This window comes from Aedes albopictus, chromosome 1 (genome assembly GCF_035046485.1).
Source record: "Aedes albopictus strain Foshan chromosome 1, AalbF5, whole genome shotgun sequence".
Classification (NCBI taxonomy): Eukaryota; Metazoa; Arthropoda; class Insecta; order Diptera; family Culicidae; genus Aedes; species Aedes albopictus.
In genome coordinates, this window is record NC_085136.1 from 217,171,417 (window position 1) to 217,459,774 (window position 288,358).

General features: G+C 41.5%; 14 protein-coding genes and 1 long non-coding RNA gene across 25 annotated transcripts in view; 7 read left to right on the plus strand and 8 right to left on the minus strand.

The window, feature by feature from the left end:
- Positions 1 to 837: 837 nt before the first annotated feature.
- On the plus strand, positions 838 to 1,893 carry LOC134291032 (uncharacterized). Its single transcript, XM_062858293.1, has one exon. The coding sequence runs from the start codon at positions 838 to 840 to the stop codon at positions 1,891 to 1,893; it is 1,056 nt and encodes a 351-aa protein (XP_062714277.1).
- Positions 1,894 to 9,253: 7,360 nt separating this feature from the next.
- LOC109400107 (zinc finger protein 550) lies at positions 9,254 to 10,777 on the plus strand. Its single transcript, XM_019672589.4, has 3 exons — positions 9,254 to 9,412; positions 9,486 to 10,453; positions 10,556 to 10,777. Exons 1-3 carry the CDS (start codon positions 9,389 to 9,391, stop codon positions 10,632 to 10,634), a joined length of 1,071 nt encoding a protein of 356 aa, XP_019528134.3. The 5' UTR covers positions 9,254 to 9,388; the 3' UTR covers positions 10,635 to 10,777.
- Positions 10,646 to 12,982, minus strand: LOC109400105 (zinc finger protein Xfin-like). Its single transcript, XM_062846233.1, has 3 exons — positions 12,636 to 12,982; positions 12,330 to 12,535; positions 10,646 to 12,251 (listed from the first exon to the last, which is right to left on the minus strand). Exons 1-3 carry the CDS (start codon positions 12,768 to 12,770, stop codon positions 10,796 to 10,798), a joined length of 1,797 nt encoding a protein of 598 aa, XP_062702217.1. The 5' UTR covers positions 12,771 to 12,982; the 3' UTR covers positions 10,646 to 10,795.
- A 3,348-nt stretch (positions 12,983 to 16,330) lies between these two features.
- On the plus strand, positions 16,331 to 42,177 carry LOC109400102 (GTP-binding protein SAR1). The gene is made up of 6 exons (XM_062846234.1): positions 16,331 to 16,553; positions 21,703 to 21,826; positions 21,895 to 22,014; positions 22,081 to 22,146; positions 22,285 to 22,520; positions 41,241 to 42,177. Exons 2-6 carry the CDS (start codon positions 21,784 to 21,786, stop codon positions 41,355 to 41,357), a joined length of 582 nt encoding a protein of 193 aa, XP_062702218.1. The 5' UTR covers positions 16,331 to 16,553; positions 21,703 to 21,783; the 3' UTR covers positions 41,358 to 42,177.
- A 1,830-nt stretch (positions 42,178 to 44,007) lies between these two features.
- Positions 44,008 to 45,691, minus strand: LOC109621633 (U4/U6 small nuclear ribonucleoprotein Prp4). The gene has a single exon (XM_029851745.2). The coding sequence runs from the start codon at positions 45,570 to 45,572 to the stop codon at positions 44,046 to 44,048; it is 1,527 nt and encodes a 508-aa protein (XP_029707605.2). The 5' UTR covers positions 45,573 to 45,691; the 3' UTR covers positions 44,008 to 44,045.
- Positions 45,692 to 65,807: 20,116 nt separating this feature from the next.
- On the plus strand, positions 65,808 to 69,092 carry LOC109621241 (golgin-45). Of its 2 annotated transcripts, none has more exons than XM_020075667.3 (3): positions 65,808 to 66,043; positions 66,523 to 67,196; positions 68,224 to 69,089. In XM_020075667.3, exons 1-3 carry the CDS (start codon positions 66,034 to 66,036, stop codon positions 68,869 to 68,871), a joined length of 1,332 nt encoding a protein of 443 aa, XP_019931226.3. In that variant the 5' UTR covers positions 65,808 to 66,033; the 3' UTR covers positions 68,872 to 69,089. The 2 variants fall into 2 exon arrangements, with proteins under 2 accessions (XP_019931226.3, XP_062704369.1); XM_062848385.1 differs by lacking the exon at positions 65,808 to 66,043 and adding an exon at positions 66,055 to 66,144 and having other exon boundaries at positions 68,224 to 69,092.
- Positions 69,093 to 73,834: 4,742 nt separating this feature from the next.
- On the minus strand, positions 73,835 to 93,894 carry LOC134283994 (MICOS complex subunit Mic60-like). Of its 2 annotated transcripts, XM_062846235.1 has the most exons (7): positions 93,642 to 93,894; positions 77,635 to 77,774; positions 77,347 to 77,552; positions 76,017 to 76,966; positions 75,263 to 75,491; positions 75,080 to 75,100; positions 73,835 to 74,977 (listed from the first exon to the last, which is right to left on the minus strand). In XM_062846235.1, exons 1-7 carry the CDS (start codon positions 93,684 to 93,686, stop codon positions 74,352 to 74,354), a joined length of 2,217 nt encoding a protein of 738 aa, XP_062702219.1. In that variant the 5' UTR covers positions 93,687 to 93,894; the 3' UTR covers positions 73,835 to 74,351. The 2 variants fall into 2 exon arrangements, with proteins under 2 accessions (XP_062702219.1, XP_062702221.1); XM_062846237.1 differs by lacking the exon at positions 75,080 to 75,100 and having other exon boundaries at positions 93,642 to 93,892.
- Positions 93,895 to 94,350: 456 nt separating this feature from the next.
- LOC109400080 (3-hydroxyisobutyryl-CoA hydrolase, mitochondrial) lies at positions 94,351 to 96,064 on the plus strand. The gene is made up of 3 exons (XM_019672548.4): positions 94,351 to 94,496; positions 94,587 to 94,678; positions 94,746 to 96,064. The coding sequence occupies exons 2-3, from the start codon at positions 94,676 to 94,678 to the stop codon at positions 95,862 to 95,864; spliced, it is 1,122 nt and encodes a 373-aa protein (XP_019528093.3). The 5' UTR covers positions 94,351 to 94,496; positions 94,587 to 94,675; the 3' UTR covers positions 95,865 to 96,064.
- An 11,941-nt stretch (positions 96,065 to 108,005) lies between these two features.
- On the minus strand, positions 108,006 to 113,557 carry LOC109621587 (mitochondrial import inner membrane translocase subunit Tim17-A). 2 transcript variants are annotated; one of them, XM_020075653.3, is made up of 4 exons: positions 113,400 to 113,557; positions 112,872 to 113,035; positions 108,897 to 109,284; positions 108,006 to 108,443 (listed from the first exon to the last, which is right to left on the minus strand). In XM_020075653.3, the coding sequence occupies exons 2-4, from the start codon at positions 113,013 to 113,015 to the stop codon at positions 108,421 to 108,423; spliced, it is 555 nt and encodes a 184-aa protein (XP_019931212.1). In that variant the 5' UTR covers positions 113,016 to 113,035; positions 113,400 to 113,557; the 3' UTR covers positions 108,006 to 108,420. The 2 variants fall into 2 exon arrangements, with proteins under 2 accessions (XP_019931212.1, XP_019931211.1); XM_020075652.3 differs by having other exon boundaries at positions 108,006 to 109,284.
- A 5,723-nt stretch (positions 113,558 to 119,280) lies between these two features.
- On the minus strand, positions 119,281 to 133,494 carry LOC109400092 (thioredoxin domain-containing protein). Its single transcript, XM_029851783.2, has 5 exons — positions 133,201 to 133,494; positions 120,141 to 120,465; positions 119,910 to 120,071; positions 119,723 to 119,848; positions 119,281 to 119,641 (listed from the first exon to the last, which is right to left on the minus strand). Exons 1-5 carry the CDS (start codon positions 133,340 to 133,342, stop codon positions 119,428 to 119,430), a joined length of 969 nt encoding a protein of 322 aa, XP_029707643.2. The 5' UTR covers positions 133,343 to 133,494; the 3' UTR covers positions 119,281 to 119,427.
- A 154-nt stretch (positions 133,495 to 133,648) lies between these two features.
- On the plus strand, positions 133,649 to 145,940 carry LOC109621583 (exosome complex component 10). Its single transcript, XM_029851782.2, has 4 exons — positions 133,649 to 133,916; positions 142,668 to 143,663; positions 143,822 to 144,706; positions 145,025 to 145,940. The coding sequence occupies exons 1-4, from the start codon at positions 133,785 to 133,787 to the stop codon at positions 145,862 to 145,864; spliced, it is 2,853 nt and encodes a 950-aa protein (XP_029707642.2). The 5' UTR covers positions 133,649 to 133,784; the 3' UTR covers positions 145,865 to 145,940.
- A 4,979-nt stretch (positions 145,941 to 150,919) lies between these two features.
- Positions 150,920 to 156,012, minus strand: LOC115253922 (probable crossover junction endonuclease EME2). The gene is made up of 2 exons (XM_029851738.2): positions 155,740 to 156,012; positions 150,920 to 155,658 (listed from the first exon to the last, which is right to left on the minus strand). The coding sequence occupies exons 1-2, from the start codon at positions 155,842 to 155,844 to the stop codon at positions 154,819 to 154,821; spliced, it is 945 nt and encodes a 314-aa protein (XP_029707598.2). The 5' UTR covers positions 155,845 to 156,012; the 3' UTR covers positions 150,920 to 154,818.
- A 10,124-nt stretch (positions 156,013 to 166,136) lies between these two features.
- On the plus strand, positions 166,137 to 230,705 carry LOC115254371 (protein tramtrack, beta isoform). 8 transcript variants are annotated; one of them, XM_062846252.1, is made up of 7 exons: positions 166,137 to 166,278; positions 180,420 to 180,667; positions 205,521 to 205,923; positions 205,988 to 206,233; positions 208,262 to 208,333; positions 218,012 to 219,170; positions 229,268 to 230,705. In XM_062846252.1, exons 2-7 carry the CDS (start codon positions 180,590 to 180,592, stop codon positions 229,440 to 229,442), a joined length of 2,133 nt encoding a protein of 710 aa, XP_062702236.1. In that variant the 5' UTR covers positions 166,137 to 166,278; positions 180,420 to 180,589; the 3' UTR covers positions 229,443 to 230,705. The 8 variants fall into 8 exon arrangements, with proteins under 8 accessions (XP_062702236.1, XP_062702234.1, XP_062702235.1 ...); XM_062846250.1 differs by having other exon boundaries at positions 166,142 to 166,627; positions 180,304 to 180,667; XM_062846251.1 differs by having other exon boundaries at positions 166,142 to 166,627; positions 180,389 to 180,667.
- On the minus strand, positions 167,957 to 174,158 carry LOC134285470 (uncharacterized). Its single transcript, XR_009996397.1, has 2 exons — positions 173,161 to 174,158; positions 167,957 to 173,092 (listed from the first exon to the last, which is right to left on the minus strand). It is a non-coding gene; the product is annotated as an uncharacterized LOC134285470 (long non-coding RNA).
- A 57,524-nt stretch (positions 230,706 to 288,229) lies between the features above and the next one.
- LOC109400082 (large ribosomal subunit protein uL4) overlaps positions 288,230 to 288,358 on the minus strand; it is a 3,155-nt gene continuing 3,026 nt past the window's right edge. The window contains exon 3 of the mRNA XM_019672550.4: positions 288,230 to 288,358. This exon is cut by the window's right edge and continues 914 nt beyond it. The gene's annotated coding sequence lies outside the window, so the exon portion shown is untranslated.

Genomic DNA, 288,358 nt, shown 5'->3' on the forward strand with positions numbered 1-288,358 from the left:
CTTCTAACTTCGTTGCCAGCTGTGTTATGTCGTTTTCGGCAGCGACAGGTCGCGATTGCAGGTGACATCCGCGAGATGTATCACCAGCTGAAGATTAGACGAGAAGATCGGCAAGTTCAGCGGTTTCTGTACAGAAGTGATACGACAAAGAAGCCTGACGTATTCGTGATGGATGTAACCACCTTCGGCTCGACATGTTCGCCCTGTTCAGCCAACTTTGTCAAGAACAAGAACGCTATGGAATGGAAAGACGATTATCAAGAAGCGGCGACTGCGGTAGTTGAAAACCACTATGTGGACGATTACCTGGATAGTCGAGATTCGGAGGATGATATGGTCAAACTGGCCATGGACGTGCGAATGATCCAGGAAAGCGCCGGATTTGAACTGCGAAACTGGCGATCCAATTCCAAGAAAGTGCTGCATCTTATGGGTGAAGAAGCAACGGACTGCAGAAAGGACTTCAGCGTCGATAAAGAAAGCCAAATGGAACGCGTCCTAGGTATGGCCTGGCTACCCGACGAGGATGTTTTTGTGTATTCCGTGAAGTTACCGAATGATTTCGACTGCTCAGAATCAACAAACACCATCACGAAACGAAGTGTCCTTAGATTCGAAATGAGTGTGTTTGATCCGCTTGGACTAATATCAAACCTGCTCATCCATGGTAAGATGCTGATCCAAGATCTTTAGAGGACTAAGGTTGGATGGGACGAGGCTATTCCAGCAGAAATATCCAAGCAGTGGGAACGATGGATCGCACAGCTTTCCAAACTGGACCAAATTCGGATCCCGCGTTGCTATTTTCCCGGATACGATCCGGATAGTTTCCAAACGATGCAGTTACATGTATTCGTGGATGCGAGTGAGTCGGCCTTCGCTTGTGTCGCCTACTTTCGGATCGTCGATCGCGGCCAGCCAAGATGTACATTGGTAGCCTCCAAGGCGAAAGTTGCTCCCTTAATCTCGATGTCCGTTCCTAGATTGGAACTGCAAGCGGCGGTCATTGGTAGCCGTTTAGCAAAATCCATTGCCGAGTACCACACGATTCCCGTGCGACACAGATTTTTCTGGAGCGACTCCACAACAGTCCTAGCGTGGATAAACTCGGATACAAGGAGGTATCGCCAGTATGTAGCAGTGCGTATTGGAGAGATCTTAGAAGAAACGGAACCTGAAGAGTGGCGTTGGATCGGAACAAAGCTTAACATTGCAGACGACGCTACAAAATGGGGAAAGGGTCCCACAATGCAAATGGAGAGTCATTGGTTCACTGGACCTGATTTTCTGATCCAGTCGAAGAGCAACTGGCCGCATCATCGGCCGTTATCAACGGGCACTAAAGAAGAACTGCGTGCTATACATGTACACCGAACAATACTAATACAACCAATTATCAAGTATGACCGGTTTTCTAAGTGGGAACGAATGCTTCGCGCCATGGCATTTGTATACTCCTTTATGGATCGTCTGCGGAAACCCGTTAAGAACGAGACCGAATCGCAATTGAAGCAAGAAGACTTGGTACGGGCGGAAAGGACGTTGTGGCGGCTCGCTCAAGCAGAAGCATACGCCGACGAGATTGCTGCTCTAGAGCAAATGAAAACGTCCGAAAACAGCAAACCTTTGAAATTGGAAAACAGTAGTCCTATCAAACAACTATCACCGTTTCTGGATGAGTTCGGCGTCATACGCATGCAAGGTCGAACAGAGGCCTGTGCGCTAGCACCGTATGATGCGCGGTTTCCTGTAATATTGCCAAAAAACCATCGGGTAACTGAGTTCTTGGTAGACTGGTACTGTAGAGTCGAGCACATGGCATTAATCGATCATAGTAGGCACTGGACAGGAGGGACAGTCAGTCTGGGTGAGCGACAACGAAAGGTTGTATAGTGTTGCGTTAATAAACGGGAATTGTGAAATACTAAAGGTTGTTTAGTTATCGTATTATAAATATCCGGAAATATACAAGTTCTACAAGTGGCGACGAGAATAAAAGGTAGGAGCAGAAAATAAATTCAGAAAATGTTGAAAATTGTATCTACGAGGAAGTGATTTTTTTTTCCATAACATGTGATTGCTCTAAGGCCACAGAAAGTGTTAAGTCTGCAATGCGTAGTATCGGATGATGTGCACAAGTGTATTTTTTTGTATAAAGTTTCAATTGTATCGATAAGAATAAAGGTAAAACCAAATTTTTATTTGAATAAATCGCAGAAAAGTGCTTCAAATTAGACGTTCAATTTTGCCGAAAAAAAAAACGTGACTGTTACTATGGAAACACCCCTCCGTACACCGTTAGAGGTAAGTCGATTTTCTGTTGAAGCAAAACCAACTGTTTCCATAGTAACGGTACCACATCACCCCTTACCTGCTCACTAATTTGATTGGACGTGACATGATGAATGTGTGCGTGCAATTTGCTCGGCTGATGCGTAGGTTGACGCCGACGGCAGAACCGACGGTGATGGTGCAATTTTCGAATTTGTTTCATGAATTTGCCAATTAATTATTACTGAGTCACTTTTAACAACTGCGCACAAATTAATTCAACATTATGATCACAAACACGAAGAGGAGTTCAAAATATATTAAATAAAAAGGAGACGAGCACTGATTTTTTTTCTATTTTCGGTTTGCTTCAGACTTGTTTGTTTACATACGGGTGGTTCGCTGGTGCTGGTGGGAGACCAATGTCAAATCAGTAGTAGACCGACGCCGTCGATGTATATGTGCGTGGAACGATGACGATCAATGAAATTTTATGGCACATTTGAAATAGTGGTTTCGCAGCGCGGCGTCACGAACACTAATGCAAATCTACTGGTTGAAAATATGCCCATTTAATTTTGCCGGGAACAGCTGATTTTTGTTTACTATTTTCAACCAGTTACTCAGGTAGTGTTCGTGTAATGCAACGTGTACGTACACGCAATACCACTAAAAGCAGAAACCACTATTGACAGTGGTACAGCACAGTGGTACTTTGTGGAATTATATTTGGATAAAAAAGTGTTACGCCAGAAATATATTAAACATTATAATATGTTTATTTGAAACCTATTTGTTTACTAAATACGTATGTATATGTATATATATTTAAAATTAAAACGAGATGGTATAAATGGTTCGTTTTATTATTTTTTTGATTTTTCGATAAATGAACCAGTACCCTATCAACCACATTCTGATTTTCTTCATAGTTCTTTACCTGTCGATAGCGATCGCCATCGTTTCAAAACAAATCGATATCGATCCACATCGAAAATCTCTCATTGGTTGACCAGGTAGCGTTCATAACACGAATGAACCAGTAGCGTTCATAGGATAAATGAACCAGTAGCGTTCATAGGATAAATGAGCCAGTAGCGTTCATGGGACAAATTAACCAGTAGCGTTTATAGGATGAATGAACCAGTAGCGTTCATAGGATGAATGAACCAGTAGCGTTCATAGGATTACTGAACTAGGTACGTTCATGGGAATATTGGACCAGTAGCGTTCAAGGGATAAATGAACCAGTAGCGTTCATAGGATAAATGAGCCAGTAGCGTTCATAGGATAAATGAACCAGTAGCGTTCATAGGATGAATGAACCAGTAGCGTTCATAGGATGAATGAACCAGTAGCGTTTATAGGATGAATGAACCAGTAGCGTTCATGGGATAAATCAACCAGTAGGATTCAAGGGATAATTGAACCTGTAGCGTTCATAGGATGAATGAACCAGTAGCGTTCATTGGACAATTGAACCAGTAGCGTTCATAGGTTAAATGAATCAACAGCGTTCATAACATGAATGTACCAGTAGTGTTGAAAACATAAACGAACCATTATTGTTCACAGGATAACTGTGAACCTATATATATATATATAAAAGTAATTGATTATAATGATCCAATTTGAGGTAAATATTTAAAATTAAAAAAAAAAAAAAAAAAAAAAAAACTAATGCCGTCATCCGATGCTACCAGCAAACATTAAAAAAAATGCATAAGACAAAACATTAAGTTGTGGTTTGAACTAAAATATTATTACAGATGGATGAAATGCGCCAAATTACACCATTCCGCTGCGAAACCATCGAAAAAGGCAAGATTTCACGAGAATGGGAATCTTGGAAGTGGTCGTTGGAATGCTATTTTGATGCATATGGTATTATTGATCAAAAGATGAAGCGTGCTAAGCTGCTTCATTTGGGCGGAGTTGAACTCCAACGAATTTTCCGCAGTTTACCCGACCATGATAGAACACCTTTGGTGACTTTGGAACCAAAAGTTTACGATTTGGCTATTGAACTTCTTGATTCGTATTTCCAAACCGGTCGTCAAGATGTTATCGAGAGACGTAAATTACGTAAGATTAAGCAAGAGCAGAATGAGAAGTTTTCTCACTATGTGATTCGCCTTCGCCAACAAGCACTTAACTGTGGTTTTGAAAAATATTCGGCCGAAGTTGGGGAGATTTTGAAAGAAATCTATTTGATTGATGTACCGTCTACCCCCGTTGGTTTGAACGACACCTCATGCAAACCAACGGGGTTCATTTTTAGTTTGAACTTCTAGCAACCCTGTGGACGACGAAAAACCCCACTGCTGGCAGCCTCATTTTATGTTTTGTTTTGATTCTGCGTCCCGTTTCACTCCGTTCCATTAGCAGAATGAAGTTTGAGCCATTTTTAATTTGAACGATGTGCAGATTAGAGGGGGTCAAATTAAAAAGTGTTCAGATTAGATGCGGTCAAACGAACGGGGATAGACGGTAGTCGTGGAGAATTGCCGGTCTGATGAACTTCGGAAGGCAATATTAAAGCGAGATCGCTTCTCAAAAGGCTCAGGATTGCACAAGAACTTGGAAAGGACTGGAGGATGGAGCTTCGAAATTATTTGCTAACATACCACTCAACAAGTCATAGCACAACATGAAAGTCACCAGCGGAACTCATGTTTGGAAGAAAAATCCGCAGCAAGTTACCGGTAATTCCCCCAGTGGCACTGGATGATGAAGACATACGAGATCGAGACAAAACGGCAAAGGAAAAGGGCAAGATATATGGAGACCATAAAAGGAAGGCCAAGGATAGTGGCATTGAGGTCGGAGATCGCGTTTTAGTGAAGAGAATGAAGAAGAGCAACAAGCTAGATGCGGATTTTTCACCAGAAGAGTTCGAAGTAATCCGAAAAGTAGGAGGGGATACAACGGTACGATCTTGTCAGTCAGGAAAAGAATATCGAAGAATTGTTACACATTTGAAAAAGGTTATATCACCAGAACCAATGGTTGTAGTGCGGGATTCAGAAAAAGGGGATCGTCGAACAAAACGCGTAACATCAGAACCAGTGAGATTTCAGGATTATATCCCTCACTAACATAATGAAAGCTAAGGGGGATTGTAGAGTCGAGCACATGGCATTAATCGATCATAGTAGGCACTGGACAGGAGGGACAGTCAGTCTGGGTGAGCGACAACGAAAGGTTGTATAGTGTTGCGTTAATAAACGGGAATTGTGAAATACTAAAGGTTGTTTAGTTATCGTATTATAAATATCCGGAAATATACAAGTTCTACAGGTACCACAAACGTCTTGGTCACCACAACAGTGAAACCGTGGTGAACGAAATACGTCAAAGGTATCACATTTCGGCTCTTCGGACGATGGTGCGACAGGTGGCAAAGCAGTGTCAGTGGTGCACTGTGTACAAGGCACATCCAGTAGTGCCTAGAATGGCACCTCTTCCAGAAGCACGCGTGACTCCGTTCGTTCGTCCTTTCTCGTTGGTTGGAATTGATTATTTCGGGCCGTTTTTGATAAAAATCGGCCGTAGTCAGGTGAAACGCTGGGTGGCTCTCTTCACATGTTTGGTGATTAGAGCAGTACATCTGGAAGTAGCCGCGTCACTATCTACGGAATCCTGTAAGTTAGCTCTGCGGCGGTTCATCGCGCGGCGAGGTGCACCGACACAAATCTACACTGACCATGGAACAAATTTTGTCGGTGCCAGCCGAGAGCTGGCCGGACAGATAGCTGCAATGAACCGTGAGTTGTCGGAGACTTTCACCGATACCAATACACGGTGGTTCTTCATCCCGCCGTCCTCCCCGCACATGGGCGGTGCATGGGAGAGGATGGTCAGAGCGGTGAAAATAGCTATGGAGTCCATCAACCAAGCTCGTGCTCCATCAGAAGAAGTCTTTCACACAATACTTTGCGATGCGGAAGCGATGGTCAACTCAAGACCATTGACTTACGTGCCACTGGAGACGTCGGACCAAGAGGCTTTAACTCCGAATCACTTTATTCTTCTGAGTTCAAATGGGGTTAAGCAGCGGGAAAAAGCACTCACTACGGAAGGTGAAGCACTGCGAAACGGATGGAATCTTTGTCGTTTTGTCCTGGATCAGTTCTGGGCAAGATGGATTCGGGAGTATCTACCGGACTTGACTCGACGGACCAAGTGGCAAGAAGATGTGAAGCCTATCCAAGAAGGTAATGTCGTTTTCATCGTGGGCGAGGCTATTCGCAATCAATGGCCTCGAGGCAAGGTGTTGAAGGTCATCCCTGGAAAAGATGGTCGTATTCGACAAGTGGATGTTCAGACCGCTACAGGAATTCTTCGCCGTCCCGTAGCGAAGCTAGCCGTGCTGGACGTACATCCGAAAGGTAATCCTGCTGGATCGGAGCAGCATTACGGGGAGGGGGATGTTGCGGGAGGCGTTACAACCGTCAGCGCGGCAGCAGAAATGGACCACAGGGATGCTGCAGGTTTGACGGACGGCTTGTCACCCGTTAGCTTTAATGGTATGAGTAGATGAAGATAGCTCCAAATGTCAGGTAGAATAAACAAAAGTGAGAAATGTGGCTAATGAATGGCATGCAGTTGAAAGTTTCTTACTAAAATTTGTTAAAACTACTCTTAATTTCTAATTGGAAAACTATGAAATAGGAACCGTGAATTGTAATAAATTTCCTATTGCTTGTGAGTGAAAAATGCAGATTGATACCGGAAGATTGAACTAACTATTGCAAAAAATCTACATTTATAGGTTAACTTCCAAGCAGAATTTATACTCTAACTAAAACTTAAACTACACATCTAATACGATCAACAACGACTACGACTGTGAGTAAACTTAAAATCTATTGAATGACTTATAACTAAGACGATTATGTTGACTAAAACAGGTAGATTGACTAGATGAATTATCACAGGACGGTTGTCAGGACGGAAATAATTGACTAGAGACACGGAGTTGTGAGTATTGGTTGATCATAGTTCATTAAGGTCTGTAAATCATAAAAAAATATCTATTTTAGCTTTAAAACTTCTTCCGAAATAAATGGATTCGCTATTAGAACCGTGATCGCTATTCTACGTCTTGGACCGCGCCTACAACAACATTTGCCAAAAACTGACAGGGTTCTAAATAGCGAAATCACATTCAAAGAAAAATTCCACTGGGCACATGCGGCCTAGGGGCAAGACACTGTGCAAACGAGAGTAACTCTGAGAAATTCTGAGTAACTCTATTCACCAATGATCGACGAAATTCGTTGAAAAACACCCCTAAAACTGCAAGAAAAGCGAGATATCGGGCAATTTTGTTTTGATTTTGCGATAAATCAGGCAACACTAAAGTAAAAACGGGAGCAATCCAGAGAAATTCTGAGCAACTCTGTGAAGGAAAATGCACCCTCCAGCACAGTGTCTTGCCCCAAGCATGCGGCCAAGCATGCGGCACACCTCCGGCACACCTTCGGCACGTCCGGCACACACTGGAAAATAACCGGCACAGTTTCGGCACACCTTGGCACACGCTCAAAAATAACGGCACAAATGAAGTGTGCTGAATGACCAACCCCTTGGTTTTACCTAATGTTGCCACATGACTAGAACTTTTGCCCCACTATTTGTAAAATATAATTTCCAAATATTTTTTGCAAAAAGTTATACATGCTAAAGCATTTTCAAAATATACCTAGTTACGCCCCAAAATAAAATATCGAGTTCGATTTCATTACAATTCTATTCCATGCGTTGGAAGGACCATTGCATATTACAATTTGTTTTTATCAAAAACCAACATTTTGTCATAACTTTTAGAAATATTGATCAACTTTCATAAATTTTGGAGTAAAAGACTCCTTTCCAAAAAGGCTTCGAACAACCTTGATACCCGAAAGAAATAATTTGAATTAAGCTCAAAAACTTCAAAAGAAACTCTCGCCCCACTCGAACTTTTGCCCCATTTTACTCTATGAGGCAAATGTACGCATTGAAGTACTTGCATTAAAAGTTTTATTACTAGAGCTACAAAAAGAACTCGATAAAATCTAGTGCTATGTTTTGAAGGTTACATGATAGGGAATTGTGAGACAATGAAAAACGAAATTAATGTCTTTCTCCTCAATAGTTATTTTGTGGAGACTGTTAGGTGCGAACTTTTGCCCCGCACTACTTCATAGGCAATTGTAATCAAATTATCTCATACAAATGCGAAAGTACAAGTAATTGTCTCCTAGATTGTCTCTTTTAGAAAGTCAAAATGATTGACCTATTGGAGATGGTGAGAATAGAATTGTGGAATCAAAAGTGAAAAAAGTTATTGAGGAAAAAAACACTTTCAAGGGGCCACTGGTAATAAAAACGCAACGTATCTTGAAAACTAACGGAGTTACGAATTTGGCATCTTCGACAAAGTTATTCAGAACAGCATTTTCTACAACTCTTGTGAAGACGTCAACCTTGTATCTTGAAAAATTCAAAAAGTAAATTTTCTATCTGACTTTTAGGGGGATTGATCATTTTTACCAACAGGTTAAAAGAAGCTCGTTATTGTAGAGAAAAACTTTCTCGAAGACACCCTGATGCTAAACGGCATAGTTTAATCAGAAATTGTTCCATATAGTAGTTGGATTCTTTACGTGCAATATAAGAAATCTTTAAATCATCATTTCGTAAAAACGCCGTTTCTCGAGAATGGCTTGACGGATCTTTGTGAAATTTTGTTGGTAGTTGCACAACCCCTAAAGCTCCGTGGTCAACCTTTTCTTTTTGTGAAATCGTGCATTTAGCCAAAATGGCGATCGAAAAACCTCGTAATTTTTCGATTTTTCAAAATTTTAAATCAATGCCCCTCCCCTCTCCCAAACTTCAGATTTGTGAGTTTCTAGTCGGAAGCAATCAGAAAAGATGAAATTTAGAGCTGGGCAGAACAAAAGTTGATTTTTTGTCGGACCGTGTAATCGATCATTTTTTGACGCTAAATAACAAATTTTGTTCTAGAAACATTGAAGCCGCAGCATCTTGTTGTTTGTTTACGCCAAGGCGTCCTCAGATTAGTGCGCGGATCGAATCGTAATTTTTAGCTGATTTCTCTGTAAAAATAATGACGTCGGACTACAAGCTCATGGTAAGTGCTTTCTTTTATGACCCTTAATTATGGAACTGCAATAACAACTTGTTTGATCAAATTCCTATCCCAGACGCACTGTTTCATTCCCGGCTGCACGGCCATCGCCGAGTGGAACAGGCTGCAGTTCTTCAAGATGTCCTTCGGCGACCTGCCTCACTGGTGGCGCAGTACGGCTTGGGTGGCCAAGTACGGCACCGTACTGCCGGAGGATGCCCTCATTTGCGAGCGTCACTTCGAGGAACGGTTCATCGATCGGAGCCGGAAGAAGCCGCGCCTCCTGGTGGGAACCATCCCAACGTTGAACCTGGCCTCGCTGGAGGTGGACAACGAGAACAACCTGGAGTACTTTTGTCGGTTGTGCGCCAAGAAGGGCTTTACGCCGATGCGCTATCGGCTGGAACATCTGGACGGTATGACCGAGGTGCTCCAGTTCTGCTTGGGCCGTTACCGGGGACAGATGGGCCTTCCGACCGGAATTTGCGACACGTGCATCAATGTGATGAAACGGTTTTCTCACTTCGTTCGGCAGTGTGAAGAGTCCCAGCTGCAGATACTGGAGCTGCAGGCCAAACGCCGGCGAGAACTGATGGACGATGAGCAGGAAGTGATAACGGCGGAATATACCGGCTTGGAAGCGAACAAGGAGAACACCGACACGGAGGATCAGTTTGAGACCAAGGTCGAGCTGCCTGGACCGTCCCAAATGGATGACCACGGTACAGAAGCCACCGCCAAGAAGAAAGGAAAACAGTTCACCGAAGGGAAACCGTGTCCAGATTGCGGAAAGATGTTCAAGACTCAGGCCAGGTACTACCACCACGTGAAAAGTCACAGCGAACTGATGGAATTTGGTTGTCAGATTTGCGGTAAGACTTTCACCAGAAGAACTGGTTTGCGGCGGCACCTGGAGCAGGTGCATGGCGGTAAGATGAAGTTTAAATGCGTCCAATGTGGGGAGACGTTCACGAGCAAGAATCACCTGAGGACCCATCACAAGGAGGTGCACTGGGAAGACATCAAGCCGATTGAGAAAGTCGAGTAAGTACGCATTAGTGCATGTAGCGCTGGAGTGGAATGTGTAGTAGTCGTTTATGACCCATTAGATGCCATGTATAGCGATATTTTCTTCTATGATTTTAGGCCAGAGCCTATTGATGATAAGAGCGCTCTAACGATTGGACCGGAAGCAAATATCCATGACCAGGCGGGAACGGCATAGCGATATTTGCAAAAGTTTACTTTCCATCATTCCATATTTTGTCATCTTGAAAACGATTCCACTCTCAACATTTATCATAATCATAGAACTAAGGAACAAACTTTATTAAACTAGTACATACCGTCCATTAGGTATGAATAAAATTTATTATATTTCTAAGCTTACATAAAACTCTCATCTCCTACTTCCAGTTCCATCGAGAATTCCTCCTTGGTCGAAACATCCGAACCGGTGGTGACGGTGGTGTCGATTTCTTTTGGTTTGGGCAATGATTTTTGCTTCACGGTACCGAGCACCGCCTGGGCCAGCGGATGATCTTGGTGCTTTTTGGTCCGAAGGTGGGTCAGGAGGTTCTTCCGTTCGGCAAATTCCCGTCCACATATTGGGCAATGGTGGGCCTTGCCATGCTCATGGACTTGCATGTGGATATCGTAGCTCTGCTTGCGCTTGAATGTCATTCCGCACTGGTCGCAGCGGTATTCCGTCGGAAAATGGGTTGTGGACAGATGGGTTCCCATGCCGCGGGTTATAAATCCGCAAAGGTTACATTTCTTTAACTTGTCCTTTTTACCTTCTTCTCCTTCTAGGATGACGTAGTATTCCTTCCACTCTTTCGCGGCCACATAGTTCTGATTCTCGACGTGTTTTCTCTCGTGATACCTATGAGTCAGTTCCGAAGTATAGGTCTTCGGACAATAACTGCACTTGAACGTTTGATTGGTGTGAAATGTCTTGATGTGGTTGGCCACCGCGCCCAATGAAGTTAATTTCTTCTTACAAATGTGACATTCGTAGTTCTTGACCTTCTGGTGGCGGCGTTCGATGTGTAATCGAAGTTTGGTCCGCTGGACAAATACCTTACCGCAGATTTCGCACGCAACTGCCGAGGTGTGTGTCCGGATGTGCGTCAACAGAGCCGCTTTGGAAGGGAAAACCTTTCCACAGTATTCGCAAGTCTGCGGAACGGCCGGAACATCCCCCAATCCGGGATGGTGCAACTGTACGTGCAGCTCTACATTATTTTTGTTGGAATACCTCTTATCACAATACGGGCACTTCTCCGGATTCAAGTGCTGTCGCTTGTGGAAGTTTATACCCTCGACACTCTTGATAATCGTCGTATCCGTTACACACTCCGTGCAAGTGTACGGAACCAAATCTATGTGAGCACTGTTTAGGTGAGCTATCAGCGCTTCGGGCGTACCATGGGAATCACTCATACAGATATAGCATTTGTAGTCGCGTAAGCGTGGCCGATTCGGATCATCCTTAGGTCTGATGCGTTTGCGTCCCGGTTTTCTCGGTGGTTCGTCTGGATTTCGTCTTCGGCGTGGTCTTCGCTTTTTGACCTCAACGCTGTCCACTTTCCGACGTTTCTTTTCGCCAGGTTCATTATCCTCCTTGTCACCGTCGGCGCTGTCCTTGTCAGGTTGCCAATCTTCGTCGCCGGTGTCCACCGCATCTTGCGTACTGTCATCCTCGGAGTCTTCCGGTTTCGGAAGGACGACTTTGTTTTCCGTTTGCCCAGCTATGTCAGCCTCGTCTAGCTGCTCGTAATCAAGGTATTCCTCTTCTGCTTCAACATTTTCCTGTTTAATGGCGATATTCTCAACTTTCCTATAAGAAAGGTAAATAAAAATTAACTTTTGTTCTGGATTCATTTTCCATTCGTGTGTAACGACAAAATATACATACAAATCCTGTGTGAAAGCCTTCTCCAGCAGATCCACATCTATTTCCTCCTCCTTGATCTCGACCAGGGGCATCGGAATGCCTCCTCCGAGTTGCTGTCGGAGCCTCAAATCGTTTGCCCGGTAGCTCTCGATGGTTTCGTACATCTTCACCAAAGTGGTGGCACAGGTTCGGCAAATCTTTTGCGGCATCCCATCGCCGGATTCAACCTGGAGCAAAAATCAAACCGTTCACAAAAAATGATTGAGATCTTTTTCACATATTACTCTCCTCACCAAAACGGAAGAACGAAAACATCAACAAACTTACCCGCAGCCGTGAAATGTCGAAGATTATGTCCTGCAGTGGGCGCGGTGAATCTTCCGATTCTTGAAACAACGGTCGCAAACGGCCCTTTTTCTCGCAGCACATGCGGCACACCTTATCCAGGTCCAAATTGCCCATTATTTAGGCAAAAAATTGTTATTTTTTCGGAACGAAAAATTTTCAACTCTGGCAGAGCGATGAAAAAACCAACCGATGCAGATGTTGACGCGGTTGACGCTTCATTTTTGACGTTTCAACCTGTCAGTAGCTGATGATTGTCGATAAAAATATCGATAATTCAATGATCGATTAATTGGCATCCCTCTGCCACACTGAACGAAAACATCCGCCCAAACAAGGTAAGTAAAAGCAGCGGCGTCATGGTCACGATTTTTTCCGCAGTCAAGTTCGCAGATTGTGAACAATCCTCGGTAAATACCCAACGTAATAGTCTATTTTATGAGGCTAGTCAAACGACAGAAGTACGCGCTCTGATGTTTACGTTTTCAATCATCATCCGGTTGATGATGGTTAATGACTGCGCGCAAGTCAAGCGTAGTTTTTGAAACTGGCTAAAACCATAATTAGAAATTTTTATTTAATTTATTTTCGCAAGTTAACGAGTCAACCGCAACCTTGGGGCAAGACACTGTGCTGGAGGGTGCATTTTCCTTCACAGAGTTGCTCAGAATTTCTCTGGATTGCTCCCGTTTTTACTTTAGTGTTGCCTGATTTATCGCAAAATCAAAACAAAATTGCCCGATATCTCGCTTTTCTTGCAGTTTTAGGGGTGTTTTTCAACGAATTTCGTCGATCATTGGTGAATAGAGTTACTCAGAATTTCTCAGAGTTACTCTCGTTTGCACAGTGTCTTGCCCCTAGCCTTTTTCTGAACCACCATGATTTTTTTTTCAGATTTTCAGAACTTCATTTTGGTGCCTAAAATCGATTTCGAAGAGATTTTTCAAAATCACCTTTTGACAGCTGGCCAACTGCTTGACATCTCCGCCCAGTATGTACAAAATGCGACAAGGGATGATTCGACAAATCGCTCCCATACAAACTTCAAACTGATTTTAAATAGGTTCCCGGGCACCGAAATTCATGAAAATTTGGATTTCGGCTCAGTTTTGCATGCAGATTCAGAATATGGAATTATCTCACACCGCTAAAGAAGCCAATTAGTTACAAGGGGGAGTCGCTGAGCACATCTTTACTTGCGCCAATTATTTACAGTGTGTCACCGGGTATTGAATTGTGCCTCAGTGTGCCCCGAAGTGCCACTGCTTGATGATTCAGATTTTGCTTGGCAACTACCAAGACAACCAACTGTTTGTTTTCATTTTGCAGGTCAAATCCACATGGTTGCCTAGTTTTTTCACCCAAACTCAAGTGTCAAAATTGTGCCCCAGAGTGCCTCGGTGTGCCACACAGCGTATAAGACGGTGTGCTTGGCACCTCTTGGCACAATGTTCCAAGCGACTAGCCCCTTGATTAGTTACTAATAAAGCTCGTAATAAAGCTAATGTTCACTTATTGTGCGAACTTTGGGCTTGATTTCTATTGTAAAAGAGAGTGTGTGCCGAGTGAGTGCCGACGTTTGAGCTAGTGCATCGTTTATTTGTTTCCGTCGATTATTTCGTTAATTCCACGTATTTCGCACGACACTATTATTGAAAGCCGTAGTTACTCGTAAATCTCTTTATTCTGCATCAGTTTCGTGTTTACATTTACTGAAAGTGAATCATCTAACCGTCGCTATCATGAAAACTAAATCGTCGGATGGTGAAGTATATTGCAAAAGTTGCGCCATATGCATCTACACAGACCTGGCGTTGTATGTAGTATGTGCGGGACCGTGTGGAAACTCGTTCCACATATCATGCATTGGTATGAGAAGAGAGCAATTACACTCGCAATTACAAGCCCTATCGCAAAGTATCGTGTGGTTGTGCAAAGAGTGCCAAACTGCTTTCAGTGGCTGGAAAGACAGTCTGCAAGATTCGTCATCAGCGCTAAATGATACAAGCTCTGTTAACACCGAGATATCTCTGCTGAAAACCCAAGTTGCAACTATTATGGACACACTGGAACGCATCATACCGCGCGATTCATCCTCTGTTACCGACGACCTACCACATTCTACTCCGATCGCAGCCTCTAATGTGACGAGTGGAACAAATTTAAGTATCGAACATCAACGATCGGGACCGAATGAAGCACCAGAGAGAACACGAGACAATTGTTTTTCACTGCTGTTGACTAACATTGACACCGCTGTTTGCGAACACGAAGTTGAATCCATGGTTCACAGATATCTTGGTGTCCCAATCGAGGACCGCATAAACGCCAAAAAGCTTGTACCGAAACGAATAGACTGCAGATCACTGGATTACATCTCGTTTAAAATCGATTTGAATTGGAAATGGAAAGACCTGGCAATGTGCGTATCGACCTGGCCCTCTAATATAAAATTTCGTAAATTTCAACGTCGTCCTGTTAGTACTTGGAAGCCGTGAATAAATGTCGTTATTGTTGTCCCGATAAGTTATGATACTAGTATTTCATGATGTTTAATACTGATGTTTTCAATGTTAAAGTGATATGATGTTATGCTGTTGTAAATGTTTGTGAATGAATCAATGCTTTGTATCTGTACTTTTTTAGAATAAGTACAACCACTGAGTTGAAGACGTAGAAATCAAATCAATAAATAAAAAGTAACAATATATCTACTATGTGTTTTATTGTGAACAATAAAACCAGTCATATGCTAATAATATTTACAGTAGACGTTCGATAACTGCAACATGTTTACGTTTCACTTAGCGAATGGAATTCGATAATTGCAACAACTGACAGACGTCAAATAACTGTCAGTTGCTGCAGAATGCAGCGAATGTGCATACGGAAACATCGCGCTGCAACAAAAGTGCATGCGAAAAACATCGCATTGTTGTTGACATTTTGTTTTGACGGATAGCGGTGCGATAACTGCAAAATTGTTGCACTTAGCGGACTTGCAGTTAAAAAGCATTGCAGTTAAAGCGTTTGCACCGAGCGAACGTCTACTGTACCATGTAATGAATGGTAATTTTTTATCCGGGTCGAAATTATTTCAGGCCAAACATTTCAATAGGTCCTATCTACATTTGAGAGGCTATTGTTTACTTTGGGAACGTTCAAAAATTACGTCCAACATTTGGGGGAGGGGGGGGGGTCTAGAAAAGTGTGACAGTACGTGTATTGGGTATAGGGAAATTGCGTGACAGAGGGGGGAGGGGGGGTCTAGAAATCCCGAAAAACAATGGACGTAATTTTTGAATCTTCCCTTTGTCTTTCAATTATTGCAATGTAATGGTACACTTTTCAACTATTTTTGCAGTACAAATCGAAAGACGATTGTTTTGACCATCGTTCAATGCAAGGAGACAATCATAATACAAATAAACAGCTGAGATAAATATTAACGAAAGAGAGAGAAACCAAAGAGAGCCTCTCTTCTGCAGATTGGACCTTTAGACATGTTTGGCCTGATTTTAGTAGGGTTTTTAGCAAGACCCTGTCATCTCTTTTCTTTCAGTGTATGGTGGTACGATCAGTGTGCTTCTCTCAACTGTCGCCAGGTTCCGCCAGCGTGCGGAGCTTCCACGTCAAACTCTCTCACCGAGGAGAGAACGCGCCGTGCGAAACGTCAAATTTCCTTCAAACGCGAGAGAATCGGACTGACGACGACGACAACGACGAGACGACGGCCAATCAAAACGCGAAGCGAAAAAAAGTGTGTGAAGAAGAGTGCTCTCCCATCATCATCATCGTCTCCAGGAGCTTCGAGGTGAAAATCTTGGATTAATCCGCGTTCCCTGCCGGAAATTCCATCGTGAACCACATCCGACCGCTGCGTGCTTCATTTTGCGCTAGGTAGGTACCGGATTACTCCGCGCTACGAACGGTAAATCGTCGATGAAAGCGGGCGAAATTGTGATTGCGATCCGCTCGGCCTACTTGGCCTTTGGGTCTTGTCAGTGGTTGCTTGCTGCGACTGCGAGCTGAAAACGAGCTCTGGCTGCCTTGGAAAAGTGGAATACTAGATGGATGGGTGATGTGATGTCGCAACGGATTGCTTTGAGATGCGTTGTGGCGATTTAAATAATCAAGAAAAGCAACACTCTTGGATGTCGCTTCTTCGTACACAAAGGCATCCGAGTGGCAGTACGGAACAAAGTCCTGAGAAGCCGCGTAGAATGATGCGCAGGTATTCTACATACCCCTTTGTGGTGCTTGCTTATCAGACAACTCACACTAAGTACCTTACGTATACAGTGTAATTACCAAGGGTGGTAATGATGAGTTGCATTTTGGTGAAAACCACTGCGTAAAGCGTAAAAACGACATGGACTTGTTGTAGGTACGTCACTAAGGATCAACCAGCCTACTGATAGACTGTGTTAATCGTGACCTCAACAATGCTTAAGTATCCTAAGTATGTTGAATGCGTATTGCGCTTCTGGCTTATTATTATTATTAATTCTTTATTAGCGTGGCTTTTCAGCCTAAGGATTAAATCCTTAGGCTGAAAAGCCACGCTAATAAAGAATTAATAATAATAATAATAAATTTTATTACAGTAAAATCTCCATGATCGATATTGAAGGGACCATCGACTCAAGGAAATATCGAGTTGTGGAACAAAAATCATTTGTGAAGCTTTTTGGGGGGACCATCATAGTAACCCATTAATTACTTTTCAGTATGAAAAAAAAAATACCTCCATGAGTCGATATCGAGTCAAGGAACATCGACTCATGGAGTTCGACTGTAATCTAATCTAACTAATTGTATTTATCAATCATTGGAAAGACATGTTCCTTCATTTTCATTATTTAAGATTTTTTTTCTGTATAGTGAAGTGTATTTTCAACGGAAAACTATACAACCCTGATATAAAAATTTCTTTGATTTAATGTGTGTGGGCTACCTTGATTGATTACTAGTAGACTGACCATCCATCCCATTTATAATTGGGCATCTATGTACAGACAGGTATCCAAGAGTTGCTTTTGAGATTCATCAAAATTTTCCTTCATAATTCCTACAGAAGTCCCTCATTCATTCTTCATTCTTAAAAAAAAATCCAGCGGGATTTCTTCTTCCAAGATTATTTTCTGAAATCCATCCAGAAATTCTTTCTGATATTCATCCGAAAGTTTTTTTTCTATGATTCCTTCAGAAGTTTTGCTAGCATTTCACCAGGAATTCCTTCTAGTGTCTTCTGGCATTTTTTTTTCAGGAATTCCTGGAGTATTTTCTGGACGAATTCATGTAGTAATTCCTTAAATACTTCCTGGAGAAAATCACGCGAGAAATTTCTATATTATTTCTCGAAAAAATTCTGGAGTAACTCCTGAAGGATTTTCTTGAATGAATCTTGGAGGAATTCCTGGAGGAATTTCTAGAGGAATTCATGGAAAACTTTCTGGAGAAATCGGAGAACAGTCGAAGGCGAAATACCTGAATGAATTTCTGGACATGTCCATGGAAGAATTTGTGAAGGAATCCCTGGAGGAATTTCTCGAGGAATTCATGGAAAACTTTCTGGAGAAATCGGAGAACAGTCGAAGGCGAAATTTCTGGAGAAACTCTTGGGAAATTTACCTGGAGGAGTTTTCAGGGAACTCAAATCTTTGGGTAACTCCCGATGAATCCTCGGGGAACTCCCGTAGAATTCTCGGAGAACTTCCGCAGGAATTCCCGAGGAAGTTTTGCAAGATTTTTCTAACAGTTCTTGATGGAATTTCTGAGGAACTCCTGGAAGAATTCCAGCATAGCTCCCAAAGAAATTTCCGAAAAACTGCCGGGAAACCCGAAAAGGTTTTCACGGGAAGTCCTGGAGGCATTTTCTAGGAACTTGTAAAGGTATTCGCAGAGAACATCGCGTTGAATTCCCGAGGAACACCTGGATGAATTCTTGGGTAATTTCCGACACTTCAAAATACAATGAAGTTAATTTCTGGCATTCAATTTCAATAGGTCGTATGTTTGCTGTGATTCCTATGCTGATAGGATCTATTCAAATCGACCGCCAGATTTGTGTGTTAGTGGATGCACAAATAACACAAAGAAATTCTCAAAATATTATGAGATACAACAGAAATAATCGTGAAAAAATTACATCGACAAAATAAAGAGATACAATAGTATAGCTTGTAGAGCTTGAAGGTTATAATTCCAGAACAGTTTGGATGACCTGTGAATGTTGCTTAGTTATCAGAATTGCGCTCTGAGGCTCTAGAAATAGTGTAGGTTAGATTCCGAGAGCATTCGCTACAATAAAAATTTCCTCCTAAGATTTACAGATATTGGGACTCATACTTCAGTTCAAAATACATTGGGTCCATTTACATGCCATTGGACACCCAAATAACAACACAAAGGGATACTCGTAATATTATGAGGTGCAACGGACACAATCGTGAAAGCATTATGCGAAGAGAAACAAAGAGGAAGAGGCTGCGAAGAGGCTGAGAAGTGTAGACCTTGAAAGTCCTAATTCTAGAATAGTTTGGAAAACCTTGAATATGCCATGAATGTTACAAAACTATTATAGTTGTGCACTGCGGCTCAATCTGCAGCATAGACTACATTCCACGAATATTGTTCTACAATTGAAGCATGATACAGTACTACAAAAGTTCTATTTATTGTACGCAGAAGTTATAACTCCCCAACAAAAAAAAATTATACAGTATGATACTTCAAAGTGTATTGGAGATCATTTATATTCCACAGAATGTCCAACTACCACAATATCGAGATGCTCGTAGCATCGCGAGGTCTAATGGACATCAACGTGACTCAATTTCTTGAACAGAGTGAACACAAATGATGGTAGATGTTTCAGATCTTAAGAAAATGAATTCCAGAGTAGTTTGGATTACCTAAATCACCCAATTCATATACCAACCATGAATTTGCTAAAAAAATAAAAAAAAGCCATTTTATTTGTAAAAAGACTCCAGGGTAAAATGTTTTAAAACAATAAAGATATTGCATTTCTACCAAAAGAAGATCGTCCCGGGTGTTTACGGATTAAATTGAGTAGTATTTTGGAGTTAGCGATGGCTGCTCTGTGTAACTGGGTAACTATTCTGATAATATCGTATCAAACAAAACAAGTTTTCAATCACTAGAATCTTTTGAATTTAAAATGAAATCTTATGTAAATTAATGCTTATAAAATATCACGATTAATACTAAATTTGACATTATTTTTAGTAATTATCGTATGAAAACATGTATGAAAATAACAACTCCCTGAGAACAGCGTATGACATCAAGTCGTAAAATGTGGATAACAAAATGAGATATCAATGAGAACTCATTCTGTTTTCAATACGATATTCCAGTTTATTCTGTTATCATTTTTTGTTACGTTAACACTTAAGTCATACAAAATGAAAACTCAATGTTCGATTTTCCTCTTCGGTATCAACAATGATAAATTAAAACACTTTTCAAAAATTTAACTAGAAATTAATTCGACAAGCATTGATTCCTTAACAAAAGAGTTTAACAAAACATTTGTCTGCATCTTATTAAGCTGATGTATCGATAAGCATATGCTCCTGAACAATGTGCTATTCACTTGTCAAATAAATGCCCTCAGTCCGTCATAGTTTGACTCGGGACTTTGTTCGGATTATGGGATAAATCATGGTTAAAACTGTTTAGACAACCAAGTTATTGAAGAACCAAAATTTTAAACGAATCACATAAAATAAAATAGAATAGAATTATGTAGTTTAACATTGAGTGCCAAGAGACGTAATCAACGTAAAAATGAGGCATTTATTTGTTATTATGTATTAGTCTGTAACAAGACATCTTGTACCTTGATTATTATATTTTTTATCTTCCGCAGAAGTTCGATTGTACGAGACGCTTAGATCGATGCATTTGACATTTCAGTGCTGTCGTGTTTACGGAATATTGTTCTCACAGCATTCAGAAATCGACACATTTCAAGTATCCCTAAACATCCTTGGCACTATTTATTGAACAAAATATAAAGATTCCATGTCAAAAGCATAAATAGAAAAATTGCTTAACGGATCTTCGACTGAGCATGAAGTAGATTACCTGAACAGATGCTGTGAATGCACTATGTCCAAGACCATACCGCACTACATATTGTTATACATTTTTAAAGATCGATATTTAATAAAAATAAAAACATATTCATATCGCAATTAGTTCGTCTGGAAACAATATCTTCAATAAGGACCAACACTTTTTGGCCGCATTCGATACAAGTTTTCTCACCGTGCGATAATAATACTGACAGCGAAATCAGAATGGAAAACACTAAAGTGTCTCGAGTATCCAGGCTCGTTAGAAAATACGTGTTTTGGGCTGAACAGCTGTTGAAGTATAAGGCGTTGTTCAGTTGATTACCACGTGCTGTGCTAATTCACCACTGCTGAACACAAGTTTAGGAGTGATCATTATTGAGTCATGGGAAGATTATGTTTTGCTTTAGGTGCTGCAACTCACCATCTCTAGGATGGCGCAGATAAGAAGGCATGCGGCTGGCAATCGACAGGTATCGAGTTCTAATCCGGATTTAGGTAATTTTATATGTAATTCTTATTTCATAATAGGTGTTCTTAACATAAGAGCAAATAATTACTCTCGTGAGAGTTCAACATTTTTGCATTTTATTTATTTTCAGTCATTTTTGCCAAAGCTTAATAACAACTTTCTTGTACATTTGTAAAACGCTTTGAAAAACAAAAAATTAAGTTGGTGCACAACATGATGCTTTATAACCTCTCCAAATTTGTGTGAACAGAACCCGAACATAGGTTATACGTGAAAATAATTCAAATGTTATTCAACATTATGCTCAATGAATTCGTTATAATGGTGCCTGTTAAATGAGTGATTGTTAGTTGGGTTGTAATGAATATCCACGAATGTAATCAACATTTGATCTTTTTGAAAGTGCATACATTTTATACATTAAGATGGATATACACATTTATAAAATAATTTATCTTTTTTGTTACAGCTATACGCGTCTAGTATATCTCCTACGCTCGACTTGAGCCCCATCTTCTGTGGATTTTAGAATCTTAACAGCGGCGCAAATATGTTCATTTGGGATTGGTTCACCGGTGTCCTGGGATACTTGGGTAAGTTTTCAAATACCTAGTTCAAATTTGCCTCAACTGATGCTGATTTCCTTTTTCTATTTCACAAGGCCTGTGGAAGAAATCCGGCAAACTGCTATTCTTAGGTCTGGACAATGCCGGTAAAACGACATTGTTGCACATGCTCAAGGACGACAGACTGGCACAGCATGTGCCAACGTTACATCCCAGTGAGTCTCGTGCTTGGTGTTTTGTTAGTTTAATGACTGAACTTTGTCTTTTGTTTGCCTTTCTAGCGTCCGAGGAGCTGTCCATCGGTAACATGCGTTTCACCACATTCGATCTGGGTGGACACACGCAAGGTATGTACTGAGATATCATTAAAACCTTGATAACTGAAAATGGGTGGGGTGTCTGTCGTTGTATTGCTCCCACCTTTTAATTACCGCGTATTCAACCAAACATAGTGCTTTAATTCATCCCACCCTCTGACTTTACAGCCCGTCGAGTTTGGAAGGACTATTTCCCGGCGGTGGATGCGATCGTGTTCCTGATCGATGCCTGGGACCGGAGCCGTTTCACCGAGAGCAAAAACGAACTAGATTCACTGCTGACCGATGAGGCCCTGTCCAACTGTCCCGTGCTTATCTTGGGCAACAAAATCGACAAACCGGGCGCAGCTAGCGAGGACGAACTTAGAAATCACTTTGCCCTGTACCAGTTGACCACCGGAAAGGTAGGATTTCTTTTTGAATTACCACTAACTGCGATCGCGGTGTTCCACCTGGCAGAGTGTCTACAACCGGGACACACTGCGCTACATACCAATTTGTTGTTACCCATCGAGCATTGATCGCAACACTTTGGACTCAAAAAAGCCAAAAGCCTTTCGGCCTACCTCCTTTAACATCCACGCCTCGTGGTCATAGAGGGCTACCGTTAGAATCAGCGTCTTATACAGAGCGAGTTTCGTTTGCATTTGCAAGTTACGGGATTGTTAGTGGTGCTGGTTACGCAATCCGTAAAATGTATTCAAAGCTGAAATACGCCTGATCATTTCGCGGGAAACGTCATAGGCACTTGTCACAATTGTTTCAAGATAAACAACTCCCTAACACATCCCCATCAATATCTATCTCAGCACTAACACCACAAGACCTGCCTCCGTTTCTATCCGCAATCATCTACTTCCTCTTGGTCAAGCCTATTGTCACAGTTCCTCTCGTCAGCAGCATAAGCATCCTCTGCAAGCCAGACCTCCTAATTGCTCCGTCGAGTGCAATGTTGAACAGTAAATTTTTAAAGAGCATCCCCCTGCTTCAAACTGTCTAAGGGCTGCGATCCGAATATTTGATTTCAATCCATCTAGCGTTGTACGTATATGCCTAATTAGTTTCGCCGGAAAACCATGTTCTGACATTTGCCAAAGCTCATGTTTTTAACTGAATTGTACGGTGCCTTAAAATCATTAAACAGATGATGATACATATTATACTACCGACCGACATTTGTCTAGGATCGTCCGCATGTTGAACACGAAAACTAGTTTGGTATTTGCCGACGAAGGACTCCTCTAAAGGCCTTTTTTATAGAAAGATGAAATCTGCTTTTACAGATATCCAAAAGGTGATTTCTCGGGTTATGTGAGGTCGAAACTAAAACCTCTTTCTCTCTCTTCCTTACCTTCGCGGTACGCCCGTTAGGGATAGCTTCCAGAAGGGGGTGACTTCGAACATGAGTACACTCTAATGGTAAGCGTTCCACCTGCTTCCCCAGGAGGCTTGGGTCCTGGATTATACTTAGACTACCCGTTGGACTCAAGCTCCTGGATGAGGAAGGGGAGCCAACTCAGCTAGCTGTTGTTTGGCTCGTTATTTTCTCTGTAGTTCATGTATGATTCGAGAAACCGTGGCTGTAACGGAATCCCACTTGTCTTCCCCCGTACACATCTTTTCAACAATGTTGTCAGGAGTCTCTACCGCATACCTCTTGCATACTCGACCTTTGCTCCACGAAGCGTGGGCATTCAAAGAGCACATGTTCCGCGGTCTCGTTGCAGTCTACACACTCCGGATGAGCCTGTGGCTGTGTGTCCATCTACCCTTGCTGGAGCAATCCCAATCTCTCTGCCATTTCAACATCGACAATGTTCTGGCAATCCGTCACGCGCCTCTTGTACCGCGTCGCTCGAGACACTCCTCACCTTCCACTACCACAAGTACTATGGGTATCATACCCGCTAGCACACATACCGCGTCCTTTGACACCGTACGGTATGCGCTGACGACCCTAAGCCACATCAACCTGTGGGTACTATCGAGCCGCTCCACAGGTCCGCACCGGTCATCTGTGCTTCCTCGGCTGACGTTGCGCCGATTCGTGCTCCGCTTGTTCCACTTGTTGAACTATCTCCAGTTTGCTCGCTGGTGGGTGCACAAGTCCCTCGTAGTAGCTATCTTGCCAAACCTCCACGCGCGAACGGGTTCAACGCCGCTCCTTCCGCTACTCCATTCTCGTTTACGTTGTTACTATTGATGGATTTCGAAGTGGTCCTTAAGGATCCTGGTGTTTATCTATGCCATCAGGGAGGCCACCCGAAGGTTGATGATCCAGTGACCAGCGCTAATCAGGAGTGTTGTTCATCTGAACCTACTTTCACCCAGTTAGTTGCCTAAGCTGGGCACAGATCAGGAACGCCATGCCACGGTTTTATGGGGCGAAAGACAGCATCGACATTAGCCTGTCCTCAGTTTCAAGTCAGTGTACCCGACCTTATTAAGAGGATAGAATGCCGTCGCCATCAGCTCACTTGTGCATAGTTACCTAAGCGTGTACCATCTCAGCTACCAATTACTAAGCATGACCAGTATACGATAATCAGGAACTTACTGGCGTCGTTCCTGATGTACCCGAGGCACTCCTAGCTGGGCTGTGACAGTTTGGAAGCGGTGTCATGTCGCTTGTACAGAGTATGCTTTCAGATGTATGGAGTTTCTGAAGAGCCCCCGCCACGCATAGGCTTACTCCGCTTGAGCAGTTCGTATGTCCCGGTGCTCGATCGCCTCCCAGTACCAAGAGGTCCTCAAGAGATCTTGCGACAGTATCTTGTACGCCGAATTTGACAGGGTAATCCTATAGATAGTAGAGTTTACTCTACTATCTATAGGTAAGCCCTCTGTAATTAGTACACTCTAGCCAGGTCCCTTTCTTGTAGATTGGACATATGAGGTCATTTAACCAGCTGGTGAGCAATTCTTCATCCTCCCATATCTGTATAAAAATCTGATGGATTGATGGATGTAGCTGGTCGTTTCCGTGCTTAAAAATTTAAAAATGGATCACATTTCCTTTCCAGCACATTTTCTATTTTTCAACTCATCAAGGGCCCTCTTAACCTCATCCAGTGTTGGTGGTTCTGCTGCTTGACCGTCATCAGCCATGTTAATCATGTTCTTGGGTGCACCTTCATTTCCACCAGTCAACAAATTTTCAAAGTGCTCCTTCCACCTAGCTGCTGCCATTTTTCTATCAGTCGCAAAATTTCCTTCCCGGTCTGTGCACATGGCGAGTACAGGCACAGTTTTGTCCCGCGCGCCATTGTTAGTTGCACAAAATCTCCGCATCGTTTCTGTCCATGCTTTCCTGCGCTTCTTCTTCTTTCCTCTCGATCGAAGCTGTCACTTGTCAGCTTCTGTTGTTGGCCCGGTAGCAAAGACCATATCGCCAGCTGCAGTTTTCCTTGTGTTGACGTAACGTTCATAACGCAATGCACCCTTTATTTTGATTCTGTGTCTGTCTTGTCATAATTTTAGTTTAGTTTCTCTAACGAAGTCGACAACTTCTTTGTACAGTTCTATATTTTTACTTTTGTAAAGCTCAGTCAGGTTTCTAAATTTCAGTTCAAAACTGTATTTTGATCGTATGTGACCATACATCGGACAGTGTAATATTGTATGTTCTCCCGTTTCTGGAACCTCGCAGAATTCACACTCCTCGCTAACCGTTATCTTCATTTTGCCTAACCAAAATTTGGAGAAGTCGTGTCCAGTCATAATTCTGTTCGTGAGTCGTACAGCAGATCCTGGCATATCCACTTTTTTATACCACGGATCTGGTTCAAAAGTTGGCTGAATTTCGTAGAAACGTTTGCCCTTTTCCACAGAGTATTGTTGATACCAATCCTCGACTTTCTCCTGCTTGATGTTCTTCAATCTAAAGTTTACATCCGTTCGTAGTAGTTTGTTTTTGTAGACCGGTGCTCCTTCGTTTGTGAGTCCTAGCTTGGCCAGCTCGTCTGCTATTTCGTTTCCCAATACCGATGAGTGGCTGGGCACCCACTGGATTATGGTTTTCCATCGCCTTGCAATCTTGAGGATCTCTACTAGGTTCTCCGGTCCAGTGCCCTGCTCTTGGACCTCTTCCAGCATCACACATGAAGATCTAGAATCCGTGAGTAGCACTACATTAATCATTTCGTTTTCGGCTATGTATTTCATGGCAATCATTATGGCAATTATTTCCGCAGATGTTATGCTGGTTTCTTCCTGCAGCCTATAATGTAGTCGTTTTCGATGTCCCTCAACAAATATTCCAACAGAACAGTTTGATCCACTTTTAGAAGCGTCCGTATATATTCTTCCTTTATCCTTGTATGGTCCGTTGAGTAGAAACAGTACCATCTGTTTCAGTGATTTGGGATTGGTGTTCGTTTTATTAGCTATCATCCCTTCCATGTAAGGATGAATTTCCACAGCTTCTTCGTCCTGTTGTATTCTAGCTATTGGTACGATGTTTAGGAACATGGCTTGGCTTTGGAGATAAATTCTCTCTAAATACGTGTACTTGTCCATATCGTCATCTATGGGTCGGGTTAAGACTCGGAGCTGTTTGGCTACCAGGTTGTTCCTTTCGAAGTGTCTCGCAATGTCTTTACCTGTTACATACTCCTGCCTCAGTTCAGTAGGTTCCTCCCCCGAAATGGCAGCTAATGCATTCAAGGGTGTAGATTTGGTGCATCCAGTGGCTTTCCTGAGGGATGCATTGTTCGTTGTAATCAACTTCTTCTTGTTAGTTTTACTAGCATTGTTATGGACTACACATCCGTATTCCATCTTGCTTCTCAGCAAAGCCCTGTGGATCTGGATCATAGTAGCTGGATGCGCTCCTTTCTTGATTCCGGTTAACACCTTTAGCATGTTTGTCCTATCTTGCAATTTCCTCTGCAGCTCTCTTGTATTCGCTCCAAAGTTCAAATATCGATCCAACGTAATTCCTAAGTACGGATATGTACGTACTGTCTCCAGTTTAACACCATTGATGTTAATATTCAACTCGTTATTACTGTGTTGAAACAAGAGTGCCTTGGTTTTAGTCTCGTTGATTTTTAGCTTCAATTGTTCGGAGATGCTGGTGAATTTGTTGACGCTATCCTGTGCTTTTTCGTTCAACTCCTGCAGGGTTTTGGCCGTCACCAAAATGCCGAAGTCATCGGCAAATTGTACCAACTCTACCCCTTCCTCTCGAATGGTATGTAACGATGAAGAATAGATGTTAAATAGCGTTGGTGAAAGGACATCCCCTTGTGGAAGTCCATTATTGATCCAGCGAGTCACGGTTTCTTTCCTCATATGGAAGTTGATCCTACGATTCGTCAGAAAGCTGGTGACCCATGCTACCACGTCCGGAGAGATTCCAATGTCATACAACATTTTCGCGAGTATTGTGCAATCTACAGTGTTGAACGCATTACTTAAGTCGATGAAGATCATGGCGGTTAATTTCTTTTCGCGTTTGTTACTCTTTATGGCGTTGACTACATAAGTTAAGCACGTTGTCGTCGACGTCCCCTTCCTAAACCCAAAAGACGTTTCAGGTAGGATTTGCTTTTTTTCCACTTGCTCTTGTAGTCTTTCCAGAACGACTGTGTTCATAACTTTTGTTAAAGTTGGAACAAGTGATATGGGTCGTTTTCCTTCAGGTTTCGTTTGGTCCTTCCCAGGTTTTGGTATAGCCACTACTTTTATGGTTTTTAGAGAATCATCAACGCAACCTCTTATCCACATTGCATTCAGTTCATCTATTATGGTGCTGACTACCTCAGGCTTCAATTGCTTCAACATCTCGTATGTTATGCGGTCTTCACCTGGAGCTGATCTTCCCTTTCTTGCCAGAATAGTGTCCCATTTTGTTCTGGTGAGGATAGCATCTTGCGTTGCTGGTAATGCTGGTGGATCAAGACTTGGTTCGTTTGGTCCAAAATGCAAATCCAAAAAAGCCTCAGTTAGTCCTCTATCATCTTCGAACAGATTGTTCTCCTTTCGCCGTATTCTCTTCCCTGTTAGTCGTCCTACTTTTGCCCAAAGCTCCCTCGAGCTTGTGAAAGGTGTTATCTCGTTGGGGAATTCTTCGAATTTCTTCCTGGTTTCTTCTCTTTTCAATTTCAAAAACCTAGCTGCTGTTTTCTTGTAATTCAACAAATTTTCCAGATTAGACTGTTTGTTAACCCACCATCAGTCGCATCAAAAAAAGTTACACGAGCGGTCGCGTCGTGTACTCAGTACACGGCATACGCTTTCAATTATGGCTTATATGCTTTACTAGATACAATGTTGGTGTCTTCGGCAAAAATGTCCAACTGGATAATGGGCGTCTGATAGTGGACATGTGGAACCGGTCAACACGATCTGGTCCTGTCCCGGGTGTCGGAATGGCCCTCGCGGGAACCTGTTTCGTGGACATTCCAGTTATGGCACCGAAATTAGGCATGCGACGGCTCTATCTTCATGATTTTTCATGTACATCATCTTAGTAACCGTGGAAAGTACCAGTGCCCTTCCTTGGCCAACTCGCGGCCACCGGGATGTGCCCTGGAGGAACCTGTTTCGAGGACATTTTGACCATGACACCAAAACTAGGCATGCGACGGCTCTATCTTCATGATTTTCCATATCAATCATCTTAGTAACCATGAAAATTACTAGTGACCTCCCTGGCCGTCCCGTGGCCACCGGAATGTACCCTGGAGGAACCTGTTACAAGGTCATTTTGACCATGACGCCAGAACTAGGCATGCGACGACTTTATCTTCATGATTTTTCATATCCATCATCTTAGTAATAATGAAAATGATCCGTGACCTTCCTGGCCAACCCGTGGTCACAGGAATGTACCCTGGAGGAACCTGTTTCGAGGACATTTTGACCATGACGCCAAAACTAGACATGCGACGGCTCTATCTTCATGATTTTCCATAACCATCATTTTAGTAACCATGAAAATGACCAGTGACCTCCCTGGCCAACCCGTGGCCACCGGAATGTACCCTGGAGGAACCTGTTTCGGCTTTGACGCCAAAACTAGGCATGCGACGGCTCTATCTTGATGATTTTCCATATCCATCATTTTAGTAACCATGAAAATGACCAAAGACCTCCCTGGCCAACCCGTGGCTACCGGAATGTACCCTGCAGGAACCTGTTTCGATGACATTTTGACCATGACACCAAAACTAGGCATGCGACGGCTCTATCTTCATGATTTTCCATATCCATCATCTTAGTAACCATGAAAAGGACCAGTGACCTCCCTGGCCAACCCGTGGCCACCGGAATGTGCCCTGGAGGAACCTGTTTCGACTTTGACGCCAAAACTAGGCATGCGAAGTCTTTATCTTCATGATTTTCCATATCTATCATTTTAGTAACCAGTGCACAGTGGTTCCACCATAGGTCTAAAACTTTGATCACAATCAACTGTGCACAGAAAAAAATAATTAAATTTCAACGACATGTAAATGGCAAACGCTGTGAATTTAAACGAATTTAAACTAAAAAATGATTGAAAATTGAGTCGAATTTGATGCACATAATGAGAGCATAGAAAAACATACAATTTTACACTTTTATGAACATAAAATTCAATGGCACATCAATTTTATGTTCAAATTGAAAAGTGAATTAAATAACATTTAATTTTCTGTTATTTAAACTATAAATTAAAATTGGCGTGTAAATTTACAGCGACACTCGTTTACCATCAATACAAATGGCGTCTTTGTTTCAGTTTTGTTCTGTCGACGGCCGGAGGGAGTTGTTCATGTGAGAAGCACCGGAAGCACTGGTAGTTTGTTTTGTGCCGCGAATATCTGTTATTTGTACCACCCTAGGTACCACCTTATACGTACCCAAATCATTTATACATGTGCAATCTTCCAACTAGAGAATAATGATAAAAATCTATCGAGTTCCTTCCTCGCAGTGCGTCTCCCGGTGCTCCATTTTGCGATGCTGTTGCGTCGAGAGCAAAGTTGCCCAACGTTGATAAGGAAACATTTGCATGGCCGAACATCTGATTTATGTACGCTAAGTACCCCATCGTCGCAATGATTATCCTCACAAGACGCTTTTTCGAAAGTCGAAAATCAAATGCATAAACAAACATTCATGTCAATATACAGAAGCGTTGGAAATTAATCGTTTAAATTTAAACGATGTTTAATTTTACACGACTATCACACTAGACATGAATCGTGTAAAATTAAAATCGTGTAATTTTTATGTCTAACGCAATTTTGCGTTTATTTCGATGCTCCAAATATGTGCATCGAAATAAACGCAAATTTACACGAAATTTTTAAGTGTGTGATATCATTGTGGTAACATAAAGTTTATTGTTTTTTTTTTAAATTTCAGTCGTTTGCATTCATCACTCTACCATTCAGCATGTATTTAGTTGATTGTGTTCGATTCTTATATGATTGAAAATAATGTGAATGTAAAATTTAGATGCTATACTTTATCATCTTATTTGAATAAGTGTGACTGGCTTATGATTCTTCAACTAAGTCTAAAAAACTGAAAATTTTAAACAAGCCGGAAAAATGGTTCCCCTTACGATCTCTTCGGACATTCTTTTGTAAAGCTTCCCTATAATATAAAACAATAATTTACTGACGAGTTCAGCTGCGACCGTTTGCGACTAGATTAGTCACTTAAGAGTCGTACCTTTAATGCACTGAAAACTGACAGCTTTTACCCTCTCTATACATAACATTTCACTATTCTTAAGCAGCTGTGAGTACCGTGGATCGCTCAAACTAATATTAGTATACAGTCATACCTCGATATAACGTTACAACAAAAATTATATTATTCATCCAATAATGATTTCAGCCTTTCTTACATGTTTTTTGATTGTTGTATTTTATATACCTATCTTCAAAAGTCAATTTTATAGCATACCTTTTTAAATCCAACTATTCAAACCAATATCGCATAAAACAAGATTCTTTTCCATTTTTACATCTCGAACTGCTCAAGCATCAAATATTATCTGTTCATGTGATTATAACTAAATCCCCTAGCAGGTTGCGTTGGAGTATACATCATTTCATTTACAGCAGTGGAAAATGCAAAATTTCCGATCCTCTTGGGATTCCTCCAATATTCACTAGGAAATTCACCCAGGAGTTTCTTAATGAAATACCATCTGTGGTTTATCCTGAAATTCTTGAAGGAGTTTCTCTAGAGTTTTTTTTTCCAAGGATTCAAACTTTTCCATTTACTCCTACTGGCTTAAATCTGCTAGAATTTCTCTAAAAAAGGCTTTGAAATTACTCCAAAAGTTCTCGATATGATTCCTCCGGGAATTATCCCTGGTGTTTCTCTAGGATTCCCCATGGGGTTCCAGGGATATTTGCAAGGATTCATCCTGCCATTCCCTTAAACATATCTACGGGGATTCTCCCAGTCATACCTGCAATGCTCTAATACTTTAACTATTCCTGCTCAAGAAGTATTTGCTAGAATTTGCTGGAACTTATTCTGCACATTTTGAACTCTCTTCTAAAATTTTACCAGGGATCCAAAATTTTACCAGGCTATGTATTAAGGTGGCCCACACTTATATGGAAAACAAAAATTTCGAAAAATGCCTAGTCTTACCTCCTCAATCAGTTGTTTTGGACTCCCAGAAGCTACGTTCAAAATTTGAGCAAAATCGGTTGAGCCTAAGGGGCGCTCAAAACGCTTGAAGTTTGTATGGGAAAACTTGGCCAAATGTATGCAGAAATTTTAAGTTTTCGAATTTTGCCGCTAGGTGGCGCTGTAAGCGTTCAATAATCAAACCCATTGGTATTATTGTAGGTTACTATATGCCAAACAACTTTGTCGAAGACTGCAAAGTAATCCAACGTCTGTGAAGAATGTTATACCCTAGGAAAAGTGAAGATAAACTTTATTGTTATTTTTCCAATACATGTAGAGTAAAGTGGGGCAAAAGTTCGAGTGGGGCAAGAGTTTATTTTGAAGTTTTTGAGCTTAATTCAAATTATATCTTCCGGGTGTCAAGGTTGTTCGAAGCCTTTTTGAAGAAGAGTCTTCCACTCCAAAAATTATGAAAATTGATCAATATTTCGAAAAGTTATAATAAAATGTTGGTTTTTGATCAAAAAATTGTAATATGCGATGGTCCTTCCAACGCATGGAATGGAATTGTAATGAAATCGAATTCGATATTTTATTTTGGGGCGTAACTAGGTATATTTTGAAGATGCTCTGGCATGTATAACTTTTTGCAAAAAAGATTTCGAAATCATATTTTACACATAGTGGGGCAAAAGTTCGAATTGTGGGGCAAAAGTTCGAGTCATATGACAACTTTAGGTAAAACCCTAAAATTCTGCAAAATATACATATTATCTCTAAAATGGCGGAATTAGTGAGAAAATTCGATCAAAGTTGAAAAAAAAGTTGTTTTATTTGAATTTAGCGAAAAACTACTAATTTTTGATGAAGTAAATTTAACCCTAAATTGGGTAAATTCCAGATCGAACTTTAAAGTGTATTCCAGTTCCAACATCAAATATTAATTGGTTTTAGGTGTTCCAATTACCAAAGTGTCGAAATAGTGTGCTACGGTTAGCGAAACACCACAAACACTAGATTCGAACTTTTGCCCCAGTGGTGGGGCAAGAGTTCGAATTAGACACCCACATACTAAAAGTGTTGTAACTCAAAATTGAAAAGACATTTGGAGTAACTATGTTCAGCAAAATTTTCGCTCATGGATGATAGAATCACCACACGGTATTCATTTATTTATATCTGCTTCGATTTCTTGAAAAAAGTTGAGTTTTGAACTAGGGTCGAACTTTTGCCCCACCTTACTCTAAAGGAATAATATCAATAATGAAATCTCAATACTTTGCCTCACTTTGCCTAGGGTATAACTTTTTTCACAGCCGTCGGATCACTTCGCGGTCTTCGACAAAATTCTCTGGCATATAGTCACCTACAATAATACCAAAGGGTTTGATTATTGAACGCTTACAGCGCCACCTAGCAGCAAAATTAGAAAACTTAAAATTTCTGCATACATTTAGCCAAGTTTTCCCATACAAACTTCAAGCGTTTTGAGCGCCCCCTTAGGCTCAACCGATTTTGCTCAAATTTTGAACGTAGCTTCTGGGAGTCCAAAACAACTGATTTAGGAGGTAAGACTTGATATTTTTCGAAATTTTTGTTTTTCATATAAGTGTGGGCCACCCTACTATGTATGCTTCAGTAGGAATGATATGTCAAGAAAAAGTACAGTATACTGCAGTAGACGTTCAGTCGGTGCGAACGGTTTAACTGCAATGCTTTTTACCTGTAAGTCAGGTAAGTGCAACAAATTTGGAGTTATCGCACCGCCAAACGTCAAAATGGTGTGCCATCCCAAGTAACCACGGTGCTGAAGCCTTATTGCATGCGGCTATACGGTGTATCGAGGCTATGTTATACCAAGGTATGACTGTATGCAAATCATTTAGTAATCAAAACTACAAAACTACAAGCTACAAAATTCGGCTCCGTGAAGCAAAAAAAACTATTATTTATTTCTTTCTATTCGAGAATTACAAAATAAAAAATTAGATTGAACCCATTTTTTATAAACAATACAAAAAACGCTTTTGGGAGGCAAGTATACATCAAATTAACAGATCCATCATGCTATAAGTGAAAATCATATTATGACCGCCCTCATATAGAGTAGGAACTGTGAGCGCTGGTCTTTTTCACGGTTACTAAATCGCCAATTATTGCATACCTTAAAAACTCGTTAATTGTTGCACAATCCATGCTTTTCTTATGGGATGTGCAACAATTGGCAAGTTTTCAAGGTGTGTAACAATTGGCGATTTACCCAAGATATATAATATCAAAAAGATAGAGCCATTGCATGCCTAGTTTTGGCGCCTTGGTCAAAATTGTTCTCAAAACAGGTTCCTTCAAGGCAAAGTCCGGTGATCACGGGTTGGCCAGGAAGGTCACTGAACCAGTGACGGTAAGTAAGATGATGGATATGAAAAATTACGTAGTCGCATGCCTAGTTTTGACGTCATGGTCAAAATGCCTTTGAAACAGATTCCCCCAGGGTACATTCCGGTGGCCACGGAATGGCCAGGGAGGTCACTGGTCCTTTTCATTATTACTAAGATGATGGATATGGAAAATCATGAAGATAAAGACGTCGTATACCTAGTTTGGGCGTCATGGTCAAAATGTCCACGTAACAGGTTCCTCCAGGGTACATTCCGGTGGCCACGGGTTGGCCAGGGAGGTCACTGATCATTTTCATGGTTACTAAAATGATGGATATGGAAAATCATGAAGATAAAGACGTCGCATGCCTAGTTTTGGCGTCAAAGCCGAAACAGGTTCCTCCAGGGCACATTCCGGTGGCCACGGGTTGGCCAGGGAGGTCACTGGTCCTTTTCATGGTTACTAAGATGATGGATATGGAAAATCATGAAGATAGAGCCGTCGCATACCTAGTTTTGGTGTCATGGTCAAAATGTCATCGAAACAGGTTCCTCCAGGGTACATTCCGGTAGCCACGGGTTGGCCTGGGAGGTCACTGGTCATTTTCATGGTTACTAAAATGATGGATATGGAAAATCATGAAGATAGAGCCGTCGCATGCCTAGTTTTGGCGTCAAAGCCGAAACAGGTTCCTCCAGAGCACATTCCGGTGGCCACGGGTTGGCCAGGGAGGTCACTGGTCATTTTCATGGTTACTAAAATGATGGATATGGAAAATCATGAAGATAAAGACGTCACATGCCTAGTTTTGGCGTCAAAGCCGAAACAGGTTCCTCCAGGGCACATTCCGGTGGCCACGGGTTGGCCAGGGAGGTCACTGGTCCTTTTCATGGTTACTAAGATGATGGATATGGAAAATCATGAAGATAGAGCCGTCGCATGCCTAGTTTTGGTGTCATGGTCAAAATGTCATCGAAACAGGTTCCTCCAGGGTACATTCCGGTAGCCACGGGTTGGCCAGGGAGGTCACTGGTCATTTTCATGGTTACTAAAATGATGGATATGGAAAATCATGAAGATAGAGCCGTCGCATGCCTAGTTTTGGCGTCAAAGCCGAAACAGGTTCCTCCAGGGCACATTCCGGTGGCCACGGGTTGGCCAGTTAGGTCACTGGTCCTTTTCATGGTTACTAAGATGATTGATATGGAAAATCATGAAGATAGAGCCGTCGCATGCCTAGTTTTGGCGTCAAAGCCGAAACAGGTTCCTCCAGAGCACATTCCGGTGGCCACGGGTTGGCCAGGGAGGTCACTGGTCATTTTCATGGTTACTAAAATGATGGATATGGAAAATCATGAAAATAGAGCCGTTGCATGTCTAGTTTTGGCGTCATGGTCAAAATGTCCTCGAAACAGGTTCCTCCAGGGTACATTCCTGTGGCCACGGGTTGGCCAGGAAGGTCACTAATCATTTTCATTATTACTAAGATGATGGATATGAAAAATCATGAAGATAAAGCCGTCGCATGCCTAGTTCTGGCGTCATGGTCAAAATGTCCTTGTAACAGGTTCCTCCAGGGTACATTCGGTGGCCACGGGACGGCCAGGGAGGTCACTAGTAATTTTCATGGTTACTAAGATGATTGATATGGAAAATCATGAAGATAGAGCCGTCGCATGCCTAGTTTTGGTGTCATGGTCAAAATGTCCTCGAAACAGGTTCCTCCAGGGCACATTCCGGTGGCCGCGAGTTGGCCAAGGAAGGGCACTGGTACTTTCCACGGTTACTAAGATGATGTACATGAAAAATCATGAAGATAGAGCCGTCGCATGCCTAATTTTGGTGCCATAACTGGAATGTCCACGAAACAGGTTCCCGCGAGGGCCATTCCGACACCCGGGACAGGACCAGATCGTGTTGACCGGTTCCACATGTCCACTATCAGACGCCCTTTATCCAGTTGGACATTTTTGCCGAAGACACCAACATTGTATCTAGTAAAGCATATAAAACATAATTGAAAGCGTATGCCGTGTACTGAGTACCCGACGCGACCGCTCGTGTAACGGGTCTGGTTCAAAAAAAAAGTTACACCAGCGGTCGCGCCGGTGTACTGAGTACACATTCAAAATGTGAGGTTAGAATTACGTATTTTTCGAGTACTTTCCGTGCATTTTTTCGTCTTTTTTCTGCCTTACTAACAAGAAGAAGAGTGGATCTTGGAATAGAACCAACACCCGGTTCAATTTGGTGCAAATTTCGATTATTTTTTTGCATTTTTCTGAGACGCGTGTACTCAGTACACGCAAGCGACTGATGGTGGGTTAAACTTCCTCCTAGCAACGTTTTTTTGTTTCCAGGCCTCTTCAACCTCGTTCGACCACCATAACTTTGGTGTTCGATTGTCCTTCGTCCTGTTTTCCCTGTATGCTTTTTTGACACATTTGTTCAGGTCAGATATGGATTTTACGTCCTCTGTATTGAGTGTGCTCAATGTATTGCCTATCTTTTTCATATTGTACACGTATGTCTGTTTCTTCTGTATGCTATTTCCTATAGAGATTTCCAAAGCCATATGATGACTGCCTATTCCGTATTCAAGAACCTTCCATTCTGCCTCATTGTATAAGCTAGCACTGCATAAAGTCACATCTATCGCAGTCGGCCTCCTGTTCAGCTGAATAGGGATGAAGGTGTTTTCTCCGTTATTCAGTAATATCAAATCGCTCCCTGTCACAGCATCCACGAATATGCTACCTTTCCTGTCGCAACTGTCGTTTCCCCAAAGGTAATGGTGTGCGTTTATATCGCCTCCTAGCACTATTCTCCTATGATTCCGCAAGTGATCAAATGTTTTTTGGATATCTTCTTCAAACTCGCTGTTTGTTGCCGACGGACTCACGTATACCGCTACAACTATGACATCTATCGGTAGTATTTTTGCGGCGCAAATCTGTATATTATCAGAAGTATCAGGCATTTGTATTGGGGCATAGTTATAACAATTGTGTACAAATATACCCACTCCCCCGTAATTATCGTACCGGGATTTGGGAACGAATTGGTAATTTGATATTTTGTATCGATTACACGAAAAGAAAAGCAATAATTTTAATTATTAGATTTGAGTTATAGATTTCATTCCGCTCCGCCATATAAACTTTATTACGTCACTTTATTCACTTTAAAACAAAACTTAATGTAATGTATAACATATCCTAGTGAAGAGTATAAGTTTGGCCTAATGGCGAAATTATATTATGCAAAACTTATACTTTTAATAATGTTCGGTATTGATAATTTTCCAATATGGCAGTCGACACAGAATCCAGAAAAGCAAAATTCGTCAATCTCGGCGGTGGCAGCATGATAGTAGAAGTTGTTGAATCCTAATAATCAAGTAAGTAACAAATTAATCCACTCATTACTCAACGCATTATCATCTTATTCTTAATTTCAGGAGGATATTAGAAAATTCTATCGAAGCTCGTAGTGAACTAAAGCAGTGAAGCTTGAACTAAAATGGCACGCGTTCGTACAAAGGCCATCGAAAAGACTTCAAAATGGTCATCAAAAGAAAGATCGGTCTGCACCACTCACAGATTCGTGATATTTCCTTCCGATTTTCCATCAAGCTTCAGAAGGAGGAACATGAGCGCAGAAATTACTACGTCCCGGAAGTATCCGCTCTAGGTCGTGCTTCAGATCGCCCGGAAGATGTTGAGACAGTTGGGTTTCAATTACAGTGTCGTTCAGATCCCAAACCATTATTGCGGCGACGGTACAGAGCTTGTTGCAGAACTACAGTCGTCGCAACCAACATGGCAATCGGTGTTCGTCTTTTGGTGCCTGTTGGGATGCTGTTTTCACAACGGCGAGTGTGAATCATATTTAAAGTGAAAGAATGTTGTTAATGTATAAAGAAACTATAGGGAAATAAACATTTTAAACAGTATATTCATGTGCTATTGTATTTTTTATTTTATTTTTATTAAATTCGTTTTGCAAAGTAAGGCCAATTATTCAAAACATAACGTAGTATATTCTATAAGTTTTCTCTTATACCTAGTATAATGCGTGTAATAATCCTTATTAGAAAAAGTACACGAAAGGTATAAGGCAAACTTATACTATTCATGATGTTTTTCTTATAGTATCTAAAAAGTTTTTGCATACGTTTCATTGGGCAAACGAAATGGCAAAAATGTATAACATTTTCTCATATATTCAATATGGAATTTTCTTTTCGTGTACTATTTTCCAGCATTACTTGCGTCCACGTCTCTGACAAAATAGCTATATCGTAGCCACCTTCTACTAATACTCGACGGATTTCAGTTTTTTGTTTTTCGAGACTTTGTACATTACACTGTATGATTTTTAATTTATTTATTTCTGCGAATTTGAACATACGATCTTACTTGAGCTTCGACATTCTATTTCTAATGTTTAGAACTGTTTTTTGTTGTTATTTTCGACTACAGAATTTGTCAGGTTAAAGTGCTTTTGCGTGCATGATTTGAACTTACGTTTTACATCCTCTGCGGTTCCAATTTCCGTTAGGAAGTCTGCATAGAACGACATGATTGCCGTTTTCATGTCGCGGCTCGCTGCTTCTTCGGCGTTTCTTTTCGCTTCTTGTGTAATCCGCTCCCATTTCTCCTTCTCTGCGACCTTGTATGGGTTGTTCAAGGCCACTCCATTGGTCTGGCTACCGGGTCCTTGCCTGCTCGTTGACGGCTGATCCTGATTTGCTTCCTCGGTTCTGGGCCTTTTTCCTCCCTGTGGTGGCTTCTTGTTCGAGTCCTTTGGTTTGTCCTTATACACCTTGACGGCCGGTTGGATTTTCGTCCTCTGTTCATTCGTCTTCTGCCATTGTTCCCTTAGTGGATTGGTGTATTTTCCAGTCGACATTTCCACGTATGTATTTGGGAGTGCTGGAAACTCTTCCGCATTCTCCAGTACTGCATATGTGTTCTGTGTCCATATCGGATACAGCTCTTTCGCTTCCGAGTAGGTGATAGCACTTTTCGCCATTAGCTTTTTGATGTTCAGCTGCCGTAGTTTCTCCTTACATGCATCGTCTTGAGTTTTGTGGTCCGTTGATTTGCAATGTGCGCATCGCATTTGTTTGGTACAGCTGTTGAATTCTTCTTCCGTTTCATGGGGAGCAAGACATTGTCCACATCTCTTACTGCTCTTACAATTGTCTGCATGATGGTTGAACCGCAAACAATTGCTGCAGACGACCAATTTCTGTATGAACGGTCTTACATTACTGCTGCAGCAGAATAATCTGACTCGCTCGGGCAGCACTCTTGAGCGAAACATTACGCTGATTCTGTTGATTGGCACTCTTTCAAGACCCTCCTTGCGAGTCATTCTCCTCACGCTTACGATGGGTGCATCACACAGTATGTCTTCCTCTATCTCCTCAATCGGAATGTCCGATGGTACTCCTGCCACTATACCCGTCACGCAAACCAAGTGGGTGGGTACATACGCTTTTATTCACCTTTCTTGTCTTGGTTGATCTCTTCCATCAGTGAATTCGCCTTGTTGTAACTGTTGACATACACCATTATGCGGTTTCTGCCAACCTGCTTCATGTCTTCGATGTGTCTTCTGTACGTCTCCATCTTCCTAATTCTGCTCCGCTTGATTCCATTTTGTGTGTCACGTAATTCGAAATACAACCGGTACGGTCCAACATCCGTTCTGTTGTACGTTATATTCCGTTGTTCGACGTTGCGTCTCGATCCGTTGCCAACGATTTGGGTCGTGTTGTTTTTGTCGCTCGCATGAAACTTCGATCCTTCTCCTCCTTCGGCCCCGACGATCATGTTCCAGTCGTTCTCCTGTGCTCCATTGATTAGTCCCGGTGTGTTTGAAACATCGGGTGGTTTCTGTTTGACGCTCTCCATTTTGTTTCTCACGTCCGCCAAAATGGCGTCCGTGGCACTCGTTTCACTTTCTTTCTAACTTTTTCCGATTTTACGCTTGTTTGAACACTTATTTCACTTTTTGTTCAGAAAATGATAGTTCTTCTTTCCACAAACGTGTATTCAGCTAGTATTTAACGCGATTTCACGTATTAAATCACACCGAAATTCTTAGCGAATTTGTTTTACAACCACGCGCTTCGGCTGAACTTTCCAGAATCTTTCCTGCGCTTCAGCAATCACATTCCTCTTGTTGCCGTGCCCGTCCACTATGGACACTATAGATACCATAGGCTTGCGCCGACATGGTTAAAAAATATGGTTGTACACAGTGTGTTTTACCGTCAATTTAGGGTGTACCGAGCTAATATGACGTCACGCAATCCATTGTCGCTATTGAAATCGTGATGTTATGCTCGTTTTGGCTACACTTGTGTTCACCTCGGCGAGTCCATCGTATTCGCTACCGTATCTATAGTACCTACTGGAGCATACTCTGTGTATCAGTTGTATTCTAGTGTGTTTACCGCTGACGTATAATTATTGTGAAATATTTATGGGGGCAGAATACTAAAATTATGGTTAAAACTTTTAAGATACAGGGCTATCAGTTCACAAGGCGGATCCGTTGTGTCTACTTTCCTCTCGCCTAGCTACTGATAGTACTGTTCAACAACCCTTTCGGTTGACAAGCTTCAAATGCATCGTTCTGTTATTTCTTGAACTCGCGACACTTGATAAACGCACTCGAATATAAACCATCTATCGTAGAATAATTCCAACAACGCAACTGTGTAAATCCAGAGAGTAGAAACCTTGCCTAACTGGGGAACTCTTTGTTATTTAAAAATTACAACATACTATCACCACAGACAAACAGACGTAACACTTCGAACATTTTTCGATTCAAATCATAGTCACGGAAACATATTCGCCCAATGCTAAAAGGCCTATGTTTGGCCGACCACCAACTAGGTGGCGGTAGTGAGCAAACGTCAAACTCGAACAAAAACGATGCGAGCGCCACGGTTGGGCAGTTGGCCAACTATCAAATTTTGAAAAAGACCGTTAAATCGGTGTACGATGTAAATTATCAGAGTGTTACGTCTGTTTGTCTGTGCTATCACTATCGCAATACTATTATTACACTTTTGCATCACATTATCAATCATGGGACATACATCTGTTTCTTATTTTTCATTGATAACCTAGGGCAAAGTAGCACGTAACGAACTTCCCGGACGTCCCCTGGAGCTGTTCATGTGTTCAGTGCTGAAACGGCAGGGCTACGGAGAGGGTTTCCGCTGGCTCGCTCAGTACATCGACTAATAGAAGAGAACTGTTTTGGCGCGCGCTAGAGATGTAAAACAATTGACAAACTAGGAACAATAGCAGCAGAGCGGTAACAGCAACCAACCAACGATTGGCGATAAACTACACAACAGACACACACACATACATACTATATATGGCGCATGAGAAAACACTGTCGCAATCTTCTTTGTTGCAACAGAATTTAGGATAAACGTGGAAGTTTTCCGGGCAATGGGTCTAAGAAGTATTTAGGGACGCGTGATATTTAATAAAAAAAAGAAAATAGTGGAAACAAATTGAGCATGAACAACTAATGTTTCACACCTTACGTCAACCATTCAAAAACAAAAAAAAACACACACACACACATACACAGACAGACAAAACACAAGAAGTGCATAGCATCAGACAGTAAACGGGACGGAAGTCGCGGTCAGATGAGTTTTACTTTGTCGGAAAATTCTCGTGGTTGATTGGAACATAATCTAAGTAAACCCTAACGCAAATCCACTGCAGAGCCTTTTTACTGTTTGTATGTTTGATTATCCATTTTTTATTTTTATGTTTTTCAACTCGTGGTACTCTATAGTGTTTTGTATATTGGACGCAATATGTTTTGTGTTCTGTCTCCCCAGTAACGAATAGTTGGCATTTAGTTAACCTACTTCCAAATACCATTGATGAAAAAAGACATAGCGAAAGAAACTTTACCGCCACATAATCTTCAACGGGCTTACGAAGGGGCTGCGAAACAGATCAGATTTGTGGGCAGAATCAGGCATTATGTTATCTACCAATCAATAAAGAAACTCCAGAATTTTTAGATATAAAACTACACAGGTCTATGAAACATTTGTCAGATTATTTATCCGAAACGTAATCCAGATGAGTAGACGGGATTGGTGGATAATGGCTACTGGTTCTCATTCATATACAGCAGATGCTGGGTTCATTCCCTGGTCCGTTTCGTTTATCCTACTTGCACTACTTTGTTACATTGGACCTCCGGATATTATTCTCAGACAAAAGAGGCACAAAACAAGCAACAAAGAAGGCGTGGCCACAGACACGTGGCGTCTGTGGCGTGGCGATTACTCTTTAATATCCCAACTGGTAACAGATGATGAAATGATCTCGAAAATTTTTGTCGCAGACAAAACGGAAGCTGAATTTGTTTCGTACTTTTTAACTCGTGAATACCTAATTGATTACAGGTCGCACTCGATTCTCCGGAGTAAGGTTTTGAAGCTTCCCAAAAATACAGGGGGGTGGCCAAAATGTTTGGGATAGGCAACTTTTTTTCTCACAAAAAAGTTCAACATGGTGTAACTTTTCATAGAGTGCATCGAATATTCTCAAATTTTGACTGTTTATTAACCTATTATATGTACATCAGTGGTACAAATTTGAGCTCGATGGGTTAATCTTTCGCGAAGTTATAACCGATCTGGTAAAACATTATTTTTTAGACTACTAATTTTTGAACTGTCATATCTCGGAGACCAGTGAACCGAATTGAATGAAATTTTGAGCGATTATCAACAATATAATAGTGCTTCAAAATTCATCAGAACATAGATACTTATTAAACTTTGAAAAAAGTTATGATGGTTTGACATTTTACCCATTTAGAGGAAAATGAGTCAAATTTACTATACTGTCCAAAAAATACTAAATGTGTTCTTACTTTAATCCAAATAGGCTCTAATATATCTTTTTGTAGATATCTTACGAACAGAAGTAGAGAATCTTTGGATATCAAAAATAAAATTTTATGACATTGATTAAAAAAAAATGCATTTTTTTCGAAAAAGATCCAAAACGTGTCAATCCATCACAACTTTTTTCAACGTTTAAAAAGTACCCATGTTTTAAATGATTTTCAAGCACTAATATATTGTGGATGAAAGTTCAAATTTTCATTCAATTCGGTTCACTGGTCTCCGAGATATGACAGCTCAAAAATTAGTAGTCTAAAAAATAGTGTTTTACCAGAACGGTTATAACTTCGCGAAAGATTAACCAATCGAGCTCAAATTTGTACCAATGATGCACATATAATTGGTTGACAAGCAGTCAAAATTTGAGAATATTTGAAGCACTTTATGAAAAGTTACAGCACGTTAAACTTTTTTTTTGAGAGAAAAAGCTGCCTATCCCAAACATTTTGGCCATCCCCTGTATATGTGAGGAACGGTACGCTCTACAAAGCTGAAATGTTAACTGATTACTAATCAAGGCTGGCTTAATAAAGTCAAAAATTTAGATTTTTACAGCTTTCCGTTCTCTAGAATTAATATTATGTTTGGGGAGCTTCAAAACCCGACTCCGGATAATCGAGTCCGACCTGTATTGGTAATCCAACATTGAAACTGTTTGATAGATCTTCAACGGCGTTGCAGTGTTTATCGACTTTTGAAAATCACTATGCAAGGCTTTAAAATCCCTAAACTTGTTGTGCATGATCTCTGTTCAAGTTGGGACAAACTTATGTCGCATTGGGTGGATTGTCGCAACAAATGCAGGTTGCGGCATTGTCATTACTGTTGCGCGATGCTTGAATTTTGATTCAGTGTTTTTGATGAAGGCAGTATTTTCAAACACTTTCTTCGATCATATTAAAGAAATATGTGATATTCATTACTATAAAGATAAACACCCCGCCTTATTCATGAAACAGAAGTTTATTCTCCAAATTAAAACTCATTCGGGGCTCCACAGTTTAAACGTCCGATCATACGAGGTCGTAGCGATATGCTGTGAGTTTGGCGAAATGTCGATGCTCATCACCTTGCTGTCGTGCCCCGAAAGGGTCTTCAACGGCTGCCACGTCTTGTTGGACCAAATCTTGGCCGTATTGTCGTAGCTGGACGTCACCAGAAAATGTCCCCCATTTTTCTGATATTTAACGTCGGAAATCAGGTTGGTGTGCGCCGGGATAGTGTACACCGGATGTCGCCTCCTCAGGTCCCAGATCTTGCAGGAATTATCCTGACTTCCGGTGGCAATGTGATACCCGTTCGGGGAAAAGTCAACGCCATAAATGGCACTCAGGTGCCCTTCTAGGAACATGATGCATCGTCCGGTACGGAGATCCCAAACGCGTCCAAAGGCATCTAAACCACCGGTTACACATACGCTTCCGTCCACCTGGAAGGCAATACAGTGGACGGCTTTAGCATGACCTTCTTGATGCAATACTTCCTGCTTTTGCTCCAAATCCCACAGCCGCCAGGAGGCATCATAGCAAGCCGTGCCCAGAAATCGTCCCGAAGGATGGAACGCCAAACGGGACACCCGGTGCGGAACATGCCCGTTGATATCCGCTATGGCTTCTTCGCTGTCAAACGACCATAACTTCACGGTCCCATCATAGCAACCGGATGCCATGGCCACTTCACCCTTTGAATCCGTCGCCATGCCATCCCGGAAAGCTATGGCGCTCACATAGAATTGATGACCGCGCAGCGTCTGCACCAAATTACAATCCGGAACCGACCACACCTTGCACATGGAGCTCAAGCTTGATGTCAACAGCAGACTGGAATCATGATTGAAGCTACAATTGGTGATCGGTCGCACATCACCTACTTGGCTGCACATCGGAGCCAACGATTGAATACGCTTCTGCAGTTCCACCATGCGACCGGCTTTCGTTGCACTCGGAAGGTTCAGCTGTTCGGCCGCTTCCTCCAGCCGCTTTTTGGCCCGCGGAAGGGAATAGTTCGCCAGCCAAATTCTCGCAATCCTAAGAGCTTCCGGTCCTTCGTGGTACCAAGTAGATTCCTGCTCTCTCTGCACCTGCTGCTTCTTGTCATCGTCCTTGGTGGCCTTCTGTGGAATGGCACTTTCGCCCAGCGATGCGAGTAACTCCTTCAGACGAATCCGACGTTCAGCTGGGCCTTCACCAAAGTAACAGATCGGCTCGTTCAACGCCCTCAGATTTTTCTTTACCTCGGAATCATCCGTACTGACGTGTATCTGTCTAGCTTTCTTCTTCCGCTCGAATTCCTCCAGGAGGGCGGCCTTATCCTTGGAGACCTCATTTTCTAAATCGAAATACTCGCTAGACGTGTAAATTTGGCCAATGTCGCTGGAGCTACCAGCTCCGGAATACAAATCGGAGCCGCCGGAGTCTTTCAACTGGCGCATTCGCTCCGTGTCCTCCAGTGAGCCATAGTGGATCGTTTTCGGGCGCTTTACATACACTAGCTCTTCATCGTCGGACATTTTACACCGCACTTTGGCTAAGTATAACTAGATAGTAACGATATTTCGTATTAAATAAATCCAAAACTTTTCGGGAGAAAACGCAGAAAGACCAACGCGTTGTTTGCAGTTTGGGAACGTTTTGATGACGATTTTAGACAGCAGCAAAGTAGACAGTAGAGGTAAACACGGAGAGTTGCAAAAATCATTCTGGTTGAAAGCTGTACTAAAATCATATTCACCACAAATGGACACTGAAAATGGCACCAGGGTGCTAGGCCGCCATTTTTAAGAATCCAACATCAGTATGTAAACATTTGTGTATCCACAATGGATTCCATTGTGGATACACGATAGATGTTGGCTCCTGTCAGATGCATTAGGTGGGATTAGGGTTGCCACATACGTGGAAAATGGTTTAGAGGCTGCTCATAAACCACGTGGTCATTTTTTATGACTTTTCAAACAACCCCCCCCCCCCCCCCCCCGCGTGGTCATTAGTCCATACAAAAATTTTTATTTGTCCATACAAAATGGTCATAGGCCGAAACCCCCCCCCCCCCCCCTCATGACCACGTGGTTTATGGACAGCCCCTTATTATAAAATGCTTGATGCCAATGACCAATCCATATGATGGATGCACGAATCGATCTTACACGGTTACACGAGGGTTCGTTCAAATATTACGTAACGCTGAGGGGGGAGGGAGGGGGTCTAACACTGTGTTACGCTTCATACAAAATTTCAAAATTTCTCATACAAAAGTTGTTACGTGGAAGATGGAGGGGGTCTAAAATTGTCAAATTTTGCGTTACGTAGTATTTGAATGAACCCCGAGTAAGCTGGTGTTAGTGAGTTTGGGCTGCAAAACCACTACATATAAGAGCACCTTTACCGGTGCGCGACTAAACTAATGCCGTTTTTCTTTTTGATCCAGTTCCAACCTGGGTTGGAACTGGATGAGATCACAGTTTCAACCCCAACCCGACTTCGGTTTCGCTTGTACTAAAGTTTGTTTGTGTTTGTTTGACGTTTGTTTGTTTACACATTTTCCGCCAATCCAGTTCCAACCCAGGTTCAAAAAGAAAAACGGCATAAATTACATAGCGCGAGCGGGGCGACATATGCAGATTATCTCGATTTTAGACCATAACTAAATTATTTAAGCAAAATTTCAATAAAATTTGACGAATGAGCAACAATCGATTAAAATCGTCCATATCCGAGAAATCCGATAAAATCAATTTTAATTTTGGCATAATCATCGAATCGAATATAACCGATTCACATCTCTAAACTAATAAGTGTCAAATTTCCTGTTTTTTTTTGTTTTTTGTTTACAATGTTGAAATTAGCATTTCTTAATTTCAAAATCATTTTACTCTCAGTGTAGGAAAATGCTGTCAGTGCCGTGCTGGCAGTGACCACGTGGCCCGGGTTGTTTAGAGCACCTTTAACGGTGCGCTTCTATACCCCGTTTGGTAGCCCTCCATCATTGCAGCAAACTTTACCGGTCGCTGCTAGATGCGCTCGCAAAATAGTAGCGCTATGGGTGGGTGACCAAATATAGTAGCGGGACAGTTGCGCTGCTAAAAATTCTACACCGAGAAAAAATTCTACTCAAAATTGAGTTGGATCCGACTCAGTTTCGTTAAAAGTGGGACAACCCTAAAACTGAGTAAGGTGTAGATTACTCAATTTTGAGTTGTTGTCCTACTCGATGAAGACTGAGTAAAGTCAACTCACGGCATTCGAGATCGACCGTGAGTTGCTTCTACTCAGTTTTTTGAGGAGATTTGAAGCAATTTCTTTATTGTTGCCGGAACATCCTTTCCGAAAAAGATAATTTACGACATCGGCAGGTGGTGATTTTTCTGAACAACTTCTAGCACCACTAATTACCGAAGTCGTAAATCACTTTATTTGTCGAAAAAAGAGATAAATTCCACCAACATTGTGAAAATATGTTGCTTCCTTGCAGCCGCTGCCGTCCGCCATGAGCAAACTTTTGTTTTGCCTTCTCGTCTATCTCCGGATCTGACAGTTTAGAACATCGATTCGCTCAATCTTTACTCAAAAATGAGTAACCAATAGTAAACGCGATCAACTGAGTAAAAGCACCTCATTGTCATCAAGCGAGCTTACTCAGTTTGCGCCAACTCTTCGCGGTCGACGAAACTGAGTTGTCGTTACTCATCGACTGAGTAGAATTTTTTCTCAGTGTATGGGAATATGACAGCCCTCCCGATACGAATCAGGGTGACTAATTTGATTGCTACCGGTGTGGAAAAGGGTGGTTAAGTCAAAATGGTAGCGCTGCGTGGGTTGCTCGAATAGTAGCCGCCGTTAATGTTGCTCTTACAGGAGTTAAAGAGCCAACTGTCAGAGAGGTGGCGGGAGTGTTAGGAGTGCTCACGCACACAAATGCACTGATGTGCGACCAGGCTTATGCATCGATAGAGTAGTTAGGTTGTCGTGCATTTAGTGGCAGGGCATGGCTCATGTAGGTTTCAGATCAATCGATTCATTCGCCTTGACGGAGGCTCTCTGCTCTCTAAAATAAAAACTCTCATTTTTGAGTAGCGCCCATGCCGCACAGGGACTGTGTTGGAAACACACATTTTTTTAAATTGCTCGTACGCTCACATTTTTGCAAAATATGAATATTTTTCGGTATTTGAAGGTGGTCTATAAACCCAGTGAGGTTGCCATGTCGAAATTATTGCAAAGTACATGCTCATGTGAGCGTACGAGCAATGAATTAACTACATCGGCTGTTTTCCTACTCTCCGCATCGACCAATGTGGCGCTAGCTTCTATGCGCGAAAAATCGCTAAAAGTAAATCGCAAAAATATTGTATGGCGAATACCATCTAAAGGCAAATTCTTCAAAGTGGAACACATTATTCGAAAAAATATTTGCGAAGACGGCTAATAACAAGACAGACAGCTCCCACCCTATCGCAGGCGACAAGGTTGAAACGCCCTCAACGATTCACAGGAACATTAAACATGATTGTGTGCGTGTATATGCAAATACGTACACGGAAATTGTAGCATCTCACACACACTTATTAATAATGTTGTTCCCGGGAGTCGTTCGCGGCGCTAGTGTGCTTGAGGTGCCGGCCAGAGTGGACGCGTCACGCGGCGCGGCGCGGTGCAATGCGGCATTTGACAGGTCGCGCGTCGACGCGCGGCAGAACTCCGTTCATTGGAATACAAGGAAAACAATCATAACATGCCAGAGTGCGCGCGGAACGATGCGAAGCGGAAAGCGTTTAGCCGCGCGACGCACGACAAAACAGTGCATGCACTGTTTTTGATGCGGAAGTCACGCGGTTCGCGCGGAGAATTTTGTATTTTTGTGTGGATTTCGTCCGTTTTTACCAAACCATGACGTTAATTTTACGAAATTATTTTTCAAATGTATTCAAATGTGAATATAAAAAATATTAACATGAATAATACCACATGTTTATTATACGGTGGCGTCTCGTAACCTCACTTTTCACCTATTATGCGAAACAAAATCAGTAATTTCTTCAAATTTATGACTAAAGACTTAACGGAAATAATCGAAATCTCTGTCATTCTACACCCATTACAAGCAGAGCTTTCACATTAGCCCTACCCATGTTTCATGCACAAAAAGGGTTGATACCCTCTCGTTTATTTTACTATCTCAAAGTATTCTACTAGGGTGTAAGCTTAAAAAATAGTTTCAAAATAAAAATACACTATTTTTGAGTTAACAAACATGTTCCATTGCCTTGCTGTTTAAAAATAAACCAAGGGGCGCCATTTTTTACGTATACAACCCTGTGGTAACTCTGACTACAAGCTCACTTGTTCATAAAATTTCAAAATTTGTACCTGTAGGACGGGTAGATTTGAGGTTAGGGAATCACCATTGTCCCAAATGTATATCTCTTCTGAATCATCTGAAGTAAATAGCATTTGAGGGTAAATTTAGATAAATGATTTATTTTTCATTTTAGGTTGAGCACAATAATCACATATCTCTTGGAAATTTTTCATCAGATAACATGTACTCATGTGCAAAGGTGACGGAAATTATGAAAACTTTTCAGTTTACTTTACGAACAGACGCGTTGCACCGCGTTCACTCTGGCTATCAAGCCGCGTTGGAAACCGCATCAAAAACGCGCCGCACCGCGTCGCGCCGCGTGACGCGTCCACTCTGGCCGCAGCCTGAAGTTCTCAGAGTATATGGAGCAAGAGGGTAGATGTCTGTCGAGATGTCTGTCTTGTTATTAGCCGTCTTCGATATTTGGTAGTGGTTGTGCACAATGGTGACCACTATTAAGCCTACCAAATATTTTTTCGGGAAAAGCTTTGTATTTCAAGTAATTGAAGTTTAGATGCATTTCGCCATACAAAATTAAATTGATTTACTCCTGCTGATCAACTGTGGCTGCGCGCAAAGCGGGTAGTCCATTAAAAAAAATGTGTGTTTCCAACACAGTCATGTGCGGCATGGATGTTTACTAAAAATGTGCAGGCCGAACACATTTTTGAGCGTGGCCGTTTTTGCGTGTGAGAGAATTGCGCTGTGCGTGAAAACATTTTTTTTTTAACATGGGAAAGAATAGGAGCTGCATTTTCAAATGCTTCTAAAATATTTTAGGGACTTCAGATTGGAAAAAGTGTTAATGTTTTGCAATATACTTTCAATTAGCTACACTATAACTGGTTTTAGACAAAAAGTTTTTGAATCACAATGTTATGTCTATAATATAGCGCATCAAAATCTCATTCGATAACATTAAGAACGTTATGCTTGAAAAAAATTCTATAAAGAATTAGAAGCATTTGAAAATGTAACTCCTATCCTTTCCCATGTTAAAAAAATTGTTTTCACGCACAGCGCAATTCTCTCAGAGAGCCTCCGTCAAGGCGAATTGATTCAGGCGCTCACGCTGTTATGCCAGCTTACATTTGGTAAGTCAAATATTATGCTTTTGGTCGAAATACGAAGTGACCGAACGTGCGAAAATTGATTTTTAACCTACTTAGAAATGTCGCAACTCAATTTGGATTAGTGCATATTGTTGCTCTTAATTAGCTTAATGATGCGCAACAGAAAAAATAGATTCAAATTTACTTCGCAGCTGCAACTTCGCATGTGTTTCTAGCGACGACTTCGATTTGGTGGTGCGACGATAATAAATGTTCTAAACCAGAACCGTTTTTGTAGAGAGTTTTTCTCTCTGAAAGAACTCTCGTGTTCGAAAGGGTCCTGGGACAAATATTTCCGGTGGAGATTTCCACAATATTTGTTCCATTCTTGGATCGTTGTTATCCGCCTTGGTTGCCTAGAAAGGCACTTGTAATGATTACGTCTGGTGGAGATTTCCACAGTAATAATTACAAGAAGTTTAGGTCGGACGGTCCGGGCAACTAACTCTTATTTTTCAACATACAAAAGTTGTGATTACAAGCTGGACTTTGTCCAGAGCGTTTGGAGCTAGAACTTTGATTCCAGGAAAAGCGTCAGATGGTGTCCTGGTCGGAGGATTGCGTGTCGACTAGTTCGACCGAGATCAGTTGTGAAAGAATTATTTGGAAGTTTGGATGATTTGGAATAGACTATTCAGGCATTCCGTTTGAAAAAGGATTCTATGAGGGTGCACTCTGGTCGTACTCTTCCCATGACCATCGAATATGAATTTCTCCGAGTTTGGCGGCTCAATAGAGATGAATAATTTATTATATTTTGAATTCTATGTTGCATTTAAAAAAACTTAAACAAGGAAAACTACGAAATACATTTTATATTTGTTAAAGAACTTAAGTGCCCGAGGATTGATTGGTGGTTTTGAACTTCCCTTTTGAATGTTCCCTTCGAAGTCGAGGTGTTTCGACGTATGCCGAAGTTGCCAATTTGTTCATGATTCTTCAGAAACTTGTCGTTGTGGCCGGTGCCGAAAAGTTTGCTTCCGGAAGGTCCCGTTTTTTGGCCAATCTTTATCAACGTATTTGACGATGCTGTCCACTTGTACTGCACAGCTGTCCCATTTCCAGCGCCGGATAGGAACGGGAGCCGGCTTTGGGTTCTCCATAAGTCCTTCACTGCAAAAACTGCAAATATTCATTTTATGTTTTGTACACATGTATTTTTGCAATTTGTCTGGACAAATGATGTTTATGTGTGACACACATACCGAATTATTTATTGGTATACATCATTTTGATGTGCGACTACACATAAAAACAATACAGAATGGCAAATAAAACCAATAGATGTGCTCAAATGATTTTTATATGGGAAAATAAAAGTTTTACTGGGAATTAAGCATTCATAAAGAACTTAAAATTGTTGAAATGATTTTAAATCAAAGCCAATAGCTATTTAAGAAAGAGGCACTGAAAAGTTGGTCGATTGTTTACCACGTGGTTTACCACCAGTGAGTGACCAATCGGTCAACTTTGCAGCTCCGAAAGATCCAAATTGCGCTCTTCTTGACCTAAGTTTTCAAAGATTTTTCAATTTGATGCGATTAACGATGTCTTTTCCATGCTCCAGACGAATATATCCGCGATGATTTTGATAATATATCTCTACTGGGAGCTGCGAAACCTGCTGCACAATTTTTTGTAGACTTGTTTTAGTCGCCATTTTTCACTTTGCGTGTCGCCGACGGCTGACACAGACACTAAGCATTGGTATTATGTGTGTACTCACATAGTTTTTGCTATGGGTGTCAACACATATCAAGTATTTGTGAAACTAATCTAAAGCATAAACATTAAATATCATGATTATAGTTTAGGTAATAAAAATAATGTGTGGAAAGGTCAATTGCATCGATGTGTATTTTCACATAAAATAAATATTTGCAGTTTTTGCAGTGTTGTTCAAATAAACATTCTGCCCTCGATTCTGCCAAAGTGCTGGCATGGCAGTACATAGAATATAATAGGCTCCTAAAGGCCTATCTCAATTTCTGCATAATTCGATCGAGCATTGATTAAAACGACATGTTTACTCATTTTTTAAGTATTCCTCTTCGGTAAAGGCCATGAAATATATTTTCAAAAATTTTAATCATTTTTACAACACTCCTTGTTTAGCACACAATTTTGGGTTAATTTTGTTTACCGTGTATGTCAGATAGGAACATTTGTTGTCAAAAGTGAGCCAATGTGATGTCTTTTGCAACCCGCCGTTTCACTTTCGTTACGTCAAGGTTGACCTCGAATGTCAAACAAGACCTGCCCACCATTATTTTATTTTCGAGTTTATTAACTATTCTGTCATTGTTTAAGTTCGGAAAAATTGCCATTTAGATCAGAAAAGCATGCTCCTTCGTGTTATGCAGCAAAACCGGGAAAATATTTTTCATTTTAGGACCCTATTATAATTACGCTTATGATTAAAATATCTAACTTGTTTTTTCAACACACCTTTATTTTTCGACGAATTACGAATTACCATATGAACTCGATAGAAGTTTTTGTTTTGATTACGCTGATAAACGACGCCTGGAAGAGCTGTCAAGTTACGGCGTCGTGACGTCTCAACCGTTTGAGCGATTTCTACCGGTATTGAGCGGATATCGTCATTTTATCCGATTTTTTCAGATAATTTCGGATTTTGACCATTTTGTTGAGAATAAAAAGCGATAAAAATAATCCAAAATGGAAAAATGGGGGAAATCCGATTAAATTGATTTAAAATCCAATGTAATGGAAGTAATGGTTGATAATGGACTACCCGCTTTGCGCGCAGCCACAGTTGATCAGCAGGAGTAAATCAATTTAATTTTGTATGGCGAAATGCATCTAAACTTCAATTACTTGAAATACAAAGCTTTTCCCGAAAAAATATTTGGTAGGCTTAATAGTGGTCACCATTGTGCACAACCACTACCAAATATTTTTTCGAATAATGTGTTCCACTTTGAAGAATTTGCCTTTAGATGGTATTCACCATACAATATTTTTGCGATTTACTTTTAGCGATTTTTCGCGTATAGAAGCTAGCGCCACATTGGTCGATGCGGAGAGTAGGAAAACATCCGATGCATTTAATTCATTGGTAAAATCAAGAAAATCAAATATAATAACGCATTATCGCATGATAATTGATTCAAAATGGATTATTGTCGCCCCCCTCGGCTCAACCGTTAACTTTTCTGCGAGAAGATAAAGTGCCCCACACAATGCATACGTTTGCGTGTGCGTGACAGTAGTTTGACACATTTCCCATGGGAAAACTGTCAAAAAAACGCAAACCTCGACGGAACGGACGCTATGTGTTCCAGGCTTAAGGCCAGCATAAATTCGTGCAGTGGATCATACACGCTCGTTCGAAACTACTCTAAAGTGAGTCGTTTTCGACTCAGTCTTGAACTTTCGCAATAACTGTCAAAAGTGAGTAACATAATTTTGATGAACTGAGTAGCTTTCTACTCTCTTTAAGAAAATTTGTACTCTACTCACTTTTGAGTATCGGCTTCAAAAAAGAACTCAGTCGTAACCGTCAAAAACTTGTGAGAAATTAGCTAAGTCCGGCAATAAATGTTACTCGGTGTTCCTAACAATAAAAAAATAAATAATTTTGCACTATTTTCATCCCTGAAACGTTTTCAAAAAGTATACAGTAAGTGTTTATCCGATATATGTACTTATAGAACAATAGAAATAATATGCCAATATTCATTTATTCCAGGAACTTCTCTACGCAAAATAGAAGTGGCGATGCATGTCGTTAATGGATCCGTGATCAAAACTGCAACTTAGATAAGCTGCCAAATGGAAGTTCCCTGTGTATTCCCCTGGACAGGATCTCCTTCGGGCAAAATGTGTTTTCTGTTTGATCGAAGCCGGGACGGGATGGAAACAGTCAACTAGCCACATAGAACCTCGTGAAGAGCAATATGAACTTTCCTCAAATTTTGCTTATCAATATTTATATTTGAAAATTGGAATTGTAATAATCGTATTGAAGAAATAAATCAGTGTCCTATCTTTTTACTTGTTTGTTTGTTTCTATAATAAATTATAATATAAAATTTTATCCAAATAAAAAAAGCAAAAGTGAGTAACACCTACTCCCTTTTGCTTTTTTGAAATTAATAAAGTGAGTTGAAAACTACTCTATTTTGTAAGATCTTGCAGTTACTCAAAAGTGAGTAACTTGATTTTACTCTAAATTGAGCTGTTCCACTTTGTACCAAAGTGAGTCGAAAACTACTCATTTTAGAGTAGTTTTAACCCTTTCGGGACGGATGGGTCATATTAGCCCACCTTATATGATGAGCTGTATAAAATCAATGACAATAGATAGCTATATGGTTTCTTTGGCAAAGTTGTGCCACCAGATGATAACAATTTGGAAAAAATATTATGGATCATATTCAGTTACACCAAAACATCCCAGGGATCCAGAACATTTGGTGATTTTCAGTTCTAAGAGAAAGCTCTCGAATCTAATGAATACTGAACATTTCAACCATTGTTTACACCTACATATATCCAACCGTGTTCTATAAGCCTGCGTTCATCATGAATATTGTAGTCACGTAGATATGTAATGTTCTATGCTCTCCAAATCATCCGAAACTTCAGCCAAAATGATCTATCATATCTACCAAGGTATGGGTAGTATCTTTGGATATTTTATTTAGCAAGTTAGGTTCTGCGAGGCTATACGTGGTACAACCAATTGAATTTCCAACAAATTAAATATTTAAAGTTCTCCAAATCATCCTGGAGATCAGGTCACATGATCTACCACAACAACCAGAACATTGTTTATGTCTCCGGCTAACGAGACATACCCAATCTGGTTCTACAAAACCAGATGGAACATTCATGATTAATGTTGATGACTGTAAGACAAACTAGCAACATTTATAGCATCCGAAACTTAAGGCCAAGTGATCTATAAGATCAACACAAGCATTCACATTTGCTTCACTAGTACCACGTATCAATTTATGCTCAATGAGCCCATACGCAGAATTACAGGTATTTTTTTTGTAATCTAGATGTCCTAGGTTTTCCAAATCATCTTGGAGATAGGGCCATATGATCTACCACAACAACCAGAGCTCTGAACGTGACTCTGGCTAACGAAATATACCTATGCACTATGCAGGTTCTGCAGAGCAAGATGAATGATGTATGATCAATTTCGATGTGTAAAAGATATTGGCCTTACTATTATCCGGAACTTCTGATCAATGATTCTTTAGTTTAGTGATTCTATACACAGTACTACAGCTTGTTTTGCATGTTACAGGTTTTCCAAATTAGAAATCTGGTCATGCAAGCTTTCCTACGTTAACAAGACATGTCCAAACTTGTTCTACAAAGCAAGATGGATCGTTTGTGGCATATCTAAATAAGTCAGAAAAGGCACTCACATTTCCTTCAGCAATTTAACGTATCGAATCATGTTTCTAGAGTTTATATTGCATTATAGATATTTTTTTAGCAATTTAGATGTTCCAGGTTCTATATACTTATGTACACATATGTCCACGACCAGCGAGGCAATACTAACTGGTTCTACAAAGCAACAGGAATCATTCTTGTGTAATGTTGATGTGTGTAAGACATTCCAGGTGTATTAGTCTTATCCGAAATTTAATTCCAATGATTTTTAAGATCAAAGCGTCAAAGCACTCACATTTCGTTTTACAATACTATTTATCCACTCTTGTTCAGTGAATATATACGCAGGAACTTATGTATTTTTTTTTTCGAAATATAGATGTTCTGTTCAATGTTCAATTTACCGCAACAGTTAGTTTATAGTACAAGTTTCATAAATTTTCGCGGCAAGCGAGACATTGCCATGCTGGTTCTACAAAGCAAGATCAACCATTCATGATTTTGATTTTGATGTGAGTCAGATATTCCAAGTCATTCATTATCATACAGAACTTCAGGTCAACCAAGTATGTGATAGTTCCTTTGTTTCATATCACAGATATGAGCAACCATTTAGTGAGTTTAACCCTATTTATGCATTAGGTAATGCACATTTCGCTAGCGTAGTGTATGGGCAGCGTGAATGACTGGATTAAAATGATCTCAATGCACGACGACTAGGGTTAAACGCAGTACTACAGACATATATATTTTTTCTTATATACACTGAAATGAAAACTTCATTAGTTTGTATGTGCGCAAAGCAGATAAAAGCGAATCGGTGACTCAAATCCTCATTTTATGTGCGGCATTTAGATTTCAAAGGGTTTGCATTAAATATGATTGAGTAGCACATATTTTTTATATGCACAGCTATGAATTCTAAAAATGATACATTTACAACCTATGTTAACTGAATATAAATTTTGAGTGTAACGATTAATATTTCAAAACGTTCAAAACATTTCAATAACGGAAAACTTGTGGAGCAAGAAAAAATACTTTTGTTGCTGGCCGAGTTTACGGTCGGTATTTGAAGTCTTCCGGCGATTTCCTGCAGCTTTTCAAGGTAATGTATTTTAATCATTTACTTTTACGTAATAATAATCATAATCAAAATATGCCACAGATCGAGATCGAGGTTATACAACGCGGTAAAGCACAGTGACCAAAGATGAACTTCCAGAAGATTTCAAGAATTCGACATAAACCTACAAGTAGGTGAAATCAATCAGCGGATTTAGCGGAGACAAGAGTCCGTAAGTGTTTATGCTAAAAAAATAGTATTTGATTTAAATAAACGTTTTCTTTCAGGGTTTCCAGAAGAAAGCTCCAACCAGAAGAAGCCTAAAGTACCAGAAAATGTACTGCCGCCTTAGAAGGAAAACTATCTCCGGAGCTGTGCACGCCAACGACGCCAATCACGGAAACACCAGATGCGAAAGTTCGACAAATAACATCAGAGGCGAGTCCCCACCGTATTAGAAAGAACCTCCTCGTCCTTCCACCCACATCGAGTCGAGCATCGAGTAGCTTTTCCGTTTGTCCCGGACCCTGCTTGGAAGCTCTATCACGGAGACATCGCTTTTGGAAAGATCCACGCAATCACCATAGTGTATAAATCTAGTTCCAAATAAAAATTGTCATCATAAAATAATTAGTCTTATTTATTTTATTTCTAGAAAATCACATTTAGTATTTATTTGTGATGACATATAAAATAGAATAAGTTGACCTTTAAAATGTAAAAGTTTAGACCTTTATTATTTATGTGCATTGCTTGTAGAAACTAAGATGTTCTAGCCCATCTGGTTCTATGTGCAAGGCCAGTGTAATTTAAGTGCAAAGCTTGATTGCAAAAATCTATGTGCGCGGCAAATACAAACTAGATGCGGATTATTTTTAGTGTAGAAGTTCTAGATCCAAAAAAATCGTCCGAAAGATCAGGTCATATGATCTATAAGACCAACTTCGGAGATGCTCTTAACAATGATAGATACCCATTGAGCATCTATAAATCAGTGTTGATTTTTATCTCGAACGGGACATGACGGCTGGCTGGTGCAAGCCCTCCTATTAGTTTCAATAGAGTTCATACGGATGTTGCTTCAGTGTTGCCAATAATATTCATACGTAAATACATCGAACTTGTTGTGTATTTTTTTAGCTTCGATGAGTGGATTTCTCCACGTCAAGGTCGGCATAAAAACAGCACAGAATATGCTAAATGTAGATGGTTATTAACTTTCAGCAAAACTACAAAGCTACTAACAACACGGCAAACTTAACAATTAAGAGCCCTATTATAAACTAACGTAACGGGACGCAACGCTGCTTTTTTTTCAAATCGATCTATCAGAACTGGTCTTTTGTGACAGACAAATGATTTCGCACTTGCACGGATAACTGGGGTCTCCAGTTGGCCTAGTGGATAAGGCTATGGATCGCCAATCCGGAGACGGCGGGTTCGATTCCCGTCCCGGTCGGGAAAATCTTCTCGACTCCCTGGGCATAGTGTATCATTGTGCTTGCCTCACAGTATACTAATTCATGCAATGGCTGGCAAAGAAAGCCCTACAATTAATAACTGTGGAAAAGTGCTCAAAGAACACTGAGTTCGACAGAGGCAGTCCTAGTTCCAACGTAGTCCAAGTGGCAACGTAGAACCATACAGAAGAAGAAGAAGACTGATATCTGGCGAGTCCCGTCCCAGATTATTATCTATTATTTGAAATTTGCGATGTTTCTGCACCCATCAATATTATATCAGCTATTGCTGAAACATTGGTCAAATGATCTATTAGATCAGCTGAGTTTTTTTAACAATACAATTTGCCCAATCAGATTTTGTGAGTCTGCATTTAGTGCTTCCACCATGCTTTCAGATATTTTGAATATTCTTGGTTCTTCTGATCATTCCTGAGTTCAAGAAAAATATCCTACTGGCCAAACAAACAGTTTACCAAGGATAGTTCAATTTATAAAACGGGCATCTTGCTTGTACGATATCTTTTTTATTTTTCAATAAAATCATTAGGCCGATGCAAATATTTAGTTTGTTTTATGTTACCCCCCCCCCCTCCCCCCCCCCTCCAAAAATCCCAAAATATTGAAGGGGCAAAAAAAATCGTGGCGGCTCATGACTCTATTTTCAATAGAATTTTTTTAAAAGCAACTTTTTTTCCATAGTTGAAAAATATATTTTCAATAGTTGGTATAATTTTAAAATTTTCAATAGTTTTTTTTTCATCTGTGCCTTATTTATTTTTGTGACCCCCCCTCGTACCCGACGAGAGGTCTCGGACATAAAAGAAAAATAATATTTGCATCGGCCTTATCGGTTTTTAGCATAACTTTCAAAAACCATTGTACATTGCAGGAAAAATATAACATTATACATAATGTTCTTTATTAGGTAAATGAAGTGGTTATAGTCAAACATCAATGACAATCTATTTCCACATAGCTCTACATAAATTCTACATAACTTTCCACATACTTAACACGCACACTTTCATGAATGTTTTAATGTATTGCCAGGCTATGTATCACTATTTTACTGAAGGTAGAGCTCAATTATTAATCAGTAATAATGCACCAAGCAGCATCCAGCTTGATATAGTGAGTTGACTTGTTTTCATAGACATTGAGAAAATATATTTATTTGTTTCCAGTGTTGTCATTGCACTACGGATTCGACTCAAATTTGTCCAGCGTAGAAGTATATTGCTTTCTGAGTAATAAAGAAGAAAAATATACTTTTAATTGCTTTTTTCATCAAAAAATCAATCCATAAAGATGATTATAGTAAAAAAATTGCATACTTTTTGCTCCAGTGATGCAAGTTTTCGACTCTTGTTATCATTTTCAACAAAGTTGATCCCATGTTATTGTATACCTTATTTGAAAATAACTGTATATAAAGTTTTAATTACCGACATTGTTGTTATGTAAAATTTGCAATAGGTTGCATTGTTATTCGGAAGAACTTACAAAGAACGAACTGTTTTGATTCCTTGGCATGTAATGGAGCACAGTTACCAATTCAGTGATGGTATCAAGAAGCGGTTTTCTGCATTTAACACTGAATCGTTTATACTTTTGACTGGATGCATAAAAAATGTTTATTCAATATTTTTATGCCTTTTTGCTTTTCAATTGAATATTATTCAAAAAATCGAGTCTCACTTGAGACTTTTATAACCAAACAACTTCACTAATACTTCACTCGATAAATATTTCAGATAAGCTAAAACCTTCCCATGATCGGATATGTTTATAAATATGTATACATATAAAATTTCGTAGGCTTTCATGGAAAGCGTGATTAAATTCAAAATGTATGGTTCATCCGTGTGAAAAAGTTTGCTAATATATTACTTGCTGGTGAGATTCTGGGGAAAATGTGAATTACACTGAAGTTTTTTTACGACGGTAATGGTCCGCGTAAAAAAACAAAACGCGTAAAAAACGCGTTATTTCAAAAAACGACGAAAAAAGTCAAGTCACGTAGATGTGATCAACCGATCATGACTATTTTGCGCGTGTTTTTGAAAAAAAATCGTTTTTTTTTACGACGGGTTTTGAAATAATGCGGTTTTTTTCATGACGTTTTTTGGAATAACGCGGTTTTTTTTACACGGTACCGCGTATAAAAACCGAGTAAAAAAAACTTCAGTGTATGCGATCCACTAGGATTTTCGGGAGGACTTCCAAATGGATAGCAGTTATCAATCCCTTTGGAATCGTAGGATCGAAGCCTGATACGATTGCGGTTCAGTCTACGGTAGGAGGAATTTTGCTGGGATTGGAAGACATAAAGAAGTTTATGGTGGGATTCTTATGTGGATTCGGATATGATTTGATAGAATTGGGATTGATTATAGAGGAAAGTTACGTTGAGAATCCGGTAGGAGGTATTCCGGTGGGGAAAGAATGTACTAGTTAGATTTATTAATAATATTCTGCAAGGAATTCTTGGAGTAAACCCTGAAGGATTTTTTTTTCCAAATAATTCCGGAAACCTTATCGAAATCGTTTCGGAAAATGTCACAGAACCTCATCGGAATTTAGACTGTGATTACGGAATAACTCAAGATATTTATGGGTTTTATTCAAGATTACTTCAGCAGTTTCCTCTGAGATTCCCTGAGACGGGATTCCTTCAAAGATTCCTTTCCGGATTTCTTCATCTACCGGGATTCTTCCAGGGTTCCTCGAATCATCCAGGTAGTCTTTCCGAGATTCCTCCATAAAAGCTTCGCAAGGTTCTTCAAAGAATTCATTCCGAGATTCTTCCATGAGTTTCTTCTGAGATGTCTTTAGGAGTTTAAGGAAGATTCCTTTAAAAAAAATCTAGGATTCCTGGAGTGCGTTTCCAGATAGAAATATTGGCACCACTATTTGGGAAAACTCAGAAGAAACTCTTGGAGGAATGCCCTATAAAACAAATGCTGAATTAATAATTCAAGAAGTTTTTAGAGGCATTTCTCAAGAAAGATTGCTGTTTAAGAATTTACTCAAATGTGAGAACTTGATAAAACAAAGAATTATTTTCGGATCATCTGGAGTGACTTCATAAAGAGTTCCATAAAAAAACACCCAAAGGAATTCTGTAATAAACACCTGGAAGATTTACATTAGGAACATCTGAGAGAATTTCCGAATCATCTTCCGAAGGAATTTAAGAGGATTCTGCAGAAACTGCAGACGGAGCTCCTGAAGAAATCGAAGAAGGAACTTCTTGAAGAATGCCAGGGTTTCTCCAGGATTTTCTTCTGTAAATCCAATCCCTCCCCGAATTCATGCAAAATTTCTCCCAGAAGTTGCTTGTGGGATTACTCCAAGAATTATTTGTAAGATTCATCATGAAAATCCTCCCTAGATTCCTCTAGGTGTTTCTTCTGTGGTTATTCTAGGAGATGCTTCTGGGATTCCTTCTGGAGATCTTTCTGGGTTTCTGCAGGAGAAACTCCTTTCTGAGAAAAACTAGGCATACCTTCTGGAATTCCTCTAGAAGTTTCTTTTTGTAGGACATCGTCATTACTCCGGGAACATCTTCCGGGATGCCTCCAGGACGTCTCAATAGCATTCCTCCAGAAGGGCCTTCATCGGATCTTCTCACAAAACCTTCTAGGGTACCTCGGGGATTTTGTTCTGAGATTATTGTGGAGAGATGAACCAGCCAAGGGCTGAAAGTCTCTAAAATAAAGACAAATCAATCAAATCAATTCTGAGATTACACCAGATGTTCTTTCTGGAATTCCTACAGGAATTTCAACCGGGATTTCTCCAGGAAATAATGAGGAAGGTCTTTTCGATATTCCTTCAAGAATCTATTTCGAGATTTCAACAACATTGATTGTATTAGCTCGGCAGTCAGTCAGTCAGTCAGTTTGTATAAGACTACAGTGCAAAAATAATCAATATGCCAAGGAGTTCCAGTTGAGATTTCATCCAATTACTTTCAAGATTCCTTCAGGAATCCTTTCCAGGATTCCTTTAGGAACTTCTTCCGGAGTTCCTTCAGTATTCCTCCAAAATCTCTAAGAGATTCCTCCGGGAGGTCCATCTGAAATTTCTCTAGGAATTCATTCAGCGTTTCATCCGGGTAACCTTTCTGGGATTAAACCAAAAAAATCTTGCGGGATACCTTCAAGAACTTCTTCAACCGTTCCTCCAGGAACTCCTTTCAGGATTCGTACATTAACTCATTTCAGAAATAACTCCTTTTTCCACTCTCTGTAGATTCTTATGGAATTCCTCCAGAAGATTATTTTGCAATTCTCCTAGATGTTCTTAATCCTTGTGGGATTTATCACACAATTCAAGAGTTTTTTTTATAGAACTACTTAGTAGGAGTTCCTCCAGGGGTTCCTTCTAATTTTCCTACAAATGTCTCACTAACAGTTCTATCTCGGAATTGTTTCTGGGAACCTCAAATGCAAAAAAATCTGAAAATGTTATAGTTATTATTATTAGCTAATGCTTCATTTACGAGGCTTTCAGCCCTAGGCTGGTTCGCATCGGAATCTGAAAACGTTCCAAAAAGAGGAATTATAGAAAAAAAATTCCAAAGGAATGTATTTAGGAACTTCTCGAGGTATCTCAGAAGCAACTCCTGGAGAAATTTCGGAAAAAAAATCTTTGAAGTTTTTCGGAACTCCTGGAGGAATCTCATAGGGAATACCTAAAAACAAATCCTGGAAAGAAGCAATCCCGTATAAATACCTGGAGGAATCACTGAAGAACCTCAAATCAAATTCATCACAAGTATCTTTAATCATTAGCCTAGTTAAAACACGCCGGAACCCACAAAAAATCTCGTCCAATATTGATTTGGTTCTTATCAGATTTCTCCCATTTTCATTCATTTTCTATAAGAAACCCGCACCGGAATTGCCATTCAATACCCTCCAGAATTTCCTCAATGACATATCAAAGTTGATACCCAGTATGTCTTTTAGAGTTCCACAAGATTTTCAACAGGATTTGCATGGAAGTCCAAGGTGAATTCCACTTATCGTAGACTGTGAATCGCAATCGTATCAGGCTTTGATATTATCGTAGATCTAACTGCAACCTTTTTGAAGTCTTCACCCCCAAAACCCCAGCGAAATACCTTTCAAAATGTCAGTCAGCATTACCCTCGGAACACTCAACAGTTTCAATAAAATCTCATAATTCTCATTTTCTCCAGAATCCCACTAGCAAGTCGTAAATTAGCGCACACTTTCACGTGGGTGAATCACACATTTCGAATTCAATCACGCTATCCATGAAAGCCAAAAAATTTTTTCCTAAGTTTCAAGACCACGAAACGTCAAGGACTCATAGTAACCACGGCATGCAGTGCCCAATGGATTTCTGCACGAATTTATGCTGGCCTGCTTACTCTCACAGAAGAATTTGACGTTTGAGCGGTGCCGCTCCGCTCAAACGTCAAATTGTCTGTGAGAGTAAGCACTTCAGCATAAACTCTCAGAAGTCCATAAACGCAGAAGTCCATAAATATCATACTTTAGGAATATGCTTGAGATCTTGTCAAGGGGTAGCCTTGGCTGAATGAATCAAAATTCACGTACATTTTGGATGACGTGATTATATTTCTAATGCATTGAAAAAGTAATTGAAGGTAATATTTTGGTTAGAGGATCTTCATCTTCTTCTTCATTATGGCTCGACGTCCCCACTGGGACTTGGCCTGCCTCGCTTCAACTTAGTGTTCTTTGAGCACTTCCACAGTTATTAATTGAAGGGCTGTCTTTGCCTGCCATTGCATGAATTTGTACATTTGTGAGGCAAGTTCAATGATACACTATGCCCAGGGAGTCGAGAAAAGTTTCCCGACCGAAACTGGAATTGAACCCGCCGTCCCGGATTGGCGATCCATAGCCTTAACACTGGCTTTCTGGTTTAGAGGATCTACTTGGATATATTTCATAACAAAAAGACACAATTAAAGTCTTGGTTGATTCGGTAGATTGAATGGTCCAAATTAATGTACTTTTTGAAGGATCTAGAATACCTGTAATACACTGACGCAGTAGCAAAAGTTAGTATTTTGACTGAGAGGGTCTACTTGGATATGTTTTGATACGATATAACATCTTTGAAACGTTTATTGATCTGGTAGATCAAGTAATCTTATTTCGGGACAATTTGGAGTGTCGTCAATATCTGAAATACTTTTGAATCGGTCAAAAATAGTTTTCTTGGCTCAATGAGTCTTATCAAACCTGCTCTGCATAAAATGTATGTTGTAAATTAATGTATTTATTTGAATCTTCCAGTATTACAACTCCAGGACAGTTTGGATGACCTAGAACATCCCGAAAAAAATATTTAACATAATATATCATTGTTTCCCTAAGTATTATAATGTATATTGTGCATCCCAGCTTAATCACTCAGATGCTGATGATCTCAACCAGCCGTCGTTTATTGCGAAAAGATTGCGCCCCGTTTGATTTGTATACGGCGGCTGATTATTCATGACAGCTCCCACCCGGCGGCTGCAAAAACAGTTTTAGCCAAGGTGCACACCGTGTGTAAATCATACGTGCGCGGTCTGGCGCGATCTGATGCTGCGCGTTTCGAACGCAACTTGTTGAGAATCTAAGATAAGCGCGACAATACCATTGGAAAAATATAAATTCATTCCCGAAATATGTGTAGAAAAAAGTCGTCCCGAAAGGGTTAAACGAGCGTGTAGCGTGTGTTATGGACTTTAGTCCTGTTCAACGACGCAGGTTGAACTTGCTCGAAGTTGCTGCATCCTGCTCTTACTCATTTGTCAACAAACGTGTAAGAGCAGGATGCAGCAACTTCGAGCAAGTTCAACCTACGTCGTTGAACAGGACTTTTGTGTGCAGAAAAAATGTTAAGCGTGGTTGTACTAAAGTATATTTAGTTGTCCAAAAATGTCTCACGAAACCTAATGCAAGCCTGGGTGAACAAAAGATGTTTACAAAGTTCTTACAGATAGATTAACCCGGGAAATCTGAACACAAACCACTACCACACAGGAATTTGGATTGGTCAATAGTGGTTTCTGCGTTTAGTGGTGTTGCGTGTACGTACACGCTGCATTACACGAACACTACCTGAGTTACTGGTTGAAAATAGTAAACAAAGATCAGCTGTTCCCGGCAAAATCAAATGGGCATGTTTTCAACCAGTAGATTTGCATTAGTGTTCGTGATACCGCGCTGCGAAACCACTATATTCACCACGGTTAATTTAGATCGCTTTCAAAACGAAAACGACTTTCTTTCCTTTTGTCACGTCATTCTTGTTTTGGTGTAGTTCTGTTTTGTTGTTTTTGTTCGGTCTCCTTTCCCCCCTTTCCCCTGGTCCGATCGCAGAGAGTCACAGACTGACACCCCGACTGAAACTCAAGTAGAAAAAAAATTGCAGACGATCTTGCGTCAGTCCTCACCGAAGGATTTTGTATTGTTTTGTGATAATTTTTATTTCTTATCAGTACTCTCGTGATAAGATTAGTTATTTTGTTCTGTAGACTGAACATACCAATACGGCTGTGTTATAAATTTGTGAAATCGATCAAGCAGTATGGACACAGGTAAAGTGAGATGGTTTATTTTTAGTTTTTTTTTCGTGATATTGCAACTAGCTTGGAATTTTATGTAGGTCAATAACGACACTTGATTTTTTTACAAACATGTATTATGTTTCCAGTTCAAAACCGAATTAGCGACATTTTTTCTTTGACTTCCGCTGCTTTTGCCTTGCGTCAAACACAATGTCGGAAGTGGGGCGCTGTATTGTACACCTGGTGCTCTATACAGCGCCCCACTTCCGACATTATGTTTAACGCAAGACAAAAGCAGCGGAAGTCAAAGAAAAAATGTCGCTAATTCGGTTTTGAACTTGAAACATAATAGGTAATTTGTACTTTTGTTTGAACCATTATTGAATTTTATTTAGACAATCCAGAATTTAAGTTGCAGAACGGAATAAAACGTAACACAAGCAGCAAACTGATAACACAGAGCTCTAACTTTCACTTTTATCTTCCGGGTGTGTCCTTGCTCATTACAGCTCGCACAAGAGGCGATGGAATGGAAAATGAAGCAATAAATGTTGCGGCATCATCATCAGTGCAATACCAGCAACGGAAGTCTTCCGATACTAACGGCGGTGTTTTCGCTGGCAACAGCGGCGAGATAAAGCTGCCCACCGATTTGGAGTTGCAACGCCTGCTACCTCATTCCGGCTCGAACCCGATTTACCGTCCCACAGAACTGGTTGCCGTGGGCAACGCCTCGCTTCCTCCGACTGTGCCAAAGGGCAAAATTTTCAATCTAGTTCCCAAGTTGGTGCCTCGCAGCAGAGCCTACTGCGACAAAAACAGCAGCAGCAATCTGAAGAGCCGGGAGCCAAAATTCGTGCCATTTGAACCGTACAAGGGAGCGGTTAATCCGATAATTCCATTCAAGAATAACGAGAACCGAGTCAAGATCAGCGATAGGAACAATCTGGACTTGAACGTGCTGGTGTCGCAAATGTCCACCATCACGAGCAAGGAACTGGGAGGGATGGAAGCGGCCAAAATACAGGAATTCGACGCGGAAAAGCAAAAGTATCAGAAGGAAATCGACGAATTAAAGAAGGAACGAGACTACTTCCAGGGCCAGCTTAAATTTCAGGCACAAGTAAACTCGGAACTGAAAAATTTGCTGGTGGCTGCCGTCGGGGAAGATCTGCAGACCAAGGTATAGTAACTCCTTCTTTCGTTTTGCATTTGTTTACTCAAATTTAGAGGAATTAATCTCGATTAATATTTGAGGAGTTTACAAGTCCGATGCTCATTCCAGTTGAGCAATGTAAACCAGGTATAATTCTACTAGAGCAAAGCGTTATATCTGACGCTTCCTCTATAGCAGATACGCAGATACCATGAAGGTTGGGCGGTTGCGTATGTTAAGTAATCCAAGATTTACTGTTTAAGTATTCCATGAAATTGGAGCCCCTTAAGTAAATATCTGAGCTACCCTAGATGATATAGTGAGCACTAGCATCACTGCCAACAATTAGCGGAATGTCTTTTGAATGCAGTATGCGTTGACTTCAGCTTGAAAGCAACCATAATCTAGCGGTAAATACACCGAACAATAAACTTATTTCCTATTGAGGTTTCCAACAGAAACATAAATTGTGATAGCATAAACATCTCTAGTGATTACTTCAGAGATGAGTATAGCAACGATTTCAATGTTGACCAGCACATATGCTCGAGGCATGACACGCGAGTTTGCCATTTAATTTTCACTGATAGTAGCAAACACCGGGTTCACAAGGTTTCCTAAGGTTGGGCTAGGAGGACTAAAGCCATTTGGACAGTACCAATTTGCATAAGTCTGTAAAGGTTGATCGTTGCTGTTCTTCTATGCTGAAAATTGATTTGAGCTATTTTAACCGAAGAGTGATATTAAACTCTTCGCAATCACAACACAAAGAGGAACAACAGCAATAAAACCAGATCGGTGATGATTAGAGAACACCAAAGGCGAGGATACACATAATACACTGTGTTCATCGCATACTACGAATCCATATTGGTGAAAATTTAAACTAATCTATAGCATCTTCATAATTCCTCTCTAGTTTATACACGGTCGTTGTCGTCACGGTAACCATAAAATTACTACCAGAAATCAGCGAAATCAAGTATTACTTGCCATAAACATAAATGATTGCATTCGTCTAACTTCCATTCTTTTTCTTTCTACTTCCCAAAAGGTAAACGTTCTAACCGAGGATAAGCTCCATTTGGCCCGAAAGCTGCTAAATTCAGCGGAGAATCTGTCCTCCCACACTGAACAAATCGAGTTCCTCGCCGGCCAGAGCGAAGTGTGGCGCAGCAAGTTCCTGGCCAGCAGCCTGATGGTAGAGGAACTTGCCCGCTGGAAGACCAGTCTCTTGCAGAAGAACCGTATGCTGCTTGCCTCGAACAAGGAAATGCTAGAAACGACTTCCAAGCTGCGCGAAATGCAGCTCGACATCCTGCGTAATCTCAAGTTCCTATCCAACCGGAAGGACATTTCGCTCCCGTCGGCCAACGTATTGGATCTAACCGCCGAAAGTGTCAACCTTTCCGAACAGCTCGTCTTGGCCCATTCGGCACTGGGAATGCCGGAGCCACTGGAACTGACCGGGCTGGACACTATGTGCCCGGCGGAAAAGCTAGCGGTTCAAGCGCTGCAGCATTCGAACGAACCGTTGATGAACACGGATGAAGCATTCAGGGCCATCGTGGGGCAGGCATTCCCTTCGATCAATACCATGAAGCACCACCAGGCGGCGACAATGGCGGAATCACACGGCACTGCGGACTTTGTCGTGGTAGAAAATCCAGCCGTTGAAACAACGCCACACGTGGAGCAGTAGGATCGAGGTAGGCGTTTTTTATTGTTTTGTAGTTTGCTCGTTTTGGGATGAATAAGGGGATGTAAAAAGCATTTTTGAGTCAGCAATCAAAATCCACTGCTATTAAGGCATATAAACTTCGGATGCAATCTGTTTTAAACATAGGTTAGCTCTATAAAATTAGTCATATAAGTTTTATCGTATTATCTACGTGAGAAGAACGTGAGAGTGTACATTCTTTTGAAAGAACAATTCCTTGGAATTATCGAAATGTTTAAGTGCACACATAAAAATTTTTCCATTTTGGAGATGAACCAACCACGGGATGAAAATCTCTTTCATAAAGCAAATAATACCTAACATTTTTTTGAATAAAAGGAGAAATTGTCGAAACTTAGGGATCATTCAAGTATTACGTAACGTGACTTTTAGACTCCCTACCTCCCCCAAGTAAAAACTTTTTAATGCGAAGATTCAAAGTTTTGTATGAAACCTAACACCCCCTCCCACTCCACGTGGGCATTCACGGTCTCGTCGCAGTCTGCGCATTCCGGACAACACTACCTAAAGCACCCATGGCCTGAAAGAAACTGTGTCAAATGAAAGTTCACCTCGCCATGGGGCCTGCTTGTTCATTTAGACGTGCTCGGTATGAGCCTGTGTGTCCATCTACCCTTGCTGGAAGAATCCCACTCCCTCTGCCATTTCTACATAGACAATGTTCTGGCGATCCGCCACGGGCCTCTTTTGCCGCGTGCGCGTCGCTCGAAGCACTCTTCGTGCTTTGCCACCACTAGTGCTATGGGCATCATGCCCTCTAGCACGCATACCGCGTCCTTTGAGACCGTGCGGTATGCGCTGACCACCCTAAGACACATCAGCCTGTGGGTACTCTCGAGTCGCTTCACGTTTCGATTGACCACTAGCGCATTCGACCATGTAGAAGGTGCGCTGTTGTCGCGAGTAGCTTGCCCTTTTGCAGGCCTATTCCACGTGGCTTCTGAATTTCAGCTTATCGTCGATCGTGACCCCCAATACTGTCAGTTGTTCAGACTTGCGGTTGTATACCACCACCACCTCCGTTTTGTAGTGAGCGAGTGCCAACAGTCTCGACCTCACCCAGTCCACTATGCCGATTACGTGCGCTGCTGTCAGTTCCTCTTTCTATATCGACACGCCGTATACCACGAGGGTAATATCAACGGCAAAGCCGACCAGCTTTACGCCATCATACGCCGCGTTCCATAGTACCGAGCTCAAGATGGAGCCCTGAGGTACCCCCGCGGTGATGCTGTAGCTCCTTTCGACTTCCTCTGTGTCTTAGATTAGCACGCTATTCTGAAAGAAGCTCTCCAGTATCCGGCATAGGCTAACCGGGAACCCTAGGTGGTGTATGCGATGAGCTCGTCGTTCGTCTCCGGGGTGACCTTGCTTTAGCCGGTTCGGCCATAGGGGACGGGGGTCCATGGTTACATCGTAGCGCGAGAACAATGTTTCCACGATCTTCTGCAGCATCTCGGGGGAGCGTTCTGGGGGTGCTGACGCCCTTCGTTACGGCGATGACTACCCTGAAAGCATCACCTCATGTTGTTGGCCTCTTGTTGGCTGCCTGGCAGAGATTATCGTAGCACGTTGGCTTACGCGCCTTTGTTCAGTGCCAGTTTAGCCCTGTATTTCTGGGCAGGGATCGCATTGGCATTGCAGCGTCCAAGCACGGCTCATGGTTCCGACTAGATCACCGCTGGATAGATCGTCGGAGTTACCCTCCACAAGCAATCGTTCCACAAATTCCGGCTTATCGAAGCTCGATGACTGAACATCCCCGATGACGGTCGATGACTTGCGGCTGTGACCGTCTTTCTCCGGGTTCACCGTGTATCGAACCGCCAGATGGTCATTGTTCGTGTATCCATCGTTGACCCTCCAGTCCGAGCTAGGGTTTAGACCCGGGCTCCAGAAGGTCACATCAATGATGAACTCTGCACCGTTCCTACTGTAGGTTTTTTGGTCGTCTACGTGTGCGACATCCACGTTCAGTCTAGCCATAGCTTCGAGTAGAGCCCAGCCTCTCGCGATAGTCAAGCCGCTACCCCACTCAATCGCCCAGGCATTGAAAGCTTCACCGCACCGTTGACTACGGGACACAATCCCAGTAGTGCGCATGATAGCGAATCCACCATAGACGAAATCAACCACCTGTGAGGAACATGACAACCGCAGTAGTACACCACGTTGATATTCGCTATTGCGAAGCCCTCGTGCGACGTGGGAATTATTTCCTGGACCGGAAAACGACCGGTTGCACAGATCGCCGCTAGCCGCTAGGAGGGATGCACTAAGGGTGCGATAGTAAGGTGATGTCTGTATTTGACTCCGAGACTGACTTCCACAGCAACTGTTGTGCGGCTTCAAAGTGGTTCAAGTTTAGCTGTATAACCTGCATTATCGTCAGTTGGTTCGACCTTCTCGCGTGCCTGGACATTTAGGCCCGCTCGTCGGGTGGTCCTTGTCCGCCGTGAAAGTCAGGTATTTTGGTGCCGAGTTGCACTCCCTGGCGAAATGGCCCTCCACTCAGCACTTCCTGCAGAGCTTGCTCCTGCCGGGACCCTTACACGCCCACGATTTATGTCCTTGCTCAAAGCACTTGAAGCACGTCACTGGCAGCTCGTATACGCTGAGCAGGCACACTGACCAGCCTACCCTGATCTGACCAATTATAGTCGCCTTGTTCACCTCCCCTATGGAGAACTTGATCGTAGCGATCTGTGTGCCTGTGAAGTCCTTTCGCAGGCGGATCGATGCACTTGGTTCGTCTACCTCGCACTGTTGTTTAAGTGTAGCTGCGAGGTCTTCTGCGTCGGTGATCTCGTCCAGGTTTTTTACACTGGAGAGTCGCCTCTGCCGTTAGGGTTCCTACCTGAACTTTTTCGCCCAATACCTGTTGAGCAAGTGCTTTGTAGGAGGAGCCTTTTTTATTTATTTTTTTACATCATTTAACCTAATTTACAGCTCTTTTGTTGACTAGGGCACTGCGTGAGCGATTCCAATTGGCACTTACATTTTTTACAGCCCGTAAATGTATTCTATTATTATTCTACCATACACCGAGAAAAAATTCTACTCAAAATTGAGTTGGATCCGACTCAGTTTTTTGAGTAGATTTGAAGCAATTTCTTTATTGTTGCCGGAACATCCTTTCAGAAAAAGATACTTTACGACATCGGCAGGTGGTGATTTTTCTGAACAAATTCTAGCACCACTAATTGCCGAAGTCGTAAATCACTTTATTTGTCGAAAAAAGAGATAAATTCCACCAACATTGTGAAAATATGTTGCTTCCTTGCAGCCGCTGCCGTCCGCCATGAGCAAACTTTTGTTTTGCCTTTTCGTCTATCTCCGGATCTGACAGTTTAGAAACATCGATTCGCTCAATCTTTACTCAAAAATGAGTAACCAAGTCAACGCGATCAACTGAGTAAAAGCACCTCATTGTCATCAAGCGAGCTTACTCAGTTTGCGACAATTCTTCGCGGTCGACGAAACTGAGTTGTCGTTACTCATCGACTGAGTAGAATTTTTTCTCAGTGTATCGAACTGCTTGCCTTTGCGCTGCTGTCATGGTAGAATGATGAGCACGAGGTTGTTGATGTGTGACTCTTGTTCATTTTGCAGTCCAATTGGGGTCCATTATGATTTGCCGTTAGCCGATATCCAGGTTTCCGGGTCCGTTGGAGCATATGCTCTGAAGAGGGTCAGGTGCCAGCCGCTCTCTGGGGGAAGAGCAACTGACGAAAAATTGCAATTGTCGGGGCTGCGATCGAACCCATGACCATCCACTTATGAAGTGAACGTGTAGCCACTACGCTAGGGGTCCCGGCTAGAGGTGCCTTTTTTGGACGCCTGCTTCTTCATCTCTCCAGTCCTGGTGCGCCGGATGCTTTTTATATCCGCGCCCAGCGGTGACAGACGATTTTAGCCTCGCATGGCCCTCATCACCTCGCCGTACGTGTCTATCTCGATTTTGAAGACCAGCGCATCGTTCCGATCGCGTTTGCGGGCTGACTTCACTTTTTTCACTATCTTCTTCTTTCCAATCGTAACCCAAGGGTTATCCGTCCATTGGTCCGGTTGGTCACCGTTCCTCTAAAGGTTGGCCTCTTGCAGCTTGGTTTCCCTACCCTTTGCGCGTTTCCGATTTTCTTATTTAAAATCAAGTGTTCGGATTGCAGACCAAGTGTCTATCTCGTTTGTGATCTTAAATGTGTTGATGCAAGGCGTTGAATTTTCAAATTTACTGTTCAACATTGCACTCGAAGCAGCATTTAGAGTGTTTATTGCACTCTATTTACTAAGTATTTAGAGGGGTAATTGCACTCGAAACAGTATTTAGAGTGTTTAGGCGTGCACAGTATTGATCCAATCAATGGAACACTAAAATAACTAAAACGGCCGCTATAAAATGAACAGATAGCGCCACCGTAGCCTTGTGTGTTCGACGTAACTCGACTGCTGTCACTGTGTTACCGTCCATATACTGTGGCGCTTTTGTTTTGATGCGGTGAGTAGCGGAAAAGTCGGCTTCAGTGATCCATTCCGGTAGTAGTAGAGTCTAGGAATCTCTCACACCTCGAAAAAAAAAAATACAGCGAGAATAGGCTTGAAAATAAATTTGACCTTGACGAACTACATGATTGCGGGTAGAAATAGAGGCAGGCCTAGTTGTAGTAGCGATGATGTAATGTTTGATGGGGATGTGTTTGAAGTTTTTGAAGGATTTGTTTATCTTGTGACATACGACAATGACGTTTACCATGAAGTGAAAGGCATTGGTATTGCAGCTGCGAATAGTGACTTTTAGCGCTCTACTATACGTTGGAATGCAGTTAGGCTACTTTGTAGCCAAAAAGATATCAACGAACAATTAGTTCGAAAAAGTCCTTCGTCTAAAAACGGATTTGTGATACAAAATTAAAACCCCTCTTGGTGATGCAGAATTTCGATTTTTAGTTGTGTATTAACTTAATCGGCCTTAGAGTACATTTTCTTCCTAAATTTTGAAAACAATTGCTTCCACTAATTTTCATCGGCGCCGTTTTTTTTACTTTCAATTCGCGACCTGTTTCTTTGCTTCTCTTCAGTACTGAAGCAGCACCAAGCTAAATGACATTAATCCCATTTTTTGCCTTCGTCTATTCAAATTGCCAAAACACTTTTAATTTACGGTACGCAATACTTGGATTTTGTTCATTCTCGTTCCATAAGGGGTAGAATGGAGACTTTTCCTCAGTTTAAATGTCGTTAAACTTAATAAAATTAAACATGATCCATCGTCGTGACCTACCTGATCGCGGTTGTGGGGTAAACTTACAGCTGGCAGGACTCTGATGTAATCCATACAAAAACAACAAAGACGGCTGGAAACGGTAGGTGTTGCAAGGATACGATAGGAGGAGGTGTTATGGACACTTAAAATAACACATACGATGGCATTCGGTTCGGTTTTACAGGAAACGAACTCCACTGGACGACGCATGTGCCATCAGAGTGCTGGCAGCTTGTTGTGTTTCTAGCAGCAAACGTGCCTCATTGAGCCAATCTAAGGCGGCCTTCCTCGACGCACCCTGCAGCAGGTTCATGTACTGGACCGTTTTAACCAGATCTCCTCGATCCAGCCAGTAGCGCGCACGGTTCAGAATATCGTACGTGTCCAGCTTGCTGAAATCGAACGGTTTGTCTTCCAGCTCATCTTTCGAAATGGGCACGTCCGGTTTGGCTATCAGGGCAGCTTGCAGGTACGACAGGAAGTACAACGGCAACCGAGCACCTTCAGCCGGAACCAAGGCCAACCGGCGCGAAACTTGCTCCACCTTGATGAAACGCTCTCGTAGGGCATCCTCCGGGTAGACGCCACGATCCTTGGCCTTCTCTGGGAGTCCCTTCAGCACTACGCCGACCAATTCGTCTCCTTCGGCGGCACGGGCCACAGCGCCGATTTCGTCCTTCAGCGGCCGTAGCTGTTCGCGCCACGATTTTCCCGGTTGACCGGAGCGTATTGAAGACCACAGCGACTGGCAGGCTCCCCACAGGGCTTGAGCTTGATGGGCGCTCTTCTCGGCATCGGCACGACCTGGTTGATTGCCAAAAAAGATATTGATTTAATCATACATTCTCGGAACTACTGAACAGTAACAGATATACGAAGAATTCAAACAATAAGCACGGTAGGTACCTTTCATTTCATCATCGATCTCTGCGCGTATTTTTTGTGTTAGCATGTGATGGAGGGAAATGGTAGAGTAGTAGTTGTTGGTGATGAATGAGACACACATAAGAAAGACAAGAACACATTAGTAGCACACGGGACATAGACATCAGGAAACAACAATGTCAATGGAAAAACAATCGAATCTACCTTTCAGGGCGGCATCCATTCCTTTGAGTTTTCCGAGCATTGCGGCCAGCTGCAGTTTGTAGGCCGCCTGTTCCGTGGTAATCTTCTCATCCAGCTCACGCTGGAACTTTCGTTTCATTTCCACCTCTTTCTGGGCGAGGGCATCGGCAAGGTGGTCGGTGTGCGCCTCCGATTGACGCTTCATCTGATTACGCAGGTTGCGTTCCAGTTCAGCGCGGATGGCCAGAAGCTGAAAAAAATATCGTTGGATTAATGAATCGCAAAATGTTGAAGAGATGGACTACGTTCTATCACAGAAAGAGAAAATTACAGAAGGGCAAAACTTTGAAATCTCGGAAGTGGAAACCCAAAAAACGTAATCTCATAAGGGTCAAATCACAAAAGCCCGAGAACATCGGTGAAAATGACCTTCGTTGGAGACCATCAACCAACGATTTCTGGCAGAACCAAGAGGTCCAATCGGATGAAAACCTTAAGTCTGAAGGTCAACGTTGCTGTTGGGAGCAAAACGGTTTCGTTCATGGTGAACAAGATGCCGGTGCAAGTGGAGCGGAAGAGGCTGAGTTGCGTAGTTGATTCTGATGTACCAATCATCTTGTGAACAGTATGGACTGTATACAGGCAGTCGGAGTCTCGATCATTGGAAAGTACGGAGGAGAAATGTCCGTCACGAGATGAAAGCAAAACTGCTAGCTGTCTTGTGAAGAAGATGTCTCAAGGTGGCAGTACCCACACCGTATTCTTTATCACTTACCTTTCTTTGGTTCTGCAGGTTCAATTCACGTTTTTCCTTGGCAATCTCGTACTCCAGTTGGGCCTTCACGGCTTCGCTTTGATCGGTTCCTCGAACCGCCTCGAGGGCCCGCTTCAGCTGTTGATCGCCCTCAATCTGCAGCTTTTGTAGCTCCTTCTGGTGCGCCACCACCTGCGTGAAGGCATGTACGATGAACAAATCCAAATCGTCCTTGGATAGGTCCAGCTTCTTTTCGCTCAGGTTGATACCCGGAAAGAGGGATTCGATTTCGTCGATGAAGAAGTTCCTAGCCGTTTCCACCTTCTTCCAGTACTTTTCGCCCACGTTGGCCAGGTTTCGTGCTTTGTAGACATCTTCCTTGGCCTTCTTCAAATGTTCCAGGTATGCGGCAATATTTTCACGAGCCTTGTCCTTCAGATCGTCGGAACACTTGATATCGCGACTGTCCAGCAGGCGATGCAGCTTTTCGATATTCTCCCGGGCTTCGTCCGCGGCATCCTCAGCCGCCTTCAGCGCAGTATCCCGTGCGCTGGTGCGATTGCGCAAAAGCACCCAACTCGACGAATCGAGCTTGTCGACAGATTCGTCGACCACCTTCCTGACCTCATTGGTGTAGTCCTTGAGCACCTGGACGGCCTTGCCGTACTCTTTGATGGCGGTTGCCGCTGCCACGTCGATCTGGCGCTCAAGATCGCTGATCGATTTGGGTACTTCTTCGGTAGGTTTGGCGACAACCGGTTTGGGCGTCGCTGCAGTTGTTGCCGCGGCAGCAGGGGCTGCCACTTTAGCTGCTGCAGGTTTTGGTGCAGGTACAGAGCTAGGAGTGGCAGATTTGACGGCTGATTCGGATAGTTTGACCTTCTCCACCGTTGGTTCCGGTTTTGATAGCGGGGGTGCTGGGACTGGTACATGCACCGATTTAGAACGAGTGACCGGCGGTAGATCAACCTCTGTAAGAGAGAACGTAAGATTCCTATTATTGATTTTAAGAGAAGTCACTATTTTGGCTCAGTAACTACCTAAATCAACTTTTCGTTAAATTTTAATGTGGTCTCATTATTTTTAGGTTTAAAATTTCATAATATTTTCTTGAAGCCTGTTTCCCATGTCTAAAAATCTTTAAATTCCTTAGCACTAGCGTTAGCATATTTGTGACATTATGAACTATGTAAATTAGATATTATAAAACTTCATATTACTTTTAGGAATAACCCTGGGACCATACTAAAACAACAACATCGAAAGTATGAATGTCACTATTCGCGGGCTCCCACTTTTACCATAACTCAGGGTTTTGTTTTTGTGTTACTTTTTACAAGATTTCACTTACTTTTTTCTGCCTTCTTCTCCTCTTCCTTGGTACCACCCGTGAAGAACCCAGTAACCGTTGAAGTATACCCGCTGATGGTACTGGAGATTTCGTCCAGCTTCTTCGAAACCTCGTCCAGTGGATTCTCTTCCTGAAGTAGTGTCTTCAAGACCGGTTCAAGGGCTGGCACGTTCGTGACGAGCGTTTTCCTGAACTCGTTATCGTATCTGTGGGATGCATACAAAGATAAATTAAAAGGTTATCTTATCATTTTAGTCATTGTGGGTAAAAGTAATCGTCGAAACTCACTTAGCATACGCTACGACTCCACCGCCCACGAGAAACGGAGACAAAACCACCAGCACCTTTCCGAAACCAGCCTCACGGAATTGAGGGATGTTGGCTGCTCCTCTGGTGCTAAGACTTCGAAGCAGCTGGGTGCTTTGCCGCTGAAATGATATATTTAAAGTAGAATGCTTAAGTACCTAGTCATATAAAGTTTACATCCAAGGACCAATGCCTTGGGTGTAAAATAAAGTTGGGGTTTTCAGATATTTGCCTCTAGGGCCCTTTTTGAAATTAAATTTCTGTTTGGTGTTCCCTTTTATTAGTATCGAAGGATCAGTAATTTATCAAAAAAGATAAATATTAATTTACACCGGCACCACGAGTTCACAACACTCTCAGCTTCCACCGGCACTGTCGGCTTCTTCTTCTTCTTCTTTCCTCTGGTCGAAGCTGTTGTTCTGATAGCTTCTGTGTGTGGCCCGGTGACGACGACCATATGGCCAGCTGACTGTTGCCGTCTCTTTTCTTGTGACGGCTAGCTTTGATGTTTCGTTCAGTTCGTTCAATTTGTACTTATGTTTACAAACTTAGCTTAGCTTGTCGTATGAAATCTGTTACCTCTCTGTAAACCTTCATATTTTTAGATTTTAGCAAGTCTTGTAGGCTGTGAAATTGCAACTCAAAGTCGAATTTGGATCTTAATATTCCGAATCTAGGGCAGTGCATTATGAGGTGGTCCGCAGTTTCTGGTTCGTCGCATAGTTCGCATTCCTCGGTTTCCTCCAGCTTCATTTTCGCTAACCAGAATTTGGAAAAATCGTGTCCCGTCATCAACCTGTTGATCAACCTGACATCGGATCCGGGCAAGTCCACTTTGTATACCACGGTTTGGTGCTAAAAGCTGGTTGGATATCGTAGAATTTCTTCCCTTTTTCACTGTCGGCAGAGACTCTTCATTCGATGTCCATTCGTGGTCCTTCAGTATCCATTGCTGTTTGCGCAGTTTTCACTGATCGTACAAGTCGCTCTCATGCTCCACCCATATGGGATGCTCCTACACGCTCGTTGAAAACTACTCTCAAGTGAGTAAATTATACTCACTTTCAAACTTTGGCTAAATCTGTCAAAGGTGAGTAACATGCATTTGTCAAGGTGAGTTATTAACTACTCTGTCACGTCAGATCTCTGCTTTACTCACTTTTGAGTAAGGCGTTTTATTTACGAAAAACTCACTAGCTGTTGTGATTGATCATTGATCATCAGATTGCAGGAGATTCTTGTGTGCCAAGTTGCAAGCCGGCGGAAAACCTGGAACCGGCGCTGAAATAAATCACGATCAGTAGCAGTGGACCCGGAAACCTTCCGGTAACCAACAGGTGAGACTTATAAAAAATGTTAATAATGACGCCATTTGTCAACTTTGTTGTCGCCGTAAAATTGTTCTCGCCGGTTATGTCGAGGGTTATGTTGCTGACGAGGAGGTTCGAGGCTGAGCGGCAGAGCTGAAACTCCACTTCCGGGAGGTGCATTTCCTTAACACCAGTAAAACAGTTAAAAGTAAGTTGTTTGTATTTTGACTTGGTGTTTAATGAGTTGTAATGATCATCTGTTCTCTAATTTCAGTCCATGACTAACAACGGCAAGGATTCGGTTGATCAAGTGCGATAGATCCTTGCTTGAATCAGCTACTTCAAATGGCAACTGTTCGTATAGTAATGAACATGTAATCCAAACCATCTTCGAGTTCCAAGAGAAGTTTAAAGTGATTTTATAATTTTATTATAATGTTGTGTATATAATGAATGCTATAGAATAAAAAACAGGCAAGATTTTTGCTCAACTTAATGTTTGTGTTTTAGTTATTTGAAAATGAAAAACAATTCCGAAAACCATCCCGAGGAATATTTATCTACTCACTTTCGCTAATTTTGCAAAAAATAAAAGTGAGTAAATACTACTCTCTTTCAACAAAATCAATGAATACTCTAAAGAGAGTAAATTCGCTTTACTCTCTTTTGAGCTGATGCACTTTGTACACTCAGAAATAAAAGTATACACGGAATTACTATTATTTATGCATTTTGTATCCGCATCTCTCTCACTCTCTTTTTGTTTTCATGCTATCTGCCGTTTAGCCTGGGTTGAAGAGAAGTGTTTCGTCAACCCAGGCGAAGCACCAGATAGCATGAAAACAGAAAGAGAGTGAGAGAGATGCGGATACAAAATGCATAAATAATAGTAATTCCGTGTATACTTTTATTTCTGAGTGTAATGAAGTGAGTGGAATTCTACTCACTTTAGAGTAGTTTTCAACGAGCGTGTAGTCTGTTCAACAACACCCAATTGGTCTTTGCGTTAATGAATGTTTCTGCTAGCTGACAATCGATTTGTTGCTCGAACCCATGAAATTCGTTCCCCTACCGCTGCGGATTTCGACCGGAGCTCCTCGACGTGCGATCAATCGCCTGATAGCCATCTTAGGTACACACGCTCGGCGCGTCCACGCAGCGCCGTGTGCAGCACACAATACCAACGCATGCCACACTGCCACACAGGAACGCTGTGAGTCTGTGTTGCTTCGTAGATCTCCGTCAGTTGTCGATCGGCACCATCGGTACTGCCCAGGTTCGTCCCATTACCCGATCAGATCTCGTTGCAGTAACCTCGCTGGGAAATCATTCGCTTAAAAGCTCTCAAAAACGGATCAGTTTAGAGGTTACCTGCAACCTCGAGGTGAACCGCCTTGCTCGAGAGGCAGACAAATACGACGATGTATCCCTTCGAGCAACGTTTCCGCGGGTATTGCAGAATGGATAACTGCTGGATGACTGCCCATTAGCTGCTGTGGTGTACTGGCTTTCTGTCGGCAACATTTGACGCAATTCTAAATGACTTGTTTGATGAGATGTTGGCAGTTTGGAATCCAGTACCTTTGATTAATTGCTGCCGTCTAGACGTGTGCGTCGAATAATCGGCGTGAACTCGGCGTGGGGCTTCTTAATCAATTATGAACAAAGTTAACTACTTTCCAATGATTGGATTATAACAGGTGGACATCTAGCTATGTGCTGCTGCAGAAATTTTCTGGTTTTGTTGATGGTAGCCTTTCTGAGAAGGGATACGCCGATCGGCGTGCGGTTTTCACGCCGCCGCCGCCGCCGCCTCCGATTGCCACGCCGACACGCCGATGCTTCCTGGATCGGCTTCAAACAACATAACCATAAGCTTTTTCCACCAGTACATGGGTATAACACCCCTTTACCAATCCCCGTTTAAAAAATATAGTAGGTATATTTGATTCTTGTTGACTTGGGGAGCCGCACGCCGATTCACGCCGATTTCTCATCGGCGCGGCGGCGCACACGTCTACTGCCGTCAGAAGTCTGGGACCTGCATCACAGTTCTGCAAGTGTAGCAGGGCTGGTAGCAAATCACTTTTTAGTGACTTTGTCACTTTTTTTGGGTTGGTCACTAAAAAGTCTCTTTTTTCAAGGTCAGGTCACTAAAGTCACTATTTTCACCTAAAAAGTCACTTTTTTCAACTTTTTTGGGAAATTGATAAAATACGGATTGAAAAATATTTAAAAATGTTAAACCATCAAATGATGCCACATTAAAAAGTCAAATTTTCCCTATACAAACCGTTCCTTACAAAAAAATCGCTTCGCAACTACTTTTATGTCTTTCTTTAGGATCCATGGGAGACATTGAAAGAAAATTGGCTACTACTTGCTCCTATCCTGCAATATCAATCAAGTTGTCGGCGATGATTGAAATATTCCAACATAAAGTTACCATATTAGCCATCAAATACCTCTGAGGAAACATTTGGTCGTCATGACCGCTTTTCTCGGTAGATCAATCATTGCAGAATCTAAATCTGGTACTAGATTTCTTAGGGAAGCGTGTTTTTACGAATTGGAATCTATATTGTAAACTGGAACAGCCATCTTCATATACTGATAAACGCCCAAAAGTAAGCAATGCCCTTGTAATTTCATAGTGTTGAAACTGTTGTGTTAAAATTGTGTATTTAAATGTTTACAACACCTCAAATAATGAGAGCGAACCATGCACGGCCTTGAGTAATCTTTAAAGACCATTACAGCGCTTTGCGGACCTCTAAATTCCTTCGCGGACATTATTACATTACGGACCTTCACAGACCTGCACAAGCACTGATTGTTTTGTGGACTGGGCACAAAGGCTTATATTCCATGGAGATCTTGTAAGATCTGTACCATGTATACAGTTCAATATAATATTCCATTTACTTGTTAGAAAGGTCGTTGGTCTGGGGCGTATAGAATACAGTGACGATTCGATCGTTGAGAGCTCGTTAGATGGGCTGTCTCGATGGTTGGATGTTCACTGGTTGGGGCAAAACCCAACTAAAAAGCACTGTCAATGTCAAAATAGATGTCAAAACGAGTTTGACGTCTGACCGCCCTCGCATCACAGCTCCTGTATACAGAACGTTTGCGCAAGTATGTGAGTGTTCCGTGACGTATTTCTCGTCACTTGCGTGTGTTTAGAGCATTTTGATCAGTTGTCAGTTGCCCCAACGAACGAACACGATTCGCTAATCGGGGCGCAGTCGTGACCCAACCAGCGAATCCGGACTGTAGTCATTCGTATAATACTAGCACAGACAAACAGACGTAACACTTCGAACATTTTTCGATTCAAATCATAGTCACGGAAACATATTCGTCCAATGCTTAAAGGCCTATGTTTGGCCGACCACCAACTAGGTGGCGGTAGTGAGCAAACGTCAAACTCGAACAAAAACGATGCGAGCGCCACGGTTGGGCAGTTGGCCAACTATCAAATTTTGAAAAAGACCGTTAAATCGTTGTACGATGTGAATTATCAGAGTGTTACGTCTGTTTGTCTGTGATACTAGTTTTGCTTGTAGATCCTGCACCTAAATTTCATGGAGTTTTGGGACGACCTAGGTCATATGTAGAACTAAAAGTAGTAAAACTGTTATAGAAATCTTCAAAACATATGCCTTAAAAAAAAACATCAATGGAATCCAATCACTGTACGTGTGTATCGAAACAACTTTTATATATATTGGAAGATTGAGTTCCATAAAGTTTGGAGAGTTTTATAAACTAACGCAAACATATTTTGTATGGGGCCGCCCCATGATGCGTCGGTGAGAGTGCAGGCCTAATAGCAAGTCGCTATTTAGTGGCTTGGTCATTATTTTAAGACTAAAAAAAATAACTTCTCCCAGAATGCTTGTAACTACATATTATGAAAATTTAACCAGAAACTATGAGACAATTCAAATAAATTAGTAAATATGGGACATTTTGAAGAAATTAAGAACTCTATTACATTTTCATAGGCTATTCAAAAAAAAAAACCGTTGTTTTCTTCTTGTAATTCTTCTGAAAATTTCCAAGGGGGTACGTGGAGAAATATTTCAAGTATTACATCAAAATTACTTAATTACTTTCTGTTATTCATTTTATTTTATTTTGAGAGAATTTTTGCAAAAATATTCAAGAAATCATATTTGAAAAATTCTTATTCAAATTCATTTGCACATTTTTAAGTATTTGTCTATCTAAGTTTCCATCAAGGTGAAATTCATGACAGAAAACATCCAACAAGTTTTCCAAGAGTTTCATAATCTATTTATTTTTTCTTGACAGAATTTTCATGCCATGCTCATCTAGTTATGCACAATGTATTCTATAAAATTGTAAATACATGTAGCTTTGTACAATTTTAGGAATGGAAGATGAAAGTTTTTCTTGAACATTTTTCATTATGCGGTACTGCAGGGTTTTCTGAATCAAATTCGTTCTACAATGTTTCCTCACTAAGCATATTTTTGTGCCAAAAGTCACTATTTAGCCACTTTTTTGCCATCTGAAAGTCACTATTTGGTCACTATTTCAGAGATTTTGGTCACTAAAATAACTATTTTGACCATCAGTTCCTGCTACCAGCCCTGAGCCCCTCAACCAGTAATCTGGACACGCCATGCACTAAAAATAATCCGCATCTAGTTTGTATTTGCCGCGCACATAGATTTTTGCAATCAAGCTTTGCACTTAAATTACACTGGCCTTGCACATAGAACCAGATGGGCTAGAACATCTTAGTTTCTACAAGCAATGCACATAAATAATAAAGGTCTAAACTTTTACATTTTAAAGGTCAACTTATTCTATTTTATATGTCATCACAAATAAATACTAAATGTGATTTTCTAGAAATAAAATAAATAAGACTAATTATTTTATGATGACAATTTTTATTTGGAACTAGATTTATACACTATGGTGATTGCGTGGATCTTTCCAAAAGCGATGTCTCCGTGATAGAGCTTCCAAGCAGGGTCCGGGACAAACGGAAAAGCTACTCGATGCTCGACTCGATGTGGGTGGAAGGACGAGGAGGTTCTTTCTAATACGGTGGGGACTCGCCTCTGATGTTATTTGTCGAACTTTCGCATCTGGTGTTTCCGTGATTGGCGTCGTTGGCGTGCACAGCTCCGGAGATAGTTTTCCTTCTAAGGCGGCAGTACATTTTCTGGTACTTTAGGCTTCTTCTGGTTGGAGCTTTCTTCTGGAAACCCTGAAAGAAAACGTTTATTTAAATCAAATACTATTTTTTTAGCATAAACACTTACGGACTCTTGTCTCCGCTAAATCCGCTGATTGATTTCACCTACTTGTAGGTTTATGTCGAATTCTTGAAATCTTCTGGAAGTTCATCTTTGGTCACTGTGCTTTACCGCGTTGTATAACCTCGATCTCGATCTGTGGCATATTTTGATTATGATTATTATTACGTAAAAGTAAATGATTAAAATACATTACCTTGAAAAGCTGCAGGAAATCGCCGGAAGACTTCAAATACCGACCGTAAACTCGGCCAGCAACAAAAGTATTTTTTCTTGCTCCACAAGTTTTCCGTTATTGAAATGTTTTGAACGTTTTGAAATATTAATCGTTACACTCAAAATTTATATTCAGTTAACATAGGTTGTAAATGTATCATTTTTAGAATTCATAGCTGTGCATATAAAAAATATGTGCTACTCAATCATATTTAATGCAAACCCTTTGAAATCTAAATGCCGCACATAAAATGAGGATTTGAGTCACCGATTCGCTTTTATCTGCTTTGCGCACATACAAACTAATGAAGTTTTCATTTCAGTGTGGTTCTTCGGGAGTATCGCCGGGTGCTGCATGACAAAAGGAAATGACGACTGCTGCAAACTGTGGTGTTTCATATCCGGGGAAATGTACTTATGTGGCCGAATAAAACACTTCACACCCGGACATTACGATAATAAAAACATGCACATTTATTTACAGACTATGTACACAAATTACACAATATTACAATTAATCACAACATATTAAAAGTAACACCGCGGAGAGCGCGCGCGGGCAGCATCTGGCTGCTGCTGCAGTTGATGGCGTTCTGCTCTTCTGCTGTATGTTCGTCATCGTCGTCGTCGTCGTCGGCGGCGGCGGCCGTCGTCGTCTATCCATCGTTGTGATAGACACGAGCCGAGCCGATCATGGGGTACACGAATGCTCGTTCACAACATCTCCCCCTTTTAAAATGACGAACATGAAATCAAGAAACACTTCTTCATGCGCCGAAGAAAGTCTTGACCAAACAGGATGCATCCGATTACACTGTACACATTCGCAATCCAAACCGGGCTGATGCAGAAGGACGCTGGCTGTGTGGCATCCGACTTCTGCATGGCTGCTTGATCCGAATGGTGTTGACGGATAACGGGGAGCAAACGACTTCAGGAACGAATCGTGCTGCCATTGGAGGACACGGCCAACAGTGTACCACTCCTGATGGACGTTGATTACCAATTCCTTTGGTCAATGCTGAAGGGAATAGCCATCCTGCGAATCGAACCGTGCTGCCATGGGAGGACGCTGACTGTGCGTTCGGACTCCCACTGGACTTACACTGGGTTGCCAAATTCGGTGATGGCGTTGGATGATGGGGATGAATGATCATCATTCGGAAGCAAACCCGTGCTCCTGCAGGAGGACGTTAACGTTGTCCGACTCCTGCCAGGTTCTGCTGTGCGACGATGATGATGCCAATTCGTCCATCTTCCCTCCCGCGTAGGACCCGTTGAGTCGGTCATGCGCTTTTACAACCGACTGCTAAACTGCCCCTATTCGCATAACAGTCCCATGTTTGCTGGGTTTCCTATTCACATGGGACTGTTGTGCCAATCGGGGCAGTAAACCTCGTCGCCACTTTCATATCCGGGGAAATGTACTTATGTGGCCGAATAAAACACTTCACACCCGGACATTACGATAATAAAAACATGCACATTTATTTACAGACTATGTACACAAATTACACAATATTACAATTAATCACAACATATTAAAAGTAACACCGCGGAAAGCGCGCGCGGGCAGCATCTGGCTGCTGCTGCAGTTGATGGCTTTCTGCTCTTCTGCTGTATGTTCGTCATCGTCGTCGTCGTCGTCGGCGGCGGCGGCCGTCGTCGTCTATCCATCGTTGTGATAGACACGAGCCGAGCCGATCATGGGGTACACGAATGCTCGTTCACAACATGGTGTATGGCGCCCTTAGATCTCAAAACGATAAGCTACGGCCATTGTAGCACTCAGAATATAGATAAGCATTCAGAGTATGTATGTAGTGTCTAGTAAGTAAGTTCTATTGTATGAAAACCTACAAATAAAGTGATCGAGCTGGGCTCGATCTCTTTTGCCTTTTACTGGAAACTCAACAACATCGTTTTATTCTCAGCTCACACAGAAAGTCTTCTTCACGCATAATAACTCCATTTGCATTATTAATAATAGTTCCTAATATACAAAACAAACGTCCCCCGACATCAATCGTCTCGGTTCCGTCCAAGAAAGGGTACAAGCTACTGATCTTCGATTTCTTCCGCCAGCCACGTTGGTCCAGACCACCACAGATGATGATCGATAAGCTATGTCGGAGATAGCCTACGAGACGCATAGTCTGCAGGATTATCGTTCGATGCAACGTGAACCCAATGTTTACGCGGCAAGAACTCCAGTATCGATGAAGTTCTGTTGGCCACGTAAGTGTTCCATTTTCGGGGATGTCCTGAGAGCCACTGAAGTCCGTCCAAGGATACTGTTCTACCAGAATGCGCTTGAGAGATTCAGCAACTTGCTTCATCAGCTTCGCTAGTAGTTCAGCAGCGTTGAGTTTTTTAAGCGTGGAAGAGATACCTGCTGTACGGGTGCCACCTTTGTCTTCGCTGCCAGAAACGTAACGTAGACCTTGCCTCAATCTTATCCACCGCTCTGAGGTACACAACTGCCGCATATACGCTTCCTCGGAGGCATCAGAAAAGCCGTGGAGTTGGATTTGATCCTCGTAGTTGGAATGGTGATCCTCTCCAGCTGGCACAGTAGTTGGTGCTTCGTGTTGGGCCCATCAGTCTGCAGGCTTACCTTGATCGTGAAAACGTCCTTGTCCTGAACCCAATGAATTCCTAGAGACTTCACTGTATCTCGTTCATCCGGAAACTGTGTATATGCATTGGCGTCGTGCTGGTTTCAGGTAACGATTCTAGAACCACCGCTAAATTCGAGCTCCATTTGCGTAATGTAAAACCGGCACTCTCCACGATCTCGTTGATCTCCTTGACAAGACGAATAGCTTCCGCTTCCGCGACAGATTTAGCTCCGGATATGAGTTTCTTGATGCGCTCTGCGGCTTCGGGATACCTTCCTTCACATTCGTCCGCTGCCTTCTTGAGTGCTGCCATGGCCAGAAATCCAGAGTGCTTCAGCCCGTATGTCACCGTGTAAAACCGGAAGTGCTGTATTGGCTTGTCCGGTGAGCTTCTCCATACTATCCGTAGAAAATCTCGGTCGTTAGGGTGCACCAATATTCGTCGGTACATCTTTACCGCGTCTGCGGTTGAACCTGAATCTCCATCATGATATCGAAGATATCGGTGTTGATATGCAGTGCACCGAGTAGATCGTTGAGTGACGCTCCAGAAGTGGTGACACACGAAGCGTCAAACACCACCCTAAGCTTGGTTCTGCTGCTGCCTTCCTTTACAACCCCATGATACGACAAATAGTAGGACCTCGTACAATCAACTCTCCGCCTTCGGAATCGGGTCCATGTGGCCTAAATCCTGATAGTCCTGCATGAGCACAACGTAGTTGAAGTTTGAGTCGTTTTCGAACCTGCGTTCCATGGCCCGTATCCGCCTGACTACTGCAGTCAGCGACTCTCCCAGTTGCTGCTTTGAATTGTCCATTGGAAGTCGGACAATTATAGCAACCATCTTTCGTACGTGTATGTTGAGAAGCAAACCTTAGGTTAATTAGTTAGTAGGCTTTGATAATTGTTACTAGACTATAAATACCCTCCCATTCCATGTATCGTCCTCTTTTGCCAATAAACCATTGCTGTAGTAACACCTCTGCTCATCAGGTTATCGGCCCAAAGCACGTGATTTCCATAGCAACTTTGGTTTGTTTGGAGTAGTCAAGGCCAAGAAGAAAATTTTCACGAGCAAGGTGAAAATTCGGTACGGGTGTCGTTTCGAAGTAAGTTCGGTTTCGGAAGTGCGATTCGGACAATCGGAAGCGGAATGGACGAAGAAAGAATCCAACGGGTGTACCTCTTCGATGGAGCCAACTTCTCAAACTGGAGTTTTAGAATGGAAGCCTACCTGGAAGAATTGGGACTGGTGAACTGCATCCGGAAGAGCTTGGAAGAGGAAGATTTCTACGCGGACGAAGAGACGGACACCGCCGTGGTCAAGGCCCAGAAGGAGCAAAAACGTGAAAAACGAAGGCAGCAAGACGCAAAGTGCAAATCCATAATCATCCACAAGATCGCGGATTCGCATTTGGATTTCATCAAGGGGAAAACCTCGCCCAAGGAAATCTGGTCCACGTTGGAGCGACTTTTCGAGAAGAAAGGTGTCGCCGGCATTTTCTACCTGCTGAAGCAAATGTCGGTATTGCGGTATGACGAATCTCGCCCCCTGCAGGAACACGTTGTTGCCTTCGAGAAGAACGTTCGAGATTTGGAGTCAGCTGGAGTCAAGTTCGACGAGAAGGTGATCGTATTCAACTTGCTGCAATCGATGCCGAAGTCCTACGACCAGCTGATAACAGTGCTGGAAACCTTGCCAGTGGAACAGTGCTCGCTGGAATTTGTGAAGACAAGGTTGCTGAATGAAGGTATCAAGCGGCAGCTGGTTGAAGTGCGTTCGGAGTCCGGCACGGCGTTTGCTGGAAAACCTGGAAAATTCGGCTTCAACTGTTATGCATGCGGCAAACCAGGACACAAGCGAGTGGACTGCCCGGGAAGCGGTCGCAAGCAGGATTGTGGCACAGGAAAATTGCCGGCAAAGCAGAAGAAGAAGCCAAAGCAGAAGGCCAATGCTGCGGACACGCAGCACGATGTTGCGTTTGTGGGCACCGACGACTCGAAGAGCACGAGCAACGGAAAATTTCGCTGGATCCTCGATAGCGGCGCATCAGAACACATGGTTGGAAATAGTGAGTACATGTTCAACGTCCATCGTTTGGAGCGCCCCGTGGTCATCACAGTAGCGAAGTCAGGGCAACAGCTGGTGAGTGAATATGCTGGAGAGGTGAGGATGCTTGCAACAGTGGATGACAAACAACTGCGGTGCGTCGTCTACGATGTTCTGTACGTTCCGGATTTGACCCTGAACCTGTTCTCTGTCAAGAAAATCGGCGAACGAGGTATGCGCACCACATTCACACGCGACGAAGCAAGCATCACGAGAGCAGATGGTTCACGAGTCTGCACAGCTACGAGGAGGACCAAGCTGTACGAACTGAATATTGAGGTGATTCCATCAAGCGAGTCGGCTCTAGCTGCTGATTCCGGAGCACGGCGGGTTCTGTGGCATCGGCGATACGGCCATATCGGCAATTCCAGCCTGGCAAAACTGGTTCGTTGCAACATGGTGGAAGGCTTGGACGTCGGGAAGAATCTGGAAGCAAACGAAATTTGTGAATCCTGCATGAAAGCGAAACAGGTGAGATTGCCTTTTTCTGACACACCACGAGCTAGATCCAGTCGTCCGATGGAGTTGGTACACACCGACGTTTGCGGGCCATTCAAGCCAGCCGCTTGGGATGGCGGAAAAATGTTCGTGAGCTTCATCGACGATTTCACCCACTTCACGGCAGTGTACGTGATAAAGGCGAAGAGTGACGTTCTGGAGATGTTCAAGAAATACTCGGCGATGGCAGAAGCACATTTCGAGCGCAGGATAGCACGGATACGCTGCGACAACGGTGGTGAGTACGTCAATGAAAATTTCACCAAGTTCTGCGAAACCAAGGGGATTGTGATGGAGACTACGGCGCCCTATACACCACAGCAAAATGGTGTTGCGGAGCGCATGAATCGCACCATCATGGAACGATCCCGTGCGATGTTGGACGACTCTGGATTCAAACGGCACATGTGGAACGAAGCGGTGCAGGCTGCGGTATACGTGATCAACCGAAGTCCCACGTCAGCGTTGCAGGAATCGGTAACCCCTTTCGAGAAATGGTATGGACATAAGCCAAACGTGTCCAAAATGCGTGTGTTTGGCAGCAAGGCGTTCACCCACATCCCGAAGGAGAAGAGAAGCAAGCTGGACGACAAAAGCAAGGTGTGTTATTTCGTCGGTTATGCTGTGAACGGCTACAGATTGTGGGATCCAGAAAAGCGGAAAGTTGTCGTTTCTCGAGACGTCTTGATTGAAGAATCGAAGCCCAAGTTAGCTCCCGTCTACACGGAGGACCATCTTGTTTCGGATGTGGAACAGGAACCGGAACCAGCCGGAAATGAAATTGAAGAAGAAGCAAGGGCGTCCGAAGAAGAGAAGGAAGTTTTCGAATCGCTGTCAGAGGATGAAAATGAGGAAGTGGAAGAAGCCAAAGCAGTACGACGAACCGACAGGAAGCGGAAGCAGCCGGAAAAGTTTTCCGACTATCACCTGTATGGAGCGTTTGCGTTGAATGCCGAAAGCTACATCCAGAATCTCCCGGAGACCATCGAAGAAGCGAAGAAACGAGACGACTGGCCAGAATGGCAGCTGGCGATCAACGACGAACTCAAATCCCTGGAGGAGAACCGCACCTGGGACTTGGTGGACCTGCCGGATGGCTGTCGTGCGATGCCATGTAAGTGGGTCTTCAAGATCAAGTACAACGACGATGATACGGTAAGCAGATACAAGGCGCGGCTAGTTGCGAAGGGGTGCTCTCAACGGTACGGACTGGACTACCAAGAAACCTACGCTCCGGTGGTTCGGATGAGCACAGTTCGAACGTTACTGTCTGTTGCTGTCCAGCGGAAACTGCATCTACACCAAATGGATGTACGAACGGCGTTTTTGAACGGGGACCTGCAGGAAACGGTTTTTATGAAGCAACCGCCAGGATTTGAGAGGGGGAAGAAAGTCTGCAAACTCAACAAATCGCTGTACGGATTGAAGCAGGCCCCTCGGAGCTGGAATGAGAGGTTCCACATGTTTATGGTGAAGCTTGGTTTCCAACGATCAAAATATGATAGCTGTCTCTACACGTTCACGAGGAAAAAGGTTCAACTCTACGTCGTCCTCTATGTGGACGATATTATTCTGGCGTCGGACTCGTTGGAAGATCTGGAACGAATCAAGAGGATGTTGGCTGCAGAATTCGATATGGTTGACCTTCAAGAGCTAAACCATTTTCTGGGCCTGCGGATTGAACACAATAGAAAGGAAGGTACGTTAAGCATCAATCAAACTAAATATGTGCTTGATCTCTTGAAGCGTTTCGGAATGGAATCGTGCAAACCGGTTTCGACCCCACTGGAGCCAAGCACCAAGCTGGTCCAACTACAAGATGGCCAGGAACCATGGAAGTGTCCCTACCGTGAGCTAACGGGTTGTCTCACGTACCTCATGCTGTCATCTCGTCCGGATATATGTGCGGCAGTAAATATCCTCAGCCGCTTCCAGAATGCACCAACCGAAGAACACTGGAAGGCCCTGAAACGAGTCGTGCGGTATCTACAAGGGACGAAGGACTTCTCACTCGTCTACAGTCGCAGCAAGAACGATCCACTAATCGGCTACGCGGATGCAGATTGGGGCAGCGATGTAAACGATAGGAGATCCACATCGGGTTTCTGTTTCAAGATATTCGACAACACTGTAACCTGGGTTACGCGAAAGCAGTCAACGGTATCATTATCCTCAACCGAGGCGGAATACGTGTCGCTGAGCCAAGCGGCATGTGAAGCAATTTGGCTTCGTAATCTGGCTACGCAATTCGAAGTGGACCCGGATTCACCAGTAGTCATCTTCGAGGACAACCAGAGTCCTGTATCCAAATAGCCAAGGAACCAAGGGATCAAAAACGGCTCAAGCACATAGATATTCGCTATAACTTTGTACGAGAACGCATTGAAGAACACGAAATCGAAGTGCAGTATATTCCAACCGGAAAACAAGTTGCTGATCTACTCACCAAAGGCCTACCGACGGATGTTTTCAAGAAGCATCGCCAGGCGCTAGGTTTGAGAGGGGGTGTTGAGAAGCAAACCTTAGGTTAATTAGTTAGTAGGCTTTGATAATTGTTACTAGACTATAAATACCCTCCCATTCCATGTATCGTCCTCTTTTGCCAATAAACCATTGCTGTAGTAACACCTCTGCTCATCAGTGTAAGAGTCGGGTTGAAGTGATCAACGACCCTCTGTTCTTCCTGTGTCCAAAACTTTGCTTGGCGCAACTCCTGGTCTTCCCAGAACAATCGCAAGGTGCGATCGATGTCGAATTCCAGGTGAAAACCAACGAGTGATGCGCGTGCGTACACCATTGTTTCGAAATTCTTCCTGCAACCATCCGCCCCTCGATCCGTCCAATGATGGAACGATGTGCTACAGGAACGCCATTTAGATCCTTGACCTGCCGGGCCTCAAATACGGACAGTGAGGCATCCACCAAACCTGGTTGGTTGAATTGGGGGTCCGCGAGTTGTAGATGCTCCAAGTACGACATGTTTGCTACGTCGAAACGCTGGCATGCGGGGTTGCCATGAGCTTTCCCAGCACGTAAGCGGATGTGGTGAGCTTGGTTTCCTTGTTGAAACGCGACGAAACCACCAGCTTGACGATGTCGACTGTAATACCGACTTCCAAAGAAAGATTGCTGCGCCTCAACCCAAGGCGCTTGGCACAGGCAAATGAAGCACAACTTCGATGTGAGTACCAGTTCCCTACGCGCCGACACATCCATGGTCTTGAATTGTTCGCAGTGGTACGTTGGATGATCCTTCCCACACTTCACACACTACAGTGCGTACTTGATAGATGATTTAAATACACTCAGCAGCCCACCACAATGATCGCATCGACGCCACCTTCATCCGACAGCGCTGCCTCCATATTCTGTATGCAATGTCCACATCCGGTTGCTTCAGTCGCTCCAGATCGTGCTGGAAGTCGATACCGCACAGAGTCGGCGTTAGCGCCACGATGTACCTTTCGCATACTCCCTGACGTCAGTAGGTCGGAAAAGTGCGGATAGTGATTAGGCAAAATTTGGAAGGCTCCAGATATTGGAAGGAGACTGTTTGTGCAGTCAACCTTCATATCAATAACAATATTTAAAGAAAACTACGAATCATCGGTAAAAGGATGTAAATATCAGGGTTTTTGAATTTCAAAGACTGTGGCAAAGGAAATCAAACAACGCTACCTAGTTTACTTTTGTTTTTAACTAAAATCTTCAGTGTTATCACTGTGGCAATCCTTAGGATAACTCTTCCGTAACCGTGACATATTTTATATCTATTTTGTTTTCCCCCGAATAACAAGAGCACTATTTTCCCCAAACTGCTGGTTGCCGTCTTGCGTGTATTATTGAGTGACATAACACCTTTCCTCCGCTTCGCAAGATGAGCTCTGATGGCGATTTTTTCTTCCATTCCGGGCACTAATCCATCACCTACCTTCGATCCGCTGAGGAACGTCTTCTGCACTAGCAAGCGATACATGGTTCCCGTTTTTTACGTGTCCTTTTCCAGGGAATTTTGCGGGATATTTGCACAATTTTCACCGCGATACACGCACCTGATCGCACTCACTCTTCCGAAAAAAAAAGCAACGAAACGACGGACCGCGGACCCGAATCGATGACGGAAAGCAAGAAAAGTTTAAATGTGTTTGCGGGTTTGTTGCACTGACGACGATTTTGACGCACGCTTCGCCAAAGCGAAACAAAAATCCGGAGGTTTTGACGTTTCTGACAAGGGGTTCGACGATTGTGGTCGAATCTGCCGGTAGACGATTTTAGATCGGTTTCGACCACAAATTTAGGGTCTGTGTCAATTGGCGAATTAAAATTAATTTTCACTTAAACTTGACAGTTCGATAATTATTTCCTTAGGAGAACTGTCAAGTTTAAGTGTTGAACTGTCAAATTTAAGTAAAAATTAATTTTAATTCGCCAATTGACACAGACCCTTAGAGTGTATAGGGCAGTGCATGAAATTATCTCCTTCTCTTTCACTCTTTCAGAAATTTTGTAAACAACAAGGCCACGAAACGTCAAAATCCCATACAAAATCAAAACAGTGCAGTGCCCTATGCTCTTGTACCAAACAAATTTCACCACAAACTCGATTCTTATTGGAATGTACCTGTCAGTCGCGAAATATCTCAAGATCCAATCAGATCAGCTGTTGCTTCTTCTGCTTCGCGGTCCAAAAATATTTTGTTAAATTTCTTATCCGTTGCCTTCCGTGGATGAAACATCCTATCGTCACTTCATCGGCTCATACATTTTTGATTTTTTTATTTGTTTGGTAAGAAACTGCTATTACTCTGTTACTGTGTGTACCTATATACGGTTAAAAGTTAGCAACAAGTTCGATTTCATTCCTCATTCCTCTCAGGTTTGTTGTCAATTAGTTTGACCCTTGATTGCATAATTGCACACATCTCGGCTACGGTCATTAGCGCACGCCATTGAACTCTGGGAAAAATGGTATTTATCTCTGTTCATGTAATTTCGTAAGGGCACCACTACTAATTCGCAAACATCCTCTTTCCAGTTGCTTCGAAACGTTCAGCGAAACGTGCCGTTGGTCACCCGTGCCATGTCTTCCGGCGCCGAACGTACCGTCATCTGCGAAGATGTCGGCAAAAATGCCGGTTTGATCACGCTGAACCGGCCGAAGGCACTGAATGCCATCAACTTGGACATGGTTCGACAGATCTACGGAGCGATGAAAAGCTGGCAGGATAAGAAGGGCCTGGTAATCATCAAGGGAGCCGGTGAGAAGTCTTTCTGTGCCGGGGGTGATGTACGAGCCGTAGTCGAAAATGGACCGGTGGATTCATCGAGGAACTTCTTCCGGGAGGAGTATCGTCTGAATGCGTTGATTTCCGGTTACAAACCGGACTACGTGGCCATTGTGGACGGAATCACGATGGGCGGTGGCGTGGGGTTGTCGGTTCACGGAAAATACCGGGTGGCCACCGAGCGAACTATGTTTGCCATGCCTGAGACCGCCATCGGTTTGTTCCCGGATGTCGGAGGCGGACATTTCCTGCCACGATTGCAAGGCAAGCTGGGTCTCTATCTTGGACTGACCGGTTTCCGGTTGAAGGGAAAAGATGTAACGAAAGCCGGAATCGCCACCCATTACGTGGAGAGTAAGGATCTCGAGGCGCTGGAAAAGGAACTGGTCGCAACCACTAATAGCGCAGAAGTTGCAGCAGTCCTGAACAAGTTCAACGTTAAAGATACTGCGGAATTCGTCCTGGCCAAGAATATGTCACAAATCAACCAGTGCTTCAGCGGTCCAACGGTCGAGGCCATTGTGACCAACCTCGAAAAGGACGGAAGCGAATGGGCTCAGAGCACGTTGAAAACTCTCTCGAAAATGTCGCCCACTTCCATGAAGGTGACCAAGAAGCAGCTGGATCTCGGGGCCAACTGTGATCTGCGCAGTTGCCTGAAAATGGAATTCCGAATGGCCGTTCACAGTGTCATCAAGAGTGACTTCAAGGAGGGAGTTCGCGCTATGTTGATCGATAGAGACCAGAGCCCCAAGTGGGATCCGGCCACGCTGAATGAAGTTACGGAGCAACAGGTGGACCGGTTTTTCGGACCGCTACCCGACGGCGATGAGCTGGTGTTTGAGGACGAAAAGAAAGCCAACTTGTGAACATAGTCATGGGTGATGCTTATGAGGTGAAAAGGGGGAAAGTTCTATCCAAGTGCATTTACTAGACTTAGGTAAGTTTCTGTGAACTCCGGCTCTATTAGTCTGTCCCATAAACTGATAATCGTGGTGAAGGGAATAAAATTCCCAAAATTTGCGTTAGTCGTATAACTGGCATACTATAAAAAAGTGTAGTTTTAATCATCTGAAATCTCCTTGTTAAATTAGGGGCTCTTAGCTTTTGTGCCAAGGACTGTATAGAACTTGTTCAAACTCTAGGACACGTAGTTAGCTACTTTAAGATAATTTGAGGCCAATTTACTGTCAAACGAAAACCAGTCGACAAGGTTTCACATTACATATGCGCTGCTAAGACATTCGCTTCGTTGTACACTTGACTCAACTTGTCGTCTGTTAAAACCTGTCATTTTGGTTTCGGGAGAAGTGGAGAAACACGTAGTGTACTGTTGCTGGTCAAATCATAACTCACATTTATTCATACCGTGTCTTACAACAATTGTTCTTGGTTTCTCAATTCGAGATCCCTTTAGGGTGACCATCTAATGACTAATAGAAAGTGGCATCTCGATCACAACATCGTCAAATACGCGTCTGTATCACACATATTTTTATTTTTTTTTAAACAATGTAACATTGATTTGCTTACTCCTCTTATGATAGTAGAAGCTGCCCTGGCTTGCGAGCTCCACTAAGGAAATGAAGCCAAGGCTGTCTTTTTGAGTTCTCTGTTTTTTCTATGCTTAGAGTAGCTCCAGGGATCCCGGGGGTTCCTGAGGGCTTCTAAGGATGTTTCAGGGATGTTCAAGCAGATTTTAAGATTTTCTGAAGGATCTCCTGAAAACCGCTTAAACGCCCTGAATCCCCATTATTTTTTTATTTCGTACATCTGTCGGAATGCGCAATCACGTCTCGACCGCATTTATGTCAGCAGTAGTTTGCGAGATCATCTGCGTACCGCGCATACCCATGTCTGCTCGTTTACAGACCATAAAGCGGTAACGCTCCGACTCTGCCTTCCCCAGCTCGGACACGAGCCTGGGCGCGGTTTCTGGTCCCTCCGACCGCATCTTCTCACCGACGAAAACGTTGAAGAGTTCCAACAGCAGTGGCAATATTGGACCCGGCAGCCAGCGGAGAGCCTACGGCTCATGGATGGAGTGGTGGCTGTCATACGCCAAGCCCAAAATTAAAACGTTTTTTAAGCGCAAATCGCGAATCGTCTTCGACGAATTTCACGACGCACATCAGCGTTTATATGCGCAACTACGGCAAGCGTACGACGGGTACTACCAGCACCCCGAAATGTTGATCACCATAAATCGGCTGAAAGGCGAGATGCTGGCATTGCAGCGCAATTTCTCGCACATGTTCATGCGTGTCAACGCGACATATTTGGCAGGCGAACCACTATCCATCTTTCAGCTGGGGGAGAGACGAAGGAACAAAACGGTAATCACACAGCTGCGGACGGAAGAGAACGAGATCGTGGTCGAGCCGCCGGCGATCGAAGCAACTGCTTAACTTCTTCTCGAGTCTCTACACGTAAGAAGCAGCAAATAACAACAACGACGGTTTTGAGCGCGATCGCGTGATACCCCCAGGCCCAGATGATCCCACCAATGAAGCCTGCACGAACGAAATCTCCACCGCAGAAATCTTCGCTGCGATCAAAGCGAGTGCCCCGAAGCGCTCCCCCGGCAACGACGGCATACCACGAGAATTCTATCTCCGTGTGTTTGATGTAATACACCGTGAGCTAAATCTCTTGCTGAACGAAGCGCTGGCGGGTAATCTCCCTCCTGCATTTGTGGAAGGCATCATCGTTCTGGTGAAAAAGAAGGGAGGCGACAACATGGCCCGATCATATCGCCCCATCTCGATGCTCAACAGCGATTACAAGTTGCTCCCCGCATTCTTAAGTCCAGGCTGGAGTGCGTAATGAGAGCCCACCGCATCCTAACCGACGGGCAAAATGTTCCAACTCGGAGCGTAACATCTTCCAGGCCACCCTCGCTCTGAAAGATCGGATTGCGAGTCTTCGTCACCACCGGCGCGCCGGTAAGCTCATCAGTTTCGACCTGGAAAATGCGTTTGATCGGGTCCGCCACTCGTTTCTTTTCGACACCATGCGTTCGCTCGGCTTTAATCGGGAACTCATCGCTCTTCTCTCGAACATTGCCAACCGATCCACCTGACCTCCAGGCTGCTGGTTAACGGACGTCTCTCGCGCCCGTTCGAAATCCTACGCTCGGTCTGGCAAGGTGACCCGCTCTCCATGCACCTATTCGTGCTGTACCTCCACCCCCTGGTATGTCGGCTCGAACAAGCATGCGGTGACGACTTGCTGGTCGCGTATCCCAACTAACATTGTCAGCGCTATAAGCTTCAGTCATTTGCTTTCTGTTGTGTAACCATCGAGTAAAAGCAGTCAACGCTGAATAAAAGAAAAGCTAGTCAAATATAAATCATAAGCTAATACACGACTGCAAAACAAGCACCATACAGCTACCAAACTCGGTTTTCAGAAATCCATTGCTTGTCACTGGGGCTGCCTTTACTCCACCCTATTCCAACTACGGGAGATTTCCCGGAAGATGTGAAAACTTGAACACATCGAATAGGAGTGCCCACTAACAAAAAAGCTTCTACTATACAGTACAATTCATTTGACAAATCCCCAAACCAGCAGCGCTTTAAAGGCCGTTATGCGATTTCATTACGGCTAGAAGCTGTAATAAAGAAACTGTTGGTTTACCAACACGGCTTGTCGGATATAAACATTATTGTCAAAACAAACTTTAAGCGGGATATATAGCTACAGCATCCGCTCGATAACTGACTGCTGTTTAACTGGACTGCTTTTTAACTGGGCGCTCGATAACTGGGCCAAAATCCAGTTAAAAAGCAGTTGTCTGTCAAAAATAAACGAAATCTAACCTCACATTTTGCAAATTCGTAAACAAAACAAAATATAAGAATAGCCTCCGGCTCCGGGAGCTCAGTCCAGTTATCGAACGGCGCTCACTAACTGAACTGTCGTCAAAACCCAGTTATCGAGCGGAAGCTGTACTACACAAATTCTTTACAGCTATCCATGTATGTGCTGTGAAATTATTTGGGTAGCTTTTATTGCACTTTAATTCAATGCCGGAAGATTTGCCGGAAGATGTGCAAATCGAGTAAGAGTCCCAGCCACTACAACAGCTGCTTTTATACAGTACGTTTTGTAATGTTGCCAAAACACAAAACAGCAGCGCTTCGTAACCGTTTAAAGAACACTCTTTCAGCTAGAAGCTGTGAAAAAGAATCTGTTGGCGCAACCACACAGCTTGTTCAATGTAAACATTATTGCGTTTGACGTTTCACAAGCTTTTACAGCAAGATAAAGCTGGGTAAGGTTTCTTGTGGCACAATTATGAAGCCTTGTCTGGAGTAAAACAAAACAGGCTGTTTTCTATGTTATTAATATATAGCAGTGTGGCAGCGAGGACATCATCGGGACCAGTGGATACGGAGATCGGGAGTTCGATTCCAAGTAGCGGCAAGTACTTTAATTATTCAATTTTAAAAGTGATAATTCCAGTTCCACATGTATTGCGTCACGGTATCCATAACCTAATTATATTTAATCGTTTAATTTGGGGATGCCGTAAGACTATTATTTAACAAATACAAAAAGGCTGAAAAAGCTCCTTCTCAAGATGTTATTCAGTTAGTGGTTACATAGGAGCCGAGAAAAGAGCTATGACTAGATGGCATAGAAGCTGATCGCACAGCATGTACAAGCTGATTAAGTTCGCCAGATTCATTGGTATAGGGCTTGCATAGAAGCTTCCGTCCATATGTACAACACAGTAACTCAGCATCAAGTCGTATTAAGGACGCTTTGTTGACGTTTACATTCACAATACATGTTAGATGGGATGCCGACGACATCAGTGTTATCGTCACATCAGCTGGTCAAATCGAATCAATGAATGAGATATTCGCTCGTTTTCAAATGGTTGCCGAAGCACGTTTGAATCTACGGAAAACGGTGGCAATAAATGTTGGGTTTTGTGAAGGTAATTCGATCAACACCCTGTGGCTACAGACAGTCAATGTAGTCAAAATTTTGGGTATTACCTTCACGAACTCGATTCGGCTAATGACAAAGATTAACTGGGACGCGATGGTTGGCAAGTTCGCGCAACAAATGTGGCTGCAATCTTTGCGTATGCTAACTCTGCATCAAAAAGTGATCATGCTGAACACGTTTGGCACCTCCAAGTTATGGTCCCAAGTAACCACGAAGCCGTATATAAGTGCATCAATTTTGCTATATATTTATATTTAAAATTGTGCATATAATGCTGCATTACTTTAAACACATCATTGAAGCAATATTAAAGTCGAAAAGGGCCCCACTAAAATCAAATTAATGCCGCATATTGCAGCACGTTGACAGCCATTGCTAAAGTAACATAAATGCCTGTGCTGTACATATGCATTTACACATGCTAAATACGTGCAACACGAAAAACCAAAACAAAAATCTATTTTTAGCTCCGCTTCATTATCGACGGTACTAATGCCCCCACACATGGATGTTTTAACCATTATTTTTTGTCGCCGGGTCGGGAGTCGAACCAGATTTGTTTATGACCGCTAGATGAGTTCCATACGCGCTGGCACCTTGGACCGTTTCTGCTGCAGTGAAAACAACAGATATTTCATTAACTAAAAGGAAACTGTTCTTCGGTCTCAATCATTGCAGTAGAGGGCAAAACGACTATGTCATATGTAATAGAAACCCTGTTATCACATTCTGATAAATCACTGATAAATACATAATGCATTTTAGAAGATATTTTATCAATATAAGAACATTAAAACACCCTTCGCAGACTGCTCACATGCTAATGAAGGTTTCCATCATTATTGGCATGTGAATTGGCATGGCAAGAGAAAAGGTAATCTTTAAAAAGGTTTTTCTAAAAAAAAAGCCTTCGATCGGTGGTTCAAACGGGGATTAAGTTGGTCGGGAGTCAAACCAGAAGTGTTGATGACCGCTAGAGTAAAGTTGTTCACTCTTCTTGATTTCATTTGTTTACCATTAGAGTCAAGCTTTTATAATTGTATGGTTAGAGCAACCTTTGCTAGTTTGTACATTGCATTTATTCAGTTTTTGCAGTGTTGAATTATTGAACTATCGTATATCAGCTTTTAATACACCCGAATGTGAAGAAAAATGTAATGCATCATTACATTGATAATGCCAATCTAAAGGATCATTGCATGACAAGTGTGGAGTTACTGCATTTCGCATTGCAAAGGTTGATAGTCAGTCTAATTCGTGCAATGATATAATGCTTGTGGTTACTTGGGGTATTTGTCGTCTGTCTTGCCGCCTCTTGCAGTACATACGGCAAAGATCACTTCAACGATGGGCACATTCCTGTGGAGGGGGATAGTCGCTCGCGTCCCGATTGTGCAGCTTGCTCGCAGTAAGGACCAAGGAGGCCTCAATCTGCATTTGCCAGCCTTTAAGGCGAAATCGCTCGCCATCAACCGACATTACAAAGAGATCGATTCCATTCCCTATTACAAATCCCTTCTTTACGCTTATCCCCGTCCAGCAGTCTCTATAGACAATCCTGATATCAAAACAATCCTATCAAATTACTCCCAACTTCCCCACCTTATCCAAGAAAACCCCTCCGCCGATCTTATCCACCGGCATTTCATTCAACACACGGAAGTGCCTAAAGTGGAACGGGATAATTCGACGATTGACTGGCGGCGTGTGTGGCGCAACATTCATGCAAAGCAGCTATCTTCAGCAGAGAGATCCAAATTATATCTGTTTGTGAACGAGAAGTGGGAACACCGAAAACTTCTTTTCGTGATGCAGAGAGCAGACAACGAAAATTGTACCTACTGCGACGGTCGAACAACTGAAACGCTCCGGCATAAATATTGCGACTGTGCTCGTGTCGGCCCGGCATGGACGGTCCTACAGCAGAGGATAGCAGCCGCTATGAATGGATGGAGAAGATTGACGTTCGAAGACCTGCTGAGGCCAACCTTGGTGGGAGTAAATAGATGTAGACGAAGTGAAATTTTGAAAATAGTTGTAAAATACATCTGCTTTGTTGACACGTGTAACATTAGAATAGATGTGAACGAACTTCTATTTTATCTGAACTTGGAATAACAAATTAACTTAGAATAACAAATTGTAAATAATACTGTAAACCGCTAAACTGACAAATACAACCAAATTTTACCGTGGAAGCATGAGGTAGGAACTTGTGAGGAACAGAGCTATGTTGGACGCTCTTCTTATCGACGCACCGTGTTGCAGCCCAAAGCCTTCTGGAAAACCCCTGATAATCTCAGGAACCCTCAGTGATGCGTCTAAAATCCCACGAAGCACCTGAACAGCCACGTGAATGGAATCGTGCATCTGAAACCCCCTTGAACACTTCTGAAACGAACCCGTGACCCTCTGGAACACTATACTAAACCCCATTAAACCCCCTGAGACGCCTTTAAATCCCCTAAAAACTCCACCAATTAACCCCAATGGAACACCCACGAAACTCTTTCCAAACCCCTGGAACTTTCCTGGAACCCTCTGGAATACCTCTGGAACGCCCCTGGGACCCTTTGAAACCTTTGGAACGCCCTCGAATACTCCTGGAATATCCGTAGGACCCCATGAAACCTCCTCAAAAATAATGTACTTATCCATCAGAATACTTCCTTGCGATTAAGTTGAAAGTGACTTTTGTAACAAAACCGAATACCTACTTTATAACTTTACAATGGTGATAAAGTAGTACGATATGTACTATGTGTGGGGTATGAACAAAGCTGAGTAGCATTCCCCATGCGTGTATTTCCCCTAGCAAGCATCAGTGACAGCCAGCACCATGACGGGGTCGTCGTCAGTGTGATGCTGCCTCATTGACGAGTGGACTGTTGGCGGAGCAAGACGCCATCACCGTGAGGTTCCGCATTATGCCAAGTGATTCTACTGCAGTTTGCTAAGATGGCTGGGAACGGATTATTCCAGTGAGTTGCCCGGTATTCACATTGGCGATCCTGCCAGGAGTGCATCATAATCAATAACAAGTTAATCATAAAATAGGTAGAATCACTTGGCATAAAAACAGTGAGAGAAAACAAATCGTTTTGGTGTGTAAAGTGTGTGGTGGTGCTGCAAACACAGTGAAGTGGGTGTTGCAATTCTGCGGTTCCTGACGAAAGCTAGAGCGCGGAAAGTTTTTTTTTTCCAACCGCGTTCTGTTTTAGCCTTGGTTCTAGCACAAACACATGAACAAGGGCGCGGTGACGTGGTTGATTTTTGTTGTCGACTGGTAGCACGCTGTGGATAGGTGGTCGGTCGATGATTGCATGCATGTTTCTTCATGTTTCTCCATGCTTCTTGCTCGGCATGGATGGTCGCGCTTTCGTTGATTCCTCGGATCGTACATGCTCGTGTTGTCGCTCGGTTGAACGGTAAATGCAAACAGGTTGATGTGCATGATGGTAGAGGTGTTTGACTATTGTGAATGTTGTCGTAAAATACTCGCGGCGTTGGTTGGTTGGGTTGGTTTTTGCTCGGGTTTTTGGTTGGGCAAATTAATGGCGTATCGAACCGCCGAAAATTTTTCTGCATAAGGAAAATGCAGGGACGTGTAATGAAAACCGTCCAAGGAAACGGCATTTTTGAATAACCGCCGAAAATTATTCTGCATAAAGAAAATGCAGGGACGTGTAATGAAAACCGTCCAAGGTGAAGGCGTTGTTGGATAACCGCCGACAATTTTTCTGCATAAGGAAAATGCAGGGACGTGTAATGAAAACCGTCCAAGGTAAAGGCGTTGTTGGATAACCGCCGACAATTTTTCTGCATAAGGAAAATGCAAGGACGTGTAATGAAAACCGTCCAAGGAAACGGCATTTTTGGATAACCGCCGAAAATTATTCTGCATAAAGAAAATGCAGGAACGTGTAGTGAAAACCGTCCAAGGTAAAGGCGTTGTTGGACAACTGCCGACAATTTTTCTGCATAAGAAAAATGCAGGGACGTGTAATGAAAACCGTCCAAGGAAACGGCATTTTTGGATAACCACCGAAAATTTTTCTGCATAAGGAAAATGCAGGGACGTGAAATGAAATCCGTCCAAGGAAATGGCGTTATTGAAAAACTGCCGAAAATTGTTTGCATCAGGAAAATGCAGCGATGTGTAAAGAAACCCGTCTATGGAAATGGTGTTGCATGATAACTGCCGAAAGCTGTGCGTGAGGAAAATGTAGGGATGTGTAATGAAATCCGCCCATAAAAATTGCATATCGTAAAACAGTTTAAAATTCAAAGTACGCAATGAAAACATATCTACTGAAAATATGTTGTAGAACCTCTTTCGAACTCGTTTTGTAGAATTTTTTTCGTATAATGAAGGACATTTGTGTGTTATATATAGTCCATCTGTACCATCACATTGAAGCATTGAAAATGGAGTTGAATGATATACGGAATCTTTAGTCTGATAAACCTCAAATTCGTTAATCTCTTGTTTTTTTCTTTTTTGACAAATAATTCTTACAAAATATGTTCGTTTTCGTTGAATGCGTCGAATTTTCGCAATCGTGAATAACGATTGATTTGAGTGAGAGAAAAACAGGGCCGGCTACATAACCAGGGTGTCTACTACCTGGAAAAACCTGGAAAACCGGGAATCCTCAGGGAATTTTATTTAACAGGGAAAAACCTGGAATACTCAGGGAATATCTTTAGTACTCATGGAAATTTTACTCCGATAAAAAAATAACATTGGGTCGTATGAATAAGTAAAAACCTGGTATTAAAAAATCCATGTAGAAATTTCGCTACAAGGATTTTTTCCAGAAATTCCGTCAGGGCTTCTTTCTGAAACATCTTTAGAATTACCTCCTGGAATGTCTTTCAGGATTTCTTATAAAATTCCTTCCGAATTTTTGACGCTATTTTTCTTGGTATTGCGGCGCTCATAATAAATCCACATTTGGCGGCGGCGATATGCCCGCGAGGAGATTCCCGCGATACAGACGCAATGTCAAAATCGAACAGATACTGTCACCCACCCAGCCGCATCGCAGCAGCCTTCAGGCCGTTCACATCAAAACAAAAGTTAACACAATGGCAACTCAGGTGGCCAGAAATCGTAATAATATTTATCGCGACATTGATTCACTTGCATACGCATCACCTCGTCGACTTTGTGTTTAATAATCGGGATGTTATTTAGTGATGCTGCAGGGGATACGGCTTCATCTTTTCCATTTCCACATTGCGTCTGTATCGCGTGCATCTCCTCGCGGCCATATCGCCGCAGCCTCAAGTGGATTTGATATAAGCGCCGCATGTAGAATTTCTGGCCATCAGGTCGCTCATAGTGGTGCGGTCATATTTTTGCAACTTGATGGAAAAGAAGAAGACTAACGCGTTTCGCGGATTTATCTTGCAAGGCACAATATTCCATTTTGATTTTTTCCGGAAAGGTATACCTCCGGATTCCTTCCAGGATTCCTGAATTCTAACCGATTTGTCCTGGAGTTTTTCACGGGGATGCTATTTCTTTCCGTAGTTCCTCCTGTGTTTTGCTCAAAGAAATCTTCGTAGGATTTCTACCAGAATTTATCCCAAAAATTTCTGTCGGGATAAATCGTGGAGTTTCTTTCGGCATTCCTCATGGAAATTTTACAAGATTCCTTCCGATGTTCCTCTTGGGACTTCTCCAGGAGATCTCCCCAGAATTTCTTTCGGAGTTGCTAAAGGAGTTATTCCTGGATTTCTACTAAAGTTCCTCCAAGGGTTTCTGAAGGATTTTCTCGAATTTACTGCAAGAGTTCCTCAAGAGATTTCTTTCATTTTTTCTTGTGATATCTTCAAACAATTGCTTTGGGCTTTCTTCGAGATGTTCTTCCTGGTCTCCTACAGGAATATGTTAAATGTTTTCGCGAGGTTTACTTTGATGTTTTACCTGAGATTTCTCTCGGAGTATCTCTTGGAACTTTTCACAGAAGATTCCTTCCGATGTAGGTCATGAGATGCTGCTCCGAGTTTTTCTGAATTTACCCTGGACTTTCTCCTAAGGTTTTTTTTCAAGGGTGCCTTCTGGGATTTCCACAGGAGTTCTTGCTGATATTTCTCATTGAATTCTTCTGTTGCATTCTTCCAGAGCCAAGCTTTTCCTTGTAGTTGTACCAGATTTCTGGCAATGATCCACCTGAGATTTTTTTTTACAGATATTCTCTGCATTATTCCCAAATTTCTTCCAAGAATCTTTACCAGAAATTATCCCGAGATTCTGGATACTCCTTTAGGGATTTCTCCGAAAATTATTGCAGAGATTCTTCTACGGGTTTTCCTCAGAATGAGATAACTTACGAAATACCTTATAGGAAGTTCCAGGAGAAATATTCGAGGGAATTCAAATAAAATCTTGCGAAAAACTCCGCAAAGTGTTATTGAAGAAAACTCGACAGGAACTTCAAGAGAAATGGGAGATAAAATGAGACATCTCGAAAAAAGTTCTGGGTAATAGTAATCCCGAGAAAAAATATTAAGGACAACCAAGGAGGAATTCTGAATACCTCATGGAATCTTGAAAGTAGCTACGGACGTAGTCCCGCGAGGAAAACAAGAGAAATATCTGAAAACTATCGGTAAAAATCCCGATATAAACTATTGGAGACACGGACACATTGGCTTCAGCCGTACCGATTGAACGATACTTAACACGGAGTGGCTACGGATAAGAAGCTATTCTCGTGAAAAAATTCATCGCTCGGAGTGGGAATCGAACCCTCATCCATCCGGACTCTAACGGCATGGCTACGAGGCTCAACCAATGACATTCTTGAAGAAACTTAGTTTTGAATAGTTTTGGATATATCTTCAGGAGGAATCCAGCGAGAATCTCTGGAAGTATATCGGAAAACTTTTGAAAGTAATATCGGGACGTACTCAAACAGATATCCGTGAAAGAATCTTGCGGAAAGCCAGGAAGTTACTTTGTAAGAAGTTCCAGGAATTACGCTCAGAAATCTTGAAAGATTTTTGAAGAGCAGGGGAACTTACGTATTTTCGGCAGTTTTGTTCTCTTTGTCATGACAACATGCATGTTTTTTTTTGAAACCTAGGTTTCAACTGTTGAATTCAGAGTTGGCACAAAATCCATCACAACCAAACTGAATATGATCAAGTTTCAGGCAATTTGGCCGACATAAATCCCTCATGACGAAGAGAACCAACCTGCCGTTGATACCCTAAGTCACCCTTTATATTATTTTTAGAAAATTTGGGTTATTTTTTGAATTATAAACTTTTAAAATTTCATCTGGAAAAACCTGGAAAACTCAGGGAATTTCATTTTGAGTTATGAGTAGACACCCTGATAACGAGACGAGCGCTTGAAGGAGAGAAGACGCATCACCCAACTGCGTGTGTTGTAGTTATTTTCATTGGAGCTCGGCAAAACCCCATAGATGATCGGTTAGCATTGCAAGTTATCAATCAAATGATATAGGTTCGATATTAATAAAAGTGCGTTTACTAAACAAAAAAGTAAATGTGGCCATTCGTCTTAATTCTTCTATCTTGAAGTGTATCTTGTTGCATTGGTGCCATGGATGAAGAGAACGAAATTGAGGGTTTGAGCGTAAAAATAAGCCTGCTAGTAAGAAAACTTTTTTTTTTTTCGGAGAAGAGGGAGAATGTGGGGTATGAACAAAGCTGAGTAGCATTCCCCATGCGTGTATTTCCCCTAGCAAGCATCAGTGACAGCCAGCACCATGACGGGGTCGTCGTCAGTGTGATGCTGCCTCATTGACGAGTGGACTGTTGGCGGAGCAAGACGCCATCACCGTGAGGTTCCGCATTATGCCAAGTGATTCTACTGCAGTTTGCTAAGATGGCTGGGAACGGATTATTCCAGTGAGTTGCCCGGTATTCACACTATGTTTAGAACATTAGATTTTTTTATTGGTGTTAGGGCGGCATCGATACTGTTCAAATAGTGTTGCAATATATACCTATTATTTTGACAAGAGGGATTTTCTGTCAAAGTCTACGATTTCCTTCAGCCACAGTTTTAATCAAGTTTGAAATAATCGAATTTTATTTGCTCTTAGATTTATATACAGAAAACTAGGTCTAATTTTGCTCATCCGGTTCTGAAAGAAACAGAAAAAAGTTGACGATTCCATTCATCGTTCACCGAGAAGCTCAGTAGTTGGAGGAAATAGTTTAGAAACATTTCATCCAACAATGCCACCGCCCGATCGTTTCGTTCGTTATGTTTTATCGGCATCCGGATGTACCGAAATTCGGCGTGTATTTGCAGAACACTTTTCTTGTCCCCACCTTTGTTTACCATACAGTTTCACTAGATTCTATCACACAATCGTACCTAATCGCGCTCGCTCGCAGTCATCCGTTACAAAGTTCCCGCGGGTTTTTCATCATCATCATCATCACACTATTGGAAAGGGTCAAGCTTCCATTCTAATTGAATCCTTTCTCTTTCCCTGGAATATATACAAGGAAAAAGACTAGGTCAGTCACGTTCAGGGTAAGCAATCACAGGAAGTTATTTGATGACTGTCCATCGATTACACCAAGGTATCCAGGAGGGATGGTATGATTCGCTTTGCTATACACATGCATACTTCTTTCAAAATGGCGAACTCCACGAAGTAACGAATGAGACTACCTACTCTTCTAGATACCTTGGACTAGACTAGAAGAATGAACCTTCCGATTGAACTCAATCCAACCCGAAACGAACCCAACTGGCCAAACAGTAACGAGAGCCAAAATTGTGAGTACGTCCTATTTCCCTATCACATTCATACGTCTAGCCTTCAATCGTTGGTCAAAAATGTCCAACTTTAGTTTGTTTTCCTCTATTTTAAAATTAAACTAAAGCCCTACAACGACAAGATGACGACGTTCTTATTGATAATTTTGACCTGACTGACCGAAACCGAATGGCATCGATGAGGACGACGACGCCGATGCCGATGCACCGGCAGCATTCTGTGAGGGGTCACCCAGCGCCGAGGGGTCTTCCACGATCGGCTGTGAGCGGAACTGTTCGGCGGAAATTCTCGTAAACAGGATTCCGACGCCTTCGATCAGTGCCAGCAGGACGCCACCGATGATGGCACTGCCGGCCATAGCGCCGACGCCATTACGTGCCGCCAGGATGCCTCCGGTGGCCGCTCCGCTGATGATCGAGTTCCACGGGTCTTCCTTCTTCCGGAAATGCACCAGGGTGCAGTCGATTGTGCTGAACATACCGCCCCAAACTGCGAAATTTCCTGCGATGACCGGAGAGCGAGACTTGATGGCCGTCAAACTGCCGACCTGTAAAAGAAAAACAGTGAGTTGAGTGAGGTATGAGTGCAAATGTTGAAGCAATCCTTGTAATACATAGCTGTAATGTTATATAAGAAACTAGGGGCAAGACACTGTGCAAACGAGAGCAACTCTGAGAGATTCTGAGTTACTCTTTTTATCGATGATCGACGAAATTGGTTGAAAGACATCCCTGCAACACTGCAATTTTCATTCAGCACACGCAACACTCTGCAGTTTGACATTGGTGCCAGATCACACTTTGGCTTAAATGGGAGAAATTCTGAGGAACTGTTAGGAATTCTGAACAACACCTCAAACACAGATTTGCTCTCGTTAGATCTGTCTTGCCCCTAGATAAGGAATGCATTCACACCCGATTCTTTTTTGCATGGGTCTGGTTTTTGCTATAACTCAGTCAGTTTTCAACCAATCCTCATGAAATTTTGTACACATGTACTGCCGTGAATCGCAAGTCAGTCCCATCTGCATTTTGGGCAAAAATGAGTTAATGGCCGTTTTCGACCTTTCTTCGGATGATCTATCTGCTATGTGAATAAAAATATATAGTTTGTTCAGTAAAATTGAAAAACAACACCAAGTCAGATTGTCCCATAATGAAATGTAATCGCAAGTCAGTCCCATTGCGAACTAGTGTACCCTCCAGTACAAAACCTAACACTGTTTTAGCCAGTTTTTTATTTTTCTTTGTTACGTTTTAATGTTTGAAGCAATGTGTGAAAGTTTCATGATGATCGCAGAAGTTTTCAATTTATGGCGATTTCATGAAGTTTCACATAGAAATTGAATTTGAAAACTTCAGAGTCCATTTTCTCAATGTCTACTTTTTACATATGGGACTGACTTGCGATTCACGGCAGTGTAGGCACGATTAGTACTATCAGTGTACAACATTTCATGGAAATCGGTTCAAAATTGACTGATTGACTGAGTTATAGCAAAAAAAAACGACCCGTGCAAAAAAAGAATTGGGTGTAGCTCTTCTCTAATCACCACTAGTATAGGGCAGCAGGAATTACTGTTCCCGTGACCTGACGGACGAATCATGGATGGGGGCCATCAAACAAAAAAGGGATGGGCTGTCTGCAATAGATGTGGCTGAGCAGCAGCTTGGCAAGATCATCGACTTTGCATCTACGAAGTCCAGCATAAGCAAGGACCTTAAAACGGCCCTGTTGCGACTTCGTAAGTCGAGACTTGTGAAAACTGCAGTAGCGGCCTCGGCAGAACCGGCGAAAGCAAAGGTTATGAAGTCTAACCAGACGGAGGCCTTCGCTTTCGCAGGAAGCCCAAAAGGAGTGGAGGATGCGACTGCTTTTGATAAGCACTCGCAGAAGCGGGTGAAGTAGCTGTCATGTGAGGAGCTGTCTGGTGGTGGCCGCAAGGCTAGGCGGATACTAACCCCGAAGGTCGGCAAGAATGTCGGCAAGTTGGACCCCAGCCAGGCGTCCCGGAAAGCTGGATAGGGCGGGTTTGAAAAGAAAAGCCTGCCTGTCCCGGATGAAAGAAAATAGGGAGTTGCGACCGTTGTAAGGTCCTCAGCAACCACAGAGTAGGACAAACCAAGGGAAGGACCCCCTGGGACGAAAGTCGAGCGGAAAAGGATGAAGAAAAAAAAAACGCAAGTCGAGAAGATCAAACCACGAAGATGTAGAAGGTGTCCGCAGTGAACAAATCACAGTGCAGTGTGCAGGTAACGCAACTGAACCCGAACCACTGTGACGCAGCTCAGCAACTGCTTTGTCAGGCAGTTTCTGAGTGGAAGTCGGATATCGCCATCAAAGCAGACCCTAACCGTGTACCCGCCGGCAACGGCAATTGGGTCCGGTAAAATGGCGGTGATATGGACGACGGGTAAACACCCCGTCCAGGAGTTGGTGTCTACTACCTATGAGGGCTTCGTGGTCGCCAAAGTAAACGGGGTCTTCTTCTGTAGCTGTTATGCGCCTCCCGTTGGTCGATCGAGCAGTTCACGCAGATGCTTGACTGTATGACGACCGTGCTGACAGGGCGAAGGCCGGTGGTAATAGCGGGTGATTTCAATGCCTGAGCCGTGGAATGGGGAAGCCGTTTCGGGGTCAGATCCTGCGATGACCAGTGTATCATACTACATTTTGACCTAGCTTATGTCGGTACCAAGAGTCGGAATGGTGCGGAGTCGATTATTGACGTTATTTTTTGTAGTCCTGGCCTAACAAGTAGTTCGAACTGGAGAGTAGACGATAACTACACTCACAACGATCACCTGGCGGTTCGCTACAGTATCGACTACAACAGCAGGCAGCGGGTTGAGGAAACGGTGGCTAGGCCAATACCAAGCCCTCGAAGGTGGAAGACATCATACTTCGAGGGGTATTTAGGGAGTTGCTCCGCCTTGGGCGAAACCTACTTGGTTTAGACGGCGACGAGCTGGTAGCGGTGCTCTTGCGCGCGTGCGATGCGACAACCGCCCTAGACATGGGATATCACCGGCTTACTGGTGGACTCAAACGATTTCGGACCTACGGGCTAGGCGGTGGATGCATAACGAACGACGGGTGGTGTTCGCCGCTGCCAAAACCGCGCTGGAGACCGAGATGAGGGCAAGCAAAAAGGTCTGCTTAAAGGGTCTCTGTCAGAGTGCCAATGCGAATCCGTGGGGTGACGCCTACAGGAACGTGATGCCCAAGACGAGAGGTGTAATGGCTCCTACAAAGGAAATCTCCAGAGATGTTGAGGAGATCATCGAGGACCTTTTCGGCGTCATGATCCTAGTCCTTGGCCTCTTTTCGCAGGACAGTCGGGGACTGGGGCTGGCAATGAGGACAAGGTCACCGATGTGGAACTAGCGGGGATAGCAAAGTCCCTTAGCGTAGGTAAGGCCCCAGGTCCGGACGGAGTTCCAAACCTGGCCTTAAAAGTAGCTATTGCAGAGGCTCCCGAGATGTTCAGGTCTGCTATGCAGAAATGCCTGGACGAGGGAGTTTTCCCAGTAGTTTGGAAAAGGTTGAGCCTGGTTCTGTTGCCCAATTCTCGGAAGTTACTTCCAGAACCGAGTACTTTCACATTACCTCAGGAGTTCTGCAAGATTCCATCCTGGGTCCGGTGTTATAGAATGCCATGTACGACGAGGTGTTGATGTTAGAGTTCCTGGTGACATTACGCTGGAAGTCTACGGTGAATCGATCGAAGCAGTGAAGTTGTCTGTGTCGAAATGTGATGTCCTACTTGATTACGCAGGAACCTCTACAGTGTTCTGTATTTTTAATGTGCATTTGTAATGCTTCGTCACAAGCAGGCTAACACGAGGGCTAACACAAGATCGTGCAGTAGTGTATACGTTGTTGTAATTGTAATTTTTAATTAGGAAATATTTCAAATACACCGGACAACAGCCCTACAAAGCCGGTGCTCGCTACAGATACGGTTGGCACAAAAGGCCTGAAGCGCAGAAACAGGGTGACCACGCAACTCGGTAAAATATATTCTAGGTTTATTCGGTTTTATAGAAACTGATTTATATGGTAAAATCGGAATACAAGAGTAGCTTATCTTGCCGCTTATGGGCGTTTAACCCACAGTTCCCCTCTACTTACCAGTCGTCTGCTGAAACCAGAGGGAGCATTACGGAAGCCTTTGATTGCCTGGAACACGCCACCACCTATGCAGCCCATCGCAAATGCACCACCACAGTCATCCACAATTCGATATGGGCACGGTTCCCGGGCGTATTCCTCCATGGCTGATTATTTGATTTGTTCTGCAAAAAGAAATCACCATGAACCAACAATATTCATTAGCGGAGGCGAGCGTTGAAGCAGCTTCTATTCTGTTCTCTGATTAACATTACAAACAAAATTATATAATCACTCGATTGATTCATGATTAACGCCGGCTATCGCTTTTTTTCAACACTTGAATAGAATAAACCGCACTTATTTTAGTGAACATACGCAGATTGCCAAGCATTACGCAAATCGTAATTATATTTTCAAGGACCCCCATGGCAATCCCAAATCCAAGATTCTATCTGAGTAGTTTGCGATTGTTTCGATTCAAATCCACTTAACACCAACAGAAGCACTTGAGACAAAGCTAATCCAGGGAAAATATGCTGTTTTTACCGTAATTTAGAGCAATAAATTCGATAATTTCACAAAATATTTCACGATCACGTTTGTTACATCAACTTTTTTCTGTTCTTTTCGCTGACATTCGACTCGACCGACCAGCTCCTCGCGACACACGCCTGACAGACGAGCGAGGTCATCGATTGTTTTTTGACAGATCGGTTGCACAGGGTCGAACCGCAGGCCAGTCGACATAGCTTGTATAAATCTGGCCCATGCAGCATAATCGCTACACGCTCGTTCAATTCTACTGAACGGGTGACGTCTGCGGCCACTCCGCGGGGCGGCACATCCAGATTTGAATAAATTTCATTCATTCATTTATTTAGTTAACATCAAATTCATGATAATGAGCCATTTTACGAAGTGACAACAATGTTGATGATGATATTGGTTTTTACGGGTTATTGGACACTACCTCCTGTCAAAATTCATTCATAAAATCGGCTCGTAAAATGGACTATACTGAATCAACAATAGAGGTAATAAACTATAGAGGGAGAATGTCGCTGGCGTCGCCGCCGCAACATCTCTTGATGGCGAAGATAGGGAGGGATATAAGTGTCAAAGCGAAAAAGTATGCAGTTTGACAGATAGATACCCAGGATGTTTGCGAACGAGAACAAAGGGAACAGCAGCGACATTCGTTCTCTATAGTTTATTAACTCTATTGAATCAACAATTTGCCGCCATAATACTCGATTTGCAGCTGCAGCTCTCCAACGTCGGTCACGCCCAACACTCGCCAGATCACGCTCCACCTGGTCCGCCCATCGTGCTCTCTGCGCTCCACGCCTTCTTGTACCAACCGGATGGTTAGCAAACACCAACTTTGCAGGGTTGTTGTCCGGCATTCTTGCAACATGCCCTGCCCAACGTATCCTTCCGGCTTTGGCCACTTTCTAGATGCTGGGTTCGCCGTAAAGTGCAGCGAGCTCGTGGTTCATCCTTCTCCGCCACACACCGTTCTCCTGCACGCCGCCGAAGATCGTCCTTAGCACGCGTCGCTCGAAAACTCCGAGTGCTTGCAGGTCCTCCTCGAGCATCGTCCATGTCTCGTGTCCGTAGAGAACCACCGGTCTTATTAACGTCTTGTACATGGTACATTTGGTGCGGGGGTGAATCTTTTTTGACCGCAGTTTCTTCTGGAGCCCATAGTAGGCACGACCTAGGGGGCAAGACACTGTGCAAACGAGAGTTACTCTGAGAAATTCTGAGTAACTCGTTTTACCAATGATCGACGAAATTTGTTGAAAAACACCCCTAAAACTGCTAGAAAAGCGGGATATCGGGCAACATTGTTTTGTTTTTGCTATAGTATCAGGCAATACTCAAGCAAAACGGGAGCAATCCAGAGAAATTCTGAGCAACTCTGTGACGGAAAATGTACTCTCCAGCACAGTGTCTTGCCCCAAGATCGTAACATTGCTGCCAAGGCTTGTCCTGTCTCGCTCAGTCCCACCTACCAGCATGTACTTTGTCTTAGCCGCATTCACCACCAGTCCGACCTTTGCTGCTTCACGTTTCAGGCGGGTGTACTGTTCTGCCACCGTTTCTAGCAATAATATCCATGTCATCCGCAAAACAGACAAATTGGCTGAATTTCGTGAAGATCGTACCCCGGCTGTTGAGCCCGGCTCGTCGCATAACACCTCCCAGGGCGATGTTGAATAGTAGGCAGGAAAGTCCATCACCTTGTCGTAGTCCCCGTCGAGATTCAAATGAACTGGATAGTTCACCCGAAATCCTTACGCTGTTCTGCACACCGTCCATCGTTGCTCTTATCAGTCTAGTCAGCTTCCCGGGAAAGCTGTTCTCGTCCATAATTCTCCATAGCTCTGTGCGGTCGATACTGTCGTATGCCGCTTTGAAGTCGATGAACAGGTGATGCGTTGGGACCTGGTATTCACGGCATTTCTGGAGGATTTGCCGTACGGTGAAGATCTGGTCCGTTGTCGACCGGCCGTCGATGAAACCGGCTTGGTAACTTCCCACGAACTCATTTACTTTAGGTGAAAGACGACGGAAGATGATCTGGGATAGCACTTTGTTGGCGGCATTCAAAATGGTGATCGCTCGAAAGTTCTCACACATTAACTTGTCGCCTTTCTTGTGGATGGGACAGATTATCCCTTCCTTCCCCTCCTCCGGTAGCTGTTCGGTTTCCCAGATCTTGACTACTAACTGGTGCAGACAGGTGGCCAACTTTTCCGGGCCCATCTTGATGAGTTCTGCTGCGATACCGTCCTTACCAGCCGCTTTGTTGCTTTTGAGCTGGTGGATGGCCTCCTTAACTTCCCTCAGCGTGGGAGTTGGTTCGTTCCCGTCCTTTGCTGCACCAACATAGTCATTTCCTCCGCTGCCTTGGTCCTCCGTGCCTACATTCTCTTCGCCATTCAGGTGCTCGTCGAAGTGCTGCTTCTACCTTTCGATCACCTCACGTTTGTCCGTCAGGAGGCTCCCGTCCTTATCCCTGCAGATTTCGGCTTGCGGCACGTAACCTTTGCGGGATGCGTTGAGCTTCTGATAGAACTTGCGTGTTTCCTGTGAACGGCACAGCAGGTCCATTTCCTCGCACTCCGCTTCTTCCAGGCGGCGCTTTTTCTCCCGGAAGAGACGGGTCTGCTGCTTCCACTTCTGTCTGTATCGCTCCACATTCTGTCGGGTTCCATGCTGCAGCATTACCGCCCGCGCTGCATCCTTCTCCTCCAGAACCGCTCTGCACTCCTCGTCGAACCAATCGTTTCGTCGACTCCGTTTTACGTACCCGATAGTGGTCTTGGCTGCGTTGTTGATGGCTGCTTTGACTGTACTCCAGCAGTCCTCTAGAGGGGCCACATCGAGCACACCCTCGTCCGGCAACGCTGCCTCGAGATTCTGCGCGTATGCGGTGGCGACATTCGGTTGCTTCAGTCGCTCTAGATCGTACCGGGGCGGCCGCCGGTAATGTACGTTGTTAATAACGGAGAGTTTTGGGCGCAGTTTAACCATCACCAGGTAGTGATCAGAGTCGATATTAGCGCCACGATAGGTCCTGACGTCGATAATGTCGGAGAAGTGCCGTTCATCAATCAGAACGTGGTCGATTTGCGATTCCGTTTGTTGTGGTGATCTCCAGGTGTAACGATACGGGAGGCTGTGCTGCAAGAAGGTGCTACGAATGGCCATGTTCTTGGAGGCGGCGAAATCGATGAGGCGTAGGCCATTTTCGTTCGTCAGCTGGTGGGCGCTGAACTTTCCAATCGTCGGTCTGAATTCCTCCTCCTGGCCTACCTGAGCGTTTAGATCCCTTATGATGATCTTGACGTCGTGGTTTGGGCAGCGGTCGTACTCGCGTTCGAGCTGCGCGTAAAATGCGTCTTTGTCATCATCAGTGCTTCCGGAGTGTGGGCTATGCACGTTTACTATGCTTATGTTGAAGAATCGGCCCTTGATCCTCAACCTGGCACATTCTTTTTTCGATCGGCCACCAACCGATCACGCGCCTCTGCATGTCGCCCATCACTATAAAAGCTGTTCCCAGGTCACGTGTGTTGCCGCAACTCTGGTAGATGGTATTATTACCTCTAAACGTTCGCACCATAGATCCTGTCCAGCACACCTCCTGCAGCGCTACGATTCCGAACCCACGGTCCTTCAGTATATCGGCGAGTATGCGGGTGCTCCCGATGAAGTTGAGAGATCTGCAGTTCCACGTACCGAGCTTCCAATCGCAAGTCCCTTTTCGTCGCTGTGGTAGTCGCCATTGGTATCGGTTCGCATTCTTCTCTTGTTGATTTTCCGGTGCTAGTCTTTTTTACGGCTGGCTCGCAGGGCCTGACACCAACCCACTAACCCAGGGAGCTGGGCTTACCTTTCCGGAAGCTACGGGTTCTGCATTGGCATTTCCTCCAACTACAGTGCTAAATAGCTGGGCTCGAGCGCCAGTCTTCGCCGGGGGTGCTGTTTTTAATGGGCGCCCAGGAGATAATATTTTACCTGAGCTTCCACCCCCTTGAATAAATATATTTATATTTAATTAATCCTCCTCACAGAAAACAGGAATCCAAGTCCAGTTTTAAACTCTGGCCTAATATTTGAAAAAAGGCCTATCTGATTTGCGTAAACAAACACGTTTCTGTCTCTACACGAAAAAAAAATCCTTAACAAATTATTTATTCATTAGAAAATGTTATTGTCGCGCTTATCTTTTATTAGAGCCCAGCGGCGGTCGTACGCCCGCGAGGTCCACAGCCGCAGTGACAGTCGCAAGGCAAACAAAAGAAAACGTGTTCCCGCCCAAATCAAAAGCACGTGGCTTTCGCGAAGTGACAGATGTTTTCGGATGTATTTGTGATGAACGACAAGAGTGGCTCTGTAAAATGAGTGTGCTTGCTGGCAAACCCCATACAAAGGAATAGAGTACTTTTAGAATCTGTTGACGCTTTTATGATAAGTAACTGTCGCGCTTATATCGGAAGCGAGAGGCAGGTAATCGCCATATTCTGATTTTTTTGTTGAGGCATTATATTATGCGTTGCGCGAAAATTTGTACGCGCAAGTGCCCATACACCTCCGCCTGTAAGAAAAATCATTTTGGTGTTTTCGGCGCAGTATTCCTTGGCCAATTCGCGCACTTATTGTAGGAGACACCATAACGATTAAGCATACCAGCGGAGGTCTATTAGCGATTTTGCACTTTTTTCGCTCTCTATTTTCTTGCAACGGGTAATAAATATTAAATATTTAATTATTTTTTTTCCATTTCGTTTCCCTCATGAAGCTTATCTGAGTGTGTAATATGAAACATAACCTAGGGGCAAGATAGATCTAACAAGACCAAATCTGTGTTCGAGGTGTTGTTCAGAATTCATCAGAATTTCTCCCATTTATGTCAAAGTGTGCTCTGGCACCAATGTCAAACTGCGTGTTGCTTGTGCTAAATTTGAATTGCAGTTTTAGGGATGCCTTTCAAAAAATTTCGCCGATCTTCGAAAAAAAAAGTATCACATAATCTCTTAGAGTTGCTCTCGTTTGCACAGTGTCGGTGAAGAATATAATGTCGGCTTCCTGGAGTGAGATTGATCACGAAGATTAACCTGCTCTGTTGAAAAGAAATGCTGAATTTGCTTCATTAATTAAGGAGTCATAATAGATACCTACCGTGATATGCAAGCGATGTTTCCGAGGTTTACAACGATTTTTATTTCGTTGGCGCCGAAATACAACGTGCCACAATGGCTTATGTTAAAAAAAAAATAACTAGGGTAACCAATATAATTTGGACCCCCAAGATCGTATTATCATAACTTTCACAGATTCAATGAAGAGATGACGAAAATTTTTAGAATCATTCGCTGAATTAGATTGTTCTGCAAGAGCAGCAATCATTTCCTCACTGGAAATATCATTGTTAGCCTTGAAAATAATTTTTGTCAATCTCATCATCTGTGCGAGTGGCGCGGCATGTTTACGAAAAAAGAAAGTGGTGCTGGAGAAACTTGCAGATGTAAAAACAAAAACGTTTATCATTCTAGTGCATTAAATTCGCATGTGATTAGAAATCCTCTATATAGAGATTAGCGGAAGTTACAAATGTCGATTCGGCAACGATGTTTGTTTTGTTTACAACATATTCTAACACTTGCGACAAAATACAAAAAACATTATTAAAAATGATTAATATACTATTTGACGTATCATTGCCATAAGTATTATGATACTTGAAACATATTGAACAATGCCAATTTGCCAACCTCAATAATCCAATGTTTAAACTATTATAAGTTTTATAAAAATCATTCTACGAACAAATATCTTATAATATGAATTATTCCATTGATCGTATTTTTTTATGCGGGATGACCTTTCGAAAAAAATCAAGGGCTGACGGGAATAGTCTGTTCTACAGTATGTATGAAAGATTACTTTATTTTTACAAATGTTTTTAATTATACAAAACTGTCAAAACTGGAAAAAGGAATGAAGTACAGCGAGATTGCCTACCAATCGCATGTTTTGTTTTGGCATTTCATCGTGCCATTTATTTTGCTTTCTTCGCACGCGTTTTCTTGCTCTTTGCAGCTGCCTTGCAACGAGTCAGAACTGCTAATACTATGGCAGCCGTGAATCCCAAGACCACAAAGACGATCAGCCCGGCCAACACATAGAACAGTGCGGGATATTCTGTCTTCAGCACATTGGCGTATTTTGGCAGGTTTTTCAAATAATAAACCGCTTGCTCCACCATTTGGTCACTGTAAAAAAAAAAAAAAACAAATCACACAATTAAACAACTTGCATTGCTTTCTAACCTTTTGTGTAGTTATGGTACTTACAATGGTGACTGCGGAACAGGAACTTTTTCGGGCGAGGCGTTTTTGTACCAATCTTGTGCAAAGCTCACAAAAGATTTGACGTCGTATTTCTTGATTTCATAGCGATAGAATTTACCCTGACGTAGGCTAAAATTATATATGTTGTTTTATTTACAATTACCGTTGTTGAGTCATAAAACATGCTTACAAAATAAATGCAGGTACTTCTTTCACAAGAAATCTGTCGGCTGTTGCACTTCCTTTGCCGTCTTTTTCAATCCTGGCGACATTCATGCGCGTTTTGAGATCTCCAGCTACAGCTTCCCAAACAGCAGTCAATCTCTGACAATCGACACAATTCGATGTATAGCTAAAATGCATACGTTGTATTAGTTAATACACTGATAAAGATTGCTTTTGACGAGAGAGAGGTACATACAACATGATGAACCAATCACCCGTGGTAGCTCCACTGGAAGCTTGGGTAAGATGCTCAAAATTTTCATCCGATAGCTCTTTTACATTTGGATCCTTGTTCTGTATAAGTTTTCCTATCAGAGCATCCTCATTGACTGGGCCATCGTATAGGAAAGGTACACCGTGTCTGAAAAATACCACGGCAGGCTCCTTCGTCGGACTGTACAAACGGGCCAGCTGGCTTCCAGTAGCTTTCACAACTCTTCCCTCCAGATTGTCATTGATTTCTTGTTTGAGATTTTCTAGAATAGCCTCCAACTTGTCGCAGGTTTCACAATCCTTTTTGGCTGAAATTTAAGGTAATGCGTTACTTTCAGAGTACAATGAACTGACGGACATACGTGTCCGCTATGACCAATAAATTAAAAGTTGTTGTCCGCGACGCCATGATGAAAAATAGCCGAACACTTTCGCCATTTCTATAACAGTTCGCTTCGGTTTGCTAGCTTGGCACCAAACCCTGTGGAGGAGGTAGTTGACCTCAACACTTCAGACAACACTCAGATGTCTCCACTACACTCTGCCAATAAACCTAAGATTATCATAAGGTTTAGCAAAGGGTTTAGCTTATAAAATGACCTTTAAAAAATTCATAACGATTAGGATGAATTTCATAAGGTCGCTTTATGACGCAGAATCGACTCACAGCTTGTCTTTATACACATTCAACAACACGATATTCTCAAGCGTCGATAGCCGTGTGGGTTGGGAACGGTCGCAGTGATTTCGACGTTCATGGATCATTTACGATTTTTATGCTCTTTTCATAAGTTTATCTTATGTTATTATGGCATAACAAGCATCATCAATTTTCATAAGGTATTCTTATGGCATCCATACTTTACAGTTATGGCTAAATTTCATAAGGTAATTTGATTAATTTCGATAGTTTACTTCGCTGTGTGTACACAGAAATGCCTTTCCATTGTGCTGCCAGAAGCCCAGTTTCGTGTTTAAAAGGAATCGTTCAAGAAACTTCTTGAACGATTCCTGACAGAAATGTTCTACGGTGACTGCCATTTAAACTGTCATTTCTTCGCAGCTGCGTACTGAGATCGAAGAAAAATGGTTTCTTGAGCGATTCAGGCAAGGAGTTTCTCATGCATCAAGATAGGCCGAAAAATTCCTTTTGAACTGCAAACAGCTCCAGAAAGAGATAACGTTACACTACAGAAATGATCAACACCGCTGCTCGCCTTGCAAACGGCAGGAGAACATTTCTGTCATGACACATCGTCGGTTAAGAGAAGTGAAACCATAGTTAGAATACCAAGATATAAATGTCAGGAACAATTTCAGTTCAATTTGTGACGCCAGTTCTTCCCCCAGGTTTCCCCCAGTAAATCGCCCAATACTGGCTTGCTTAACGCGACGCTTCTAATGCCAGTTTGCTCCGCCCTAAAAAAAACCAAGTACGCCATAACAACGAGCAAATCGTTTGTTTATTTATCTAATGCTGGAGAAGAAAAAAAAATCTACCACCGGTTCGACCAACGTTGGTTGAGTTTTTTTTTTTTTTTTTGAGCGACAGGAAATCCCCTCGCATAACATGTTTATGTTTCACCAGTTCTTCCGATGGAAACGGTAGATCAGAATCGAATTTCAGAGGCCCATGTAGAGACCGTAAATCAACCAGGTCGACCAAATTTCGGTGTGTATGTGACGTAGAATGTCGCCAGGCCAAACCCTTTGCCCTTTTGGTCGATGATAATCCCAACTGAGAAATCACCTCGTTTACGACCCGTTTAAGCCGCTCCGCTAGAGACCCAAAAGACTAGTGCCCATCCCATACCGTCAATGTGACACCCGATCCTCCAACCGTGTATTATAAGAGGAGGCGGTTGATGAGCTAACACTCCACACGCACAGCACCCTCGGAAGCAGCCAACTATGTTGGTCCTTCCCTCTGGGATCTCCAAGATCGCCGGACCAACATCCGCGCCCACAACCATTGACCAAGCTCTTCGGTGGTCTCACACGAATGCTTCTTATGACCATTGTCGCCTCGCCTTCATGCCTTTACGTCTTCTCCCCGCCTCGCATAACCACCACTATCCAACCACTATCCGTTGTTAAGGACGTCAATTTGGCTGCCGGTTCTTGCGAGGTTCAAAACCGAAATCGAAACCGACCTGCGACTAACCATTAAGCCACAGACAAACAGACGTAACACCTTGAATGGTTTTCATACAAATCCATCGACCGGTTGACACTACCATCACCTGGTGGAAAAGTTGCACGAATCACTGTGTTGTGCAATATCGTCACCAGAAGGCGCTAGTGTGAAACGTCAAACTCATAGAAAAACGATGCGCGCGCCTCTGGTTGTGAAAGCCACAACTATGAAAATTTAAAATGATCGTTAAAAACGTGGTCGATGGAAATTTCCCAAGTGTTACGTCTGTTTGTCTGTGATTAAGCTGTCGTCCATACGAACGTACGTCAACCGTGGTGGTTCGAAATTGGTGCCCAACGGTGTCGTTCGGCCCATCCATGTGCGCGCTCTTCTATAGTAGCACCTAGGATGTTATGGTCACTTGAAAAAAAAAACGGAACCCACGGCACTACCTTTAGTAAAAACAAAAAAAAAAGATTAACGTTGGATAGTTTTTCCATGTTTTTTCATCCCCGGAACGTAACATGTAAATAAACAACATTTTTCTTATCAATAAGAAACAAGATGTTGTTTCTACATTCCTTGATGTTTCTGGTGCATATGATTCTGTTTTGATAGATTTATTATTTGAAAAAATGAATGATTGTAAAATTCCTTATATTTTTTCAAATTTCCTGTGCAATTTGTTTTCTTTCAAAATTATGCACTTTTTCCATAATGGATCATCAAAAATGATTCGTTATAGTTATTTTGGACTTCCTCAAGGTTCCTGTTTGAGTCCCTTTTTGTATAATTTATTTACAAGGGACATGATTTCCATTATTCCAAATGGATGTTATTTGATTCAGTTTGCTGATGATCGAGCTGATGATAATGTTATATCTATTAGTGGCAAAAATAGAGAAATTATTCGTCATTTCATGCAGATTTCTTTAGATAATTTAAACTCATGGGCGCATAATAATGGGTTCACGTTTTCTGCACAGAAAACCAAATTTATAATATTTTCTTGTAAACATACTCCGGTAGGCATTGATTTATTTTTGGGTAATAACCTAATTGAACAAGTTTTTGATTATAAATATCTTGGCATATGGTTTGATTCAAAATTGAAGTGGAATAAACATATTCAATATATTCAAAAAATTTGCTCAAAAAGAATTAATTTTCTTCGAATAATTACTGGAACCTGGTGGGGAGCTCATCCCATTGATATGATAACACTTTATAAAACAACTATTCGTTCTGTTATGGAATATGGTTGTTTTGCTTTTGGAAGTGCTGTTCAAACACATTTTTCCAAACTTGAAAAAAGTCAGTTTCGATTTTTGAGAATTTGTTTGAAATTAATGAATTCTACTCACACTAAATCTGTAGAAGTTTTAGCAGGTGTTGTTCCACTCAAAAATCGTTTTCATGAATTAAACTGCAAAGTTTTGATACATTGTTTATCAATTAACCATCCACTAGTAGATATATTAAAATCACTCTTTGAAATCAATCCCTCTAGCAGAATTTTATGTTCTTATATTGACTGTTCCACAGAAAATATAATTAAAAATTCTTCACCCGGTTTTTATGAATATAGCATGTGTGTGCATTCATATCGACCTAATATTGACTTCTCATTACTTGCAGAGTTGAAATTCATTCCTCATCAGGCTTATTCTCGTTTCGCCAATTTGTTATTTAAACAAAAATTAGTTGGGATTGAATATGATAATATTTTTTATACAGATGGTTCCGTGGCTTATAATGTAGCAGGGTTTGGAGTATATAATAATAGTTTGGCCCATTATTATAAATTAGAATCACCTTGTTCTATTTACACAGCTGAATTATTGGCCATATATTTTGCATGTAATTTGATAAAAAATTGTGCTCCTAACATATAGGGTATTGGTTCCCTTATTAAGCATGTGGCTCCCATTTTCATCCCACGAAAAACAAAGGATTGAAGCGCTGTTTGTTTTGTTTCTCATTTTTGTATTTTTTGTTAGGAGTGAGCACCCATGAAAACAAAAAGAACGGAGTCAATCGGTGCCGTAATCGCTTGTTTTCGAATAGGATGAAAATGGGAGCATGAGATTACTGATGGCACACATACCCTACTTGGTATGTTCTGATAGCTTAAGTTGTCTCCAGGCTTTGAATTCAATTACCTTTCATTCAAAAACAAATCATATTATTTTGACAATAAAAGGGCTATTACTTGAATTACATTCTCAAGGATATTTGATAAAATTAGTTTGGGTTCCAGCTCATTGTAATATTTTTGGCAATGAACAAGCTGATTATTTGGCGAAATTGGGTGTTTTTTGCGGAATAGTTTATAATCGTGATATTGAAGAAAAAATCATTGAGCAATTGGCAAATATCTTGGAATGAAAGTCAACAGGGACGATATTGTTATTCCATTTGTCCGAGAATTAAAGGTCATCCTTGGTTTAAAAACTTAGATGTTGGACGTAATTTCATTTGTACTATTTCAAGATTAATGTCAAATCATTATATTTCAAGTTATATTTGTAATGATTATTTGTATCGTATGAAAATGAATGATTCTAATCTCTGTGAATGTAATAAATCTTATGAAGATATAGATCATATTGTTTTTAAATGTCCTAATTATATCTTACCGAGACAAAAATTCATGGATAGAATGACTTTCCTGAGTAACGAAATTCCAGTCTCTGTTCGAGATATTTTGGCCATAAAATGTGTTCCCATTCTAAAAATACTTTTAAAATATTTGAATGAAATCTCTTGTCAAATTTGATACTCGTTGTTTTTCTTCTCTTTTTTATTTTTATTTTCAGAAACCTCTTGCCTAGGCTACGCTGGTGCCATTCAAGCATTTGAATCCTGATTTTCATACATATGGTGGTCCCTTGGATGTTGTCGGCTCTGATATGGATCGATTCCGGATGAGCCTTTAGTATTAAGTTTTGTTTTTGTAATTATTGTTTTTTTTTTTGAAAAGATAAAGAGGTTTTATGCCTCTTTGAGAACGATTTCGAAATGCAAGGAAATCACTCAAAGGGGCTTTTCCCTCTTTCAAAATTATAAGTTAAATAAACAACAACAACATTTTTCTTATTACCATGACCACTAAATGGATTACTGCACAAATATTATTCTGGCCTGCTTACTCTCACACGAAATTTGACGTTTGAGCGGTGTCTGCACCTCTTAAACGTCAAATTTTCTGTGAGAGTAAGCAGGCCAGCGTAAATTCGTGCAGTGGACCATTGGCGGTCTCAGCATTGCTTCGATGAAAATGGGCGGAGCAATCTGACATTCAAAGCGTGGCGTCGGAATCACCAGTATTGGGCGAATTTACTGGGGGAACGACTGGCGTCACAAAAAATTCGTCAGTTTCGTATTGATTGTTGGTGAAACTCCTGAAACGCACAATTGGCTTCTTTAGCGGTGTTGAGATAATTCCGTATTCTGAATCTGCATGAAAAACTAAGCCAAAATCCAAATTGTCATGAATTTTGGTGCCCGGAAACCTATTTAAAAATCAATTGGGTTTTAATCCAGCTTTTTACGCTTGATAAGTAGAGTCAGTCTAGTTAGAGTCTGGCGGACTGTCACTTTCTATCGGAGCCAATCGAGCATGACGTCACGGTGAAGCATTTATTGGTGAGGACACTATGACGTCATGCTCGATTGGCTCCGATAGAAAGTGACAGTCCGCCAGACTCTAATTATAGGGACTCTATTGATAAGGGGTGATGCATTTTTGACAGATCTTGCCGACAGCCCATGCAGCAACACAGTAACCAAAAATTTCAGTTCATCGCTCCTGAGTTGTCAAAAATTTTCAGCTAGTGGAAACATTTGTTATGATTTAAAATTGATTTCTTTTTAGGTTTATGATCGTTGTCCGCCACCTTTAGCTGCAGAACCAGTTGACACCGAGGAATTGTAATCAGGATTTACCACCAGCCGCTCAGCCAGGACTACCAGCCCGCTCAGAGTCGGCATTTTCCGCCGAGGCTTCGTAAGAAGGGAGAAAAAAGTGAATTGCGATTGACGGGTTTTATAAGGAAACTCCCATCGTCTATTCGACCATATTTACTTGATTTATGCCCTACTACAAGCGTAATTACGGGTAACTCATGTCAGGTGGGGTCCTGATGATGCTGCTTAGTGCTGATCTTCAGCCGGACCGTCGTAACCTTCATTTGGCCCTCGTGGAGTGGTTTCACCGACCGGAGTAACACGAAGGACTCTCAGCTGCCTGACATTGCCTGCCTGGCATGATTTGTTCATCGGGATCACTATGCGGACCCGGAACACCTTCGCTTCCCAATCGACCAGGTTTCCTTCCAAAACCTGAAATTTCCCTCAGTTTCCGTCCGGATTACCCTTTTCCTCAACAGATTGTGGGTCGTGTTGGTGTGGGTGAGTCCCCTATCCAACTCAGGAGTGTTTCACCACGCCGTCCGTATAGGTATGCTTCACCGAAGATTGCTCCAGGAATTCCCACCGGAATCTCCCCCCCCCCCTCGGTACGACCTAATAGAGCAATCCCCGGTGGGCATTCCTGAAGGAATCTTCAGTGAGAATTCCTGGAGGATCTCCGGTGGGAGTTTCGGGAGGAATTCCCAAAAGGAACTGTTGGAGGACATGCGCGTAAGTCCAGCGCATTTGCCCGTTGCCCCCTCAGCCCCAATGTCGTGCCCGCTTGTTATGTACTACAGCCAGCGCACAACTTTGGAGTTGAGGGGGCTAAATCGCTGTAACTACGCGCTGGAGGAATCGAAAATCCTCAGTTTATCATTTCATCCGACAGTGTAGCTCCTTCCGTAAGTCCTCTGGCAATTCCTCCCACTACCAATGAACCAAGAAATCCTTTAACAATTAATTTTAAAGAATCTTCCTATGTCAGAGTATCCGTCAGAAATTGCTTTTGGGGAATCTTTGAACACTTCATTCCGAACAATCCTCCATGAGATCCATTCGAGAATCTGTTGGCCATTTTTTCCGGAGCAATCCTTTCGATATTTGTTGTGATGGTAACAATGGTAACACCATATGAAAACATTTGACAAATGTGGAGCAGTGAACTGAAATTTTCGGTTGCTGTGATGCTACAAGGGCTGTCGGCAAGATCCGTCAAAAATGAATCACCCCTCACTACAGCGTAAAAAGCTGGATAGCCGCTATGATTTTTTTCAGATTTTTATAACTTTAGAACTTTATTTATTAAAATCAATTTCAAAAAGATTTTTTGAAATCACCTTTTGACAGCTGAGCAACTGCTTGACAGCTCCGCCCAGTACAAAATGCAACGAGGGGTGATTCGACAAATCGCTCCCATACAAACTTCAAATTGATTTTTAAATAGGTTCCCGGGCACCAAAATTGGGTTATTAAATTAAGAAAAATGTATCGATATTTTGATTATATACGAAAGAGCACCTTTTTCTGAGCCGCTATGATTTTTTCAGATTTTTAGAACTTTATTTTGGTACCAAAAATCAATTCCAAAGAGATTTTTTGAGATCATCTTTTGACAGCTGGGTAACTGTTTGACAGCTCCACCCAGTACAAAATGCAACGAGGGGTGATTCGACAAATCGCTTCTATACAAACATCAAATTGATATTTAAATAGGTTCCCGGTCACTTAAATTCATGAAAATTTGGATTTCGGCCCAGTTTTGCAAGCAGATTTAGAATATGGAATTATCTCAACACCGCTAAAGAAGCCAATTCATGAAATTTTTTATTTCGGCTCAATTTGAAATGCAGATTAAGAATTTGGAAAATTTTCAACATCGCTAAAGAAGCCAATTTGAAGTTTGTATGGAAGCGATTTGTCGAATCACCCTCGTCACATTTTGTACTGCACTGAAATAATTCTAACAGCCTTTTTTATCAGACACTACACATACATTGTACCCCTAGTCTGACACGTTCACATCAAATGAATCGTTATACGTATCATATCATAAACAGTTCGGATTGAAAAGCCTTCTAATAAAACTAAATGCCATTTACGCATATCGGAGTTATATGCATACTTGGGGCAAGACACTGTGCTGGAGAGTGCATTTTCCTTCACAGAGTTGCTCAGAATTTCTCCGGATTGCTCCCGTTTTTACTAGGGTGTTACCTGATTTATCGCAAAATCAAAACAATATTGCCCGATATCTCGCTTTTCTTGCATTTTTAGGGGTGTTTTTCAACTAATTTCGTTGATCAATGGTGAAAAGAGTTACTCAGAATTTCTCAGAGTTACTCTCGTTTGCACAGTGTCTTGCCCCTAGTATGCATATAACACGATTGATACATTAGCTGTGCATATAACTTTGGCCGGGTGGAAAATCAACATTAGCAGATAAAGTGGAGTACGTTTTGCCTTGGTGCGATACATTTATTTTTCGAGTGAAAAGCTTGATTGCAAAATTCTATGTGTGGACACTAGGGTGACCCACACTTATATGAAAAACAAAAATTTCGAAAAATACCAAGTCTTACCTCCTAAATCAGTTGTGTTGGACTCCCAGAAGCTACGTTCAAAATTTGAGCAAAATCGGTTTAGCCTAAGGGGGCGCTCAAAACGCTTGAAGTTTGTATCAGAAAACTTGGCCAAATGTATGCGGAAATTTTAAGTTTTTCGAATTTTGCCGCTAGGTGGCGCTGTAAGCGTTCAATAATCAAACCCATTGGTATTATTGTAGGTGACTATTATGGTATTCGGGATTTATTCAATCGGTATTGAATTAATAACACTCTTTACTCAAATTCACTGCAGAGCACTTTTTATTCCTTCCATTCCAGTCCACAGTCTTATCACTTCTCTCCTGATCCGAAGCCTCCCATCTCCTCTCCCTCACTCCCATTCTCTCTCCCTTTCACCACGCACATCGGGTGCGTTGCTTAAACCCTCACTGTGTCTCGTCATTTAATTCTGCCGTGCTGCCAGATACTACAACTATATCGGCACCAACATTTCAAAAGGGCGTAACTGCATTTTGAAGTAATACCTTATTTCAAAGCTGTAGGTCGTACTGCCTCCCTTACACTCAAACCACCGTGGTTGTCGGAAAGAGGAGAGTTTTTCCCATCCGGTACTTGTTGTGAAAAACATGGAAATCATAACACATGATCCACAGCTTTAAAATAAGGTGATGATTCCAAAAGCAGTTACGCCCTTTTGAAATGTTGGTGTCGATATGCCAGAGAACTTTGTCGAAGACCGCGAAGTGATCCGACGGCTGTGAAAAAAGTTATACCCTAGGCAAAGTGAGGCAAAGTATTGAGATTTCATTATTGATATTATTCCTTTACATGTATTGGAAAAATAAAAATAAAGTTTATCCTCACTTTTCCTAGGGTATAACTTTTTTCACAGACGTTGGATCAACTTGCGGTCTTCGACATAGTTGTTTGGCATATAGCCACCTACAATAATACCAAAGGGTTTGATTATTGAACGCTTACAGCGCCACCTAGCGGCAAAATTCGAAAACTTAAAATTTCTGCATACATTTGGCCCAGTTTTCCCATACAAACTTCAAGCGTTTTGAGCGCCCCCTTAGGCTCAACCGATTTTGCTCAAATTTTGAACCTAGCTTCTGGGAGTCCAAAACAACTGATTGAGGAGGTAAGACTTAGCATTTTTCGAAATTTTTGTTTTTCATATAAGTGTGGGCCACCCCAACTAACATTTTCAGCGCTATAAGCTTCAGTCATTTGCTTTCTGTTGTGTAACCATCGAGTAAAAGCAGTCAACGCTGAATAAAAGAAAAGCTAGTCAAATATAAATCATAAGCTAATACACGACTGCAAAACAAGCACCATACAGCTACCAAACTCGGTTTTCAGAAATCCATTGCTTGTCACTGGGGCTGCCTTTACGCAAGTACTTTAATTATTCAATTTTAAAAGTGCTAATTCCAGTTCCACATGTATTGCGTCACGGTATCCATAACCTAATTATATTTAATCGTTTAATTTGGGGATGCCGTAAGACTATTATTTAACAACTACGAAAAGGCTGAAAAAGCGCCTTCTCAAGATGTTATTCAGTTAGTGGTTACATAGGAGCCGAGAAAAGAGCTATGACTAGATGGCATAGAAGCAGTTCGCACAGCATGTACAAGCTGATTAAGTTCGCCAGATTCATTGGTATAGGGCTTGCATAGAAGCTTCCGTCCATATGTACAACACAGTAACTCAGCATCAAGTCGTATTAAGGACGCTTTGTTGACGTTTACATTCACAATACATGTTAGATGGGACCTTAGAGGACACATAGAAACTAGATGCATGTTTTTCTTAGCGTATGATCGGGAGAGTTGACTTATGCCGTTTTTCTTTTTGAACCTGGGTTGGAACTGGATTGGCGGAAAATGGGTAAACAAACAAACGTCAAACAAACTTTAGTACAAGCGAAACCGAAGTCGGGTTGGGGTTGAAACTGTGATCTCATCCAGTTCCAACCCAGGTTGGAACTAAATCAAAAAGAAAAACGACATTAGTGTGGGCGCAGCTGTCAAGCAGATGTCCAGTAGCGTGGGACACAAAAAGACATTTTACTCCTGTACACTTTTTGAGTTCCATTTTGGTCCCATATCAACTGTGCAAAATTCCAGATCAATCGGAGAAACTATATTTTAGCGCCAGCCATTTTAAGTTTTCATACGATATAGTATGGGGGAAAACACTTTTTCAAAGAAAAATCGCCACAGGTTGCCCCTTAACCCCTAAAAATAAATCAATGAATGATTTCCGTTGGAAATTTTACGAGGAACCAACCCTCCGAAGACCGCAAAGCGATCTGAGGCATGTGGAAAAAGTTATTGACTGAAAACCGAATGGCACGCAAACGCTGTTTAACATGTAAGGAATAACAATAAATAATAAAATCTCGTTATTTTATCGATCGGGTGAGGCCTAATAACTTTTTCCACGAACATCGCATCGATTTGCTATCTTCGGAGGTCTGATTCCTAGTAAAGTATTCTACAGAAATCATTCGTCGACTTATTTTTAGGGATCTAGGGGTGACTCCTAGCGATTTTATTTTGCAGGAGCAAAATTTCTCCATAGTAAATCGTATGAAAAACTAAGAATGGCGGGCGCTATAATATAGTTTTTTCCGATCGATCTGAAATTTGGCACAGTTGATATGGGACCAAAGTGGAACTCAAAAAGTATACAGGAACTTGAGTTTTTCCATTTTTGGTATTTTCCCATATAAACCGTGTACCAGGCTAATGTCCAGCTGTCAAGATCTGAGACGAGACTCGCGAAGACGGTCTTCTTTTTCTCCACTTTGTTATTTTTTTCTTCTTCCTATCTGTGTTGACATTATGTTTTGGGCTGGTGGTTCAAACACGTACGTGACCGCATCACCTTACATGCAGTGTGACTGAATCCCATTCACGCACAAAATCATGTTGAGGTGAAATTTTGCATCGCCAACAATCGCCAAACAAAGTAATCATTGGAATATTTTGTTTTCAATTTATTTTTGACAGTACAGGAGAAGAAAATGCTGCTCGGAGTAAATTTTGGCTTCAGAATTTTTCTCGGATAGCAATACTTTCCTCGTTTTAGGTAACGTAATCAAACGGGCTACAACTGACAGCTCAGTTGGGCTGCACTTGACGTTGCTTTTTTTCCTCTTCGCGAGTCTCGTCTCAGGTCAAGATGATTTCAAAAAATCTAATTGAAATTAATTTCAGGTACCAAAAATAAAGTTCTAAAAATCTGAAAAAAAAATCATAGTGGCTCAGAAAAAGGTGCTCTTTCGTTAAAAATAAAGAAAAATCAATGCATTTCTCAAAATTTAAAAACCCAATTACCCATTTCGAAGATTTATAGATTTAGGCGCAAACAATGATTGGGCTATTTTTAGCGTAGGTGCATTATGTCAATAATTCTGGACGAACATTTGAAAAGGGCCTATCTGCTTTTTGTAAACAAACATGTTTTTGTCTCTGTAGGGCCCATCTGCATCCACCCACGCACATCAACACCCTTAACAGATAGCTTGAAGAACACTCTTTCTGATAAGGGTGTTGACGTGCGTGGGTGGATGCAGATGGGCCCTACAGAGACAAAAACATGTTTGTTTACGCAAAGCAGATAGGCCCTTTTCAAATGTTCGTCCAGAATTGATCAATTATTGATTGATGCACCAAGCGAAAAGAAGAAGAAGAAGAAGTTTTGACATCCAAGCGGTGTGCCGTCGATTAGATCCTCGTCGCTGATTGGTCGATGGATGTAAACGGCACACCGCTTGGATGTCAAAATTCTTCTTCTTACCGCTTGGTGCATCAATCAATGGACTTATCCACGGTTTTCTTTATCCTCTGGATTGCTTCTTCTTTTTATCTGTAACTGCGGGCAATGTTTACAAAAAATGACATATTCATGAACATCCAGCGACCAAAAGTTCACTGGATGTTCACCGGATCTCGCCGGATGCAAGATGTGAGCAGTGATTTTAGTAAACACGGCCCGCAGTTACCGCTTCACAGCATGCTGTCAGTTGGCGTGTGACGTCATCGTGGTTAAGTTCACAGAGGTTGCTGATGATTGAAATCTGTCTCTTTCTAGCTCACATATGTTTTCATCAGGAAACTGTTTCCTGATGAAAACATATATGAGCCAGAAAGAGACAGATTTCAATCATTAGCAACCTCTATTTGGCCCAAACGAAAAAATCATTGTTGAAGTAATCGATTATTTCAAAATCAATTGATTTGCGACATCTCTAGCTGTAGCTGTAATCATCAAAACTACTGTTCATGATTGCATTGAAATATTTTGATGATTGCTTTAAAGTCAAATTTTCAGAGAATATGAATGTTTTTATGAACAAAACTATTTAGGTATACCCAAATAAATACATACAATAGCAAAGATTTAGTACTTACAAAACAGCACCACAAAATTGGAATGGCTGTGAAACAATTTCACGAGATCATCATCAGTGACGGTTTTGATGCCGGCTCCGGTGTCAGCACTGGCAACCGCGAGTAACACAACAAACACCGCATAAATCCACTGTTTCATCATGCTGGGACGGAATAGGTAACAAACTACACTAGATTGATAAAGTTTTCCTGAGAATATCACTAATTTTGTGCTAATTTCCAGAGGAAATTGTACAGGTGGCTTTCCAACGCCGAAAGATTCGCGGTGGAAAAGAGAAACACGCAAACGCAATGACACAACTCATCATCATCATCATGCCATAAAAATAACAACAAGTTTCGCCTCACATCTCCTAAACCTGCCAAAATTGCCCATGCAGCAGAGCCTTCGACTTCGATGTCGACTCGTTTCGATCGAAAAGGAACTGTCAGTTTCGCTCGCGGACGATCGAAGTGTGCTTTTGTTTTTACGTCTCGCGTTCACACGTTTCGTCGCGGCAGCAAGTTTTTTCGGAAGAAATTTTCATAAAATTCTGTGAAAAGCAGCGCTTCTCGGTGGTTGATAATTTTATCAACCGGTGAAAATGAGTGTGCGAAAATCCGATACACCGGGGAAAGGTCCCAGCGGGTCGCGATCAGTGCCTTCAACGCCCGAAAATGCCGGCTCTCGGCCCGTTCCGCCGATCGATGCCAGTCCGATTCGGAAATACACAGACGTAAGTAGATGCGATGGTTTTAGGCCGTATGAAAGTTGATTAATTACCTTTGTCTGGATGAAGTCCGGAAAGCAAATCATTTAGAACCTACAAGATATTTTCTACAATAAATTATTTATTGTACGATTGGTTTTACCTTGTCAATTTTTTCCTGTTTTTCCTAGTGTTTGATGCCCCAGTGGTTGCCAAACCAAATCCCGCAAACCTGCACTTGTAGACAAAATCTTATCTAGATTCTAATAAATTCCGATTTAGCGTAATTCAATTAGCCTTTTCATTTGACGTCTTAAATCAGCTGATTTTTCGGGTCTTTGAAAGTTCTTCTATGAAAAAGACAGTTTAGCGTTTGCGCCTTTGTTCGGCAGTTGTAAACAGTGGCATACACGGACCTGTCAACTGAAAAGGCCTATACGGCACTTGCTGGCTTTGTTTAGCGTATCCAACAGACCCATTTGATTTTGCTGGGAAATGGTTTGTAGTTTAATAGTTTATTTTCGAAATTACGGGATCCTATTACAATACAGTATCATTAAGGACAAGGAAACAACCATAGAGTTTTAACTGAAGGATATTGAAAAGCTTAACTTTAAAACTAGAACTTGAACAATTAACTGAGATCTTAAAAATCGCACATTTAGCTAGCGAAAATCTTAGATTTATAGAGATTTTTTGAAGGCGTTAAAGGTGGGCTTTATCTTGGTCTCCAGAGGAAGGCTGTTCCATATGCTGACACCATAAATTAGTACACTCCTTCTCAGTTAGTTGAGTGTGGTGGGACGATGAGAGTTCGGCTACGATGCATCTGGCCATGTTGTAGGTGTTGCTGAATGTAGTCTGGATGCACCAGAAGATATCCCTTACGCATTGTCGTGTCCCGCGGAAGATGCTTCTGTTTTTAGCCGATATTTCAATTCGGCTGATAACTATCACTCAACATGTTTTGCGAAACTCGCAACGTAACCCTGAACGTAACTATACAAAACAACCTTATTCTACAACATGCGTTATAAGACTGACTCACTTGGCTATTTTCCTTTCTCTCGTTCTGCACATTAATTCACTCACACATTCGTGAAATCCATGTTACCCCTTTTAACTTTCCTCTCGTTCCCTCAAGGGCTGCTTTATTACACTCTAAAACTGTTCATATTATATTTCATTTTTATATACTCCAACTCGCATCCATTCTATTCCCTACACGCATATAGCAGCAGATTCGGTAACGATAGTTGACATGCAAGTCTCGGCCAAATACGCAGTGTCTTACGGCCGCCGTAGTGTCTCGTGATCGCAGACGGTGTACGAAACGAATTGCAGATTTAAAACAACGGTGAAGCCGATCTTTCAAGGCTGCACTTAGTCCCGGGATATGGACAACATCACAGTACGTGAAATAGGGCCCTATTACGGCTTGCACTAGCTTACGGCGTGCTTCAGCAGGTAGTACCGAAGAGAACTTTCGAAAGGTCCGCAGTGTCCCGTACACCTTTGCGATCACGTCGTTCACCTGGTTGCACCACTTGAGATGCTTATCCATATGGAGGCCGAGGTTGATGACTCTGTCCATAGGTGCGATTGTCTCAATGCAGAAGACGATGTTGGGGTGCGTTGTGACCGAGTTTTCACGAGTAAAGATGATAGCTTGCATTTTTTTGGGGCCAAACATGTTACAATGGTTTTCCTCTTCGGGAGTTCCTCCAGGATTCTTTCGGGAGCTCCATCAGGGATTCCTCCGGGATTTTTTACTGACTTCTGCCAGGAGTTGCTTCTGGAATTTCTTCAGGAACTCCTCCGTGGATTTCTTCGGGAACTTTTTCCGGGATTTTTTGGAACTCTTTCTGGGAAATTATTCTAGAATTTCAGAAACTGCTTCCGGGATTTCTTCATGAACTCTTTTCAGGATTTCTTCAAACTTCGTTTGGGACTCCTGCAGATCCTTCTGGAATTCCTAAAGGTTAATTCTGGATTTTTTTCAGATGTTTCTAATGGAAACAAGTTTATTAGGGAATATTTGAGAAGTTCCTCCTGCAGTTTTTGTTTGTGGATTTCCTCATGATGTTTCTACAGGATTTCCTTGAGGAAATCCTCCAGCAAGTTTCTTCTGGCTTTCATCAGACACTATTAGGAGAATCTCGGATGGAATTCATGGAGGTTTCCCGAAACTCCATGAGAAATCCCTTGATGTCCCAGAAGGAATTTCAGAAGAAATCCTGGAAGGAATCTCAGATGCAACGACTGGAAGGATCCCAAAGGTAACCAGAAGGAACCCCAAAAAGAATCTCAGATATAGCTTCCTAAGGAATCACTGAAGGAAATCCTAAAGGTATTCTAGAAAAAAAAAATGTGGAGAAACCACGGAAGGAATTCCTGGAGAATCGTAGGAAAAATTGCTTGGGTAATCTTGGAATAAGTAATCCTAGAGGGATCTCGGAATCATTTTCTAGAGAAATTTCGGAAGGAATTTAAAAAACAAATCAGGAACTGGAACTTCTGAAAACTTTCGCCAGCACCTCCTACAATCGCAACAGTCTCAAAAAGTATTCCTCAAACAAATCAGGAAATAATCTCTGGAAGAATCCCGGGAGTACTTCCTGGAGGAATCCTGGCAAGAGATCTTGAAGGAACCTCTTTAGGAATCGCAAAAGAAATTCCTGGAAGAACCCCAGAGGGAACTTCTGAAGGAATCCTTAACAAACCCCCGGAAAAATCTCATCAAAAACTACCATGGGAATCCTACAAGAGGCTCCTGGAGCAAATTTGTGGGGAAATCGTGAAAGATTACTGGAATTCCGAAAAAAAAACTCTAGCCAAGGGCTGAAAGTCTTTTAAATAAAGTCAAATCAATCAATCAATCAATCGAAAAAAAACTCCTGGAGGGGTATCACCGTATCAAGTCATAAATCAGCAGACTTTTCCATGCACGCACACACCAGAGTGTAGTGGCAATCCCTGTTCGGTATCAAAGTATCTTAATACCAAGGTAAGAGATTCTCGCTAATATTCACGGATTAGTGAGAAAAGGAAAAAAGCAAAAAATAGTTATGAAGTTTGCGCTGATTTGTATGGGCACATCACTATTTAGCAAACTTTCTTAAGAAATTAAGCACTCCCATCTTAGAAGCTAATATTTAATTGCATCTGACTGGATTAAATGTGACCTCCATGCAATAAAACAGAAAATATCGCCATTTGAAAATCGGTAACAATTTTTTTTTAATTGGTTCTAAACATATTTTTTCAGCATTTAGAAACATCCAAAATAACAACACTTCACAAACTTTACTGAAATAATGACATTTTAGTGTAAAAACACCAACTTTTCATAACTAACGCAGATGTGTTGGTGAGTCTCATTTTTGACATTTGCGGGAATCTCTTACCTTGGTACATATTTATATACTTTGGTTCGGTATAACTGCCGAACACTCTTTAGTGTTCGAGTATGATTGTGATCATATATCTGATAAATAATAAAGCTTAGTCTTGTCTTGACTACGAACGTACTCGGTCACAGTTGTTATTCATAATGAAGCACGTCTCTCTCGCTTAGCTCGTTATAACAGTGTCGACGAGGTGAAATGTAGCATCAACTTGCTGTACGTTTCACGACCGTAGGGCAAGGACGGCTTTATGGACCGACGCCAAAGGAAAGAAAGAGAAGGAGACAGTGATGACGTCAGCGTGCAAGCGCTCATACTGCATTTGAAGCTGTGTGCGTGTTTTGGATCTTGACAGCTTAATATTTAGTGTTTTGGCTAGAAGGCTTTAGAAATTCAAGAAATTGCATCAAGCGCATTTAGTAGAAGATGTTGTGTTAAATATCGACTCGGTGTCCCTGACGGAGATCGTTTGTTATGTGCTTCCTGTGCGAGACCTTTGTGTGACCAATACCGTGTGATGACCTATAGCCAGTTGTGTTTTGTTTACTCGCCGCAGTTTTGTTTTGTGTTTCAATCTCCTTTGCCGTTTGATCAATAGGGGTAAACTGCGTAAAGTGCATCGAAGCTTATTTTCTTCTTTGGTACTGGATTTTTATCCGGTCGTACCAACAGTATTTGTGGAAAAGTGCACTTATTTAGAACTTACCAATCGGGAAGCAAAAGAAGGAAGACACCACACGCTATGTCTGAACTAGCAGATTATAAAAATTGAATGTACATCGGGTTTCTTTCCACAGAATGTCAGATTTCATGCTATATTATCATATGCAGAAAGTTTTAAAATATTTCATCGGGGAAATTTTGATTTTTTCATCTTTTTAGCTGTTTCTCATACAAATTTGCATGAAATTCTCATTTCGGCGTATTTCTCTCCCATACAAAATGTATGGAAAAAAATTCACCGATAGAATATTTTAAAACCTTCTGCAAATGAAAATATAGCTTGAATAGTGATGTTTGGTGAAGAGAAACCCGATGTACATTCAATTTTTATAATCTGCTGGTTCAGACATAGCGTGCACCATGAAGAAGGAATCGCTGCTGGTTGCTGTTTGTTCGGGAGACGATGTACTCGGATTGGATGTAGGAGTTTCTGCTACCATGACGGATTCTGTGCAACAAACAGGCTGCAGCAGAACACAAATATTTCATGTTGGATAGCGTCTAAGAGGAATGTGAAGAAATAAGATTGCAGGACAGCATAACTGAAAATTTATCAGTGTTCGAATTGTGTTAATCTAGAATTTTATAATGTTCGATCGATTTGTAAATGTATGTTAAATATTCTTATATGTCTAGCTCAAAAACTACGTTATTGAACTATCAACTAAAGGGGGAAGGATTGTAGTGGCAATCCCTGTTCGGTATAACTGCCGAACACTCTTTAGTGTTCGAGTATGATTGTGATCATATATCTGATAAATAATAAAGCTTAGTCTTGTCTTGACTACGAACGTACTCGGTCACAGTTGTTATTCATAATGAAGAACGTCTCTCTCGCTTAGCTCGTTATAACAAAGAGAAGTTGTTATAACAACTTCTCTGGCACACACCACATCAAGTTCATCAGTTCATCAAGAGTTTATTGGCGACTCACGCAAGCATTCGGTCCACGGGATGCCGCTGTTCTCGGGCACCGGTTTTAACCCTCTACTTCCCATGGTTACTCTAGAGCACCATCGATTTTCGACGAACTCGAGACAAAAAGAATCAGATGAATATGGTGGAACAGTTTTTAGAATATGATTTTAATCTCATTAGGTAAACTCAACTCCCAACTATTTGTTTCAATGGTAGAACTAATGATAAACAATCAAAATACTATTGATTTACAACTAAATTTTTTTTCGTTGATTTCGAAAAATTTAACCAATTTCCAATACCTTTTGTTCAAGCACTTTTTTCGGAAACTCTTTTTTAAAAAGACACTACACCGTCTTCAGCCAGAGGCTGCACAGACTGAACATTACATACACGAGACAACGGACAACACACATAACACCCAGTGGCCCAATGGAGAATTTTCCGTTTGACGAAAAGTTTTCCCCGACTGGAGCGGGAATCGAACCCGCACTCCGAGGCTTACGAAACGCTTAGCCGACTGACGCCGCTAACCGCACGGCCACGAAGCCCACAAATAGAAATAGTCGTTCAAAGTCGTGGGAAGGAAAGGGTTAACAACGCGTTTTCAAGGAAAGATGTATTGTCCATCCGGTTGGATTCAAGACCGACATTCAATCAAAAATTGCCATTTTCTTGGTCCACAAGTGTCGCAACTGTTTCGCATTTAGTGCGCTGTGTTGCTGACAACAACGGGGAGGATGCGCACTACTTTTGACATGATAAAAAAACGTCGCGAGTTGGGTCGCGTCGCGACTTGATTGTGCGAAGTCCGGTTTGGTGGCGGCCCGACAATATTTGCAATCTGTGGGAGCTGACGCCATCAAGAACAAGCTTCCGACAGAAGCAGACGAGCTCACGAAGTTCCAGGAAGATGACGGTAAGGCGGCGTACTTGCTGATTTCATTCATTGATGACGATCTGCTGGATCTTGTACGGGACATTCGTGCGAAGTTATGGAAGGTCCGTCCGTGAAAGCCCACCAGTGAACTGCTGCGACAATAGGACAGATCGGTGAAGTACTAGATTTGTAGTAATGAGCTGAATTTTAGTATGGTGAGAAGGTCAGTTCTCCGTTTCTGCAATGAAATGGTGCAAAAAGCGTGGGTATTATGTTTCCTTGCCTAATTTGATGCTGTTTGAGCAAAATTTTGGATAACTATGTTGTTTATGTTGCAAGAAATGGAGAAAACAACAACACTGTTGCCCAAAGTTTTGCTCAAACAGCATCAAATTAGGCAAAGAATCATAATACCCACGCTTTTTGCACCATTTCATTGCAGAAACGGAGAACTGACCTTCTCACCATACTAAAATTCAGTTCATTACTACAAATCTAGTACTACACCGAACGTGCCCCATAGGACAGATCGGTGAAGTACTAGATTTGTAGTAATGAGCTGAATTTTAGTATGGTGAGAAGGTCATTTCTCCGTTTCTGCAATGAAATGGTGCAAAAAGCGTGGGTATTATGATTCCTTGCCTAATTTGATGCTGTTTGAGCAAAACTTTGGGCAACAGTGTTGTTGTTTTCTCCATTTCTTGCAACATAAACAACATAGTTATCCAAAGTTTTGCTCAAACAGCATCAAATTAGGCAAGGAATCATAATACCCACGCTTTTTGCACCATTTCATTGCAGAAACGGAGAAATGACCTTCTCACCATACTAAAATTCAGCTCATTACTACAAATCTAGTACTACACCGAACGTGCCCCATTGAAGCTGGCCGGAGCAAAGCTTTAAGGTGAAACATCAAGAAATCCCATTGCAATTATGCATACAAACTTTAGAGGCACAAATCTGACGAACGAAGCGTCGAATAAAGCCGTACTTGATTATCCTGGCTTTGCTCACTTGCAAAAGGAGGCGGCTTTTCCAAATCGATCGCATTTGTTAAAGAATTTTTAAGATTTGTGCTCTTGAAAACGTGAGTAGGTGTCCCAGTCGGCCATTGTGGCAGCCATATTGGTACTCTTTGAAGTTTCTCCTTAAGAAAACGATGTTTTGTGACTGGCTGGAAGACTCCTGCGGTAATGTGAACTGGTCATAAGCCGACATTTACGACGATTACGTGGGACGAGATGAGACTGAGAGTTCGATCTTGGATGTCCCTAATTCGTACAAGAATATTGCTGAATGAACCGATGAAACCCTTTGGCAACAAGCGGTTGGTGAGAAACTGCAGGCGCCAACGGACAACTATGTTTGGCAATTAGTGAAATGTCATGCTGGTCTGGTTCCGCTCAAATCGAAATGGGTTTTCCAAATCAAGCCGGACGAGCTTGGCGAAGATGCCCGGATTCGATTACAACGAAACATATTCCCCGGAATAGAAGTTGGCCACAATATGAACCGTTCTTGCTGTAGCAGCCCACCTAGGATGCACGTTCATCAACTCGATGTGAAAACCGCATGTCTATACGGTGATCATGAAGCAGACGTCTACCAGAAGGAGTTATACACCTCCGAACCTCGTCGGGAAGCTCTAAGCGATCGCTGCATGGACTCGCAGCGCAACAAAAAGCTGAATGACCAACTTCTCCTTCGATCCTCTAACTTTCTTTCTTGGTTAATGAAAGCATCCATGGGAAATGCTTTCGCTTTAGTTAGTCTTACGACGGTCTACGAATTTCACCTCTCGCGCCGTATACTAATGCCCCCAACTACCTCTGTTAATCATTACATCTTGATCTGATTACAAACTTTGATCTGATTACAAGAAATTCTTATGGTATCATTTTATAAGACATCTTATAAAATATTTTTGCACAATATAAAACAAAATCGCAACCTGGAGTCGAACCAGGGACGTCGAGATCGGAGAACGCATGCTTTACTCACGCCTTCATCCGACGCTTTGAAAGGTGGAATGGTTGGAGTGCAATAATAAGTATGGTTTTTCGGGACCAACGTTTCATAAGATATCTTATGATTTTCATAAGAGCCTTCTTATGAGATTTTTCATAAGACCGCTGTAATGAATTTCTTAAGAATTTTTTGCCTCAGTGTAGGACCGAGGTCATATTCCATTATTCCATGCAAGATTATTCTCGGCCGTAGGATAACCTGCTTAGAGCACTCTAATTTGTTCAAAGTAATAGCAGCTGGGCTTGCGGAAACACTGCACCCGATGAAATCAGCGCCACACTACGACCGCGAGGCTGACGGGTGCACCCAATATTAAAATTGTTGCGGTTAAAACGTTTGAAGTTTATTCTTGTCCAACACGGGTGCTACTCCTTTATGATGGCAGTAGGTCACTGGATTGTTGCGACTATAAGACTGGGTGCTTCTACCAACTAAGCCACAGAACAAGTAATGATTCTGCGGAATAGAAAGCCAAACTGACCCCGAAGCCGCACTGTGAACAATCCTATTTCACAAACTCATCTCTCTTTCGGCTTAGATGGCAATCCACAACACACTCCTGTTTGTGCCCACTAACTTAGTTGGTTAAAGTACCGGTCTAGCGAATACGGAGTCGTGGGTTCGAATCCCATCAGAACGCGATTTTTTCACTAATTTCATCTCTCAATTTGTCAATTAACATAATTTTGTGTCTTCTAATTACAAGTTTTTCCAGAATGCTTTCAGTGTTGACAAAAACGGAACATACCATTCATTTTGGTCAATCTTGATGAAAATCGCCAATTAATATCATAGTACTTCTTTTTTTTTCTTCCCCAGGGCGGCCAAAAATTGCTCCTCGATGGCATGAAATCTGTACTGGCCCTACCGTCGGGCAATTCCAGAGATTTGTACGACACCCATCCCTCGTTCGTCCGGATAATGGACGCCCAGGCCAACAAAGTGCTTCACATGATTTCCGACGTGCTGAAACTGCACGAAGTCAAGGGAAATATTGTCGTGCGCGATCGGGAGGAAAAGTTCGAACTCCTGCAGGAGTTCAACGATTCTATGCTGGAGCGGATAAACTCCAACCTGGATGAGGTAGCCGGTATCAAGAAAAAGCACGAAACGGTATTGGTGCAGAGTGAAATACAACTTCCAGCGCAACCCCGAGAGCGTCTCAGCGGCAGTTGGAACAACGCCAGTAGTAAAAAGACGGCAGCTCCTGCTTCAATGGTTAAAGCTACACTCGTTACGGGGACGAACATACAACGGCCGCAGGTCAATTTTAAGGTTCCCGTAGACAACGCTGCACTTAATCCGTTCGTACCAAAAATCAAGGAGAAGCCAAATTCCTTAAAACCGCTGGCAGTTCTTCCGGAGTATGACGAAGCAGGAAATATCGTCAGCTATCTGCATCCGTACGAGTTCGAGCTCGATAGATTCGAGCCCACGAAGGGAGCCCTGAAGACGGTTGAACCTCAAGAGCCGCTGGAGCTAGAAAGCACGCCACTGGGCATCATCGACAGGGAAGATCAACTACCCGGTCTTCTCAAAGAACTCAAAGCAGCCAGCGAGCTCGCCATCGACTTGGAACATCACTCCTATCGGACATACCAAGGCTTCACTTGTCTGATGCAAATTTCCACCAGAAGCAAAGACTACATCATCGATGCGCTGGCTCTTCGGGAAGAGTTGCACGTCCTGAACGAGGTATTCACGAATCCAAAAGTGGTCAAAGTTCTGCACGGATCCATTAGCGATATCGAATGGCTCCAGCGGGACTTGTCGTTGTACATAGTGAATATGTTTGACACCGGAGAAGCGGCGAAGGTTAGTTTATTTCTATAACATTTCTGTTCATTCTTGTTGATAATAGCAAAATAGCAGAACATTTCTGTTCATTCTTGAGCAATTCGGTAACAAACCGTTTGAACCGCACGCCGTAACATGTATAACATTTATTATTTTTGTTACTTCTCTTCAAATAGGTCTTGGAGTTCTCCCGTATCGGCCTGCAGTTCCTGTTGAAGCACTATTGCAACATCGAAACCGATAAGGCATACCAACTGGCAGATTGGCGCATTCGTCCCATGCCGCACAATTTCATCGAGTACGCCCGCAAGGACACCCACTACCTATTGTACATCTACGACCGGATGCGAAACGAGCTCATCGAAAAAGGGGCCAGCTTCCTGCCAACGGTTTACAACAGATCTACCTTCCTGTGTAAGCAGCGTTACGTGAAACCGCTGATCAACGAAGATGCCATCATGAACATCTACCGCCGATCGAAGCATGTGTTCGACCAGCGGCAGATGTACGCCTTCCGGGAGATTCTCTACTGGCGGGACAAAATTGCCCGCCAGGAAGACGAATCGCCCGGATATGTTCTCCCGCAGCACATGGCCCTGGACATTGCCTCCAAGTTGCCCCGGGAGATGCAAGGAATTATCGCTTGTTGCACGCCAGTTCCTTCGTTGGTTCGGCAACATCTGCACACGCTCCATCAAATCATCTTGAAGGCGCGGGAGATATCGCTGAACAAATCCGTTTCTGCGACCATCGAACACCAGAAGGACACACGCCACAAGATGCAGTCGACGTTCGATTTGAACAATCCCTTGTTTTGCCCCCACGATTCAAGCCAGGGAGTCCACCTGGAAACCAATCTGCCGACTCTGCTCGACTCCTCCAGCAAAATTGGAGTGTGTGAGGAAGTGTTAGGCGGCATGCTGAAGGACCAGCCGGACGCGGGAGTGTTTGAGGAATCCAAAACGAGAACTTTAGACGAGAAGGGCAGGTTGATACTGGATGGTAGCATGTCGGAGGATTCCAAGATGGTGAATTTCATCGAAATGCACTATCAAACCAAGGTAAGGCGAATTCATAAGTCAATGGAATTCCACGGAATACTAGGTACCAGATGTTTAGGTTATTCAATTTGTTTTAATGACCGATTTTAACATGCATATTTTAATTCTTGGGGGATATCATTGCGGTTCCGGGCCATTTGGCTAAATGCCATTTGATCGAAAAAGCAATGAAGACTTTAAGTGATCATGCCACTGTTCTCTACATCGGTAGAACTTATCTGTGGTTTAACTCGAAAGAAAAGCATATGATTGAAAGAAGCAACAATCTCCGATAAAATATTGGTAGTTCCAACTCCAACTGATCCATATTCTTTGCAGCAATTGGACGCCAACCAGAGCCTCAACGGTTCCGTGTATCTATCCTACCAGGATCGTAAGTTCAACACTCCCTACGAAAGGCATCTGGAAACTTGCCGTAATCGGTATCAAAATGAGGATGAACCCGAGGAAGAGGCGAAACCTTCGCCAATGGTCAAAAAAGAACCAGACCAGGCCATCGAGCGCACATCGGTGAAGCCAGAACCCACCACGGATTCCAAGCTACCGTTGAAGGCTCAAAAAAGACAGGAAGAGTGGGAAGCCAAACGAAAGCTAGTGCAGACCGAGTCGGCGGATAAAATCCGTTTCAGCAACTTTGAACCGCCGAAGAAGAAGGAAAAGACCGATCGTCTCTCGAAAGGAGAGTTCCCGATGCAAATTAAACAACAAAACGAGCGAAACAACGTCGATAAAGATGCAGCCAGTGAGGATGATGATGACGTTGATGACGAACGGAACGTTTCCGGCCCAAGTAGCCAAAACAATAGTTTCGCCAACGGTGGGAAAAAGAGTAAGAACAAAAAGAAGAAATTCAAGAAACAGGGCAAATCAGGCCAGAAAGAATTCAAACAGAACTCGAACAAGCCGGTTCCGTTCGATTATGGCCAGGTAGATTACACTCGCTTCCAGGGAGGTTCCAAACCGTTACCGGTGAAGGGCAAAGGTGGTAAGTTTTTTGCACGTAAACAAAGTCAGCAGGGTACTGGGGAAGGTTCTGCGGAGGGTGAGGGCTCCACTATGAAAAAAGCTCTGCATCCCAACAGTAGAATAGCGAAAGGTATCAAACAGAGTCAAAAGATGTTCAACTTTAGCAGCAATAATTTACAGAAGAAGAAGTAAGGGAATCTGTATGATCGAAAAAAAGATAATTTTGGTAATTTAAAATCTTAAATAAATAAGTAACATTTATTGACCATTTGTAACACGTTGTTGATGAAATAGATACAATGAGAAATCAACAAGGCAAGTTCTCTCCGTCGAGCTGTGCTAAATAGTCAGCAGTTCTTTTCTCAAGTTTGCAAACAGCTTTTCGTTTTTAATTATTCCTCCGAGATTATGGTGTCCCATGAGGTGCGCATAGTCCGCGTCGTCGGAATCTACCTTCGCGTTGGAGTTGCTCATGAAGATCTTGATATTACCTTCTGGAATCTTATTCACAACAGCATTCAATTGACTGCAAAAGCTCTAGAGTACGCTCGAGACGAAATAGTTGACTTCCGTATGTATCTCCCGGACATCTATTCCGGGTTCGTCTTACAGCTGACAGCTCCACTGCTCTGCAGGAAAATATATTCCCTGACCGACCGTTTTCCCTATCTGTGTCATTGTAGTCGTAGAGTCGCGTGACCTCGGGTCGTGTGTGTGTAAGCCTTGGTGTAAGCTTTTCGTGCTTAACCGCTGTACAGTGCGCGGGATTACTGCAATCCCTGGGCTTGGATTATATCTTCCAGGAAGCTTTGATTTCAGGCATGTGGTCGATGGCCTTTGCAGTAATGATTGGAATAGCTGAATGTATAATCAATGGCAAACAATACTGTAAGAATCAGATCTTCAAGTCATATGATATAGTTATACTGAATATAATTCCAAGTTGGAGAGAATATTACAAACTGAGGGAGGGTAATAGGCCCAGTCAGACCCCTGAATGGGCAATGTGGGTTAGTTTATGGGAATGCCATTGAAAGTTTGTAATATTCTCCGAGGCTTTCGAAATCCAACAGGGCGCGTCCCCGGGTTGCGGATAGAGGGAAAAGGGAGATTTTTCACATTTGTACTGTAATCAGCCAATGTGGTATTATCTCCTATGGTGTTGTAGTGCGAATGAATGATCTCATTCTATGGGAATTCGAACCTTGTAATGTATTGTTTATCAACTTCAATTTTCTAAGCTTGATAAGGTTTTGAAGACAAACATGAGATGAGAGAATTGCCTAATAGGAAAGTCACATCAGCAAAGCTTTTACATATGCAAATGCTATCCATGGGGTCATGTCTAGCATTTAATATGTATGGCAATGATTGATTCTTACCTAGCAGGGGTACTACAAGACCACGCGGACAATTCGATTAAAGGCTTCTTTGGGGATAATATATTTTCCAGAACTGAAGGCACATTTTTCCGGGGTGACTGGCGAGTCGGAGAGGGTAGAAGTTTCCGTTTGTTATTGTGGTAGTTTCGTGTACCACCTAGTAGGCCGTGCCATTGATGAACATTATTATTACATGATCTGTCAAGCTGGAGAGTACCACAGTGGCGACGAGGAAGAACCCATTTAATAAGCAAAAGCAGATTGTGGCCGAGTGAAATCTACTACGACTCATTTTGTAACGTAATGGACGGATACGAGAAGGAAAAGGATCAGCGGAAATTTGATGGCATTATTTTCAATTGGATATTTCGAGAACGAGGACAAACAAAAGAAGGACAAGAACGCTGAATGAAACTGGGATAGCCGGAACTTGAGGTAATTATAGTCAGTTTTCCGACGGATAGCATCTGATCGGATCAGACATGAGGGAAGTCGGAAAATCTCGCCTCGAAAGAGGGAGATGCCGAAACGGCGGATGAAAATCCGGTCGTAGACGGCAATAATGTCTCGCCTCAGAGAAGGGGGACGCCAAAGCGGCAGATGAAAATCTGGCCGGTGCTGGCAATAATGTCTCGCCTCAAAGAAGGGGGACGCCAAAGCGGCAGATGAAAATCTGGCCGGTGCTGGCAATAATGTCTCGCCTCAGAGAAGGGGGACGCCAAAGCGGCAGATGAAAATCTGGCCGGTGCTGGCAATAATGTCTCGCCTTAGAGAAGGGAGATGCCAAAGCGGCGGATGAAATTCCGGCCGGGGCTGGCAATAATGTCTCGCTTCAAAGAAGGGAGATGCCAAAGCGGCTGATAATAAACTAGCCAATATAGACCTGAAGATATACTCAAAAAGAGGGATCAAGGTTGCAAATAAGATTCGATTCAAAAGAAGAGATACAATAACACAGAACGGTCCAATATTCACATGTATGATTTAACAAAAAGCATGATTCCAATTTTTTTAAAAAGAAATGAACTGTTTGTTCCTATTGACAAAACTTAAAAAACAATGTAAATAAAATAATTCGCGCAGTACCACTAAAAATAATTTTGAAGGTATTTTTGTAATGATTTCTACTAGAGATAACACAAAATTCTATTTGATACTTTATTGATTGCAATACAAGTGCAAAATTAATGATTTAATATTTTACTTATTTGAAGTAGGAAAAAAATGCAATTTTCTTTAAACAAAAGGAGATGTGGTAGTTTCGTGTACCACCTAGTAGGCCGTGCCATTGATGAACATTATTATTACATGATCTGTCAAGCTGGAGAGTACCACAGTTATAATTGACAAAATAAACAATCGGGCACTTTTTCTTTCTATGACTTGCTTGGTATTTTGTGAATTATTGTTTTTTGGTTTTGGAAGGTATGCGATTCACTATTGAGCCTTAAAATTATTTTGCATCTGAATAGCATTGATATCGTCAAGTCTACACCAACACCCTAATCCAGTGGTGCTCATCCTGCGGCCCGCGGGCCGCATGCGGCCCTCCAAGCCTCAAGATGCGGCCCGCGCAGTACTTTAAGACGAATCGAAATTTTTGAACGATTATTTGAAAACTCGTTAAATTTATTAAGAAATCAAAAAAAATCTATATATATAAAAATGAATTTCTGTCTGTCTGTCTGTCTGTCTGTCTGTCTGTCTGTCTGTCTGTGTGACCGCTATGGATTCGAAAACTACTGGACCGATCGGTGTGAAATTTTGTATGTGGGTATTTTTGGGGCCGGGGAAGGTTCTTAGCTTGGTGCGGGATCTCTCCGGTCTCTGGAACGGGGGGCTCCCATACAGATGACTTCGCCGGGGACGTCCCTATGGAGCTGCATGTCAAAAAACACAGTAGGCAGGCAGAACGACGTTTGCCGGGACAGCTAGTAAATGATAAATAAACAAAAAGAACAATCCGTTCTGGTAACATTCAAAATCGCAACTCTGAAATATTTCGGCATTTCAGCTAAGTCTCGAAGCCAGCTTATAGTTATTTATAAGTGGTACGAATCTAATGAAAGTTTGTTAAAATGTAGTCTTGAATCATTTAAAAATTAGTTGCAGTTTTTAAGCGCAGTCAATGCAACGCTAATCTAATCTAATCTAATCTAACACAGACAGCGGGGCAGCGCGGACGTCAACCACGAATAGATGAGCCGTAGTCCACATGAATTTGACATGTTTGGGAAATTGACACTTTTGGGCACTCTGACAGATCTGGGATGTGAACGACATTTGCGAATTAGTCATTACCATAAGTTATTACTTAAGTAAAACGTGTAAAACTAGCAAAAGGTTATCAAAATTTTAGCGTGCAATCGTTCGAAATTACACGACAACGCGAAGATAGCAAATAAATCAGTAATGCAATTGTGTAATGCATCGATTTACAGCACAAACAATTTTGGACGTGTTTTTGTTGTGAGCTACGGGGATTTTGGCTTTCGCTGCCCCCCTGAACACAGACGCAGCCAGTACGAGAAAGCATCCTGGAAAATATTTGGGTTAGATTAGGCCCAAAAATTTTTATTGTCAGTATTGATACTTGCAGCATATCAAAAATATGACACAAGCATCAAAGCGGCCAGGCCTACTGCGTTGTGTTTACCGCAAAGATGATTCTAGAACTGTCTAGATTTTAGTAATAAATCTTCAAAATCGAAGCACTTCTAGAATCTCAGGGGAGGAAGGATGCGTGGACATACCGTACCAAACGCTCCGATTTGTTTAGTTTTATATGGTTGAAAATATATGTGTGGATATACAATTGATCATGTATGTCGATGTAAATAACAAAAATTTACCTGTATTGATCCTGGAAAGCAAATTAGTAATTATTTTGTAAGTAAAATGAAAATCATGCTAAACACTGCTCCACCTAACATCAACCATGGGGTTGCGCATCGTATGACAGACACGCATCTTGACCCAACCTCGATACCGTCTTCAGTGTCAGTCAATGCAACGCTGAGCAAATATTCCACATTTCGCCTTTCTGAAGAACGTAAAAACACAAAGCACGAAGTTTTTGACATAATTCTCAACAAATCTCAACTTGGTTGCCAATATTGTTTAATTTTCAATGTTTGTTTAAATTTCTATTATAAGACTCACACATTTTTCTAAACAAAACTTACGAATCCAATTTGAATTGTGCAAGCGAAACTCCTGAACGAACTTAAAGAAAAAAATCTCAGGCGAGATTCATAAAGCGTCTCCTTTTGGAGAAACTTTTGGATACATTTTTGGAGAAACTCCAGGAAACGTTATTGGAGAAAAAATTCAAGCAACTCTATGCGAAATATATGGAGAAACTCAAATCATCCTGGAGAAAATAAACCTGAAGAAACTCAATGAGAAAGTTGTGGCGATACTGCATAGAAATTTTAGGAGCATCTCCTAGAAAAATGTTCTGGTGCCACTCTAACAGAAATATCTTAAACAACTTTAGTATAAATTCCTCGAGCAACAAAAAGAGAATTTTCAGGAGTAACTACAAACGAGATTCCAGGACCAACTGCATCAAGACAAAAAAGAAGCCTAGAACGCCTGAAGAAAATTTGAACAATAAATTTTAAGCAACTTATGCAGCAACTTTAGAAGATAATGTTGAAGAAACATCCGGAAACAATTGTTAAAAATCTAATTTTTGAAGAAATTTAATGATGAAGTATTTCATTAACTTTAGAAGAGACTTATGGAAAGAATTTACTAAAATCTTCAAGAAACTCCTGGAAAATTTTTGGAAAAATCCGGAAGCTGTTCTAGGAGAAATTTTAGGAAACGGTTAATGAGGAATTCCTGAAGTAACTTCAGGGCAGAGCGTTCATGATTAACAAAATTTTTAATCATGATTAATCATTGATGATTTAAATTCTAATTTCTATGATTATTGATTATGATTAATGATTAATTTGATTTTTAGGATGATTAAAGATTATGATTAATGATTAAAATTGGTTTTATCTATGATTATTGATTATGATTATTGATTAAAAACGGCTTATTGATTAAAAATCATGATTAATCAATCACAAAAACTGTAAATGATTAAAAGGTTTTTGCTGTTTAAAATATTTTTGAAGCTTCAAAAGTAAAAGTTACTTTGTCAGGGAGATTTTTGAAAAAAAAATCACACTTAGAACAGCATTTGAACCAATTCAAGTTGGATCATATATTTTATATGGTGAATCATTTTTGGTAATGAATGATTAATGATTGATTAATTATTTTTCCTTATGATTATGATTACTGATTATTAATTAAAGTGCAAAATCAGTGTGATTAAGATTAATGATTAATGATTAAATAAGAAATTTTAGTGATTATGATTAATGATTTTTGATTAATCTTAATCATTAATCATTCTTCATGATTAAATTTATGATTAATCATTAACGCTCTGCTTCAGGGCAGTTCCAAAGGCAAATCTTAGAGGAGTTCTTGGAGGTGTTCCAAGAGAATTCTAGAAAAACTAAGAGAAACTTCAAGAAATTTCTCGAAAACCTTCTGGAGCAACTCCACAAGAAATTTCAGGAAAAATCCAGCAAACCTTTTTGGAGCGATTCAAAAGAAATTCTTGTTTGACAAGTTCTTGAAGTGACTTCAAGGCAATTCTAGGGGCAACTTCTAAATTGTTTGTTTGAATTTCAAACGTTTTTCTAAACCAAACTTATGAATCTAAATTGAACTCCACGAATGGCAATAGATTATAAAGTTTGACCCTTACACAAGTTCTGAACAGTTCAGATTTTTAATAAATATGCTTTAGAATTGTTCTTTTTGTTGTTTTTGCGCATCGATGTTTTATGCGGCCCGCAGGTCGATCCCGAATTGCTAATTTGGCCCGCGGTATCCTCCAGCCTGAGCACCACTACCCTAATCCCACACCAAAATACCCTTTTGGCCTATCCCATGGCGTTTTTGTGGTCAGCAAAGACTATTCAGCCATTACCCCTCCTTATCATCGGCTTTGGACTGACTTGCGCTCTCATTGCCCCACCAAATGCTGCAAAATGAAAATTAAAATGAAAATGAAACCGCTGTACAGTGCGCGGGATTACTGCAATAACTGCAGATAAATTCACAAGAAAGGCGACCATTTGGAATGTGAGAACTTCAGGGCGATCACTATTTTGAATGCTGCCTACAAAGTGCTATCCCAGATCATCTTCCGTCGTCTGTCACCTAAAACGAATGAGTTCGTGGGAAGTTATCAAGCCGGCTTCATCGACGGCCGGTCGACAACGGACCAGATCTTTACCGTACGGCAAATCCTTCAGAAATGCCGTGAATACCAGGTCCCAACGCATTACCTGTTCATCGACTCCAAAGCGGCATACGACAGTATCGACCGCGCAGAGCTATGGAGAATCATGGACGAAAACGGCTTTCCTGGGAAGCTGACTAGACTGATTAAAGCAACGATAGACGGTGTGCAAAACTGCGTAAGGGTTTCGGGTGAACTATCCAGTTCATTCGAATCTCGCCGGGGACTGAGACAAGGTGATGGACTCTCATGCCTACTCTTCAACATCGCTCTGGAAGGTGTGATGCGACGAGCCGGGGAACGATTTTCACAAAATCCGGTCAATTTGTGTGCTTTGCGGACGACATGGACATTGGAGGAGGATGAACCACGAGCTCGCTGCACTTTACGGCGAACCCAGCATCCAGAAGGTGGCCAAAGCCGGAAGGATACGGTAGGCAGAGCATGTTGCAAGAATGCCGGACAACAACCCTGCAAAGCTGGTGTTTGCAACTGATCCGGTTGGCACAAGAAAGCGTGGAGCGCAGAGAGCACGATGGGCGGACCAGATGGAGCGTGATCTGGCGAGCATTGGACGTGACCGAGGATAGAGAGCGGCAGCCACAAACCGAGTATTGTGTCGTACTATTGTTGATTATGTCTTGTCTTAAATGTGATGTTGAACAAATAAATGTATGTATGTATGCATACCAAACTTACCGCATGGCTGATGTCCGGTCTTGAACACTGCGCAATGAAATGAAGTCCATCGATTAGCTCTCGAAATGGAACATATTTCATCTTCTCCTTTGTTTCTCCATTTCCGTCGTGAGCCACTGATTCACGTCCAGGGAGCACGTAGGAGCATTATTGCAGTCGATCATGTTGAACTTCTTCAACAGCTGGTCAATATAGCGTTCCTAGTCGATTGCCACGGCGCCGTTCGTTCTGGTCACCCGTAGCCCTAACACCTGTTTAACTGGGCCCAAGTCCTTCATTTCGAACTCGGCGCTTAGCTGCTGCTTGATACTGGCCACTAACTGCTGGTCGTTCGAAAGAATGAGATAATCGTCCGTCCACGTATATTGCTATAATGACGAGCTTTCCTGCAACGATCCGATGGTAAACACAACTATAGAACATAGATCGCTTGAACCTCATCTGCTTGAGCTTTGTGTCCAACTTCCGGTTCCATACTCTTCAGGCCTGCTTTAGGCCGTACTGAGCTTTCTGCAGCTTGCAGACTTTCGTTGGTACTCTACCGTCACTGAATCCTTCAGGCTGATCCATGAATATCTCCTCCTCATACAAGTTGCCCTGCAGGAATGCAGTCACCGCGTCCATTTAGTGCACTTCGAGGTTCAGCTTCGCCGCAATGCAATGAGGTAACACACTGTTGCCCAACGGACGACGGGAGAGTGCGTGTCCTGGTAGTCCCCGCCCTTGACTTGCGAATAGCCCTTGATCGTCAATCGCGCCTTATATCGTTCAATGGAGCCATCTGCGTTCGTCTTGATTTTGAACAAACACCCACTTGTTCTTCAACGTCTTCCATCCTGGAGGTAGATTGACCAGACGCCATGTGTCGTTGTCGCTTAAACCCGATTTCTTCGAGCTTGTGGCTTGTGAACATTATTTCGTCCACGTACTCTTCCACCGACGAACAATCTTCCAGTTCCAAACGTGTCAGTTTACGTAGCAGGTTGATCTTCCGTGTCCTACCGTGCTTTTGGAATGCCGTCTTCAAAGTTGTCCATGCTTCTTGTGCCGTCTTTGCCGTCTGAATCAGGCTGTAATTATACGGCAAATAGTCGCGAGAGCTCACTCCGACAGATCCACGTTTACCTCGGTACCCTCTGGAGGGTCCAACGTTTGCCACGTTCCTTCGCGGATCATTAGCATCCTCATGGCAAACGCCCACGAAACGTAGTTTCTGCGTCCTCTTAATTTTTCCACCGATATGAGAGACCATACCACCACCTGGAAGCCTCGGAGCAACATCCGCTTTTCCTCCGGGTTGGTTTCCCCCGCTTCCGCCAGCTTCCTTACTTCGTCTTCCATTACCATCGTGTCCGCTTCTGGCTTGATTCCCACTTCCGTTTTGGTTACCACCGCCTCCGGAACGCCTGGTTTTGTTTCTTCCGTCTTGATATATCTTCTTAAATCTCGAGTGAAAAAATGTTCTTCGGCTTGTTGATCGGCCGTTTCTATGGTTACTCGTACTACGGCCTGATAGCCTGATAATCTGATAGCAGAGTAAACTCGACTGATCGGTTAGAGGAGCGAACTAAGAATGATTATTTCTACACATAAAAAGCAAGGCTTACTATGCTAACAATACACATGCTAACTGGGATTTTCCAAGGCAGATCAATTTTTTTTATGTAATTTTAAAATATCAAGTGTAATTCATCTAATATATCACATATTGTTTCAGACATTTAAAGATAAGACAAATCAAAATCAACCTACAGCGTCTGCTTGGGATCCACGCTGCTGTAGACCGTGCACAGCTTTTTGCTCAACTGCGGTCCGATTCGTCGCACAGCGCTCGTAATGGGTCCACCCGCTCGACGGACGTCAACATTTGCCAACAAATTTGGACCATTAAGCCTAAATCCCTTATACAACCGTTGCACGCTGGGATACTCCGTTATGATGGCTTCCGCTACCTCCAACGAAACCGAAGGGATTTTAACCAGCTGATTTTGGTACAGTTGTCGCAATCCTGCTGTGCCCTCCACCCGGACACATCCTTTCTTCTCGTTGCCCAGATATTTATTTTCGAGGCTGTACTTTTCATTCTGTTGCTGTTTGTAAGGCAGCTCCGCCAAGCTCTTTCCCAACTGAGCCACGAAGCTACCCACTTCCTCGGCGGTTTCCGTCCGATAATGCGAACATCCCGAAAATAATTGCAGCTCCGTAAGCACCATTTCCGTTTCCCTGCGGCCAACGCATCCTCTGTTGTTGCGACAATAGGCAATTAATCCGTACACCAGAAGATATACCGTTTTTCCTGGGTAGAGATCTTGAACTTCTTTAACTTTCGCCATCAGATTACGATCCTTGACGTGACGAACCAAGTCTCCGCCCAACATGAGGTAAATCATAAACTTTTGATCAACCTTCTTGTCGGTCATTGTGCCCTGTTGCGTTAGGCTCTGTTGTGTGGAGCGGTAGAAGGTGATAACACGTGGCATCCGTTGCGGTTTGATCTCGTACTTGAGATTCAATTGGTTGATTTTAGACAGGATACTAGCTCCATGTTCGCCCTGAAGAAATCCCGGATCAATGATTGCGTGGAGGAACTGGGAAAAGGACAAGATCAGCGTTACATATCAAATACACTACAAACATTGAATAACAAAAGCGGGCGCGCAAATATTTACCTTATTGCAGTGTCCTGGTTTGAGACTTCTTTGCTCATTGTTGTAGTTGATGTGCATTAAGCGCTCAACAGAGTTTTCATTCTGTTTTCCTCCTCGTCGAGCCATTATCAAGGATAAATTTGTGCAATTGGATCTAGGCAGTTAACAATTATTATCGTAAACGCGAATTTTTGTTTGTATTTAACCAACAACACCAAAACAACCGATAACACAAAAACAGCTGTTTATAATAAACAAACCAAACAAACCGTTAGCTTTTTCATTCAACTGTCAGATGTCGTTTTTTTTAATCATCAGTCCGTTACACCGTGAGCAAAGCGTTTCATTCGCGTGAGTCGTGAGAAATCAGTGAGAAGCAGTTTTGTGTTTCGTTCACTCAGGTTACACTGAGGATACTGCACTTATGATTTTCACAGCTTTTGTCTTATGGATCAGTTATTTTTATTTTTTTTAATAGGAGGCAATCAGTGAAGTACTAGATTGAAAGTAGTGAGCTGGATTTTTGTATGGTGAGATGTTCAATTCTCCATTTTTGCAATGAATGGGGCACGTTCGGTGTAGTACTAGATTTGTAGTAATGAGCTGAATTTTAGTATGGTGAGAAGGTCAATTCTCCGTTTCTGCAATGAAATGGTGCAAAAAGCGTGGGTATTATGATTCCTTGTCTAATTTGATGCTGTTTGAGCAAAACTTTGGACAACAGGGTTGTTGTTTTCTCCATTTCTTGCAACATAAACAACATAGTTATCCAAAGTTTTGCTCAAACAGCATCAAATTAGGCAAGGAATCATAATACCCACGCTTTTCGCACCATTTCATTGCAGAAACGGAGAGTTGACCTTCTCACCATACCAAAATTCAGCTCATTACTACAAATCTAGTACTTCACCGATCTGTCCTATTGGTGCAAACAGCGTGGGTTATATGATTTCTTGGCTAATTTGATGCTGTTTGAGCAAAAGTTTGGGTAACTTTGTTGTTGTATTATTGCGCGCAAAACCCAAAATTTTATTCCCACCTTTGGGTTTCCGCGCCGAAGACCCAGCGCCAGATTCGGCGACAAAGAGAGCTGACAGCAGTCACCGGGCAGTTGGCAATCCTGAAATTTGACGGCGGTCGCCCGTTAGTCATGAGGGTGGATTGTTGTCACGCTAATAGAGCTTTTCGCTGAAAATGCATGTGTATTGGGGCCTTGTTGAGAGATTTTCTGCTGTGTTAGTGTGAAATTCAGTGTTTTCCTGTATCGCGTAAGCCTTCGCTGGAAGGAAACGTCATGTTGCTCAGCGAAGCAAGGAAAATTTTCAGTGAAAAAAGCAATATTTATTTCATGCAACTTCAACAACACAGTTACCCAAACTTTTGCTCAAACAGCATCAAATTAGTCAAGAAATCATAATACCATGTTTGAACCATTTCATTGCAGAAATGGAGAATTGCACATCTCACCATACAAAAATCCAGCTCACTACTTTCAATCTAGTACCACAGACAAACAGACATATTACTTAGAAGAAATTTGGTTCGAAAACATCGTTTGGCATCTTACTAGCACCCTCTATAATGCTTAATCCGAAGCATTCATTTGCAGGTGTTGTTTCCCTCGGTTCGATCTAACAATTTAGCAGGTGGTGACTCCCCCGTGGCGTTATCCGTTTATAAAACATGAATAAAGGTTCATGATTGAGTCATTTTATGTAAACATTGATCGGCGTCGCGTTCATTTCCTTCCAAAATTGAGAGGTGATGTAGGCACAGCAGCGCCACCATGACACATGCGGGCACAGCCCGAACCACATTTTATTTTCAAAATGACCGTTAAATCGTGCGATGATTGCGATTTGAGTAGTATGTCTGTTTGTCTGTGCTAGTACTTCACTGATTGCCTCCTATTCTAGATTGAGTTTAAATAAGGGCAAAAGTAACATGAGAGAGTTCTCTTCATCGACTCTCTCTTCTTCAAATTAATGTGACAAGATGCCAGTATGGTTGCACTTTTTGGTCATAAATCGCTAGGTTGTGATGCAATCTAGCGTCTAAGTGTATGGGGCACGTTCGGTGTAGTACTAAATTTGTAGTAATGAGCTGAATTTTAGTATGGTGAGAAGGTCAGTTCTCTGTTTCTGCGATGAAATGGCACAAAAAGCGTGGGTGATTCCTTGCCTAATTTGATGCTGTTTGAGCAAAACTTTGGATAACTATGTTGTTTATGTTGCAAGAAATGGAGAAAACAACAACACTGTTGCCCAAAGTTTTGCTCAAACAGCATCAAATTAGGCAAGGAATCATAATAGGACAGATAGGTGAAGTACTAGATTTGTAGAAATGAGCTGAATTTTAGTATGGTGAGAAGGTCAATTCTCCGTTTCTGCAATAAAATGGTGCAAAAAGCGTGGGTATTATGACTCCTTGCCTAATTTGATGCTGTTTGAGCAAAACATTGGGCAAAGGTGTTGTTGTTTTCTCCATTTCTTGCAACATAAACAATATAGTTATCGAAAGTTTTTCTCAAACAGCATCAAATTATGCAAGGAATCACGCTTTTTGCATCATTTCATTGCAGAAACGGAGAATTGACCTTCTCACCATACTAAAATTCAGCTCATTACTACAAATCTAGTACTACACCGAACGTGCCCCATACCCACGCTTTTTGCACCATTTCATTGCAGAAACGGATAATTGACCTTCTCACCATACTAAAATTTAGCTCATTACTACAAATCTAGTACTACACCGAACGTGCCCCATTCAGCTCATTACTACAAATCTAGTACTTCACCGATCTGTCCTGTTGCTAACTGCACCCCAAATTGGACTGACACAATAGTGTGCACACACCTTCAAAGTATGATTGCAGCGCAGGGCCACGTCGGATCGAGTTGAGGTCTTCGGTGCACTTATTCCTTGTATATGGAGGAATAAGTGCACCGAAGACGTCGAGACGATCCGAGGCAAATGTTCACTTTTATCACACTTTTTAGGCGTGTCAAAAAAAGTGTGATAGTCCAATTTGGGATGTAGTAAAAAAATCGATTGAATTTACATCTTGTCACTTTAATTTGCAGAAGAGAGAGTCGATGAAGAGAACTCTCTCATGTTACTTTCGCCCTTATTTAAACTCAATCTAGAATTATTTCATAGTGCTCGTATGAAAAGTATAAACGGGGTAGCGAAATCCATAGGACTCGTCGTATGAAAAACCTCATAAGACGATTCTGCTATTCTGCTATTATCAACGCAATGAAAAACCTCATAAGACGATTATAGGACAGATCAGTGAAGTACTAGATTTGTAGTAATGAGCTGAATTTTAGTATGGTGAGAAGGTTAATTCTCCGGTTCTACAATGAAATGGTGCAAAAAGTGTGGGTATTATGATTCCTTGCCTAATTTGATGCTGTTTGAGCAAAACTTTGGGTAACAATGTTGTTGTTTTCTCCATTTCTTGCAACATGAACAACATAGTTATCCAAAGTTTTGCTCATACAGCATCAAATTAGGCAAGGAATCATAATACCCACGCTTTTCGCACCATTTCATTGCAGAAACGGAGAATTGACCTTCTCACCATACTAAAATTCAGCTCATTACTACAAATCTAGTACTACACCGAACGTGCCCCATTATGAAAATCATAAGATACATTATGAAACGCTATAGGACAGATCGGTGAAGTACTAGATTTGTAGTAATGAGCTGAATTTTAGTATGGTGAGAATGTCAATGGGGCACGTTCGGTGTAGTACTAGATTTGTAGAAATGAGCTGAATTTTAGTATGGTGAGATGTTCAATAGAACGCAATCAGTGCAGTACTAGATTGAAAGTAGTGAGCTGGATTTTTGTATGGTGAGATGATCAGTTCTCCATTTCTGCAATGAAATGGTGCAAACAGCGTGGGTTATATGGTTTCTTGCCTAATTTGATGCTGTTTGAGCAAAACTTTGGGTAACTGTGTTGTTGAAGTTGCAAGAAATAAATAATACAACAACACAGTTACCCAAACTTTTGCTCAAATAGCATCAAATTAGGCAAGAAACCCACGCTGTTGCCCAAAGTTTTGCTCAAATAGCATCAAATTAGGCAAGGAATCATAATACCCACGCTTTTGCGCCATTTCATTGCACAAACGGAGAATTGACCTTCTCACCATACTAAAATTCAGCTCATTACTACAAATCTAGTACTTCACCAATCTGTCCTATAGGAAGCAATCAGTGAAGTACTAGATTGAAAGTAGTGAGCTGGATTTTTGTATGGTGAGATGATCAGTTCTCCATTTCTGCAATGAAATGGTGCAAACAGCGTGGGTTATATGGTTTCTTGCCTAATTTGATGCTGTTTGAGCAAAACTTTGGGTAACTGTGTTGTTGAAGTTGCAAGAAATAAATAATACAACAACACAGTTACCCAAACTTTTGCTCAAATAGCATCAAATTAGGCAAGAAACCCACGCTGTTGCCCAAAGTTTTGCTCAAATAGCATCAAATTAGGCAAGGAATCATAATACCCACGCTTTTGCGCCATTTCATTGCACAAACGGAGAATTGACCTTCTCACCATACTAAAATTCAGCTCATTACTACATCTAGTACTTCACCAATCTGTCCTATAGGAAGCAATCAGTGAAGTACTAGATTGAAAGTAGTGAGCTGGATTTTTGTATGGTGAGATGATCAGTTCTCCATTTCTGTAATGAAATGGACGAAACAGCTTGGGTTATATGATTTCTTGCCTAATTTGATGCTGTTTGAGCAAAAGTTTGGGTAACAGTGTTGTTGTATTATTTATTTCTTGCAACTTCAACAACACAGTTAGCCAAAGTTTTGCTCAAACAGCATCAAATAGGAGGCAATCAGTGAAGTACTAGATTGAAAGTAGTGAGCTGGATTTTTGTATGGTGAGATGTTCAATTCTCCATTTTTGCAATGAATTGGTGCAAACAGCGTGGGTTATATGATTTCTTGGCTAATTTGATGCTGTTTGAGCAAAAGTTTGGGTAACTTTGTTGTTGTATTATTTATTTCATGCAACTTCAACAACACAGTTACCCAAACTTTTGCTCAAACAGCATCAAATTAGCCAAGAAATCAGATAACCCACGCTGTTTCCACCAATTCATTGCAGAAATGTAGAATTGAACATCTCACCATACAAAAATCCAGCTCACTACTTTCAATCTAGTACTTCACTGATTGCCTCCTATTAGGCAAGAAATCATATAACCCACGCTGTTTGCAGCATTTCATTGCAGAAACGGAGAATTAATCATCTCACCATACAAAAATCCAGCTCACTACTTTCAATCTAGTACTTCACTGATTGCTTCCTATAGGGGGCAATCAGTGAAGTACTAGATTGAAAGTAGTGAGCTGGATTTTTGTATGGTGAGATGATCAATAGGAAGCAATCGGTGAAGTACTAGATTGAAAGTAGTGAGCTGGATTTTTGTATGGTGAGATGATCAGTTCTCCATTTCTGCAATAAAATGGTGCAAACAGCGTGGGTTATATGATTTCTTGACTAGTTTTATGCTGTTTGAGCAAAAGTTTGACGCACTGTGTTATTGAAATAGCAAGAAAAAAAATACAACTACACAGTTACCCAAACTTTTGCTCAAACAGCATAAAACTAGTCAATAAATCATATAACCCACGCTGTTTGCACCATTTTATTGCAGAAATGGAGAACTGATCATCTCACCATACAAAAATCCAGCTCACTACTTTCAATCTAGTACTTCACTGATTGCCTCCTATTCGGCTCGTTACTACAAATCTAGTACTTCACCAATGTGTCTTGATGACCTTCTCACCATACTAAAATTCAGCTCATTACTACAAATCTAGTACTACACCGAACGTGCCCAATAGGAAGCAATCAGTGAAGTACTAGATTGAAAGTAGTGAGCTGGATTTTTGTATGGTGAGATGATTGATTCTCCGCGTCTGCAATGAAATGGTGCAAACAACGTGGGTTATATGATTTCTTGCCTAATTTGATGCTGTTTGAGCAAAACTTTGGGTAACTGTGTTGTTGAAGTTGCAAGAAATAAATAAAACAACAACACAGTTACCCAAAGTTTTGCTCAAACAGCATCAAATTAGGCAAGAAATCATATAACCCGCGCTGTTTGCACCATTTCATTGCAGAAACGGAGAATTGATCATCTCACCATACAAAAATCCAGCTCACTACTTTCAATCTAGTACTTCACTGATTGCTTCCTATTCTCCGTTTCTGCAATGAAATGGTGCAAAAAGCGTGGATATTATGATTCCTTGCCTAATTTGATGCTGTTTGAGCAAAACTTTGGGCAACAGTGTTGTTGTTTTCTCCATTTCTTGCAACATAAACAACATAGTTATCCAAAGTTTTGCTCAAACAGCATCAAATTAGGCAAGGAATCATAATACCCACGCTTTTTTCACCATTTCAATGCAGAAACGGAGAATAGGGGGCAATCAGTGAAGTACTAGATTGAAAGTAGTGAGCTGGATATGGTGAGATGTTCAATTCTCCATTTTTGCAATGAATTGGTGCAAACAGCGTGGGTTATATGATTTCTTGGCTAATTTGATGCTGTTTGAGCAAAAGTTTGGGTAACTTTGTTGTTGTATTATTTATTTCATGAAACTTCAACAACACAGTTACTCAAACTTTTGCTCAAACAGCATCAAATTAGTCAAGAAATCATAATACCCACGCTGTTTGAACCATTTCATTGCAGAAATGGAGAATTGAACATCTCACCATACAAAAATCCAGCTCACTACTTTCAATCTAGTACTTCACTGATTGCTTCCTATTGACCTTCTCACCATACTAAAATTCAGCTCATTACTACAAATCTAGTACTACACCGAACGTGCCCCATTAGGCAAGGAATCATAATACCCACGCTTTTTGCACCATTTATTTGCAGAAACGGAGAATTGACCTTCTCACCATACTTAAATTCAGCTCATTATGTACTACAAATCTAGTACTACACCAAACGTGCCCCATTAGCTAAATTTGTGTATGGTGAGGTCAGTTCTCCGTTTCTGATATGAAATGGTTCAAAGAGCGTGGGTATTATGATTCCTTGCCTAATTTGATGCTGTTTGAGCAAAACTTTGGGTTACTGTGCTGTTTAAGTTGCTAGAAATGAAGAAAACAACAAAACGGATGGGAACGTTCATAAATTACGTCCAACATTTGGGGGGGGGGGTGTGTCTATGAAAGTGTGACAGTACGTGTATAAGGTATAGGAGGGAAATAGCGTGACAGAGGGGGGAGGGGGTCTAGAAATCCCCAAAAACGATGGACGTAATAAATGAACCTTCCCATACCCAAAGTTTTGCTCAAACAGCATCAAATCAGGAAAGGAATCGTAATACCCACCCTTTTTAAACCATTTCATTGCAGAAATGGAAAACTTACCTTCTCACCATACTAAAATTTAGCTCATTACTTCAATAGGGCACGTTTGGTGTAGTACTAGATTTGTAGTAATGAGCTGAATTTTTGTATGGTGAGAAGGCCAATTCTCCGTTTCTGCAATGAAATGGTGCAAAAAGCGTGGGTATTATGATTCCTTGCCTAAATTGATGCTGTTTGAGCAAAACTTTGGATAACTATGTTGTTTATGTTGCAAAAAATGGAGTAAACAACAACACTATTACCATAGACTAATTTCAAGACCTCGATGTACCAAAGAAAACGATCAAATTTTCGGTGACCAGTCCGGTACCCAATAAATATTCATAACCGTGTATTTTTTTCCGTGTAAATTGCCTTTTGTGTAAATTTTATTTAGCGTGTTACACTGATCTGACAGCTCTGACAGTAAGGGACTAAACATAAATTACGTAAAGTGGGTACCGAGGATTGTTCACAATCTGCGAACTTGACTGCGGAAAAAATTGCGACCATGACGCCGCTGCTATTACCCAAAGTTTTGCTCAAACAGCATCAAATTAGGCAAGAAATCATAACACCCACGCTTTTTGCATCATTTCATTGCACAAACGGAGAATTGACCTTCTCACCATACTAAAATTCAGCTCATTACTACAAATCTAGTACTTCACCAATCTGTCCTATTTTAGTACTTCACCGATTTTTTCCTATAATGGGGCACGTTCGGTGTAGTACTAGATCTGTAGTAATGAGCCGAATTTTAGTATGGTGAGAAGGTCAATAGGACAGATCGGTGTAGTACTAGATTTGTAGTAATGAGCTGAATTTTTGTATGGTGAGAAGGTCAATTCTCCGTTTTTGCAATAAAATGGTGTAAAAAGCGTGGGTATTATGATTCCTTGCCTAATTTGATGCTGTTTGAGCAAAACTTTGGGCAACAGTATTGTTGTTTTCTTCATTTCTTGCAACATAAACAACATAATTATCCAAAGTTTTGCTCAAACAGCATCAACTTAGGCAAGGAATCATAATACCCACGCTTTTTGCACCATTTCATTGCAGAAACGGAGAAAAGACCTTCTCACCATACTAAAATTCAGCTCATTACTACAAATCTAGTACTACACCGAACGTGCCCCATTCTTCGTTTCTGCAATGAAATGGTGCAAAAAGCGTGGGTATTATGATTCCTTGCCTAATTTGATGCTGTTTGAGCAAAACTTTGGATAACTATGTTGTTTATGTTGCAAGAAATGGAGAAAACAACAACACTGTTGCCCAAAGTTTTGCTCAAACAGCATCAAATAAGGCAAGGAATCATAATACCCACGCTTTTTACACCATTTTATTGCAAAAACGGAGAATTGAGCTGAATTTTAGTATGGTGAGAAGGTCAATTCTCCGTTTCTGCAATGAAATGGTGCAAAAAGCGTGGGTATTATGATTCCTTGCCTAATTTGATGCTGTTTGAGCAAAACTTTGGGCAACAGTGTTGTTGTTTTCTCCATTTCTTGCAACATAAAAAACATAGTTATCCAAAGTTTTGCTCAAACAGCATCAAATTAGGCAAGGAATCATAATACCCACGCTTTTTGTGCCATTTCATTGCAGAAACAGAGAACTGACCTTCTCACCATACTAAAATTCAGCTCATTACTACAAATCTAGTACTACACCGAACGTGCCCCATAGGAAGCAATCAGTGAAGTATTATGTTTCCAGTTCAAAACCGAATTAGCGACATTTTTTCTTTGACTTCCGCTGCTTTTGCCTTGCGTTAAACACAATGTCGGAAGTGGGGCGCTGTATTGTACACCTGGTGCTCTATACAGCGCCCCACTTCCGACATTGTGTTTAACGCAAGGCAAAAGCAGCGGAAGTCGAAGAAAAAATGTCGCTAATAGGAGGCAATCAGTGAAGTACTAGATTGAAAGTAATGAGCTGGATTTTTGTATGGTGAGATGATCAATTCTCCGTTTCTGCAAAGAAATGCTGCAAATAGCGTGGGTTATATGATTTCTTGCCTTATTTGATGCTGTTTGAGCAAAACTTTGGGTAACTGTGTTGTTGAAGTTGCAAGAAATAAATAATACAACAACACAGTTACCCAAACTTTTGCTCAAACAGCATCAAATTAGGCAAGAAACCATATAACCCACGTTGTTTGCACCATTTCATTGCAGAAATGGAGAACTGATCATCTCACCATACAAAAATCCAGCTCACTACTTTCAATCTAGTACTGCACTGATTGCTTCCTATTCGGTTTTGAACTGGAAACATAATACTAGATTGAAAGTAGTGAGCTGGATTTTTGTATGGTGAGATGATCAGTTCTCCGTTTCTGCAATAAAATGGTGCAAACAGCTTGGGTTATATGATTTCTTGCCTAATTTAATGCTGTTTGAGCAAAAGTTTGGGTAACTGTGTTGTTGTATTATTTATTTCTTGCAATTTCAACAACACAGTTACCCAAACTTTTGCTCAAACAGCATCAAATTAGGCAAGGAATCATATAACCCACGCTGTTTGCACCATTTCATTGCAGAAACGGAGAACTGATCATCTCACCATACAAAAATCCAGCTCACTACTTTCAATCTAGTACTTCACTGATTGCTTCCTATTGTAATTTATTATCATAAACGTAAGCCTGGCGGTATAACCATTAATCAGGTCAAGGAAATTGGGTCCATTTTACGAGCCGATTTTATGAATGAAAATTTGACAGGAGGTGGCGTCCTAACCCGTGAAAATCAATTTCATCATCAACACTGTTGTCGCTTTTTTTATTTCTTTTTCATCAACGGATAATCAAACATTGTTTTGGTTCAGTGCAGTTCTCACGCAACACCGATCAAAGAGCTCACAAGAACACCATCAAGAAGCAGTCCTCACTCATTCATGTTTTCACTCAGCCACGAGCGAATGAATCGCCATCAGCAAAGAAACAGCAGCCAAAAGGCAAAAGCAACAGTACCAGTTGTAAGTTGTAGTAACAGAACAGAAACAGCGTGACACTCGGGAGATGTACACATCAGTCAGTCAGTGCGTATATGGTGGTGCGCGTCGTGAGTGGTGTTTATTGTTACAATCAAGAAAATCGTCATTGATCCAGTGCTAGTCACCTTCCACCAGTAAGCAAGTTATCAAGTGCAATCGTAAAATCTCACACGCGCAGTTCTAGTCGAATATTTTTGTATGCAGTTCGCTTCCGTACGTTCTATCGTCGCGTAATCACAGCAAGTGACCTCAAATAATAACTTACCTCCGACGTCGGGAGGAAATTTAATGCACCTTTGATTGTCTCGTCGTCGCTTTTTCCAACAACATACACGAAAATGGCGTCGCGGCGGCGTCCGATAGATGTAGCGAGTGCTGACCATTCGGGGTCCCAGCAGTAGGCGTGTTGAAGGACAGTGTGCCAGTTGAGTTCCGGAGGAAGTGCCATTGTTTGTGTTGCCCGACGGGAAGAGACCTAGCGAAGTGAGTAGTGTGGTGCAGTGGAGGATTTAAAACGCAAGGAGAAGAAAATGGAAGCGCACCATCGAAAAAATCGATAATTTCGTGTGCTCGTTTCGCAATCGCCTGCCTCGGAGGGAGAGGGCGATGTGCCAAGGGATCTTTGAACTTTCGGGTGTTCGTTTGACCTCATACTGAGTGCAGAGCGGAGGGAGCGAGCGGTGGTGTAGCTATCGACGACGGACGGACGGACGACGTCGGACGGTATCATCGAGCGCATCGTGCATGGAGCTGTAGGTAGTTGTGCGGATGGTAGTGTGCGCGGCGCTTTAAACCTCAGGGGTCCTCAATTTTTTAACGCCAGTCTGATTAAAGTGGGTCTTGACCCATGCAAGCAGATTTGCTACTAAACGAATCTTTCATTATTTTTTTCGTACTTGCAATGGGGCACGTTCGGTGTAGTACTAGATTTGTAGTAATGAGCTGAATTTTAGTATGGTAAGTAGGTCAGTTCTCTGTTTCTGCAATAAAATGGTACAAAAAGCGCGGATATTATGATTCCTTGCCAATTTGATGCTGTTTGAGCAAATCTTTGGATAACTATGTTATTTATGTTGCAAGAAATGGAGAAAACAACAACACTGTTGCCCAAAGTTTTGCTCAAACAGCATTAAATTAGGCAAGGAATCATAATACCCACGCTTTTTGCACCATTTTATTGCAGAAACGGAGAATTGACCTTCTCACCATACAAAAATTCAGCTCATTACTTCAAATCTAGTACTACACCGAACGTGCCCCATGAGCTGAATTTTAGTATGGTGAGAAGGTCATTTCTACGTTTCTGCAATGAAATGGTGCAAAAAACGTGGGTATTATGATTCCTTGCCTAATTTGATGCTGTTTGAGCAAAACTTTGGATAACTATGTTGTTTATGTTGCAAGAAATGGAGAAAACAACAACACTGTTGCCCAAAGTTTTGCTCAAACAGCATCAAATTAGGCAAGGAATCATAATACCCACGCTTTTTACCATTTCATTGCAGAAACGGAGAAATGACCTTCTCACCATACTAAAATTCAGCTCATTACTACAAATCTAGTACTCCACCGATCTGTCCTATTTAATGATGTTTGAGAAAAACTTTGGGCAACGGAGAATGGACCTTATCACCATACTAAAATTTAGCTCTATACTACAAATCTAGTACTACACCGAACGTGTCCCATAGCATACAATCGGTGAAGTACTAGAATTGAAGTAATGAGCTGAATTTATGTATGGTGAGACAATAGGAGGCAATCAGTGAAGTACTAGATTGAAAGTAGTGAGCTGGATTTTTGTATGGCGAGATGATCAATTCTGCATTTCTGCAATGACATGGTGCAAACAGCGTGGGTTATATGATTCATTGACTAATTTGATGCTGTTTGAGCAAAAGTTTGGATAACTGTGTTGTTGAAGTTGCAGGAAAAAATAATACAACAACACAGTTATTCAAACTTTTGCTCAAATAGCATCAAATTAGCCAATAAATCATATAACCTACGCTGTTCGCACCATTTCATTGCAGAAATGGAGAATGGGGTACGTTCGGTGTAGTACTAGATTTGTAGTAATGAGCTGAATTTTAGTATGGTGGGAAGGTCAATTCTCCGTTTCTTCAATGAAATGGTGCAAAAAGCGTGGGTATTATGATTCATTGACTAATTTGATGCTGTTTGAGCAAAAGTTTGGATAACTGTGTTGTTGAAGTTGCAGGAAAAAATAATACAACAACACAGTTATTCAAACTTTTGCTCAAATAGCATCAAATTAGCCAATAAATCATATAACCTACGCTGTTTGCACCATTTCATTGCAGAAATGGAGAATGGGGTACGTTCGGTGTAGTACTAGATTTGTAGTAATGAGCTGAATTTTAGTATGGTGAGAAGGTCAATTCTCCGTTTCTGCAATGAAATGGTGCAAAAAGCGTGGGTATTATGATTCCTTGCCTAATTTGATGCTGTTTGAGCAAAACTTTGGATAACTATGTTGTTTATGTTGCAAGAAATCGAGAAACTAACAACACTGTTGCCCAAAGTTTTGCTCAAACAGCATTAAATTAGGCAAGAAATCATAATACCCACACTTTTTCACCATTTCATTGCAGAAACGGAGAATTTACCTTCTCACCATACTAAAATTCAGCTCATTACTACAAATCTAGTACTTCACCGATCTGTCCTATTGATCATCTCACCATACAAAAATCCAGCTCACTACTTTCAATCTAGTACTTCACTGATTGCCTCCTATTCAGCTCATTACTACACATCTAGTACTTCACCGATCTGTCCTATTCTCTGTTTCTGCAATGAAATGGTTCAAAATGTGTAGGTATTATGATTCCTTGCCTAATAGGCTCCTAAAGGCCTATCTCAATTTCTGCATAATTCGATCAAGCATTGAATAAAACGACATGTTTACTCATTTTTTTAAGTATTCCTATTAGGTAAAGCCCATAAAATATATTTTCAAAAATTTTAATAATTTGTGCAACACTCCTTGTTTAGCACTCAATAGGACAGATTGGTGAAGTACTAGATTTGTAGTAATGAGCTGAATTTTAGTATGGTGAGAAGGCCAAAAGGGCACGTTCGGTGTAGTACTAGATTTGTAGTAATGAGCTGAATTTTAGTATGGTGAGAAGGTCAATAGGACGCAATCAGTGAAGTACTAGATTGAAAGTAGTGAGCTGAATTTTTGTATGGTGAGATGATCAGTTCTCCAATTCTGCAATGAAATGGTGCAAACAACGTGGGTTACATGGTTTCTTGCCTAATTTGATGCTGTTTGAGCAAAAGTTTGGGTAACTGTGTTGTTGTATTATTTATTTCTTGCAACTTCAACAACACAGTTACCCAAACTTTTGCTCAAACAGCATCAAATTAGGCAAGAAACCATATAACCCACGTTGTTTGCACCATTTCATTGCAGAAATGGAGAACTGATCATCTCACCATACAAAAATCCAGCTCACTACTTTCAATCTAGTACTTCACTGATTGCTTCCTATTCTCCGTTTCTGCAATGAAATGGTGCAAAAAGCGTGGGTATTATGATTCCTTGCCTAATTTGATGCTGTTTGAGCAAAACTTCGGATAACTATGTTGTTTATGTTGCAAGAAATGGAGAAAACAACAACAATGTTGCCCAAAGTTTTGCTCAAACAGCATCAAATTAGGCAAGGAAACATAATACCCACGCTTTTCGGACCATTTCATTGCAGAAACGGAGAATTGACCTTCTCACCATACTAAAATTCAGCTCCTTACTACAAATCTAGTACTTCACCGATCTGTCCTATTCTCCGTTTCTGCAATGAAATGGTTCAAAAAGCGTGGGTATTATGATTCCTTGCCTAATTTAATGCTGTTTGAGCAAAACTTTGAGTAACCGTGTTGTTGTTTTCTCCATTTCTTGCAACATAAACAACATAGTTATCCAAAATTTTGCTCAAACAGCATTAAATTTGACAGAGAATCACAATACCCACGCTTTTTGAACCATTTCTTTGCAGAAACAGAGAATTGACCTTCTCACCATACAAAAATTCAGCTCATTACTTCAATTCTAGTACTACACCGAACGTGCCCCATTTTGGGTAAATTTTGTTTACCGTGTATGTCAAACATTTGTTGTCAAAAGTGAGCCAATGTGGTGTCTTTTGCAACCCGCCGTTTCACTTTCGTTACGTCAAGGTTGACCTCGAATGTCAAACAAAACTTGCTCATCATTATTTTATTTTCGAGTTTATTAACTATTCTGTTATTGTTCAAGTTCGAAAAAAATACCATTGAGATCAGAAAACCAAGCTCTTTCGTGTTATGCACCAAAAGCGCGAAAATATTTTTCATTTTAGGACCCTATTTAATGCTGTATGAGCAAAAGTTTGGGTAATCGTGTTGTTGTTTTCTACATTTCTTGCAACTTAAACAACACAGTTACCCAAAGTTTTGCTCAAACAGTATTAAATTAGGCAAGGAATCATAATAGGACAGATCGGTGAAGCACTAGATTTGTAGTAATGAGCTGATTTTTTGTATGGTGAGAAGGTCAGTTCTCCGTTTCTGCAATAAAATAGTGCAAAAAGCGTGGGTATTATGATTCTTGGCCTAATTTGAGCAAAACTTTGGGCAACAGTGTTGTTGTTTTCTCGATTTCTTGCAACATAAACAACATAGTTATCCAAAGCTTTGCTCAAACAGCATCAAATTAGGCAAGGAATCATAATACCCACGCTTTTTGTACCATTTCATTGCAGAAACAGATAACTGTCCTTCTCACCATTCTAAAATTTAGCTCATTACTACAAATCTAGTACTACACCGAACGTGCCGCATTGTCCACATAAATGGTAATGAACAGCATTCTCCTCCCATTGATCAGATAATACAAACAAGGGTCCGTTATTCCAATCCAAATTCTCGTAACGTCTTATCAAGCTGCTGATTTCAAATCATTTGATTGATGATGATTAACCTGGAGTCGAGTCGAGTCAAGTACAAGACACTGAAGACGACCTTACAGTTGAGGTCGAAATACGTATCTGTCAAAGGATGCAAATTCTTAGTGGAATTCAAAGGAACCGTACTTAACCCGATTTTCTTTTTATTTTCATTTGATTGTTTACCCAACTAACATTTTCAGCGGTATAAGCTTCAGTCATTTGCTTTCTGTTGTGTAACAATCGAGTTGAAGCAGTCAACGCTGAATAAAATGGAAGGTTGTCAAATATAACTCATAAGCTTATACACAGCTGTAAAACAAGCACCATACAGCTACCAAACTCTGTTTCCAGAAATCAATCACTTGTCACTGGGTTTGCCTTTACTGCATTCTATTCTTACTCCGGGAGATTTTCCGGAAGATGTGAAAACTTGAACAAATCGAATAGGAGTCCTCAGTATCAAAACAGCTGCTACTATACAGTACAATTCGTAAAACTGGCAAATCCACAAACCAGTAGCGCTTTGAAGGCCGTTTTGCGATATCATTACAGCTAGAAGCTAGAGAAACTGTTGGTATACCAACACGGCTTGTCGGATGTAAACATTATTGTCAAAGCATACTTTAAGCCGGATATATAGCTACTACACAAATACTTTACAGCTATCCATCTCTGTGCTGTAAAAATATTTGGGTTAATTTTTTTGCACTTTAATCTTACTCCGAAAGATTTACCGGAGGATGTGCAAATTGAATAAGAGTCCCAACCAATAAACCAGCTGCTTTTATACAGTACATTTTGTAAGGTTGCCAAATACACAAAACAGCAGCGCTTCGTAGATGTTTAAAGAACATTCTTTCAGCTAGAAACTGAGATGAAGAACCTGTTGGCGCAACCACTCAGCTTGTTCAATGTAAACATTATTGAATTTGACGGTTTACAAGCTTTTGCAGCAAGATGAAGTTGGGTTAGGTTTTTTGGGATACAATGGGGCACGTTCGGTGTAGTACTAGATTTGTAGTAATGAGCTGAATTTTTGTATGGTGAGAAGGTCAATTCTCCGTTTCTGCAATAAAACGGTGCAAAAAGCGTGGGTATTATGATTCCTTGCCTGAATTGATGCTGTTTGAGCAGAACTTTGGATAACTATGTTCACACTTAATTTAATTTGCCGAGGCCGGCAAAATAAATCGCCGAGAATCCAACAGCTGAGAGCTCGGTAAAAATCTCGGTAAAAGTTCAAATTGCCGACTAGTCTGCAAACTTGATAAAGATCAAATGTCAAACTTTGACGAGTGGTTCGGTAATATATTGCCGAAAACTTCGGCATATATGGTTACCGAAATTCAGTAAATCTTTTTTTTTCTTTCATGCTTATTGATAAGAAGAAACAAAATAAGAAGAAATAAAATAAAACGAAAATAATGATTAGGTTAACAATTTTATTCATGCTGGTCCTGAGCAACAAATTTTGGCTTGTTTCTATCGTTTCTTTAACTGTATATCAATGGTAACATTATAATTTCACACTTCCGCCGGGGACGTGCTCGGCGTAGATCGTACACTGATGGTGTCCCCGAACAATCCGAGCGGGCTTCCTGCATGGCAGTAACGACGACACTTTGGAAACGCATATCTATCTTTCAAAACCTGCGCCATATCAAGCTCCAAGCAGCGCTGGAACGGCAACTTGCGGAGGGAACAGGAACTCGGTGGACGTTTGTTAGCGACGGGTTTCTCGTTACTATGTACCGTTCTCGGCCGGTAACGATGCAGCCTCTTCACTCCGCCGGTCGGGGGAGCACCTTTGTGGGCGGCCTTTGTGGCCAGCTGCTTACGGGAGCCTCTTCGTTAGTGGATTTACGAGCGGTTTATTTGGTATCCACGGACCATTTTTGCCTTTTGCTCGTTAAGACCGGCAGCAAACAAACAGGCACCTTCGATGCGAGGTTCCGGCACTCCTGCTGCAGCGCTCCATCTCCAAAATATCATACTAAAAAGGATAATTATGAAAGGCATCCATTTATTAATGAAGTTAACGAATTTAATTGCTTTACTTACGAAAAACCCGCTGAAGAGATTGCTGAATCGAAGTAGTGATTCGCTTAAAGAAAATTCTTTTTTGAAGATGGCACCCGGCAACGTGCTTCGTTTTCATTTTTGACAGATGCGCTTTACCGAAATTCAGCAACATGATTAGATTGCCGATTGCTGTGGCAAAAAAGTTTGCCGAGATTCAGTAATGAACGTAAATTACTGAATTTCGTTATTTTTGACAAGTTATTTTTGGAGAACTGTCAAATTTTAACGACATTTCAGTAAAAATACTCTTTACCGATTGAGTTCGTCATTCGTTTTTACCGAGATCAAATTTGGAGATTAAGTGTGTTGTTTGTGTTGCAAGAAATAGAAAAAACAACAACACTGTTACCCAAAGTTTTGCTCAAACAGCATAAAATTAGGCAAGGAATCATAATACCCACACTTTTTGCGCCATTTCATTGCAGAAACTGAGAATGGGGCACGTTCGGTGTAGTACTAGATTTGTAGTAATGAGCTGAATTTTAGTATGGTGAGAAGGTCATTTCTACGTTTCTGCAATGAAATGGTGCAAAAAGCGTGGGTATTATGATTCCTTGCCAAATTTTATGCTGTTTGAGCAAAACTTTGGATAACTATGTTGTTTATGTTGCCAGAAATGGAGAAAACAACAACACTGTTGCCCAAAGTTTTGCTCAAACAGTATCAAATTAGGCAAGGAATCATAATACCCACGCTTTTTGCACCATTTCATTGCAGAAACGGAGAATTGACCTTCTCACCATACTAAAATTCAGCTCATTACTACAAATCTAGTACTTCACCGATCTGTCCTATAGGAAGCAATCAGTGAAGTACTAGATTGAAAGTAGTGAGCTGGATTTTTGTATGGTGAGATGATCAATTCTCCGTTTCTGCAAAGAAATGCTGCAAACAGCATGGGTTATATGATTTCTTGCCTAATTTGATGCTGTTTGAGCAAAACTTTGGGTAACTGTGTTGTTGAAGTTGCAAGAAATAAATAATACAACAACACAGTTACCCAAACTTTTGCTCAAACAGCATCAAATTAGGCAAGAAATCATAAAACCCAAGCTGTTTGCACCATTTAATTGCAGAAACGGAGAATGGGGCACGTTCAGTGTAGTACTAGATTTGTAGTAATGAGCTGAATTTTAGTATGGTGAGAAGGTCAATTCTCCGTTTCTGCAATGAAATGGTGCAAAAAGCGTGGGTATTATGATTCCTTGCCAAATTTTATGCTGTTTGAGCAAAACTTTGGATAACTATGTTGTTTATGTTGCAAGAAATGGAGAAAACAACAACACTGTTGCCCAAAGTTTTGCTTAAACAGCATCAAATTAGGCAAGGAATCATAATACCCACGCTTTTTGCACCATTTTATTGCAGAAACGGAGAATTTACCGTCTCACCATACTAAAATTCAGCTCATTACTACAAATCTAGTACTACACCGAACGTACCCCATTGATCATCTCACCATACAAAAATCCAGCTCACTACTTTCAATCTAGTACTTCACTGATTGCTTCCTATTGACCTTCTCACCATACTAAAATTCAGCTCATTACTACAAATCTAGTACTACACCGAACGTGCCCCATAGGAAGCAATAAGTGAAGTACTAGATTGAAAGTAGTGAGCTGGATTTTTGTATGGTGAGATGATCAGTTCTCCGTTTCTGCAATGAAATGGTGCAAACAGCTTGGGTTATATGATTTCTTACCTAATTTGATGCTCTTTGAGCAAAAGTTTGGGTAACTGTGTTGTTGTATTATTTATTTCTTGCAACTTCAACAACACAGTTACCCAAACTTTTGCTCAAACAGCATCAAATTAGGCAAGGAATCATAATACCCACGCTTTTTGCACCATTTCATTGCAGAAACGGAGAACTGATCATCTCACCATACAAAAATCCAGCTCACTACTTTCAATCTAGTACTTCGCTGATTGCTTCCTATAGGACAGATCGGTGAAGTACTAGATTTGTAGTAATGAGCTGAATTTTAGTATGGTGAGAAGGTCAATTCTCCGTTTCTGCAATGAAATGGTGCAAAAAGGGTGGGTATTATGATTCCTTGCCTAATTTGATCCTGTTTGAGCAAAACTTTGGGCAACAGTGTTGTTGTTTTCTCCATTTCTTGCAACATAAACAACAAAGTTTTCCAAAGTTTTGCTCAAACAGCATCAAATTAGGCAAGGAATCATAATACCCACGCATTTTGCACCATTTCTTTGCAGAAACGGAGAATTGACCTTCTCACCATACAAAAATTCAGCTCATTACTACAAATCTAGTACATCACCGAACGTGCTCCATTATAAAGCCTTGTCTGAAGTAAAACAAAACGGGATATTTTCTTTGCTATCTATATATAGCAGTATGGCAGCGAGGACATCATCGGGACCAGTGGATACGGAGATCCGGAGTTCGATTTCAAGTAGCGACAAGTATTTTAATGATTCAATTTTAAAAGTGATATTTCAAGTTCAACATGCATCACGGTATCCATAACCTAATTATATTTAATCGATTAATTTGGGGATGCCGTATAACTATTATTTAACAACTGTGAAAAAGCTGAATAAGCGCCTTCTCAAGATGTTATTTATTTATTACACCGTCTTTGACATACATCGTACAGACTGAACTTATAAACTAACAACACAAGCGAATGCAAGAGTCAAGTGGGTTATTATATCCGTAATTTGTTCGGTGATAGGGGACACTGGGACAGCCAAAAGAGAAGAGTAACGGAACCGCCGAGGTGGAATATTAAGCGGTATCTGCTCAAGAAGCAAAGAGCAGTCGATTGCTCCCGTGATTATGTCGAAGACGAATAAACGCTGCATGTTCTCTCGCCTGGTCGATAGTGGTTCCAATCCTATCAGTTTGCATCTTGCCGAATAAGGAGGAAGATTAACTGGATCGTTCCACGGTAGTAGCCGCAGTGCAAAACGGAGATTTTTTTTCTGCACGCGTTCTACGCTGGCGATATGATGTACATAGTATGGAGACCAAACCTGTGATGCATACTCTAGTATATGTTCCGCACTAACGAACAATAAAGACTTAGTGTTTTAGGACGTACACGTCGGTGAATTCCGAACCATGCCGACGTATGAATCCTAGCACAGAATACGCTTTCGCTGTTACAGTTCCCACATGTTCGTTGAAGTACAGCTTTTCGTCCGCGATGATTCCAAGATTCTCGCAGATTGACGTAACGCGTTCCAATTGTTCTCCATACATATTGTAACGATAGTAATGGGGATTGAAGGCCGTTCGCAATGCTGTTTTATTTTGTATGACGAGTTTTAAAAATTTTAAAACTCGCCATACAAAACAAAACAGCATTGCGAACGGTTTAAGAGCGAGTAAACGATATGATTTTACATTTTTTACTATTTACACGCATGCCTTTATCGCTACACCAAACCAACACGGTGTTTATGTCCTCTTGAAGGTCGACAGAGTCTAGCGGTGAACACACCACACGAAAGAATTTAAGGTCGTCAGCAAACGAAAGTTTAAAAGACAAAAGCAGCAAACACAAATCGTTAACAAATATGTTAAAAATCAGCGGTGCAAGCACACTTCCCTGTGGGACTTCGGACGTAATGGAAAACATGCGAGATTCGGTCGAGTTAACCACTACATACGCGGTACGGTCGGATAGGTATGACAAAACCCACTCGGTAATCCAATTTGGAAAGCCGATATGTTTGAGTTTTTCAACTGCTAAGAAGTGAGGTACGGTATCAAATGGTTCAAGCTTCCCTTACAAGAATGCTGTGATGGCATCCATTTGATCAATCTCCATATTGAATCTTACTGCCAATGCCATCAAATATCCAAAGTCGAGTACCGTTCGACCGGGGGCTAAACTTCGTCATAATCGATGTATCGATGCGTCATGATCTCTGTGAACATCATTTTGATCACTAATCGTGCCTTGTAGCAGACGATTTCTTCGTTCGGTCCACGCTTTATTTTGAAAAATCATTTGTTGTTGATGGCTTTGGCTCCGACGGGCAAGTTTTCCAACCTCTACGTTTGATTGGTCCACAGAGCATTGATCTCCCCCTGCATCGTTTCAAGCCGCAATTGTCGATCTGGTCTGCCAAGCGCCTCTTCGTAGTTGACTGGATTGTCCATCGTCTCAATCAAGGATGTTTTCGATCACCTGGCAATCGTTTGACTCATTTGTTCAAAACTCAGTTCAGACACCTAATATTGAAATGTGGTGTTCGGCAAAGTTGTAGATTAGTGTTTTTTTTTTCTACAATTATCACCAAGGACGCCATATTCTAACTCTAATATTTACCGCGTAAAATCGTTAGTATCACCTACTCATATTAAACGATCGGATTTTTCGATCGTTTAGTATGAGTAGGTGATACTAGCGCTCAAACGCCGTATATATAAGAGTTAGAATATGGCGTCTTTTGTGATAATTGTAGGAAAAACACTAATGTACAACTTTGCCGAACTCCACATTTCAATATTAGGTTTCTGAACTGAGTTATGGACAATAAACTTTCGCACCATAGATCCTGTCCAATACACTTCCTGCAGCGCTAGAATTTCAAATCCGCGTCCTGCAGTACATCGGCGACTATGCGTGTTCTCCAGATGATATTGAGAAATCTGCAGTTTCACGTACCGTAAAATGGGATATCATTGATCAGCGTGGTTGATCGACTTGGTCGATCTCATGAAATGTTTAAACAAACATTCGTAATTGAATCAGTTTTTGTTCGCGAATGGTATTGCGTAATCTACTGTTATTTAGCTATTTAATGACATGAAATTCATGAAAATTGAATTCCATAAATCGATTTGAAATTGAATTAAATCGATTTTACCTTAACTGTGTTTAGTAACGTAATGAGATACATTGTCAAACATTCATGCTTGGTATAGATACTAGGCACAATATAAGGTTAGAAATCCCTGTGTAACTTCAATATGATATCCTAGAGTTGGATTTAACCCTCTAATACCCAATCCCGCCTTTAGACGGGGTATAGTTTGAGCACAGACAAACAGACGTAACACTCTGATAATTTCCATCGTACACCGATTTAACGATCTTTTTCAAAATTTGATAGTTGGCCAACTGCCCAACCGTGGCGCTCGCATCGTTTTTGTTCGAGTTTGACGTTTGCTCACTACCGCCACCTAGTTGGTGGTCGGCCAAACATAGGTCTTTTAGCATTGGGCAATATGTTTTCGTGACTATGATTTGAATCGAAAAATGTTCGAAGTGTTACGTCTGTTTGTCTGTGGTTTGAGCATTTTTGTAATTTTTGCTTCGTGGAAAATCTTTTTTTTTTATATTTTTGGCTGATATTTAGGACTGTTCTGTATATCTCAAAATGGTTTTTGGTGTATTTTAAAGCGTATTTACATTTTTTAAAAATCATTGAAAAATTGATGTTTTAGTCACCTCTTTGAAGTCATTGTTTATTTTGTATTGAATCGCTAGAAGTAACATATTTTAAATTTTTCCTAAACCATTCTATCCTTACTTAATACTTTAAGGGAATCGAATACACTCTAAAATTATTTTCCTTAAAATTACACGGAAAATGAAATTTTCTGAGAAAAAAAATTTAAAATAATAATATTCCAACAATAATCATAACATCTCAAAATATTTTCATCTCAAAAAACCCGTTCCCCAAATTGGTTTCCAGGAAAAAAATAAAAGTGTGGGGATGTTCAAAAATAAAAATTGGAAAAACTGAAATTCACGAAATCGAGAATTAAAAAGATTCCAAAACATGTTTAAATAGATTTTAGATGACGAAAAATGATATTTAGATCAAAATCAAAAATTTGGGTATTAGAGAGTTAATTAACGAATCTTTTTTAAAAGTGCTCTTTTTCAATAAAATATACGATTTATCCAAATTAGGCTAACAATTCCTTAAGCCATTGCCTACCTTTAGGCGTTATTCGCGCCTTAGAGGATTTTAATCCTTAAATAACTCATAAAGTGCATAACTTGTAAGAATTTGGACAACATATGTGAAATCAGAGACCCCAAATTTAGTTTGTAAGGGTATTTTCAACACAAACGAACATTGATCACTGATATGATCAATGTTAAAGACAGACTTGTTAGACTCCCAAAATGATCGCCACAATGGCCGACTTGCACCTACTCACGATTTCCAGCGCACAAATCTCTTCGTAAACAAAACCAGCGCACAAATCTCTTCGTAAACAAAACCAGCGCACCTGATCTTCTTATTTTAAGCTTACTACAAGTGAGCAAGAACAGGACAACAAAATACACTGTTGTTTGGAGCTTCCTTCTTGATATTTGTGCGTCTGAAGTTCTGATGCACTGTTGAAGAGGGGTTTCAAGACGTTTGCCCTTAACCCAAATCAGCAAAATTAAAAAAATAGATTAAAAAGGCTGTTTTAAAAAGTTTTAAAATTGCACAATACTTGTTCGAGTAGCTTATGTTAAGTTAACACATACTAAGATGGCCTGTACTTGTTTTAAAAATATAAAACATGTAACTTTTGTTTTACAAGATAATCATTCAAGAGAGATCGAAAATTTGGATCAATGTTACCCCGGATTACGGTACCGAGTTTTCAATCAGTTCTTTTTCGATTGGCTTGTAGGGCCTGACACCAACCTCTAACTTACCGAAGGATCAGGGTTGAACTTAGCGTCCATCACTGACACACGGACGTTGATCAGTAGCTCTTATCATGGGAACAAACGCCGTTGGGGGCCGCTCCTCCAGGAGACTCAGGTTTGAAGAAACACTGGCAGTGTCAGTGATATTTTAACGAAATCTCAATGGCTAAGCGTTTTTGTTGTTCATTGCTTGTAAAAAAAGCTTCATGAAATAATAAAAAAAAACCGATTGGGAACCCCTGTCCTGTGGTACTTTAAACAACGCTATGAGACCAGGGGGGAAGATAGTATAAGGTCCATGCTGTCGTCATCCCACACACCCTACGGGCAACTTAGTCTCGGAATAGACGGCAGGTCAGATCGGAAGGGATTGGGGTGGAAAAGAGCGAGCACCGTACCGTCCCGCACAAGGGGTTGTGGAAGTATCGATTTTTTCGTTAGTTCGGTTCGGTTTTTAACTCGTTGACCACAAGAGGAGTCGACAGCAGCGCAAGCAAGCAAAGAAGAGCCCTCGTGACTAATCCGAAATCGTGTGCGCTACGCGACGGCTGTGAATATAGTGTGTTGTTCCGTGTCTCTACCTCATTTTAGTGTCGATGTGAGTGAGCAAAGAAGATATACTACCGTCGTCACAGCGGAGGAGAATCGAAACCAAAGGTGTCCTTCAAGAGTCTCAAGTAGCTCAAGGTAGCTCGCTTTTGGAAAGCAGGCAGAAGATTAGTGTTAAGTGTCAGGCGGAGCAGTTCGAGCCGCACTCCAGGATGAGTTCCGGGCAGTCCCAGCAGTTCTGCGTTCGGTGGAATAGTCACCTCGGGAGCATAGGAGCCGCATTTCCACAGGTAAGCATTTGAAAAACAACCATTCGAAAAAAAGGCAAGCTCAAACGGAACCTTCATGGAAGCACTTTGTCTACGGAGGGCATTCTGTTTTACACCCCCTTATCAGTGTTCAGTATAGAGTTGGTTGGAAAAAACTAGCAAACAACAATAATGGGGAGGAAGCAGTTGTATGGGTGTTCTTTAGCAATTTTGTATGTGCGTGTGTATGACTGCCGCCGCCGTGCGCGACCCATTCGATCATATTACACAACGCGCTCTCTAGAAGCGCACCATCGAGGAGGGTCCTAAAGCTGGCTGGCATTCATTTTTATACGATTCACTGACTGATGTGTTTAAATACCCCGTCCGTAGGTCGATCGTCTCCGCACCCCGAGCACTCGCGTGCGCTCTTCTCTTGTGTCGGTCCCCGCATGGTTGCCAGCGAGGCTCGAGGAATAGATATCTGATGATAGGAAATATGTGCAATAATCAATCTAAGAAAAGGAACTTTTGACTATCTTCTTCAATACCTACTTACTATATTTCTGAAAAGATGCTTGATTCTTCCCGGGTTTGCTTTAGGGCTTTCTCCCGAGATTCCTTCAGGAATTGTTTCAAGGATATCCCTTGACTCCTTTAAGTATTTCTCTCGGAATTCATTTCTTCCGGAATTCCTTCAAAATTCTTCCTGAATTTTCTTCAGGCATTCCTTCGTGGATTCGTTTTGTGATCCCTTCAATGATTCCTCTCGAGATTTTTTTTTTCGGGGATTTCTCTTGCATTCTTTGATGTATTCCTTCCCCCGAGATTTCTCCTACGATTCCTTCATTGATTCTACCTTGATTTCTTTAAGGCATTTCTCTCAGGATTTTTTTGAGAATGAGGGACTCCTTTCAATTTTCAAAATTAAAAATTTTTCTTTCGGAATTCCTTCGGGAATGTTTTCATGGGCTCCTCTTGGAATTTCTCCAAGATGCACTCAGGGACTCCTCTTAAGATTCTTTCAGAGTTTACTCTTGTATTCTTTCATGGATTGCTCCCGCGTTTTTTTAGGGACATCCCGGCCTCCTAAATTCTTTCAAAATTATTTATAGATCTCTTCTTACATCCTACGTGAAAGATATCCAGGAGGATTCCTAGAAGGAATTCCTCAAAGGAATTTCAAGAAGGAATTCCCGGAAGAATTCCAGGAGGACGCTTCGAAGGAATTCAAGGAGGAATCTTCAAATAAATTCCTCGAATGAATTCCAAGAGGAATCTCCGAAAGAATTCTAAGAAGAATCACCGAATGATTACAGGATATAACTGAAACAGTTCCTGGAGAAGTCACCGAAGAAATTCCAAGAGAAATCCCCAAAGGGATTTCAGGAGAAATCTCTTCAGGTATTATAGGAGGAATCCATTAAAGATTTTCAAGAGGAATGAAGGAATTCCAGGAGGAACCCTTAAAAGATTTCCAGGGGGACTTTTCAGGAAGGAGGGAGGGCTTACAGGAGGAATCCCCGACGGTTTTTCCAGAAAGATTCTTCATGGAAATCCTGGAGATATGTCTGCTTATAATCCCAAGGAACTGAAGGGCTTCTTAAAAGAGTCCCTGAAGTAACTCCTGTCGGAATCCCAGAAGGAACTTCGGGAGAAATCGTTCAGGAAAAGTCTTCGAAAGAACTCCAGGAGCGTTCTCTGGAAGAACTCCTGGAAGAATCCCTAAAGAAACTTATCGAGAAATCCCCTAATTAACTCCTGGAGGAATCTTAGAAGGAACTCTTGAGCTAATCTCTGAATGATCTTCTGTAGGAATCCTTAAAGAATCCTATGGAGGAATTGTCTTGGCGGTATCCTTGGGTCCTTTTGTAAGAACCCCGAAAGGAAATCTTGCAGGGATCTCTGAAGAAACTTCTGAAGGAATCTCTGAAGAAACATCTGAATGAAGCCCTGAAACCTCTGGAAGAATCTCTTAAGGGGCTCCGGAATTTATCCCTTTAGGAACTCCTGAATGAACTTCAGAAGGAATCCTAGACTAATTCCTAAAGCACCTTCTGTAGGAATGTCTGACAGAACATCTAGAGCAATCGTTGAAACAACTATTATACTGCAGGAATCCTCAAAGGAATCATTGGATTGACCCCTGGGGGAATTCCTAGAGAAATCCCTTTAAAAACTCCTAGAGGAATACCCGAAGGCATTCCATGTCAAGAGGCATTCTTGAAGAGATTCCAGGAGAGATCCCACAGGGAACTCCTAGGGGGCATCCACAAATACTTTCTAAATCGCTGCTTGACACAATGTCGATCGGAGATGACGATTTATGCAGGTGATTCCAATTGGGGATCTTGAGAGATATACCGATTCTTAACTTAAAATCAATAATGTTTTTATGTTTGTTTAAAAAAAATATAGGTCTGACATTATGGCAACCCTTGCGTCGTCGTTGTCGTCGCTTCGGTCTCACTCATTCGATCCAATGTTGATGGTCGGATGTTCTCTCCACTTCATCACACCGTAATACGACCATACCATTCATAAGGCACCAAACTTACAGACAGGGGCCACAACAACACTCTGTGCGACGACCGACGACGACGATGAGAGATAGAGAGCGAACTCGCGCTCAATGTTTACGGATTTCACTGCTATCAGAATCGTTGATATTTGGGCTTCAGCTGTTCTCAATGTAGGTATAGGCAGAGGTGCTTGTTTACTCTCTCTCGATTGTTTTGCTGGCAGCATTGCTCAAGGGATTCGGAACAAAACAAAATAAAGGCATGACCCTATAGGCGCATGTGGGGTTGAAGCGTGTGTTAAAAAATACTATCAGACCGGCTCAATGAGTTTGACAATAGTGCTTATACGTTATATGAATATTCCGAAGTGTTAATCAAATTGTTCAAAATACAGTGCTACTGTTGCATTGGCATATCAAATGTTTTTGGATAAATAGTCATTGAGACATTTCATCTTCATGTATTCCAGCAACCTTCAATATAAAATTTATTTGAGGAGATTTATTTGAACGAAGATATTAAACATATATTTTGTACAAATCTCTGTTACCGTAATCTGGGTGGAAGTTTATCATGTTTACTCTTTTCTTTCGAATAATATCAGCTGCACTGTATAACTCCAAACAAATATTTTTAAAACATGTACTGAGTGAACCTGTTTCAAGTACCGTAAACGAAATTCTTACAAGAAACTGCTACATTTTGTAAAAAATGCTCAAATGACCAAATTTGAAAACTTTCAATCCGGGGTAAAGTTGATCAACCAATGACATAATATTTTAAGAATGGAAAATTATTGAACAAACTAAATTTGATAATGCTGAATCTGAATAAGTTTTTAAAATTCTTACAACTGGTATATTTTGCATGTTGAAAATAATATAAAGTTTGGTAATGACTAACATTAAACGCCTAAAGGTAGGCATTTTCTAAAGAAAAAGGTTTACCTTTGGTATTTCCATATAAAACTTATATGTTAACATCCATTTTAACTCGAAGCTATGTTCAATAAGTCTACCATGAATAAATAAAAGTGTTTTGTGAGTCATCTGATGTACAAGGCGTTCATGAGAGGCGATTTTTTGAAAGGCAGTCTTTTCACCGAGTTTTAACACACATCCAAGAACATCAATATTTTAGGTAAAATCTGTCACAACTAGCATAAAACAGTGGACAATCAGCTCTCGTTGCGAACAGACGCATCGTGAAAACGTTCCTTTTGTTTGCTTGTTGCAGCAGCTCTCTTTGTTCGATTACAAACAGTGCAGTGTATACCGATCGAAATGTCGAGTGAAATCGAGATTACAAACACGTTAGCGTTCCTGTTCCCCGAAGATGCCACACAACCGACCGTCGCAGATATGGCCGGCTTTGTGAAGGCACTCAAAGGTGACCTGTCGTTGATGGAAACGGCCTACAAGATTACCGATGAAAAGTCGGTTTTCATTCGGTTCAAAACAGATGAGGCAATGAAATTTGTACTTGAAAACAACAGTCAATCGCTGCCTTTCCATTACACCAATGGGAACAAAGTGGCGGTTCGCATGGTGGTGGCAGGAAACACGCGATATGTGCGCGTGTTTGATCTGCCACCCGAAGTATCGGATGCAGACCTAGTAACAGTGATGAAGGAATATGGAAAAATCAAACGTACAGTACGCGAGCGATTTCCGGCAGATTTCCAACTGGATCTATTTACCGGGGTTCGAGGCCTCTATATGAACATAGAGAAAGAAATTCCGGATATCCTCTACTTCCGCAACCGGAAGGGCAGAGTGTATTATGACGGAATTAAACCGAAGTGTTTCTGTTGTAAATCAGAATTACACTTCAAGAAGGATTGCCCAGTATTGCGTGAACGAACGAGTGTGAAGCAGCAAAAGCAGGCGACGGTTGTCGCTGAAATCGAAACATCCGAAGAACAATCAGTTGAAGACGCCTCTATTGTTGTGGAGGGAATTGTGGACAAGAATGGTAAAACGAGCGAGAAACGACAACAGAAGACCAAGAAGACCGAAACAAAGAGACAGCGTTCGTTGGATACGGACAGTCAATCTGATTCTGCACAGGTCAAGCCCACAAGCGACAGAATAAAAGTAACACGTCCTCGAGTGAGAGTGAGGACGGCAGCTTGATCGCCGCCGTGGATGCGTCACCTAGGAAAATCAGACAGAGGATTGCAAGCTATGATTGGATCACTGATGAAAACGAACGGCAATCGTTGATTGAGGAGGACAAGCAGAGAATAGCCAAAGCCACCAACACCCCGATGGATCATTTTGTTTTTTACCACGATTGATTTTCTTTTAACTTTTGTAATATTTTTTTTATGTAATATTGTGTAACATTATATTTTGAATTCGGCTCCGCAATGTGTGATTCACGACTGAGCCTGCCAAATAAACTAGATAGAAAAAAAAAAAACTAGCATAAAAATCTTCAACAAACGTTCGGTGTAGTACTAGATTTGTAGTAATGAGCTGAATTTTAGTATGGTGAGAAGGTCAATTCTCCGTTTCTGCAATGAAATGGTGCAAAAAACGTGGGTATTATGATTCCTTACCTAATTTGATGCTGTTTGAGCAAAACTTTGGATAACTATGTTGTTTATGTTGCAAGAAATGAAGAAAAACAACAGCACTGTTGCCCAAAGTTTTGCTCAAACAGCGTCAAATTAGGTAAGGAATCATAATACCCACGCTTTTTGCACCATTTCATTGCAGAAACGGAGAATTGACCTTCTCACCATACTAAAATTCAGCTCATTACTACAAATCTATTACTTCACCGATCTGTCCTATTCTTCAAGTATATTCACACAATAGGACAGATCGGTGAAGTACTAGATTTGTAGTAATGAGCTGACTTTTAGTATGGGGTCGTTAATAAACCACGTAGACTTTTTGGGGGGGAGGGGGGGGGTCTGGCCAAAGTCTACGCTCCATACAAATTTTAAAAATTTTGTATGGACGAAAGTCTACGAGGGGGGAGGGGGTTCTGAGATGGACAAAATTTGGTCTACGTGGTTTATGAACAGCCCCTATGGTGAGAAGGACAATTCTCCGTTTCTGCAATGAAATGGTGCAAAAAGCGTGGGTATTATGATTCCTTGTCTAATTTGATGCTGTTTGAGCAAAACTTTGGACAACAGTGTTGTTGTTTTATCCATTTCTTGCAACCAGTGGCGTCGCGTAACCTCACTTTTTACCTGTGCACCAAGTATAAATTCTTGAATTTTTTGAACAAATTTGCTTGTAATAATTAGAAAATGACGAGAATAGCTGCTTTCACTCATTTCTATTTCGATTTTGATCATAAATCCCATGCAATTACAAGTTTTAGGGTCGGTGCACAGGTAAAAAGTGAGGTTACGCGACGCCACTGCTTGCAACATAGACAACATAGTTATCCAAAATTTTGCTCAAACAGCATCAAATTAGGCAAGGAATCATAATACCCACGCTTTTTGCATCATTTCATTGCAGAAACGGAGAATTTCGTGGAGACCTTCTCACAATACTAAAATTCAGCTCATTATTACAAATCTAGTACTACACCGAACGTGTCCCATATATTTACGTCACAAGTTCATCCATTGAAACAGAATATGACAGATCGGTGAAGTACTAGATTTACTACAAATCTTCTCCATTTCTTGCAACATAAACAACAAAGTTATCCAAAGTTTTGCTCAAACAGCTTCAAATTAGGCAAGGAATCGTAATACCCACGGTTTTTGCACCATTTCATTGCAGAAACGGAGAATTGACCTTCTCACCATACAAAAATTCAGCTCATTACTACAAATCTAGTACTACGCCGAACGTGCCCCATTGTAGCGTCCTCAGTGGTTGAAGCAAGTGGATCCCATGCTGTTTGAGCAAAACTTTGAATAACTATGTTGTTTATGTTGCAAGAAATGAAGAAAACAACACTGTTGCCCATAATTATGCTCAAACAGCATCAAATTAGGCAAGGAATCATAATACCCACGCTTTTTGCACCATTTCACTGCAGAAACGGAGAATAGGACAGATCGGCGAAGTACTAGATTTGTAGTAATGAGCTGAATTTGGTATGGTGAGAAGGTCAATGGGACACGTTCGGTGCAGTACTAGATTTGTAGTAATGAGCTGAATTTTTCTATGGTGAGAAGGTCAATTCTCCGTTTCTGCAATGAAATGGGGCAAAAAGCGTGGGTATTATGAATCCTTGCCTAATTTGATGCTGTTTGAGCAAAACTTTGGGGAACAATATTGTTGTTTTCTCCATTTCTTGCAACATAAACAACATAGTTATCCGAAGTTTTGCTCAAACAGTATCAAATTGTCCTTGACTTGGGTAAAAGTTATGTAACTGACAGGTTTACGTTGAATAATAAATTACAAATTACAAATTACAAATTAGGCAAGGAATCATGATACCCACGCTTTTTGCACCATTTCATTGCAAAAACGGAGAATTGACCTTCTCACCATAGTAAAATTCAGCTCATTACTACAAATCTAGTACTGCACCGAACGTGCCCCATTGACCTTCTCACCATACCAAATTCAGCTCATTACTACAAATCTAGTTCTTCTCCGATCTGTCCTATTGTTGGATGTGTAATGTTTTAGTTTATAGTGAATATCACATATCTCTTATGTAACGGCTGTACAGGACAGTTTGGAAGACACTGAATATCCCAAAGTTATATAACAACTCATATCAGTTTTCAAGTAAGTCCAGTATGCCCAGTAAGTTGATTATTCAACGTTACTATGTATAGCATTAGTCTGGCCCAAATACGGAAATGTAAAAAAAAATTACGGCGCTCTAGAGAGTGCCTCTGGATTAGAAAAACAATCTGTGAAATTATTATTATTATTATTATTTATTAAAGACACTTTACCACGTTTGGTAGTGGCATTCGTGTCTCAGAATCTGTGAAAGTTTCAGCTCAATCGGTTAAAAACTGAGCTGGCGCAACTAAGTTGAAGGTTTGTATGTGATTTTCAATTTAAATACATAGAAAATTGGATGACCTCCAGCGTACCATTCAGCACGCCGGTTAGACGAGCTTGATTTGGCTCAGAATTGAAAAAATAGTAGATTTTACCCTAAGGAACAATTTTGTGGAAGACAATGTCATTAACCTTCACATACCCGACCCCCGACAACTCATTTTGAAAATGCTGGCATTTCGTCAATTTTCATCCGATTTTTTTTAAGTCGCCCTTAATCAATCATAAATTGATACAAGTTTATTACACTCAAGCGGTCATGTAATATCCGGAACCATTCTGGAGATATTCTGGATTGTACTGGGGTCAGAAGGTGGATGAGTTGTCTTTTTTGCTAAATGACCGAAAGTGATTGTTTCGTGTGTTGTTGTGTTTGAGAGGCCCTCGCGGAACTTGTTTCAGGTGTTCCGGAGCGGCCATATCAGTTGCTTCATACTTCAGTCAATTTTTTCAGCCCCATTCTCTTGAAATCATGAAGTTTGATAAGTCGCACGGCATGTTTTAGTTGTAAACCAGAAATGTCCCCGATGTCACTCCCGTGGAACCTATGCTAGATGTTCCAGGGTGGCCATATTAGTTGATACAGACTCCAGGGTATTGTTTCTGACTCAGTCATTCGAAATCATGAAGTTTGATACGTCGCACGACATGTTTTGGATGAAAACCAAAAAAGTGACCCCAATGAGGCCCCCGCGAAACCTGTCAGGGTGATCCGGATGGGTCAACTTATTCAAATCTGCTTATCGCAGTTGTGTTTTATTGTTCGCAATGAAAATTCCACTGAAAATCGATGGTTCAAACACAATAACACACGGAATAACCATTTTTAGCCATTTCGGCATCCTCCCTGACCCCAGTACAATCCGGAATATCTCCGGAATGGTTCCGGATATTGCATGGCCACTTGGATGTAATAAACTTACACAAATTTATGATCGATTGAGGGCGACTTCAAAAAAGTTGGATGAAAATTGACTAAATGCATTTTGAAAATGAGATGTTGGGGGTTGGGTACGTGAAGGTTTAGTTTCATCTTGACATTGTATTCTACAAAGTTGTTCCTTAGGTTATCAACTACTTTTTTTTTCAATTCTGAGCCAAATCAAACTCGTCTATCCGGCGTGCTAAATGATAGATTGAAGTTCATCCAATTTTACATATATTTGAATTGAAAATCTTATACAAACTCTCAACTTATTTGCGCCAGCTCAGTTTTTAACCGATTTAGCTGAAACATTCACAGACTGTTCTTCTCATCCAACAGAACGAGTCTAGAGGGTGTCCCGTAAATGTTGTCAACTTTTTTCTCACCATACAAATGTGGATCAGTCTAGTATAGCATATATAGCTACTGTTACTTGTGTATAGCTGAAGCTCTGCTACTCGGAGAGTATTTAGGTTGATTTGAAACATTAAAAAAATGGAATGGTTTGTACAATTTGAAGGGGGTATCACGGTGCTTCATTTACCGTTATTATCAAAAAAATATACCATCAAAACCTGAAACGCCATTCTCTTTCTTCATCATTCCTACACCTCTGGACAAATTTAAAAAAAAAATCGTTAGACGAAATTTTGAGTTACGCCTTTTTAAAGAACCTAACCCCTAAAAAATCAGGGTTTCTATAGAAAAACATCATATTTTATAACAGAAGCATGTTTATGCCATCAAAATTTGAAACGCCATTCTCTTTCTTTATCATTTCTACACCTCTGGAGAAATTTTGAAAATAATCGTTAGACGAAATTTTGAGTTACGCCCTTTTAAAGGGCCTTACCCCTAAAAAATAGGGGTTTTTTATAGAATACCATCATATTTCATAACAGAAGCATGCTTCTGCCATCAAAACCTGAAACGCCATGCTCCTTCGTTATCTTTCCTACACTTCTGAACAAGTTTTGAAAATAATCGTTATTCGAGTTTTTGAGTTACGCCCTTTTAAAGGGCCAAACCCCTAAAAAATCAGGGTTTCTATAGAAAATCATCATATTTTATAACAAAAGCATGCCTTGAAGTCCCAAATAATAAAACGTATTATTGGGTTTCTCGTTAATGTTTAGACTTATGTGATAATTTGAAAATCCACTGTATTTTTATTTCCAATCGATATTTCGCACCAATCAAACTTAATTTGTTTACCAGTTGTGCAGCCGATGACCCTCTCACGAGCTCGAGCAAAGTTGTGAACGTGAGCCGCTGCGAAGTCGTGTGCGAAATTCAACTGTGATAATAATGAATTCGGGCCGAGTCTAAATGGGTGCAAATGTCGCAATATTAATATTGCTACAATTTGATACTATGCGCTAATATATTTGTATGTTTGTATACAAATTGGCCATTACGCTAATATAAGGGAAGTATTTTCAAACATGTAGGAAGCAATCATGTTTGTATCAATTGCCATTCATAGCGTGGGACGTAAGTTTTTTGTATTGCTTTTTTAAAGACAAAACAAGCGATGGCATGTGCCTATCTCATTCGTTAGATTTATTGGTGATTGCTGTTTTCAATTGATAAACATACAAAACTAAGGATTGAGATGATTAATTGTAATGATAGTTCTATATTTAACTGCTAAACTACGTAACCGAAGAATAAACGTGATTAAATGAAACTAAGTTTTATAATAATTCTTAATAATATAAGTACTTATGACCTTCAACTGGATAATTTGACCAACATTATTTTTGAAATTCAGTTTATGGGTGCGCATTAACTATATAAATGAAAAAGTAAACGAACTGTCGTTTATGGTTTTCATTGTATATTGTTCTGGCTATAATAGTAAATGAAGCCAACAACGTCCGTATCCTACAGGCTAAAGAATACTTCCCTTATACTGGCTGTATGGCTAATTTTTATACACAATGCATTCAATATTGTAGCATTATTAATGATACTATTCATTATTTTGGACTTTGAAGCATACTTCTGTTATGAAATATGATGGTATTCTATAGAAACCCCTTTTTTTTTAGGGGTAAGGCCCTTTAAAAGGGCGTAACTCAAAATTTTGTCTAACGATTATTTTCAAAATTTATCCAGAGGTGTAGGAATGATAAAGAAAGAGAATGGCGTTTCAAATTTTGTTGGCAGAAGCATGCTTCTGTTATGAAATATGATGTTTTTCTATAGAAATCCTCATTTTTAGAGGTTAGGCCCTTTAGAAGGGCGTAACTCAAAAATTCTCCTAACGATTATTTTCAAAATTTGTCCAGAGGTGTAGAAATGATGAAGAAAGAGAATGGCGTTTCAAATTTTGATGGCAGAAACATGCTTCTGTTATGAAATATGATGTTTTTCTATAGAAAACCTGATTTTTTAGGGGTTAGGCCCTTTAAAAGGGAGTAACTCAAAATTTCGTCTAACGATTTTTTTAAAAATTTGTCCAGAGGTGTAGGAATGATGAAGAAAGAGAATGGCGTTTCAGGTTTTGATGGTATATTTTTTGATAATAACGGTACCGTCAAGGCACCATTCACCGTGGATCTAAGAGGATTCGGGGCAAATAAGGGCTGTCATTTGACACCAGTCTTATAAATATTGTTGGTGCCGCTTTTAATTGCCTTCATTATAGGTTAAAATTAAAGCAATATCCACAGAAGTAGAAAATTTTTCACAAAATTTGGTGATATAGTACAATTAGTAAAGGGTAGAAGGGTCGCCTAATTCCGTGGTAGGTCACCATTCACCGTGGTAGTAGGGACCCATTCACCGTGTATGAGAAATTTTATTCTACTTTGTTTAAAAATGATCAAAACAACCCAGCCAAGGGAATTTTCTTCGTTTAAATTCATTTCAAGTAATAACTTGCAAGATTTTATTAGAAAAACGAATGTTCAAATTTTCATTTTTTTCTAGACATATGGGACAATATGGGGCACGGTGAATGGAGACCATTGATGTTTAGGGTACCCATTTACCGTGCCTTTTTGTGTTAATTAAAAAATATGAGTAATCGTACTTTCTTGTTAAACTTACTTCGGTAATGCAAAATACATATGTGAGTTTAATTGCTTCTTGGTGGAATAAAAACGTTACTACATTTACATTTAGTTTATCGCTTAAATCACCTTAGCGCAGTTTTCGTTTTTTCACTATGAATACAGTGAACGAGCAGAAACCCGCTTTATGTAAACACACTTTAGTGTCAAAATGATACTTTTAAATGTTTCTAATGAGTGTTTTGACATGGTAACAATACATTAGTGTTGTATTGGTGAAATTGAGGGGAAATCGTCATATCATTCAATCATAATATGGAAATAATGAAAAAAATATTCGAAGGCACACGGTGAATGGAGCCCCCACGGTGAATGGTGCCTTGACGGTAAATGAAGCACCGTGGGTATAGATAATAGTGGGACAACAGTTCATAGCGAGAATAACTGCTGTAGATGTTCAGCCCAGATCCTGAGTTTAATCTAGTCTAGTCTACATATACACAGCCATTCATTGAAAGAATCCTGGAAAATGATAGAATCCACTACTTGTAGCACATCGGTGATGCAATACAACAATTGAAGTGGCCTGGCCTACTGTGCAGCTTTTTGGTGTGGGTACAATTAAGCTATAGAACGGGGACATACCTACCTTGGGAGTGACTTTGCTAAGAAAGTCAATGGCACTTCATCGATGCTCTTCTTTCTGGGATGGGACATATAAATTTAACCCTTATGACAGTGTTGACGACCCGGAATATTCCGTTACTCTGTGAAATTGGAATTACTTGACTTCTGTTGAGTGTAGACCTGAAGTTCTGTTGTTTGGCGTAGTTTTTTTGGTGTGGAATATCTCAAAAGCATTTTGGAATGATTTGTACAATTAAAAGTGGGCCACTGATAATAGTTGGGTACGTAATGTTAGAGTTTATAGCTGTAGATGTTAAGGGTTAAACTTCAAGCTGTTCCAGTAGCCATAGTTTATTATGCAACGTTACTGTGTATAGTGGATAGAACTACTGTTACGAGTATAGATCTGAGGTTCTGAACTAAAAGATAGTTTGGATGACCTGTATTATTCTAATAATGTCAATGGGTGGCTACCTGAGTTTCCAAGAGATTCACAAACTACAGCAGATTATGAAATATTACAATTTGTTGCTAAACCCGAAAAAAATACTCCTGTAGATTTGAAGGACTGAATTTTAGAACAGGTAAGAACACTTTGAACATAGAAAATCTTTTCCATATTCTTAAAGAAGGCTATTCAAATACATACGAATGTACGCAATATTGAAAATCAGCTTTTAACGCCACCGCGCTGTATCAAATAGTTTGTTTTTCACGGTGTCTATGGTACAACAATATTATTAGAAAAAAAAATCAGTATCCCTAAGTCACCCACCTGAAAGCTAAGGGTATATGCTTTCATTTGGTGCTAAAAGTGGAATGTTCTATCGGGGGTTATTAATTGGTTGTCCTCATATAATTTCGTTGCTCCATTTTTTCGAAATAATTGCTATTCCTTCAAACAGCTTTTGTATAAATCCATATAACTTCACAAGTTGCGTCTACTAGCACTGAGTCAAAATCATGTTGTGGCAGATAAAATTCATCAACATATGTATACCTCTGATTTTTTTTTAAATTAAAATTTTTAATAATTTGTAAATGTTGCAATAGGGAAGTGGAACCATCTCGGCAGGGATCCTATTTTGGGCACTTTTCTGCTATAACTCAGCCAATTCTGAACCAATTGACACAATTTTTGGAACGCGATGAGATACGTATAGTATCTAGCCGTGTACAAAATTTCAAGTCAATTGGTTTGGAATTGACTGAGTTATAGCGAAGAGTGCCCAAAATACCGGCCGCTGAATTATACGATTTATTCGATTAGTATGAAGTTCGGTCCATCCGTATGCTCTATTCAAATGATATTGCTGCCTTGCGTTTTTTTGCCTGCACTCTTCCGATATTCAAACTTATGTACAACTTTCCTAAACATACCAACTATTTGAAAATTGAAAGCAGCCGAACAAGTTTTATGCGACTGCGACCCTTCTAAGACCTTTTCCTTTTGGTTCGCCGGAGAGGTCACAAACCAGTATCACATTGAATATTTACATTCATTATCACCCATGCCATGCCAGTACAAGCCACATTCTATCAAATTGGCTTCCTTTTCCATGCGCTTCGATCATGTTTGCATACACCAAAACGCTTCCGTTTAGCATTCATGTCGCCGAGCACGCTCCAACGACACTCTCGAAAAGATAGAACACGTTTCTCTCTACATGAAGTAATACATTCATTCTGGACTCTCCACCGCAATATCCTTTTCGAACCCCGCAAGCTTATCAAAAAAAGGGTTGTTGGAAAGTAAGAAACGTGCCCAACAAGCGACCCTAGCTCAGCTTTACATTGCACTCACACTTTAACACAATGACCCATTCATTTAAATTACCATCATCATCATCATCACCGTCATCTGAATACTCCCTAATCGTGGTAGTCCCTCAACGCCCTCAACATATAGCACCAATACCTTCCGACAATATATACACACTATACATAGTCATCATCATCGTCATTATCCATCCGACTAGCTGAAATCCCGCACCGAAGATGTCTGTATAGGGCCTAACATCCAGCAAACAGTCAGTGGGTATAACATCGGCGACGTGTGCTGTAACAACCAGCCGGTGACCCTCAGTTTCCAATTATTGTTCGTCTAAATACGTAAAAAAGCTACACCACCGCTGCTAATAGCAAAGCAGCACAGCGCACGTCTCATCCCCGCGTTTCTATGGGTACCTACAGCGGTATCACCACCCTTGGTATCACTCAGCCGTTTGCTGCACCGTGGATGATACGAGGTGTGTATAGATAGAGGAAGGTAGTGTTGAAAGTGGTTAAAATGTAATGTTTTTAATAATGCTTTCATATTATAGAATCAAAATTGATAAGCATTAGTTATTTAAGTAATGAGTTGCAAAAAGTGGATTTTTTCAACACAAGTCGTACATTTATCCAACGAGGCTTATCGAGCTGGATAAATACGAAGAGTGCTGAAAATATTGAGTTTTGCAACGAGTTAGATACAAAATTTTAAGCAATTCAGTATCATAATTTCTGTTTTTATAACTAAGTTTGGTATCATAATAGCTATTTTTTCCGAACTGGTTCATTATGCAACTGAAATAAGTTGCATAATGAAAAATAGTTGCATAATGTTCATTATGCAACTCAAACTCGTTACATAAATAACTATTGATGATTTTTCATAATACAACTCATTTGAGTTGCATAATGATCATAAATGAGTTGCATAATGTTCATAATGCAACTCCAATGAGTTGCATAATGAACATTATGGTTTATGAATTTAATGATTTTTTTTTTGTGCGTGGGTGAATCTTTTTCGACCGCAGATTCTTCTGGAGCCCGTAGTAGGCCCGACTTCCGCTGATGATGCGCCTCCGAATTTCACGGCTCACGTTGTTGTCAGCCGTCAGTAAGGATCCGAGGTAGACGAATTTCTCCACCACCTCGAAAGTATCCCCGTCTATCGTAACATTACTACCCAGACGAATCCGGTCGTGTTCAGTTCCGCCTACCAGCATGTACTTTGTTTTTGAGGCATTCACCACCAGTCCAACCTTTGCTGCTTCGCGTGACAGGCGGGTGTATAGCTCTGCCACCGTTCCAAATGTTCTGGAGATAATGTCCATGTCATCCGCAAAGCACACAAATTGACCGGATTTTGTGAAAATCATTCCCCGGCTGTTGACCCGGCTCGTCGCATCACACCTGCGATGTTGAAGAGTAGGCACGAGAGTCCGTCACCTTGTCGCAGTCCTCGGCGAGATTCGAATGAACTGGATAGTTCACCCGAAACCCTTACGCAGTTTTGAACACCGTCCATCGTTACTTTAATCAGTCTAGTCAGCTTCCCAGGAAAGAGCCGTTTTCGTCCATGATTTCCCATAGCTCTGCGCGGTCGATACTGTCGTATGCCGCTTTGCTGTCGATGAACAGGTGATGCGTTGGGACCTGGTATTCACGGCATTTCTGGAAGATTTGCCGTACGGTAAAGATCTGGTCCGTTGTCGACCGGCCGTCGATGAAGCCGGCTTGATAATTTCCCACGAACTCATTCGTTTTTAGGTGACAGACGACGGAAGATGATCTGGGATAGCACTTTGTAGGCAGCATCCAAAATAGTGATCGCCCTGAAGTTCTCACATTCCAAATGGTCGCCTTTCTTGTGAATGGGGCAGATTACCCCTTCCTTCCACTCCTCCGGTAGCTGTTCGGTTTCCCAGATCCTGACTATCAGCCGATGCAGACAGGTGGCCAACTTTTCTGGGTCCATCTTGATGAGTTCAGCTGCGATACCATCCTTACCAGCTGCTTTGTTGGTTTTGAGCTGGTGAATGGCATCCTTAACTTCCCTCAGCGTGCGAGTTGGTTCATTTCCGTCCTCCGCTGCACTGGCGTCGTCGTTTCCTCCGTTGCCGTGGTCTGTGGTCTCCCGTGCCTATGTTCTGCACACCATTCAGGTGCTGATCGAAGTGCTGCTTCCACCTTTCGATCACCTCACGTCCGTCCGTCAAGAGACTTCCGTCTTTATCCCTGCATATTTCGGCTCGCGGCACGAAGTCGTTGCGGGATGCGTTAAGCTTCTGATAAAACTTCCGTGTTTCTTGGGAACGGCACAGCAGTTCAATTTCTTCGCACTCCGCTTTTACTCCCGAAAGAAACGGATCTGCTGTTTCCGCTTTGCTTCTGTTTATAACGTTTCATGTTCTGTTGGGTGTGTCACAATAGATCTAAAAACAGGTCGCAGTGACTTATATACCCAACAAGGAATTAAAAAAAATGTTCTGTTGGGTCCCTTGCTGCAGCATTACCGCCCTCGCTGCGTTCTTCTCCTCCAAAACCATTCTGCACTCTTCGTCGACGGAATCGTTCCGTCGATTCCATTCCACGTACCCGATGGTGCTCTCGGCTACGTCGTTGAGGCGACTAGGGATGTAGTACCGGTAGTACCGGTACCGATAATACCGGTATTACCAACCATTTTTTGGTACCGTAAACTGGGGTGTAGTTGATCAGTGGGGTGAATCATGCCCTGAGCTCTAAAACGCGAAGGGTAAAAATTACGGTAGATCGGAAATTTTTTCGACTTTACATACAAGGGTGACGTTTTGAAATCGATTTTTGTTCTATTTTTTAGCAAATTCGCTCACTTAATACATTTCATTCTCCGTAATCAATGTTTCGATTGATCTGATGTTTTACTGTAACTCGCCTACATATGATATGTCAAATGAACGTTAAGAAAGAATTTTTAAATTATTTTTTTTTCTTATTGAAAAAAAAAATACATTTCTTCATATATTTTTGGAAATTTTGCTAAAATTTAAGAAGATCGTCCCTTAAACTTGGGTCTCCAGATAGCCTAGTGGTTAAGGCTATAGATCGCCAATCCGGAGATGGCGAGTTTGATTCCCGTTCCGGTCGGGAAAATTTTCTCGACTCCCTGGGCATAGAGTACTTGCCTCACAATATACAAATTCATGCAATGGCAGGCAAAGAAAGCCCTTCAATTAATAACTGTGGATGTTCTCAAAAGAACACTAAGTTGAAGCGAGGCAGGCCAAGTCCCAGTGCGGACGTAGAGCCATAAAGAAGAAGAAGTCCCTTAAACTCGCCATTATTTTGAATTTCATTAAGGACAAACATCATAAATTAAAATTGGTGCAAGTTTATTTCATTGAAGTGGCCATGCAATATCTGGAACCATTCCGGAGATATTCTTGATTGTACTGTGGTCAGGGGGTGGGGTAAGGTACTGTTTTGCCAAGTGGCTAAAAGTAATTATTTCGTGTGGTATTGTGTTTGAGAGGCCTCCTCAGAACTTGTTCCAGGTGTTCCGGAGCAGCCACAGCAGTTGAACCATTCTTCAGTCATTTTTTTCCTCAATATTCTCTCGAAATCACGAAGATTGATACGCGTCACGGCTTGTTTTGCTTGCAAACCAGAAATTGTTTAGGTTGAATACCAGAAGTGTCCCCAATGAGGCCCCGTGGAACCTGTCACGGTGATCCGGATGGGTCAACTTTTTCAAATCTGATTATCGCAGTTGTGTTTCACTGTTCGCAACAAAAAAATCGCTAAAAATCGATGGTTCATACACAATAACACATGAAATAATCACTTTTAGCCATTTTGGTAACCACCCTGACTCCAACACAATCCGGAATATTCCCGGAATGGTTCCGGATATCGCATGGCCACTTGAGTATAATAAACTAGCACAAATTTATGATCGATTGAGGGTGACTTCAGAAAAATCCGATGAGACTTGACGAAATACCAGCATTTTGAAAATGAATTATCGGGGGTCGGGTACGTGAAGAGTAATTATGAAATAGCCGCAAAACATAACAGTGCAGCTCCAAAATATGTGGCATGGGGTAGGGGCCCAATTATATTGGTTACCCATACCCTATCACTCTTCCTAAAAAAAATAAAAATAATACACCTGCGTCGGAAAATTATCCAGAACTGCCCTGCTGGCGATTCACTTTTGGGGATACGCGATCATTAACAAATACGACAGCCGAAATTCGTCATTTCTATCACTCGAGGCTATCATTACCAATTGCCAATCATTGAAATCTAATTTGAGATAGCCCAGTGGCGAAACAATATTCGATGGTATCCAGCATTCACCACGGAGAAAAACGAGGCGGCTTGGTCGTTTATTCATTTGTTCATCTTTCAAATTGTCCTTTAATGGACTACCGAACATTTTCGTAAACAACAATGATTTCGATAATTAATGACTAACAATTATATGAAAATAAAAAAACACAATGAGGCACGTTCGGTGTAGTACTAGATTTGTAGTAATGAGCTGAATTTTAGTATGGTGATAAGGTCAATTCTCCGTTTCTGCAATGAAATCAAATGGTGCAAAAAGCGTGGGTATTATGATTCCTTGCCTAATTTGATGCTGTTTGAGCAAAACTTTGGATAACTATGTTGTTTATGTTTCAAGAAATGGAGAAACCAACAACACTGTTGCCCAAAGTTTTGCTCAAGCAGCATCAAATTAGGCAAGGAATCATAATACCCACGCTTTTTGCACCTTTTCATTGCAGAAACGGAGAATAGGAGGCAATCAGTGAAGTACTAGATTGAAAGTAGTAAGTTGGATTTTTGTATGGTGAGATGTTCAATTCTCCATTTTTGCAATGATTTCTTGGCAAATTTGATGCTGTTTGAGCAAAAGTTTGGGTAACTTTGTTGTTGTATTATTTATTTCATGCAACTTCAACAACACAGTTACCCAAACTTTTGCTCAAACAGCATCAAATTAGTCAAGAAATCATAATACCCTCGCTGTTTGAACCATTTCATTGCAGAAATGGAGAATTGAACATCTCACCATACAAAAAACCAGCTCACTACTTTCAATCTAGTACTTCACTGATTGCCTCCTATTGACCTTCTCACCATACTAAAATTCAGCTCATTACTACAAATCTAGTACTTCACCAATCTTTTGCACCTTTTCATTGCAGAAACGGAGAATAGGAGGCAATCAGTGAAGTACTAGATTGAAAGTAGTGAGTTGGATTTTTGTATGGTGAGATGTTCAATTTTCCATTTTTGCAATGAATTGGTGCAAACAGCGTGGGTTACATATATGATTTCTTGGCAAATTTGATGCTGTTTGAGCAAAAGTTTGGGTAACTTTGTTGTTGTATTATTTATTTCATGCAACTTCAACAACACAGTTACCCAAACTTTTGCTCAAACAGCATCAAATTAGTCAAGAAATCATAATACCCTCGCTGTTTGAACCATTTCATTGCAGAAGCAGAAATGGAGAATTGAACATCTCACCATACAAAAATCCAGTTCACTACTTTCAATCTAGTACTTCACGGATTGCCTCCTATAGGAAGCAATCAGTGAAGTACTAGATTGAAAGTAGTGAGCTGGATTTTTGTATGGTGAGATGATCAGTTCTCCATTTCTGCAATGAAATGGTGCAAACAGCATGGGTTATAAGGATTCTTGCCTAATTTAATGCTGTTTGAGCAAAAGTTTGGGTAACTGTTGTTGAAGCTGCAAGAAATAAATAATACAACAACACAGTTACCCAAACTTTTGCTCAAATAGCATCAAATTAGTCAAGAAATCATATAACCCATGCTGTTTGTACTATTTCATTACAGATATGGAGAACTGATCATCTCACCATACAAAAATCCAGCTCACTACTTTCAATCTAGTACTTCACTGATTGCTTCCTATTGACCTTCTCACCATACTAAAATTCAGCTCATTACTACAAATCTAGTACTTCACCAATCTATCCTATTAAAAAAAGAGAGGCCAACAGCGTTTAATTAATTTATTTGGTTGAAGAATTCGTCATTGATATCATTGTCATTATTGAAATTTAGAAAGCAGTTTTCTCGCTCAGTGAATATATTTGCAATGCAAACATTTCATTTTTGAACGAGAAACCTGCTTTCGAAAATTTAGTCATGACGATGATATCAATGAAGATTTCTTCAACCTTAAGTAGGATTTCATGGGGTCTCCAGTTAGCCTTGTGGTAGGGCTTTGGAACGCGCTCCGGACGACGGCGTGTTCGATTCCTCTTTCCGACCGGGAATTAAATAAGAACGGTTTTTCTTCTATTGATTAAAAACCACTTCTTGTTTCTTTGCATTTCTTTGCTTAGCATGACTGAGCGGGAAGCTTTCTTGCTTAATATGGCACACTAATTATTCGTTGAAAACAGTGGATCGATTCTCTCATTCGCACGGAAGAAAAAAAATCAGATATCCCATTTTCTTCAATCTTGTTTTTGACGCAAATGTTGCAAACCCATCTTTCTGGGAAGAAATAAAGGGTAAATTGGAAGTTTTATCCTTTGCTTTGTTTGTGTTGGAAACCTTGGGGATGGGGGGCGAAACCTTCTAGGAGGTTTCCTTTCGAATCGGTATCCCAGAAGGATTACCTCCGGTGATGGAATTTTACTCCCACCGTGGGGTTGAATGGAAATTTGAAGGTCGTACTAAGAAGTACTGTTTCATATTGGGTAGCGGCCGGTATTTTGGGCACTCTTCGCTATAACTCAGTCAATTCCAAACCAATTGACTTGAAATTTTGTACACGGCTAGATACTATACGTATCTCATCGCGTTCCAAAAATTGTGTCAATTGGTTCTGAATTGGCTGAGTTATAGCAGAAAAGTGCCCAAAAGATTCTCTCTGAAATTGATAGCATTAACTTTACTGACATTACAAAAAAAAACGAAAGCTGTGAATTCGCTTCGACATCAACATTTGTCATTTTATTCGTTAAAATTATCGCGCTAAGTTGTACGAAAACGCTAATATAGATATGCGCTGTTATATTCGGTATCTTCTGCGCGGTCGAACTTCAACAAAGTTCTGCACTTATTGTTGAAGACACGAACATGATATGATGTACTCGAGACGATCTATGAGTGATTCTGTACATTTTGCGAGATAAGCTACGGTGAAATGCGCAACATAATCCACTACCGCGCTATAATTAAGCTATACAGTTTTTTAACCCTAAAAGGGATACCTTCATGGCCTCAGTTTCGTCACCTCGCTGAGTGTGTTCCATCAAAGACGAGCTCTGAAAGGTTCCTGGGGTCCAATGGACCCCAGGTATCCCTTTTAGGGTTAAGTAAGCTAACCTACATTTTTTAATGTTATGAAGAGTTGAGACTTTCAGATTTCAATAGCACCCCGTAGAATTGCAGCGTAATATCGTCAACGAAGCCGACGATGGCCAAGCTCACCTCTTAAGACTGCTCTTGCTCTTGATGCTGTTGGCATCACTCCACGGGTTCGTAATGGTACTCTAGTAGATGCCCTCATTTTGGCAATTATGGCAACTGCAAAGGCCACCTGTCGCTCATTCCACATCTCATCAATACGCGCTCGCTGCACTCATTACTGTGCCCGTAGACAATCGCGGTGCAGGTTCGCAACAGCTTGAGTTCACCAGTGGTTTTCCATTCGTACATAGGGTGGACATTCCTAGGAATGCCTCTCTTGAAGACCGGGTAGTTTAAGGACAAACGTCTTGAAATCCCGCTTTAACAGTGCATCAGAACATCAGACGCACAAATCTCAAGAAGCAAGATTCAAACAACAGAGCATTTTATTATTCTGTTCTTGCTAACTTGTAATAAGCTTAAAATAAGAAGCTCAGAGTGTACTGGTTTTGTTTACGAAGAGATTTGTGCCCTCGAAATCGTGAGTAGGTACCAAAACCGGCCATTGTAGCGGCAATTTTGGGATTCTAACAAGTCTGTCCTTAAGCCTTAAACCTGAAGAGAGTTTTTGCTGTTCGCGGAATCCGCATCACCTATGCAACTTGCTCCTGTTCGGGCATTTACAATCCTACGACTTGTGTCTCAGTTCAAGACACTCGTCAAGACACCTGAAGCAAGTTAATGGCGACTCGTGTTTGCCCAGTGAACATTTCGATCAGCTCACCTTGAGATTTCCTACTTTAACAGATTTTTTGGTGTTCGACACTGGTAGCCCTTACGGGTTTTGTCTCGCTTGAGCTCGAGGGTCATTTCGTCGGTACGAGTACGTCGAATACTACGTTACGTACGTCGACTCCAAGATCCGGGAGCTGCACATAGCTCTTCAAACTTCACCGACTTCAAAACCTCAGAGCACTTAGACTAGTCCTTTCCGATGACAACGTCTTCCTTTCCGTCTCTCTTGGCAATTGTCCTTCTACCTCTCCTTGGCGTAGCATCTCTAAGCTCCTGTTCCTCTTTTTCTCTGGTTATCCACTAGGATCCAAGAGGCGTCTTCCCCCTGACTCTGCGGTGGTTGAAGATCTATTCAAGGTGGCACCCCCTACTTTTGAACCCGAAACTGGGCCGACCTGGCTGGGGTTCGACTTACTAGCATTATTGCCTTTTATTTTCGGGATTAACAACCTCCTGGTAGCTCTTCACCTGACGGCTGCCTTGCACGATTCACCGATTACTTGTACTTATAACACAGCGTCTGATGTATTGTTCGGGCTACTCTCGAATGCAGGCCTTATTTTGCGTAGACTTCGGCACTTTTTTTGGAGTCAAGTTACTGTGCAACGAAATCCATGGCAGGTTAACCTAATTTACAGCTACTTTGTCTACTGGGGCACTACGAGAGTGATTAGAACTGACAGCTGCACTAACAGTTTGTACAGAAAATTCTATTCTACCATACCGAATAGAATGGAAAAGTGATAGCAGCTAAAAGACCAGGGCTGCTTTCACTTTTCTATTCTGTCCATGGTAGCATATATATGTCAACATATGTTGAGTCAGGATGTTGATGTATTTTTATTTTTACGGGTTCGTTAGAGCTATGAGCTCAGAAGAGTGTCAGCTGCTCTCGGGGGGAAGAGCAACTGACGAAATGCCGGGGCTGGGATCGAACCCATGGTCATCCGCTTATGGAGCGAGCCTGTGACCACTGCGCCATGGGCCCCAGCACATATCATGGCTTTGTAAAGGGTGTCCACGATGAAATTGGCACACAGAAAATAATGTATAACTTTTGATTGCCAAAATAGCTAATTTTTTACCATGAATAGTATATTATGTGTAGCTAATACCATAATATTTTCATTAAAATCGGTTGAGTATTGGCGCAGATATTGTCGATATCATAAAATAAATTTGGGCACCCATTTCAAAAAATTGCTTTAGGCTATAACTTTTTTGTTACCTCATCAAAACGTTTGAAAATTTCACTCGATATTCTTAACATAGTATCAATTAAGTGGCAAAACTTTGATCGAAATCGGTTCAGCACTTTTTCTAGTAAATATCCAAAGCTCAAATCGCTTCAAGGTGAATTTTAGGTACTTTTTGACCATTTTTAGTTCCGCGTGCACTATTTTGACTGTACACTGAAATAAATTTTGTTGTGGAAACTACCGATGCCATAGTAAAATTACTAACCGTACCTATGATTCTCAACCGACAACAAAATCTGTTAAGGTAACTGAAATATGCTTGAAATTACTATGCATTGTAGTAAATTCAACTAAAAGCGTAGTCGTCTCAACAACAAAACATTGTTAATTTTTCGTGGACACGCATTTTACAACACATTATGGTCAAAAATACAATGCTCATTGGTTAAATTAAGATTATTTTTGGTAATGTTAACTGCACTGCTAGTTAAGTTGACAGTGTTTTAGTGGAATTAACTGGAAATTGTTGTTTGTTGAGAATCATAGGTACGGTTAGTAATTTTACTATGGAATCGGTAGTTTCCACAACAAAATTTTTTTCAGTGTAGAACTGGTAACACTGTCCCGATTTTTATAAAACTTTGACAGTGTAAAATTGTTGTGTTAAACTGTTTACAGTGCACATTTCAGCCATTTTTGTTGAGTACCTACTTTCAAAGTAAGTACAGTTTGAATTTCATTATACCAAAAACCACATCTGCTTATTGTGAGATAGTGCGACATATATGACTATAACTTTTTACCGGTATTATCAAATTGAATGAAATTTTGACAAATTAATTCTACATACAAACTTTACGTACATAAAAATTTTCATTGAAATCGGTTCAGTATTTTTGGCGCCAGAGTTGAAACGGCAAAAAAGTGATATTTTCCAAAATGTTTGTTTGCACAAGATTCTCAAGTGGCAATTCCCTTGTTTCAACGTTATCTCCGCCAATACTCAACCGATTTTCATGAAAATTTTATGGTATTAGCTACACATAATATACTATTCATGATCAAAAAATTAGCTATTTTGGCGAACGCATTCAAAAGTTATACAATATTTTCTGTGGGTCAATTTCACCGTGGACACCCTTTATGATGTAAAAATTCACTATTCCACCCGTAGATTTCATGATGTAAACTCAAAGACAGTTTGGAAGACCTTACGTATACGAAAAAAAAAATCCTTCACAATGTTTGAATATCTATGTATCTGTCCTCAGCGACTCTCTCTCTCTCTCTTCTTGGCGTAACGTCCTCATTGGGACAAAGCCTGCTTCTCAGCTTAGTGTTCTATGAGCACTTCCACAGTTATTAACTGAGAGCTTCCTCTGCCAATGACCATTTTGCATGCGTATATCGTGTGGCAGGCACGAAGATACTCTATGCCCAAGGAAGTCAAGGAAATTTCCTTTACGAAAAGATCCTGGACCGACCGGGAATCGAACCCGTCACCCTCAGCATGGTCATGCTGAATACCCGTGCGTTTACCGCCTCGGCTATTGGGTCCTCAGCGACTATCAAGTGCTTATTATAGTGCAGTTTCCACCTTTCGGTCATCTTATTTTGATTTTCTTTTCTTCTCTCCATTCCAGCTATTGGCTGGCCAACGGTTTGTGGACGTGACGCTCGCCTGCGAGGGCCACCAGGTGCACTGTCATCGGCTGGTACTGGCAGCATGTTCTACCTTCTTCGAGAACTTGCTCGGCGAGAACCCGTGCAAGCACCCCATCATCATACTTCCACGGGAGATCAAACTGTGGGCCATCCAGGCGCTGGTCGATTTCATGTACAAAGGAGAAGTGAACGTATCTCAGGCCGGTCTGCCAGATCTGATGAAATGTGCCGAAATACTGAAGATCCGCGGCCTGTGCGGATCGGATGCGGCACTCAATCTCAACCAAATCGCCAGCCCCGGTGGCGGAAGCAGTTCGAGCGCATCCGCTGCGGGACAAACCCAGGAATCATCATCGAACCAAAGTGGCCAAAGAGGATGCAGTAGGTTTCATCAGTAGTGGTTTAAATGTGTGACACAAGCTGATATCTCTCATTTGCATTCCAGGTCCTCAACGCAGTGAACAAGCCAAAGGACAGCAGAACAGTGCCCTCAGTGGAATTAAGCCCTCGGGGAACTTCCTGAACAGCTTAAACCTACAACCTGTAGCCTCATCTACGCCTGCGAAGGCTTCTAGTCAGCAGAAACTGCACCAACAACGTCACAACCTTCAGCAGAGCGGCGATGATGGCGACAGTGACAACGGAGGGAGTGGGAACGAACTGTGCATCAAGACAGAAGATCTGATCATAGGTAAGACACGATTTGAACCAAATCGGTCGGTTAAGGAGTTCTTTTGATGGATTTGGTCCATTAATAATACAACATTTCTTTTATCCAAATTTTTCTTAAGCGCAACCCTCCCAGAGTTGTCAATTTCTTGATTTTGTTTTTGGCTGACCAAGCCATGTGGGAAATTACACTGTTGAAAATGCTTTGACATCCATGTGCACAACAGAACATGTGCTCGATGAACAAATTGAGATTTGAAATTATGAAAAGAAATCCACGTACTCCGGTGAGACTCGAACTCACGACTCCCAATTCGCTAGACGGGCGCTTCTATTCCCATATAGCCGAGGCGGTAAACGCACGGGTATTCAGCATGACCATGCTGAGGGTGACGGGTTCGATTCCCGGTCGGTCCAGGATCTTTTCGTAAAGGAAATTTCCTTGACTTCCTTGGGCATAGAGTATCTTCGTGCCTGCCACACGATATACGCATTAGTATGGGACACGCTTGTATGGAAAAAATGAATCCTCGCTCCAGTCGACTTTTTAGATCCCATTTAGGTCCCATATGAACTGTGCAAAATTTCAGCGCAATCGGTGAAACTATAATTTAGCGCAAGCGGTGCAAAGTTTTCATAGGATTTACTATGGGAAAAGTTACACTTTCAAACAAAAAATCCCAGAGGTCGCCCCTTGTCGCCTTAATTCAAATCGATCAACGCTTCTTGTAGAAAAATCATTTATGAAACTTTCCTTCGAAGACCGCAAAACAATTGGATGCTTGTGGAAAAAGTTATTGATTTATTACCGATTAGTGATCCAACGAACGGCTTTTTGTTTTGTTTTATTAGCAGCACTGTAGCTGCTGCCTTGGCTGCTGCTGTTTCTGGGGGTGGTGATGCCACCCGCCACCCAATGCAGCAACGGCAGCAGCAGTGCTGCTGATAAAACAAAACAAAAAGCCGTTCGTTGGATCACTAATCGGTAATAAATCAATAACTTTTTCCACAAGCGTCCAATTGTTTTGCGGTCTTCGAAGGAAAGTTTCATAAATGATTTTTCTACAAGAAGCGTTGATCGATTTGAATTAACGAGACAAGGGGCGACCTCTGGGAATTTTTATCTGAAAGTGTAACTTTTCCCATAGTAAATCCTATGAAAACTTTGCACCGCTTGCGCTAAATTATAGTTTCACCGATTGCGCTGAAATTTTGCACAGTTCATATGAGACCTAAATGGAATCGAAAAAGTCAACTGGAGCGAGAATTTGATGTTTGTCCCATACTAATACGCATGCAAAATGGTCATTGGCAGAGGAAGCTCTCAGTTAATAACTGTGGAAGTGCTCATAGAACACTAAGCTGAGAAGCAGGCTTTGTCCCAATGAGGACGTTACGCCAAGAAGAGAGAGAGAGCGCTTCTATTCCTTCAAGCTACGGAGTCACTCGATTATCTCCGTCGCCAGCAGGCCATACCAATAAGTGATTGGAAGGCAGTGCCCGAAGCTCTCGACAATTAAAAATAACTTCCTCTCCCGCTTTGACATACATGTGCACAACAGACAATGTGTTAGATGTGCATCTAATCCCATCCGAAGGGGGTTTGGATTGTGAAAAGAAGATAACCATGTGCGATTGTGGAATCGAGTTCAGTTCTAGGCCTGCTGGCGACGGAGATAGTCGAGTGACTCCGTAGCTTGAAGGAATAGAAGCGCCCGTCTAGCGAATTGGGAGTCGTGAGTTCGAGTCTCACCGGAGTACGTGGATTTCTTTTCATAATTTCAAATCTCAATTTGTTCATCGAGCACATGTTATGTTGTGCACATGGATGTCAAAGCATTTTCAACAGTGTAACCTCCCAGAGTTTCTCCAAAGTTTCTCGATCAATCATTCAAATATTTTCCACCAATCTTTCAAAGTCTCATTTGTAGATCCTATAAACATAACGATTCTTGTAGAAATTCCCCTCATCGACTTCTCCAGAATGCATGGCAAAATTTCTCCTGCATAGCATTAGTCAAACGGTTCATTGAATATCCCTCCATTTCAGATGAAGACGCTGTGAAACAGGATGACGACGACGATGAGATAGAGATGGAAGGAAACGACAAAACCCAAGCAGGTAAGTCGTTTTAGTTTACCAGTAATAAGGTTGAAAGCAAAATTAACTAACCTGAGTGATGTATACCCAAATACCGATTTCGGTTATCAGAACTCACCTGCCTCCGACCGGTTTAATCTGTTCATTAGGGTGTACTGAAACCAGAAAATCAATGTTCGAAAAGTTGTAGCGCTCAACTCTTATACAAAATGAACCAATCTAATATAACACAACAGAAAATTCAGTTCAACATTACTTTCCACTGTACTACCATTTCTATTGAAATCCAACAGAATTTCTCTTAATTTTTTAGTTTTTTTTTTACACAAAAACATATTTTTACACAACGCCTAAATTTCATTTGCTTGACGCACAGTACTGGACCGAATAAAGTACCCTTTTCATACCAAATGCCCTAGTTTGGAGCAGCGAATCTCAGTTTCTAAGTAAGAGCACCGGTCACTGGGCATTAACAATCACTTGAACAAATCATGTCGATCCCTGCAGCCTTACTGTTTTTCAACTGGTACAGGTTCTTCCGTCTGGCAATCACCAATGTTTTGACTGTCTTTTTTGAACCTTGCATTTAGCGGATACTGGCGCAGTCTTGCACCGCACACGATTGATTCTTGAATAAAACTTTCTCATATCGTTCCGATTGCTGCTGATGCCTTGAGGGGGTTTCATGTTTCATGTTTTTGGGCTGACCCAATGAGGAACTTGTGAGGACCAGAGCTATGTTGGACGTTCCTTTCAGATTGTCGACTCGACGAGCTTGAAGTTAGTATGGGATACCTTTGCCAAACGTATGCAGAAGTGACAAGTTAGCAAGTTTTACTTAATTTGCTGCTGGTCTGTCTGCCATTTTCTCTATAGTTCAAGCATGATTCGGGAGACGGCGGAAGATACGGAATCCCACTTGTCCGTCCCCGTACACATCCTTTCAACAATGTTGTCCGAAGTGATATCTCCACCTCCGATGCTCCACGAAGCGTGAGCTTTCGAAAAGCACATGCTCCACGGTCTCGTCGCAGCTTGTGCACTCGGGACATGGGATTCGCCATGGGACCTGCGCTTCCATTTGGTCACGCTCGTTACTCTTGCAGAGATATTCCACGTGGCTATCGAATATCATATTACATATCGTCGATCAGGACCCCAAGTTGCTTCAGCAAGCGCTAGGAGTTGATCGCGCACCCGCCTGTGGTGACCACTGCCTACTGTTCGGACTTACTTGTTCACCACCACCACCACCACCTCCGTTTTGTGATGCTCGATTGCCATCTTTCTTGATCTCATCCAGTCTTTCACTATTCAAATCACGTGCGCTGCTGTCAGCCCCACTTTCTCTATCAACTAGCCGTATACCACGAGGGTAATATCATGGACAAAGCCAACCAACTTTACACCCGGTGGAAATATGGGCCTCATTACACCATCATACGCCGCGTTCCAAAGTACCGGGCCCAGGATGGACCCCTGAGATACCCCCGCGGTGATGTTGTAGCTCCTTTCACCTTCCTCGGTGTTATAGATTATAGCACCCTATTCTGGAAGTACCTCTCCAATATCCTGCATAGGTTATCCGAGACTCCTAGGTGATGTATGGGTCTCCAGATAGTCTAGTGGTTAAGGCTATGGATCGCCAATCCAAAGGCGGCGGGTTCGATTCCCGTTCCAGTCGGGAACATTTTCTCGACATCCTAGGCATAGTGTATCATTGTACTTGCCTCACAATATATAAATTCATGAAATGGCAGGCAAAGGAAGCCCTTCATTAATAACTGTGGAAGTGCTCAAAGAACACAAAGTTGAAGCGAGGCAGGCCAAGTCCCTGTGTGGACGTAGAGCCAAAAAGAAGAAGAAGAAGGTGATGTATGGCGCACTCGATGGCAGCCCAGCTGACGCTTTAGCTTAACCCTTTGGAGACGGATGGGCCACATTAGCTCAGCCGAGAAAACTGACCTTTACAAACGTGTTCTAGACCGGCGAGGTTGCATGCAGAAATACCGTCTCGAAAGGCTAAGGAACTTCTCTATTGCGATGATCTCGTCGTTTGTTACCATGACAACCTATTGTGGCGCTGGAACAGCGTTTCCACCATCTTCTGCAGAATTTCAGGGGAGCGTTCTGGTGCTGACGCGCCCGTCATTTTGGCCATGACTACCCTGAAAACATCACCTCAGTGCACAGTGGGAAAAAACCGACCCAAAAAGGCACCTAATTATTGCGGCTGGTTGCGATCTTTGAAGCCCATCTTTTCCGAATGGAAAAATGCCAAGGAATCGATTGGTGATAGTTTCATTCACCGGAATTGAGTGTAAGTGTCCATTTTGCCCCATTTTCCCCTAAAAACACTGTTTTTCTGAATTAAATAATGGTTTCAACTGATTGCGGCTAACCAACCAATTTTTTATTGATGTAGAATTGACAGGTGCATTCTATGGAGCATACCTCGATCTGTATCTTTGACTGGAAGTGTCCATTTTGCCTCATTTTCCCCTAAAAATACTGTTTTTCTGGATTAAAAAATAGTTTCAACTGATTGCGGCTATTCAACCATTTTTTTCTTGATGTAGAATTTACAGGTGCATTCTATGGGACACACCTTGATTTGTGTCATTGAATGAAAGTGCCCATTTTGCCTCATTTTCCCATTTTCCCCTAAGATACTATTTTTCTGAATCAAAAAAAATGGTTTCAACTGATTGCGGCCAACCAACCATTTTTTACCTGATGTAGAATGAATCGGCACATACTTTGCGGTGCACCTCGACATATGTCATTGACTGGAAGTGCCCATTTTGCCTCATTTTCCCCTAAAAATACTGTTTTTTTTCTATTAAAAATTAGTATCAACTGATTGCTGCATACCTACCATATTTTTCTTGATGTAGAATTGGCAGGAACATTTCATGAGGCACATCTCGATCCGTGTCATTGACAGGAAGTGCTCATTTTGCACCATTTTCCCCTAAAAAACTGTTTTTCTGGATTGAAAAATAGTTTTAACTGATTGCGGCTAACCAACCATTTTCAATCTGATTTAGAATTAACCGGCGCATACTTTGGGACGCACCTCGATCTGTGTCTTTGACTGGAAGTATCCATTTTGCCCCATTTTCCCCTAAAATACTATTTTTCTGAATTAAAGACATGTTTCAACTGATTTCGGCTAACCAATCGATTTTTGCTTGATGTAGAATTAACCGGCGCATATTTTGGGGCACACCTCGTTCTGTGTCTTTGGGTGGTGGTGCGTATTTTGCTTCATTTTCCCCTAAACTACGGGTTTTCTGGATTTAAAAATAGTTTTAATTGATTGCAACTAACCAATATTTTTTCCTGAAATAGAATCGACCTACGCATATTATGGAATACACCTCGCGCTATGCGTTAGTCTGAAATTGCCCGTTTCACCCCATTTACCCCTTATTAGTTCCAACTAATTACGGTTAACCAAGCAGGTGTATCGCGAGATGTATCCCATAGTATGCATAGGTCGATTCTACATCAGGAAAAAAATATTGATTGGCTGCAATCAATTGAAACTATTTTAAAATCCAGAAAATCCATAGTTTAGGGGAAAATGGGGCAAAATGGGCACTACCACCCAAAGACACAGAACGAAGTGCACGTTAAAGTATGTGCCGGTTAATTCTACATTAAGTAAAAATTGATTGATTAGCCGCAATCAGTTGATACAATTGTATAATTTAGAAAAATAGTATTTTTAGGGGAAAATAAGACAAAATGGGTACTTCCAGTCAACGACACAGATCAAAGTGTGCTCCAAAGCATGCGCCGGTTGATTCTACATCAGGTAAAAATTGGTTGGTTAGCCGCAATCAGTTAAAACTATTTTTAATCCAGGAAAACTGTATTTATAGGGGAAAATGGGTCAAAATGAGCACTTCCAGTCAATGACACGGATCGAGATGTGCCTCATGAAATGTTCCTGCCAATTCTATATCAAGAAAAATATGGTAGGTATGCAGCAATCAGTTGATACTAATTTTAATTCAGAAAAAAACAGTATTTTTAGGGGAAAATGAGGCAAAATGGGCACGTCCAGTCAATGACATATGTCGAGGTGCACCGCAAAGTATGTGCCGATTCATTCTACATCAGGTAAAAATTGGTTGGTTGGCCGCAATCAGTTGAAACCATTTTTTTATTCAGAAAAATAGTCTCTTAGGGCAAAATGAGGCAAAATGGGCACTTTCATTCAATGACACAAATCAAGGTGTGTCCCATAGATTGCACCTGTAAATTCTACATCAAGAAAAAAATGGTTGGTTAGCCGCAATCAGTTGAAACTAATTTTTAATCCAGAAAAACAGTATTTTTAGGGGAAAATGAGGCAAAATGGACACTTCCAGTCAAAGATACAGATCGAGGTATGCTCCATAGAATGCACCTGTCAATTCTACATCAATAAAAAATTGGTTGGTTAGCCGCAATCAGTTGAAACCATTATTTAATTCAGAAAAACAGTGTTTTTAGGGGAAAATGGGGCAAAATGGACACTTACACTCAATTCCGGTGAATGAAACTATCACCAATCGATTCCTTGGCATTTTTCCATTCGGAAAAGATGGGCTTCAAAGATCGCAACCAGCCGCAATAATTAGGTGCCTTTTTGGGTCGGTTTTTTTCCACTGTGCAGTGGGTCATGTTGGCTGCCTGGCAGTGATTATCGTAGCACGTCTGCTTACCCGCCCTAATCTCTTTGTACAGTGCCAGTTTAGCCGCCCTGTGGGACTTACTTCGCTCCATTCTACCCTCATTGGTACGAGCTCTTTGCATCCTCCTCCTAGCTCTGAGGCAGGATGCGTGGAGTTCTGCGATTTCTGGACACCACCAGTATACCGGTTTGCGCCCAATGAGGTACAGATACAGGTGGCGCAGATAAACATTGCAAACCACTAGTTGTCTCTTTTGTTCTACCGCTGATCAAATGCAACTCAATTAGTGACGTCACTAATTGAGTTACATTTGATCAGTGGTAGAACAAAAGAGACAACTAGTGGTTTGCAATGTTTATCTGCGCCACCTGTATCTGTACCTCATTGGTTTGCGCCCACTCCTGGTTAGGGATCACCTTGGCATTGTGGCGCCGCATGCACAACTTAGGGTTCCGACTACACCGTCACTAAACAGATCGTCGGTGTTATCCTCCATAAGCAATCGCTCCACAAATGTCGGCTTATCGAAGCACGTGGTCAGCCATCTCCGATGACTGTCAATGATCCTCGGCTGCGACCGTCTTTCTTCGCGTTCCGCTCTTTTTTTTATGGAATGAGGAAACCTGTTGGTTAGCAACACCGTAGGAAAACCACATTCTGCACTACCTGACCTTGCTCCGCGGCACGCCCGTTAGGGATTACTTCGTAGAGGAGGGGGGGACTGTGCTTTCGCACTCTCGCTATCATCTGTCAGCCATCACATACGGCATATCTCTAGGGGACCAACTCGACTAACTGTTGGTCGGCCCGCCATTTCCTCTGGAGGTGGAGTACGATTGTGGATACCGTGGTCGACACGGCATTCCACTCGTCCACCCCCGTACACATCCTCTCTATAATGTTATCGGGAGTTCGCGTTCCGCTCTGTATCGAATCGCTAGGTGACCACTGTGCGTGTATCCATCGTCGACCCTACAGTCCGAGCTAGGGTTTAAATCCGTGCTCTAGAAGGTCGCATCGATGACGGACTCTACACCGTTCCTACTGTAGATTTTTTTGTCCGCTTATGTTCGTGGCATCCACGTTCAGTCTAGCGATAGCTACTCGCTTCTTCACCAATGACCACTGAACTCTATCCCAGTAGTACACTTGATAGCGAATCCAGCGTAAACGAGAGCTGGTGGGCATAACAACTGAAGCTGTACAGGCGTGTGATCTTCGCTATTGCGAAGCCTTCGGGCGACTTGTCCGCTATCTAGTTCCCGTTGTCCGGGGGAGATGCTGTATGGGCTCGTTAGTGAAGCGCTGTCTGTGCTTTACTCTGACACTGACTTCCACAGCAAATGTTGTGGTCTCTCAGTGGCTCAGGCACAGCTGTGTAACCTGCATTATCGTCGGTTGGTTCGGCCTCCGCGCGTGCCTGGGCATTTAGGACCGCCCGTCGTGTGGCCATTATTCGCCGTGAAAGTTAGGCATGTTGAACTCCCTGGCGGTGTGGACTTCCACTCCGCACTTCCTACCGAGTTCGCCACTGTCGGGGCCTTTACACGCCCACGACTTGTGTTCTTGCTCGAAGCACTTGAAGCATGCCACTGGCGGCGTGTACATGCTGAGCGGGTACACTGACCAGCCTACTTTGAACCTGCCAAGTGCCTTCGTCCTGTTTACCTCCCATACAGGGAGCTTGATGTATCTACCTCGCACTGCTGTTTAACCTTCCTTAACTCGCGCCAGCATCACGCTAATGCTGAGTACGAAAAACGAGATTTTTTAACGTGTTGTACAAAATACAACAGCACGATGGCTCAAGGGTTAAGTGCGACTGCGAGCTCCTCTGCACCTCGTGCAGGTTTTGACACTGATGAGTCGCCTCCGGCGTTAGGACTCCCACCTGCACTTTTTCGTCCTTCGTTGGCCGCCTCCTTCTTTAGCACTAGCATCATATCTCCAGTTCTGGTGCGCCGGATGCTTTTTACATCCGTGCCCAGCGGTGAGTGACGATTTTCGCCTCGCATGGTCCTCATCACCTCGGCGTAAATGTCCGCCTCAGTTGTAAACATCAGCGCGTCGCTCCGTTCGCGCTTGCTGGCTGGTTTCACTTTCCTCATTTTTTTTTCTTTTTAACCGTAATGCAAGGATTCTCCTTCCGTTGGTCCGGTTGGCACCTGTTTTTCTTAGGATTGACCTTCTGGGGCATGGTTTCCCTGCCCCTCGTGCGTTTTGAAACCTTCTGGGGCATGGTTTCCCTGCCCCTCGTGCGTTTTGAAACCGACTGGTTGCTCCGGGCGTCCCTTTCTTCCTCTTCGGCTTTTTGCCCGCCTCTGTCGGACGCTTCTTGACCCCACCCCCCGCTCGGGTGGCGTCTCCTCGGCAGATTTCGACCATGCAGCTCGAGCCATAGGACGATTTGACCTCTCCGCTACGGCCCCGGCGAGCTGCATGGTTTGGGTGGACCGTTCCTCCTTGCTCGCGTCTTTTGCACTCCGCTCTTCGACTAGGAGATCATACTCCTTTTGACCAGAGCCAGTGATTTGCAGAGCTTCAGCAGGCCCTGTTTCAGGACCTTGCTGATGGTGTTCCGCCCGCTCGTGTAGCCGATCAGCTCGTCCAGCTGATCTATGGTATTCCGCTCAGCGGTTCAGCGCTCGCGTTAAACTTTTTATCGTCTGCTCGCTGGTGGGTACACCAACTTCTCGTAGTGACGATCTCGCCAAACCTTCACGCGTGAGCGGGTTCACCGCCGCTCCCCCCGCTACTCCACTCTCGATCACGTTGTTACAGTTAGAGGGATTTCGAGGTCATGTCTGTTGGGCCTCCCTTAAAGCTGCCATCCCTCACAGCCAATGAGGTAGTCGCCAATGATCCTTCTGATCTATGCAAACAGGGAGCCGACCCGAGGATTGGCACAGGCCCTTATGGGGACTAAGCTCAGAGCCGGATCAGCGCAAATCAGGAATATTCATCTGAACCTACTTCCACCCAGTTCGATTCCTAAGCTGGGTACAGGTCAGGAACGTTCTTTAAGACCTCACTACGGTTTTACGGGATTGAAGACAGCGCCGACATTAGCCCATCCACTGTTTCAGATCAGTGTCACCCGACTCTACTAAGAAGATAGAAATTCTGAATGCCGTCGCTACCAGCTCACTTGTGCGTAGTTACCTAGCGTGTACCGTCTCAGTTACCAATTACAAACTTGATATATTTTTCTAGTCGGGAAGGCACTCCTAGCTGGGCCAATTTGGAAGACCACAGATGATCACTACTGTGTATGTACCTAACGTAGTCCCTCCCGTCGGAGTTAGGGATTAGACCCAGACTCTAGAAGGTCACATCGTTGATGGACTCCACCGATGACCATGGGACTCAATATCCTACCATAGTGTACTGGATAGCAAAGTAAGCATGGTCCGTCGAACGAATCATTCCTTCGACTCCGTTCACTGTACCTGACGGTTGCGTCGTTGAAAACTGTAGTCCTGTAGAGGGCCTAATCCTTCGCCCTCATCTAGCCTCGAGATTCAGGCCGTATGCTGAGGCAACATCTGATTGTGGCAGTCGCCTTAAGTCATATCGAGGTGACGAGGTGGCCGTCGTCATCAGAATCGACATTTGCTCCATGATAGGTCCCGATGACTTAGATAATGTCGAAGAAGTTCCGTCTATCAATAAGGACGTGGTCGATTTAGGATTCCGTCTGCTGCGATTATTTCTGGGAGATAATGTTCGCTGAAGACGGCAAAAGATCCTCAACCTGCACATTATTTCATCGATGATCGGCCACCAACCGATCGGGCGCTTCTGTATATATGTAACCACAACTCTGGTAGATGGTATGATTACCTCTAAACGTTCACACCGCGGATCTTGTCGAATACACCTCCTGTTCAGCTACGATGCCGAATCCGTGGTCATTCAGTGCATCGACGAGTATGCGGGTAGCATCGATAAAACTTAAAGTAACATTTTGATGGCTAATTAGTCTTGTAGAGGTTCTCAGAACCGTCATAAAACTAAATGTGTTTTGTTTTGGTTTTATGACGGTTCTAAGAAAATCCTCTAGCTAGTTTATTTGACTTAAACATGTTAATTGGGAATATCTGAACTTTCACCACAGATTGCACGGAGCTTGCTATCGCAGGTTCTGTTGGGTCATTGCCACTAGATTTGGTTCTTATTCTTATCTTGTTTCCTTTTCACTGCTTGTTGGCCTTACGGCTGTCTTTCAGTTTTTGACACATTCTTCTAGGGAATTTCTATGGATTTTCAAGGTGTTCCTTGAGTGATTGCTCAATAAATTACTCACTCTAGTCACAAGAACGTTCGGAGATATTTCGTCAATCCAAAATGCAACCAGGGGTTGTCAAACTCGGTCATCACTGTATTTGAACACTTTTTAGAACTTTAGATATTTTTAAAGATACATACATTGAAAACAATGTTACTTTTGTGATTGTGTCTATCAGTATTTAGTTAACAATTGTTTAAGTCTATTTTTCATAAACCATCTTGACGGAACAACCCAATAAGCACTTAAAAATTACAATCTACAAAATTGTTTCACATGTATTGCTTAGGTGTTTTTTTCAGATAAGGGATAGAGTACTATGACTTTCCGAACATTGATTTTTGTATACACCCTACTACTCATAAACAGTCAAACAAATTTTATTGCAATGTTCACTTGAAATCAGTCAAGTCAAATGACCTACACGCAAAGCATTGGTCATATCTCGTGCTTTAAAGTTTGATTTCAACCGATTCGAAAGCCCGTTTGATAACAACAATGGAACGATAGTCACGTCATGACGATGACGACGAGCGAGAAGAGTTCGAAGTGTAGGTGATTTCTCATAATGGATATCCTCATCCCCAGTCCCCGTAAAGAGTAGATTGTAGAATCCTTCCCAAAATGCCTTCTAGTCGTCGAAGCCTGGAGTCAGCCTAATTAATTGTTTCTCTGTCTTCGTTCTTCACTCTGTCTGTTTCAACAACAACAACGTCTTTGCAGAGGACGACGACCACCAAGTCGTTGAGGATGAAGATATTGAAGGTTTTGTCGAAGACGTAGTAGGGCCCAAACTCCAACCGCTAGGCGGTCGACGATCACGTCTCCTCAGTAGTAATAGCAATAGTAATAACAATAATAATCGGTTCACTATCACCATCACCGACGACAACAGTACTGCTAGTAACCCTTGTCCAGCAGAGTCCTCCAAAACGACCCTTACGAACAACCGAGTGACCTCCTCGCTTCCTCCGCCGTCGTCATCGTCGCTGCTGTCGATCCTAACACGTGGCTCGATTCGGGTGAAATCGAACGAAAATCTTTTTGAAAATCACTTCACTCAACGACACGATCAACTTTCGTCGGAAGAACTTAGACATGTTGTTAGATCCGTTCGAACCGGAAAGCACGGGTACGGGTCGTTCTACGGTGTTGGTGATGGTGCTGATGGTGACGATGGTGACGGTGATGGTGGTGATGGTAGTGGTGATGGAAGTGCTATCAATAGTATTAAAAGTGTAGATGGTGGGACTGATTCCGGCACAACCGGTCTTCCCTCTTCCTTAGTGTACAACCGCAATACGATGGATATCTACGTTAAACCAAAGAAAGATGGCGGTGGTGGCGCCAGCACTACTAGCAATCCGGACATTTCGTACGAAGAGGCAGGAAGCGAAATTTCGGCCGACGGTTTCGAGAACATCATCTGTTCACCGAACTTTCCGCAACTCGGCGGCGGAAGCAGTACTATGGGCAGCTATCAGGATGATGACTACGACGATGATTTCGACATTCAGATTCTCCCGGATGAGAATTCGTTGACGAACGGCGAAAGCGAAGGCGATGACTTTGTGTACCCACCTCCTCTGCTCCCTTTCGGAAACTCGGAAACAAGCATCACCCGCATACCGGGTAAAATGCGAACGAACGGTGGATCAGCTCTGCTCACGCCAATGATAAAACGGCGGCGCCAGTCCAGCCGGGGAGGAAGACTGATGTTCTCGGATTCCAGAGAAACCAAGGTCACCATGACGAACGGGGTAGTTATTCCACCGTCGGCGTTCGTTCTGAGGAATCCCCGGGGGAATCAGCCGCGGTCCTACAACACAGACGCGCTCTGGTCGGCCTTGATGGACGTCAAGGCGGGAGAAAGTATATACAGGTATGTAGGACGCTCTGTTTCTGTTCCCATTGATTGTTTGAATTTGTTCGATTTATGTATAATTCTAATTAGTTTTATACTTGTACATCTTCAGAAGTATTTGTTTTTTATGCAAAATGGTTTTATTTATTCTTTAACATTGTTCAATTATTTATCTGCGTATGATTTTCTGAACCAATTCAATTTATCGTTTTGATCCATTCAAGTTGAGTGACAACCTTGATCAACTGCCCAATGAATTCTGTAATGGTCCTTGCACTACTGCTGTTGATCCCCTAACGCAGTTATCCGCTGTCTTTACGTGTAATTTTTGAACTATCGAAACTCAAAATTTATAAAAAGCTGCAACGTTTGATTGCTTTGACTTCATATCATCACGCAACAGAAACACGTGTCTGATGAACATATTGCGAGTTGGATTTTGAAAAGAAATCCACGTGTTCCGGTGGAAATCAATCCCACGACTTCCAATTCACTAGACGGTCGCCGCTTCTTTCATCAAAGCTACGGACTTGTCCATGTCCGTCCTCTGAAGGCACAAAACTGCACTCGATTCCTCTAATGCGCATCGTTTGTTCCTTTTTACAATCCAAATCTCCTTCGGATGGAATTAGATGAACATCTACACGTCTCTGTTGTGTACAATGTGTATGTATTTCAGAGCGGGAGAAGAATTATTTTCGAAAAATGTCGTGAGCTTCGGGCACTGTCTATCCGATGACTTTATCGGTATGACAATTAGTGGCCGTCGGACTCTCGACAGGTCAGTTTTCGGCAGTGTGATCACATAGCACCATATACACGGAACCAGAAATCAACCCAAATATAGGTTCTTTTCAATCATATCGGCTCTTCCGTGCGAGAACCCAAATTTGGCTATACCGCGTTAAAGCTCTGAGTGGGTAGTTTCCGTTTGATGCCGGCAGAAAATTGCAACCCATCGCAAAGTTCTTTCTACCTAGCGTTAACTTTCGAAGTATCCTAGTGGGTTGAAATAAACCCACTTTTGGGTAAACGACAAAGAACCCAAATTTGGCTTCTCGCACGGACATTTTCGGCTAGGTAGCTGCTTCTCGCTTTGTTTTTGACAACAATGCGAGCGGGAGAGCGAGAAAACAACCCACTGCTGGGTAAAAAGTTCAAGCGGTATACTTATTTTTGCGTTCTTTTAACGTATTTTTTAGGTAATCTGTTTTTTCCGTGTAAGGGTTTCCCCAAACCGACTGTCGCTGGCGACCAATGAGGTACAGATACAGGTGGCGCAGATAAACATTGCAAACCACTAGTTGTCTCTTTTGTTCTACCACTGATCAAATGTAACTCAATTAGTGACGTCACTAATTGAGTTGCATTTGATCAGCGGTAGAACAAAAGAGACAACTAGTGGTTTGCAATGTTTATCTGCGCCACCTGTATCTGTACCTCATTGGCTGGCGACAGCGATTTTTCAGGTGAGTGTACATTAAAGCGTTGCATGATGCAACTTGCATCGCCTTTTCAAAAGCATATTTTGGAAAAACTAAACAACGCTTTGCGTTGAAATTTTTAACAACTGATTACTCACTGCTGTTAATTTATCGATGAAATTTTCAGCGCGATTCGATGTTTTTTTTTCCACTTGTGCTTTTAAAAGTGCAAGGTTCGGCTTTAATGAACCTTCGCCTGAAAAACCGCTGTCGCGGGTAAAAATCGCGTTGGTTTGGGGGAGCCTTAAATGTCAATTTCATGATTTTTACTTAGGCTAACCAAGGATGGGAACACTCACTTGCAAACAGTTACACTCACTTGCAGTTTTCTCAGCTTAGAAGCGTGCAATCAAAAAACGATGTATTGACGACTTTTGTTTGGTGATTTTGTCTAAAACTTTGCCGAATAGAGTAGAGGTCGCACACGCATACCGAAGTCGTGAGGAAGCTGCGAAGGCAACTCTCCACAAGGTGAATGTAAATTACACTCACCTCGTGGAGAGTAGTTTTCACAGCTCTGTCACGACTTTGGGATTCGTGTGTGACCCCTACTCTGTTTAACAAAGTTTTAAACAAAACCACAATGGCAAAAGTCGTCCATACATCATTTCTTGATTGCAGGCATTTGAGCTGAGAAAATAGTGTAACTCTTTGCAAGTGAGTATTCCCATCCCTGAGGCAAACCAAGCTAAATAGATATTACAACGTTTGATTGTTCTGGCATTTATACACGTGGTTGGTCGGAATTTACATCAACATATATCTGAAAACGTCTCAATCTTCTTCTTTTTCGTTATGGCTCTACGTTCCCATTGGGACTTGGCCTGCCGTGCTTCAACTTAGTGTTCTTTGAGCACTTCCACAATGGGGCACCTTCGGTGTAGTACTAGATTTGTGGTAATGAGCTGAATTTTAGTATGGTGACAGGGTGGCCACTCAACCGGGAATTCCGGGAAAACCGGGAATTACCCGGGAATTGCAAACAACCGGGAAAAAACCGGGAATTTGCTTAGATCATAAACCACCCTTAAAATTAAAGGTCCAGGATAATAATTTCTATTGCATCTACATGAGAATCATTATTTTTTCTTAAACATGATCAATATTTTTGTAATCTAAAGATACTATATCGCAGATACTGCATAGTTCAAAACTTAATCATAAGATTTATTTTAGATTTTTCTTAAATTTTGATTTTTAATCTTGGACTTTTTTAATAGAACTGTTATAGAGAATTATAATTGTTTTTGAAAAAGCTAAGGTATAAATGGAAAACTTTAAATCATGTGTCTTGGGTAGGACAGTCAGTGTATTGTATCAATACAGAAAAAAATATTGCCATATTAAAAAAATACCTTATTTTACCGCAGTGTTCCTCTACAATTACAAATGTGTATGATTTAAGAAATTCTGTTAAATCGATCGTCTTCAAGAATTTCATAACATTTTTTTCCAGTATTCCATGTTACCCATGTTCTTTAGATAGTATACTATCGATTTTTCCAGGTTGCCTAACATTTCTCTTGATGATAAACCAAGGTTTTCTTCGCAGATTCTCCTAGAGATTTTTCCAAACATTAATTAAGAGATTTAACAAGATATTTTCCCAGGGATTTCTTGAAACGTCTGACAAGTAACTTTTCCAAAACAATTCAACCATATCAAACAGTTTTACCAATAATTTCCTTTTTCTCAAGAAAATTATTGATAAAATTATAAATAATTTCTAAAGACGTTCTTAAAGATTTTACATGCTTTTGGTCAAATATTTTTGGAGTAATTTATTTGGGAATTTCAACTATGTTTTACCTATTTGAATCCTCCCATGAATTTCTTAAGGAGTCCCTCTTTCATTAGTATACTGTCAAGCATCTCAACAGTGAACATTATCAAGGAATCCTTTAATAATTATTCCAGAGATTCCACAAACAGTTTTTACTTTCCATATTACCTTTACAGGTTTCTTCAAGAGATTTTTCGAATAATCTCCCAGTGATTGCTCCAGTAGATTCTCGAGAAATTCGCATTCAAGTATTTTTATGTTATTTTGAGCGTTAAACAGTTCAAGCTTAAAGCATACAATTGAACAGTTATGGTGTTATGTTGTTGGGGAATTCAAAAAAATATATAAATGTAAAATTTATTAAAGCCGCCATAAATTGTCAACCTCCTAGAACGCGATCAATGGATCACTAAAATAACTAAAACGGCCGCTATGAAATGAACAGATAGCGCCACCGTAGCCTTGTGTGTTTGACGTAACTCGACTGCTGTCACTGTGTTACCGTCCATATACGGTGGCGCTTTTGTTTTGATGCGGTGAGTAGCGAAAAAGTCAGCTTCAATGATCCATTAAGCCAAAAGTCTACTTCACTTGGGCCCTTTATGATGAATGATATTTTTTTACATTGTTAGACCTTTGACAATGGTGCGCTTCCAATAAGGTTAACTGTTTACAAAATCAGAAAAGTGAGAAAAAAGAAAATAGCAATATTAGTGTTCCGATTTAACCATAAAAAACAATTTCTAGAAAACCGGGAAAAAAATTTTTAGGTACCGGGAAAAACCGGGAAATAACCGGGAATTTATTGCGAATCTTTTCTGAAATCCGCATACCGACCAACAACTGGTGCGCCAACAGCCCATGCGCCGGGCTGTGCGCCATACAAAATGTAAATAAACAAGTGTCAAAATGGTTCGCGCCAAGAGCTCTATCTCTCTTAGGGTTCGGTTCCATTTTTTTGTCTAAAACATTGAACGTCTTTATGTCTGGAAATAATGTACAACAAAGATAATATTGACGGTAACAACGCTTTTACTTCATTAAACCACTGATTAATAGTTATTATTATTATTATTTATTTATTAAAGAGGTTTTAACAAATAGTCATTCGCCTCCGTAAAACTAAGAAAAAAGGAAAAGGAATATACTTAAATACTATTTAGTAATTTACATTTCTTGAGAAATTGAATTAGCTTTTCTTCGTTTGTTTCATTGTTGCTTAGGATATCGCTGATGTCTGTGTCTAGTTTGATTTCAGATCTCTCTGCATCATATTTACGGCAGTCCGTGAGTATATGCGGAACGGTTATTTCGACTCCACATGTGTTGCAAATGTTGCTTTCTCGAGAGAAGATTGCTCGATGTGACATATTGGTATGACCAATCCGAAGGCGCGTTATTGCTCTCCGCTCCTTATTTGACTTCCTATCTTGCCAGGGAATCGTTGTGCTTTTGACCTTTCGAAGAAAACTTTCATTTGAGTATCTCCATGTACTTTCCCAGCTACATCTTAAGTAGAATTTAGCTTGTTTTTTGGCGTCCATTGCAGGAATGGGCATATTTGGGGCGGCATCTCTTCGCCCAATTGCAGCAAGCTGGTCGGCTTTCTCGTTACCTAAGATGCCCACATGGGCTGGTACCCAACAAATTGAGGCGTTTGTGGCCCTGGCAAGTATTTCAGCTTGTTGTATCCAAGGATGGTTAGAGTTCCCTTTTTCTATTGAAGCTAGACAACTGGCCGAATCGGAGAAAACTACCGGATTTGTATCTCTGGTGTTTTGAAGGGCAGCTACGATTGCGTGGGCTTCAGCTGAGTATATCGAACATCCGTCCGGTAACCGGCCGTGAATTTCTAGGTTCTCCGCAGATATACCAAATCCTACTTGTTCCTCGGACACCGAACCGTCAGTGAAGATTTTTGTTCGACCCTCGTACTTTTCGGATGCTATTTCCGAGAATAGTTTTTTGGCTTTCTCTGGTTGTTCACCTGCCCTAAGCTGTGTTTTTAGAGTCCAATCTATTTGCACTCCGGGTTCCGACCATGGTCTGCAACCTGTTCGGTGTTTTTTTGCAATGGATGGGATGTGCAATCCTGTCAGCTCGAAATAGTGTTCATCAGCTCTTGTTGCAAACGGTGCTTCAGTTAATGTTCCATGTTGTGCCATCCACTGATTAATAGTGATTTGGCTAGTGAAAAACTTGGCGCACAGTCAATCGGCGCGCAAATTGTGCGCTGGTGTGCGGATTTGAGTTAATCGTCGCAAAGTGCCCAACACACGTTCTGCCCTGGCGCGCAACCTAGATGTCAAAGAGAAACTTGTCGAAATGCTAAAAATTCTCGAGAAGCTCAATAATTTACCGAGTTGAGTGGCCACCCTGTGGTGAGAAGGTCAATTCTCCGTTTCTGCAATGAAATGGTGCAAAAAGCGTGGGTATTATGATTCCTTGCCTAATTTGATGCTGTTTGAGCAGATGTCTTTTTCTCCTATCAAAAGTTATCTGCAATTGTGTGATCCAAACCACGTTTTCTCCATGGATTTCCATGCGCACCGGCAAAGACATGCAACAGCATCCGAGTTTACGCCTGCATGCATACACAAAGGCACCTGCCGCAAAATTTGGGTAGATCGGAGGTTCGTTTCCGTTCTTGTCTGTTTCTTAATGATGTGGGTATTGCTTTAATAACTTTTTTATTGTTTTGAAAACCTTAAACCTTCAGTTTTTCATTAGTAAATTCAGATTTTAAATTCGTGTTCGTTAACACTGCGAAATATCGCTGCATTTATGTAAACGGCCAGCACCGGGCTCAGTGCGCAAAAGTGGCATTGTTTACAAAACGGCAGATAACTTTTGAAAGAAGAAAATACATCTCTAATTTTTTGATTTGTTACTACCAGTGAATCAAAATCCAACCATCGCGCAACAATAATGACAATGTCGCAACCTGTATTTGTTGCGACATTCCACCCAATGCGACATAAGATTGTCCCAACTTGAAAATAATAGGATAAACATTGTACACCAAGAATTTAGAGATTTTTCAGCCTTGCGTTGCGATTTTCGAACGGTAACTTCGAGTAGGTAAACACAGCAACTCTGCTGAAGATCTATCATCAAACAGTTTCGACTTTGGGTTTATAATAATTGATTATTCACGAGTTGAAAAGTACGCAACAAATTCAGCATCCGTTTTGTCTGCAACAAAAATTTTCGAGATCATGTCATTATCTGTTACCAGTAGGGATAAAGAGTAATCGTCGCGCCTTCTTTGTTGCTTGTTTTGGGCTTCTTCTGTCTGACAATTCTCTTCACTGGTTACTACATATAAGTGTTTCAGCTTTCAATCGATGCAAAAAATTTGAAAATCGGCGGTTGCCATCATGGTGATAAAGAAGTTTTGGTATAAAAATCCAAGATGGCGGCCAAAATCAATATGGCGGACCCAATTTTTTATAATGGTAAATAGTAGCTCTATCTTTCCTCTTTTCAACAACATTTGGTTTTGAGGTGGTTTTTGGAGAAACTTTCGAGTTATAATGGTTGAAATGAGCCACCATTTGAACAAAATCGAGGGGTCTGCAAAATTTGTTGTGGCTCTAACTAACGAGGGGTCCATCAATTTGAGTAACCAAATGCATTTTCCTTACTTTTTTAGCGAGGACTTTCAGAAAATCGCCACTTAAAACATTTTTGAAGACAAGGTGTAAATAGTGGGCCGGTCTCAGCGAGAATTACCTATATGTATTGGGATATTCTATAATATTTCCAACGTGAGACCATTAGTATACCAGAAAACTTACAAAGAGCAACAAAGAGAGACACTCGTATTATTATGCAGTCCAACAGATACATTTGGGAATGAATTTCACCGATTGAGTAAAGAGAAATAAGAGTAGAGCCTAAAGACCTTGAACGTCTTAATGTCATAATAGTTTGAATGGCCTATTTCACCAAGTGAATGTTGCTAAGTTATCAGAATTGCACTCTTAGGCTCTAAGAGTGGCGTGGATTATACTCCGTGAGTATTCGCTATAATGAAAATATCCTAAGATTCACAGATATTGCGAACCATACTATAAAATACATTGGGGTCCGTCCCAGTCAACCAGTGATCGTATAAGATGTTGGATAAGATGCTTAAGTGGAGGCGATATGCGTACGTTTTACATAAGCCTAAATGGAGGCATGCACGCATATGGCCTCCACTTAATCATCCTATGCAACATTTTATACGATTACTGGTTGACTGGGGTCTGTATGCCAGTGGACACCCAAATATCAACACATAGAGGTACTCGTATTATGATGAGGTACAACATACACAATCATGAAATAATTATGTCGATAGAGTGAAGAGAAACAAGAGTAGATCCTGTAGGTCTTGAAGGTCCTAATTCCAGAATAGTTTGGAGTCTCAGGTTTGGATGGCCTAGATCACCAAATGACTGTTGCTAAGTTAACAGAATTTCACTCTTAGGCTCTAAGAGTAGCGTGGATTATACTCCGTGAGTATTCGCTACAATAAAAATATCCTAATATTTGCAGATATTGCGAACCATACATATTTCAAAGAACATTGGGGTCCATCTGTATGCCAGGGGACACTCACATAGCAATACAGAGATACTCGTATTATTATAACAACAGGTACAACAGAATCATTCGTGAAAGAATTATGTAGATAGAATGAAGAGAAACAAGGCCTGGAAGGTCCTAATTCCAGAGTAGTTTGGATAGCCATGAATGTACCAAAAGCATTTTGGCGATTTGTCACAATAGATCTATGAACTGGTCGAAGTGACTTAGATACCCGACATGGAATAAAAAATGTGTTTCTCTGAGACAATCAGATGTCCTGCTAATTTAACCCCTTCCCGCCGACGACTTCTTTCAAAGTTTTGAATGCTAATAAATACTTTGAATATTGCTGTGTGCATTCAAGATGCAAACAGTGTCCAAATGCGCTTCAAACGCGGTAACACATGTTACCAAAGGCAACGTAGCAATCATAGGCAATATCACCGCCTCCCTAGGATTCGAAAGCTCCCACTGACATCGGGTTACTTGTTAGAAAATCTTACCGCATTTGGTGCTCCCGCATTTGATATTTGCATTTTGAATGCACACAGCAATAAAAAGTGCTCGAACAAAAGTTGTTAGAAATCACTTCAATTTATAAAAATCGTAAAAAAAAGTTTTTAATTGTTTATCAATAGTTATTGATTGTTTATCAATAGTTTCACTATTGAACCAATAATTATAGTGTACAAGTACTCTAATAAGCTTATACCTCTTTTCCGAATACTTCTATAACATATTGAATTGAACTGGTTTAGGTCGAATTCGCCAAAAAGTGATGGTGCTCTACAGACACCATGAGCGTTAAAGAGTTAAGGCTAAATAAGTGCTGGATTATGAAAATATAATTGATTAGTTTAAATGTTCACCTATATGGTTTCGCATTATGCGATTTACACAGTGTATTCTGTACATCCTCGCTTTTGACGTTTTGCAATAGATATCGAGCTGGTGTCATTGCTGCTATCCTTTTTTGTGCTGTGATTGTAAAGAGTTTATTCTTTCGTAGTTTGGGTAGTTACTACGGTGAGGATAACTCAAATCAATCTTCAGTAAAAAAGTACATCGAGGATAAAATTCTGCAGACTTATGCTAAATGGCACAGCCCAAGTGGCTTTAGTCCAATCTTACCTTACTTTCGCAAGGGCAATTTCCATCTAGGAAACCTTGTAAACCCAGGTTTGCTATGTATAGTAAAAATGAAATCGCGTGTCATGCCTCGAGCATGTGTGTTTCTCAATCATGCAATTTTGTGTGTCACTGAAACTAACAACCAGAGATGTATGTAGGTGCTGTTACAATTGACGTACATATCTTTTGGAAATCCCAACAGGAAATACATCTTTTATTCGGTTTATTAACCGCACTTTGAACCATCTTCAACTAATGCTTTCAAACACGTTATTACGTCATCTTGGGCAGCTCAGATATTAATTTGAGAGGCTCTAGATTAGTTTGATAAAATACTTGAGTATTATAGACCTCGGATTACTCAACATTGGCAATCGTTCCACCTTTTTGGTATCGGCTAGAGAAGAAGTATTATATAGAACGCTCTACTCGAACAGAATTAATCACGAATAGATAAACCGACATTAGGAAATATGTTACTTCACGAATTTAGCGTTTTCGGAATCGCTGGTTTACAAAGTCGGATTACTTGTTGATTTGATTGGGTGTTCTGTATCTCGTCCGTTGTCTAGTGTAAGTCATGTGTTCAGTCTGTGCAGCCTCTGGCTGAAGACGGTGTGAATTGTCTTTTAAACAATAAAATTTTGATGGCTCCATACAAATCTCTTTTTCAGAAGGGAGCATTTTCAACTTCTTCGAAAACTTCTTGTATACAGCTTTGCTATTGGGTATTCTACCAGATCCTTGCGTGATAAAAATGTAAAATTTATTCCAAAAGTAGAACGTGCATCTTATGAAGAAGCAAAGAGTTCCAAGCCTAAAAGCCTATCATCAGTTTGATCCCTTTTCTTCTGAAATGCTTAGAACGCATTGTCGATCATCATATCCGTCGTGATGATTTTCTGGCTAACATGCCTCTACATGTGAACCAACATGCTTACCATCTGGAAAGTCCATATATATTTCATATATTTTTCAAGTGCTATTGTTTCATTTATTCTGTTCTATTAAGTTTTTATATTTCTGTTCAACATAAAATTAACCTTTATTCTAATCCGATTCTTTCGTTTCAATTTTTCACTTCCTTTCGTTTTGGGCACCTATCTGTGCATGTGTACAAAAAACCGCACCAATTGCAGAGCGTCACAAATCCACAAAGTTCCTCGCAAAACGCTCCGCAACTGGATGAAACGGTGGGACATCAAGTCCGCCTATCCGATGCCCCGGCAGCTAAAGGAAGCCGCAGAAAAGAAACGTATCATCAAGGAACTGACTGAACAAGCGCAGCAAATCGGCGAAGATCCGATGCAGTAGTGAGTGGGAGCAAAAACCAACCAACCAATTAATATGTACTGGAAACCGTAAAAAAACACTTAATTATACGTTTTTACACAAAGAAAGAAAGCAAAAAACAAAGAAATGAACCCCAAATATGAAACAAATACGGAAATGATAGTCAGCATGAAACAGATGGCAAAGATAAGAGAGTAAGAGAGAAAGAGACAAATTTAAGATATACAGATTTATATATTTTTGAGTTATAGTTGCTAAGTCAAACATCCCCGTAACCCCTTTCCCTTTTCCCATCTCATCCCAAAAATTAGAAGCGTAAGGTAACCTCCCTTCCCCACAGATAGAAAGAGAGTCGGAACGGAGAAAATATGGTTCAAAGTGAAATCTAGTTCGGTAGTGTTTAGGTTATTTTTTTTTCTATGGTTTTCCAAAAACATACAAAAGCATAAGTGGAATGAAAATCTCCTAATCCTTAGTTTAGAACATTGAGTTATGCAATTTTATTTTAGCGAAGCACATTTTCATCACGCGAACACATTACACATATGTTAGAGGGCTCCTTTTCAGGTGGAATAATGCCGTTTGCCATAATGCACACTTGGAATAATGTGAATTTGGCATAACACTTAGCATCATTGGCATTTTTCACAACATCTAAAAAGAATAATGCTAATGACAGTACACAAATTAAGCATCTATGCCAAATGGTATTATACCAAATGGAGTTGAGCCAAGTAGGAGATCGGTTTAGGGCTCCACCCTTGCCTGGTCCACTGTGGAGAGGTATAATTGTCATCGCTGTTTGCGATTATAATTTCACAAAACAAAAGTAGTAAAAACGTACATTTACTTCTAGTCAAATGTTGTCAAACCACAAACCATTAGCTTTTTCATCCCAAGGGCTTTATATACATACAAATCTAGTTTACGGAAAAAATTGGCATTACATTTCGTTGTGCACGAATATTAGTCACGCTCGGTTGCAATGTAGGTACCATATATTTTTAACTCCTAAGGCCATAATAATTGTGTATGTAATGTATGATTAGTGTATCTCTCGTACCTTTGATTTCAATTAACTATTTTATATGCACCAATCATATTTTTATACATCCCTTTAAGTAAGTACTTACCTGAATGTGGAACTGATCGGGACAGTCGTTTCCCGATCGAGGGCAGTCTTGTTTGAAATAACTTATTTTCTACGGAACCATTCTAGTGTCGTTTCATTACCAAAAATTGTGCAAGTCAATAAAGTAATTTGAGTAAAAACCAACAGAAAAAGTACTTTTTTTGCCTTGTGTGAAAGCCATGATGATGATGATGAACCTGGGCGTGTTAGTGGAATACCTTCTTCTCCATACCAAGTATACCAATAACTCAAATAAACAGCCACCATCTTGAACTTTGATGGATTTTAAACCTCTATCTTGGATATTATTGGCGCCATGATTGGACAGCTTACCTTACCTTACCGGTCAGGCTAAGGCCGGGGTGGCCTCTGCTGTACATAGTAGCCGCCTCCATTCCACTCGGTCCATGGCTGTTTGTCTCCAGTTCCGCACTCTGCGTAGGGTCCGCAGATCGTCTTCTACTTGGTCGACCCACCTAGCTCGCTGCGCTCCACGTCTTCTTGTACCGGTCGGATGACTCTCGAGAACCATTTTAGTCGGGTTGCTATCCGACATCCTGATGACGTGACCCGCCCACCGTAGCCTTCCGATTTTCGCGGTATGGACGATGGTTGGTTCTCCCAGCAGCTGATGCAGCTCATGGTTCATTCGCCTTCTCCACGTCCCGTCTTCCATCTGCACTCCGCCGTAGATGGTACGCAACACCTTCCGTTCGAAAACTCCGAGGGCGCGTTGGTCCTCTGCACGTAGGGTCCATGTTTTGTGCCCATAGAGGACGACCGGTCTAATCAACGTTTTGTAGATGGTTAACTTCGTGTTACGGCGAACTTTATTCGATCGTAGAGTTCTGCGGAGTCCAAAGTAGGCACGATTTCCTGCCACAATGCGCCTCTGAATTTCTCTGCTGGTGTCGTTGTCGTCGGTCACCAGTGAGCCCAAGTACACAAATTCTTCAACCGCCTCGATTTCATCACCGTCGATATGAATTCGGGGTGGCGGGCGCGGTGATTCCTCCCTGGAGCCCTTTGCCATCATGTACTTTGTCTTCGACACATTAATGACTAATCCGATTCGCCTGGCTTCACTCTTTAGTCGGATGTACGTTTCCGCCATCGTCTCAAATTTACGAGCAATAATATCAATATCATCGGCGAAACCAAGCAGCTGAACGGACTTCGTGAAAATCGTCCCACTCGTGTTTATCCCCGCTCTTCTTATTACACCCTCCAAAGCAATGTTGAACAGCAAGCACGAAAGACCATCACTAAGGTGGTCCACACTTATATGAAAAACAAAAAATTCGAAAAATGCCAAGTCTTACCTCCTAAATCAGTTGTTTTGGACTCCCAGAAGCTACGTTCAAAATTTGGGCAAAATCGATTGAGCCTAAGGGGGCGCTCAAAACGCTTGAAGTTTGTATGGGAAAACTTGGCCAAATGTATGCAGAAATTCCAAGTTTTCGAATTTTACCGCTAGGTGGCGCTGTAAGCGTTCAATAATCAAACCCTTTGGTATTATTGTAGGTGACTATATGCCAAACAACTTTGTCGAAGACCGCAAAGTGATCCAACGTCTGTGAAAAAAGTTATACCCTAGGTAAAGTGAGGATAAACTTTATTGTTATTTTTCTAATACATGTAAAGGAATAATATCAATAATGAAATCTCAATACTTTGCCTCACTTTGCCTAGGGTATAACTTTTTTCACAGCCGTCGGATCACTTCGCGGTCTTCGACAAAGTTGTTTGGCATATAGTCCCCTACAATAATATCAAAGGGTTTGCTAATTGAACGCTTACAGCACCACCTAGTGGCAAAATTCGAAAACTTAAAATTTCTGCATACATTTGGCCAAGTTTTCCCATACAAACTTCAAGCGTTTTGAGCGCCCCCTTAGGCTCAATCGATTTTGCCCAAATTTTGAACGTAGCTTCTGGGAGTCCAAAACAACTGATTTATGAGGTAAGACTTGGCATTTTTCGAAATTTTTGTTTTTCATATAATTTTGGGCCACCCTAACCATCACCTTGCCGTGACCCTCTGCGAGATTCGAAGGGACTCGAGAGTGTCCCTGATACTCGAACTACGCACATCACTCGATCCATCGTCGCCTTGATCAACCGTATCAGTTTATCCGGGAATCCGTATTCGTGCATAATCTGCCATAGCTGTTCTCGATCGATTGTATCATACGCCGATTTGAAATCGATGAACAAGTGATGTGTGGGCACGTTGTATTCGCGGCATTTCTGCAACACCTGGCGGATGGCGAACATCTGGTCCGTTGTAGCGCGTTCACCCATGAATCCAGCCTGATATTGCCCCACGAACTCTCTTGCAATCGGTGGTAGACGGCGGCATAAAATTTGAGAGAGTATCTTGTAGGCAGCGCTCAGTAGTGTGATCGCGCGGTAGTTCCCGCAATCCAACTTGTCGCCCTTTTTGTAGATGGGACAAACGATACCTTCCATCCATTCCTCCGGTAATACTTCCTCCTCCCAAATCTTGGTAATGACCCAGTGTAGTGCTCGCACCAGTGCTTCTCCACCGTATTTTAGAAGCTCGCTTGGTAGTTGATCTGCTCCAGCGGCTTTGTTGTTTTTCAACCAGCCAACCTCCTCCTCAATCTCTTGAAGGTCAGGGGCCGGAAGTCTTTCGTCCTGTGCACATACTCCTAGATCTGTTACCACGCCACCTTCGGTACTTGCAACGTCGCCATTGAGGTGCTCATCGTAATGCTGCCGCCACCTCTCGACCACCTCACGCTCGCTCGTGAGAATATTCCCGTGATTATCTCGGCACATGTCGGCTTGTGACACAAAGCCTCTGCGCGAGCGGTTCAGCTTCTCGTAGAACTTTCGTGTGTCCTTAGCGCGGTACAGCTCTTCCATCGCTTCGCGATCTCGTTCTTCCTGCTGGCGCTTCTTCATCCGGAAGACTGAGTTCTGCCTGTTCCGCGCCTGTTTGTAACGTGCCTCATTCGCTCTCGTACGGTGTTGCAGCATTCTCGCCCATGCTGCATTCTTCTCGTTTTTCAACTGTTCACATTCGCCGTCGTACCAGTCGTTTCTGTGATTCGGAGTCGCGAAGCCTAGTGCTGTAGCCGAGGTACTACCTATGGCGGATCGGATGTCCCTCTAGTCATCTTCAAGTGTAGCTGCGCCAAGCTGCTCTTCCGTTGGTAGGGCCACTGCTAACTGCTGCGCGTAGTCTTGAGCCACTTCTACGTTACGAAGTTGCTCGATGTTGAGCCGCGGCGTTCGACCTCGACGCGTGGTGATAACTGTCGAAAGTTTTGAGCGCATGCATACAGCGACTAAGTAGTGATCCGAATCTATATTCGCACTGCGGTATGTGCGGACGTTGGTTATATCTGAGAAGAATTTACCGTCGATTAGAACGTGGTCGATTTGGTTTTCTGTTTGTTGGTCGGGTGATCTCCAGGTGGCTTTGTGGATATCTTTGCGGGGGAAGAAGGTGCTTCGGACTACCATCCCACGGGAGGCTGCAAAGTTTACGCATCGCTGGCCGTTATCATTCGATACGGCGTGCAGGCTGTTTCGCCCGATTACCGGTCTGTACATTTACTCCTTTCCTACCTGCGCGTTCATGTCGCCGACAACGATTTTCACGTCACGCGGCGAGCAACCATCGTATGTTTGCTCTAACTGCGCGTAGAACGCTTCTTTCTCGTCATCGGGTCTCCCTTCGTGTGGGCAGTGGACGTTGATGATGCTGTAGTTGAAGAAACGGCCCTTAACTCTCAACATGCACATCCTTGCGTTGATCGGCTGCCACCCGATCACACGTTGTCGCATTTTGCTCAACACTATAAATCCTGTTCCCAGTTCATTAGTGGTGCCACAGCTTTGGTAGAAGGTAGCCGCTCGATGCCCGCTTTTCCACACTTTCTGTCCAGTCCAACAAAGTTCCTGCAACGCCACGATGTCGAAGTTGCGGGGATGTAGTTCGTCGTAGATTATCCTGTCACATCCTGCGAAACCTAGTGACTTGCAATTCCATGTTCCAAGTTTCCAATCGTAGTCCTTATTTCGTCGCGTGGGTCTTTGCCGATTGTATCGAGTCGTATTTTCTCCTATGTTATTCGCAATGGGGATTTTTACGGGTGGCTTATTGGGCCTACGCCAACACTCCTGTCTCGCCGGAGGGCCATCGTGCCAGTTCTGTTTAACGTCCCAACCAACACTGGGACGACCACGCTGATGGGGTTACCACCTTGGATCTAGCTGGGCGTGGTGCAGCGTTTCTTACTCAGCCGCTGGATGCCAGAACAGACGCTGTTTGAGCCGCACCTCCTTGGTGAACAGACACTCGGATCGTACCTCCTCAATCTAGTTGAAGTCAGAAGGACAACAGTGCCCAGGCTGCACTACCAGCTAAGCACACAACTCTTAGCTGGCGGTCTTTGTCATCGCTTGACCCGTGGAAGCATGAGGTAGGAACTTGTGAGGACCAGAGCTATATTGGACGCTCTCCTTATCGACTCACCGTTTTGCTGCCCATGATTGGACAGCTGCCATCTTGAATTTCGGGTCACCATCTGGAAATTTAGGATTCCGGAAATCTTCCTTATACCAAATACACCAACACGGAGAAAAATATAAAGTTAAGTCAATCATATTGCGGTCGCGAACAAGCATATTTGTGCACTGACTTTTATATAATCCCTTTTTGAGTTTGTATTACGCATAATACCATAGGACGAAGCATAACAGATGCTTGAAATGATGTAAATTGATGAACTGACTAGAACAAGAAATATGGTTGACTCAATCATATTATGCTTTCATCAACAATATTTATTGCTGATGGTTTGACAGCTCATTTATTCTCATGGTATATTCAAGCATGTTTGTGTTTAAATTAACCCTAAAGCTGAAGCTTAAACGAACTGGTATATCAGATGGTTGTTTTAATGTATTTTAAGCATACACAAAAAAAATGTTCAAATGAGTTTAAATTTAGGATAAACAATTCCAAAATGGTCGTAATTTAGTGCAATATGTTCTAACTGTAACATATTGCACTAAATACCACCATTACAGGTACTTTTAATTAGCTAAACTTTCCCATACATTCTGTATTTTCCTTAATCTTTTCAACTATTTGTTGTTTCAAATAATTAAAAACTCAAACACGCAACAAAAAAACTGAACTCTTAGTGGTATGACCGGTCGCTAAACTGGTAGATCAAACGTTCGGTGGAACGGCGCACCAGCAGACTTACGTCGATTCCGAACTCCACCATGGTAGGCAGTCCGGTCTTGCGCTTCTCCAGCAGGTTGTACAGTTTCTCGGCTTGCACAATCGTTCGTGGAAAATCAGTAAAGAGGAATCAATTTTTGCACAAACTTAACCTCGTCCGTGATTGTCTTGACCTGGGCGCCCAGCTTGGACCGAACGGAAATTTCCGCTTGCAGCATGTCATCTGTCGACAGGTGGCACACGCAAAAAATCTCCTTTACATAGCAGCGGAGCCTGAGTTCCCTTGCCCGAACCTGGTGATCCCTACAGGATGGTGTTGATTCCGGTGGTGGCGGTCTCTAGGTGCTACATTTTGGGTCATCTCTCGATTGGTAGGTAGAGTAATAAGCTGCACCTGGAAAACACAACACAGTTATCATGAGCTTGTATATTCATGCACCCCATTACCGGCGGCACACTTACCCAAGCACTCACCTGAACTCTGAAATGGCGAATCCCGGAAGATTGATAATTGTAGAGCACACTTGTTCTGGTTGGCAGTCAGTAAACACAAGAGTAAACAATAATTGCAAAACAAAGTTGTTACAATAAAACTAAAATCGTCACTTCGAACAATGACTGAGTAGATTGCAGACAGGAGGCTGGGTCAACACCGGGTTGAAGTAATGACTCTTATGCTTGGTTTAAGCGTTTGATGGTTGGTGTTCAATGATGTTGATTCAAATGAAACAGATGCTTGATGTAGACATCAAATCATTATGAATCAACCATTTGAAGCAATTATGCCAAGAATATCTTCGAAGCTTGAGAGAACTATGGGAAAAGTTATATCAAGCAGACAACATTTCTGTCCGTGCATATTGATTGATGTTATAGTCTTAGTTTTTATTAAACAGTCGCCATCTTGGATTTTGGACCGCCATCTTGAGTATTCTGATCATCGTTTTTGGAACTCCGGACATCTTTCTCGTACCAAATATACTTATATTGCGTGATTTTTCCCATATTGCATGAACAAATATACTTATATTGCATGGTTTTAGAGTCTAAAGCTCAATTGAACAGCTACAATCTAGAAATTTGAGTTACCATCTTGGATTCTAGACCGCCATCTTGGATATTATAATCACTATTTTTTTAGCACCAGACATATTCCTTATACCAAATTGACTCATCGCATAGTTTTAAAGCCTAAAATTTTATTGAACAGTCACCATATTGAATTGTGGGCCGCCTTCTTGAAGTTTAGACCGCCATCTTGGTTATTCTGGTTGCCATTTTTGGACTCCAGACATCTTCCCAATACCAAATATACGCATACTACATGGTTTCAATGCCCAATACTCCATTAAACAGCCGCCATCTTGGATATTCTGGTCGCTATGTTTGGACTTCAAATATCTTCCCAATACCAAACATACCCATATTGCATGAATAAAACCTTAAAATTCTATTAATCAGCAGCCATCTTGAACTGTGGGCCGCCATTTTGGATTTCAGACTATGTTGGATATTCTGGTCATCAATTTTGGACTCCAGACATCTTCCCCATACCAAACATACCCATATTGCATGGTATTAGAGCCTAAAATTATATTAAACAGCACCCATCTTGTATTGCGGGCCGCCATCTTGGACTTTAGACCGCGATCTTGGTTATTCTGGTCACCGTTTTTGGACTCCAGACATCTTCCCCATACCAAACATATCCATATTGCATGGTTTAAGAGTCCCCGAATAAAAAATACAGTAGAAAAACCGAACGTTGTATTGTAACAGAACTATTTAAAACCATATTTTTACAATATACACCACTGTAAAAATAAAAATACAAAAACAATAAAATGTAATGTAGAACCCAATACAGTATATTGTAAATAAGATTTTTACAATATACTATACGGGTGGTTAAGTATCGTAACAATATAAAAAAATATTTTTCTCCATATATATTTTTTTGCAAAACCATTCATTATATTGTAAATGAATTGTTATAAATACTGATACGTGGGTTTTAATAAACCGTACATTGTATGGTACACATATGGTTTCAAACAATAAAATGTACCGTAAATATATTGTTTTCAATTGTAGTTTCACTACTGGTTATATATTTGAGTAAATGGTTTTGGAATGGTTCTCTTTTGTTATGTTGTATTGGTTTACATTACATAAACCATATAATGTTATATTATCTTGTCATTTTCCTCCTGTTAATGGCATCTTAGGCTTACTAGCATTATGAGAATGCGCTTTGGGAATTCTCCAGAGCGGTTTTGGATAACCCTTCATATTGGATCGCCCACGTCTAAGTCTGAGTCGATGTCTGAGTAGTCTCTGATTACATTAACAGTTGAAGCTTAGGCTCCCATGCCCCACCAGCCAGATAAATGGGTTTCGCAAACTAAGCATTATTTGTGGCAACACTTTGATCGGCATGATGGAACTATGCCGAGCGCGCTAAGTATTATTAGACCACTAATGTATACTAATGTATACATGTATGTACCTCGTCACCCACTTCATGCAACTACACTGAAAAAAATCCAAACTTAAAATTTATAGAGTCAGCACCTTTACAGTTCATAAGACTCCTCGAGAATTATTTTTATGTGTGGTAATATAAACTTTATGTCAAGCTTTTTACATTCCATCAGTCGACTAATATAAAGTGTATACGGTCGTTTTGAACTTTATGTTTGTGCAAACATTAAAATTATAAGGTTCTCTGTTATAGTTAAAAATTATAGAGGTTCACTTATAATTATAATGTTTGGTTTCCAGCCACGAATTGAAAGAGATTTGCAACGGTCGGCAACAGCTCTCCATGTTGATTTGCAGCAGAAGGACAAGCGCTTCATCCAAAAAGCTTCGAAGGCTGTCGGTAAGTAACTGCAATAAACGTGCACATTTTGCAATCATAGCTTTGCTTTATTTACAGGGAAGCATCGTAAGAACCGTGGGAAATAAGAGCGGTCACAAAAGCCAGCAGGAAAAGCCATCGAAAGCATCAGTGCCACCGTGTCACCGTTTGAGACTGTGCAAAACTCCTTCGACACCGATATTTTCGTGCTTCATGCTTCCAGCGATCCAACCTCAATCGGTTTCCGGACCACCTTCCGAAATTAGCGGCTAAAAATCTGGAATGTTTGGACCTACGGATATCCAGTGAAAGCCATCAATGCCATCTTCGCCAACACCAGCACCAGCATGAGCAACGGGACGGCGAAGGTATGAACGGGATGTTTGATCGCCAACGGAACCAACGTCAGCATCTTCACCATGACCTGCCGCGACGGATCCATGTAAAAAGCTGTTTTCAAGGTGCTGCCTTTGGTGGTGCGTCCGGACGATCTTCAAACTGCATCATTTGCCTAATAAAATATATGTATTTAATTCAATTTACATCAGATTGTTTTAATCAAAACAAGATTGAAGAAACATTATTAAATTAATTATAACTTTCATTAGTACAAAACTTATAAATATTATGTTTGCATGGCTAATATAAATCATAAACCTCACACATAAATTTCATGAATCGTCATTAATAGTTTCTATTAGATTTGAAACATAACTGTTATAAGTGATACACGGTATAATTTTTATTTCTCTCTCATATAATATTTATTTGTGAATACAAATTGCAAAAATCTATGTAGTTTCACTTATAAAAGTTATACGGAAAATCGCCTCAGTGTAAGTATCATTACAGCGTGCTTAACCGTTATTGCAATATTGAGGCTCCAGTTTGACTAAAGTTTGAAATACACGGAAATACATAACAACTCATGAGAAAACTGTCAAGTTCGATTCAAGTACAAGTTAGGTTAAAAAGCGAACCCGCAGACTAACCTATATTAAAAGTCATTTCAGTGTTCAGTCCAGTCCATGTGTTAAAGATGGCTCTACGTCAAAGATAAAGTTTGTCAATCGCATTTGATTCGATTGTGGTCGAAGGCAAGTTCACATGAGAGAAGAGGAGAAAATTCCCCTAAATGCAAATACAGAAATAATAATGTTGAACTCATCCACTGATTTACGATAATCTGACCTGCATCATTCCGGGTTGGCCTACATTCGTATTTCTCTCATCGCACTCTACACACCTAGCCCGCCATATCTCTTGGACCCCTGCTTGGACCTGCAGTTCTTAGAATAGGACATTTGGTTTACCACTGATTCAAACATGTTATTGATTTTCAATTGATGTTTCAACTTATTCACTTTTTTCTCTTTCCTATGAAAGCTTTCCTTTGCATCAAAAAAGTCACAAACATCAACAAAACAAAGCACGGAAAAATGTTAAACTGAATAAATCTGGTGTTCGATTTGAATAGGTCGAATCTGCATATGAATCACAGCAAACATACGAACTATTCAAATCGAACACCAGAAATAATTAAAAATTCACGGAAAAATGTTTCGGAAAAGTGAATGGTTCAAACGTAAGAAAAACAGTATAATATATTGTTACATAAAAATCCAATGTAAATGTATAGTATAGCGAACCATTTCATCACAATACACTTTATTGTAGCTGGTACACTGTATGGTGCAGAAATGATTTTCACCATACACCCTATGGTTAGTTTTTATCCGGGTCTCAAGCTCAATTCAACAGCTACAATTTTAAAATTTGAGCTTCCATCTGTGTCGCTTTTCCTCAGTTCGTGCTCGCTGTATCCGCCGCCTAGCCCGTAGGCAGGTGTGGTGCAGGTCCGCAATCGCTTGAATCCATCAGTGACCGGTTTTCTCCAATTTCTACGATGGACTTGCCTATAGGCATGGTCGCATCGCACGCATGCGAAGAGCACCGTTTCCCTAAATACCTCGCCATCTAAATGGGATGTTTTCCACTTGTGAGGGCTTGGCCTTGCCGCCTCTTCCTCTACCCATTGCCTACTGTTGTTGTAGTCGATACTGTAGCAAACCGCCAGGTGGTCGTTGTGAGTGTAGCCATCGCCTACCCTCCAGTTCGAACTATCTACTTGTTAGGCCAGGACTACAAAAAGTAACGTCAATAATCTACTCCGCTCCGTTCCGACTAAAGGTACTCTTGGTGCCGACATTAGCTAGATCGACATCTAGCATGGACAGTGTCTCTAGCAAGATCTGACCTCACTGGTTAATGGAACGACTTCCCCATTCCGCGGTCCAAGCATTGAAGTTCCCCGCTATTACCAACATCTGCGTGAACTGCTCGATCAACCACCGCGGAGGTGCATAACAGCTTCAGAAGAAGACCCCGTTTACTTTGGCGACCACGGAGCCCTCATAGATAGATGGCACCAACTCCTGGACGGGGTATTTACCTGTCGTGCATATCGCCGCTATTTTCCCGGATCCATCCGAGACCCAATTTCCGTTGCCGGCGGGTACTCGGTACGGGTCCGCTATGATGGCAATATATCCGTCCTCCACTCAGAAACCGCCTGACAAAGCAGTTGCTGAGCTGCGTCACAGTGCTTCAGATTCAGCTGCATTACCTTCACTGTGATTTGTTCACTGCGGCTTTCTTGAAGGCCGGACACCTTTTGGATCACCTGTTGGATGCCTGTTGTTCACGGATTTCCTGGTACAAATCAGACAAATGGGTAGACTCGTGCAGCCTTGTGCCTTATGGCCTTCGACACCACCGTATCTCCTACACAATTTGCTCCTGTCAGGGCCTTTGCAGTCGCATGACTTGTATCCTGGTTCCAGACACCTGAAACAAACCTCCGGTTTGTCGAAGGTCTGCTAGGATACGCACCAGTACCAGCCGACCCGAATAAAAAATACAGTAGAAAAACCGAACGTTGTATTGTAACAGTACTATTTAAAACCATATTTTTACAATAGAAACCACTGTAAAAATAAAAATACAAAAACAAAAAAATAAAATGGCTTCGTGGTCGTGCGGCTAAGGTCACCAAGCCTTTAGTCGCATCGTGCTAAGGAGCGCGGGTTCGATTCCCGCCGCAGCTGTCAGGAAAAGTTTTCGGCTGTGCCACTGGGCGTTGCATGCTAGTCCGTTGTCTAGTAAAATAGAACACCATACAGTAAATTGTAAATAAGATTTTTACAATATACTATACGGATTGTTAAGTATCGTAACAATATAAAAAAAATATTTTTCTCCATATATATTTTTTTGCAAAACCATACATTATATTGTAAATGAATTGTTATAAATACTGATACGTGGATTTTAATATACCGTACATTTTATGGTATACGTATGGTTTCTAACAACAAAATGTACCGTAAATATATTGTTTTTAATTGTAGTTTCACCACTGGTTATACATTTAATTAAATGGTTTTGGAATGGTTCTCTTTTGTTATGTTGTATTGGTTTACATTACATAAACCATGTAATGTTATATTATCTTGTCATTTTCCTCCTGTTAATGGCATCTTAGGCTTACTAGCATTATGAGAATGCGCTTTGGGAATTCTCCAGAGCGTTTTGGATAACCCTTCATATATTGGATCGCCCACGTCTAAGTCTGAGTCGAGGTCTGAGTAGTCTCTGATTGCATTAACAGTTGAAGCTTAGGCTCCCATGCCCCACCAGCCAGATAACCGGGTTTCGCAAACTAAGCATTATTTGTGGCAACACTTTGAGCGGCATGATGGAACTATGCCGAGCGCGCTAAGCATTATTAGACCACTAATGTAGTTGCATGAAGTGGGTGACGAGGTACATAAGTATCATTACAGCGTGCTTAACCGTTATTGCAATATTGAGGCTCCAGTTTGACTAAAGTTTGAAATACACGTATGTATTTAACAACTCATTAGAAAACTGTCAACACAGACAAACAGACGTAACACTTGCGAAATTTCCATCGACCACGCTTTTAACGATCATTTTAAATTTTCATAGTTGAGGCTTTCACAACCAAAGGCGCGCGCATCGTTTTTCTATGTGTTTGACGTTTCACACTAGCGCCTTCTGTTGACGATATTGCACAACACAGTGATTCGTGCAACTTTTCCACCAGGTGATAATAGTGTGAACTGGGCGATGGATTTCCATGAAAATCGTTCAAGGTGTTACGTCTGTTTGTCTGTGCTGTCAAGTTCGATTCAAGTATAAGTTAGGTTAAGAAGCGAACCCACAGACGAACCTATATTAGAATTTCTTTCAGTATTCAGTCCAGTCCATATGTTGAAGATGGCTCTACGTCAAAGATAAAGTTCGTCAATCGTATTCCTCTCATCGCACTCTACATACCTAGCCCGCCATATCTCTTGGATCTGCGATTCTTAAGACATCTGGTTTACTACTTATTTAAACATTTTATTGACTTTAAATTGATGTTTCAACTTATTCACTTTTTTCTTTCCTTTCCTTTGCATCATAAAAGTCACATAGATCAACAAAACAAAGCACGGAAAAAATCTAAAACTGAATAAATAATTAAAAATGCACGGAAAAATAATGTTTCGGAAAAGTGAATGGTTCAAACGTAAGAAAAACAGTATAATATAGTGTTACATAAAAATCGAATGTAAATGTATAGTAGCTACAATGTGCGAAGCTTTTAGTGAACCATTTCATTACAATATACATTATTGTAGCTGGAACACTGTATGGTGCAGGAATGGTTTTCACCAAACACCCTATGGTTAGTTTTTATCCGGGTACCTTGATCCTCCCTACTTTAACGGATTTTTTTTTACGTCCGCCACAGGTAGCTGAACCAAGGCTACCTGTGTTCATACTGGCCCCTTCCGTAGCCTAACAGTTGCAGTGGTCACCTGCACGTCGCACTGTTGCCGCAGTGCCGTGACGAGCTCTTCCGCGCAGTGATCTTGTATAGGGTTTTCACCTCCAGAGTTGCCTCAGCTGTGAGAGCCCTTACCTCGTTACCCTTCCCAAGGACCTCCACGAGACACTTGTAGGCGGCGCTCTTGCGTTCTTTGTCGCGCTTGAGCTCTAGGATCATTTCACCTGTACGAGTACGTCTAATAGTGCGCACGTCGACTCCCAGATACACGAGCTTGGCGTCGCTCCTCGTCGCCTTCAAGACTTCCGAATTCTTGGACTCTTCCGTCTTGATGGCGGGTGCGTCACTCTTCTCGCACTAGGCACTTGCCCTCCTACCATATTTTATGGCTTGGTGTCCCTGCGCTCCTGTGTAACCTGGTAGCTCATGGGATGGGGGAATCTACAGGGTCGTTGATGGCATTTCATTCACCCCTATACACATGCCATGGATGGCCTAATCTCGCAGGAGCTATAGTGGAACCGTGGAACGGATGTGCAACTATGTAGAATTGGCAAATGAATCATCTAAAGGGGGGGGGGATACTTCTACGACAAGGATCCAGGAAAAGCGAGGCTTGGAGGTTCCTTTGTGAAACCGGAGAACGACACAAACACAAAATGGTGAACAGATTTTAACGCTTGGTGGCTCTTTCTAAAGTATGCTACACCTGAGGTTACACTTTACAATTTTTATTGAGTGACGTCACAGAATGGGTACTTGCATGCTTATTTGGTCCGGATCTTTGGTGATGGTGTAGCAGGGGCCTCGTGAGCCGATCGTAGATCAGCGATCGATGCTGGTCGTGGAAGCAGGCGTCGGAAACGTCGAAGGGGTGTTCGACAGACGCATGCCGACTTCGGAAATACTGGGCTATTGTTGGTGTTGGAGCTCGTCGTGTCGTGCAGATGGAGGAAGATGGCGGCTGTAGGATGGTGGGCTGTGTTGAAGGTGCCCAATCGCGCGGCCAAGAGCAATGGCGGCACGGAACTACTCTCCTGAATGTCGAAACGAGTCCGGGATCATCTCCCGAATAGGAAAATTTGCGCACACTTCCGGCACACACACTCACGGCATTCCTCAAGGCACTTCACTGTCGGAACTCAAGAAAAAGGATTGGAAAGGAAAAAGGTCCCAAGCATGGACCTTTTTCTTGTTTTGTTCTATGTTACACGTTGTTTTTTCGTTCATTGTTCTATTGTTTGTTTTTTTTTTGTATGGGTGGGTTTTACGTACTAACACATTTCAACACACATACTAACAAACATGTTTAACTTTTTCACGTATGTTTAACGAACAATTTAACTGATCCTCAAACTACTATTTACACACGCGCGCTACTACTACTCTGTTTGAGGATCACTTACAATGAGGAGAAATCCCCCAGTTTCAGTCAGGCTTTTGAAACGTACGAAGTAACTTGTTGAGTCGAAAGAGGACAATCGTTTATTCGAGGTCACTTTTATATCCTACATAACAATAGCTTCAGATCTGTTTACATTCTCATATGTTGGTAGTGAGTCATTGATGTTATAGTTCGAAAGGGCTAACTTTACCGCATACACGGAAACAATAATACGTAACATCTCTTCCCTTAAGATCATGAAATGCATTGAAAAAACTAATTCATGTTATCACTGTAATTCTTTCAGATTATGATATTTTTACTACAAATATTATTTAAATCAGAACTGATTATTGAAACCTAGATCATGCAAATTGACTTCACTCAACTAGTACTTTTACTTCGATATCAACATTATTGAAATTTCATTTGAAATACACATAGTCTTCATTAGAAACCTTACGCTTAATTCTCTTAGATCTTCTTAATTCACTTTTTGACTGCATGCCTTCATTCGATAATAACACTGTCGGATGCACCTCACATTTCGATGGCGGTGGAACGAATTCATGGGATGGGAATCCCATGAACAAGTCTTCATCTTCGATGCTGTCATGCTTCCTTTTCGTACCTCTATCTCTGTCGAGCACCACATGCGAATTTTGACCAGAAACAGCTCGAGAATCCTGGACATCTTCAACTCCGGAGTTACGACCAGTAGATGTCGTCGGTTTCTGGCAATCCTGTCCACCCATCCGGAACGTTACGTTACGCCTTAGTCCGGCTTTGCGCGGTAGATTCACCTGCCCCTTGTGAGCCGAGATGATGTGCGCTCCGATGGCAATCTGTAAGATGTTTTGAGAGATACGTTTAATAAATACAGCTTCGATCCATTTGGGAATGTCTTTAGAGTTAGGATTCTTGTAATAAACCTTATCCCCTGCTGTCAAAGTAGCAAATTTATCTTTAGTAACACTAACATCAACATTTTCCTTGTTTTGGTCTGTAACATTAAAATCAGTATTCTGTGTTGCCAGTTGTTTACATGTTTTCCTTGGATTCATCAAATCAATTAGTGTTTTGGGACGATAGCTCAGTACTTTTTCTGACGGATAATTATCCCCATCAGATAAACAGGTATTACGGTAATTGAAAAGGAAGTAACTTAACTTATCCTCCATGTCCAAATGCTTTGTTTTGGGATCCAGCATGAACTTTTTCAAAACATCTTTGGTTACTCTTACTAAACGTTCAGCTTGGCCGTTGCTTTGTGGATGATAGGGTGGGCTTTTCAAAACTTGTATCCCTTGTCTCTCAAGAAATCCTATGAAATATTGCGAATTTAACGGTGGCCCATTGGCTGTAACAACAATATCTGGTAATCCAAAGGTTGAGAAATAAGAGTTAAATCGCTTAACAACTTTTGTTGCTTCAGTCCCGTATTTCATGAAGTAGATCTCGAGCCATTTTGAATAGCTATCAATTACTAAAAGAAAGGTTTGTCTCTCAAAGAAAAAAAAATCAGCATGGATTCTGCTGAATGGCCTAGAGGCTGAAATCCAATTTGATGTTTTGTTTTGACCCGGAACCACAGCCATTTTTAGGCATACATCACAACTATGAACAAATGTCTCAATGTCGCTGTTTATCCCAAACCAATAAATGTTTTTACGTGCCTGCTGCTTCATCTTAACAATGCCAACATGATTGGCATGTAGCAACCCTAAAACTTTGTTCTGCAGAGAAGCTGGTATGACCATCCTATTTTGAAAAATAAGGCATCCATCTACCTCTTCAAGATCATTTTTGTGGGAATAAACATCTCTATAACATGCATCAACACGCTCAGGCCAACCTTTTCTTGTGAAGTCAAGCAGCCTGAGCAGCAAATTATCTTTTTCAGTTTCTTTTGCAATAGTTGTATGGTCAATAGGTAAATCTGCGGAAAAGTTAAGGCTTTTAATGTAATTTCTATCCCAACTTTTAGGAATCTCTCTACTCAATGGAAAACGTGAGCAAAAATCAGCATTAGACATTTTGCTAGAAGGTCTATATATTATTTCGTAGTCGTAGATTGATAATTCCATCGCATAACGCTGAAGCCTTGTCGCTGAAATAGAGTTACGACCTTCCTTGCCTAGGATTCCTATCAATGGCTTATGGTCCGTAAAGATTGTAAATTTTTGGCCGTACAAAAATTTGTGAAATTTTTTTACAGTTGAAACAACAACCAATGCTTCGAGATGCAAAATTGGATAGGTCTTTTGTGCTTGGTTTAATGAGAAAGAAGTGAACCATATTGGTTTCTCTGCTCCATCAATGACGTGGGAAATCACACCTCCCAAGCCGTAGGATGAAGCGTCTGAACAAACAACGATTTGCTTCTTTGGATCGTAAAAAGTCAATAAATTAGCATCTAAAAGTTTTTGTTTACTCTTTTGAAAAGCTTCATCACAACTTTCGGACCAAACAAAACGCGTATCTTTGCGCAGCAAACTATATAAGGGGAATAAAGTCGTAGCTAAATTAGGTAAAAATTTCCCATAATAATTTATTAGACCAAGAAAGGCTTTAAGTTCTGTTGAGTTTTTAGGTATTGGAGCTGCCTGTATTGTGGAAATTTTTTCAGGGTTTGGCAACAACCCTTTGTCAGTAATAACATGCCCCAAATAAGGCAACTCAGACACGAAAAATTTGCACTTTTTAAAGTTAACTTTGATGTTAAATTCTTCCAAGCGTTGCAGTACCAATAACAGTTTTTTGTAACAGTCATCCAGGTTTACTCCAGCAATGAGGACATCGCACAGTGGGACGAATGACCCAAAACGTGAACTTTTTTCAGTAGCGTCTTTAAACGTGATTTTATCGGCATGGTGTCTTCGGATGAAATTTTTATAAAAATAAGGCGCGTCGAATGGCGTTTAGTTTTAGTTCGCAACTTTGCCACAGGCGGCGCTGTAAAATCCAACTTTTTTGTTTTACGTTTTTTCAATACGGTGTTTTCGGCAAAGTTGTAGATATGCTCAATACAAATATTTTTGCCGAAGACACCAACCCTCTATCTCTACATTGCTTCAAGATACAGACGTATTTTATGAATGACCCCCCAAAAATCGTTTTATTCATATATTTCGAAAACGCGCAGTTTTAGAAAGATGCAATGTTCTACAAAGTTGTGTAAAATGTCAAAAGAAACAACATTGTAGAAGTGAATAGGGTTCTAAAATGGCAATAGGGTTAGTTATGGCTATTTTTAAGTTAAAAATAGCCGTTTTTCAAGGCTCAATAACTATCTTGGATGCAAATGGATGCAAATCAAACCCCACTAGGTTCAATATGTATTACTATTAGTTGAATATCCTGATGTTTTCGGTTGTATCCTTGAGTATCCTTAGCAGGGGTTCTTAATCTTACTAGAGCCTATTTTTGACGCTAAAACAATAATTTCAGTTTTTTTATGTCATTTAGAACCCCATTATCTTCTGTGAAGTGATAAATATTAACTATTCGCATAATTGTATGCTTTATTGCGCCTACAAAAATCAATTATTATCGAGTTATTATCATATTATTCAAAAAAAACACTGAATAGAAGTGAGCTAAACCGGACGGTCATATGTATCCAAGTGATCTCACCAGCAAGCAAATTTTATTCGTGTGTTCAAAACATAAATGTTAATCTGGCTTTCGATTTGAATAGGTCGAATCAGGGTAGGAACCACAGTTAACATACGACCTATTCAAAACGAACGCCAGAAATATACATATTCTTTTTCAGCACGTATAGTAACCGAACAAACAGCAAGTCTATAAAACCTGAAATCATTTGCGTATCCATTTTCACAACTTTCAAACATAGCTACAAATTGATTTGTGGAAATGAAGAGGAGCATTTTCAGCTATCGGAAACAACATGAATTTGACAGGTGCCGAACAAGCGGGAGAGTGTGTGTATTTATACGGGAAGGTCAATGAACACATGGCACAAGTAACTCTCGATTAAGCCTGTAAAAGGGTAAAACAGCTTCTCTAAATTAGTTCTAATATTCCAACACATACCCAAAACAACTTTTATGATTTTTGATTAGAGGAACCTTTACTTTTCATCAGAGATGTTGTGCATATCCACAACTTTTTTGATAACTAGAAATCATTAAAACATTTTGTATACAAAAGCTTATTTGCATTAATGCAGGATTTATTTAGATCATTCTCACAGCGATCGAAAAATCTCATGCCTGTTGACGCCTTTAAGTGAATTAGAAAATTAGTAATTGGGTATTCGACATAAGAAACATAGTGATTTTATATGAGTTGACTTTCTGCTTGTTCGTGTGCTGAAAATAATATGTGTATTTGCTTGCTGGTGAGATTACTTGGATACTACATAGGGTATCGGGATGCTTCGTTGGCATAGTCCCCTCGTTCGGCCTATCTCAATGTAAACCAAAAACTCAAACAAACACGCATATCTGGATATAGAAAAAGCTATGTGCCAAACAACTGTAACATTTCGTTTCAATTTTAGCACTTTGGAGCATAAAAATTGAATGAAAATGTCACATTGTTTAGCTTTTGTAGACGCTGTGATTCTTCGGCTTAGTGGGTAGTCTATACACATGATCATAAATGGCATGATTCTGGAACATTTCGAATTGACTTTTCAATAAATGAACATTTGATGCGACGGTCAAAGACGCTATTTTGAACTTGTGTATTTGTTTTCAGCGAATAATAACTATTTTACAAATTGAATGTGGGCCGAATATTGAGCACATTTTTTTCACTATGTACCCAAATCTTGGCCCATCAGTAAAGTGACGTCAAAAACACCGATAAAGGGACGTCAACAACATTGCTTTCGTAAGAACCAGCTAGAACGAGCAGAAAGAAGGATTTTGTGTGCGGTGACTGTAACACAATAATAGGTTTGCGTTATTTTCGTTACTAAATTAAGAAAGAACTTTAGTTTCAGTGATTTATTTTTAGTTTTATGAAAATTAGGCTCCGAAAATGTAATTTAAAAGTAAGATTGGTTAACAAACAGAGATAATACTTCAGTAGAAATATTGAAAAAAAAATAGATAATTAGTGGTTCTAGTGCATGGAAAGTAATAGGCCAACGTTGTATCCACTAATAGGCCAATTTTTGTACCATAGACCAACGTTGCATACCATCGCATCGAATCTTTTCAGCTTAATTAAGTAAATTCTTGAATATTTACGTAAGTTTACTTTCATTTGGTGAAACATGTACTGCCTACAGTATGCAATAGGGTCAACATATTATTTCTAGTGCTATTAATTCATGAGTTATGGTCAAAATTGTCAAGGCGGCTTGCAAATTAGGCCAAGGAACGGTACATATACCCTATGACCGACTGGTTAAGCTCACTTCTATGCAGTGTTTTTAAAATAATAAGATAATAATTCGATAATAATTGATTTTTATAGGTGCAATAAAGCATACAATTATGCGAATAGTTAATATTTATCACTTCACAGAAGATGATGGGGTTCTAAATGACATACAAAAACTGATATTATTGTTTTAGCGTCAAAAATAGGCTCTAGTAAGATTAAGAACCCCTGCTAAGGATACTCGAGGATACAACCGAAAACATCAGGATATTCAACTAATAGTAATACATTTTGAACCTAGTGGGGATTGATTTGCATCCATTTGCATCCAAGATAGTTATTGAGCCTTGAAAAACGGTTATTTTTAACTTAAAAATAGCCATAACTAACCCTATTGCCATTTTAGAACCCTATTCACTTCTACAATGTTGTTTCTTTTGACATTTTACACAACTTTGTAGAACATTGCATCTTTCTAAAACTGCGCGTTTTCAAAATATATGAATAAAACGATTTTTGGGGGGTCATTCATAAAATACGTCTTTATCTTGAAGCAATGTAGAGATAGAAGGTTGGTGTCTTCGGCAAAGATATTCGTATTGAGCATATCTACAACTTTGCCGAAGACACCGTATTGAAAAAACGTAAAACAAAAAAGTTGGATTTTACAGCGCCGCCTGTGGCAAAGTTGCGAACTAAAACTAAACGCCATTCTACGCGCCCTATTTTTATAAAATTTTCATCCGAAGACACCATGCCGATAAAATCACGTTTAAAGACGCTACTGAAAAAAGTTCACGTTTTTGGCCATTCGTCCCACCGTGCATCGTCCAAATAACAAAAAACAAAATCTATGTCCTTTAAAATTTCATCCATTATTTGCTGGAATATGGCAGCACTGGATGATGCCCCTTGTGGAAGTCTATTGTATTTGAAAAGACCCTTAATAGTGTTAATCATCACAAATTCCTTAGATTTATCTGACAATTGCAACTGAGTGTACGCCGTAGTTAAGTCTAACGAACAGAACATTTTACAGCCTGCCAGTGAAGCAAATAAGTCCTGGGCTGTAGGTAGCGGGTAAGAATTAGGAATTAAAACTTTATTTATAGACACTTTGCAGTCTATTACTAATCTAATATCATTATCTTTCTTAACGACGACAATAACTGGAGAAGCCCATAAGCTAGTCTTGACAGGAGTAATTATACCATCTTTTTCCAACAGTTTTAAGTGATCTAATACTTTTTCCTTTAACCTATACGGCACCTGATATGCTTTTTTGAAGATTGGTTGTTTTTTCTTCAATACAAGATCAGCTTCGAATCCTTTAATAGGAGAAGAAAAATCTCTATTAAAAGTATTCGAAAAACGCGATTTAATGTCGCTTACCATCCTGTCTTCAATACTAACACTAGATGTTCTATTGACGCAAGTAATATTAGCAAAACTGCTTCTCCAACCACTACATAGTACATCTAACCAACTTCTACCCATCAAAGGGGTAAACTTGTGCTTTTCATCTAAAACAACAAGTTCTAAATGTGCTGATTGGCCATTTAATGAAACATGTACGATCGCTTTCCCAAAAATTTTCAATTTGGATCCATTAACAACAATTAAACTTTTTCTACTTTCAGTCATTTCAATTTTTCCAAGTTTGTTAAAAAAATCAGCCTTATTCATTATGGAAACCGCTGAACCACTATCGACTTCCATCCAACAACTTTTTCCTTCTAAATTGACATCTAGGAGACAAGGTTCGCTATTGTGGCATGCAGACCCGGATAAAAAATTACTATTCATTACATGGTAAATATTATTAACATATGACTGGTTTTATTGTTCACAATAAAACACATAGTAGATATATTGTTACTTTTTACAATAGAAACCAAGCCCATATAGTTCGTACAATAAGTGAACTTTAGCTTTATTAGTGACTAATTGATTCGATTGTTTTTCAATAGTTCTATAATAATTTAAAATTACTATAAGTAAAAATTGATTTAAGTTGTTTTTAAATAGTTGCAAAAGTGCCTGCAAAGTTCTCATGGACTTTTTATTAAAAAAGTGTTTATTTCTCAATTACACTTGAAAACAATTCGTAACATATAAATAACAATAAATATTATTGTTGCTTGGATCATGTTTGTATAATCAAATACAAAATCACTTGACATATTTTTTTTTGTTTTCGTTTTTGAGTACAGTAGATGTTTCGGTTATCGAATATTATTCGCTAAAACTTCAACGACTGACAGACGTCAAGCGTGTTGGCAGAGGAAGCTCTCAATGAATAACTGAGGAAGTACTTTAACTAGCTGAAAAGCAGGTTTAGCCAAGTGAGGATGTTACGACAAGAAAAAGATGAACAATGATTTTTCTAATGTTTTCCAATAAATTAAAGGAATCTAGTAAATAGTAAACTACCATTGATAACAATACAAATACAATTTGTTAAATGGGGTCAATTGAACCGATGTTAAAATAAACATGCAATAATATTTGTTGTTATGTAAACAGATTTCGCCTTTGAAAACCCAAAGAATTCATATTTCTCGGTAACATTTTTCTCCAGCATTTACAGATACTAATGGCCACATGAATTGTGAACGATTTATGGTATGGATCATATGACCTGAGGTCTGACTTGTGATATTTGGCAGTTATTTGAAAAGATCTTATCAACAGCTGCCAAGCAATACTTACCAGACAGACATCAGAGTGTTTGATTCTTATCATAAAATGTGCATATCATTCTGGAGGCCGTTAGTGCTCGTAAATGCTGGATATAAATGTTAGCGAGAAATATAAATTCTATGGATTTTCAAAAGCGAAAACTGCTTACAAATAACAACAAATATTATTGTATTTTTATTGTAACAACGATTCATTTGACGCCATTCAATTAATTGTATTTGTATTGTAAGAACAATGAAAAAACATTAAGATATATTGTTTTCTTTCGAAAATTACCCTAAAAATGTCTCATAAAAACACAATACATTCTATTGTTTTTCGCGAAAAAGTGTATAAAAATTTTCTCAAAATTTTATGGTTAAGATACATAACGACCACCATTTTTTATTGTAAAAGTGCCATTTACCATTCGCCGAATGGTATAGAACAATAAGGGTGATGGTGAGTGTGCTGTGTAAATTACAATACGTATAATGGTGAATATTTTTCGAAAAAATGGTGTTGTAACAATAAAATTTATTGTATTTTTATGATATTTTTTATCAGGGGAAGCAACCATTAAACAAGGATAACCTTCTTCTTCTTCGCTGTCGCTGTCGTAATCAAACTTCAATCTTTTGAAGTAGTCGTGTACGTTTTCTGTCTCAGCCTCTTGCTCCACGAAGTTCACCATGTTATTTTGTTTCTGATTCTGCTGCTTAAAACGGTAACAGTGCTTCTGGATATGCCCCTTTAATTTGCAAAAAATGCAGATGAAATTGGCATATCGACCACGACCTGATTGACGTTGTCTCGACCTAGTTCTTCCTCTATCATTACTATTATCCCGGCTATTATAGTATACACGCGTATCCCGATTGAAATAACTTCTTCCTCTCGATCTGCTTCTGCTACGATCTTGCCGGCCATCATAGAAATTCCTACCCAGCCGATGTTTGACCGAATTCACACCGGTTTCTTCATTCATAGTTTGAGACCTAACATTCGCCATTTCAAAAGCTTTAATAATCTTCTCAGCTGATCGTACACCTAGATCTTCTTCGTTTAATAACCGGCGTTGCAACTCTTTGTCATAAATGCCAAACACTAGTTGATCTGTAATGGCTGTGTCACGGAATTGCCCAAAATCACAGGCTTCAGCTAAAAGTTTAACAGCGAGAATGAAATTTTCACCACTTTCACTAGGGCCCTGTCTCCTGCATCGGAATTTATATCGCAATAAAATATCAGAATCTACTTTATCGAACCGTTCTTTTAGTTTCTTACACACTATTTTTAATTCGCTGGAAACCAGCATAATTTTGCTGGTTTTTGACATGCTGTAGATACAGCAATCTATCCAGCAATATATTTTTGCTGGATGTTCAGCAATGCGTTCTGACAGCATATTTTGCTGGTCAACCAGCAATTTTGTCCGCGCTCGATTCCGGCTGCATTTTTTGTTTGTTTTTTTTTTCAAAAACAATAATTTAAATGTTTTCTAATTAGCTGAAATTTATTAAGCCAGCAGTGTACAAATGCAGGAAACAAACATAAAAACATTGCGCTTAATTATCTATGCTGCCGAAGACTTTTTTGTCGGAGTTTTCATGATTTTTGCTAGTTCTAAATTCAGTTTGAAAGTCGGAATAAGGAGGCGAGGAACACTTTCTTTAGAAAATTGTAAGTTTTTGACAAGTGTTTTGCTGGTTAGCCAGCTATATCAATGTTTGCTGACTGTTCAGCTAGCAGTACCGATCTTTCAGCAAAATGTAATTTGCTGATGCTTATCCAGCAATTCGTTTTGCTGGATGAGAAAATCAAATTTTGGTGTGTAGCTAGGGTGCCACTTACTGGCATTATTGCCGGCATCCAGGGTTTACAACTTCCTAGCCTTGCGAACGCCGCCTGATAGCTTTTCACCTCACGCCTGCCTCACACGCTGCTGCGATTGCTTCTCATAAGCAATCACTTTCGGCGTACTCCTAGGGTTAACCGTGAATGTGAAGGACTCCGTCTGGGTTAACCTGGAATCCTAAACGTCACGGGCTCGGCCGCTGCAGTTGTCTCAGTTTCTCATGATCCTGCTTGGCCTCCACGAGTTGAACGGGAAAAAAGGTCCACCACGCCACCCGAATAAAAAATACAGTAGAAAAACCGCACGTTATATTGTAACAGTACTATTTAGAACCATATTTTTACAATAGACACCACTGTAAAAATAAAAATACAAAAACAATAAGATGTAATGTTGGATACCATACCGTGAATTGTAAATAAGATTTTTACAATATATTATACAGGTTGTTAAGTATCGTAACAATATAAAAAAATATTTTTCTCCATATATATTTTTTTGCAAAACCATACATTTTATTGTTAATGAATTGTTCAAAATACTGATACGTGGGTTTAAATATACCGTACATTGTATGGTACATGAATGGTTTCAAACAATAAAATGTACCGTAAATAAATTGTTTTTAATTGTAATTTCACTACTGGTTATACATTTAATCAAATGGTTTTGGAATGGTTCTCTTTTGTTATGTTGAATTGTTTTACATTACATAAACCATATATTGTTATATTATCTTGCCATTTTCCTCCTGTTAATGGCATCTTAGGCTTATTAGATTTATTAGAATGCGCTTTGGGAATTCCCAGAGCGTTTTGGATAACCCTTCATATATAGGATCGCCCACGTCTAAGTCTGAGTAGTCTCTGATTGCATTAACAGTTGAAGCTTAGGCTCCCATTCCCCACCAGCCAGATAACCGGGATTCGCAAACTAAGCATTATTTGTGGCAACACTTTGAGCGGCATGATGGAACTATGCCGAGCGCGCTAAGTGTTATTAGACCACTAATGTAGTTGCATGAAGTGGGTGACGAGGTACATAAGTATCATTACAGCGTGCTTAATAGTATGGGACACACTTGTATGGAAAAAATAAATCTTCGCTCCAGTCGACTTTTTCGATTCCATTTAGGTCCCATATGAACTGTACAAAATTTCAGCGCAATCGGTGAAACTATAATTTAGCGCAAGCGGTTCAAAGTTTGCATAGGATTTACTATGGGAAAAGTTACACTTTCAAACAAAAAATCCCGGAGTTCGCCCTATGTCTCCTTAATTCAAATCGATCAACGCTTCTTGTAGAAAAATCATTTATGAAACTTTCCTTCGAAGACCGCAAAACGATTGGATGCTTGTGGAAAAAGTTATTGATTTATTACCGATTAGTTAATCAACGGACGGCTTTTTGTTTTGTTTTATCAGCAGCACTGCTGCTGCCGTTGTTGCATGGGGTGGCGGGAGGCATCACCACCCCCAGAAACAGCAGCAGCCAAGGCAGCAGCTACAGTGCTGCTAATAAAACAAAACAAAAAGCCTTTCGTTGGATCACTAATTGGTATTAAATCAATAACTTTTTCCACAAGCATCCGATTGTTTTGCGGTCTTCGAAGGAAAGTTTCATAAATGATTTTTATACAAGAAGCGTTGATCGATTTGAATTAAGGAGACAAGGGACGACCTCTGGGATTTTTTATCTGAAAGTGTAACTTTTCCCATAGTAAATCCTATGAAAACTTTGAACCGCTTGCGCTAAATTATAGTTTCACCGATTGCGCTGAAATTTTGCCCAGTTCATATGGGACTTAAATGGAATCGAAAAAGTCGACTGGAGCGAGGATTTGATGTTTGTCCCATACTAGTGCTTAACCGTTATTGCAATATTGAGGCACCAGTTTGACTTAAGTTTGAAATGAGTTGTTATTCATGAGATAACTGTCAAGTTCGATTCAAATATAAGTTAGGTTAAAAAGCGAACCCGCAGATGAACCTATATTAAAAGTCATTTCAGTGTTCAGTCCAGTCCATATGTTAAAGATGGCTCTACGTCAAAGATAAAGTTTGTCAACCACATTTGATTCGATTGTGGTCGAAGGCAAGTTCACATGAGAGAAGAGGAGAAAACTCCCCTAAATGCAAATACAGAAAGAATAGTGTTGAAGTGTTGAACTCATCTACTGATTTACGGTAATCTGACCTGCATCTTTCCGGGTTGGCCTACATTGCATTAGTATTTCTCTCATCGCTCTCTACACACCTAGCCCGCCCTCGAGCCCGCCATATCTCTTGGACCCCTGCTTGGACCTGCAGTTCTAAGGACATCTGGTTTACCACTGATTTAAACATGTTATTGGCATTAACCCTTCGGAGCCGGAGGGGTCATATATGACCCCGGCGATGAAACCGAGCATAACAAACGTGTTCGACACCAGCGAGGTTGCGTCAACAGCGGCGAAAAAAATCGATTCCAAAAGGTTAAATTGATGTTTCAACTTATTCACTTTTTTTCTTTCCTTTCCTTTGCATCAAAAAAGTCACAAACATCAACAAAACAAAGCACGGAAAAAATCTTAAACTGAATAAATCTGGTGTTCGATTTAAATAGGTCGAATCTGCATAGGAATCACAGCAAACATACGATCTATTCAAATCGAACACCAGAAATAATTAAAAATTCACGGAAAAATAATGTTTCGGAAAAGTGAATGGTTCAAACGTTTTCACCATACACCCTATGGTTAGTTTTTTATCCGGGCAGAGCTCTGCATTAACGCGGTACGGGACAAATTACTGTGAAGTGTACACAGCGGTGCTCCACAGGCTCTGTTGCAGAAGGTTCGCTCGAACTCAAATCGCCAGAGGGCTCACCTGTGGGCCGATTGTGTCAACAATTGTGTGGTTTCCTGGAAACGTGTTGGTGGGGGGGGGGGTGTGGCCGAAGCACCAGATTTGGCTTCTCTCAGGTTCCTAACCGCCTAGTTCCACAGTCGCGCACAGCCAAAACCACTAATCAACGACAGCACCAAACTTACTCTTCCGTCACCAAAGCCACTTCAAAAATCATTTACAAACCACGCATGTTGAATTAAAACTAATTTAGTTTATTAATCTAATTTAACACAAACGCGTTCACAAATTAATTTATTACTCTATCAATCGGCAATGTGCGTCCAACTTATTGCAAGAGAAAATTTTCACTTCTATCTCTTCTAATTCAAATTTGTACCCGTTTGCTGCGATGCGGTTCGTTCGTTACCACGGCACCCTGCTCACGTGGTCGCGACGGTTGGGTCGACGTTGGGGTCGGGCGTCGGCAGTTCCCGAGCAAAAATGAGCGCGCTGCTTATAGTGTATGCAACAGGATCCGTTAACGCTCGAGCATTTTTTTCACCTTGTTTTTCACCCCCTTGATTCCTCATTCCATGACACGGGTTGCTTGGCAGCTTGAATTGGCGAACTCTTGCCACCGGAACATTTCAACCGTATGTAGTGCAATCTCTGGAATCACTATTCCTAATCGTTACTCTGGGATTCGATGCACATAGCCTCTTGCGCATAGTGTGACTCACAGTGAATAAAATAAAAATACAACCATTTCCGTTTCTGCTAAAATACAGCCGATCATCCGAAATCCCAACGGGTTCCATAATCCACCCTTCTTCACAGAATTCGCCATGGCCAACGTAACGTGTGAATACGACAGTAGCGGCAATAGCAGCAGGACGAGTACTAACAACAACGGAAGTCTACCGACGCTTAATTCACCCTCGAACGTTGATGGTTCGTCGTCTGTGGGGCGGCGAGTTCGCCGATCGGAAGCGATCCTGCGGCAAGCAGCCGAATGTGTCTCCCGAGGAGAAACCTTCCAGACTGTGAGCGATATGTTCAACATTCCCATCTCGACTATCAGGTACGAATGATGTCCCTACGCAATTTATATTTCGCGCTTATAGCTAAGAAGCATCTCCTTAATTCTGCTTCAATATACTTATTGCAGATTCTACATGGCGCGTAAAGGGATCCTCCCGCGACGGAAACGTGGCCGGACGGCCATACTACCGTACGTGCTGGCTGGCACAAGTCATGCCGCACATGCTACCACCACCCCCTCAACATCAACTAATAGCAGCAGCAGCAACAGCAACAACATAACGATACAAAATCAGCATTTTCCGCCACAGCAACACCACAGCCGAAGCCGTTCGGCAAGTCCGCTCGAACCGCCGTTTCACTTTGCCAACTACAAGCTACCTGAGCTGAGACCAAAGCTGGTCTAGGTTTTTGTTGATTTTTCGTGAACCATAGGTATTAGCACTACATAGCACTAAGCCACACCCACCTTGTGTAAATTGTTGCGCCTCAGGAGCCTCTCACGGCAATTATGCGGAATCCCAGGATTTACTACCATCAGTATTACAGTGTATTTCTAAGTGTTCAATGTAGCCTAGTATCGTGCAAAAATTGGTACAAAATAGATATTTTTATTTGAAGTTTCGCACGCAGAAAACGAATTTGTTACAGTAAATCACTCAATGATCGTATAGAGTTGTCAACATTGGAATAGAAATTTCATCAAAGGTACTTATTGGTTTTCATATTTATGAGCTGTAATACTCTAAACAAAGACACTCTGTGTCTAAAGTATAAAATTCAGATGTTAGTAATACTTATGACACACATGTGATACAGGAATCACTGTACAATTGCGCTTGAAATGAGTGTCATACTAAAAAATCTCTCAGTTCAAGTCAGTCTTGTTAGAATTTTCTTGGCACTGCGTACCGTTGTACAGGAATCACACTCGTATCACATGTCTGTCCGGGGTATAAATACGTGTAGAAAATGAGGTACAGTGAACTCATATTAGAAAAAAATAAATGGTTTCGTACAAAAAAATAAAGGAGCAACATGAATCATCCGATATTCTTAATTCGCTGTAACTTTTGTAACTTCGTGTAACATGCACGATTTTCACTATTAGTCGTCAAATGCCAAATATTTATCACATAAGATCAATAACTACATGTGTTTATGCAACTGCAATATTTATGTTGCAGTTTAATGTACATAAGTATCCACTCATGATTTTTTTTTGTTTGTTTTATTGTATCATTGTATTGGATGGTGACTAGTTATACATGGGAGGCTAAAAGGGGTTAAATGGGGCTTTTCTAAAGATGGTATAGGTAAAGAACTAATTTAAAGAAGTTGTAGGTTATCCAAGTACTTTCGCTTTCGTTCTACAAGCGTAATCTATCAATTGTTATAACATTACCGATACGGTGCAACATCCTTCAGGTTAACTGAGCATTGTGCTGCAGAAAACTAATTTTCAAAGATATTCTATGTTCTCCAAGAAATTCCGCGACTTAAGGCCTTGAAATCTACAAGCGTAATCGATGGATTGTTGTTACATTACTGATACGGTGCAAAATTCTACAGGTCGATGGGGCAGTTTACTGTAAAGAACTAGTTTGTAAAGATGCGAGTGAAGACCTTAAGATCTACAAGCGTAATCGATGGATTACAATGTTCTGAGGAACTGAAGAAAACTTATTTCCAATGATATTCTAGGTGCTCCAAAACTTTCACGAGTAAATGCCTTAAGATCTGCAAAAGTAATTAATTAATTGTTCTTATATTACTGCTACGGTGCAACATCCCACAGTTCCCTGGAGCATTGTTCTGTAGCGAACTAATTTTAAGAGATGTTCTAGGTTCCCCAAGCACTTTCGTGAATAAAGACTTCATGACAGATTTGTTAAAATCCCAAAATGACCGCCACAATGGCCGACTTTGGTACCTACTCACGATTTCGAGCGTACAAATCTCTTTGTAAACAAAACCAGCGAACTGGATCTTCATATTTTGAGCTTATTACAAGTGAGCAAGAACAGAATAATGAAATTGTTGAGTTTCAGGTTTGAGGACAGGAATTGGGTTGTTTAGTGAATAAAATATTACTATTTTTTATAGCCTATTCGAAAGAGCTCATTTTTCTGAGTATAATGTGATTTTATTTAATTCCAATACCTTTGTTTTAATGGTCAAATTAACAAAACAGTTTTCATCTTTGTGGATAGAATGACAGTTCAATCGATAAAGTGACAGTTCAACACGAACAAAAAAAATCCCCATACAAACTTTAAATGCATTTTAAAAATAGTTCCCGGACTCCGAAAATTATGAAATTTTGGATTTCGACTAATTGTTGGGCGGAGAATCCGATTATATAATAATTCCGATACCCCTAAAGAACCCAATTGCGTGGGCAGACTTGAACAAATAATAAGAGCTTTATTAAAAATGTAACGACTTCCTAAATCAGTGCAGGGGAATCCTTAGGAATTCCCACCTAAAAACAACTAACAGCATGTAGCGGTGTCATGATCAAGAAAAAGAGAGATTTCTACGTTCGCGATAGTAGTTGGAAGGCCCCACTCACTATTCTCCTATAACTCAAATCAGGGGGCGAAACCAATCTAAAGAGTATGAGTACCGGCGAAGTGGGATGGCTCACACCCGAGTGATATAGGCTAGAGCAATGAGAGTATATTACAGGTGGGGAAGAAGATAGTTCGTGTGCGTGAGATCCGTGTCTGGTGCAAAATATGTCACTACTACAATCAAAGCGAGCTCCCATAATAACGCGTGTCAAATAGTGACGTCACTATTTGTGTTTACATTTATTTTTCCTTACTAATACATAGTCATCTCTTCTTCTTCCCCACCTGTAATATACTCTCATTGAGGCTAGAGGAACTGGTTCACTTAGCGTGAATGAGGATGAAGCATCTGTCACTTTTAGCATTTTTTTATATGAAGATCTACTTTTCTTTGACAGGTGCTTCATCATCATTCACGCTAGGTGAACCAGTTCCTCTAGCCTATGGATCACCACTGGGATCCCGGCTTATATTATAGGGAATGTAAAAAGAGGCTCCCTGGATCGGGGTACGCGGCATGTGTTGAAGAGCTGCTTTAATCTGCTTAGCAGATCTAGATCAATGCGAACAATAGTTGTTTACGCCAACTTGTCCATTTCCCAGACCTATGAGGTGGCGTGATCTGAAAGCTACAATCATTCTTGTGAAGCCAAGCGATCTACACGTTAGTGCCAAGTGTTGAAAACCCTCCTATAAGTAAAGCCATAGCGGTTCAGTGCCAGTAGTTAGAACCTTGAGGTGAGATTTAGTAAAGTGTCTCGAGTATACCAAAGTGGCGAATCCTGGTCGTTTTGACAGGTCTCCTGCTCGATTGGAACTATGGGGATGACAGCAAATCGGCTGTTCCAATTTTGACGTTTCTCCTCTTTGTTATTCCAGACTCGTTAAGATTTAGCTATTCTAATTAAAACACTAAGTGACCATTGTGTATGCTATATAGTTTGCAGGAAGCCGAAAAGCATTTATTTCGAGCATCGAAAAGCATAGAAGTTATTGTGAAACCGTTAAAAAAAGCATTGGTAAGCGAATTGTGATGTTAGAAGTTATAAGGTGCTAATTTCGTTGTGGGATAGCTTTCCCTTCAACGAAAGGTTTTTTTTTCTGCTCTAAAACCCGAGCGAATAGGTTTTCCGTGTATCCGCTACGCGCCAAGTGATCAGCCAGTGCCCTTCCGGTGGAAAGAGTGAGACCTGAGACAACGACGCCAAGAAGCGCCTCCCCGCTGTTGGCATTCTCCCATCCACGAGACGCCCAAACCACGTGCGTTCATCCGCTCCCGCGCAGACGGTCGTAGCACTCGGTCAGGCCACAGCATCCAAGTCTCATCCCACGTTGTCACCCGCCGAGCGATGGATAGCAGATAGCACTCAACCAGACACACCCTCTCTGCTCTGCTCGTTGAGACGCACCGCCGATCGGTCGCCTCCCAAGTAACAATTATACTTTTGTGGCAATCCTGAAGTAATTTCTAAGATAGAATCATAAAACTTTGCAATAATGCTCTTTGTTCTGCAAATCTGAGATAAAATAGGTATAAAACATCCATAAGACTAATCTGGCCCACTCTTCAGGAGATCTTCAAAGCTGCTTTTGAAGACTGCTTTGAAACTAGTTGTATTTATGTATATGCGCTGATGATTGATTATAAGAACTTAATGAAACTTTAACAAGAATATCTTGAGGCATGTTGATCTTTTAGCTGTCTTTCTCAAAAGTGTCAACAGTGCATAACAAATGAAATCTTTTACCTAAGCATCACTGCCCATAACTGCATAACAGTCACATTCGACAAAAGTAGGCATTATACAAAATGTAGTTTAAAGTTTGCAACATGCGCTAGTATGGAGACGATACGAAATTTCAAAAATTTGTCAATAATTTAAAATTCATCCTTTTGCAATGAAATTTTCTACAGCTGTTCTTGTATGCTACGAATAGTTAAAAAAATAATCAGACCAAAATATGATTGATATTACGCTTTGACACCAGTGTGTATTTCCAGTGTGACTGTTATGCGGTTACATTCATAAATTTTAGCCAATGAGACAAAACGACTTGGTACTTGTTTCACATTTTGCAGGACAAACTTAAAATGTTCATTTGTGTGGATGAAAGTACTGATGATTGGGAGATGATCCCCGGTATTAACTCAATATTGGCAAAAAATGCAAATGTTACAATTATGCAGTTATGGGCAGATCATGCAGATGCAAACAAGTTTTGTTTCATGGATGAAATATTAATTGAACTGTGAATTAATTTTCATCAAATTGAAATGGCTCGAAATGGGAATCGAAATTTTCCGTGCCATACCCACTTTTTCGTTGATATGCCACCCAAAACATACGAAAATTACAAAGCGCCTCAAAAATAATATCAATCATTAATATACGAAGACATAAATTTCCTTTAAAAACAAAAGGCTACGCCACTTTTTCAATTCTTTCTAAGCATGGCTGCCGTTCTAAGCGAACAAAACTTATGCAGCCGCCATCAATTGTTATTACCTTTAATCCAAACCCCCTCAAAACAATGATGGAACCAAGTCACCTTGCATGAACGCTACAGCCTTTATTGAAGATTGTTTTTACTAGTTATGATCTTAAGGCAGATTTGTTCGTCTTAAATGAAACTTATTCGTTTTATACAAGAGTAACAGCCTTTGGCAATTGTTTGTTTACGTTTTCGATGCTAGAAAGTTGTCTCTGTACATTTCGCGGTGTTTTGCGTCAAGATGTGCCAATTCTATTTTGTTTCCCTGTATTTTTGCTATTAATAATGAAGTGCAACTTACTACAATTACACTATTTGGCATGAGCTTGACCAGAGTCACAGTAAGTACCCATTTCATTTTCGATTCGCATAGCTATGGCATGTGTGAGAAAGTGGTTGAAGGCAGGACGACAGCAGCCAGCTACTCGCATTTTTGATTGGCCGTAAAATCATTATTTCGTTGACATGATTACTTTTTAGCACAAGAATGGCTAAATTATCAGTGAGCAAACATGTTTATGTGTTTATATTTGCATGAGAACGCGGTTTTTCAACCAATTTGTTACATTCATTATTTGGATTGAAAAATAGTTCGTTGTCTTATCATTATTTCGCATAGTTCTTGTTCCAGAGTAATGGCTCTAGCTCAAGAATAGAAGGCTTCAAGAAGTTTTTAAAGGAGGATTTGCCAGATGAAATGCACTTGAATAAACGAAGCATAAACTTTTAATAAAATATGTTGATGTTATGTGTTGAAAATAACTTCAAAAGCGCCTTAAAACTTATTATAAGATTTAATGCTCTTGTAAATGTTATGTCCGTAAAAATACGAGGCAATTAGATAACAAACATAACTTTATTAATTCTTTTACGAGGCAATACAAAATATGGAAAAAATGTGCTTTCTCTACTCGTACACTTCTGACAGTTCTCGGCTCGCGGTGGTGATACCCGAGCAGAAAGCATTTCTGTAGCGAGCGTCACTGATGCGTAACCAACCGCTACAGCAGTAAATTCAGTTGTTTTATGCGCGAATTTCAAAATTAACTTGAAGACAACTTAAAAACCGCAAACGAACGAAGATTGTTTTCTCTTGATAAAAACAACTATAAATGTTCCATGAATTGGTCATGCTGTGATAAAGCTTCCATAAAAATAATCAAATCTAAAAGGAATTGAAATTGTTACTTGGGCTCCCACCTGTTCTGATGGACATTGCCTCTCCCCATCGGGTTTTCTCGGCTGTTCGAGTCCGTATGAAGTTGATCATCAATATTAACTTCTTTTCTCGATCAGCCTAGATAGCTGTGTAGTGTCGGTAGCGATTGTCTCAATTGGCTAAGAATAACACTACGGACCGCCTGTTCCGGTGGTAAGAATCCACCAACAGGTGACCCCTAATTCATGGTGTGATGCGGCTTTATGCTTACCGTGCCTAGGAATGAATGGCTAGGGGGGTCTAATAAAAACCTAACCGCTAACGGAGCCTGTGGAGTACCAGGGCGCCCTCCACAGTATGTAGCCCTTACTGCGCTAACCGGAGCAATGGTGCAGTGGACCTTGTGTTTCTCCGAGACAATCAGCTGCCCTTCTTTAGTCTCACTTGAGGCTAAATAAGGGCGGGGTTATGAAGATGTTGTTAATTAGTTTAAATTTTCACCTATATGGTTTCGCATTATGCGATTTACACAGTGTATTCTGTGTATCCTCGCCTTTGGCGTTTTCCAATCGATACCGATTTGGTTTTATTGTTGCTGTTCTTTGTTGTGCTGCTGTTGCGAAGAGTTTAATCTTACCTAGTTTGGGTAGTGGCTACGGTTAGGATAGCTCAGATCAATCTTCAGCATAAAAGAACAGCAACGATCAATCTTTGCAGACTTATGCAAAATGGTACAGCCCAAGTGGCCTTGGTACAAGAACCTTACTTTCGTAAGGGAAATTTCTATCTAGGAAACCTTGTGAACCCGGTGTTTGCCAGTTTCAGTAAACATGAAATGGCAAACTCGCGTGTCATGCCTCGAGCCTGTGTGCTTGTCAACAACGCAATAGTTGCTACACTCATCTCTGAACTAACCACCAGAGATGTATGTGCTATCACAATTGATGTATCTGTTGGAAACCTCAACAGGAAATACGTCTATTGTTCTGTGTATTTACCACATGATGAACCATCCCCTACGGATGCTTTCAAACAAGTCATCGCATACTGCACTTCAAAAGGCCTTCCGCTAATTGTTGGCAGTGATGCTAATGCTCACCATATCATCTGGGGCAGCTCAGACATTAACTTGAGAGGCTCCAGTTTGATGGAGTACTTAAGTAGTACAGATCTTGCATTACTTAACATAGGCAACCGCCCAACCTTCATGGTATCTGCTAGAGAGGAAGTGTTAGATATAACGCTTTGCTCTAGCAGAATTAGTCACGAGCTGACCAATTGGCATGTGTCAGATGAAGAATCTTTATCTGACCATCGCTATATCTTTTTTGAACATTTAAATGTTACTTCGCAAACATTGCGTTTCAGGAATCCTCGGTCAACAAACTGGGATCTTTATACTGATTTGGTTGCAGCCAAATTTCATGGATATTCACCATCCATTGACACTCCAAGTGATTTAGATGATGCCGTTGATACTACAACGACCTTCATCATGGAAGCTTTTGAAGAAGCATGCCCTCTACGGTCTGTGAAGATCACAAGAGGAACCCCTTGGTGGAACTCTGATCTGGCGAAACTCAGGAAACAATGTAGAAAGAGTTGGAACAGACGACGTTCGGCTGGTTCGGAGGCTTTCAGGTCGGCTCGCAAGGCCTACAGGAAAGCTCTCCGGTCTGCTGAACGATCCGGCTGGAAAAACCTTTGTACAAATGTTTCCAGCTTGAGTGAAGTCAGTCGGTTAAACAAAATCCTTGCGAAATCTAAGGATTTCCGGGTGAACGAACTTCGTTTGCCAAATGGCGATCTGACTTCCTCTGATGAGGAAGTTCTGGAATGCTTATTCAGCACACACTTCCCTGGATGTGTGGATATTACATCTTCGGATGATCCTGATGTCTTTTCTTGTAGTTATGATTCTTTGGCTTCGGCTCGGAGTATTGTAACTATAGAATCGATTGAGTGGGCTCTTAATAGCTTTGCTCCTTTCAAATCTCCTGGGGCAGATGGGATTTATCCTATTTTGCTTCAGAAGGGATTTGATTATTTCAAACATGTTTTGAAAAAACTACTTGTTTGCAGTTTTGCTACAGGGTATATTCCCAAATCCTGGAGGGATATTACTGTAAAGTTTATTCCGAAAGTGGGTCGTGCGTCGTATGAAGAAGCAAAGAGTTTCAGACCTATCAGTTTGACCTCTTTTCTTCTGAAATGCTTAGAACGCATTGTGGATCATCATATCCGTGATGTTCATCTGGCCAACGTGCCTCTTCATGTGAACCAACATGCCTACCAATCTGGTAAGTCCACTGTGACTCTTTTACACAAGGTTGTTTACGATATCGAGAAAGCATTCGCTCAAAAGCAATCTTGTTTGGGTGTTTTCTTAGATATCGAGGGTGCCTTTGACAACGTGCCTTTCGATGCCATATTGGAAGCCGCACGGAGTCATGGTATATCTCCAATGATTTCCAATTGGATTCACCAAATGCTCAAAAACCGATATCTCTTCTCGACATTGCGTCTAGCAGGGATTAGGAAATTGAGTGTTTGTGGATGCCCCCAAGGGGGAGTCTTATCACCGCTTTTGTGGAATCTCGTAGCAGATACGCTATTGAGGCAACTCAATAATAGCGGTTTTCCTACTTATGGTTTTGCCGACGACTACCTAACATTGTTAGTTGGTATGTGCATCAGCACCCTTTTCGACCTGATGCAAAACGCCCTTCAGGTAGTTGAGGGTTGGTGTCGCCAATATGGCCTTTCGGTTAATCCGAGTAAAACATCTATTGTTCTTTTCACGGAAAGGCGAAACCGTAATGGCGTTCGTCCTTTGCGTCTCTTTGATTCTGAAATCGATGTGACTGAACAGGTAAAGTACGTTGGAGTCATTCTTGATTCCAAGCTTTCCTGGACACCTCACATTGAGTTCAGAATCAAGAAAGCTTGTATGGCCTTCGGGCAATGCCGGCGTACTTTTGGTACAACTTGGGGTCTAAAACCCAAGTATATCAAATGGATTTACACAACTGTGGTTCGGCCAATATTGGCTTATGGATGTCTTGTGTGGTGGCAAAAGGGTGAAGTGAGAACGGTCCAATCAAAATTAGGCCATCTCCAAAGGATGTGCTTAATGGCGATGTCTGGAGCGTTCTCTTCAACTCCTACGGCAGCGCTAGAAGTTCTCTTTGACGTTGCCCCACTACACATTCATCTCAAACAAGAAGCCCTTTCTTGCACTTACCGGTTACGGGTACTCGGTCTACTAGAGGAAACTCCTGTGAACCGCAGTTCAACACACACCTCGTTGTTTCCACTTTTGGTGAATTGGGACAAAATTGTCCTTGCTCCAAGTGATCTTACAATTGCTTGTAATTTTCCATATAGGACATTTTCCACGAAATTCCCTTCCCGGGAAGAGTGGACATCTGGTTATCTGGAAAGAAGTATTTCAGACGGCATCGTATGTTACACTGATGGCTCCCTTCTCGAAGGTCGAGCAGGTGCTGGTGTTTATTCTCGTGAGCTAAGGCTGTATCAGTCTTATTCACTTGGTAGACACTGTACCGTTTTTCAGGCCGAAATCTTTGCTCTTATGTGCGGAGTGCAATCAGCACTTCAGCAGCACGTAATGGGCAAAGTAATATACTTCTGTTCAGATAGCCAGGCTGCTATTAAAGCACTTGCTTCGGCCAACTCCAGGTCGAAGATAGTTATCGCTTGTCGAACTCAAATCGAGGAGCTGAATTCAGCAAACGCTGTTCACCTTCTATGGGTACCTGGTCATTCTTCCATCGCTGGAAATGAATTGGCTGATGAGTTAGCTCGCTCTGGAGCATCTTATGACTTCATTGGCCCTGAGCCAGCTATTCCGATATCGAAGTGTTGGATTAAGCTTCAGATTCACACCTGGGCTGTCATTCAACACAGACAATATTGGAATAGTTTGGAGTCATGTCGTCAAACCAAATTGTATAGTGCTGAGCCATCTCTACGGGTGGCGAAGTATCTAACTAATCTGTCTAAGCAGAATTGCAGCATGCTGGTCAAAGCATTGACTGGCCACTGCCGACTCAGCTATCACATGGCGAATATTCAGCAAGCTGATTCATTTGCCTGTGATAGCTGTGAATCCGATTATGGAACTTCGTATCATTTGATATGTAACTGTCCAGTTTTCGCGCAACTGCGTTTCCGAGTATTCGGTAAACACTTATTAAGTGAAACTGACTTCAGAAACCTGAATCTTCAGGATATTCTGTTGTTCTTAACCCGCTGTGGTAAAGAGCTATAGGCTCTCTTTCGCTTTATGCGTTATTACAGTGCCCTTTTCAGGGCGCTGTTTGAACCCATTGTGGTACGCTTGTGCGTTAGTACCCTCTTCCAGGGTATTTTTCCTATTTCCCTACCTGTCCCTATCCCCATCCAAATCCTTTTTCCTTCCTTTTCCCTCAGGTAGATGATGAAATAGGCTGTTATTTTGGCGATGGCACAAATGTCCCAAATGGAGGATAACGTGCCTCTGGAGCCGGCCTTCTGATACCTGATACCTGGGCTCCCACCTGTTCTGATGGACATTGCCTCTCCCCATCGACCGAGTGAAGAGCACGTGCTACATCGCCTCAGCTACCACGAGGTCTACAACCTACAAGCACAGACAAACAGAAATACTACTCAAATCGTAATTGTTCCGTCGTGGAACGGGGATTTTGCGGGGTGAACGGATTCGGGACCGGTACTTCGATTCAAGGGTGGACTGTAAGACCCTTGCTTCCACTGACACAAGAAAAAGACGGGTTTTAACTTAACTAAACTAAAACTATTGTAATTCGTATCGGTTCGGTTGTACAAGTCGGGGGCGAATCAATAATATTTCGGTGCGTACACGTCGGAGGTTGAAAGTTGACTCTTTCTGTCGGTGGTTGAAAGCTGACTGTTGTGCGGTGGCGGTGTCGAGCGGACTCAACACAACGAATGGGTTGGAAGGAGAAGGATAATAGATGGAAGCTAAATGATCGTGGCGGTGGCGGAAACTTCCATGCACATAGGTGGTGGTTCGATTCTCGTCGGCTGATGGCACATACGATCACGCTGTAGATGGATGGGCGGTTGGTCTGTCGATTCTTTCGTGCATGCTCGTACATGTTGTTGCTGTTGTTGAATGGGCAGTTGGACGGCGTGGAGTGTGGTAGGGAAAATAGGGGCAAAATATTCGCGGGTTACCATTTCGCGTTGGCGCGAACAGTAATCGTCGCACGATTTAACGGTCATTTTGAAAATGCAGTGTGGTTCGGACTGTGCTCGCATGTGTCATGGTGGCGCTGCTGTGCCTACATCACCTCTCAATTTTCGAGAGAAATGAACGCGACGCCGATCAATGTTTACATAAAATGACTCAATCATGAACCTTCATTCATGTTTTATGAATGGGTAATGCCACGAGGGAGTCGTCATCTGCTAAATTATTACGTCGAACCGAGGGAAACAACACCTGCAAATGAATGCTTCGGATTGAGCATTATAGAGGGTGCTAGTGAGATGCCAAACGATGATTTTGAAACAAATTTCTTCTAAGTAGTATGTCTGTTTGTCTGTGCTACAAGTGACACCGAAGACGAACGAGCGTGTTGCGAGCGGTGCATCTTTCTGTCGCACGACATCGGGAAGGCTGCTCGAGTATTATTGGTGATTTGTTGTTGCATGAAGAAGAAGAAGAAGAACGATGGTGTTTTGAAAAAATCCTATCCCTACAACACAGACAAACAAACAGACATACACCCTCTATAATGCACAGTCCGAACCACACTGCATTTTCAAAATGACCGTTAAATCGTGCGACGATTACGATTTGAGTAGTATGTCTGTTTGTCTGTGCCTACAACACAGGGAAAGAAATGACACCGACAAACTGCCGAACAATCATCAATACGCCAGCTTGATTGGTGGTTTATTGTACGTGGCCGTGAACACGCGTCCGGACATAACAGCCGCTGTGTCCATACTGGGAAGGAAAACCAGTTGCCCAACTCAAGCAGACTGGCTGGAAGCAAAAAGGGTGTTACGATACCTGAAGCACACGCTGCACGACGAGTTGGTTCTCGGCGTAGATGGATCACCATTAAAAGTGTTCGTCGACGCCGATTGGGCAGGTGACTCGAGTGATCGGAAATCGACGTCCGGTTACCTGTTCCGTTTCGCTGGTGGATCGATTAGCTGGAGCTCGAAGAAACAAACTTGCGTCACACTGAGCAGCACAGAAGCGGAATACGTGGCGCTTGCGGAGTGTCTCCAAGAGTTCCGCTGGGTTCGTCGAATCCTGGATGACTTCGACATCAAGCTGTCCTCGCCGGTGGTCGTGTTCGAGGATAACCAGGGGGTGATCAAGCAGTCGAATTCGCCCACCATTAGCCGCCGTTCGAAGCACATCGAGACGAAATTCCACTTCGTTCGAGATCTGCTGCAGAATGGGGAAATCGACATCCGCTACTGTCCGACTGATGCGATGGTTGCGGATATGATGACGAAGCCGTTGCAGTCCGTCAAACTGAAGGGTTTCCGTGAAGCTGCTGGAGTCCTTCCGTCGAGGAGGAGTGTAGGAGATGACGACGTGAGGCGCAGCATGCCATGATATAATTTGAATTTATAACGGTAACCATGGTAACGCGCATGGTGCGCATAGCATTAAGATATAGAAATAAATTTTCACTTTCAAGTTGTAGCTCATAGAACACACACGTGTTTTATTTCGCTGTCCGATCTACGGCCACTCCATTCCAATAAAAATGCCCCTAGGTATAAAATCTAAAACAAAATCTAATTAAAAACGGTTTGATGTACGGTGTTAGACTTTGGACGGACTACATATTGAACGTATAAATTGAAATTTGTCATTTTTTTCTTGATAAGGTACTTAATTTGTAGTCCGTTCAAAGTCTAACACCGTACATCAAACCGTTTTTAATTAGATTTTGTTTTAGATTTTATAGAGGCATTTTAAAATCTTTCCCTGTGTTGTAGGGATAGGATTTTTTCAAAACACCATCGTTCTTCTTCTTCTTCTTCTTCATGCAACATCAAATCACCAATTATAGGTGATTTGTTGTTGCATGAAGAAGAAGAAGAAGAAGAATGATGGTGTTTTGAAAAAATCCTATCCCTACAACACAGGGGAAGATTTTAAAATGCCTCTATAAAATCTAAAACAAAATCTAATTAAAAACGGTTTGATGTATGGTGTTAGACTTTGGACGGTCTCCAGTTAGCCTATTGGTTAAGGCTATGGATCGCCAATCCGGAGACGGCGGGTTCGATTCCCGTTCCAGTCGGGAAAATTCTTTCGACTCCCTGGGCAATAGTGTATAATTGTACTTGCCTCACAATATACAAATTGATGCAATGGCAGGCAAAGAAAGCCCTTCAATTAATAACTGTGGAAGTGCTCAAAGAACACTAAATTGAAGCGAGGCAGGCCAAGTCCCAGTGGGGACGTAGAGCCATAAAGAAGAAGAAGAAGAAGAGACATTTTTAAACTTCCCCTGTGTTATATAGGGATAGGATTTTTTCAAAACACCATCGTTCTTATTCTTCTTCTTCATGCAACATCAAATCACAGACAAACAGACGTAGCACCTTGAACGATTTTCATGGAAATCCACACTATCATCACCTGGTGGAAAAGTTGCACGAATCACTGTGTTGTGCAATATCGTCAACAGAAGGCGCTAGTGTGAAACGCCAAATGCATAGAAAAACAATGCGCGCGCCTCTGGTTGTGAAAGCCACAACTATGAAAATTTAAAATGATTGTTAAAAGCGTGGTCGATGGAAATTTCGCAAGTGTTACGTCTGTTTGTCTGTGATCAAATCACCAATCACCCTCGAATATCAGCACATAATTTGCACCAAACTGTAAGTCATTAGTATAGATTTTTGAGCTCAAAGTAGGGACCAATATCCAACAGTTCGTAGAGAAAGAGGAATTGTAAAATCGTGAATCCAATAAGGTCCAAATACAGCGCTTTCCTTCTAAGATTGTTTGAAGCTTTCAGAATTAGTTTTTACTAAATTTTTATTCGGAGATCCTTTTTTCAATTTCTTGATTCGGTTAAGCTTATCCATTTGGGTTCGTCGGAGAACACGACGTGTTTGAGCCACTTTAGAACTCGCCCTGATATTGAGTCTTTTGCCGGGCCGGTAAAAAAGCGTCAGCAGCCTCTCTAAAGCTTAGTACTCAGATCGCAAGAAATGAGATCAAGGAAAAAAGTGCATTTTTACCAAAGTAATTTTGACAGTCGATCTTGAGAGAGAAAAAAGAAAAAAAAATCGACGAAACTCTTTGTTTACCAATCTGACTGACTTGGAATGAAACCGGGACAATCGGCAAGAACAAGCGAACTCCCCTACCAGGAGCAGGCATGAATCTACTGATCTGGACCGCAGCAAACTGGAAGATTGACCAGCAATCCGAAGCGCTCCAGCTCTATTTGACCGGTGATAATCTGAGCGGGCCAACTAGCTGTTTGCTGCAACCGGACACGATAAGTTTTTGAAAACATCTAGCTGCTGGAAAATGGTATGATTTAGATTTTGAAAAGGAAATGCTTCGGGTATTCGGGAAATCCACCGGCGCTTCCTCCAAGGATTCCTAAGGAGTTCCTCCAGGAATTCCGTCGAGGATTCCTCCAGAAATTTCTTCGGTAATTCCTCCAGCAATTTGTGCAGAAATAACTCCAGGATTTCCTCCGGAGATTCATCTTTCAAGTCCTTCTAAAATTCCTCCAGAAGTTCTTCCGGGAATTCCTCCTAGGATTCCTTCGGAAATCTATCTGGAGATTCCTTCAGAAATTCTACCAGGAATTCCTTCGGGGATTCCTCCAAAAACTCATTCGGAGATTCCTCCAGGAATTCCTTCGGGGATTCCTCCATTAATTCCTTCGGGGATTCCCCCAGGAATTTTTTCGGAGATTCCTTCGGAAATTCCTTCGAGGATTCACAAGGAATTCCTTCGAGGATTCCTCCGAAAATTTCTTCGGGGATTCCTTCAGGAATTCCTTCAGGAATTCCTTTGGGGATTGCTTCGGGAATTCCTTCAGGGATTCCTTCGGGAATTCTTCCAGGAATTCTTTCGGGGATTCCTTCAGAAATTCCTTCGGGGAATCCTCCAGGAATTCCTTCCTGGATTCCACCAGGAATTTCTTCGCGGATACTTACAAGAATTCCTTCGAGGATTCCTCCTGGAATTTCTTCGGGGATTCCTCCAGGAATTCCTTCGGTGATTCCGAGGGTGATTCCTCCAGGAATTCCTTCGGGGATTCCTCCAGGGATTCCTCCAGGAATTCTTCCAGGAATTTCTCCAAGGAGTCCTCCAGGGATCCTCCAGGAATTCCTTCAGGGATTCCTCCAGAAATGCCTCTAGGGACTCCTCCAGGAATTCTTTCGAGGATTCCTTCAGAAATGCCTTCGGGGATTCCTCCAAGAATTCCTTCCTGGATTCCAACAGGAATTCCATCGAGGATTCCTCCAGGGATTCCCCCAGGAATTCCTCCAGGGATTCCCTCAGGGATTCCTCCAAGAATTCCTCCAGGGATTCCTCCAGGAATTCCTCCAGGGATTCCTCCAGGAATTCCTCTAGGGATTCCTCCAGGAATTCCTCCAGGGATTCCTCCAGGAATTCCTCCAGGGATTCCTCCAGGAATTCCTCCAGGGATTCCTCCAGGAATTCCTCCAGGGATTCCTCCAGGAATTCCTCCAGGGATTCCTCCAGGAATTCCTCCAGGAATTCCTCCAGGGATTCTTCCAGGAATTCCTCCAGGGATTCCTCCAGGAATTCCTCTAGGGATTCTTCCAGGAATTCCTCTAGGGATTCCTCCAGGAATTTCTCTAAGGATTCCTCCAGGAATTCCTTTAGGAATTCCTCCAGGGATTCCTCTAGGGATTCCTCCAGGAATTCCTCTAGGGATTCCTCCAGGAATTCCTCTAGGGATTCCTTCAGGAATTCCTCTAGGGATTCCTTCAGGAATTCCTCTAGGGATTCCTCCAGAAATTCCTCTAGGGATTCCTCCGGAATTCCTTAGGAACTCCTTCAGGAATTCCTTAGGAACACCTCCAAGGATTCCTCCAGGAATTCCACCAGGAATTCCTCCAGGGATTTCTCCAGGGATTCCTCCAGGAAATCCTCCAGGGATTCCTCCAGGAAATTCTCCAGGGATTCCTCCAGGAATTCTTTCGAGGATTGCTCCAGGAATTTCTTCGGGAATTTTTCCAGGAATTCTTTCGAGGATTCCTTCTGAGATTTCTCCAGCAATTCCTTCAGGAGCTTATTCATGAATGCTTCCGGAATATCTTTAGGAATGCCTTCCGGAATTTCTTTGAGAATTTTCCCTGAAATCTCCCCCGGGATGTCCGCAGGAATTTTTCCAAAATTTCTCCAGAAATTCCTTCCAGAATATCTACAGGTTTTCCTACTGGGATTCCTTCAGGACTGCTCCGGTAATTCTTTAAGAATTCCTTCCGGGATTTCTTCAGTGATATCTAACGAAATATCTCCAGAAATTCCTTCAGGTATTCTTCCAGGAATTCCTGAAGGAATTCTTCCAGGAATTCCTCCAGGGATTCCTCCAGGAATTCGTTCGGTTGTTAATACAGCAATTCTTTTGGGGATTTCTCCAGAAATTCCTAGAGGGATTCCTAGAGACATCGAGAAAGATACTTCTTGAAAAGTCCAGGGGGAATTTCTGGAGAAATTCCTTGAAGAATTCCTGGAGGAAATCCTGGAGGAATTCCGGAAGAATTCCTGGAGAGATTTCTGGATGAATTCCTGGAGGAATTCCTGGAAGAGTTCCTGGAGGTAGACCTGGAAGAATTCCTGAAGGAATTCATGGAAGAATACCTAGAGGAATTCCTAGAAGAATACCTGGAGGAATTCCTGGAAGATTTCCTAGAGGAATTCCTGGAAGAATTCCTGGAGGAATTCCTGGAAGAATTCCTGGAAGAATTCCTTGTAGAATTCCTGGAGGAATTGCGGGAGGAATTTTCGGGAGGAATTGGGGGAGGAATTTTCGGAAGAATTCCTGGAGGAATTTCCGGAAGAATTCCTGGAGGAATTTCTGGAGAATTTCCTGGAAGAATTCCTGAAAGAATTCTTGGAGGAATTCCTGAAAGAGTTCCTGGAGCAAGACCTGGAAGAATTCCTGAAGGAATTCCTGAAAGAATTCCTGGAGGAATTCCTGGAAGAGTTCCTGGAGGAAGACCTGGAAGAATTCCAGGAGGAATTGCTGGAAGAATTGCTGGAGGAATTCCTTAACGAATTACTGGCGGTATCCCTGGAATAATTCTTGGAGGAATTCCTGAAAGAGTTCCTGGAGCAAGACCTGGAAGAATTCCTGAAGGAATTCCTGAAAGAATTCCTGGAGTAATTCCTGACAGAGTTCCTGGAGGAAGACCTGGAAGAAATCCCGGAGGAATTGCTGGAAGAATTGCTGGAGGAATTCTTTAACGAATTACTGGAGGTATCCCTGGAAGAATTCCTGGAAGAATTCCTTGAAGAATTCCTGAAGGGATATCCGGAAGAATTCCTGGAGGAATATCCGGAAGAATTCCTGGAGGAATATCCGGAAGAATTCCTGGAGGAATATCCGGAAGAATTCCTGGAGAAATTTTTGGTAGAATTCCTGGAAGAGTTCCTGGAGGAAGACCTGGAAGAATTCCTGAAGGAATTCCTGAAGATTCCTTCAGGACCTGGAGGACTTCCTGGAAGAATTCCTGGAGAAATTAATGGAAGAATTCCTGGAGGAATTCTGGGAGGAATTCGTGGAGGAATTTCTGGAAGAATTCCTGGAGGAATTCCTGGAGGAATTCCTGGAAGAATTCTTGGAGGAATTCCTGGAAGAATTACTGGAAGAATTCCTGGAGGAATTCTGGGAGGAATTCATGGAGGAATTTCTGGAAGAATTCCTGGAGGAATTCCTGGAAGAATTCTTGGAGGAATTCCTGGAGGAATTACTTGAAGAATTCCTGGAGGAATTCCTGGAAGAATTCCTAGAGGCATTCCTGGAGGAATTTCTGGAGGAATTCCTGGAGGTATCCCTGGAGGAATTCCTGAAGGAATTCCTGGAAGAACTCCTGCAGGAATTCCTTGAAGAATTCCTGGAGGAATTCCTGGAGAGATTTCTGGAAGAATTCCTGGAGGAATTCCTGGAAGAATTAGTGGAGCAATTCACGGAGGGAGGAATTTCTAGAGGAATTCCTGGAAAAATTACTGGTGGATTTCATGGAAGAATTCCTGCAGGAATTCCTGGAAGAATTCCTAGAGGAATTCCTGGAGGAATTTCTGGAGGAATTCCTGGAAAAATTCCTGGAGGAATTTCTGGAGGAATTCCTGGAAGAATTTCTGGAGGAATTTCTGGAGAGATTTCTGGAAGAATTCCTGGAGGAATTCCTGGAAGAATTCGATGAGCAATTCCCGGAGGGAGGAATTTCTAGAGGAATTCCTGGAAAAATAACTGGTGGATTTCATGGAAGAATTCCTGGAGGAATTCCTGGAAGAATTCCTAGAGGAATTCCTGGAGGAATTTCTGGAAGAATTCCTGGAGAATTTCCTGGAAGAATTCCTGGAGGAATTCCTGGAGGAGTTCCTGGAGAAATTCCTGGAGGAATTCCTGGAAGAATTCCTGGAGGAATTCCTGGAGGTATTCCTGGAAGAATTCCTGGAGGAGTTCCTGGAAGAATTCCTGGAGGAATTCCTGGAAGAAATCCTGGAGGAATTCCTGGAAGAATTCCTGGAGGAATTCCACGAAGAATTCCTAGAGGAATTCCTGGAAGAATTCCTGGAGGAATTCCTGGAAGACATCCTGGAGGAATTTCTGGAAGAATTCCTGGAGGAATTCCTGGAAGAATTCCTGGAAGAAATCCTGGAAGAATTCCTGGAGGAATTCTTCGAAGAATTCCTGGAGGAATTCTTCGAAGAATTCCTGGAAGAATTCCTGGAGGAATTCCTGGAAGAATTCCTGGAGGAATTCCTGGAAGAATTCTTGGAGGAATTCCTGAAAAAATTCCTGGAAGAGTTCCTGGAGGAATTCTTGGAAGAATTCGTGGAGGAATTTCTGGAAGAATTCCTGGAGGAATTTCTGGAAGAATTCCTGGAGGAATTTCTGGAAGAATTCCTGGAGGAATTTCTGGAAGAATTCCTGGATGAATTTCTGGAAGAATTCCAGGAGGAATTTCTGGAAGAATTCCTGAAGGAATTTCTGGAAGAATTCCTGGAGGGATTTCTGGAAGAATTCCTGAAGGAATTCCTGGAGGTATCCCTGGAGGAATTCCTGAAGGAATTCCTGGAAGAACTCCTGCAGGAATTCCTTGAAGAATTCCTGGAGGAATTCCTGGAAGAATTCGGGAGGAATTTCTAGAGGAATTCCTGGAAAAATTACTGGTGGATTTCATGGAAGAATTCCTGGAGGAATTCTTGGAGGAATTCCTGGAAGAGTTCCTGGAGGAATTCTTAGAAGAATTCCTGGAGGAATTCCTGGAAGAATTCTTAGAGGAGTTCCTAGAGGAATTTCTGGAGGAATTCCTGGAAGAATTCCTAGAGGAATTCCTGGAAGAATTCCTGGAGGAATTCCTGGAGGAATTTCTGGAGGAATTCCTGGAGGAATTTCTGGAGGAATTCCTGGAGGAATTTCTGGAGGAATTCCTGGAGGAATTTCTGGAGGAATTCCTGGAGGAATTTCTGGAGGAATTCCTGGAGGAATTTCTGGAAGAATTCCTGGAGAAATTTCTGGAGGAATTCCTGGAGAAATTTCTGGAGGAATTCCTGGAGGAATTTCTGGAGAAATTCCTGGAGGAATTTCTGGAGAAATACCTGGAGGAATTTCTGGAGAAATTCCTGGAGGAATTTCTGGAGAAATTCCTGGAGGAATTTCTGGAGGTATTCCTGGAGGAATTTCTGGAAGAATTCCTGGAGGAATCCCTGGAAGAATTCCTGGAGGAATTCCTGGGAGAATTCCTGGAGGAATTCCTGGAAGAATTCCCGGAAGAATTCCTTGAGAATTTCCTGGAAGAATTCCTGGAAGAATTCTTGGAGGAATTCCTGAAAGATTTCCTGGAGGAAGACCTGGAAAAATTCCTGAAGGAATTCTTGAAAGAACTCCTTGAGGAATTCTTAGAAGAGTTTCTGGAGGAATATCTGGAAGAATTCCTGGAGGAATTGCTGGAAGAGTTGCTGAAGGAATTCCTTAACGAATTACTGGAGGTATCCCTGGAGGAATTCGTGAAGAAATTCCTGGAAGAATTCGTGGAAGAATTCCTAGAGGAATCCCTGGAGGAATTTCTGGAGGAATTCCTGGACGAATTTCTGGAAGAATTCCTGGGGGAATTCCTGGAAGAATTCCTAGAGGAATCCCTGGAGGAATTTCTGGAGGAATTCCTAGACGAATTTCTGGAAGAATTCCTGGGGGAATTCCTGGAGGAATTCCTGGAAGAATTCCTGGAGGATTTCCTGGAAGAATTCCTGGAGAATTTCCTGGAAGAATTCCTGGAGGAATTCCTGGAGAAATTCCTGGAGGAATTCCTAAAAGAATTCCTGGAGGAGTTCCTGGAGGTATTTCTGGAAGAATTCCTGGAGGAGTTCCTGGAAGAATTCCTGGAGGAATTCCTGGAAGAATTCCTGGAGGAATTCCTGGAAGAATTTCTGGAGGAATTCCTGGAAGACATCCTGGAGGAATTTCTGGAAGAATTCCTGGAGGAATTCCTAGAAGAATTCCTGGAGGAATTCCTGGAAGAGTTTCTGGAGGAATTCATGGAAGAATTCCTGGAGGAATTTCTGGAAGAATTCCTGGATGAATTTCTGGAAGAATTCCAGGAGGAATTTCTGGAAGAATTCCTGGAGGAATTTCTGGAAGAATTCCTGGAGGAATTTCTGGAAGAATTCCTGGAGGAATTTCTGGAAGAATTCCTGGAGGAATTTCTGGAAGAATTCCTGGAGGAATTTCTGGAAGAATTCCTGGAGGAATTTATGGAAGAATTCCTGGAGGAATTTCTGGAAGAATTCCTGGAGAAATTTCTGGAAGAATTCCTGGAGGAATTTCTGGAAGAATCAGGTGTCCCTGAGGAAATTTCTGGAAGTATCCCCGAATGAATTTCTGGAGGAATTCCTGGAAAATCTCTGAAGGAATTCCTGGAGCAATCAGTGAAGGAATTCTTGGAGCAATCTCTGAAGGAATTTTTGTAGCAATCTGTGAAGGAATTCCTGGAGCAATCCCTGAATTCTTGGAACAATCCCTGAAGGTATTCCCGGATTAACCTCTGAAGGAATTCCTGGAGGATTCCCTGAATTCCTGGTGCAATCACTGATGAAAATCTCGGAGAAATCCTTGAAGGAATTCGTGGAGGTGTTCCTGGAGGAATCCCTGAATTCCTCGAGTAATCTCCGGAGGAATTCCTGGATTAATCCCCGGAGGAACTCCTGAAAGAATCCCCGGAGGAACTCCTTAAGGAATCCCCGGAAGAATTCCTGAAGGAATCCTCGCTGGAACTCCTGGAGGAATCCCCGAAACAACTCCTGGAGGAATCCCCGGATCAACTCCTGGAGGAATTCCTCGGAGCATTTCCTGGAGGAATCCCCAGAGAAATTCCTGGAGCAATCCCCGAAGGAATTTTTGGAGCAATTCCCGGAGAAATTTCTGCAGCAATCTACGAATGAATTGCTGGAGAAATTCCTGGAGGAATCTGCGATTGAATTTCTGGAGGAATCCCTGAAGGAATTCCTGGAACAATCCCTGAAGGAAATCCCGGAGGAATCCCTGAAGGAATTTCTGGAGGAATCCCTGAATTCCTGGAGGAAACACTGAAGGAATTCTTGAAAGATTTACTGAAGGAATTCCCGGAGGTATCCCTGAAGGAATTCCTCGAGAAATCATTGAAGGAATCCCTGAAAAAATCCTGCCTTGAAGGCAATCCTGGAGGAATCCCTAAAAAAAAATCCTTGAGGAATCCCTGAAGGAATTTCTGGAGGAATCGCTGTAGAAATTTCTGGAAGAATCTCTGAAAAATATCCTGGAGGAATCCCTGGAGGAATTTCCGGAAGAATCTCGGAACGAATTCTTGGAGGAATCCCTGAAGGAGCTCCTGGAGGAATCCCCGAAGGAATTCTTAGAGGAATCGAAGAAACTTCTAGAGGAATTCCCGAAGAAAATCCTGCTAAAAATCCCGGATAGAATTCACCGAGAAATCTCCGAATAAATTCCTGGAGAGAAATCCATGAAGGAATTACTGGAGGAATTCTCGGAGCAACTTCTGGAGGTTTACTCGGTGGAACTCCTGAAGGAATCCCCGGAATAACTCCTGGAGGAACTTCTGGAAGATTTCCCGGAGCAACTCCTGCAGGAATCCTCGGTGGAACTCCTGAAGGAATCCCCGGAGGAATTCCTGGAGGAATCCCCTGAGGAACTCATGGTGGAATCCCCGGAGGAACTCCTAGAGGAATCCCCGGAGGAACTCTTGGAGGAATCCCCGGAGGAATTCCTGGAGGAATCCCCGGAGCAACTCCCGCAGGAATCCCCGAAGGAATTTCTGGATGAATACCCGGAGGAATTTCTGGAGCAATTCCCTAAGGAATTTCTGGAAGAATTCCCGAAGTACTCCCCGAAGGAATTCCTGAAGAAATCCCTGGACAAATCACCGGAGGAATTCCTGGAGGAATCGATGAAAAAAATCCTGGAAGTATTTCTGATGGAATTTCTGGAGGAATCTCCGATTGAATTCCCGATTGAATCCCTGACGGAATTCCTGGAACAATCCCTGAAGGAATTCCTGGAACAATTCTTGAAGGAGTTCCTGGAGGAATCACTGAAGGAATCCCTTGATTCCTGGTGGAATCACTGAAGGAATTCTCGGAGGAATCCCTGAAGGAATTCTCGGAAGAATCCCTGAAGGAATTCCTGGAGGAATCCTTGAATTCCTCGAGGAATCACTGAAGGAAACGCTGAAAGAATCCCTGAAAAAAAATCTAGAGGTATCTCTGTGAGAAATCCTGGAGGAATCCCTGAAAAAAATCCTGGAGGAATCCCTGAAGGAATTTCTGGAGGAATCTCTGAAAAAATTCCGGGAGGAATCCCCGATTGAATTCCTGGAGGAATTCCCGGAAGAATTCCTGGATCTCCGAAGGAATTTCTGGAGGAATCCCCGAAGGAACTCCTGAAGGAATCTCCGAAGGAATTCCAAGAGGAATCGAAGAAATTTCTAGAGAAATTCCCGAAGGAAATCCTGAAAGAATCCCCGACGGAATACCTGGAGGAATCCCCGAATAAATTCCTGGAGAAATCCTTTAAATCCTGGATGAATCGAAGAAACTGCTTGAGGAATTCCCGAAAGAAATCTTGGAAGAATCCCCGAATTCCTGGAGGATTCGTCGAAGGAATTCCTGCAGAAATCCCCGATGGAAATAATGGAGGAATCGAAAAATCTGCTAGAGTAATTCCTTAAGTAAATCCTGGAAGAATCCCGATGGAATTCCTGGAGAAATCACCGAATGAATTCCTGGAAGAATCCCCGAAAGATTTCCTGGAGGAATCCCCGAAGGAATCGCTGGAAAAATCACCGAAGGAATTCCTGGAGAATCCACGATTTAACAAATTGAGACATCTTTCTAAAACAATTTTTCTCCACACTTATTTTCCTTGATTGTTACAAGTCCCGACATCCGATACAGCGGTAGATTCCGGCAACAGCTCACGGCAGAGTTCCTGTGATTGCTCCTTTGATCACCATCGGGAAGTTATGATTAGATTCCGGCAGAAATTTTAAGTAATAGAAATTTAACAGCAGCTGCGGCCGGCATGTTGTTTACATCTCGTACACAACCCGCGAACAGTGCGAGCCTGTCAAGTCACTGAAATGTCACTTTTACTTGCGGAATAATTGGTCAGGCTATTATTCCCACAAGGAAAAAGTGACAACTGGTTTGATCGACACAATCATCACCATCATCATTGATCATCAAGTTCATCGATTTTTCCGTTCCAGCTGAGTACCGCTCAAGAAATTTCGACAGAAAATCGTTTCTTGACCGTTTCTTGTCCTATCTTTTTACACAGTACTTACGAGGTGAGTATCACCCCTAACCCGAGAGTGGCGCTTAAGCAGCTGAACGTTGTGTGCACTACACAAGCGTTACAAAAATACGACTAATGGATTCAAATATTTGGTAGTTGGTCAATTGGCCACTCGTGGCGCTTAAATCGTTTTTGTTCCTGTTTGACATTTGCTCACTACCGCCATCTAGTCATTTAGTACGTCACGCTAAAAATGGGAATTTTCGACCCCCCTCCACCCTTCGTACGGGGTTTTCCTATACTTAATACATTGCTTGTCACACTTTTCAGAAACCCCCCTCCAAGCGTGACGTACTTTATGGATGCCCCCTAATATAAATATCATCAGCGAAACCAAGCAGCTGAACGGACTTCGTGAAAATCGTCCCACTCGTGTTTATCCCCGCTCTTCTTATTACACCCTCCAAAGCAATGTTGAACAGCAAGCACGAAAGACCATCACCTTGCCGTAACCCTCTGTGAGATTCGAAGGGACTCGAGAGTGTCCCTGATACTCGAACCAGGGATGCCAAATATACAGATTTTTCTGTAATTATACAGATTTTTTCGCAGCTTATCATACAGAATTCTGTATACCAATATTACAGATTTTTGGAAAAGGATGCAGATTATACAGATTTTTCAAAAACTTACAGAATTTCATACAGATTTTCCGTAAAATAATACAAATTTCATACAGATTTTCGGGAAAAGTAGTCATACAGATGATACAGATTTTTGGAAGGCCAAAATACAGATTTAAATTTGGCAACCTTGACTCGAACTATGCACATCACTCGATCCATCGTCGCCTTGATCAATCGTATCAGTTTATCCGGGAATCCGTATTCGTACATAATCTGCCATAGCTGTTCTCGATCGATTGTATCATACGCCGATTTGAAATCGATGAACAAGTGATGTGTGGGCACGTTGTATTCGCGGCATTTCTGCAACACCTGGCGGATGGCGAACATCTGGTCCGTTGTAGCACATGCTCCTAGATCTTACCGTTCAAGCTGCGTTTTTCAATTTCGCCTTCAAGAAGTTCCGCCATATTCAAGATTTTTGTACCTATTCTGTTTTTACTGATGATAAACCATTTATTTCAGATTAGCAGATTAAGGTAATAGGGCACGATCGGTGAAGCACTAGATTTGTAGTAATGAGCCTAAATTGTGTATGGTGAGAAGGTAAATTCTGCGTTTCTACAATGAAATGTTGCAAAAAGCGTGGATATGATTCCTCCCCTGTCCAAGAGTGATGGGTTTGACGATGGCTTATCAAGCGTCGTCATATAGTGAAAATGTGTTTAAATAATTTCAATTTTAGTCTTTTATAATTATAGAATAGCTAAATTAAATATAGTAACGAAAATTAGTGAAATAGTAAATGGAATAGTATTTGAAAGTAACTAGGTTTTGAATTAAAGCATTTCTTTACAAAATTAAACTAAAATAGAATCTGAATAATCATACCATTGCTTTATTGACTTTAATTTAAACGCTTGATTTGTCATGCCTCCAGCATACGCTTAATCGCTGTCGCATGATCTAACAACAGTTGATTACGCGCAGTGCTGGGGGGACCGACAGGGCTTATTACCAGTCTATACTAACCCTCTAACTACTAACAAGACTGGGAAGCCAACGATCACTCATTGCACTTTTGATAGTAGTATTATTAGTAGTAGTTTAGTATTAGTAGTAGGAGTAGTAGTAATAGTAATAGTAGCAGCATTTTATTAACAAGTAGATTCGTACTATTCTTTTTCACTTCTTCGAAATTATTTTTATAGGCACTATAAACTCAGGAGTGGATAGCATAACGACATTGATTGCAGCAGGGTCCAACCTTATTATGTAATGCAAGAGTGCATGTGGGATGTCTCTGCATTACTTATATCTTCTAGTTAAGACAGGGCAGGGTGATAAGAAAATCGCATTAGTGAATGAACAATTTAGAATCTAAATTTTAGATGTTGAATGCTGTTCACTCAAGAAGTTCGCCGGTGCAGGTAGAAAAAAAAACTTTTGAATCTCTCTATTTCTTAGCATAGTAACAAGAAACTATATTTAAAACTGAATATAAATTATGCTCTCTATGATGCTCAACAATGCTATAAACAGAATACTAAAATTTCCGGGCCGCCATTTTGTGGAGTTTGGCGGCCCACTGTCTTCTTGTCATTTCAGGTTCATTTTGTACAACGCGTGACTACATAGAGTGAACAATACCATCGTCTAGGGGGCATTTTGGAGCTAAATTCGGTGAGTCTGTTCCATTATATTTACGTTGTTATTATTTTAGATTCACCATGGATAGTTGCGGCCTTTTTTTACATGCATATTGTTATGCATCTGTTTGTGCACATTTGTTGTTACCCATCTTTCGTGTATTTACTCAACTAGCACTGTAAAGTTCGTCACTTCGAGTGTCGGCCTAAATTCTTAGTATTCATTTTATTAAAACTACTATTGTTGTACAGTCCACATATTTGATGTTGCCACAATGGGAGAGCACGTTGAGCACCGGTTTGTCCACATCTGCTAGAGCTTTTGGCTGGGGGTGGGTCTGGTTTGCAGGTTTAGCGGGGGCCTACCACAATTTGGGAGTGTGAGGGGGGGGGGATCTCTGCATTGAACTCACTACTCATCAATTCCGTGGGGTATCTAGAAGACAATTGACGATAAGATTGGAAAAAAGCTTGCAGTTGGGACTAGACTAAAATAGTGGCCGATAGAAAACAACGCGCTAGACAGCATTATTCTGCTATTCTGCTATTCTGCTATTATCAACGCATCCCCTGGCTTTCGCCCATCTGCGTTGTCTTTTCACTAGGCAATACGTCTACCAATTGATGTTTATGGGCTTGCCGGACCAAGTCATGTAGCTAAGCCAAACACCCCACCTACAACTGTTGGGTAGGCACCATTGTCCCGCCCACTGGTCTTTTACAGCTAGTTGTAGGTGCATGTGTGCGTGTAAGTATTGGTGTATGTGTGTTAGTGTTGGTGTATTGTAGGCGCCAACTCGTTCTAATCCACTCTGATTGCTAACACCCTATTGAACCATTACCCTTAAATCTGGCAATCTATGAAATAGAATGAGTTAAACGCCTGTACATAACAGTCAATTAATCAAACAAGGAATATTAGTATTAAAGCGAAGATACAATGAAGCACCGCCCCGAACCTCGAGAGCACAAACCCCAAGAACCAAATGACAGGCTGCGCGAACAGTCGATCGACTGGCTACCAACAGTGAATAGCCAATCGAACAAACCCTCCAGCACAAACCGCCACCAGCTCTCCCGACCTGCGCCCAACAAATTCGAGGCACCGCCCAGCCATAGCTTCACCTTAAAACCAAAATCTAGATTGCAGAGCACAATACTTCCCAAGTAACCACGCAGCTCGGGCCGCAAATCACGCACAACACGTCACAAATAAGACAAACACTACCCGCCCGTACAACCGAAACCGATCTAGGGTAGAGAAGGATCTCTTTCCACTCCAACCCAGACTCAACTGCACCGACAGGGTTGCGCACCCCACACACACTGCACTCATGCATCCATCACGACCCGAGCCGCACGGTCACCTGGGTTGCTTCTATCTGCAATCTGCAAGACCTCACCCAACCCGTAACGCAGAGTTTAAATCCCTCTCTTGCATTACAAAGCAGTCCCTCTTCCCAAAGTTTGTGCGTGGTATAAATGAGATTATAAAGCTGAAGAAATCGTCACCAACACAACCGCCAACAATGAGCACTCAATGGTGTCGGCAGAATCAATGACGACCCCCTCAGTCCCAAACCCAATTATCCTACACTACCCAAGTAACCACAATGCTGAAGCCGTACGCACTGCACGTACGAAGTACATACAGACCTACCCACACCGCCTAAACAAACCACCTAGGCCGAACACAAGCGAAAAGCGGCGCCACCACTGTTAAACCACGACCATACCAGTAGGTATAATCGCAATTAAGCAATCGTAGAACCATTTCCCGTTCCTACTCAGCCCTAACGATCCATAGCAATGCTTGTCAATATATGCACCCCACACACGCAACCCCCACAACCCAACACTATGGTCACTTGAGTATCCCTGGGATTTTGATTACATGATGGTCAGGGATCACAGCCATCAAAACGTTCCACACTTTACCAGGGCTTGCGACCTGTAACTATGATGATTTCCGCTATGGGAAACCATGATAGCTAGCGGTGTTAACAACGCGCTAGACAGCATTATTATTCATTTTTTTAATATTTACCCATAGGCTTTTCGCCGGTTGACAGTATAGTATTTAGCTGTGTACGAAGATACGGATTAGTTGGTGTACAGATGACAAGGTTCTCACGGGAAGTGCTTCAAGCGAAGCTTACATAACAACTGACAATAAAGAAACCTATTTTCCTTGACTTTCTACGCAATGGACATCTGACCGAACACACGTTTTTTCGTTAATCTCCTAGGCATTATTAAGACATGACGTATGTGCATGACGGAACAACTAGCAGGACACAGTTCCAGACGTCTCTTTTTAATAACGATATTCAGCATATTTCCAATAAAACTACACTTCAATAAAGCAAAGACTAAAGCTGCTATGATAGAACAGATCAAAATGACTTAATTGACTTATTGACTACATATTGGAGATCTACTTCGAATAACTGACAAATTGACAAGAACCTAACTAAATACATGGACCATACTACAAAAAAAAAATTGACAAAAAGAAAAAAGGGGAAACTTTTATTAAAACTATTTTTGTTCAACGCAGGCCAAAACAGTGTCGACTTGGGCCACGATATGCCTACGTACTTCTGTGTGTTGAAACAAAAATAGAGGCTCATAGAAGCAAACGTAGGGAAAGGGTGCGGTGTTAGAACATAAGCACAGTGTGCTACCGCCGTAATCACTATGAAAAAAAAAAAAAAAAAAAAAGCGTGGATATGATTCCTCGCCTAATTTGATGCTGTTTTAGCAGATCTTTGGGTACTGTATCGTTGTTTTCTCTATTTCTTGCAACTTAAACAACACAGTTATGCAAAGCTTGGCTCAAACAGCATCAAATTAGAGAAGGAATCATAAACAGCCACGCACCATTTTTCATTGCTGAAACGGAGAATGAAAAGGTACCAAAGCGAAGGGAGAACCAGCATCCACGAAACAGCAGAAAGAACAACAGTACGACAAGGACAAAGCACCAAACGCGCACCCGACAACGGAAATGAAACAAATGCAGAATTAAATTTGTACAATTCGTAAAAATAAGACTTATTATTCTCGTGTACCACAGGTATGCACTCCTCAGCTTTTATTTTCCTTACACAGTATTAGCGATAAACAAAGGTATTGAAAAGAAGCATCCACATC

Excerpts from the sequence above, each read along its gene's own strand:
- LOC134291032 (XM_062858293.1), top strand. The coding sequence starts at position 838 with ATGCAGTTACATGTATTCGTGGATGCGAGTGAGTCGGCCTTCGCTTGT.
- LOC109400102 (XM_062846234.1), top strand. The coding sequence starts at position 21,784 with ATGTTCATTTGGGATTGGTTCACCGGTGTCCTGGGATACTTGG. Across the intron at positions 21,827-21,894 it reads CGGTGTCCTGGGATACTTGG|GCCTGTGGAAGAAATCCGGC; the intron begins GTAAGTTTTCAA and ends CTATTTCACAAG. Across the intron at positions 22,521-41,240 it reads ACCAGTTGACCACCGGAAAG|GGCAAAGTAGCACGTAACGA; the intron begins GTAGGATTTCTT and ends TTGATAACCTAG.
- LOC109400105 (XM_062846233.1), bottom strand. The coding sequence starts at position 12,770 with ATGGGCAATTTGGACCTGGATAAGGTGTGCCGCATGTGCTGCGAGAAA. Across the intron at positions 12,536-12,635 it reads TCGACATTTCACGGCTGCGG|GTTGAATCCGGCGATGGGAT; the intron begins GTAAGTTTGTTG and ends TTTTTGCTCCAG. Across the intron at positions 12,252-12,329 it reads AAGGCTTTCACACAGGATTT|GAAAGTTGAGAATATCGCCA; the intron begins GTATGTATATTT and ends CCTTTCTTATAG.
- LOC109621583 (XM_029851782.2), top strand. The coding sequence starts at position 133,785 with ATGAGTGTGCGAAAATCCGATACACCGGGGAAAGGTCCCAGCGGGTCG. Across the intron at positions 133,917-142,667 it reads CGATTCGGAAATACACAGAC|GGCGGCCAAAAATTGCTCCT; the intron begins GTAAGTAGATGC and ends TTTCTTCCCCAG. Across the intron at positions 143,664-143,821 it reads ACACCGGAGAAGCGGCGAAG|GTCTTGGAGTTCTCCCGTAT; the intron begins GTTAGTTTATTT and ends CTCTTCAAATAG.
- LOC109400107 (XM_019672589.4), top strand. The coding sequence starts at position 9,389 with ATGACGTCGGACTACAAGCTCATG. Across the intron at positions 9,413-9,485 it reads CGTCGGACTACAAGCTCATG|ACGCACTGTTTCATTCCCGG; the intron begins GTAAGTGCTTTC and ends TTCCTATCCCAG. Across the intron at positions 10,454-10,555 it reads AAGCCGATTGAGAAAGTCGA|GCCAGAGCCTATTGATGATA; the intron begins GTAAGTACGCAT and ends CTATGATTTTAG.
- LOC109621587 (XM_020075652.3), bottom strand. The coding sequence starts at position 113,015 with ATGGAGGAATACGCCCGGGAACCGTGCCCATATCGAATTGTGGATGAC. Across the intron at positions 109,285-112,871 it reads CTGGTTTCAGCAGACGACTG|GTCGGCAGTTTGACGGCCAT; the intron begins GTAAGTAGAGGG and ends TTTCTTTTACAG.
- LOC109400092 (XM_029851783.2), bottom strand. The coding sequence starts at position 133,342 with ATGATGAAACAGTGGATTTATGCGGTGTTTGTTGTGTTACTCGCGGTT. Across the intron at positions 119,849-119,909 it reads GAAGTACCTGCATTTATTTT|CCTACGTCAGGGTAAATTCT; the intron begins GTAAGCATGTTT and ends ATATAATTTTAG. Across the intron at positions 119,642-119,722 it reads CCTGTTCCGCAGTCACCATT|TGACCAAATGGTGGAGCAAG; the intron begins GTAAGTACCATA and ends TTTTTTTTACAG.
- LOC115253922 (XM_029851738.2), bottom strand. The coding sequence starts at position 155,844 with ATGGCTCGACGAGGAGGAAAACAGAATGAAAACTCTGTTGAGCGCTTA. Across the intron at positions 155,659-155,739 it reads AACCAGGACACTGCAATAAG|TTCCTCCACGCAATCATTGA; the intron begins GTAAATATTTGC and ends TCCTTTTCCCAG.
- LOC109621633 (XM_029851745.2), bottom strand. The coding sequence starts at position 45,572 with ATGTCCGACGATGAAGAGCTAGTGTATGTAAAGCGCCCGAAAACGATC.
- LOC134283994 (XM_062846235.1), bottom strand. The coding sequence starts at position 93,686 with ATGTATCGCTTGCTAGTGCAGAAGACGTTCCTCAGCGGATCGAAG. Across the intron at positions 77,775-93,641 it reads CGTTCCTCAGCGGATCGAAG|CGGCAAAGCACCCAGCTGCT; the intron begins GTAGGTGATGGA and ends ATATCATTTCAG. Across the intron at positions 75,101-75,262 it reads AATGGATGCCGCCCTGAAAG|AGATCGATGATGAAATGAAA; the intron begins GTAGATTCGATT and ends AAATACGCGCAG.
- LOC109621241 (XM_020075667.3), top strand. Across the intron at positions 67,197-68,223 it reads GGGAAGATCTGCAGACCAAG|GTAAACGTTCTAACCGAGGA; the intron begins GTATAGTAACTC and ends ACTTCCCAAAAG.
- LOC115254371 (XM_062846252.1), top strand. The coding sequence starts at position 180,590 with ATGAGTTCCGGGCAGTCCCAGCAGTTCTGCGTTCGGTGGAATAGTCAC. Across the intron at positions 205,924-205,987 it reads AAGTGGCCAAAGAGGATGCA|GTCCTCAACGCAGTGAACAA; the intron begins GTAGGTTTCATC and ends TTTGCATTCCAG. Across the intron at positions 206,234-208,261 it reads GACAGAAGATCTGATCATAG|ATGAAGACGCTGTGAAACAG; the intron begins GTAAGACACGAT and ends CCTCCATTTCAG.